The sequence below is a fragment of the Sylvia atricapilla genome, chromosome 17, assembly GCF_009819655.1.
Source record: "Sylvia atricapilla isolate bSylAtr1 chromosome 17, bSylAtr1.pri, whole genome shotgun sequence".
In the NCBI taxonomy this organism is placed as follows: Eukaryota; Metazoa; Chordata; class Aves; order Passeriformes; family Sylviidae; genus Sylvia; species Sylvia atricapilla.
In genome coordinates, this window is record NC_089156.1 from 10636668 (window position 1) to 10846713 (window position 210046).

Sequence of the window (210046 nt, forward strand, 5' to 3'; positions counted from 1 at the left end):
TCCCCGTAGAGACATTCCCACAACATTGGTCAGTCCCAAATGTGGCCACTCAGCCACACACCAGCACTGGAGGGAAACTAGAAAGCATCAAACCAATGGATGCTCCTGGACCCCAGTACACAGACCCCTGGAACACCAAACTGTGGCACCTGATGTGCCCCACTCCCCACTCCCCACCACCACTGCTGGTAGTGGCCACCCCTCGAACCATTAAAGCCTGTGCTGTGGCAGCTCCAAAAGCCATTAAAAAAGGACAGGATAAATCCACGCTGGACCGGCAGGAAAGCAGACTGACGTCACAGGGAATTGATTAGTGCTTTAATAGAATTGGATCATTGGGAGGGCTGCAGACCCTGTTTCAGAAACCCAAATGTTATGCAGATTCACATTGAAAACTCTAAACCAGGGCGCATTTATTTAACCAAGGCAGAGTAAATGTCCCACATTTCCCCAGGATTATCTGAACCATATCAGATATAATCCAATGATCTGTAAAGTGATTATACCCAACTGAATATACGAGATCTCTTCTGGTAATGCAATATTTCATCCAGCTGCAGACATTAGGAGGAGGCAAACAAAGGAGGAGATTTAATAAGTGGAAATAAAACTATAGGCAGAGATAGTTTTAAATTTTTCTCTTTTTTTTGTATCGCATCTAATTGCAATCAACAACAGACATCTGACACAGTGACAGCATCAGCAAAATTGCTGCTGAGAGCACAGAATCTTTGTCTAAAAATAATCAGACATTCAGCGCACCACTGTTTGTTATAATGGTAATCGATGCTGGAGGCTTTGAATTCCATCAATTTATAGATCTGCTCTGTTCTGCCTGGTGATTGTGTTCTGCACACATCCCCTCCCGCTCGGCGCAGGCAGCGCCGGGGCACTGTGTGATTAAGATAAGCTCAGATTCCTTTCATACATTCCTTATCAGCTCTAATTCTCCACCAGGCAGAGATGTTCACAGCAGTTAAAGATTAGTTCAGCTTCTCAGACGCCAAATTTGAGGGTATTGATCAATAAATCAAATCACGGCAATCAATCGCCCGATCCAAGTCTAGCCGATGCATTATTACTGGCGCCTTCCAAGCCGAGGCTTTTTTCATGGGTTTCATCAAAACGCGGCTTCCCTGGCTCCCCGCCAGCTCCTGGGCTGCCTAATAGACTCCGCAGCAGAGGAGCTCCAGCCCAGCAGAAGAGCAATAAATCTCTCATCAAACAGCCGATAGAGAAACAAGATGAACATCTGTTTTGCTGCAATGAAACTCCTGTGTTCTTCAGAAGCTGCAAACCAGGTCTGACAGACCACCCCAAAGGCAGCTTTGCCTTCAACAAAGCAGCAAAGCAGAATATTTGCCGGTTATTTCAATCAGGTAATTTAAGAAGACTTTGCATTCTCCTCTCTGCAGCTGCCGGAGCTTTACAGACAGGATTCCTGCTCAGTCGATAATAAAAGCCATCCTGGGACCCTGTACTATGAAGGCAATTTTATGATACCCATTATGTGGCAATGTAACTTCATTAAAAGCTGTTTATTCCCTCTAAGCATTTTAAGCACTTTCCTTCACCCATAAAGAAGAGCCTCTTGGTGCACTGGGAAGGTTATTTGTGCCGGGAGCTGCTTTTGGGGATTTCTGAGCGGGATGAGGGTTGTGCCAGCAGCAGGATCCTGGCAAAGGGGCTTCTCCTCCCATCCAGCAGCAAGTTAGGAGCTGCTGAGAGGCAGCTGTATATTATTTTTATGGTACGCTCCAGATGAGCTGCACTTACTGGAGCTCCATTCAGGTGACATTCATTATTTATTTCTTTTATAAATTAATATGGACAAGAGCTCCGAAAATCTGCCTTTAATGCAAGGACTGGCTGGCTCCCCCAAAGGTTTGCTTCACACTGATTTGCTCTTCCATTTGGGATAATTTGGGGTGTCTCAGCCCTAAGAACCTAATTTTCTAACCCAAAGTTATAAATCAACCTCCAAGGATGGAGCTGCAACCATGGCAAAGCGAGAGTCAAACCCCATCCTGCTGCCAACTGCATTCCAAGAGTCACCTTGCTCCAAAGGAGGAACAAAAGGAAATCCTTCAAAACAACCAAGCAACTCTTAAATCTCCAATTTAATGCTCCTTACTCCTGCTGGTAAATTTAGTCCCCTACAAAAAAACCCAAAACCTGACAGTTTGGTCCCATCCTGGTGCTCAGCAAAGTGTTAATTTATTAAGTTCATTCTTGATAAGCACACTGATGGACAACCATAAGGACGGGTTGGGGACAACTCTCCTAAAAAGCTGCCAAAACATGGAGCTGAAGAGTTAATGCCCCATGGCAGGGATTTGTCTCCAGATGGGATTTAGGAGCACCTTCACCTCTCCAGGCTGATGGGGCAGGGTGGTGTTTGGGGTGCCAAGGTGGCCACCAGCAAGTGAAGTGGCTGTTTGTGCTCAGCTGACATTCCAGAGTCAATGAAACCACCCAGCAGCCACCTCCTGGTCTAACGAGGCATCCTCAATTAGCCAGTGGCGGGGGAGAAATTATCCCTACAACAGGGCAAGCCAGCCCAGATTTCTACATGGTACTTACAATAATGTGAATTAAAGAAGAGAAAAGACAGGGAATGAGAGAGAGAGAGAGAATGGAGGGCTCAGATAAAAGGGTGAATCCTCCATATTTTCTGGCAATTTTTCTCCTCCAGCCACCCAGGTTTTTCCCATTGCACAAAGGTTGTCATGTTTTTAGGGACTGGACTGAGAGGTTGGTTTGGGCAGGATCACCACACACTGCTCCCACATCCTCCTGAGTTAATACTCCCCAAAGAACAACTCGGGGAATGTGCTCAAAGGATGCAGCTTCCTCTTCACCAACTAATAATTAGAACAACCATTGGCATGAATAGCCATGCTTCAAGGAAAAGAAAAATTCCTCCTTACTACCTTCAAAAACCTGCACCTTTCTCCAAATAAATGGATGTAGAGACCTTGCATGGCTTGTGGGAAAAGCATGGGACAGGACAGGATCCTGAGCTCATCACTGAGCACCAAACTCAACAGCAACAGCTCGATATTCTCCCATAAACACACAAACAAACACGTGGAAAATGCTGTTAATGGCTCAGTATTTCTTTAAATAGAGTCGCCAAGGAAAAATAGAATTACTAGAATACATTTTAATTGATTTACAACAGCACTTAGTAACAGTGATAAAAGAAAAACTTGTTCTATTGGACCTCCTGCTAATTAGCTGGACTGACTCTGGGTTGGAAAAGGGTATTCCTGCAACCTGGCACGACCCTGACCAGCACCTAACACCAAACAGCTTTTGAGCACAGAAATTTCTCTAGGAGAATCAGAACAAATACACAGCCAAGTGGTTACTGCCAAAGAAAAAAGGGCTGCTCCAAGGATGGAGCCACTGAACAGGATACACCAAACCCCTCCAGCAGATTCCATCATCCCCTTCCCATCCATAAATATGCCTGTATTATGACTTTGACATATCCTTCCCTTAACGACTTTTAAGGGCACCAGATAAAGTCGAAAGAAGCACACGGGCAACAGGCAAATGTTTAATATTCAATAAATGTGTCAATTTTACATACGGAGGCAAATGGGGCTTTATTGAAGAATTGGTAAACTTCCTTGGAGGAAAGTAAGTGCGTTTTAGCCTTCAAGGGGTCCCCGAAGAATAGAAATGGAATGTGATTTGTGATAAAACTCAGCTGCTCTATAAAAGACGTTAAATAAATGTTGCTGTTTCACTGGGGATATACAGAATTGATTGCATTATAGACCCATTGGAAGGCACACGTTCCCCGCCAGCCACCCGCTCGCTCCAAACAGCCCCTTTTCCATCCTCTCATGTTGGCTTCTTAATTCCAAGCACAGAATTTTCTGGAAATGCTTTAAAACAGCTTTTCCCTGTGCCATGGCACCCCAAGCTTCAGCTGGGTTGGATCTGGCCTGATTTCAGGGTAACACCAGACCCTGCGGTGCAGGGTGAGAGCCACCATGGCTCATGGAATCATGGAATGGTTTGGCTTGGAAGAGACCTTAAATACAATCTTGTTCCAACCCACTGACATGGGCAGGGACACCCTCCACTAGACCGAGCTGGCTGTCCTTAGTCCATCCCAGGCTGTTCAATTCCTAAAAAACCCCAACATTCCCTCATCTCTGTGTCACCAGCGCAGAAACTGGAATTACCATCAAACACACAACGGGGGACGGGAAACGATTAAAACCATTTTCACCACTGAGACAATGCCAAGTCCCCTGAGCCTCCTCTGCTCCCAGGGGACCCAAGAGAGTGAGGAGCAACACCCGGGAAGGGCGAGGAGAACGAACCAATCTCCGACAGACAAATGAGAGGCCAACGGTACCACCGCGGCGAGCACAAACTGTGATATAATTGTGCTGCTGCTACATCATCTTTAATCAATAACATGATTGTGCACAGCCCAAATCCCAGCCTCCGCCAAGAAACAGCATGTTGTTAAAAAGCCCAATAGCTTTTTCTTTTTTTTTTTTTCCTCGCTAATAGGTGGCTCATTCCCTCAACCCTGCTGATTTTTTAAATAAAGCTGAATTCCAATAATTGTTTAATGTTTATTTTTTTTGTTTAGCTCCGGTTCACCTACCCTGTGCTCTCTATGTCAGAAATTGGTATTTTGCTCCTGCGACTGGGGAAAAAATAAAATAAAATTAGGAAACTGGTGGTTATGTCTTGTCATAGCTAGACTGTGGCGTAACTGCAGCTTGAGGTGGCCTCCTGGGTTGTCAGAGGCTCTGGGCTCCCTAAATTTGTATTTGCTGAGTTTCCCAGGGATCAGCTTGCCCCAGGACTGTTGGGTTTCCAGCAGACAAGGACTTTCCCACAAACGCATGACTATTTTTTTTTCTTCTGCCTAATGAAAGCCTGGATTTAAGCCCAAAGGAGATGTTCTTGCTTTCTAGGTGGATTCATCCCTTTAAAACCCACCAGTGCCACACAGGCAGTGCTGCTGCCTTCCCGTCCCCCACCCCAAGTGGGGTTGAAGGTGATCCTGGAAAAGTACAGGAAAGCTACAACCAATTCCTTTAGGAGATCCATCATGTCAGATTAGCAACTTAGTTTCTTATTAGCTATTTTCCATCCTATCATATTAATATTTGTTTTCACTATACAATGCAGGAGTCTTATCATATTAGCAACTTTCACATCACATTAGTGAAAACAAATACTAATACAATACAATACTAATATGACATGATCTGATGGGAAATTGCTAATACAATAAGACTCTCCTACCATATTAGTACAGAGACATTGTGTGTCCCACTTACAGCTCTCTCTGAACTGGGTAAATACCTGGCATTTCCAGAACCAGCCCTGCTCATGTCCAAAGGTGTGGGATGGGAGGATGTGAAGGATTGGGCACTGAGGACCCTGTTCTGTCCCCATGGCGCAGAGGACCCACAGCAGATGCATCAAATTGCAATGAAATTCCTGATTTAGAAGTAAATCAGAGACATTTGGGTGCTCTCACCATGGGACTGAGTGTCCTGGCCGGGGGTGGAGGTCTGAGGAAGCTGCCACAACCTGGGACGGCCTCATGGCCTGAAAACTTGTACAGGCACTAATAATTTGAAGGAAAAGCTAATTAAACCAAGAGACTGATATGGAGTTCCTACATCAGCAGCTGCCTCTCACTGAGTCCCTGATGCTCCCTGAGTCCCCAGCTCATGGCAGTGCCAGTGAGAGGAGTTGTCCCATGGAGCTGGGAATTGTCCCAGGGAGCAGGAGACTCCATGGCCAGTTTGCAGCAGGAACTGGAATGGGGAGCACATCTGAGATATCAAATGTCGTGGGGCAGAAATGTCATGAGGAGGATGTGGGAATACAAAGCTGACACTGAGGGGGAAAGCTGGACCATGGGAAGCCCCAGCCAGCGTCCCCAAGATGGGGTGTTCCCCTGGAACTTGGAGAGTTCACGCTCAGCACCAGCCCAGGAATGAGACATGATCCAGGCATCAGGAAAAGCAAACAGCTTTTTAAAGCACCAGCTCCATCAGGAGTTCACCCTCCCACACCAGCTTTAGTCCTCCCTTTCCCACCAGCACCTGGAGCCATTTTCCTGCTCTCCTGCTTCAGTTCTCACACAGGTCTCAGCCAACATCTCCCAATCCCTGGCCACAAGTTTCCAGACTGAAAGCAAAGAGGGGTTTCTCTCCCCAGCTCCATGGCAAAGCCGCCTCCAGAGCCACTCTCTGGCCCATCTCTGGCACTGACACATCCCAGGATGCTCCGTGTCACCCTGGCCAACTGTGCCACAGCCACTGTGGAAAAAGCTCTCCAGCACGGAGCGAGGCAGCGCCTCTCCTCCCAGCCATGCCCAGCTTCGGCACGCTCAGCAATTTTCTATTCTCTCAGCAATTTTCTGTTCTACTGAATTAGTAGTTTGTATTGAATTAGTATTCATTTTCCCTAATATGATATATAAGCATAATCATGTTAGTGACTTTGATATCGCATTAGGCTGCAAAGCAGGAACGCATCCCGGCCCCCGCAGCGCCGGCGGGGAGCACCACGGCCAAGGAGGAGCCTTCTGTGGGAATATTCCAAATGTGGGGCTGGATCCAGCTCTCACCAACCTCCCCCAGCCCCGTGGGGCAAAGCCGAGGTCTCTGCCGAGGGCAGGATTCCCCCGCTGGTGATGGCAAACCAAACTAAAGGATGCTGCATCCCGAAGGAGTAACTCCATTGAAAAGACAAGATTCCCAAAGGCAAAAGCAGCAGGTGCAGAGCAGCAGCCAACAGCTGCCATCCCCAGGGACATGTCCCTGGTAGCACTGGGTGTTCCTCACCTCACAAAGACATGGAAATTCGGGAATTAAAAGTGAGCCAACAGCAGGATGCAGGCAGGTAGATCGGGGTTACGGCAGGGATGGGGATGGAGCCAGGAGCTGGCATTCTCCCGTGGGAAAAGCCCAGCCAGCACTGAGCCAGCCTCAGTTTTCCCACCAGGATGACACCAGGGCCCAATCCTTAATTAACTGATGAAACTGTAATGAGCAGAAGCAACAAGAGGGAGCTGGGGGGACAGGGAAGGTCCCTGCCCAGCAGGGAGAGAAGGACACCAGGGCCAGCATAGGGCCACTGAGGGGCACAGAGTTCATCCTGCACAGCTCCAGGAGCCTGGCAGCAGGACAGGAACAGGCTTTTGTGTCAGGATGAGAGCACCCAGAGCTGCAGAACCAGCACACAGCTCCCTGCTGCCATGTCCCTGAGAGCTCCTGTATGGATTCAAATCATCTTCACATCAACATGAAATCGTGGGTTTTGGTTTTTTTTTAATCCCACAAGGCTCTGACAGCATCACACCTGTGCCTCTGACCAGGATTCCATCTCCCACCACAGGCATGAGCAGTGCTGGGAAGAACCAAAACAGTGCCAGGGCTGGAGCTGAGCTGCCCAGTGAGCACCGGTCAGTGTCAGAGCAGTCAGGTTGTAAGAGCTGAACTTTCAATACGCATCGTCTATATCTTAAGAGTTATTTTTGTGTGAGTTGAATAGATTTAAATATAGAAATCCCTACCTGCTGATGCCCATGCAGATACCCCTGGAGAGCTGGCAGCTCTCAGCACTGAGCACCCAAAAAGAGCCCCAAGGCTTCCAAGGAAAACGCTCTGGGCCACGCACAGATGTGCACACACGCGTGCAAACACACACAGAGGCATCTTTTAAAATCCTAAGAAAACCCTGAGTCTTCACTGTCAGTGCTGTATATCACTTTGAGATATATACCATATTAGCAAAAAGAACTGAATTATATTGCATTCATGATGCAATTAAACACTTCACTAGGAATCAATGTAAAACTGATGAGGCCTGAAAGTAGTGCATATGGCTTAGAACATTATAAAACATTACCTTCACTCAAATCCTTTTCAGTAGCAATTTAAATCTTCTTACAGTTACTGCTGCCAATGGTAAACCATCTACTGATTCATAACAGTGCATGGGAACGAATGAATTTTTTTAAAAATTTATTCAACTACTAAATTACCCATGAAACCGGAATAGCTGACAGAAGTAATCTGAATTATTATTAGCTCTGCAAGTATTCTACATTAGCCAATTTAAAACCACGGCTCACAGGCAGAAACCAGTTAGTACAGGCAGGGTGTTAAATGACTGCCATAGTTCTTCATTTTACTGCTGCTTACGTTTAAAGGTCAAGAGATAAAAATTACATATGACTGCAAACACAGAAAGGGTGTTTATCTTTTTTTTTTTTTTTTTTTTTTTCCTATGAATCAGGTCAACCAGAAACTTCCAAAACATTTGGAGAGATGAGTGTGTAAAGATGATGCTGCTGAACTACCTCAGGATTTAGGAGGCGGTTGTGGAGCTGCAACAAAGGGGGTTATTCTTCCTCCTCATCCTCATCACATTTCACGGCAGAAAAATGGGAGAAAATGGGTGAGATGGTCCTGAACTGGGCATCAGTGGGCACAGTTTGACCTGACTGCCAGCCAAGCTGTGCATGCAGGGATGATGATCCTCACACAGTGGCTGAGGGTCCTGGGTGAGGAGCAGGGATGGCTGGAGGGGCTTTCCAACCCCTCTCCATCGACTCCAGCACCAGGAACTGCTCACAGGAGGATGAGCAATTCATCTCCAGCTGATATATCCCTGCTGGGCTCCTAATCCAGGGGCTGATTAATCAGAAAGCAAAACTACCTGGGGATTTGGGCACCAGCTGCTCCTGGCAGCGTCCGACCCTGGCGCCCCTGAAGCAAGGGCAGGGGGTGGCATCTGAGGACAGGTGCCCCACTTGCCATAAACCCTCCATTTATAAACCCCCTCAAGGAGAAGGCAGCCCCTGAGACACCAAAAGTGCCACAGTTTTCATTCACCTCTCAGCTGGGGAGGGATGGGCTCAGCACCTCGGCGTCCCCATGCCCATCTGGGGATGAAGAACGTGTCTGACCCCTCAAACGAAAGCAGTGATGGGTAAAACAATGCCGCACTCCCATCCCACGAGGATCTGACGGTCACTTTGCCCATTTTCCATGGATGGACAGGGCAGGCCAGGGGCAGGTGCCCAGCAGAAGCCCCCGGTGCCGGCGCGGAGTCGATGTCTCTTTGCCTGACCATAACACTGCATCATCCTTTCCCTTCCTATTTTCAGTTTTATTAGCAAAGCAGCACAATGTTTATACGAGTGGGTATTACATTTGCCAGAACAATTACGCTATGACAAATGGCACATCAATGTAATCCATCAACTCAGCCCAGACAGGAATCCTTTATCCCGGGCTGCCATTAATTCCCAGCCGGGTCTCTGGGGTCCCATGCCTCAGTAACCATGACAACCCGGGGGACGCCGGGCGGCGATGGCATCTCGCTGGGAGGGACTGGGAGGGATGGGCACCTCGGCAGGGCACTGGGATTTCACCTTTGGGGCTGGCACAGCGGCCTTGGGATGGGACACGGGGGAAGCATCCGCAGGGTGAGACCCTTCTGTGAGGGGGACCAGGACTAGGGAGGAGCCCAAAGGCAGCGTGGGGACACCAGGAGAGGCTGTAGTGGGTGGTGGCATGGGCAGATGGTGGCACAGGAGGATGGTGGCACAGCCCAGGACATGGCAGGCAGCTCCCATGGGGATTCTCCAGTGTCTCACATGATGACTGTGCTCACATCCCCTCTCCTCATCAAGGACAATTGTTTAAGGTGCTTTTCTCCAGCCCATTTCCATGGAAATTTTTGGAGCATCTTTTAAAACACATCACCAGCAATTGAGTTAAAATTAACTAAAGGAATCCAATGTTGGATCCATCCACTGGACACAAGCCTCAGCCCTGCAGGGAGCCAGGCAGAGTGGGAAAGGGCTGGCACATCTCATGGGACAGTGGGTGGCCACCATGGAGCTCACTGTGGTTGGACACAGGGCCAGAGCTCTGACAGGTGGGAACCAGCAGCACATCCCACTCAGTACAAGCACTGCTCGGGGGGTGCCCAGAGGGCTCCTGCCCAACCCTCTGCTTGAGGCCACATCCCTGTCAGCTCTGAAAACCTCCAAGGATGGAGGTCCCAGCACCTCTCTGGTCCATCTCTCCATGTGGATGAGCTTTTTCCCTTCCATCTGCACCCTACAGGGATGGAGGCCACGCTCAGCACAGAGACCTGGGAGCACAGGTCTTTAGGGAAACACATGCTTGACACGAGCTGATGGGTTTGGGGTCTGAACAGCCGATACAGAGCCCTCCCCTGCTTCCCACTGATGGTCTTTGGGAGAATGCTGCATGCAACTTCCATGAGCTCCCACAGCCCTGGTGGGTCTGGAGCCACGAGCAGCATCTCCAGTGTGAGCCAGGATCACGTTTGCTCCCCAAGGACTGAGTTTGGAAGTACCCACACATCTCAGATCCCATCAGTGCAAACCCCAGAGTTCATTAGGAGACAAGATACAGCAGCACCAAGCCCTGGCCAAAACCACCTGGGGCTCAGCAGACACATCCCCGGCTTCCCAAATCCACACTGGGAGAATCCTCAGTGCTCCCCTCATCTGTGGACACACAGCTTGGCCACTTCATCGCCAAAAAATGAAGACAAATTCCACCAGGCAAAAATTCCCAGGAGTCAGCACATCCCCCAGAGCCAGCTTCTGCCACACAGGAGCCAAATCCAAGAGGAAGAATCAAACCCTCCCCATGGCCACACTCCCTGAAGAACTGAAGGGTTTCTCCTCCTCTGCCAAATCAATGTGGCCCTGACCCAAAGGTGCACGCAGACATCCTCACCCATCTCCTCTGCTTCATTAATCCATTCCCAGAATCATCTCATTCCCATTTATAATGTTCAATACATGGTCTGAAGACTTCTCTAATCCAGTAATTAAATGCAAGGCTTCGAGGGATGAAATTGGGAGGGAATTTCACACAATCTCGCTGTATTTTCCAAGAGTCTGCCCCGATTTCGACCTCCCAGTTCCCTCCATCTCTGCCCAGAAACAGTTCAGCTCACTTTTGGGAAAGCAGGTGGATTTGGGGGGTAACGTTACCATCCCAAATTCTCCACCCTGGTTGAGATTCCCCCTCATCTCAGCACAGATTCAGGAATATCCTTGGAGCATCCCCACCCAGCACAGGGCCACTTCCCCTCCTGTCCATCCCCAAGCAGCGCTGAGCAGAGAGGAAAAGTGACATTTTCCCCATTTTTCTGTAGGTAACACCTTGACTGCTGCAGTTGCCACAATAAAAGCATTTTCTCTCCAGCCTCTCCCACGTGCAGGGCCAGGAGACGGCTTTATCCCCCTGAATCCTGTAAATCATCTCAAAGCCATCCTCACAATTTATAGGGAGGACATTAAACATTATGGCCACTGACGGCATCAAATTACGCTTGAAAAATTGAGTTCTGCCCGGAAAATGAATTTAAAAACTAAATTAAATTAAAACCTAACTAAATTAAAATTAGGTTTCTAAACTAAAATGACTTTTTAATATTTTCAGGAGGAAAAAAAAAAAAAGCCAACACAAAACCACCACCCTTCTGTCAACTAATAAAATTTGCCAGTGTCTTTTATAGCTGACAAGTCTTGTCTGAGAGCAATCCTGGTGATGCTGCATAATAAATAACTGGGATAGGGAAGGTGGAGGAGGATGGGACGATCAGCTGTGCCATCTCAGCTCCTTCGAAGGGGGCAGGCAAAGAGCAAAAACACCCTCGAAGCAATTAAAAATCATCATAATTAACACAATCTCAAGCAAACACCTGGATGGGGCAAATCCAGCTGCGACCACAGCGTTGTAATGATGTTGATGCAGCCCTGGCATGCTTGGGATACTTGGGGATCAACCCAGCCCATGGATCGTGCATCATTCCATGAGGACATTTGGCTAGGGGTGTTGGAGGCAGGTCTGCTGATGTGGGATCCAGGGATTCCATTCTTTAGGAATGAGGGCATTTAGATATCTTTTCCCCAGGTCCATTCCTGGCAGATCTGCAGGGACCCTTCAAATTTTGGTCACTCTCATGAAGATGGCGAACAAGGACCAGACCACCGCAGCACATGGGTGCACCATGAGGAAACTCAGTCGGTGGTGTTGGAGGGAGGTTTGAGGGTGCAGGACCAAAGGATCAGGGAGAAGATACCTCTAAATGCCCTCACTGCTAGGTAGGAATTTCCTCTGCCAGATCTGCAGGGACTCATCCAACCCTCCTGTCATAGGCTAACACAGTTTGGTTTTTTGGTTAATGGAATATCGCCCTGCTAGGACCTGGGACTTTGCTTTGGAAAGAACAGGGACCTATCAAGGACCACTTTTTGGACTGGCATGCAGTTTTGACCACTCAGAAAAATAAAAATCTGTCTGTTTTACTTTTAAGTTGGGCCCAGTTTTGCCTTTTTTCTCCCAAAATCCTATCTCCCAGTCAGCAAACAGAATTCAGCAAACGTGAAACCACCACACAAATGGTGCCGTGACTCAGACAAGCCAACCTAAACCACAATACCTACAAATTTGGGTTGGTCTCACGTGGATGGAGACCACGGACCACATCACCCTGGCCTGAGAACAACAACACCAACACCGAAGCACCGTGAGGTGCCACCTCATCCTGCTTTTCTCCCACCTCAAGCCTCTGAACCACCAGCTGAAGCTTCCTAAAGTCTCTCCCCGGTCATTAACGGCGGTTAATTAATTCATCTCGCTCTTTAAGGAGCGCTCGATGTACGAGCTGCCCGCTCCCATCTCGATCTGGGGCTGTCAGGGCTGTGACAGAGGAGCTGCACACGCAGCCTGGGCCAGGGCCACCATCCGTCTATCGATCCTGGGGACAGGCACACCCAGCACCGCAACAGGACACGGCCAAACGAGCTCTGGGAGAAAGGAGAGATCCAACAGCCACCAGCACAGCCCTCAGCACCCAGGAAACCACAGGGATCTGCCCCTGGAAGAGCACCCAAAGGAGTTAACCGTGAGGATGCTCCGCATGGCACGCCACCCGTGCAGGCAGGAAAAGGCTCAACCAGTGCCACAGCCCCTTTTAAATGTTCTTTTTAATCTCTGGGTATTATTTATTGCTCTGTTAAATTGGCAGCTCCCTCAGTGGAGGACTTTTTTCCCCCTCCTCCCCACCCTGACTCGCTGCTGCTTCCCGAGATGCCAGACTGGGGGCCAGCCTGCGAGACGCCAACCCAACGGTCCTCTTTCAACAGCATTAATTATCTCGAGCTTTCCATAACAAAAAAAAAAAAAAAAAAAGTCTTGATCCCACTGGCTGCCAATAGTGGAGGAGCTGGCGGAGGAAAAGGCTTTTATCTCCACATCTCAGAGAAGAGCCTCGTGTTTGATCAGTCGGGGTGTTTTTTTTTTTTCTTCCCTCTTTGTACATTTTGAACTTTATAGACTGATTAATTCCTCCTATGGCGGTAAACTGCTGTGTATACTCTCGAGTGTTGACTTGATTTTCTTTCTATTAAAAAATAAATATCTTCATAAGAAATTAAAAGAGCTGAGCACATCTTTGCTCCGTAAGCAAGCTGGGAAGAACCTCAGCCTGGAAGAGCGGCATGGAGGAGGGGAGAGAGGCGAGTTGAAAAGATTTCTTTATTTTAAATTAAAGTTTAGGATTAAAGGCATCAGGCTTTCAAGAGTTATTGTGAAAGCCTTTTTAAAAGTCCCAAGTGCATAGTCCATAATCTTCTTTTAAATGGCTAAATTTAGAACCAGAAACCCTCCAGCCCTCCGAACTCCAGCCCTCCACGTCTGGCACACGGCACCAGCGAGGGCTCAGAGGCTTTTTTTAATATGATCCCTGTTTCACAAATACCAAACCAGATTTACACTATTTTTGTAAGCTCTGGCTCCACAGAGCCCAGCCTTGCTGGGCTCGGTATCAATTGGATCACAAACAAATGCCTGTCCCTGCTGCCCATCAGCACAGGGGATGGAGTCAGGAGAAAAAGATTGGAGCCACTGAGTTCAAAAGTTAATTTCTCTGGCTAGGCAGGGAAGGCAGAGCCAGGCACCATCCCAAATATCGACAGGCCAAATCAGAAATCCCATTTATTGTTATTTATTCCCTACTTTTTCATTTTGCCAAATCATCTTAACCCTTGCCTCTTACCACGGATCAATGGACCAGCTGGCAGAAACTCTGGGTTGGTCACAGAAAAATAAGGTTTATGTTTTGCTCTTTAACTTTGCAGTTTCAGCTCCGTAAATGTGTCCAACACAGAGAGGATTTGACTGAGTTTGCAGCTATTTGGGTTAATAAATGCTTCCAGATTTATGGTAGTTATTCATGCAAAGACCACATTACACGTAAATCAATACCAGAATGAACTATTTGCTAAAAATACAAATACCATGTTTAGGCTTCAATGATATTAGTAAAGTGGGATTGTTTGGGGCTGGATGTAAAATAACTGCACCTGTTGGAGTGACCAAGAGGATCAGAATAGTGCTCGATATTAGTCCACCCTAAAAATAAGAAATACCAGCAACAACTGCTCTTCCAGAACAGCTCCCGAAGCCCCAAGGGGCTGGAAGACTGCTCTCCATCCACTTGAATGCTCAGTCACAGAAATCAGAAATAATTGCAAGTAAATAAAAATAATCTGCAATTAGATAGAAATTAATGCATAAATAAACGTGAAAGCTGCTGCAAACCCACTTGCAAGGAGATGCCGGCCATTTTTTGAGACCTGACCTCTTCTGCCCATCCATCCCAGTGCAGACAAGAGCTGGACCCACAGGTGGGGCTGCTGGTGGCTTTTCCACTCCAGCCTGACCATCAGCATCCATCTCTTCATCTGGCTGATTACAAGCAGAGAATTGGGGTTTATTTTTGTCCTGGTTTTTTGGTTTTCCCTCCCCAGCCAGTGCTGGGCATCCCCATCCCACAGCAAGGGTGTGCCACCCGCAGCGTGGCAGGCTGGGTGTTGGGAAAAAGATCCTTTCCCACGGGATGCAGGGCTGTGCTGAAGAGAGACATCTCTGCCTGTAACTCCATAACTCAGGATAAAAAGCCGAAGCTCGAACACGGCGCAATTAATGCAGGAAGCATCGATTCCTGCGCGGCACCAAGCTGCCTCATTAATCCCAGGTGCTCCTACAAGCCAATTCCAGCAGCGGCCTCCCCGCAACAGGAGCCAAATGGGAGAACGTGGAAGGCTGAGATTCCTCCATGCACTGACCTTCTGTCAGCACGGGGCTTCAGACACCACACGCTCCCCAAAACCACGTCAGTTCCTGGTGCTGTGGAGCTGCTGTCCTGGGAAATGCCAGCCCAGGGGTCTGATTCCAAGGGCAGCACCCACCTGCCTCTGCCAGGGACTAGGATCACACAGAGATGCCTTTTTGGATGTGAAGGACAAGTCACTTCCACTGCCTGGGCTCAGCTCCTGCTACAGGATCCTTGCAAAATTCCCCATGACCCCTTGGCCTGCCGGGCAACACCTTCTTCCCTCCAGCAAGGATGGGCACAATGGATTGGGGAATTCTCAGAGCTTTTGGGAAGCTGCTGGAAGTCACTTAACTCCTACAAACCATCAGAGACCGAGGTCCCTGCTCCAGTACCACCTGGCCAGGAGAGCATCTCCCTACTCAGGAACCTGCTGACTCCCACAGCCCTGGGATAAGATGTCCTGGAGGTAAAAACATGGCTCAGACAGACAAAATACAACCTTGAAGCAGAGCACAGCTGCCACTTTGACCCAAACACCCCCAAGCTGGAGAAGCCTGGATGCAGGAATATGTCCCAGGCAGCCAAAACATAACTCCGAGGAGGGCACAAGCTGCCTCTTCACCCCAAACACCAGGATCTGTGTGGCTGGGGGCTGGAAACCCTCTGGAAGAAGCAGAGAGAGGAGCAATCTGGCTGGATCCAAAGCCCCCAGCACCCAGAGCAACCCCAGGCAGCACAGTGGAGCAGGTTGGATGCAGCACCAGCAGGGAAAGGCAGCAGCATCCTCCCTGCTGGAACAAATGCCAAATCTGGTTTGCACTTGACAGAGCCTGACAAGAGCAACAATCACAGATTAGTAGGAAAACTTCTTGCTTTTCAACAAAGGTTAATAAATAGTGACAGCATTAAGTCTCTTCTGATTAACTATGCTGAAAGATATTATTGCCGTTTGGAACACGGCATCATTATTGGATTAACCACAGTGTATAAAAATGAAATGTGAGTTTTAATCTCTGGTGCAGGCCGGGCAATGAGGAATAGCTCTCTCCTATTAAATTCCCCAACTCTGGCTGTGGAGAGATTCCATCTAAACTGTGTTGCCTTTCCAGGTTTGGGGTTTTTGTTTTTCCTTTCCTCGACTACGACAAAGCCACCGTGACTTGACTTGAGAAGCACCTGAAAATGAGCCACAGGTTCTGGCTAAAATTAAGCTCCAAATCCTCTGTCACTTCCCAATCCAGCCTCTCCTGCAGAGGATTTCGCTCTGCTCCAGTCTCCTTGGCATGGAGCAACCAGGGAGGAGGGCAAGGAGCAGGATTTGCTGCTCTAATTAAAGAGTGACTAAATTAAGCACTTCTGCCCACATGTGACTGCCCCAATGCTTCCTCACCCCCTGGATTTGGGCTGAGATGTCTCAGGGCAGGGCAGGAAAGGGACAACTCCTCACTGGGGTCACCAGAATCAGCCCACAGAGGGAATTCCACAGTGAAAGTCAACGGAGACAGGACAGATCCAAGCCAGGGATGGGGTGGGATCACTGTCCCCAGAGCCCTGACCCCAGGATGAGCTTCCCAGTCCCTTTAGGAGAGGGGACATGCACCTTTGGTGCCATAAGGGACATCCCATCCCACAAGCCAGGCTGTGCTTGCTGCACCAGTGCCTGGAGTGGGGCAACAACTCCCCATGGGAGATGGGAAACAGGGATGGAATTGACTGACAACAGTCATCTAACCCAAGATGTTCAAAGAGAAAAGGTTTTCTAAGAAAACAGTTAAAAGGAAAACTCCCAAATCCAGAAGGCTGAAGGCAGTTCTCAGGCTGCCCCCACTCGTGTCCAGACAGGAGAGAGGGAAGTGAAAATCCACACATAAACCTCAGGATTTGCTGTAACTTAACAATTTCCATACATCATATCAATTCTCTTCAGCTGCTCACAGGGCATTTGTGCCCGAGCTCAAAGCTCAAAATAGAGAGAAGGTGCTGCTGTGTTTAATTAGACAAACTTGGGACAAATCCAGGCATGGTCCAGCCTAACGCCAGCAGAGTGATGCCAGGAAGGAATTTTACCCATTTCTACTTAAAGTTATCTACTCAAAAAGAAAATCTCATGACTGAAAATTTTGTCAGCCTGCGGGTGTGTTTGGGATTCCTCCCTCCAGGCCTCCCACCAGGGCTTAAAATACCTCCAGGCTTGGCCAGGGGTAACATAATAAATATCAACTTAGAATGAATTATGGGCGAAAGCTGGAGGGGAAAGAAGTCAAAGCCTCATCCCATCCTCAGAGAAATATGGATGGGAGAGCGGGGAAAGCCTGCAGACCCCACCACAGCCCCACTGGAGCTGTCCTGGAGGAGACCACAGGACAGGACCCAGCATCCCACTGAAGACACTAAACCCCAGAGCACCAAAAAAGGCTGCCTGCCTTCCTCTTCCTTAAAGAAACCACAAACTGGTAGCAGAAGTGGTTATTTTTCACAAAACCCCACCGCTTTTATGAAAAGCAGAACAAATTTTCTCCAGAAAAAGGCACCTCTGAAGATGGAAATTCTGAGGAAAAACAAATCCAAACATCTCCCAAAAGAGGAAATTTCTGTGTTTTATTTTAGGAGGATCCTCTCCCATTTATCATTCCCACTGTTGGCTTTACACCCACCTTACTTCACTGCACAGCACCAGGACTAGTTTATAACATGACATAACAGCTCCACTATTCCATTATTATATTTTTTTCTTATTTTTATTTTTAAAACCTTTAAGAGAGCAGCTGCTACTTAGCACCAATTGAAACCCCTTATCTCCCTTTCTGGATGAAAGGGGGGAATCTGTTTGTTGTAATAAAACCAGTTTGCACCTAGATCAAAGCCCGCAGTGTTTGCATCTTCAGGAAAGTGTTTGACACTCGTGTCAAAGTGTCAAACTCTTTCATTACCACGCAAAGAGGAGACACTTTGACTAGAGGAGATAAGATGTTTCCGTCAATCAGCATCCAGAAACAGCCTCCCCGTGATGATTTAAAAAAAAAAAAAATAATAAAATAAAATAACAAGGTGGTTTCAACCACAGCATCCGAACGGCGGCTGTGCAGGGAAGACATGGAGTCATAAATAATGGGCTGAAAGCAAAGCTCAACTGCCAGGCACGAGCATCCCACAGCACTCCTTCTGGAGTCACCAGCCAAGGAGGAATTCCATCTGATAAATGGGAAAAAAGCAGGGAAAAGAAAGAATTGTTCCCCAAAGGGGAGAGGGGCTGCTGGTTCTGCCATCAGCCCCAGTGTCCAACCTTTGAGGATGGATTTTGGGGGATATTCCTGGTCTTGCAGGTGGGAAAAGATGAGTCAAGCCTGAGAAATGTCAGAAAGCCTAAAAACAACCCAATACTCTGCCCACAGAAAATCCACATGGGAGCTGTTGGTGGTTGGAGACACTTGGATGAAACATCCCGAAGATCTGTTCCTCCCTGTTTCTGCTCATTCCTCCTTAATCCATCTCTTACACATCCCTCCAGCACAGAGCTGGGGTCCACATGGTGAAATGTAGACCTTGGACACTTGTGCCTGGTGCCAGGAGGTGGCACAGTCCCAGCAGTGTCACCTGGCTGTGCCAAGAGCAAAAAGCATCCTGAAAATGGGATCTTCTTAACAGTGGGTGCAATGAATGAGTTTGTTCAAGGGAAAACAGAACTGGAAGCAGCATCCAGCCACGGTGGAGATTAGAGAAAAGCCAGCTTAGACCAGCCACGTTGGAGGAGCTGTACAGGAGCACTTCATCCATATGTAAATACTGCCACCGGAATTCCAGCACAGCTCCAGGAGAAGTTATCAGCTGAGCAAACTCTGCTTGTTTAATTTTCTACTGCCTTCAGGCACATTCACCTCACCCAAATACTCTGCCTGGAGGACAGAGACATTCCTCAGGCTCACCCTCCCATGGGATCCACAGGGATTCACAGGAGCAAGAGGAGAGCAGCCGTGTCCTGCACTGAGGGTGTTCCCCAGGTTAATTCAGGTCGAGCTCCGGGCTGGAGCGAGTGCAGATTCAGATCCTCTCCGCTGACCTCTTTGCAAACTCCTCTTGCAAAATTGGTTTTTAGCAAAGCCACTTATCACCTTAACCATCTATTGATTCCCTGACTCCTGGCCAGAGCTCCCAGGAGCCAACAGAACGGGCAGCAGGAGCTGAGGAACACAACAGCAAAGGAGGGGACCACAATATGGGGCCAAAAAAGGAGGCTCAGGGGCGACTTTTTTGGGTTTCCACAACTCCCTGACAGGAGAGTGCAGCCAGAGGAGGGTCAGGCTCTGCTCCCAGGGAACAAGGGACTAGAGGGAACAGCCTCAAGCTGTGCCAGGGGAGGTTCAGGTTGGATATTCAGGAAAATTCTTTCACTGAAAGATATTGGGACAGGCTGCCCAGGCAGGGATGGATTCACCACCCTTGGAGCCATTCAAAAGGTATGGCACCTGGGGACATGGTTTAGTGGTGAGCACGGCAGTGCTGGGTTAATGGTTGGACTCCATGATCTGAAGAGATCTTTCCCAGCCTTAATGATCCCACGACTCAATTCCATGGCTGAGCTGGGACCCGGCCGAAGCAAACCAGAACCTCCCCCGTCCCTCCCACATGGCAACTGTGAGGAGAGTAACAAACAACACCCTCTCCACAAAGCATCCCTCCCTGGGAAATCTTCCACACCACACCTGTGCCACCAAAACCCCACGGGGACAGGCAGGAGTGGCCGGGAAGAGCAGCTCCAGGACTCGGCTGCAGCAGGAGCTGGCTGCCTCCCGCCTTCCCCAGCGCTATCGATCTCCCAGCAGTTACAGCCAGTATAATTTTTGCTTAGCTTCAAATACCTGGCCATCACAAATTCTTTGGCCACAAGGTTATAAAGCATTCTCTAAAAACATGAGGAAAAGATTAAGCCTGCTTATAGTTAATAATATACTGTACACTGTCTATCAAGCTGGCTGTTTGCTATTGAGAGCCTACTATTAGACACTTATTTAAAAGGCCTTTCAAGGCTTCCCAAGAAAGTGCAGTTATGCATTTTTTTTCTGGCAAGAACTACTATAGATAAACATCAATTCGCTCCTGCGGATCACAGTCGCAGTAAATAAATTTTTCAGGAAGCTAAGTTCCATACAAAGCCTCCTCAAAGCTCCCATTTCACACAACATCAATGTTTTGGCCTCTAAGAAAGAAAAAGATGGAAGGTTGCTTTATCCAGAGCTAAATTATCAATTGTGGCTGCTTAGGAAAAAAAATAAAAAGAAAGTGTTTCAATGAGAAATCAGGGTGGGAGGTACACAGCACCATGGCTAGATGGTGGTGCTGGGTGGAGACAAAATGGGGAAAGGCAGAGATTTTCTGGGGGTGGATCTGGACCCTTTAGGATGGCCCTGGCAGCTCCGAAATTGTCACCGCAGCTCCACATCTCAATGGTGAGGAGGGAGCAACGAGTTCAGGGCCAGCTCAGCAGCCAAAGCTTGCTCTCTGTTCTTTTATAGCTTTTGGAAGTGGCAGCCTGGGATTATCCATTAAAATGTGTGTCACCAAAAAGCCCCACTCCGGCCGTAACCGTAACAGCCGCGGCGCTGGGATCGCTCCCGGGGGTGGGACACAGGGACAGCTCAGCTCAGTGACGTGCCAGGTGTGCCAGCTCAGCAGCCCAAAAGTGCTTCTTGAAGCACCTTCCTGGGGTTCAGCCACAGGATAGGACAGGAAAAGCCTCTCAGCTCAGCCCAAACTAATGATGCCCTCGGAATTTTGATGTCCCACGGCGTTGTCACCCGCTGCCCACCCAATAACACAGTCCTTGGGGGGCTCATCCCAGCCCCCAGCTCCAGGAGCTGCTGGCACTGTGGGAGACAGGGCCATGCTAATATCCAGAGCTCTCCATCTGCTCTTTAAATAAAGAGATGCTGGGCTCTGTCATTATGGTTTAATTATTAGCCTAAAAAAAGACCGGGAGGCAGAAACCCTTGGAGGCTCAGGTTAGGAATCCTGGTGGGAAGGGGATGCTTCAATAAGGGAAGGGATGGGCAGAGAAGACCACTGCTGTCAAAAGGTACATTTGTATGGTCCCCACAGAGAGACCTAATGAACCCAAATTGCCTGTGGTGCCCAAAATTATTGCAGCATCATACTTGGCTAAATAGCTTAAGAAAAACAAGAGGAGGAAAGAGGAGGGGGTGGTTTGCAGGTCTTGGTAACCCTGGATCACATCCATGCAGCTTTGGAGTGACACACAGGGTTCTATCTGGGACTGGCTGGGGTAAAAAATCATACATCCCAAATGAATCATAGAATAAAAAACATTTTGGGTTGGAAGGAACCTTGAACATCATTTCTTTCCTCCCCCTGCCATGAGCACGGGGAAATTCCACTATCCCAGGTCGCTCCAAGCCCTGTACAATCTGATCTTGAAAACTTCCAGGGATGGGAAGCCTGGAATAAACACTGAGCCGCAAAGGAGCAACCCCCTTGCACGGCCTCAAGGTGCAAAGGAAGCAGCAAAGCACCACTTCCAGCCCCTCCTGTGCTGTTTGCTCCCACAGGGCAGCAGAACCGGCCCCGGAGCTGCTTTGGGTCAATCCAGAGCAATGACATTAAAACCCACGCACCCATCAGCAATACATTTACTCAGCTGCTAAACACAAGGACAGTTTTTGGAGTTAATAAGTTACCAGAAGTCCCTCTACTCTGCAAAGCTGTTTTTCTTCCAACTCTTGTCAGAAAATAACCAGCAGATGCTCAAGAGGAGAAGTGCATTTTCCATCACTAAAATAAACTTAATTTGGAAGTTCTGAACTTGTGACACCCATTGCTCTCCTGCAAATAAACCTGCCAGGGATGATATAATCTGCATATTTAACCCTCTCACAGTGCTAATGATCTTAGGAGAGGCTGATACATCACCTGTGTCCGCTGAGAGCAAACACCCACTACCTGCAGAGTTATTTCCAGGTTATAGGAACGAGCCCTTGGGATTTCAGGGTTGTAATAACACCAGGCACTGCAAAGCCCCAGAGGAAACCTGGGTTGTGACCAAAGGTCAGCAAACACAGAACACGTGGGTGCTCAGCTGGGAGAGAGAACAGGCTGTGGCACCCAAAGGGGTCAGGAAATCCATCCCCATGTTCACATCCTCACCTCCAGCATCCCCAGCACCAGGCAGAGGCTCTGGTGTGCTTCTCCCAATGCTTAAATCACTGACTCAACTCACTGAATCAACTGTATCTATAAATTCAGAAATGCACCAAAGTTTTAAGAAGCCACACTTTCAAGAAAGAAATGAAGAAAACCAAAAAAAATCTACCAGGGGCAATTCCTCAAGGCCAGCTATGATCTTAATTGATCCGAGGGAGAATATTTATTTAGGTTAAGGAGACTGCCAGAAAGCACAAGTTTTAAAAGATAAATCCCAAAGGGCCCAGGGCAAACCCATGGAAATTATTATCCCAATGAGTTCTTATCTATATCAAGATAGTTCTGCCCAGCCAGAACCATTGTACCCCACTGACACTCTTCCCAAAGTTACATTTATGAGACTTTTACCTTTTCTCTTATTAAAAAACAGAATTTGATTTTCAGAGAGTCCTGTGATGGTGGTTGTTAACCACTTGACTGGCTTCAAGCCAAAATTTTGACCCAGTGGATTCCACTAAAAGCCCACTAATTTATTATTTAGAAAAATATATTTATTTCATGCACGTCTTTACAAAAAGAGACGCCGAGAGTTTATCAAGGTGCAACAAAATACGTCAACTTCGGGGTTCTTTTGTGGCCAAGAATCAAAACCAAATAATTTAGAAAAATAAATAAGTAAAGCTTTTGCCCAGGCCCCCTGCTCAGTATTTAACTTTCCATGGGGATTCAGTTTTTTGAATGATGAAATCAAAAGTTATTCCCTCAGAAACTTCGCTCAGAGGCAGGAATTTGACCAGGATATTTCTGCATCCCACCAGGGTTTGTTCCCTGCTCTCCCAACACCCACAGGCTCATCCTGATGATCCTAGGGGAGGGGAGCTCCACACAAAGGAAGAGCTCAGGAACAGCTGAACAAAACATCCTCCAAAAATGTAAAATTTTCCAAGATTTGGTGACCGGAAAGCAAATGTTTTCCATCGATAACAAGATAGTTAAATCAAAGCTTCAGCGTGCCCTGAGCAGCAGCACGGATTTCCCACCCAATCAGTAGATGGATCAAATACCTGGCACGAGGCTGCAGATAATCCCAGCGATTTATTTGGGGGGAACCAGGGCCAGGGAAGGCAGGAGGGAGGCTCCAGCCCCAGCGAGGATTTGCGTATTAGTAAAAACAAACAATCCTGTAAATAACGAGCCCCTCGTCCTGTCTCCACCACGCTCCTCTTATTGAGTGAGTCAGATGTTCTGCTGATTAAAAATTGATCCATTTCAAAATCTAATCAACGGAATAGGATTCTTTCATATGTTATCAAGGCAGATGCTGACAACAAAAACCAAACCTGTTATTAACCCATGAACCCCGATGACCTGAACCTGGCTGGGCTCTGCAACTGTAAATTATTCAGTAGTCCAAGAGCAATACCCGTAAGCCTGATGAATTTACGCCCCGACCGGAGCTGGTGGGGGTTAAAGCCAATATCACAGACCCAGGGGTCCCTGGGGACACGGTTCATGACACGCTGCCACTCTGTGTCATGCCTGGGAATACATTACTGGCATCTGCTCGCCTTCGCCTTGCAAATGTCTAGTCTTTTTCTTTTTCTTTTCTTTTTTTTTGGTCTTTTTTTTTTTTTTCTTTGTTTTTAAGTGACTTTCTGGCTCCAGCACAGCCCTGTGAGGAGTGGGACCCCTCAGTCCTGCTGGTCTCTGCTCCAACCCCGTGTCACCACAGTCACAAATGGTTTTGTGTCCCTGCTTCAGTCATAGCCCAGCATTGCTTGTTCAGTGCCTCACTCAGCCAGGAGGAACAGGAAAACTGGCAGGGAACAACTGGGATTTATTTTGATTTAAATCCTTAATTTTAATGCCCATTGCAATCTCTGCCCACACTGCTCAGCCCAGCGATAGGGGCACTGCCATGGGGTGATGCCACTGCTTGGTGGCATCTTGGATTTCCCTTTGTGGGCTGGTGACATTCCCACCTGGCCACACCAGGGCACCCATGTGCTGCTGACTCGTCCCTCCACAAAAACACCCAAAAGATGATGATGCAGAGAAACCCCAGCTCTGACACAGACTCCAACCCAGGATCGCTGCTGGCTGCATCACGTGGTTCCCCAAACCTCAAGCTAGCATCCTTCTCCAAGTTTTGGGGGAAAGCAGCAGTTTTAAGCATAGATTCTAAAGCATTTTGAGGCAAAGCCCCCCTGCCCAGCACTGCTGAATCCTTTATTTCCTCCCCCAAGCTGTCCAGGTGCTGTCCCAGCCTGGGCTGATCCTCCTGTCTGGAAACAGAATGGGGAAAAATTGGCGCCACAATAAACCAAGTTCAAAGATAATGACAGCTCCTCTCTTAAATTGTAATATATTTATAAGTGTAATGACTCTCTGACCTCTCCTTAAAGCCCAAATAACCCCTGGGGAGCCCTCTCAGACTGGCCACGATCGATCCAGGCTGGGCTGCAGCTCCCAGACAGAGGCACCTCCCGGGGATGCTCCAGGCAGGAGGCAAACCCCCTCCTGCTCCCCCCAAAATCCCACTGGGTGCCAGCAGCACGCTGTTGTTCTGTTATTTAATAGTGAGGCCCCACCATCCTTCACCCCATGACATCAGGGGTAGCCCAGCTGGCACCACATGACTAAAAACACCAAATATTGACCTTTTTTTTCTCTATATTAAATCCAAAAGGGCTTTAAAAACCACACAGAGCACCACTGGCAGTGCCCACTCTGGACACTCTGGAAGGGAAGCCCAGGCTCTTCCTCAGCAGGGATTTTAGAGCACTGTGCTCTTTCTGGCACACTGGAGTCAGAGCCCATCCCTGCAGCCCCAATATCAGTGCACAGACATCACCTCCATCAACTCTGCACCCAAAGAGGACCAGAAAACCAGCAGAAACTGAGTGGTTTTATCCTTTTATAAAACCTCCCTGAATAAAGACTCCTGGCTGGACATCCCCAGGCTCCAGAGTCAGAGCAGGTGGGATCCTCCTGCTTTGGGGTACGTGGATCAAACCCCTGGCAGCTGCATCCCCACATCCCTCCTCGTGCATGTTCCAGCCTGCAAGGATCCCCCCAGCCACACCTCCACATCCTTACACATCAGCATCCTTACAGATCTGTGCCCAGAGTGCTGCAGCCACGGAGAGCACAGCAGGGTTTTGCCTCTTAATAAACCAGCTATTCCATAAAATTCCATTATGTTACAAGGTAAAAATGGGCAGCGAGCCTTGGAGGAGGAACTGAGTGATGGATCCAGCCTGGAGCAGCCTCATCCTGACCCAGCCAGAGCTCCATTCCCACAATCTGCAGGGATACACGGGAACAACTGCTGGTTTGCCTCACCATCCTCCTCCTCCTCCTCGTGGCCGGGGCAGCTCAGCTCACCCAGCTCCGACCTCGGCTCCCTCCTCCCCATCTCATAATCACACTTGTGCAAAGCCTTTGCCGTACATAAGGAAGAGAGGATACATCCTTGGAGAGCCTCACAATCAGACAATTTTTAAGATCATGGAGCATTAAACCATTCCCAATAGGGTTTACTAATCAAACAGCCAAATCCTTCATAACCAACCAATCCCTACAGAGCAATTAAATCCTTCCCCTTTAAAACACTTGGCACGCTGTCTGGGGAGAAAAAGAAAAATTTGCAAAATTCATTTGATAAATTAACCAGGGAAAAGAAAGAAGTGAATCAAGCTTTGTTCTTTTCATTTTTTTTAATTATGGAATTCACAATGCCTGAATAATGTTTAATAAGAACTATGAAAATTCCTAACAGTATTACAACACAACACAAAAGAATTAACCTGGTTACCGTGAAAAATTGCATATTTAATTAAGAACAGAGAGTTCAAAACTATCCAGAGATTTCAAAAGTACCGTTGCCTAAGGGGCTAAATTACACGCTCGCAGTGCTGCTAACAGGGCTGGAGCGAGCAATCATTACCCAAGTGTCCCCATTAAGTGACAATGGGCAGATGACATCAAATTCATTTCAAAAGCAACAGGAATTGAAGCATTCGCTTGGGTAGTGGAAAGGAAAGCGACTATCCTGCTGGTATAAACCAGACCCCTCGTTGATAAAGGCAATAATTAAAGAATAATGTTAATTAGCTGCTTTTATTTGAAAGGCAAGCGCGGCGGCAGGAGACGCTGCCTCAGCGGCGTGTGCCGAGCGGAGCGCTGGCCCAGGATGCCTGGACACGTGCTGGAGCCATGCCCAGGGCACAGCCCTGCCAGCCCAGGCACCCACCAGCCCTCAGCTCTGCCAGGAATGCGGCTGGGAGGAGTTTGGATGGGTTGGCATCACCAGAGCAAGGCCCATCTCCGGTGCCAGGGGAAGGGGCACAACCACAGTGTCCCACTGCATCCCATCCTGGCACCACAGATGTGGCACCAGCAGCCACTCAGGGGAGAGGCCCCACAGGCTCACCGAGTGTCCTGAGTTGTAAGGGACCCAAAAGGATCAAGTCCAACCCCTGGCCCTGCACAGACACCCCAATAATCCCACCCTGGGAGCGGTGTCCAAACGCTCCTGGAGCTCTGGCAGCCTCAGGGCTGTGCCCATTCCCTGGGCAGTGCCCCAGCAACCTCTGGGGGCTGAAACTTTCCCTGATATCCAACCTAACCCTCCCCTGGATGGAGTTTAGCCCCACCATCCCAAGGGATAGCTACAGCATGGGGTTCCTCACCAACCTTCCTCCTAGAGGGCACCATCCTCCGCTCACCCCATCCCAGCTGCCGTGGTGGGCCTCACAGGGACCTTTTAGCCCAAACTGTGCCCACACAGAGCCCACAGCTCCTGCCCCAGCCACAAAACTGAGGGGACAAGAGGGGCAATAATGACCCAGCTCCCAGGGACACCAGCAATGTTTGTGCAGCGCTCCCAGAGCCGCAGACGGAGGCAGCTCTCCCCGTCAGCGTGATTAATAAGGAATAAATGTCCTCTGCAGCCAGGCTGAGCAATAACACCCCGGCTCTGCTCCGTGCTTACAGCACACATTACAAGCCCTGCTGCCAGCACCAGGTAATACTTTATTATGTTATCCCGACGGAAGAAAACAAAGGATGCTCGAGGTCCTGACTTTGGTGTAAAACCACGGGAGCGTTACCAAAGGCAACGGCGGCGTGCTCGGAGCGGCTGACGCACGGCACAGCTCCCACCACAGGAATATTTACCCGGGGTTCAAATTGCTTATTTACTTTTTATTTTTGGGGAATCTGTTGCTGCAGGAGGACTGGCTGGCACAGGCACACGGCGAGAGTTAAATATTAAATCGACCCCACGCTCGCTGAAACCACAGCAAAGTCAGTGCTCAGGGGCGCTGGGGCAGCTTCGGGGAAATCACTTAGTGCTGCACCAAAAGTAGCCAAAAATTATCAAGCAGCGAGGCCGTGGTAAAGAATAAACGGCACCAAATCCGTTTTGGGAGGAGGTGTTGGCGCGTCCAGGGAAGCTCAGCTTAAAAAAGCCACCAATGGTGGGAATATTGAATATTGAATAATGAATATTGAATATTGAATATTGAATATTGAATATTGCCCCCATTCCCCCAAATCTTCACCCAGCACCAGAGTCAAGCCAGGAGAGGGGGAATCACAGCATAAAAGGGATTTCCAGCACACCAGAGCCAGCACGGGGCCAAATCCTGCTTCCAAACTGTGCTGTCTCGGAAAGACAGACCAAAAGCTGCAGGAAAATGTGCACCACAAAAAAAAAAAAAAAAAAAGGTAATTAAAGAAAACTCAGTCACAGATCCTGTTGCAACACACAGGAAAAAGTGTTACAAAAGGGGAAAACTTTTTAATAAAGTCTGCAAGTATATATTCCTCCTTTATCAACCTCAAGATTTATTGACCCAAGGAGCCATATTGACTGAATAAATCTTGATAATGACCCCAGCAGAAGTCAATACCTGCTTATTATCTCCCAAGTTGGGGAATTACATCTTTCGGTAATAGGAGCAGCATGGTACAAAATGTTCTGAGAAACTTCACCAAGGCTTTTTTGGGGGGATGGATGTCTCTAATGTGCCTTTTCCAATCCCAGAGGGAATGTGCTACCCCATGAGCTGCAGTGTGGGTTCTGTCCTGAGGTCTGGTATGGGGAGAGCACACACCAGTGGCTTGAAAATCCTAAATAAACCCCATTTCAAGGCATGCTGAGGAGTAGGATGCTGCTGCTCACCTTCCCTCCCTGCAAACAACGGCCCTGTAATTTCAATTTGCTGTGTTTTGTTGGCGCCTCCCAGGATAATTCCCTGAAATCTGGGATGTGGGAATTCCTGCCACCAGGGATGTGGTGCCATGATTACACCAGCACTCCAGGGAGGAGGGGAGAAGCGCCACTGCTGTCCTTTGGGACATGCAGCCACCCCTGGGGACCCAAATACAGCGATTTTCTCCGGCCAGCAAAACCAGGAGTGGAAAATGGGGGAGCAGAGGGGCCTCTGGAGCCACTCTAAAACCCATAGGCAAGCAAAGCCTTTAAAGATGCTTCTTTTGCCAACAGACAACTTCCCATTCAACAGAGAAAACAGGAGCCCTGGGACCAGCACACACAACGATTTGCCTGTATTTTCATTCCAGGTCTCTGCAGACAGCAAGAAAAATTAACTGAAGGGAGCAGCTCCTGTGCCAACATATGGAGGGAGATGCATCGTGAGTTCCACGGGCTCTGCTGAGATTTCCCAGTTCAGCAAGTGCCTCCTGAAGGACTGGCGGGCTGGGAGTGCACTGCTTCTTAATCTGGTCATAAATAATAATTCAGATCACCCAAGGCTTTAACATTCTGCTCCACCCGCGGCGCGGGAGCCAAGAATCCCAACCCACGGGGTGATGCCACAGCCCTGGGAGCGGCTCCCTGCTGCCCATCCCGCAGGGCATCCACACAAGGGGCACCCCACCCCTCGCTGCTGTCCTCCCCCATTTCAGTGGCCACAGAAACCCTGAGCACTCCACTCAGTCCTCACACCCCTCTCCAAGCTGGAACACCCACCAGGAGGTGGCAGGGCTTGTGCTGGTCCCTGCAGTCCCACAAAAATCAAATTATGTTTCCATCCCTGTCTCCTATCTGCCTCATGGTCACAATCCCTTTTTTCCTCCCCTGCTTCCAAGGCCACAGAGACAATCCACTAAACTGGATCAGGAGGCCAGCGTGTACATCTCTAATGGGCTGCAGCACGCACACAATTAATTAATGGATTTATTAATTAGGGAAGAAGTCACTCTCCAGGCTGGAATTGGGGTCACCAGTTTCTAAAGTGAGAACTGTGGTGCTAAAGATAAACTCTCATTTTCTGCAGCTCTTCTTGTCTGGCAGCAGCTCAATTATTCAGCCAGAAAAAAAAAATCACAGGAAAAAAAAATCAGATTTCACTTCAGGAACTTCACGGTCTGACTTTCCAGAGATGCTCGATACTGACCTCAGAGCAGGTGGGACCAGAAACACAGCCCATCTCCTCCTTCCTTCACACATAAATTGGAAATAGCAGAAATATCAGGTATTAATGAAAGATTTGGGAGGGTGGGATGGATTGTCACCTCAGGCTGTCCCAAGGAGGGAGCTGCAGTGGAGGCACAGAGGAAGGGGACACCGTGAGGTGGTCAGTGACAGTGACATTCCAAGGCACCTGAGTCCTCCCAAGACCAAGGTTTGAACTTGTTGATGCTAGCCACCACGTTCTCCATGCTCCACCAAATGCTCCAGCTACATCTCAGTGACCACTTCAGCTGCAGCTCCTTGGGGCCAGCTGCATTTCCAGCTGCCACATCCCTCCACCCCTAAGGACACAGAGCTCCTGGGTGAAGGACAGAAGCGTCACTTGTGTCCCCACCGACAGAGCGCAGCTCTGTGAGGAGACAGCAGAGAACCCACCTGAAGAGTTCTGGTCGCTGGGAAACTCCCAGGAGGAGCACAGAGCCATCAGACAACAGCCAAGCCAACCATGAGACAGACATCTGCCGCGGCCCCGGCGCTGCCGCTGCGCCCAAATTCAGATTAATTGTTCAAACCAGTGATGATTCTGCAGCCAATGCTCCCCACGCCCCGCTGCACCCGGAGCAGCTGGAGCCACTGGAAAGCACAAACCGCATTCCCAACCTCACAAGGCTTCTCGACCAGCCCCAGGCACTTCCACAAACCCGGAGATTTCAGCTTGGAAAGACAAAAAATCCCTCCAAAACGGGGGCACTCAGAGTCTGCTTGGGCTCCCTCTGCTTTCCCTTGGGCACAGTGACCACAGCCACCACCCCACCCTCCAGCAGGGATGGGCATGGAAGGTGTTGGGTGCTGGAGATGCTGGAGGAAACTGGAATGTCCCACCAGTCTCTCCATAAGAGCCCTACAAACCCAGAGCACCCGGGGCATTTGCAGAGGTGAAGCTCCCCCATTGACAGCCCCAGAAGCACCCCCCAGGTTTATCCTGCTGCTCCACAAGAATGCAGTGAAGTTTATTAGTCCAAGCTCCAGGAATTAAGCTCCAGCCAAGAGGACTGATAGCTTATTTACTGCTGTCGTCTATATAAAGCAGAATTTTGACACATTGTTAAATGATGCACATTTAGATAAGTCAAGCTGTCATATCATTTAATGGATGTCTAAACTCCCTCTGTAGCTGATATGTAAAATTTATGCACTTCAGAATATCATAAGGTTATAATATTTTAATCACATCCACAGTTGTGTGGTGGTTTTTTTTTTTTTTTTTTTTCCTCTTCTCCCTTCTCCCCTAAAAAACTTTAAACAGCAAAAACATTTCATCAAACCAGACCAGGCTCCGAGGCTCTCCACCATCCGGCAGAGCCAACGAAGTTTCTGCCCAACTCCGGCACGGGGAGAGAGCATTTGCATTCCGGGAAATAAAACCCAAGAACATTTTATTTGAGGAGAGAACCAAAGGCTTGGAGCCGTGTAGCCAGAGCTCATCTGCATAATGAGATGTGAAGACATTTATAAAAGATGGCTCTAATCGCTCTGGCTCGCCGTGGTATTTATTACCCCAAATCAGCAGCTCGCAACTCTTGCCCATTTTTTTTGCCGTTTTAACGCAGGACGGGTTGGATGAGAGCAGCATCCAGCACACAGAGCATCCCATAAATCCACACGGTGCCAACCAGAACGCGATAAACCCCAAGCAAATTAAACCCCCCAAAACCCCGTGAAGGTATGAACCCCGCTCTGACTATCACACACACAAGAAAAGCTGTAAAAAAAGAAATAAATAAAATACCGCATTAGTAATGTACACAATAAACCAATCTCATAACCCGGTGAAATACGTCTGGTATTATCTTTGATAGAATTTTATCTCTTCTCATTTCCGCGACTCTCTGCCGTAAAAAGGGCTCAGCGCCGTTTCCATCCCGGCGCTGCCGAGTCGCACATTATCCCCGTGTTTTCCATATGCCCACCATTCATCAGGGCGGCTCAAACTCTGCCATTCCCGGCCAGCCCCAGGCCACCGGAGCTGCTCAGACACATCCATTAAAAGGAAGAGGAAAAAAAAAAAAAAAAAAAAAAAAAAAAGGAAAAAAGCTCTTGGAAGAATAATAAATGGATTGCTCGCCTTCCTTCCTTTTTTTTTTTTTTTCCTTCCCCCCCTTTTTGCCTTTTTTTTTTTTTTTTTTTTTTTTTTTTTTTTTTTTTTTTAATGGAGGGCATTAGGCCAAGCTGGCACAAGGTCACCTTTTCCCAACGTGATCCCGGCGAGGCGGCAGAACTGCTGCCTGGACAGAAGTCAATCCCCAGCGCTCCCTCTCCAGCTCCGCACCCAGCCACAGGCACCGGCCAGGCGGAACGGCGAGGGAAGGAAAGGAAGGAAGGAAGGAAAAGAGCCGCCACCTCCCAGCCCACCTCTCTCCCTCCGGCAAAGTTCTGCCCCCGACAGACCCACGGCAAAGTAGCTGCCAATATTTATCTTTAAATAAAGGTTCTGCGCGCACCCAGGAAAAGTCATTAGCGCGATTTAGCGAGGAACGCTTTTGTATCCGAAGCGCTTTAGAGCCGTAATCCCTTCCCGGCCACAATGCCAGAACTGAGCAGTCATGGCAAACCCACCGGCCGCGGTACCTGCGGTACTTTTCGGGTCGCGTAGCGCAGATGCAGCACGTAATCTGCTTAAAAGCCAAAATGCATTAAATGCTGGAACTGTTGATCCAGTACCGGAGCCCCATAAATCGCATTTCAATTTGTTTACTCCCCTCCGAAGCACGCCGCATTTTAAACTCCGGAATATCCTACGGGGATAAACCCGTTTAATATCCATGGAAATGCGCGTTTCGGTTGTTGTAGAGGCTCCAGGTTGGGTTTCATCTCATTATGTTGGGAGAGCCATTGTGTTAATTATCCACCTCCTATATAAGGTGCGTATTTAAGGTCACAAACTGTCAGCAGCCCTTGGCAACCTTCCCCCGCACACGGTAACAAAGGACTTACCGGGAATTTCACAAACCCAGGGTACCGCGGTGGGATACGGCGGCCGCGACCTGCCCGGAGCCACAAAGGAGCTGCCGCCCCCTCGCCGCATCCATCCCCGGTCCGAGCAGCACGGCCGGTACCGCCCGCCTCTCCCGGCGCTCAGGGCTGGCCGAGCCCCCGCACCGGCCCCGCGCACCGGCCGCGGGTAACAATGGCAGGGCGCCGGGGCTCGGGGCAGCCCCGCTCCGCCGTCCCCGCATCCATCACCGCAACCGCGCGGCTCCGAGCGCGCCGGGGGACGCGGGGACAGAGTCGCCTCCGCCGCGGGCGACGCCGGGGACGCTTCGCAGCCCGCGGGCACCTGCGGCTCCGCTCGGAGGGCGGGGAGCGCCAGAAACTTGGCGGGGCGGCGCGGGGGGCCGCGCTCCCCGCAACTTCATCCCGCGCAACTTCCCTCCTTCCTCTTCCTCCCTTCCCTCCCTCCCGCCGGGGCGGAGCGGCGGCCGCCCCCCGGCCCCGCTGTCACCTCGGGGGCGGCGGGGCGGGGGCCGGGGCTCCATCGCGGCTCCATCGCCGCTAGCGCTGCTCCATGCTCCGCTCCAGGCTCCCGGGCGGGCGGCGCCGAACAAAGAGCGGCGGCGGCGGCGGGGATCAATTTCTGATACCTATCGATGGGGAAGGGCGGGCGGAGGCAGGGGGGCGGGCGCGGGGGGCAGAGAGAGGGAGGGCCAGGGAGAAGCGAGGGGGGAGATCCGGGCGGCCGCCCCCATCCCTCCATCCATCCCTCCCGCCCGCCCGCCCGCCGCCGCCGCCGCCACCGACCTGGAGCCGGCGGGCATCAAACCGTGTCCGGTATCGACACATCGATCCCACGTCGGCGGCCATCTTGGGGGAGCCCGGTGGGCGCGGAGGGGCGCGGAGGGAGCGGGGGGAGCGGAGGGAGCGGGGGCCGCCCGCCTCCACCGGGGCCGGCCCCGGCGCGCCCCGCCCGCGCCCCGCGGGGAGGAGGGATGCGGCACCCCCCTGGACCACCCCTGTCCCCCCCGGGGCCACCCCCGAGCATCGCCCCCCCCCGGCTCCTGGACGCTCTTTTCCCCCCTCTCGGTCCCGGGATGGGGAGCGGAATGAATAATTTTTTCCCCGGCCGAATGAAGGTTTTTAGCTGGGGAAAAAATCGCCAGCCGGAAGCTGCCGGTTAAACTTTTCCAGGTTTGTTTGGGGGGGTTTTTTCTGCCTAATCTGACCCTTCCAGCACCTTTGACCTGCTGGGAATGGCTACAGCAAACACGCTCTCAGCGCTCCACCAGGCAGAGATCCCCCCAATTCACACATACCCCGAATTCGGGCTGGTTTTATTTTTAAATTTCTCAGTGGCGCTGAAGAATCTAACCAACTTCAGCAGAGGAGCGGAGCCCACCCAGCAGCTTCTGGGCACTGATAACACCTGTCCCAGAAATTCCCTCTCTGCTTCCCCACCAAAAACAAAAGAGGAACTTTATGTTTTTTACACTGCGTTGCCTCATAGCCTGTGGTACTGGCCACACCAACATCCCTGGGGCTTGGAGAATTAATTCCCAATCCCCCGGGGAAGTGGCACCTCCCAGCAGAGCTGTGCCATGTTTGTGCTGGAGCCACCCCAGCCGCACTGGCCAGCAGTCAATTTTGAGCAGAGAAGGACGGAGCTGCCCCTCGGGTGCACTTTGCAGGCCGGGATTTGCAGACCAAGCAAGTGCAGGGGTTTAATATCCCTGCCAAGCAGCAGGGAACACCCGGGCTGTCGTGCAGGCACGTGCACATCTCTGCTCCTGGAAGAAGCCGAGCACTCCTGCCAGGCTGTGACAACTCCACACCCCAGAATGGGCAAACCCTGCCCACCACCATCCCGTGCAGAGAGTCCCAAAGTGTTCCCAGGGGGTCTCACAAGCTGCTTTACCTCCAAAACTGAAGAGACCACGAGGGCAGGGTGTTTATCACTGTCCTGGTCCCTTTGTCTTACCTGTCCCCTTTGGATCCCTGTGCTCAGAAGGGCTGGAGGGAGATGGGCACCACGGACACCAGCAAAACCAGAAGTGCTCCTGCAGTGGTCGCTTGTAAACCCTTCACTGCTCCTAAAATTCTCCTGGTTGCAGCAAATCTTGCAGTGCTGGAGCCTCTGTCTGCACGTGGCTGGGGAGGAAGCAGCTCCTCACAGCCCAGGTACCACTCTGCTGCTGGTCCCGGCGTTTTGCTCTTGGGATTCCACCAAAAAGCACAGTCTGAGTTCAGAAGACACAGAAGAAAAGGGCCACCCTTCAAACTGCACCCTGCCCTGCAGGTGCTTCCGATTGTCACAGGGACAGGTCTGCTCCTGGGCCAGGAAAATTGTCCTAAAGGGTGAGGCAGACACCCAAAGTGACCTTGGCCTCACACTGTAGCACAAACAGCCAGGAAATGATCCTTTTCTTCTCATGTCTTCCACTCAGAGAAACTCAGAGCCGCTCTCAATCCCACAATTGCAAAACGCCTCAGGCAGAAGAACGAGCGAACAGAAAATCAAAGTTCAAAGAAAGATTTGCAGGAGCTGAGGCAGTTTGTGTCAGAGAGAGCCTGGATGCTCCTGTGAGCCCTGCACCAGCATCTTCCCCACCTTCAGAGCAGGCTGGGAAAGGGGCAAATCCTTCCCCTGGCAAAGCCTTCTCATGGTTCTGGAACTCGGGAACCACAGATGAAAATGCTGAGCTGAAATCCCAGCCCTGGTGGCATCAACAGCAAATTCCATGGATGCTCTGAGACCCCAGTTGTGAGTGCCAGGGTGCTGCTCCTCCTTGAGGGCACACAGGTCAGAGCCTCCAACTTTGCTCTGGCAACCCAAGCGCTATAAATAGATCCCCTTATCCCTCAAATCATAAAAATCAGGGAGTGGAAACCACTGGGAGTCACTGGGATTTGTAATGAGATTGGGGGTGATGGTGGTGCCAGGAAGCTGCTTCACCTCTGGCTTAATGAGGCTGTAATTAGCCGGGGGTGGGAGCAGAGGCTGTGCAAGGGGAGATGCCACGTGGGAATTCCATCCCTCCCTCAGGGCCGCGGGGAGATCTGCTCAGAGATGGGTCAGTAAAGGCAGGTGGGATGAGTGGTCTTTGCTGGGAGGGAAGAGCTGGTTCCTCTCCATGCCAGAAACAGGAATTGCCCAGTCTGTTGGTGGCCAATTTGCTCCTGGGATCTGCTGCTGGACACCACCAGGACAGGACCTTCTCCCTGCGCCCACAAAGCTGATCTCACCCCCATAAATCACCTCTGCTGCCCAGGGAACACAGGAGCCTGCTCATAAATCAGGAATAAAACTAACCTGGCATCTTTGGTGAGCAAATTAAATTGTGGGCTTTGGAGGAATGTTTCTGTTTGGCCAAATCATTAATAAATCAATGGGAGCCGTAAGGAAGAGGAGAGGGGTTGTACCCTGTGCCACCCGGAGGGACGGAGAGCTGCAGGGTGGCACAAACCAGCCGTGTCCCCTGTGTCCCCTTGGGTGCTGCCCATGGCCCTGGAGCACCCCGGGGAGAGCAGGGGGATCCCGGTGCTGCCATCCCCCTTCCAGAGAGGGCTCACCCACCCCGGGGAGCGCTGCGAGGCGCAGGTTAATAAATCAGTTTGTCTCCAGCCCCGTTTGCTTTGTGCGCCTGACAATAGCCCGTTGTAAATGGCAGCCCCTTGCCTCCTCTCCTGAAAGGCTTTTAATTAAAATATGGAAGGGGCTTTTCTGTGTACTTTAACAAAAAAAAAAAAAAAAAAAAAGATTTCAACACACTCCCGTTCCAGGCATTAATTTATTCCTGTCTGTTTGTGATCCACGTAACTCCTTTGTGCAGTGGTCTGGCCCCATTAGGCAGCCGAGGGGCGATGCTGGCAGCAAGAGCTGCTGAGGGTGAACCAGTCTGATGGTGACCCAGTGCTGATCTGGGAGTTTGTTCGGTCACCTTGTCCCAAGGATGGGCAAAGGGACACCAAGAGCCTCACCAAGGGACGGCAGTGCCATCAGAGAAAGCAGGGATGGGTGTGTGAGGCCCTGGGGCTGCCCAAGAGCTCAGACCCAGCTGCAGCCCTGGGCACATCCCTCGTGGACACCCTGACAGGTGCTGCAGGGCTCTGTCCCCATCCTGCGCTGGGGATGGCAGCACAGCCCCCATCAGCTGTCCCCTAGCAGGTTTGGTCCTGGGGTCCCAGGAGCCCTGGGTGAAGTCCTCCCTGTGCCCCCACTGCTGGGGTTTTGTCTCCTCCAGTGGGAAAAGCCAGGGCTGTCTCCGGGCTCTGACTGGCCTCTGCCAGCTCAGGGATGCAGGATTCTCCAGAGCAGCGAGGTACAAGTGAGGTCCCTTCCCACCCAGACCATTCTCTGGTCCTATGACAGCACAGAAGCCCATCACACAGCTGGTGGAGCTTCACGGCCATGTCGCCTCTCCCTGCAGTCCCTCTTCCCTCTCTCCCTTTGCTCCTCTCCCCACTGCTTCTTTCCCTGCTGCTCCTCTCCCTCCATCCCTTCTCCCCATCCCTTTCCCCATCCCTTTCCCCATCCCTTTCCCCATCTCTTTCCCCCATCCCTTTTCCCATCCCTTTCCCATCCCATTCCCATCCCTTTCCCATCCCTTTTCCCATCCCTTTCCCCATCCCATTCCCATCCCATTCCCATCCCTTTCCCCCATCCCATTCCCATCCCTTTCCCGTCCCTTTTTCCCCATCCCATTCCCATCCCATTCCCATCCCTTTCCCATCCCTCTCCTCTCTCCCCTCCCGCCGGCACCGCACAGCGCCCGTTACAACGTCGCCACCTGGCGGCCACCGCTGGAGCTGCAGCGCGTCCCCGCTGGCCGGGTCGGGGGACACGGGGGACACGGGGGACACGGGGGACACGGGGGGACACGGGGGGACACAGGGGGACACGGGGGACACGGGGGGACACAGTGGAGGGACATAAAGGGACAAGGAGAGTACAGGAGTGCAGAGTGAGGCACCTCTGGGGGGTGACAGCACCTCTTGTGTGCCCGCGGGACATCGCTGAGCTGTGCCCGGCCCCAGCGCCCGCTGCCCCCCGCGATGTGCGGAGAGGGTCCCTCCACGCCTTTCTGCCTCGGATCCTTACTGCGCGCACGTTTCCCCTGCAATTAGCACATGCTCTTTAATTAATTTTCCTCTTTTATTGCTTCGCCCGAATTATCTCAGCCGCGGCGCCGTCGGCGTGCTCACGGCGGATAACGCTGCTATTTATGGCTTTTCCTGTCAGTGCCGCGGCTCGGGAGGCCAGCACGGCCACCTCCTCCTGTTCTCTGGGCAGGACAGGCCAGAGCTCAGGAATTGTCTGTCGTCGTTCCCCAGCCTCGGGCGAGCCTCTCCCCGGCTCTGTTTGGCAGCTCTTCCCCAAATTCCTGAGCTGGGCAAATCCTCCTGGCCATAATCACCGTGCTATAACTTTCCAAGGGACAAACGGAGCCGAACCAGGCGAAGCTGCGGCATCAAATCTGTCCAGAATAAGCTGTTACACGTGGAAACCTCCTGAACACCGAGGGGAGAGAGGTGAAACTCTCTGGAAGCTCCTGAGGATGCTGCCAGCAGAAAGGAGCTGTGAGGGGTTTGGTGAGCAAGGGAAGGATGTCCCCAAAACCTCAAAGTGTGGAAACCGAGGCTTAGTGATGTGACAGAGGGCACAGAAACCAGCTGTGGCTGAGGAGATGAATTTCAACCACCAACCAGCACCAGGGTCACCCCAATTCGAGCATCAGGGATGGGGTGACCGCCTCTGGCAGCTTCCAGCTGCAGCTCCCAGCAGCACAGGAATCTATCTTTCTACCTTTAATATGCTCGCCCCCTTTAAAATAATCATTGCCAATAAACAAATATAACAGCCAGTGTATATAAGCATCAAAATAAGCAGCTACATGCATTTGTTATAGTTGATCTAGCCTTGTTAACTGGAAATTCCCAGGTTTGGAATATGTATTGATTTCAGCAAACATATATTACTTTACTGTAAGTACCCACAGCCATTGTAGTTAATATACAACAGTTTAATTTAAAATGCATTAGTTTAATAAAAATGCATAAAACAGAAGGGAATTGCATTAGCTTCAATAATAAAAAAAAATTCAATTTCATAAATATTACCCAGTGTTAAAATGCATCGATTTCCTGGGAAAATGTATTGGTCAGAGGTAATTTACATTGGTTTGGATGGGAACGTCCCGGAGTGTACACATATGTATTAGTTTAGTCAAATGTGTCTGATGACAGAAAAAAAAAAAAAAAAAAAAAAAATTCCTGGCTGGAGCAAAGGATATTCATAAGGAACAGGCGCGGAGCGAGCGGCGGCTTTGGAGCATCCTGGCGCTCTGAGGTGGCTGTGCCCGGGGCTGGACACTCCCGGATCGGGGCCGTGGATGCTCAGCTCGGGGGTACGGGGATGTGCCGGGATCCCGGGGACACGGAGCCCTTATCGGGCCGCGTCTCCTCCGGCAGAGCCCCCGCACAGGGCGGGGGTTAATCAAATCCTTTTGACTCCATTTTTTATCGAGCTCATGAGGGGCTGGCCTATTAATTAGAAAGGCTTTTTCATGTAAAACACAGGCTCTTTTGCAGATAAGAAGGGACTGCGCTTGATTTTGCCGCGGCACGGATCCGTGTGTTATTCCTTGACATCCATTCACAGGCTGCAGCCACTTCCCGCAGCTCTTTTGTTCACTGCAGGGCTCCAGAGGCAGGTTTGTGCATACAGACATATTTAAAGCGCTCAGGTTTTCCTGAGGGCCGACAAGCCCCTCAATATTCGCAGGAGGAGAGGGGTGTGATGTGCCTGGAGGCGCTTCCATCTGCAGGCTGGACCAGGATCCTCAGGGGAGAGCAGGATCCGGCCCGTGCAGCACCGAGGATTTCAGCTGACAGCAAGAAGTGAGCAGTGGAGCAGATGCAACATCTTAAAAAACCACAGCAGAAACCCTGGCAACCATCTACACCCCATGCCCATCCTGGATTTCTGTGCCACCCTCGAAGCCCCCAGCCACCATCTCACCCCAACCATAACCCGGGGACAGACACAGGTCTGCTTTCTTCCAGGCTGGGCAGGCAAAAATGGTTATTCCTGTAAAAAAAAATCACCCAAAATTGACATTCTGTGAGATCTCCGTAGCTGCAGGGTTTCCTCCTGCGCCACCAGCCGAGCCCCAGGCCGGACACGGAGCCGGGGACGGGGACAGGCAGCGCCCGGTGGCGCCGGTGGCTCCGCGGCCACCCAGCCCTGTGAAACCAGCACACATCGCTTCCCTGATGCTTATGGATTTTTCCTTAATGCCACAAATTAAGGTAATTGGGCTCGGCTGGCCGATGAATCCAGCTAAACTTGGCAGGATGAGGGACCGTCCGTGCCGAGATTGATCCCGGCTGTGCCCGGGGCTGGTCCTGGCCCCAGCTCTGCCCCCGCGGCTTTTTCTCCTGCCTTTTTGCTCACACAGACCCTAAAACACATCCTGAAATCTCTTCCCTGAGCGGCAGCTCCATCCGGACGAGGTGACCATTCCCGGATCAGGAGTTTTTTCTCCTCCCCGGGCACTTTTCCCTCCACACTTCGCTGCTGAAACCCTCCCCGCAATGCCATCCTCGCTGGCTCCCGGCCGCCGAGTGCCAGGGATTAAACACGATATTTGTGACCTCCGGGAGAACAAGGGCAGCGTCTGGGCAGAGCCCGGAGTTCCAGGGATCTGGTTTCACAATCCCTTTTGTTCCCAAGCCCTGTCGCAGCCCTCCCCGCTCGCCCACCCCTCTCCTCGGCGTGAGGAGGGGACAACGCCGGGCAGCGAGGCCACCAGTCCCCACGGCCACCGGGTCGTCGTCACACCAGGCACCGCGGAGCTTGGGGGGCTGATGGGCACCCTTGGGCTGGCAGCACCATTCCCACCCCAGCATTCCCGTGAATCCTCCTCCAGCCTCATCCCGGGCAAAGCGAGAGGGAGGGGAGATAAAATGAACAGGCTGGAGACAAAAGGGAACCAAGGAATAGCCCCGTCCCGGCAGCCACAAATCCTGCTCCACAAGCGCAGCGGACATGGAAGAGGTTTTGTGGGATTGCTGCCTGCCTGCCTGCGCCTGGATTCCTTGGCTCTTGCTGCAGGAATGCTGAGCCAGAGTCCGGGCAGTGTGAGCGTCATCACTGCGGGATGTGTGTCCCCGGGACGGAGCCCGGAATCGGGAGAGTTAAATGTGTGTGTCCCACCGGGACCAGGACGAGCAAATGTTTGGCTTAAGTGGGTGACAGGTGCCTCAGTGGGGGTGACACATGAGAGAGGAGCTCTTCGTGCCTGTCCGGCTCTGTGGAGCTCAGCATCCGCCTCCGGCCCCGCCGCAGCGCTCCGGGATGGGGCTGCAGTGGGGTGTTCCCTCTCGGCCACAGCCTGGCTGACCCGGCAGCTTCTCCTGCTCCTGGAGCATCCCAAAGGAACATCCCAAGGGTAGGGAGGGGCTCCTCTGGCTCCCGCAGCCGAGAAACTCCCGGCTTTGCCATGCCAACGCTGCGATGGGGCACCAAGGCTCCCAAAGACGCCGAGAAAAAACATCCACGTCCCCAGGCTTGGGGGATTCTAACGCGGGGGGTCCCTTGGGGCCAGCCCCTCCCTGCGTGTCCCAACGGAGGGGACAAGCCCGGCGCCAGCCCGAGTGACAAAGGCAGGTGGGATTGTCCCGGGTCAGCATCCCCAGGGTGGGAGCTGGGGGCCACCCGGCACTTCGTTAACCTTGAAACCCTCCCGGGCTCACATGTCACATCAGCCGGTGACAACAACAAGCTGCTATTCCAGATTAGAGAGAGAGAGGCAGAGACAACAGGGTTGGGGGCGGCCAAACTACCTATTACAGCCAAAAGTGGGCATGGGGCTATTTTTAACGCCGAGGGGGCTGTATTTATTGTTCCAGCCGGGGGGAGTGAGGGAGTGGCTCTGGGACACCCCTCACAGTGACAGCGGCGGCTGAGAGGAGCCATGGTGAGTACTGGGAGCCCAAAGCTCCAGCAGGAAGAGATAAAATCCATTCGATTTTTCACCAGAATAGCTTTAATGGGCAGGGAGCAAAGGAGGCAACAGGGAGTTGAGGGCCAAGGGTCTTGTCTGCTTTGGGAAGGGGGTGAGAAAACTGGGGAGCATCTGGCTGGAACAGCAGCATCTCACAGGGAACAGAGGTGTCTCCCACACTAGCAGAGCTTTTGAATGAGGACTGGTGGTTTTATGGTCCAAATGCCATTTTTCTCTTTTCCCTGCCTCCATGCAGTGAGAGGAAGGGCCGTTTTGTGCCCCCAAAATCCTCATCCCGACAGACCCCCATGAGAGGAAACAGCCGCAGGAGCAGGCATGGAATGAGGGATAATGGCCTGGGTGGGACAGTGAGGGGCACTTCAGTCCTCTTTAAAACACACATTGACCCATTTCTGGTTGTTTCAATCCTCAGTGCAGGAGGAGGCAGATTTTTAATTAAGCCACATTTTAATACCTGCACAGAAGCATCGACCAACCACAACCCTGGTGTGCAACCTCAGCACTGCTCCCAAAGCCAACGGGGATATCTCACCCCAGTGCTGACCCTTTTACCTGCCAGTAGGAGAAGTGAATTCATTCCTCATCTTTCCTTGGACCTATTTGGCTAAATTCACCAGGAGCCGAAATTTAAGCAGGAATCTTAATACTCCTCAGCGTCCCAGAGCTGCAGGGAGAAAATACCAAGTCCCCAGGGAAGAGAGTCTCAGAGCTCCCACGGAGTCACAACTAAGAACAGGGCACCTTCATGCTTTTATTTCACCCCCTAAAAAGCCAGTGAGCTAATGGTACATACTTGGACTCCTGCAGGCACCCAAGAAAGCCAAGAAGAGGATTGAAGGTGCTAATTCCAATGTCTTCTCCATGTTTGAGCAGGCCCAGATCCAGGAATTCAAAGAGGTAGGTGGGTTTGGTGGGAAGGACTGAGGGTCCTTGATGCAATGTGACCTTCAGCTCTTTCCTTGGTGGCTCTCAAGTGACAGCTGGTTCACAGCAGGAGGCAGCAGGCCCAGTTTTGGGCCGTTTTATTTTAAAGGTGAGAATAACAACTCGGTGACACCATTAAATCCGGCATTGCCTCCAAGTTTCTGAGGAGCTGCATTCCTCAAAGGATCCAGCAGCATCCAAGGGAGCTGGAGCACATCTCCCAGCTCACCCCCACCTGCCTTGCCAGGAGCTCTTATCCCCTGCACAGCGGGCACATGGTCCTGTGCAGATCCCAGTTCCAGGGTAACTGGCCCCAGCCAGAGGAGCTGGTGGCCCAGGCTGGCCTCTCTGCCTGGTGTCATGCTGGAGTGAGAGGGCTTTGGCCAAGGAAAGGGTTTTTTCAGCGTTAGGGTTTGGGTTGCCATCGCCCCAGGGTGCAGGAGTGTGGGATTAGGCTGAGTGAGGCTCCCAGAGCCCATCCCGGGAGGGTTCAAAGTGCCCTTATCCCACCCAAGCTGAAGGGAGAAGGAGAAAGGTACTAAAGCCTTTGCAAAAGCTGACAGTTCCCCCTTTCTCTGTGCTCCCTGCCCTGCTCCTGTGCTTCCAGGCGTTCACCATCATGGATCAGAACCGGGATGGCTTCATCGACAAGGCGGATCTGAGAGACACCTTTGCTGCCCTTGGTGAGCCCAGCTTTAGCAGCCTTCCCTCCCCAACAGCTTTGCCAACATTAGACCTGTAAATCGAGAAACAAGGGGGTGGTGGGGCATTTAACCAAGCCCCTGTCATTCAATGGATCCCATATTTTGCAAAAAACTCCCTGATCCAAACCCAAGCCTGCCAGCCTGGGAGATCCCTCAGGGGTGATCCAGAGTGGCTCCCACAGCAGCTCTGCTTTATCCCGTTGGCACAGGACCCAGCTCCTGGATTACACAACCAGACACTCCCTGCCTTTTCCGTGCTTAGAAGCACCTAGCTGTGCCCATCCCACGGCATCCCGGGCTGTGTGGGCATTAAGGGGATTTGGGGGATTTGTGGGAGGCTGGACACTGCCAGCTTGGCTCTGCCATCAGAGGTCAGCATGAATCCGCAATGGAGTTCCAAGGACAACCCAGCCTCGGGAAAAAGGATGTAGGCATTCAATCCCATTTGGTTTTGGTGCTGGGGGATGGGGAGAACCCCAGTGCTGGTGGTCTTGACCCAAAACACCTTCTAAGGAGGGCTAAAAGAGGCTGATCCAAGGGGTTGTGAGGGAAGCAAGCAGCACATCTCAGTCCTTTGCATCCTTCTTTTCTGTGATCCTGGAGCCTGAGAAGACAGAGCTGGATATGACTCTCTCACCTCACTCCTGCTGCCTCCATTCCTTGGCAGAGGTGGCTCTCCAGGGAGGTTTTATTTCCCCCCAGTGTGGAAAACCCCCCAGGGAAGGGCTCTGTGGTGTGTTTTTTAGCCCCCAACACGCAGAGCAGGCCACAGACCCATGACTGACCCGTAGCTGCTTTCCCCAGGGCGTCTGAATGTGAAGAACGAGGAGATCGATGAGATGATAAAGGAGGCACCCGGCCCAATCAACTTCACCGTGTTCCTCACCATGTTTGGGGAGAAGCTCAAGGGTGAGAGGGCCCCTGGGGAGCTGGGAGTGGTCACTGGTGGTCAGGGGCATTCCCATGCCCTGGAACTCCTGCAGATTTGCAATACCAACCATCCCTAGGTCCAGAGATTCAGATCTCATCCCACGTATCCCAAAATTGTTAGGGGGTATGAGATGGTCTCTGTGCCTCAGTTTACCAGCCATTTACAAGACCCAAATGGCTGTGCTGCTGCTGTCCCACAGGAGGAGGGGACAGTTCTTCCCTGAGCCAGCTGACACCAGCAGTGCCAACAGTGGCCCCCTGGCTACAGCCAGACTTTGACCCATCGTCAAAGTCTTTGACCCATCTGGCTGCAACCTGAATCACGCACTTAACCCAAGGAATGCAGAGCTCCAAGAGGCTGCAGGGCCCCAAGGGCTGTGCCTGGAGCTCTATAAATACGCTCCAAAGATTAGATAAATGCCGGATGCCGGAGCAGTGGCGGCAGCGCCTGCTCTGTGCTCACACCACGACCCTACGGCTGCTCCTCTACACGCCAAAAACATCACTCCAGTCTCCGGCTTGCAGGGTCTGCGTTCCTGCAGGGACCCCCACTTTCCAGTCTGCTCCCCAATTTGCCCCTGAGGGTAGGAGAAGCAGTTGGTTTCCTACTTCACCATCTCAAATGGCCACGGCTTTGTGACCCTCAGGTGCCGATCCGGAGGAGACAATCCTGAATGCATTCAAGGTGTTTGATCCAGAGGGGAAAGGCCTGAAATCAGCCTAGTGAGTGCAGGGACACCTGGGGCAGGGAGTGATGGGGCTGTCCCCATAGGGATCTCCCCAGTGCTCACCGTGCTCTCTCGTTTGCAGCATCAAAGAAATGCTGATGACACAGGGGGAGAGGTTCTCCCAGGAAGAGGTATGATCTCATTGCCACCCTCTGCCAGCCTCCCTCCATCCCAACAGACCCCATCTCTCCTCCCAGCCTTGGTCCCAAACCCCTCCCATGCCATCTTTTCTGCCTGGCTCTTCCCTGGCAGATTGATCAGATGTTTGCTGCCTTCCCCCCGGACATGTCTGGCAACCTGGATTACAAGAACCTGGTCCACGTCATTACTCACGGTGAAGAGAAGGACTAGCCCAGGCTCAGGGCTGGGGCTGGCACTGCAAGATCACCTCTCCCTAGGTCACACAGGGGTTCCCTTTTCCTCTTCCCCCGGAGAGGCATGTGCCTGGGAATTTGGCACGGGAATGGCATTCACATTAAAGGGCCTTTTGGCAAGAGGAAATCCAGCTGCTGGTGTGAGCAGTGCTTGGGCTTGTGTGCTGTGTCTGTGCCCCATGGGAATCCTCAGATCCTTCCAGACCCTGCTGGCCCTGCCACCCCTCACGTGTCCTCGAGTTCTCTGCCTCCCACTCCCAGCCCCAGACCAGCCTGTGGCACAGTGGGCTGTGCCCATCCCTCCTAGTCCCGCAGCCCAGGGCCAGCACTGAGCTCACATTTGCTGTAGGCAGCAGAGAGCTGTCACTTCATGACACCTTAGCAGGCAACACCCCGTGAGCACACTCATCCCCTGCATCCCACCAGCCAGGCCCTGCCCTCGGGCGTGGTGCAGGAGTGGGACTGTGGTCCCTATGTCCAGCTGTGGGGAGTGCATTGGGTTGTGTGACAGGGATGTCACCCTGTGGTAGAGCAGTTGATCCCACCCTGGCTGCAGCTGGTGTCAGCAGTGGGTGAAGCCATGCCAAAATATCACCCGGTGAGGTTCTGAAGCCTGTGAAAGGTGTTGGTCTCCTTCCAGAAAAGGAAGATTGGAATGATGTGCAGGATGCAGGAGCTCAAGAATGAAACTGCTGCTTTAATTTGTCCCAGTCCCTGATGGGCTTTTGGTCCTTGGTGGGCTCGGGGTCCCTGATAGGCTCTTGGCCCCTGTTGAACTCCTTGATGTGAGTCTCCTCCTCCTCTTTGCCGAGCTGGGGGGCCTGCTCAGCTCCTCCTTGTGCCTCTGGATAACCAGCTGACGCAGCTGAGCCCTGCCCAGCGGCTCTTCCGCTGCCCCAAGAGAATGGCCACCCCATAACACAGAGTTTTACAGCCCTTATGGTCCCAGTGGGGCAGGACAGGCTGGAGGGGATGGGCTGGGAAGGACATTTGGCAGCAGGGGCTGGCCAGGCAGCCACAGGGGGCTTGGGGAAGAGCTGCTGCCCAACCACGACCCCCATCTCCCCTCTCCATGCTCACCGGTTTTGGGGTCAGCGGTGTCCAGGTCTGGGGGGGGTGGGCAGAGCTTGCCCCTGTCCATGGCCCCGAGGAGGCTGGAGGCTCCCTGGAGGGGGCTGATGAAGGCCTGGGAGCGCTGGGTGCGATCCACGGACGTGTAGCGCAGCAAAGACTCCCTCAGCAGGAGCTCCTTGATCTTGTTCTCCAAGGGGCCTGGGTGGGAAGGAGCAATGTCCCGCAGTGTCCCTGCACCAGGACCCTGCCCAAACCCAGCCCTGGCTGTCTGCAGAGCAGGGGATCCACTGGCTTCCCTCAGGGGATCCACTGGCTTCCCTCAGGGCAGCCTGAGTCCCCAGGGCCAGGGGGCCAAGGCTGGGTCGTGGAATCATAAAATCACAAAGTTGTTAATGTTGGAAAAGGCCTCCAAAATCACCAAGTCCAGCCCCAAGCTGAATATCCCCTGCCTATTAAAGCATACCACAAAGTGCAACATCCACTTTATTTTCGGAACACTTCAAGGGTGGTGACTCTACCACTTCCCTGGGAAGCCTGTGCCAAAGCTTGACCCCCATTTCAGTGAAGAAGTTTCTCCTAATATCCAGCCTGAACCTCCCTCAGTGCAATTCCCCTCATCCTCTTGCTGGCTGCCCAGGAGGAGATGCTGATCCGCATCGCACTTCAACACTCAGAGCCAAGATGAGGCTTTGGGGGTTCACTGGGGTGTTTATACATCCCACTCAGCTCCCAAATTTGCTGGGAATTTGGCACTGCAAATTCCCTTTGGGGCACTCATGACTGAGGGGACAGGGGGAAACAAAAGCACAATTAAAACACAGTGGTGTTGGACAGGACTTCCCAGGGCACGGGAAGATGGGCAGCCCTGACCTACCAAAAACTGGCACCAAGCTGTCCCCAAGAGGCTTCACTATCTTGGTAGTGTCACAGTCCAAGTCCTTCAAGAGGGTCTGCACACGAGATAGGATCTGTCCCAGGATCTTGCTGCTCTCCTTGTATTTGTTCTCATACTTGTTGGCTTCCTTGGTGATCTCTGCTATTTTTGCCTATCAGCAAAGGTTTTGGCAGGTGTCACACCAGCCCCTGGCTGATCCCACCACCCCAGTGCTGCCCAGGTTCAGTCTGGAGACAGAATCACGGGATCCCAGCGTGGGTCAGGTTGGAAGGGACCACAACGGGTGGTCTGGTCCAACCTCTACTCAGGCAGGGTCAGCTCAGAGCACAGGGCACAGAACTGTGTCCAGATAGCTCTTGAATATCCCAAGCTCCCCATGGAGTCTCCCACTGTCTCCCTCTCACTTTGCAGTGGGAGCTGCCAAAACCTTTCCTTCCCACACCTCCCCAGCCCCTCCCAGAGCAGCGTTTGCAGGACCAGACCCCCTGGGATGGGTGCTGGGACAGGCAGGGATGTGCTGCCTTTCCAGAGGGAATACTCAGCCCGCAAACCTCCAGCTCCTGCACGGTCTGAGCCTGGGTTGCCTCCGCTTGTTCCCGCTCCTTTGTCATGGCCATCATATCGTCCTGCGGGAACACAAGCGGGGGGAGTGGGTGCTGATGGAATCCTGCCAGGGATTGGCACAGGGCAGGGACATCTCCAGGCCAGGAGGGCAGGGATAACCCAACTTCCCACTCCAGGCAGCTCCACGCCGCTCGAGGAAGCTCCTGGCTCTCGGGACGCTGCAGTATTTTTACTGGGTACACGGTGGCAGCATTGAGACACGTTTGGCTCTGAGAACACAGCGGAGGTTTTGGCATAGTTTTGGCTACTCCTCTGCATCCTCCTATTCCTACCTGGGTGGCTGGAGCCAGGCTCTGGTGTGGGCAGTGATGCTGGCAGAGGACAAACCCACCCTGACCCAAAATCACTACCTGAAAAGGGGAGAAAGAGCCAGGAACTGACCTCGATCGCCTGGATCCTCTGCCTGAGACCCTCATTCCTGACGCTCAGCCTAACGGCATAGCCAAAGAGGATGAAGAATCTCCTGTCCTTTTCAATGAAGTCCTCCAGGAATTCGTCAATGTCTCCGTCCGACAGCTCCAGAAGACGCCTGTAGGCCACTTCATAGCTCTCCCTTTGGCTCAGTTTGGCCCTCTCAGCTGCCTCAAAGGCTGAGAAAGAGACAGAGAGCTGTGCTTGCCCTTTGCAGAGCCTCCCCTGCAGCACTGTGGGGTTTGGTGCAGTGCTGGAGGGGCAGAGAGTGCATCTTTCACCAGGGAGCTAAGCAGGGATGTCATGGGAATGGGGCAAACACCATGGCATCCCCTACCAGGAGGAGAGAATGGTTAGATTAGATTAGATTAGATTAGATTAGATTAGATATTGGGAAGATATTCTTCCCTGTGAGGGTGGTGAGGCCCTGGCACAGGGTGCCCAGAGAAGCTGTGGCTGTCCCTGGATCCCTGGAAATGCCCAAAGCCAGGCTGGACAGGGCTTGGAGCGACTTGGGATAGTGGAAGTTGTCCCTGCCCATGGAGGGAGTGGAACTGGATGAGTTTTAAGGCTCCAACCCAACCCTTTCTGTGGTTCTGTGGTAAAAGGAGCCATGGTTGCACACAGGAGCAGCTCCCCGTCCCAAGGGCACCCCGAGACACTCCATCTCAGTCACCACTGTCCAACCCTTTTGCTTGCAGGGTGAAGGTTGGGAGGGGAGGCTGTGGGCAGGGCAGACATCCTGCCTTTGGGGTGCAATTCTGCAAACCACCACGAGCAGCCCCCTCATCAACTCTGCACCCTTCAGGTTTGCAGCTCCAGCCCCACGAATTCTCCCCTGATACCTTCTCTCTGTTTGGCCCTTTCCTTCAGCTGAGTGAGATCTGCACATTTGGCGAGGAAGAAGTTTTTCAGCCTGGTCTCCTGGTGGAGGGCACACTTCCTCTCCAGCAGCCTGATGTTGTACTGGATGGTTTCTCTGTAGCGCACCTCCCGAATGTCCGAGATCCGCCCCAGATCCTCCATCCTGCACACAGACAGCAGCACTCACACCGTGTGTGTGTGTTTGTGCAAGGCTCTGCATTCCTGGCCACTCCCTGGGATGCTGTGCCCATTCCCAGCTCTCATCTGGATGGAGTGGAGTTAGTCTAGAGGGAATTCAGGGCCACTAACACAGCTTTTTGTACTAGGGCATAGCACCCAGCTCAGGTGGGACTCAGAAAAAAGACACTCCTCCATGGGGCAGCCCATCCCATCCAAAGAAACATCTGGGACAGATGGAACAAAACACCCTGGAGGTACCAGTGTCCCCACACTGATCAGGCATCCAGCCATTAGCACCCAGATCTAGATGGGAGCAGTGAATCCTCTCTCTGAAGCCTCAGTCCGTCTCTGTTTGAGTACTCTTTGCTGGCATCACCCATCAGCCCCAAGCTCCACTCAGAGGGCTGACAAGGCCACCTACCACTGCTCGTAGTCTTCCGTGGCTTGCTCAATAGCATCGTTCAGCAATTTGTTCTGCTGAACCAGGCTTCTTTGCAGCTTCCAGTAGGAGTTGTCATAAATGGCTTTCTGGAGCTGCAGGTTCACAGTCTCCTCTCGGAGCTTGTTGTTTCGGGTCATGATGGTGTTATAACGGACAGTGATCTGGGCAGAGCAAAGCAAAAGGTGTGGAAATGGTGGGAGAATTGGAGGGTTCAGGCTGCTGCTTAAAGACCTTAACCAGGCCAGGGTCAAACACAACCCGAGAGATTTGAAGGTGGCCCTGCATTGTCCTCCTCCCCAAGAGAGGAGAGGAAACAGGTCAGTCACAACAGAGACCTGGAACTGGCTTTGTCCAAGGCAAGGTGGCTCCAGGCAGCCCAGTTTGATCACAAAGCAGGTGCAAACCTTCAGGCCTCTTGGCACAGCACAAGTGCTGCATTTGGGTCACCAAGCCTGAAGGAGCCTTTGAGATATTCTGGGAATGATCAGGCCAAGGGAACAAGCCAGGTGCTTTATGCAGTTTGTGTCAACCATATACATTTGCACCACTGTGCTTTGTCCTGACCAGAAAGGTCCCAAGCCCCTGTGTGACCCCACACATGTTCTCCAGAAGTCTCCAAAACGTTTCCTTACATGATTTAGATTCATCTCCAGGAAGTGGATCTTCTTCTCCAGTTGTTTGTGACTCTTTGCTTCCAACATCCTCCAGGTTGTGTCTCTTTGCTTCACTATCTTTTTTTCCAGCTCCACAACCTGCACACACACAGGGGAAAAAAAACCCAGGAATATAATCTCCACCCCTACATTCTGGACTCTTGTCAGGACATGGGGCCAAAGAAAATCGCCTCTGTTGACCTGAACTACAGCAACCATGTCATTAATGAGCTCACAGTTACAGGAGCAGCTTCAATCCCGAAGGATCCCATCCAGCACATGCAGAAACATAAACTGTGAGTGGAGGGCGTTTTTTGTGTCATGAAGGAAGTGTTTTTGGAGGGAACTCCAGCAGGTGCTGACCACAGCACAGCAGCACTTTGTAGAGTGGAAGAGACAGTGAGGATGGGGCTTTGGCAGAGGTGTTGTGCTGGCCAGGCAGGGATCCGTGCAGTCCTCCCTGGGAATGACGGGAGGAAAACTTCTGCCAGAAGTGGGGAGAGAGGAGATTTATCTTCCAGAGGAGATAAATCCATGGAAGAGTGAAGAAGCTGGAGAACAGTGAAGTTGGGGGCAGGTGGGGGAGGGATGACTCAGGCAAGTCAGAGATATCATCCCTGACAGAAAGGTAACTAACCCTGTTGGGAAAGCTCTGCAGCACCTCCAGCAATGGCAAACTACCCGAGCACGTTCCCTGGTGTCCAGATTTGGCAGCTGGCTCTGGGAACAGGGCTGAAGGGAACTGTCCCTTCCACAGCCCACATTTCCCTTGGCTTCCCACCGCACTCCTGCCCAAATCCAACCAGGATGTCCTCAGGAGAAAGGATGGGACATTCCTCAGGTGCTGCTGTTGCTGTGTTTGCCACATCTCAGACAGCACTGTTCCAGTTTTACTTCTTTCTTAGGAGAACAAAACCAAACCAAACCAACCAACCAACCAAAAAAAAAACAAACAAAAAAAACAAACAAAAAACCCCAAACAACAAAAAAAACAAAAACAAAAACAAACCACCAAAAAAAAAAAAACAAACAAGCAAAAACCCACAAAAAACCACCATACCATCCCCAAAAAAAACCCACCAAAAAACCAAACCAAACAAAAAACCCCTAAAACTCTGAAGGGAGAAGTAGAGGGAAGTAGAGGGATGTTTGTGGCCCCAGGCTGGTGTGTGCCATCACACAGAGGTGCAGGGCCTGGTGGGACAAGGCTGAGAGTCCAACCTCACTTTTCCAGTCAGTGCTGCTGACTTGAATGGGAGCCTGGTTCTATCCATTTGTCATTGTCATGTGTCACTTGCCAGGAGGAATATTCCAAGGCCTGAATTAAATGAGTTTCACATTGAGGAGTCTCAGCCACAGGTCTCACTCTGTGACTCTGCCCTGCTGTGCTCAGGCAGGGAACAGTCCAGATGTCCTCACCTGCTTGACCAGGTCAGCTATCAGGGCTTTTCTTTCTTTGATCAGGGCATCATTCTGCATTCTGGTCTGCAAAAGGCTTTGGATCTTCATTCGCCTTCTGTTCTCCAGCACCACATTACTCGGGGAATAGATCTGGCTCAGCATTAATGTCACATGTCTGTGTTCTTGCTTCAGATCATCTATTGCTTTTCTGTAAAAATGGAACAACAAATGACATTTAGCACATCCCATCTGCCGGGGCAGGTCCTTAGCCCTCCCCATCTCTGCACTGTGGTCCCCAGGCTTCTTTATAAAAAAGAGAGAGCAACCTTTTTACACGGGCAGATGTGATAGGACAAGTGGGAATGGTTTTAAACTGAAAGAAGAGAGGTTGAGATCAAATGTTAGGAAGAAATTGTTTACTCAGAGAGTGGTGAGGGCCTGGCACAGGGTGCCCAGAGAAGCTGTGGCTGCCCCTGGATCCCTGGAAATGCTCACAGCCAGGCTGGACAGGGCTCGGAGCAACCTGGGATGGTGGAAGGTGTCGCTGGTGTGGGATTCTAAATATCCGTGATTTGGGTGTGGAGGAATTCCCCAAGCTCCAGGCAGCCAAGCAGAGCTGTACTCACTCCTGGGCCTGCATTTTCCGCCAGATATCAGCATCGTAGAATCTCCTCTTGTACGATTCATGGTGAAAATGGGTCTGCAGCTGCCTGATCTCCATCCTAGCCCTTCTTTCTTTCTCTTCTGCTGAGAGCTCCAGGTCCGCTGAGGGCTCTCTCCTCTGCCACAGACGAGGGAGGGTTTGGTCACTTGGGCAAACACAGCCATCAGTGGCAGAGGGTGGGTGGCAGCACCAGCTCCGTCTGTTCCCTGGCACTGGGATATCCATCACCACCCCTAAACGTGCAGTGCTGGCTGAGCTGGAGCCAGCACCCCATTTCCAGGACAGGGAGAGACCTCCACCAGTGAAGTGATGGCAGGTTAACACCTCTTTATCACCCCAGTAGAACAGCAAGGACCACATGAGTCAGAACCAGAGCCCCTGGTGCTGGTGTCAGGGTGTGTCCATGAGCCCAGCTGGCTGCCCAGGAGTGCTCCTGTCCCCAGCCATCAGAAGGTGACTTTTAGCTGAGAAACTGCCCAGCAGGCAAGCACTGAAGGCAGCTAGACCCACCACTACCTGTGTCCTCGGCTGACTCAAATTCCCTAACTCTGCCTCTCCCAACACCCAAATCTCAGTCTGGGGCCTCATTCCTGGCACAGGAGGGCAGCAGAAACAGCCCCACTGCTACCCAGCGCCTTGCTGGCATGAGCAAACCTGGCTCCCACTGCTGGATGTGTGTTTCCGCGGGTAAGATCCCCACAGCAGATCCTCCACAGCCCCTGTGAAATTCAGCTTTAGTTTGTCCTTCTTTTTTACCCTCATTTTCTCCGTCTAGCTCTGCTGGTTGCTCTGTAGAGGCCTCGGGAAGGGAACAAGTGAAACTCTGCAGGTACAGGATTCCTTTCCAAGGGAAGAAATGAGACAGGAGTACTGGGGCGGTCGTGTCCTCCTGCCCATTCCTCAGCACCCGCTCGCGTGTTTGGCACATGAGGAAACCATCCCAGATGGCTGCAAGAGGAATAAAAGGAGAGCATTTCTGGTGATGTCATCGTGAAATTATCGAGTTTTATAAGTAGGGGAAGAACAGATGGTTTGAGCTATTCCACCCCGTTCAGTACCTGGGTTTCCATAGAAATTCCGGTGAGGCCAGTCCCCCCCAGCCCTGTGCCAGTGGGCAGAATCCCTGCAGAACACCTGGATTAAGCCCTCCCTGTCCCACTGATGCCAGCAGGGCACTAGGGTGGACCCTGCACCCCTTACCCCCAGAGCTGGTCCCCAGCAGCCACACTGCAGTCCCTTGGGGTCCCCCTGTGTCCCCTGACACTGCCCGGCCCCACACAGGAGACAGGACCACGGTGGCAGTTGGGTATTCCCAAAGATCCACCCCTGTTTCCAGCAGGAAAGCTCAGGAGAGGGGAGAACCTAGAGGAGAACTCTCTAGAAGAGAACCCAGTCCCATCCTGCACTGCCCCAAGGTTCCATGGAATAATCATTGCCCTGGTTGCCATGGCAGCATCCCCACAATGGACTGAGGATGGTGTTCCATGGATCACCAAGATGAATCAAGCAAGGAGTTGCTGGGACCCCACATTACACGGACCAAAGGGGTTTCCGTGCCCCAAAACCATCCCTGAAGCACATGCTCCAACACCTGCCTGGCTGCGTGTCCACAGCAAATAGAAACCCTCATTTGGAACTGACCCATAACCTGGCATTCAAAGCCTTTTGCTCCAACAGGGGCAGCCAGGGAGTTCAGTGCTTCAGGGTTAGGGCTGCTGCTCCCTCCCCATCTTGATCCCAGCTCTGCATCTAGATTTTTAGCCTTCCAATCTGGTTCTTATCTGTTTTATTCATCAAGAGACCATCACCACCTCACTGCCACTGCTGCTGGCATCCAGAGCAGCAATGGCTGGCACTGCCAAACCGGGGAAGGAAGGACCCTGGGGACTGGGACCTGTTAGGTGGCTGATTAGGGGACAGATTGAGGCTTCATGCCCACTTCTCTCCATTCCATGCAGGGAAGCACAGAGGAGCTGTGATAAGAGCCACAATAATCTTTTCCCTATAAGCTGGAGCGTGTGGCCAGCTCCTTCCCGGGCACTGTGCAAACGCTGAGATCCTGGAGGGCAGGAGCACAGGGGCTGTGTTTTGTAGCCCTGGAGTTGCTTACTCAGCTGTGGGCTGAAGAGGAGCAGAGCAGTGCTGAAGGTGAGCAAAGGGCAGCCTGTCCCAGTTTGCAGGGCTGCAGCGAGTTCAAAGGCACGAGCAAAATCCCCGACCAGAGCATCGGCACTTCCCCGTTATCCTGGAGACTTTGATGAGCTAACAGCCCAGCCACCAAATTCCAGCCTAATTCCCAGCCAGACAGGCTCTGAGGAGGCATTTAATTGGAAATCACATTCATGGCAGAAAGCGGAATGTGGTGTTTGATAAGAAAAATCACAACCGAGGACAGAGCCGTGCTGGGAAGGCACCAGAGCCTGAGCATCCCACCAGGGCTGGAAAGAGCTCCCAGAGCTCTTCATGCTGTTCCTGCATGATCAACATCTCCGTGGGGTAATAACAACAACCTCTCCAGGGGTGAGGTTGTCACTCAGTCCCGGTGGCCCTGGCTGTGTTATAGTGCACATCTCTTCTTTTCACCCCTAGCAGAAAAAGGGCCAAACTCCCAGTTCCCAATTAAAGTAGAGGTGCAGGGGTGAACATTATTTTTCCAGAAACAATGCCGCTCAAAATCTTGTTTTTCCTTGGCTTGGACTAGTCCAGCCTGAAAATACAGCCCATATTGTCTGTCCTTTTTGTGTTCTTCTCCATGGGCCAATTCTCAATTGTTTAGCAATGAACAAGTCAGTAAATTAAACTATTAAACTATCAGAGGGCTCTGATTTGGTAGAGTCTGTGTCTGCCTCCCTCACTGCAGAAGCACTGATTTGACTGAAGAGGACTCTTTTCACCCAAACAATGCCTGACTGTCACACTTGCTCTCAGTGAGGGTGACTTCATTGTCTGGATGGACCTTTCAGTAGAACAGTATTTGGAGCAGGATGAGATTGTCCATACCATCTGAATCCAAAAAAGCCCCAGATTCTGGGAGAAACAGAAGAAAAGTGACTTTCTATGCAATTTTCAACTTAACCAATTTTGCCTGATTTAACAAGTACATTTAGCGCTGATTGACATGCAGAAATTATCCCTTCAGCAGCAGATCTGGGGGCTAATTAAAACTCATTGTACTATATTAAGGGATGAATTCTGATCTGTGCAAGCAGAGTAAACTTTTCCTGATTCCAGCAATGGTTTTCCTGTTCCGTTGGGTCCAGTTCAGGGGGGCTGCAGGGGATGGTCAGAGCTGGGCTGGCTCTGAGCTGAGCTCCCAGTTGGGAGCATCCCATCGACGTCAAACAAAATCTCCGGGGCAAGCAGGAGAATCAGGCCCATATTTTCATGCAAATGTAATACATTCATGTTACTTAATGCCTATTTATAATAAATCCAGAACTTAATTCTACTTAACCCGTCTTTAGTGTTTGACACATGAAATCGGTGAGTCAGAGGGCTATATATGGATCTGTCAAAACTTTCTTTTTTTCCCCTCCTCTAAAAGCCTGGATTAAATCATAATCAAACTCCCGTCAGCTCCAGCAGCAGTGCTGGGATGAGCAGGAAGATGCTGACAACTGCTAAGGCAGCTGGTGGTGGGAAAAGATCTTCTCAGGCAACAAACTGATGGCTAAAACCTCAGAGAAAAGGTTCTGAATTCAGACATGTGCTATGTCCGTTTGCTGAAATCACGGAACCAGAATGGCTTTGGTTGGAGGGAATGTTAAATCTCATCCATTTCCACCTCCTACCACGGGCAGGGGCACCTTCCACTATCCCAGGTTGCTCCAAGCCCCATCCAACCTGACCTTGGACACTTCCAGGGATGGAGCAGCCACAGCTTCTCTGGCCAATCTGTGGCAGTGCTTCAACACCCTCTAAATAATTTCTTCTTAACATCCAATCTAATCTCTCCTCTTTTAGTTTGTTATCATTCCCCTTTGTCCTATCACCATCTGCCCATGTAAATGTTGTCCTGTGGACCTGGAGGGATCACTTGGCCTCATGGTCTCACCTTACCAAGACCTGGCTTGTGAATGGTGTCCCATGATCACATTTTCTAGCCAGGTTTTTATTTTTTTCCTCTGAGGAATATTATCTTCACATGTGAATGAATCAGCTTTCAACAGGCAGGACCAGTTTTGGCCCAAAACCCCCATGAACACACTGAGAGTTGTAGACCTGCAGTTTTCTTGCAGTTGGCTTGAGTTTCGCTCTGTGTTTCTCAGAGGAAAGGTTTCATTTCAAATATACACCCTCTACCCCTCAAATGTTGAGCTGTTCTCTCCCTGCATTATATCACTTCTTCCAGCCTGTCCTTCCTGGGTGGGGGTAGAGACATCTCTGTACAGGCAAATGGCTTTAAAGTTTTCAGGGTAACTGGTAGGAGTGAGGGGAGAGGAGGCTGTTGGCTGCCTCCTCGATTACAGCTGTTATTTCTCCCCACTCCAAGAGGAAATTGTCATCGTAATTTCCTGCAGATGGTTTTCCCCTGAATTGCTGACACCAAGTGAAATGTGATTTCCAGCAGTGAACTGCCTCCTCCGTGGTTTTACTGGGTATTATTTCAAGCGTCGCTTTAGGAGCAAGTTGCCCAAGCTTTGACTTTAGAAAGTAAAACTCTCCCACAGCAGGCTCCACCACTCCAGCAGAGCCAAATAACGTGGATTTCATCCATCTGTGCTAACTCCCAGCCACCTTTGGCTGCAGCAGGCACACTGTGCTGAATTACTGCTCAAAAGCTGCTTCCACAGGGGTGGAATGCAGGAGGAAAATAGTTGAGGATGTGCTGAAAGCACAGAAAGAAGAGACCTCCAAAAATTTCACTGGGCTGAGGTCAAACCTGGAACGTAACAAGCACACAGACTCTGCAGGATGATTTTAGCTAAAGCACAAGAACAGGGATCTCAAGGACAGAGCCATCACAGATGCCGCTGTCACACGAGGCTCTGTCTGACCTGGAGCAAGGTTCTCTGTGCCAGCGTGGGGTGGTGAGGGCCTGGCACAGGCTGCCCAGAAAAGATGTGGCTGCCTCATTCCTGGAAGTGTCCCAGGTTGGAAAGGGCTTGGAGCAACCTGGGATAGTGGAAGGTGCCCCTGCCCATGGAGGGGGTGGAACAGGATGAGCTTTAAGGTCCCTTCCAACCCAAGTCGTTCTGGGATTCTATGATTCTACAGCTTTATTTTTGCTGTGATTTAGGCAGAACTACACAAAGTTACTCTCAGTGGTGCTGCTGATCCCTCGGCAGTTTTGGGGACATCACACCCAGGCAGGAGGCAGGGGTTTGCTCCGGGCTGGGATATGGAGTGCAGCAGCTCTCAAAGTCTGGCAGAGCACTTGGCCATGGCTGAGCCGAGCTAATAAATTCCCACCGTGACCTCCCACAGCCCATTCCTCCCCAGGGAAGTCTGCTGGCAAATCCAGACGCTGTGCTGGAAACTCCCCACGCCAGACTGAGCTGGGGAGCACTGGCAGGGTGGTTTGTGGCTGAGGAAGCAGCACATCACAGAGAGAACTGGGAAGGAAATTCCCTTCTCCACAGACTCCAGCGGGTCCATGTCAGCTCTGGGCAGAGCTGGGCAGCACAGGAGAGCACAGCAGGTACAGCCTGGTTTAGAAGAGTTATTCCCAATTAATCATTCCTGATTACAGTCCTGTGCAAAGGCTCCTGGTCAGGACTAAGAACACCTGATTAGTTGAACACGCTCCTCTGGAAGTGGCTTAAGGCAACTGAGGATTTGCCTATATAACATCACTCAGGGAAACTGTTCTGAATTAACATTTAAAGGCAATTAATTAAATGCTGTATGCGTGTTCCGCACCATCTGCATCCCATTCTTTTCTTTTCCAAATCAAACGAAGGCCACTTGATCTCGGGGTTAAGCACAGGAGGAAAGTATCCTGGGCAGCTGACAAACCCCACGAAAATAAGCACAACCGAAATAAATCTTCCTGGATGAATCTCACCCCAGGGCCAGTCTGCTGTGGGGATGTTGACATGGACAGTTCCAGAGCTTCTTGTCACCTCAAGTTTTGGCTTTACAGGAGAAGTTTGGGCGCTCTTGTTCCCTTCCAACAGCAATTGCAGCGCTGAGAAGAAACTGAGCGCACCAAGTGCTCTGCTGCAGCTCAGTGACGTTAATGCCTGATTAAGCAGGTGACGGTATCAGGCAGTAAATGCTCGGCCGAGCACAGGCACAGCACCCAGAGAGACTCTGACTGGTCCTGCCCGAGATCAGCCCGGCGGCTGGAGCACAGAGCCGAGGCCATGGCAGCCAGCAGCTCCACGGGATGAGGCAGAGCAGAAAGCTCCCTGGAGAGGAGTCAGCCCAGCGAAACCACTCAGAGCCTTTTTGTTTGATTTAGGACATGGCTCCTTGTAATTAGCCCGGCTTGGCCTCGTCGTTTTTCTGAAGCAGGATTTCAGACCTGCTCACGCCAGGAACAGTCGCTTTCCCAGGCTGCTGCCGACACCACAGCCCTGCTCTGGAGCAGGAACAGATTGTTCTGAACAGTCTGGTCCATTTGCCATTTCTCCAAGCTGGCTGGGTTTGCTGTTTATTGCCACTCGCTCAGCAACTGATCTTTTGCAAGATCCCAGCTATCAGTGCCTCCCCTCCCGTCTGCTCACAGCTCTTGAGGTTAGTCCAAGGCTTTGCAAGAGACATCAGCTGATTTTTGTAATAGTTTGTTACTCAAGAGTTCATTTAAATTAAAGCTTCAGCAAAGAAAATCCCAAGGGCCTGGGCTGCATATTTCTCTTAGTGTAAATTTGAAGCAGGTTCCAAGGAAATGCAGAGGTGACATGAATCAAAGCTGGGTTATAATGAATCCTCCTGGGTGTTTTCCCACATTTCTGGGACTAGTTCAAAAGGGAGCTGCACAGCTTGGAAATGGCTTGGAGAAGGGAGCCTGTCTCTAACCCTGCTGCTGAAGGAGATTCACCAAGGGTTGCACGTGCAGGGGAGACATTCCCAGCAGCCAGGAGCATCCTCTCCCACCAGCCACCATGGTCCCTGCTTTTCCCACTTGTACCTTTCCAGGCAGGTGGGGGCAGGCTGAAAAAGCCCAGGAGAGCTGGGCAGGCCGGGGCAGAGGGATACAGGGATGCAGCCACGGCCTGTCACTGCTCAGAGGGAGGAGAGGAGCAGGAGGCGGCAGAGCAGTTGCTTGGCAACTCCCTTGCAAATCTCCATCCTGTCAGAAAACATTTTTTCCCAGCGATTTGGATGAGTTCTCACAGGCACAGGATCAGGTTTGGATGATCAGGTGGTTTTAAGAGACCACACATTGTCCCTGGAGGGGCCACACACCTGCTTTGACCAGAAGCTGGACTAGGCTGATCCCAGCTCAATCTTTGTGTCTCTCCATCATTATAGGAGCAAAACTGTGGTGGCATCATCCCTCAGCCAGGACGTCCCATGCCTCAGCTGTCCTTCAGTCCTCACCTGGCTTCCACAAGCCTCCAAACTCAGTGGTCAAACCTGACCTAAAAATCCAAGTAGCTCTTTTGGGTAGTTACTGTGGCCTTCACTTGCAGAGAGGAAGGAGAAGGAAGATGTGCCAGGTTGTTCCCAACTTTTGATGGAGAGCAAGCAAAACAGAACACTGAGGACCATGCTGGGTTTGGTAGTGGAATTAAAAAAAAAAAAAGATAAAACAGCCCCAAATCATTGCCAAGAAGGCTGGCACAGACAGCATCTCTCTGCATCTCTACTTTGCTCTATTCTCACTTGCGTTTCCCATGGGATACACTCCTGGCTTTGTCAGCTTCAAGCTGAAGAGCCAGTCAGCTGGCAGCGTGTCCTGCAGGAGCCCAGTGTCACCATCAACGTCACCATCAACCAAGAGAGGAATGATGAGCCACCCAAAATTCCCATTAACCCCCTCTGCACTTCAGCATGAGCCCATTTGTGTGGGAGCTGATTCTTCTGCTCAGAGCTAATGAAGGGGGAATTTCCTCAAGGGAAATAAAATGGTCTCAGCCTGAAAAGACTTTTCTCTTCTGGATTTTTTGGTTGGGAACAGCGGCTGGAATTTTCCTCTCGGCTGTGCTGACACAACCCCTTCTCCTCCAGTGTGGGAGGGGAATTTGGCCTGCTGATACTCTGTGCCAAGTTTAGATCGGGATAATGATACACTGTTCGGGTTTCTATAGATCCTCAGGTCACTTTGAAAACATGAATTAATCCTGACAACGCAGCTGCGAGGAAATGGAGGTTTCATTGTTCCTGATTTAAAGAGAGGGAAACTGAGACCTGGGGAGCGCATGGTTTTGGTGAGGTTGCAGAGAAAACACACGACAGAGGCTGGGAGCAAACCCAGGGTCCCAAAAGCCTTTCCGCTCCTCGTCGAGCTGCAAAGCCTCCTTCCCACACAAACCCGTTCTGGAGCATCGTTTTACACCAGCCCAAAATGTAGCTCCCTTTTTTTATATTTAGCTCCCAGGTTCTGTAAAGGGACGTTATGTAACAGACCTCAAGTGTGGCATTTTATAATTTACCAGCTCAACTTGTGCTGCTTCTAGAAAGCCGCCTGTGCGCTGTATTCCCCGGCTGAGCCCTCGCCCATCTCCTCCTGAGCTGGCAAAATATCCCACTGGCACCCATCTGCGGTTTTAAAGCCCTGTGGTGTGCTGTCCCCATGGCCCCAGCCAGCCGTGCTGTCTCCCAAGCAATTAGTGCTTGCCAGCTCCATTTTTATTGTCGAATTCTCTGCTAGAGAAAGGCAGGAGGCAGATGGATGTGGGGCAGACACAGCCCTCGCTGGTGGAAAATCCTCTTTTGGGTTGCAGGATGGTTCAACAGGCTCTGAAATCCCAGTGGAAGGTGGGAGGGCACCTCTGCCTTGCTGCTCCTGTCCATCCATCCATCCACCCATCCATCCCTCCATCCACCCATCCATCCCTCCAGTGAAAATTTGGGTGTCCCCAAATCTGGGAGTGATGAGGGTGAGGCAGCTGGCAGCCAGCACCACGTGGTGATGCTCTGCTGCCTCACAGTCCCGGTGTCCCTGATGCTCTGGCAGCAAGAATCCTCCCTGGGCACACCTGGTCCTGCCAGGGCACAGGAATCACAGGAATCTACCTGGGCATGGAGCACAGCAGGCAAACACCAAACCACATCTGCATTGGCAGCCCACAGACCCCTGCCCCATCCCTGTGTTGAAGCTTCTCAATGCTCTGAATATCTATTGACTGCTCGGAAATCAGGAGGAAGAGGGAAGGAGGGAAATGCCAGGGAAGCATTTCCTAGGATGCATGCAGCCAGGGAGGCTGCAGAGGTGCACTGCAGGTAAAGCACCGTTGCAGGGCTGACACCTCCAAGGTGAGCTCTGCTGGCAGGACGAACACGACTGACAGCGTTCCTGGCTTCAATCCTTGCCTGCAGGCAGAGGAGAGGAGACACTTTAAGGAATATTTGCTGAAGTGGCAAAACCCTCTGGCTCACCCCATCTCACCCCTCAGCCCCTCTGCTGCTCCTGAGGCCGGGGGCAGGCCAGCAGCAGCCCTGGGTGGGCAGATGGATGGACAGACAGCCCTGCTGTGATCATCTCCAGGCCAGGACAACAAAGCAATCCCTCACTTCCTTCAGCTGAGCTGAGCAATAACGTGGAATGGCCTTAAATCCTCCGTGTGCCTTTTCCCAGCCCTTATTTCTACAATGATATATATATAAACTGCAGCTCCCTGGAAGTTTTGCTATAAGCTTGGGTGCCTGGTGCTGACGAGCAGTAGGAGCTCATCCAGGCTGCTCACTTCCCTCTCCCTCCAAAAGCCGAGCACTTGACTCCCAGATTATTTTAACCCTCAACATCTGCCATAAACAGCAGAAAGGACTTGGCATGTGGCTCAGAGAGGGATGAGGAAATGACCAGAAACTTCAAATCCTGAGCTGAAAACACAGTTTTACTAAAAATACTCGTCCAGCCTGTTTCAGCTCATGAGGTTGTCCCCGCCCTGGAGTTTCAGTCACATCTCTGAACATCATCATCAAACAAGTGAAACAGAAGAGCATTAATTAATCAAGCAGTTGATGGCACAGCATTTAAAGGCTGTGCAAGAACCAGGAGCAGTGAGGAGAGGATTTAAAACATCTCTTTGTGCTCCTGCTGCAGCCCAGCGGAGCCAGGGACAACCCTCAGCTTGACAGGGACTTCCAGAGCAGGATCAGTGGCAGCACAGGGATGTGTTCACCCAGCCTGGGCAGACACGACAATTTCCATATTAATCAGAGCACAATAAAAACCACCAAACAGGAACGAGCTCCCAGAGTGGCCGAGCTCCCACCACAGAAGTATCGAGTGTGCTCTCCTGATTCCTGGCCGCTTGCATCCCTGGGATTTCCAATCTCTCCTTGAAGCCCTGGTTTGAAGCCCCGGGGAATTCAGCAGCAGTGCCGCAGTTTCACCAAGTGACTCACACCTCCTCACCTTTAGATTTTATTTGCTCCCCGCTCCCTGCTTTCTCATGCAAATGTTACTCTGCCAAGGTGCTGCGGCTCCCGGAGCACTTCTGGCATCGCCTGCTGCTGCTGGAAGGAGTGAGTCTGGATGAGACTGGGCAGGTCCCTTCACGAGCTAGGGCTGGGAGGAGAGGCGCTGCAATATGCACACTTGATAGTAAATAAATGCTTAATAAAAATAAGTTTTAACCTTGGAAAAAAAATCAAATTAATTAAAATGTGTCTAGGGTCAAGCAGAAAAGAGCTGCTGCCCTGTACCACCTCCTCACAGTCACAGCACAAGGGACACTGAGCATGTGGGAGGAGGACACTCAGGTCTGGAAAAGGTCATTTGAGCAACCAAAATTCAAAAAGGTGCAGGAAGAAAGAGGGCAGAGGCCATGGTGGCTGCTTGCCTTGTTTTAACCTGTTGCCCACAGTGTTGTGGAAAGGGAAGGAGAGCAGTGAGGCTCAAGCAGAGAAGTTGTGGCTGCCCCATCCCAGGAAGTGTCCCAGGCCAGGCTGGACAGGGCTTGGAGCAACCTGGGATAGTGAAAGTTGTCCCTGCCTATGGCAGGGGTTGAAATGAGATGATCTTTAAGTTTCCTCCCAACCCAAACCATTCTGGGATTCTATAGCTGGCAGAAGAAGCACGTGCTGTGCCAGGACCATCCCTGGGGGTCCTCTGCAGAGGTCACAGCTGAAGGCATCTCATCACCAGGGCAGGTTCCACAGCATCCAGGACCTGCCTCTCCCAGGGTCCTCAAGCCACCCCAGAGCTCCTGCACAGACCCCAATGATGGGCAGGTTTTGGGGGTCAGCTCACAGCTTGTGCCCACCCCATCCTTTTCCTCAGTGTTGTTCCCATATCACTGGCCTGGCACATACCATGGATTCCCTTTCTTGGCTGGGGAAGGGCAGTGACCTTGCCACAGCTACCTTGTGTGTGCCAAATTGCAGCTATAAAAGGGAGAAAAGTTCAGCTGAAAAATACAGCTCACCTTTTTATAGAAGAATATGGGATCTGATACATTGCAGTTGAAACCCTTCCAAAAAACCAGGTGGGACTTTTTTCTCTCTCTAGATATATATATATATATCTAAACAAAACCATTTCTTTCTTAAAAAAAAAAAAAAAAAAAAAAAAAAAAAAAAAAAAAAGAACTCTGGCACTCTGGCAACTATCCCACGCCGAGAAAGACATTTAATTGAAGCCACACAAAAGACAGTCGGTCTCACCAGCAACTGCACTTCTATCGCCTCCAGACAGCCTGACGCACGGATCCAGAACTGAGGATGAATGTCAGCTGTCAGGTCCCTAAGGCTCTGCTGTGACCTACATGCTACTGAGAAAAAAAAAAACCCACCCAACACTTGTTTGAGGGTGTGTTGGGAGAAGTGACAAAGAGAGGAGCACGGCTTGGCAGAGGGGTTGTCACCCAGTGGGGGCTGGAGCGAGGTGAAGCCCCTCTCCTGAGGAGCTTGTGGTGTGAATCCACTGGTGCATGGAACAACCCAGGAGCAGCTTGCATTAGTGCCCTCCTCATCCTGCGCTAGAACAGTTGAATTTACAGCAGGAACTCTGCAGGGAAGTCAAAAGGTGTTGGAAAAGGGCTGAAAGTGGAGCCTGAGGGCTGGTGACCACCGAGGTTTTGGCTCTCGGTGAAGGCTGCAGAGAATGAAGCGTGCAGGTGAAAGGGGCGTCTCTGACCTCCCTCAGGTTTCTCCATCCCTGGAGATGTTCCTTCACCTCCAGAGATTTGTGATTCAGTCTGAACTACCTGGGAAGAAATGGTTTTGTTGAGAAAAGTGCTCTATGACAGTTACTATCAGAAAACTTCAGGCAGGTACAAACTTTCATAAACTACTTTCCCTCTAAAATTCTGCCTCATGGTCTCAAAATCCATTTTTCCTTTTAGTGCAAAACAGGAAGAGATCTGTCCCTGCATCACCTTGCATGTGTAGGATCAATGAGAATGTTGGGATGTTGGCCTGATCCTCGCAGGAAATGCAGAGTCTCACATGGGGTGTCTCTTCCCTGCTTGGATGGGAATTCAGAAATGAGATGTCATGACGCATTTGAAGCCTAAATCCATCCTGGAATCATCAAAGCTGCTCTGGCTGTGGGGTGAACACCTCCTCTAATCTCTATTTTGCTCTCTAAATGGAAGGAATGGACTGCTGGTGTCCACAGCCATTCACTCCGAGGCAGAAGTTTAACACCAGCCATCCATGTCTGCCTGGCTGACCCAGGGCCAGTGCAATGCTGAGATCTCCCCCGAGCCCAGTCTTGCCCTGGGCTGAATCTCACCCACAAATACACAGGGGTATCTTCTTGTAAACAAGGTATCTACTTCTAAACTGCAAAAAAATCATGTGAAGAAAACACGGAGATGAAGAACGGGAAAATGGAGTTCCAGCAGAGCAGAGACTGGAACAAAAGGGGCAAGTTTCCAAGGCTCCCTTTTCCCCCAGATTAATGTTCTCGACTCTCCTGCCTCACCTGCTGCCTCACAGCTATGTGTGCGTGGAAGCACTGATGTAAAAAGCTGATTTATTGCCCAAACCCCACCACTGTGCACTCTGTCATTTGCAGCACTTGGATTTATCACCACATCCAGACCAAAACACTCGTGATTCATCAGGAAAGGCACCTAGCTGGAGAGTGGCGTGGGAGAGAGCCTGGCTTCATCGCTTTGGATCTGTCTCTGCTGCTGCCCTGAGATGGGATTGCAGCTCCCAGGGTTGTGTTCGCTGTAGAACAGCTCACAGCAGCACCCAAACCACTGTGGGTGCCATGAAGAACCTTGCCCACCTTTCCCTTGAGTCCAGCCCAAGTTTTCCTTCTCTGCTGCTGGGCTCAGCCCCAATGTCCATGGTGTTCCAGATGTTTGCTTGGATGAAGCTGCCTATGGCCTGGAGGAAGGACCATCCCAGGGGAAAGAGGAGAAAGAGGGTTTCCTCAAGTTGCTTTAGACATCCTCTGGATGCGGGTGCGGGTTTTTGAGCCAAGAACACAGCTCAGCTCAACCTGGGCTGGGGATTTCAGTGAGTTTAATCCATTTTATACACACTCTCTCAATTGGCTAATGACAGCTAATTACACAGGCTTGAACTCTGGCCACGCTCTCTTGGAGATCTGGGAGAAGCTGATCCTGCATGCCCAGAAAAGCCAGCATGGGTCCACCTCTGCAGCTGGGACCAAGACAGCACTCATGGAATGACCTGGACACCAGGACCAGAGAGAGAGTGGTGGCAGAGGATGGGTCCCAAGAGATGCCTGGGCAAAGATGCTCCAGCAGCTCACAGTGGTGTGCCCAAAATGCAAGGACAAACCAGAAAGGAATCCAAGGATCAAAGGTGATTCCAGCCACAGATCCCTCTGAATCCTTTTGCACCAATTTTGGCGCAGTGTTACGTAAGAGCAGCCCAGCTCCTGAAAATCAGCCAGGCTCATGAGTGGAGAGCAGCAAGGAGGAGGTGAGAATAGAAACAAATAAACAAGAATATGTGGCAGCTACCTCCACAATGGACCACGTTTCCAAATGCTGCATATGAGCAGAAATCCCAGGTGCCCGAGAGCTGCCAATGGCACTGTGCTGGAATTTCATGAGTGTAAGGGAAAACAAAATCTGTATCAGCAAAGCTCTCAAAGTGCCCTCTGGACACCTGTTACCTGTCCCTGGGAAGGCTTTGGTGCACCAGCACCTGCAGGCGGGATTTGCCACATATTTCACCTATATTTCCATGGGAAAAGCCACGAATTAATGAATTAGGGATGTCTGAGGTGCATGGAAGGTCTCTTTCTTGCTCCTGCATCTGATGTTCAGGGATGTGTCTCTCACTGGTAGAGGCACAGCAGCCGTTTGACCAATAGCAAATTGCCAGACCTTCATCCTATTTCCACTTTCCTGCTCCCCTGACAGCCTCATGATCCTGCTTTTTCATGGGCTTTAATTAGAGAAGCAGCTCAGCCATGAAGCTGGGCTGAGATCAGAGGCCGTGTCCCAGGCTGCAAACGTGCATCTCTGGCCAGTGCAATGAGGAACATCCACAGCGCGCTGCCTTCGAGCCACGTGAGGCTGCAGCTGCACAGAAATGTCCCACTTTGGGAAGCAGTTGCCTCTCCTTGTTTTGCAAGGCCTGCTCACATCCCTCTGTACCACCACATCCAGGTGAACCGTGCTGGGAGTTGCTGACACTGCAACGGGAAAGGAAAGTTTTGCTCATCCCATCACAAACCAGCTGTAAAAGGGGCAAACCCCCCCATTTTGCTGGGTTTACAGCACTGGCTGGTGTCCATGTTTTTCCTTTTCCCCTTGGAGAAAGGCTCAGCTGAGCCCTGTGGAAGCCCACAAGAGCTTTGCAGCTGGTTATGCAACTCCCTTTGGCGGAGCTGAGGGATTCCTGAGGAAGAGGGGAAGACGGGGCTCTGCTTGGTGCCAAAGCGGCGTCAACTGATCCGCCACGGCTGTTCTCCACTTAAAGTAGGACAAAGCCTCCTTTGGAGCTGCTTCCCCTCTTTTTCCAAGCAGCAGAGCAGACGATGGTCATGCTTGCCCAGGGATGCTCAGCCACGGACAGGACACATCCAAATGGCTCCTGTGCCTCATCTCGGAGCTTTAAAAGTCAGATTCATCTTAGAAATTCACCGAGAGTGTGGATTGTGCTGGGTTTTCCTAATCCAAAGAGCTGGAGCAGGAAAAATCCTACTGTGGTCACTGCTGTATTTGGAAAAAAGGGACTTATGACATTTTTATATGAGAAGGGTTTTATTGGCAGTATTTTTGCGAGTATGAACCTTCCAAAACTCACCAACAGAATATTTTTCCATTTGAAAATACCTTTCACCAGAAACCCATGAAGCACATCAACTTTTAATAAATAAAATTTTTAAAAACCTGCTAGGAGGGTTGGGGAAATCATACTTCTCTCGTGTCAAAATCATCTGTCTCAAAATTTTCAAAGCTGAATTTTTTTACCTTTCATATCAAAAATATGATTTTAACAAGCTTGAGAGGGACTTGTCATTGGTGTTGACAGCTAGTGTTGGGGGGAGATTTCAGATGGAGACCAGCTGTTAAGACTGGGAAACCATCAGCTTGGTGGAAATCAAGGCCTGGCTCTGGTGTGCGGGATACACCCATGAGAAGAGTGTCAGGAAGTCTCCAGCAGGAATCGTGCTGCTGGCTGGCTGGGAATGAGGTTTCATTCAGTTTCTGCACAAGGTTTGAGTCCTTGGAGAGCCCCAAGGCGAAGCTGGAGGCTCAGGAGCAGCCGCCAGCCCCGAGCTCCTCGCCAGGCTCCGCAAAGGAACGCACAGGATCCACAAGTTTTGTTGCTGGAGGGAGATCGTGGCACCGTGTGTTTTGTAAATAAAACATGACACTAAGAAAACTCCTGCCTGTGCGTCAGCAGCTCCCTTCGGAGCAGGACACGGACCCTTCCATCTCCAGATCAGCCTCGCAGCTTGTTCCAGCTGCTCCTCTTTTGTCTGACAAATCAGCGCCACCCACCCCCAAAACCCTGCTGAAATTTGGGGGTTAGCAAAATATTTTAGGCGTGAAAAGCCTAAGGTGTGCACGAGGCTTTATCTTGACTGTAACACCAGGCAAGCTGGGTGCAAACAGTAGGAGTTATGAAAACATTGGAATCCTGGCTGTGGAGCGAGTTAGGAAAAATAACACCTGACCCACAAGTCACCCATTCTTGTTTTGGCACTGTTTGAAGAGCCCGTGTAGATCATTGTTTGAAATGTACACAAACACACAGAATTTCACGGGCTTAGCAAATATGTAATCTGAAAGTGTGAGTGCCTCACATTTCTGAGGATCCACCTACAAATAGGGATAAATCAGAAAATATTTAATTATTTTTTATGTATAATTATTTTATATTATACACGTATGTATGTGTACATGGTGTAAATATGATGTATTGTATTGTACTCACAGTATATGCATGTGTATGCATATACAAATTTATATATGTATACAGAGCAATACTAAAATCTTATTTTTCTTCTATATGTAGGTGGGTATTGTATATGTAATTTTTATATTCTTAAATCTAACCAGATTATAAGCAACAGTACAATAATAAAGCAACATGTGCAAGGTGCAAGGGACAGTGAGGACAAATCAGTGGGGAAAGGTGTTTTGCACAGAGGCTTCCAAGGAATGAGACCAAAGTGGTGATTCATAGAGCTTCAAGGGGGGAAAGGAGGAAAAGACCCAGAGGTCTCAGAGCTGTGAGCTGTGAATGATTTGTGCAGAACAAATTGTCCATCACTGTGTATTTAGCAAGTAGTAAAGTAGGAAAAAAATTGTAGACAAATTGAAAGAAGGGGTGGAGATGTTGGTATATGAAGCGTGAGCTTCAAAATTATCGAATGTTTCAAGCCCATTTGCAGAGTTTAAGGACAAAGGGATTTCCCTGATTGTTCCCTCTCTGGAAATAAATCTGTTCCTCCTCTAGAAATAAATTATTGTTGTGAGCAACACAGAAGAACAAAACAGTTTCACGATATTTATGACACTTTGGCTGGGTCCCTTTTCTAATCAAGGTGTGGGGCCAGGCTGGTTATTTCCTGCAGAGAAAGGCTACCTTATTAAAAAGATAATTTTGTGGTGGCATTTTAATATAACTCTGGCTCTCCATGGAGTTTACTGATAAGGAAAAGTCCTTTATTTTAATGAGAATGAGAAAGGCCCTGTGCAAAAAACGTAGCCCCTTCTGAACAGGACACCAAACGTTGGCAGCTGCTCTTGAGATTTGGAGCTGGAACAAGGCAAGTTGGTTATCAAGGTGATGACAAGGCCTTGATAGATTCACCTTTATCTCTCATTTCTCTTCTTTCATCCTGGCTACGCCTCTTTTGACAAGAATTATCAGTGCTCTGGACCTTGCCTGATGTGGTTCAGCAAGTGAGACAGATTCTTTGCCCTGACCTTCTTTTGAAAGGCCGGTTCTGTCCTTTCAGAAATACAGGGCTTCCAAGTGAGTTCCCAAGAACATCTCCTGGGTTGCACCTGGGTTGCTAAGCTCTTCCATTCCATTCCATTTCCTAGAGCATTAACAGGAGTGAAAAAGACTCAACACCCCACTAAAGGTGCTCAGATCCCCAAAGGATTTGTCCCTGGAGAGGAGGTAGCAGCTGAAGGGTGAGATGAGATGAAGATATTTCCAGAAATGAAAACAAGGCCAGGAAGGTTCCTCTGGAAACACAGGACCAATTTTCCTCGTTAAATAATTCAGCTAAGTCCAAGAGAACAACTCGCCCTGCAGAATTAGGAAGGATTTGAAAGAGAAAGAAAGCATTCGGTGCAAGAGCCGGAGGGGGCCGTTCCCCGAGAAGGTGCAGCACAAAAATAGATGTAAATCTGCAAAGGCTGTCACGTTGAAGTAAATCTGAAGTAACTCTATTGTTTTCCATGGGGTTACTTTGGGTTTACACCAGCGTGACTAAGATTAGCATATCAGCTTGGGCGTGCTCGATACGATAACTGTTCGCTCGGGGAAGTGGAGCGTTGAGGCTGCACTTGCAAGGGGCTGGAGTGTTTCAGGTAGACTCTGCATCCTCTTATCTCCTTCCTCCCCCAGACCTGAGATGTGCTGAGACTGCAAGTCCTTTGCTTTATCACCAGCACAAATCCGAACTCTGCTCCGGCCCCAGCACGGCAATGAGCTGTAATGAATATTGTATAACTGCCGGCGGGAGGAATCCAACAGGAGAGTGGGAGCAATCCACGCAGGGAAGGGAGGGGAGGAGGAAAGAGCTTGACACAGCCAGCCCTGCAAATTAAAGCAGGAGTAAATAAAGCAATTAAACAATATGCAGCCCGAGATACAGACTGAATAGTGGGAAAGGTTCACAGAGCCCGTCCCCTGAACAAACACCATCCAGTTCATGAGCACCACCTCATCTGAGGGCTTGTAGCCAAGCTGTAGCTACATATAGAATAAAATAATAATAGTGTGAAATAAGGTAGTGAGATGGTTTTGAACGAGGAGGTTAATTCCTTCACCTGCAAGGACTTGAAAGTGCTGTACGTTTGCTTCTTGAAGGATTTGCAGGTGCAGAGCCACGTGCCTCAAGGTGCTCCGGAGCTGAGGGGCTGCTCAGGACACGTTGCCTCAACCCGTGAGGCAGAGGTGGCTCAGTGTGAGGTGAAGGACATGAGGACTGTGCTCCCCCAGCCCCACAGTGGGGTGAGGAGCCCCAAAATCCCACCTGAAGCCCCCATCTCCCTCACACGGGGTTTGGGGGCCATGACTGCTGTGGGGGGACAAAGCGAGGGCCATGGTGGCCCTTTCCTGTTCCCCGCACACCGCAGTCTGCAGGAACCCTACAAGGTACAGACCTTCCTCCGCAGAAGGGGTCATTAGGCATTGCAACTGGGAAGTGGTGGAGTCCCTGTCCCTGGAAGTGCTCAAGCAACGACTGAATGTGGCACTTTGTGCCATAGGGGTGACATAGCGGTGTTCGGTTATAAGCCGGACACGACAATTCGGGCTGAGATTCTGGGACCGCCACCCTGGTTCCGCCGCTCTGCGACTGTCGCGACACGGGGAGGCGGCACCGCGGCACTACTTCCTGTCCCGGGAACGGAAGGATCCCGCAAGCGGGCCGCATCACCCCGCCCGCTCTTCCCGCCCGGCCTATAAAGGGTTTCCGCCGGGCCGCGTCGCGCTCGTAGTATCCGTGCGCCAGGCGCTGAGGGGACGGCGGCCATTTTGTTCAGTGCTGGCTCTGTGCTGAGGGGGCGGGGGGGCAGAGAGAGCGAGGGAAGGCGCAGAGCAGGAAAGGGCAAAAACGAGACAGAGCGAGGAGCGGAGTCGGGCCGGCCAAGCCGCGAGCGGAGCGGCGGGGAGGGCTCCGCCCGGCCGCTGAGAGGCGATGGCGGATATAGACAAGCTCAACATCGACAGCATCATCCAACGGCTGCTGGAGGGTGAGGGTCGAGGACGGCGCGGTTGTGGGGGCGGCGGGGCCGATGCGCCGCGTCCCGCTGCCCGGCGGGGGCTGAGGGGACAGCAAAATGGAGGGGCGAGAGGCGCTTTGTCTGCCTGGGGTCGCCGCCGCCGCCTCCCCGCCTGGCTCGGCCCCGCAGCCCCAACTTTCCCCTCAGCCCGTGTGTTTCCCAAGCGTTTCTGCCTTTTGATCTCCCGGCGCGATGCTGGGAGCAGCCGGCTGCCCTCTTCTCCTCCCCTGCAGTTCTGAGGGGATGCTTAATCTAGTCGTATGTCCGAATGAGGGGATGCTTAATTTAGTAGTATTTTCGTAGGAAGGTCTTCTAAAAAGCCTAGGGTGTTCTGTTGCCTTTCACGCATACTCATGGGATCAGTGCATGGCTGGCTAGTCGTGGGGCTCTGGAAATAAGACTCAGCGTGTTTAAAAGAGTGTTCGAGGCAGCTTTTTAGCAAGTCGGGAGGGGACTGTCATGGGTTTCAGTGTATGCTGGGTTTAGCTTTGATTAGCTGCTTGCATTAAAGCTGCCACAGGATTTTGGCTCTTAATTCGTAACATATGGTGGGTTTTTAGGTGCGAATAGAGGGTTGCGGTTTGGTGTTTCAGACAGTCTGAAAAAGGGCTTATTGTCTGCTATTGTTGGTGCTTTAAGGTGAAAAGAGTTGCCTGGGAGTTTGTAAATCAAAGGAAGACCTGGAAGTTGCAGGGGGTGTCTCCAGCATCATCCCTTTGCTTGCAGGGATCAGCGCTGGACTGGGATTGACTGCTTTTAGGGCAAAAGACTGAGAAGTTGCCAGTGACAAATTCTTTTCCAGGCATCAAGGAAAACCATAATTATTCAGAGAAGGAAGCTCTCCTGATCCAGCCTCGCTTCACGTGTGTCAGGCTTCTCATCTGGACTTACTCTTGAAAAGCTTGGTCAGGGATTTAACTTTTTTCCATTTGGCACGAAGTCAGCTGAGATGTTGCTGAGAAAAATGATGAAGAAATGTCTTTTCTTGCACACTTTCCTTCTCGCAGGGTTTTGCTTGTGTAATGCTTGGATAGAAAAAGGTCGGGCAGAGGAACAGAAATTCCGCTCTAGAAATCAATTGGAGTTAAGAAATCCTGTAGATGAATTATGGGATCATTGAATAAGTAAAAGTAAATGGGGTTTTTCCTCTGATCCGGTTTGGGTTTTGCCTGTTACCAATTTAAACCGCCCTGGTTTCAATTATTTAAAGACTTCCCTTCATAAAGTTAGACCAGGATTTTCCTGAAAATCTAGTAATACGACTTGTAAATGTCAGCTCTTGTAGGTCATATGTTTGGTGACATATTAATACATGCTCAGTTTAACTGCAGGTATTAGTTACACTTCTTACTGATTTCCCCAGGTGTAACAAATGTGGTATTTTCAAAGTGTAAATTTTCATTTTTAAAAGCATGGATTAGACCTTTCCTAGAAAGAAATTTCTCTGTTTAAAGTTTCAAAAAGTAGTAAGTGTCAATATGTTCTGCTCTTACTCAGTTTATATCAGCATTAGATGTTTGGAGCAGATAAGAGTTCATAAATCAGGCTTCGGAAGGTTTACTGACATCTTTTAAGAGGTGCTTCATGCAATTACAGACATTACCTGAGGTTGCATCAGCTGCCAGAACTGAAATTAATTTTTTGTTCCTTTATTAATATTGCAGCTGGGATTTTGGATTCCTTGAGGCAATGATTGTCTTTCAATATTTAAAACAATTACTGGTGTTAGCAACCCATGTTAGTGCTTTATTTGTTGATTATTAAATGTCTGTTCTAAACATCTTTGCCAGACAGAGAGTAATGACTGACCTTTTCCAGGGTCATTTTTATACTTTTTTTTTCCCCCGCTAAAACATTGCTGCATTTTAGCACACGTTGCATTTTAGATTTGGATCAAACAAATGATTGTTTTTCGGTGCAGTTCTGGTAGAACAAGTGCATAATGTTAGTTACACAAAGTGTGGTGTGCCCATGAGCTCTCAATATCCCTTCAGACAAGGCTGCAGACACATTAAAATCATACTCAGGCAGGAAAACACTGCAAAATCTGGTTTAATCATCAGCTCACAAACTGAATTGCCCAAATCCTTGTGCAAGCTGTAATTTTAGAGCAATTTGGTATTTCATTACAGTTCTCTTTAAACTTTAAATACTTGCACATTTTTATGGCAGTTAACTTCAGGTGATTTTGCTACTAAAATTTAAAACCTGTGAGCAGGGAGCTTAGCCCTTTCTAAAGGTACCAAACCCCAGTGCTCAGGAGATTGTGGATGAAATGCTGGAAATCAGTGAGCAGATACAGTTGGGGATTTGTTCTCTCATGAGCCTTAGCGTTGCCCTGTTGGAAGAAGCAGTGAATCGAGTCTAATGGTTGAGGTAAAGTGAAGGGTGAATAATAAATTACCCTTGCTTTTTGTCCTTAATACAGGATATTAATAATGTATTTGTGAGGGATTTTAGTTGCTTTCTATCCTGACTCCTTTGCTCAACTGACATTATTTCTGCTTTTCCCCCAAACAGTGATGTTCTCCCACCTCCATTAGGCTATTTAGGTGAAATTATTAGCTTGTTCTTTAAGAGGCCTGGAAGTACATACTTCAGCTAAGGTAGATATTTGAAGAGTCTTCCCTGCCCCAAATGTTTGTAGTACAGAACCATTTGGCGTTGAAATGTCACAAAAAACCCATTTTTCAGTAGCATTGTTCTCAACCTTGGAAAGCCATTCAAGGAAAATATTGAAAATACTACTTTTTTTTTTTTTTTTTTTTTTTTTTTTTTTTTCTGTAATTAAATTCATGTTTTCTCCCTTCCTTACTGATGAGGGTTGTGTCCTGCTAGGAGCAATTTCCTGAGTACAGCGTGTCTGACTTTGTCACTTTTGGGAACTATAATATCCACAAGAATAAGACTTGTAAAGTGTAATAACTAACAGTATCCTGCTCTGAGCTTTGAAATGTTTTTAAGTGTCCTTGATATTAGATAAAAATTCAAATATTAATGGAACTTATTCACTTTCCTGAGGAATGAGACAGGTCAAACATGAGAGCAAATTGTGCCCCTTTTCTAGCAGGGGTACTGAAGGCAGCAGCTGCAGCTGTGTGTGCCCAGTCAAAAATGCCAGCAGACAAAAAGATGCTAAAAAAACTCCTTGTAAGATAAAAAATCAGCAGCACCTGTATGGTCTTGGAAAGGGCTGCAGGAAATGGCAGAATTCCTGCTTGCCTCAGTAAAGAATGAGTGACAAATCCCGAGACTCCCTGAGTGTGAGCGTGGCTTCCTTTCTGTGTCATGTCAGATGGGGCTGCTGTAAGCTGAGCTCCTTATCCATTTCCTTCATCTCGTGTGCTGGCAGCTTTTCCACATCAGTAGGGTCTGGCTTGGAGCTCACAGTCACCTCTTTAGAAAACAGGATTGAAGTGTATTAGTCTTACCACGGTAACGATAAATAATGGCTAAAATAACCATTTCAGCACATCTAAGTGACCCCAGTTGAAATGTGTTTCTGCAAATCTCTGCTGTGCTGCCTCCTCTGCAAGGGAGAATTGAATAATGAATGGAGGCTACTTTGGATAAAGCCACACGAGGCTACAACGGTGGTAGCCATGAGAGCTGAATCCCTGCCTAGTGCACTAAAATCAGCAAAAAAGATTCTTAAATCCTTAAACATTTCTGTTTATACACCCACAGATTTCTATTCCCAGTAAAGCCTGTTGTAGAGATGTCAAGGAGATATTATCTCTTAATTTGCTTTAAATGGGGAAAGAATATCATCTACTTATTAAAAATAGTTGAGCTAAAGAGCATGGGTAAGATTTTGCTCACCACAGAGAAGATGTTTTCTCACAAATGCAGTCCTCTAAATTTTTTTTCACCTTTCTGCCAAGTACAGCATTAATTTGGTCTGCAGGGTTGCTTGCCCTTTAGCTTCATATGCTGGGGTAAGTGATTCTCAGAGATGTTAATCTGAAATGTCATATTTACTCATGGATGAGTTGGGATGCTGTGGTGAAGTTTCTCATGAACAAGCAACACTTTCTGACCTCAAACCATATCATTTTCCCTAGTTTGTGTAGCTTGATGTTAATTGTTTCCTGCTGTGGTGCAGCAGTTTCTTTCTAAGAGTGGGAAATGGAAACTCTTAATTCCAAAGACCAGTATTAGATTCTTGTCAATGCCATGGATTCAGATAAGTCTTTTAAACTCTGTGCCTGTTGCTCAGGCAGTGAAGTGGAGGAATTTGTCCCCTCTGTGTGCAGTGTGAGTACCTGTTGCTCCTCACCTGTCTGCAGTGTGGAAATACATTACTGGATTAAAAACTTGCAGTCATGCAGAATCTTCCATTTGATAACACTGCTGTGAACTTGTGACATACTAGAAAGCAGATGAGAACTTTTTAGAGCCTTGTGCACTGAGGAGATGCTTTTCCATTTCAGTTTTGAATTTGAAGGGATCAGATGAAAGCTGGTAGTGCCTGCAGTAAAGTAAAACCTTTTTTTACGTCAACCACTTTCAAGTTATTTATTCCCTTTGTGCCTGTGGTGCAAAACCGACTGTGAAACTGTCATTGGGAACTGCTAAAAACTAGATTAAAACCGACCTGTGGTATTTTTGGAAATGTCACTATGATTGCAGACATCTTAACGTAAAATATGGTGAAACTGAGAGACTTGTTTAATAAGCCAGGAGAATGAACTGACCTGTAGATAGACTATTTATCTTCAAAACATTTTCTGTAGGAGAACTTGATTCTCACACTTCAGTTGACAGTATTTCAGCTGCTGCTTTTAATGCAATGCTGAATGGAAATGAGATGTTTGGATCGCTGCAATTTCTGGCATTTCTGAACTTCCTGCTATTTTGGAATCCTTCTCCAAGTATCTGTCTCGTTCTTGTTAACCTTGACTGACGTAAGGACTGTGGCACCAGAGCCAGGATTGGGAGATGCTGGGGGTGGGTTGGGATGTGGGAGTCTGTTGTACTCTGCCTGCATATGGTCTCAGACTGTTGTACATTCTGCATCCCCCAGCTCCTGACCCGTTTATCCCTCCCAGGGAAATGAAGGGTAGTTCTCGATGTCAGGCAGGGTTCTGACTCCTGGCAGCTGCAGCTACACTTTGGACTGGCTGTTTGCTCGCTCCAGAGTGACGGGCTGCCTCGAGTTCTTCTCTTCTTCCCTCTCCTTCCTTTCCCCCTCTGCTGGGCGCCTGTCATACTGCTCTGTTTATAGTACACTCATTTTAGAGCTGATGTCTTGTTTCCATCAGTTTCTCCCTGTCTTGGAAATCAGTGATAATTTTGATAGTGGACCCTTGTGTTCAGAGCAGTACCTCTGCAGAGATCATCCAGGCTCCAGGGAGGGATTTTTTTTCTATAGTTGTTTCCATCTAGTGGAGAGTTTATTTTTTCACAACTTCTCATATTTGTACAGTAAGAAAGGTTTTACCTGTCAGAGGACTGCCCAGACTGGACACTGAAATTCAGGCTCTAGAGAAATTATTTCTAAGAACAGGAGCATCTCTGCCTAAAGAGGGTGGGAAAATTGTGCTGTCTGGAAATGCTGCAGCAGTGGGTTCAGACACAAATAAAATACCACTTGAAATAGGCTGACTTTTTTCCCCAAATGATTAATCTTTAGCTTGTTCCGCTGTCAGTTCCAGGCTGTCGTTTCTGAGAGGTTATTTTTTATGCATTGAAAGGGCAAATGTGCCTGTACAGTACTATCGAGCTGCTCTTTTGACTTCATGACCAAGCTGTCAATTAGTATTAAACTGGCTGATCTCCACAAGCTGCCTTGTTTTGGTCCAAAGCAGAGAAACAAACTGTAAACAATGTATTTTTCATAATGTATTGTTTTTGCCTTTCTTAGAAGGACTAAGTAACTTGAAGACCCAGAGAAACCTTTTAAGAAGTCATTAAGAGTGAATATCCTGCATTTGTGTGCCAGCTCTTTCATTGTGGATGAGAAAATCCTTGCACTAAAAATACAGATCCCTCTAACCAAGAGCCACTGCTGCATTTTTGATTTTTCTGAAGCCAAAGCCACTTTTGTTTTCCCAGCTTTTCAGGACATACAAGTTAATGTCACAAGAAATTGAACGCACTCTTCTCCTCTGTGCGGGTTCCATGTTGGACAAAGTGATGAAAGTGTCACAGGCAGGCAAAGCTGAACCAAATTTTCCTGTTCTTTCATCCATGGTGTCTGTCCCAGTGAGTTTGGGAAGTGCAGCAAAGCATCATTTCATTTTGTCAAGGTTTTCTGCAGGCAGGTGACTAAAACTGTGTGAGGATTATACCAGTTCAATGAAAATGTATTGGAAAAACCTAGAAAACCTGTGTCTGAAACAGTGTTCAGATCTTCATTTAATCTTGAGCAAAAATGAATGCACATGCTTTATTCATGAGCTTTAGTGACTCAGTGCATTGCATAGTCTTTATAATATTTTGTACTTTTTAATTTATGGATGTGAAGTACAGGGTTTGATTTTAGCAATTTCTAAGAAGACCAAATCATGGCAAATTAGATTTTTTGGCTTCACAGAAAAGTGAATACAAGTATTTTATATTATCAAAAAAAAAAAAAAAGTGAATTGTAATATCGTGATTAACTGACCATTCATTTTGTATTTACAGTTCAGCTAGTATATCACTTAATTCTAAAAATTTCTGTTCTTTATTGCTTCTGGATATTTGGCATTTTGAGTAGTTTGCTTGTTGCTCAGGAGCCTTTGGAAAATTACTGTATGGATGAAAAAATGACTGTGTGGATGAAAAGCCTCATTCGTGATAAACTGCTGTGACAAAGATTTAACTTCCATTTACATGCTTCATTACTTCTGAGATTTTAATGAAAGACATGAAGTGCAGTGGTAATTCCAGTGTTGGCATCTAATGTCAGTGCTGAGTGATAACACGTGGGCAGCGAGGAACAGAGGGAGCAGGTAGAGCTTGAAAGGGAACACTGTTAAAGCTTGTGACCTGCAGTAATGTCACAGGGGGTGAAGTGGAGTTTTGTTCTGAGGTTGTTTGAGGAAAGGTGCTGAGTTTAGGTCAGTGTGGGGCAGCAGCGCCGCCCTGCCGGGGTCTCTGGGACTCAGGGAAGGGTTCTGAGGCAGGAACACCACCAGTGTCCTGGATTTCATGGCTGTTACACGGTCATTGTTTTACTCATGGTCTGCATAAGCTGAACAGTGTTTGCTCTGCTCGATCAGAGGCCTATGGGAAAGTCAGGAGCTTCTTCTGTGCTAGTGAGAAATTGGAACACAACTGCTTCTTGTTCCTGCTGTTCCTAAAACTCGCCTCGAGCACCCGCAGCCTTTCCCGCTGCAGTTCTCACTTGGCTTCACACAGCGAAGGCCCACAGTGGTGGCAGAGATTTGAGTCATCCGGAGCTTTCCCATTTCTCACTCCGAGGTTAAACAGTAGCAAAGGAATTAGACTGAACTGGTAGCTAGCTACTGTTATTCAGGACTTCAGGATACTGCATGGGTTCTTGTGTTTGAAAGGATACAGGCTTGTTACTTGCTTTTTTTGCAATTAAATACCAGACCTTTTTGGATAAGGGTGTAGATTGTTCGGTCTCAATGCCACAGAGTTGCTCACAATAAGTCACCTAACCTGGCAGCCTTAGCAGTGGAGGGTTGTTTCTGCGGGTGTTGTCAGAGTGTTTCCAGCCATCTGAGACTCAAGTTCTTGGTGATTTGGCTTTGCTGCGGCTGAACCAATGGGTTACATTGTAGAAGATGACTGCTGCTCTTACTCCTCCTTTTTTTTCTTCAGCCTGTTACATATTACCAGTTTTGACACCAAATAAAAATACAGGCTTCAGCAGTAATGGCATACTCAGAGGTTTGTTTGAATTCAGTCTTAACCCTGAATATTTACAGATAAATGCTGTAGTTACAGCACTACTTCTGTGGAAATGTCCTTTGTACTTCTGGGCAACAGAGACTTGTTCAGGCCAGGCTGATGTCCTTGTCCAGGGCAGGAAGCAAAGCTTTAATGGATGTTAAAGGAACAAACTGTAATGAATTGTTGCAGTGGGGGAGATGGAAGGCTGTGAAGGGTGGGAGTTGGGAAGAGGAAGTGCTTTGGGGCTGGGAGATGGTCTCCTCCTGGCTTGTCTTTTACCCTGCTCAAAGGCACAGTGATGATGGCAGCTGTTTTGTCATCATGATCCAGACCTATTTCCTTGCTGATATTCTTTACCTTCCAGTCATGTGGGTATTTCCCCTCCCTGTTTGGGCAGTACAGGATTTACTGGTGCTCTGGTCTTGTTTAGGTACTGCCCTGGGCGAGGTGATTTGCTGCGTTAGGGAGACTTGCACATTTGTTGGTGATTGAGTGGCCTTCAGCTCAAGTTCAGACAGCTTCCAAAGAACGAGCACATAACTGCTTCACTAACAAATAACATGTAAATAGTCACATTGTCCAAGGTGGGGTTTATAACTGAACAGAACTGAACTGATGCTATTTAAAATGTGACGTTTTTAACGGGGGAAGTGTTGAGCCATGAATTCTGTTAAATGAAAGTAGCATACGACTGGAACAGAACACACTCCCCTTTCCCTGGGACTGCCAATTCACCCCAGCACACCAATCTTACCCTGGTGCCTTCTCATTCAGTGCTGCCTTGCCATTTAGTCAGACTCTTAAAATAACACCAGGAATGTTGCTGGTTTTGATAACTGACTTCTGACACCTCCTGACAGTGCGAGGATCAAAACCAGGCAAAAACGTCCAACTTCAAGAGAATGAAATTAGAGGACTGTGCTTGAAATCCAGAGAAATCTTTCTGAGTCAGCCTATTCTACTAGAACTTGAAGCTCCACTGAAAATCTGTGGTGAGTACTGTGAATTTTGGTTTGATCTTGGGGGAGGTGTCAGGTAAATGCAGGCCATAAGCAGAGAACAAGTACCAGATGCTGCTTTCTCTTACTAATACTGAAACAAATAATTGTAGCAAAAGGCAAAATAAAACCCTGCTGGATATGTAGGGCAGAGGAGTGGAGAGGGGGTAACGTGTGGGAATTGTACTTGGGACCAAAATAATCCAAACCCAGAAAGCAACTGGTCCAGTTTCACCAGGCTGGGGGAGAGATTCACATGAAGTTTTGGAAAGAAGTTATCAAAAACATAATATTTGGCCCAACTGTGCCTGAACAAGGGGAAACAATGAGGAACCCCAGAATTTAATGTGCTGTCATTCACAGCTGAACAGTGGTTTGACAGTATTTTAAAATCCTGCTGGAAACTTAAATTTCTCTGTCTTGGAATTACTTTCTAGTTTGGTTTCACTATGTTGCATACAGCAGTGCTCATTTTGCACACATGTACATGTCTACTTATGCTAAAAGAATGAGGAATGTCAACATAAAAGCCTCAATAAATGCAATTTTGAAAGCTTCCAGCAAATAGTTTATCCTACTCTAAAACAGAGGACTGACTTCAATTTGAAGCAGCTCGATCCATATTTATAATACTGGCAGTCTAAAATCATGATTTAGTGTTCTGCTTGTCAGAAACAAACCCATGATTTACACCAAAGGCAGAAATACCAATTTAATTTTTGATGCAGTTTCTCTGCTAGAATTTGAATTACTGGGTGTTTCCAGAAAACGCAGTTGTTTTTTTGGAGTCTTGATTTTTTTAAAAAAAAAATACACACAAATATTTTTGTGTAACTACCATTGCATAGATATCAAAACATGATTATTTTATATACATTAACTGCCATTTTAAGTATGTTATGGGCAGTGTCTTCACTGCAAGCTTTTTTCTTTCTGGAGCATCTTTAATTTATTCTTTCTTTAGAATCAAAGTAGTGAAGGGTCACTGAAGTGTCATGTCTGAATCTCCTTGCAGGTGACATCCATGGGCAATACTATGACTTGCTCCGACTCTTTGAATACGGGGGGTTTCCACCAGAAAGCAACTACCTGTTCCTTGGTGATTATGTTGACAGAGGAAAACAATCTTTAGAAACAATTTGTCTGCTATTGGCCTACAAAATTAAATACCCAGAGAATTTTTTCCTCCTCCGAGGGAACCACGAATGTGCCAGCATCAATAGAATTTATGGGTTTTATGATGAATGTAAGTACCAGGCCTGTGTGCCTCTGCTGGGGACAGCAGGGTGGCAGTGTTGGATGGTTCCTTCCTAGCTTGAAATGCCCTCTGTGCTCTTTAGAGGTCTCCTTGACCTGTTTTATGGAGGGGAGTCTGTCCTTCCTCTGGCAGCAGCCAAGTGGGTAATTTTATTTGTTGGCTGCTGTGTTAACCAACAATTCTCACTGGTAAAGCTCATAAGATAAGGGCATCTCATGGGAGATGGGAGAATTTAATTTGATGTGCATTACAGAGGTTCACCTCTCTTTCATTCTTCTGGGGCTATGTACAGACTGTGTGATGGGGGCTGTATGTACACCTTTCCCACACACAACAAGTAATTTTGCTGTGAAGTAGAAACCAATATTCCTGTTTCAAAGGACACACGATTTAATCCAGATAATGTAGAGATGATCCTGTTAAATTAATTGCGCACTGAAGCATGTCGGAACTTGTGTGGTGGGACACACTTGGCTTGCAGATGACAAGATGTGCGCTCCATGTCTTGTTCTCCTCCTGTGAGGAAACAAAGATGTGTGGCATTTCAGAGTTGTCTCCTCAGAGATTAATCACAGGCTTAGTCATATATCACAAATATGTTCAGGGTTCATATCTGGGAAGAGTCCCTTTGAAATGCATAAAACTGTGGTGAGTTCGTTGTTCAGTGCTGTTTCATTTCTCAGTCCCATTTATTTGCCGGAAGTGAGTTTATGTGGTAAAGCAGAATCTTAAAGAAAATCTGCTTTTCAAGAGTTGCTGTCTTCCCCTGAAATGGCAAATGGCAAGATTTTCTGCAATAGATCAAATTCTCCAAGGAATAATTCGCCAAAGCAAAGTTGGGATTGGAGACCCTGGTTGTCAATTGTTGTTCAAGGACTTACGGTGTCCTTGAAGCTGTGCCACACTGAGAGACCTTTGCCACTGTCTTTAAACAATTAAATAAGTCAGAAAAGTCAACCTGATCTATGTTAGGTTGATTGTGTTTGTGTTAGAAAAGCACATTGACTGGGTTTTTCTCCCCAATCTCTTCTAGGTAAGAGAAGATACAATATTAAGCTGTGGAAAACCTTCACAGACTGTTTTAACTGTTTACCAATTGCAGCTATTGTGGATGAGAAAATATTCTGCTGTCATGGAGGTGAGTAGCAGTTCCTTAGGTGATGTTTGAGGAGCTGGAAAACTCAGTCATGGCAGTTTCATATTTACATTGCTGAAGCTTCAGAACTTAGGGATTTTTCTTTGCCTTGGCTCATGTATGAGGAAGGGTTGGGCCCAATGAGTGTCAGTTTTGTGAATCATGGAGCTGGTTCAGACACGATCTGCCCTTCCTTTTCCACCAAAAGTCACCTTTATTAGCCTCTCCTTTGGAGTCGAGAGTCCTTGTAGGGTTTTTGGAGTTCAGTGTCTGTCCTGAAAACATCTGTTTTCGCAGAACCAGAGTGGTTTGGGTTGGAAGGACCTTTGGGGATCAGTCAGTAGAATTCCCCCACCATGGGCAGGGACTCCTGTCACTAGGTCGGGTTGTTCCATGCTCTGTATGAGCTGATGGTTTAGTTAGTAGAAATTGATAGATGCCACATGATACAGCTTTTTCAGGTCATAAAGTACAGATTGCTCCTTAAATGGTTTATCGCTTGCAAGTCATTACAGTTACCCAGGAATTCACATCAGTGAAAAATGGTACGAGATTGGTTTGATATTTTATTTCATCTTACCAGGCCTGATCATCACAGTGAACATTCCCTGTGATTCCTGGTGTTGATGCCTCTTTTATTTAACAGCTCTTTTATCAGACACTTGCAAAATATTAGTGAGATTATTGTAATCCTATAAAATGTGGAAATGGCCTTACTTTATCTTGCTTCCAGTAAATCTCCTAGAAAGTGACTTCTGTTCCAAACGCTTCAGAACAAATGCTGGATTTTAAAAACGTCAGTGAATGTCGCCATTGAGCTACGTAAAATGGCAGCGGTGAATCACTTTGAATCCAAGTTATTTTTGTCCTGGATGAATGTCAGTGTTGCAGAGCAAAGCTGGACTCAGCTGGGCCCTGCCTGTGTCTTCCCTGTGAACAGGTTTGTCACCAGACCTGCAGTCAATGGAGCAGATCAGACGAATCATGCGCCCCACGGATGTACCAGACCAAGGCCTCCTGTGTGATCTCCTGTGGTCTGACCCTGACAAGGATGTCTTGGGCTGGGGTGAAAATGACAGAGGAGTGTCCTTCACTTTTGGTGCTGAAGTGGTTGCTAAGTTTCTCCATAAACATGATTTGGATCTCATATGTAGAGCTCATCAGGTATTTTCATTTTGTACATTAAACCCTAAAATAATTTAGATTTGTAATCTGAGGTGATCACCTGGTCCAGCCAGCCAAGCTGTAAATACCTGTGAGGTTTTCTGAATGAGTCCCAGTGTTTAACAGCCTTTATAATGAATGTTTTCATATAAACTCTGACTCTCTTGAGCAAGGGTTTTCTCAGTGTTAATGGACTCTGTTGCTGAGCTGGTTGGTGTGATGCTCCTGTTCTGGGGTAAAAGTTTAAAACTCATGCTCCTTAAACACAGCCAGGTTAGCTGCTGCTGCATCTGGGAAATTGTTTTGCACCTTGTCAAGAGGAAGCTGCCCAGACTAACACCTCTGCTTTTGTCTCTAAAGGTGGTTGAAGATGGATATGAGTTTTTTGCAAAAAGACAGTTGGTAACTCTCTTTTCTGCCCCAAATTACTGTGGAGAATTTGACAACGCAGGTGCCATGATGAGTGTGGATGAAACACTAATGTGCTCTTTCCAGGTACAGTATCTGAAGATTTTTCCCTCCCTATTTAGTGAGGTCACACATTAAATTTGTGCTATTTTGAATCAATGTTTTACTCTTAAATGACAGTAAGGCTTGTTTCAAATAGATCTTTACAGCTGTCACAGGTAGACAGGGCAGCATTTGCATTCATATCTTCAAAAACATGATAACCCTGTGCTGGAGTAGGGGGACTGTTTTATCCTGGAATTAAGTCACCCAGGCAAAGCAGTTGGCTGCCAGCTGCTCCCACTGCTGTGGACTCTGAAGCAGCTGATCCCAAGGCCCAGCCCAGCTTGGGGCAGGAAGCACATTGATTTCCTGGCACATTGAGACTTGACCAGAACAACCATGTAGTGCCTTTACCAGTGAATTACTGTTTGACTGGAAGGCAGCTAAAATTTTTGCTAAATGACCCCTCTGTCTTTTCAGATTTTGAAACCTGCAGAGAAGAAGAAGCCAAATTCCAGCAGGCCCGTAACACCTCCCAGGGGTATGATCACAAAACAAGCCAAGAAATAGTCACTTTGGCACTGCCTTGTTGGGACTTGTATCATAGTCTATAAGCTCCATTTTTAAACCTATCATGTGTGCTGTTCAGCTTGCTCAAAATAGATAATGTGTTTGTGGTTTTCCTTTCCATTTGATGAATGGCATTTGCTGGTTGTAACAGCGAATGAAAGATTTTCCTCCCTCCCAGGAAAAGAGTTTGAAAGTCCCCCTGTGTCGGTGTTCCAGCTGCACACACTCCACAGCACCTCCCTGTCAGCCAGGTAACGTGGGGCTGGCAGGGCCTGTACCATGAGTAGTGTAAATCTTGTTCTTTAGGATCTAAAGAGGGCACTCGTGTGCTGTGAGAGTAGAGATTGTTCCTGTCAGCGATGACATGCTGTTTATACAAACCACTGTGAACTTTTTTACGTTCATTTTTGTTTTAAAGGGATTGCTTTTCTTTTAATGTCTTGTCATGTACACATTAGTTTTATTGCTGTCGACATTAGGAATAACCTTCAACCTTGCCAGCACCACTGGTAGGATGTATATTTAATTCAGACACACATCCCTCTCCGTATACTTCAGATGACAAAGCCATTATTTTAAGTGTTTGTGTCTCCTTCCTGAAGCCAAAGTTCACTTAGAAACCCGTTTGTACACAACCTCCCTGCCGAGTTGGCCGGGCTTCCCATCCATGCCTTCCTCTCGGAGAGAAAAGGAAGTGCTGGCTGGAAATAGCAAACAGAAAGGCTTGTCCATGCTCAAAGTGAACACGTTTTTTGTACAGTTTCCGTGTGTTCAGTCGAGCAGATCCCAGTGCTGAGACAGCAGTCCCGGGGCAGTGACACAAACAAACGGCTCTGGGAGTGACGGAAATGGCTCTGGATCTGCTGGAAGGGGTTTGTGCATTTCAGCATAAAGACTTTGTTCTACAAAGAAACCTAGAAACTCGCTTGATAAGCCAACCAGAGGTGTTGATCTTGATCACCGGTTTATATAAATCTCTCACAGAATCTTGTTTTTTAAAAACTGTTGATCTTTTTTGAACAGATGACAGTGTACAATATCATGTAGTGAAAATCACTTATTAAATGAAGAAGTTGTTAAATCTTCTCAGTGTCAATTTATCACAACATATACACTACTGCTCTCCAAGGGCCTGACGTAGAGAAATAAATTGTTCTGGAAACCCACGGATTCTTGGTTTGGATTTGTCTGAGCTGCAAGAGGCGATTTTAAAGTGTTGGGTTTAGCTCTGGGTCTGGAGCCTCAGGCAGAGGTCCCTCCTAGCTCAGGGTGCAGCTCCTGCAGCACCACGTGTGGGCCACTGGTCCTGAGCTGGTGTTTGCCACAGCTCTGCTCGGGCTGGCAGCAGCACACGGGCGTGGGAGGACAGGCTCAGCTGCTGTTCATTGTTCTGTGCACTGAGGGCTTGGCCTTGAGTGCAAGTGCTGCTCCGAGAAGGTTGGGGCTGAGACCAGACCCATTTCCTCTGGTTTTAATTAGAGAACTAAATTTCTGGTGAAATGAGGAACCCGGGTTTTATCACTGCTGGCTATCGGGGCAGGAGGCTTGGGGTGCCCGGCTCACACGGGTGGCTCTGTGTGGGTGGGTGAGGTGTGTGCCAGCTCCAGGTGCCTGGAGTCCTTCACTGCCCTGTGGAAAATGCTGTGAGTGTTCAGCACTCAGAGGAGGTGCCTGGTTCTACCCTGTCCCTGCTCTAGGACAGCTGCAGTGCTGCTGCATCTGCTGAGGAATGAGTTTGTCACTGGAAAGCCCAGCTCTGTCCTGGTGTCCCACTGAATTCCCCTCTACTTCTGCAGTGAGTGAGACTCGCTTGCCACAAAAGCATTTCCTGGTCAGTCTGCAGCTATTAACTTTATATTTTGAATGTATTTCTCTGAATCGAAGAGCCATTTTCCTACTCTGAAGGTATTTTCCCCTTCCCTCTACAGCTGATTAATCAAAAACCTCTTACTACCTCTGCTGAGCTTGCTAGATCAGATGTCAGAGATTACCTGGTAAGGCTTTCTCACAAACTTACTTTCACCCTTTGAATCACACTCGTGGTTTCCTTTATAGCTCTATAATTTTCCTCCCTCCCTGTCCAACACCCTCACATCTGTTGTGGGTGACAGCACACAGGGAACCAGTTGGGATGTGCCTGCCCTGGAAGGGACACGGTCACCTCTCCTCTGGCTGTGCCACACCTTTGTCCTCCATGGCTTGTTTTTTTTCTCTGCCCAAACACAGTTTCAGTGACACAGGTGCCTGTTCTGGGCTGTGCTCTCTGCCTGGCTGCATTCCCCGAGGTTGGGTCATTCCTCAGGCCCCCGGGGTGGGAAGGGAAGGGGCTGCTGCTCCTGCTGTGGGTTGTGATCAACAGCTCAGGCACATTTTATCACTATTTTTTGGGGCTGGGTTGTTTTGATTGGTGGAGGAAGAGAGGAGGAGTAGATGCTGGTTGCCAATTGTTTTTCCATAATACTTGTAGGAATATCAAGCTGACACATGGAGAGCCTGGAGCAGCCCTGAGCCTCCCAAGGGTCGTGTCCCCACAGCCCAACACCAATTCCTGCTGGCCCAGAGCTCTGTGGGTGCTGCAAAGAGTGGATTGGGTTGGGGAGGGGCACTGGGCTGAGCTGGGGGTCTCCACAACAGGTAGTAGGAAATTGTGGTAAATCCAAATTCTCTTCAATCCCTGTTGTGTGCCCTGGGAAGAGCGGTGAGATGAGGCACTGTCATGTTGGGTGTCCCTCGAGACACTGGGGTGTTCCCCTGGTTTCCCCGAGGTGAAGTCTGTCCTTGCCATCCAGCTGTGGAAAGGCTGGTTTTCCACACAGGTCATTGCTGCGTGTTCCTGGTTTGCTTTGGATGTGTCAGGGCTGTTGTCGTGTTCAGCTCCAGGTCAGCCTGACTTCAATAACAGCACATCAATTTTCCTTGGAACATCTGGACCTCGTCCCCAGCAGAGCTCAGGCCACAGGGGAACACGGGGATTTTATACACACACACCCCTCATGGTGGGAGTTTTCTCCTTAAACCCCATAGTCCTCACCCAAAAGGGGCTGGATCTGATGAGCTCTCGGGTGCAGATCTTCCCCATTACCTGATTGCTGTTTACTGGACTCAGCTGAAACCTGAATGCCCAAATGAACTGGAAACCCCCAGGTAAACCTCCCTGTCGCAGGGGCAGGGCTGTGCCTTTGCTGTCCCACCCCGGAGCTCTGTGAGTCGCTGCTTTGGGGTGATGGTTGAGGGATGGGGGACCCGGAGCTCCAGGAGGTGTTGTCACCTGTGCTCATTCCCCACTGCCCTGGGAAGGACAGGGATGTGTGCTTTGGGATGAGCTGCTAGAAAATACTCAGGCTGCAGGAAAAGCTTTAAGTACTCTCTAGGAAGAAACCCTTTCAAAGAAAGAAACATCTTTGGGCTTTAGGAGCACAAAACTGGAGAGGTGTTTAATTCCTCGGAGAAAGTTGGAAATATTTTCAATTTGCTCCAGAAGTGCCACAGAGATGGGTCCCAGGTGCTTTTCACAGCTGAGTTTTCCTTTGGATTTCCCAAACTAGCTTGTGTTTGAGAGATGGAGGGGGAACCCTAAACGTGAAGAAGCCTCTGACAAAACACGAGCCTATAAATGGAGGCGATTAATCCAGGCCCGATTCCTGGATTTTACAGCCCACATTGATCCCTGTATCTCCAGCGACTTCATGGAATTAATCTGTCCGTGCTCAGCAGCTCTCTCTGGGCTCGGCAGGGTCACAGTTTAAGTTCACTATTCTCTTGGATCTTTGCTCGTTGTTTCGGGAGATGGCGAAAAAAGTTTAAAAACAACGGGAAAAAAAAAAAAAAAGTTTAAACTCCATCTGGCCTGTCCTGTTCGGGCAGCTCCGGCGGAGAGACGAACCGCGGGCAGCTTAGGGGGAAAAGGCTGCGGAAATGGGCAATGTCGGAGCGGGGCAGGAGGGGGCCTGGCTCGGGGACCCGCTGTAGTGTCTGGGGCGCGGCGGGGCCGCCCCCGGCCGGGGGGAGGCGGAGCCGGGCCGGGGGAGGCCCCGCGGCGGCGGGCGGCAGCGGGAGCAGCCGGGACGCGCACGGTACCGGGGCCCGGGGGGAGCGGGAGGCGGCCGGGAGGGTCCCGGGGCTCGGCTCGGTGGGTGCGGGCCGGGGTGGGCTACAGCGGGACCCTCCCGGAGCTGCCACGTCCTTCCCCTCGGGGTCCCGCCGCGGCCCGGGGCTCCGTCCTGCTCTGGGCGTCGCCGTGGCCGCTCCGGTCAGTGCTGGGGACGGGGGAGGTTTCGGAGCCCCACGGTGCTGGATGGATGCTCCATTCCCGGTGGGCTCCAGGCCCCGCGGCAGCCCCAGGCCGTCCCGCACGGAGCAGGGGGCTCGATGCCCGGGGCCGCTCCCCGCGGGCTCCGCTCGGCGCCCGGTGGCGGAGAACGAAGGTGCTGCCCCTGTGACAGCACCGTGCGACCAGCTCCTTCCTCCCGACGAGGCGGCCGGAGCTGGGAGCGGAGCCCCCGCGGCCCCGGGGTGGCGAGGAGAGGGCGAGCAGCCCGGGGGCACGGGTGGGTCAAGGGAGGAGGCTTGTGCTGAGCTCCCCGGGCGGCTCTGGGTGCGCCCGCAGAGCGCGATGGGGATGTACTGGCGGCAGGAGCGGATCTCGGAGGGTTTGTGGGCCAGACAGCCTCGCAGGGCTGCCCGAAGAGGAAGGGAGGTTGGCGGGGTTGTGACAATACGAGAGCCTCTCCTGCGGCCAGCAACGCAGCCCAATCTGGAGGACCCCGGGTCTTGCTCGTCCAGCGAGCTCGGAGTTCCACTCGTACGGTTTTCATTGCTGGAGCGTGGCCTTAAATCAGGAGTTTGGTTTGATGGTCCTGCCCCTCGCTGTGTCCCCGCAGGGATGGGCTGAAGCCGGGATGCTCTAGGGTGAGGTCAGCTCTGGGAGGGAGATGGGGAGGACAATGTCACCCACCTGCCAGGCTGGAATGTGGGCATCACCTGCATAATTTGCCTGCAAAGGGTCATTGGTATTAACAGGGTGTCATTGGTATTAATGGAGGGAAATTATGGCTGTTCCTCATCCTGGCAGTGTGACCAGAGGATGAGGATGCTGGGTTCAGCTTCACCATCAGCTTCCCTGCATCAGTGTTAGAAACACAAGAGCAGCTTCCCCCACCTCCACCACGAGGTGCCAGATAAGGGCTGGCGCTTTTTGCTCCGGTAATCAATGCTTTGTTTGGAGAGGTTTGGAAATACCTTGTGAGGAAGTTCCTTGTTGAAGAGCAGCACGGTGGGGTGCAAACAGAACTGGAAGGCAGCAGGGGCTCCTCGTGGTGCCGGGGGAGGTGATGCAAAACCAGTGGTATCACCATGAAGCAACTTCCCGTCAGCAGGGCCCAGCCAGCTGTGTCGGAATGTCACGCTCTTGTCACCCTCGCTGGGTGAGAAAAGGAAGATTTGGTAGCCTTGGTCAGCCCCAGACGGGGAGGTGACACTCTGCTCTTGCCCCTCAGACGTTGGCAGGGTGATGCCAGCTTGATCCAAAGCCATGTCCAAGTACCTGAAGCACTTCACGGTGGTGGGTGATGACCCCGTGCAATGGAGCAACGACTATCGGAAATGGGAGGAGGAGGAGGCTGGGGAGAAGCAGCCGGATGCAGAGATCAAACTGGAGCCCCCCAGGAGACACATCTCCTTCCAGTACATGATGAAAAAGCTCTTCAGCTCACACAGGTTTCAGGTGAGGCAGAACAAACCCAGGCCAAGGGCTCCTGTGACAGCAGAGGCGCTGTGGGATGGAGCTCAGGGAGAAGAGCACTGAGGTTGTGACCCCACAGTGCAAAGAGCCGTGGCTGATTCTGAGCTGAGCTGTCCTGTCGGAACAGAACAACTCTGCTGCAGGTGCAGATGTCTCCTGAGAGGAGACAAGCCCCAGTGCACAACCACCACAGCTCTGGCACGTGCTCTCCTCCAGCTCCCCGAACGCCCCCCACGCCAAGCAGGGACTGGTGGGGGGCCAGAGGATTCCATGTGGAATAACCCACCATTTGGGGCAGCAGAAGTGGGAGCAATGGAAAGCTCCATGAAGCACAACCATCCAAATCAGGGCTGTGGGCATCAGGGTGTGGTTAGCTGAAGGGGTGCATTGGCTCCTCTTCCTCCTCTGTCTCTGCTGGGATGGGAATTATGTTGGTTCTTCTCCTCCAACAGATTGGGGTTGTCTGCTTGGTGATCCTGGACGCCTTGTTGGTTCTTGGGGAATTGCTTATGGATTTGAAAATCATCCATCCGGACAGATACAATATAACCCCAAAGGTAAAATGTGAGGATATATCAACATGAACAGCAGTTCCCTCCCTTTGGTGGCTCAATGCCCCTTGGGTAGTCTGGGCAAGGCAGGACCTGGACTTCCAGCATTGCTGAGCTGGTGTTCATGGAAGAAAAGTCCTTGTATAGCCAAACCAGAGGTGCCCTCAAGCAGCAGGGACTTTCCAGCCTGCCCTGCCTGTGTGCACTCTGTGGGGCTTCCTGCCTTAAACTTGTGCTCTTTCCCCAGGTTTTCCACTACCTCTCTCTGTCTATTTTAACCATCTTCCTGGTTGAGGTGGGGTTTAAAGTCTTTGTCTACCGCCGGGAGTTCTTTTACCACAAGTTTGAAGTGCTGGATGGGATCGTTGTCATCGTGTCCTTCATCCTCGACATCGTCCTCATCTTCTTGGAGCACGAGTTTGAGGCCGTGGGGCTCCTGATCCTCCTGCGGCTCTGGAGGGTGGCCAGGATCATCAACGGTGGGTCCAGGGCTGGGCTGGACTTGCCAAACTTCCCTGAGTTACCTGGGCTTTGTTCCTTCCTCAAACCCAACCCCTGGGGTCTTGCTCTCCCAGAGAGCTCAGAGTTTCCACCTCTGTGGTTTTTCTGGCTGGAATGTGGCTTTAACCAGACTGCAATTTCTTTGGAGCAGCGACAATCTGCTGCTTGTGTTGGTGTGATGCCTCAGGTGCATGGCAGCCAGGCACATTCCCCCTAAAATTCTCCATAATCTGTTCCTGCAGCCTTCTCCTGGAGAAGGATGGCTCATGTTCTGAATTTCCATTGTAGGATCCTTTTAGCAGGGGAGCCCCCGTCCTCCTAAATTTGCTGCTACAGCAGATAGGTTTTAATGCTCTGTTCTGCTGTGACTCCATTATCCCCTCCAGGGATGCTGCAGGGAATGTCTGATCTTACTCTAGATCTTTCTTGCTTGAATTCAAAGGGTTTGCCATGAAAAGAGAAATAGAAAATGTCCCCAAATCAGGCTTGAGTGATTTCACCGTTGTAACTGTAAATTGTTGCAAATAGATGTAAATCTGGACATATCTGAAACAAACATAGTTGCAAACATTTTCTTGCTTCTTGAGGAAGGAATTTTGGGATTCCAAAAACTCTGGCAATGAGATGATCTCAAATTCCTGCAGGAAACCTTCAGCTCAAGCTCTGTCCTGTGCCTATGTTCTCATTTTTGGTGGATGCTCCATATTTGTCACAGCTGTGATCAGAGAAGGGCACTGCCGTGGCTGTGCCCATTGCCCTCATCCCTTTTCAATGGGGAGAAAGTGCCTGGTCGGCAGCTGCCACCAGAAAGAAGAGAGATGTGAGAGCAGCTTGTGGCTTTCCTCAGTTCTGAGTGAAAGTCAGAGAGAAACTGGATTTGCGTGCGGCAGTGGGAACCACGGGAGCCCCACTTTACAGCACAAAACCAGGACTGCAATTCCAAGTGAATCCCCTCATCCTTGGGTGCTCCAGGCTCCCAGCCAAGCTTTATGCAATGTCCACCTGCTTGCAGCAAAAAGGGACAAAGGGAATCTGCCCCACGCTGGGGTGTTGGGTGTCAGTGCCTGGGCACGGTTCCTGCCGATGTTATCAATGCAAATGAGCAGCAGCGCTGCTTTGTCCTTGGAGAACTGAACCCCCAGAGCCCAAACTGGTGCCTGGAGCACTGGAATCAGGCATGATCCAGAGAAGCTGTGTTGGGAGGGAGAACGTGATGTTCTTCATGCTCTCATCAAGCTGCTTTGTTTTATTTTTGTGGGAAGAAAATACCTTCAAGCGTGGGGGCTGAGTTGACATGGAATCACCTAATGGTGCTTAGGGAGAAGTGACATCTCTGCCGTGAGGAGACACTGCCTGCTCTGCTCCCACTGCAGCTGTGCAAGGTGAAACCAAAGCCCTGTGGACCTGAGGATGTGCCAGGTCCTGTTCCTTTGGGATGTGCCAGGTCCTGTTCTGCCAAGCCAGAGCAATCAGCCCAGAAGGTGGAGGAGCCCTGTGGCCCAGGCCTTGCTCTGCTGTCACACCTAAAACTGCTAAAACACAGCGAAGCTGCCCCAGCTGCACCCCAGGGCTCTGCCAAGGGAGCCAATTCAGATTCAGGCTTTGAGTGACAGTCAGAGTGATTAATTCAGCTCTGAGGCCAGGCTGCCTCTCCCCCAGCAGAATATGGGTATTCAAATCCCTCCGGAGGCTGATTTAAAACCCTTCCTCATTAAGAAAAGCACTTGGGCAGGGTGGTTGAAGATGACAGAAGCTGAGCTGGAGAGGAACACGTTCAGCTCGTGGAGTACAGAGCCTGTGTGCTGTGAACTCCTGCTCGTGGCTGTTTTACAATGTAAAGCAAACCCACTGTGAATTGTTCCACAGGAATAATTTTATCGGTGAAGACCCGCTCGGAGCAACAAGTGGCCAAGTTAAAGCAAGCAAACCTGAAACTTGCCACAAGGGTGGAACAGCTGGAACACAGCTGTTTGGAGAAGGTAAAAAAAAAAAAAAACAACACTTTTAATTTGGGTTTACCTGCTAATGGGCATCCTTGTGCAAGGCTGGCACTGTTGGCTTGGTTCCCTCATGGGAAAGTGTGGGGTGAGCTGGGCTGAAGCAGCACAGCCCTGCCTGCACCTCCCTGGGCTGCTCCTCCTCAGAGGAATGATGGCCCTACCTCTGTCCTACTTCTTTTGGCCAGGCTGTGCTGTTTTCCTGCAGCAGGAGATGCATTATAGCAGTGGGAAGATCTGTGGGAACCTGGGAAGTTGTTTGCAGGCTGTTAATGATTTGAATTTTTTTGTTTCCTACAGGAGCAAGAAATCGAGAGGCTGAATAACATATTGAAACAGCATGGACTCCTCAGCCAGCAAAAATAGGAGGCCAGTTTTCCATGGTGGGAATTCTGCTTGGAGATTGCAGTGCTGGAATCTGCCAGCTTGACCTGAAAGGTTTTTCTGTCTCTTTGCTTCCTCTTGTATTGTGTTTTCTATAAACATTTTCTATTTGACCCCACTTTGATCAGACCTTGAGATGGCAAAAATAGTTCTACTGGAAAATTAATCACACACAGTCTCTGTAAACAGTAATTTTTTTTTCCTTTCTTGTACAGTTGTACAGTAAAAAAAAGCAAAATAATTTAATAAACACACATCTTTACAAGCTATAAATCCAGAAAAGTACCACTTATTTTAAATAATCTCATTTTTTTTCTGTGATAACAATCTCTGTTTGCAACAAACTTGCAGTGTAAATGATAAGAGCCAAGGCTGAAAAGGTAATTTCTTCTCCACCAGCTGCCTGTTCATCATCAATACATCTCTTTGCCAACCATTCTTTTCATGCTGTTGGTAGTTTCCCCATTTCTGTTGCTGCTTGTGCCACTTTGTTATTTATATAACATTCATTTCAGAAACACCAACACACCACTCCTTTCCCTGACAAAGAAATCAGCCCCAAAATAGAAGCAGACATGTGCTGTCTTACGTCAAACAATGGCTTGTTCCAGCAGCAGATCTCAGTTCTGATACTGCATTCCCTCATCTCTTCTTCCCTTTTCACTGTTCCTTCACAGCCCGTGGGGCTGCAGAGTTCTTTGTTTCCACAGCTCATAAATCCATGTGTTAAAAGAACTGGAATATGGAAGAACAGATGTAGGTGAGTGCACTGCTGGGAGCAGTCAGACTCCAGAAAAGCCATGAAAAAGCAAATTTTAAGGGGCCAGGCTGGTGTTTGAATTTTTTCAGGTACTAGAGTGTCCCTGTGGAGAGGCTGTTTGAGAGCTGAAGAGTGAGATTTAAGAAGTGGGAATTCTGAGAGATGGTGACTGCAGCAGGTGTCTCCAATGGATTTCAGCCTCACTCAGCTCGAGGGGTCACTGAAAGCACAACTCAACAGTTCAGATTTTTTTTTAAAACAGGTAATTAATTAGTGGTGTGGGAAAAATAGCCAGAAATATGTGGCTTATTCATCTATGCAAGGAGATAAAGCAGAGAGGCCTTATCTAATAGCACATGATGAGTTTAATTAGCAATTTAGCTTTGCTGTTATGGGATAATGAAGCTGCTTTCCCTGTGTGTCCCTGTGCTCTTCCCTTCCCCTCCTGCCTCTGCTGGGCAGGCTGAGGCTGGATCCCATGTGCTGGAGGCTTGGTGCTGTGAGCCAGAGCCACCAGCAAGTTCAAACTGCAACTTTTGTCCTCTCTGCAGAGTTATAATTGGGTACTTTCCACTTCATGGGGGTTTCTTCACCCTAAACCCTCTGAGAACCCTCACAAGGTCTCACCCTTCCTCTCTTGGCCAATTTTAGCCCAGTACCTACAACTTAGAAAAAAGTGATGGCCCATCACAGTTACGGGATAAACAGTGGACTAAAAATAAGATAAAGCAGAAATACTGCTTTTTCTTGTTTGGTTTTTTTTTAATGCATACTTACCTTAGACAAAGGGATAGAAAAAGTCAAAGGGTAACTTGATGTCAATGGTGGGCCAAGCTTTGTAGCTTGGCTCTGCAGGTGAAGAAATGTCAGTGAAAACCACAGAACTTGTTATAGGAATAATTCTTTCCCTTCCTGAGGGAAGCTGCAATGAAAATACAAATAGGACTTAGCTTCAGTTTTGCATTTGTACAACTGTTTTACTTGGTCTGGGTTATGTTTGTTAAAAAGGTTTGGGTTTTTTTGTTTTCTGATTTTTTTTAATATAATTCCATGTTTCTTTCCATAAATGATGTATAGATTTTTACTGAAGTGTATTTTGGCAAGGAGCCCACAGTTGTGTTTGAGCTGGAAGAGAACTGCTGGGTGTAAATACAGTCTAATGTGAAGTGCTGCCTTTAGATAAAGAGATTATCTGGGTCACTGTCACACAGCTGATAAACAAGGCACTTGTTTTATCTTAAATCCTGTAATTTAATTACATACCTGCTTCAGTGTGGTGGTGGTGATTGTGGCTGTAACATTCACTATCCTGGCTTGTGGATTGACCAGGGATCCATATTTAGTCCACTTCACTTCTATTCCCAGTGACACTGGGATCTGGCATGAGCTCTGCAAAGTGTGAGAAATCATCTCATTGTCTGCCTTAATTACTGTGATGGTTTCTGCATAATTATTCATGTTATTAAAAGGGTAGGATGTCCCCAGAAAGCTTTGAGGATGTTACCAGAGCAGCTGAACCCTGCACTGTTCCTGGGCAGGACAAAATCCTGAACTCTGTCAGGACACAATTTTGAAGGCTACAATCTTAAATACTTTCATGCATTTTTTCTTGAACTGTCACACTTCTGGTTACAGAAACCATTCACTCTTTAGTTGCAGAAGCATGCAGGAAACCATCCACAGTTTTATATTGTGCTTCTCTCTCTTACCCTGGCCTGGAGGAAGAGGGGAAACACTGATTCTGTTCCTTCACTCTCTCACCTCTGGTGCTTCATCCTTACAAGAGCAACATTCTAACCCGTGTTTAAACAACTCATTTTGTACTCAACACGTTCCCCTGATCCATAGCCTAGGTGCCTGCAATACCAGCTTGATTAAATATAACTTCTACAGCAAGAGTGAAACCCTCCTCTGTGAATAAGCCATGAGTTTCTTCCAGCTTATTTCTGCATTCCCAGCCCTATTTTCTCCTCCAGTTGGTTCCTGTGTTTTTTGGGTGTGAAGCTGAGCTGATGCTGCAGCACAGGCACAGATCTCGTGAGGGTGGAGGGGTTGGGAGTGGTTTAACTTTCACCTGTTCTGAGATGAGGAGCTGAGTTATTGGCACCCAGTCGAGCACATCCTGGGCTTGAGAATTCCCAAAGGAGGCAACATACTCAGGAAAGCTCTGGCCCTTCAGCACATCAAGGAGGGTCTGAGCCAAAGGCTGGCATTTCATAGCTGCTGTAATTCTTCCAGAAAACAAATAATAATAATAAAAAACGAGCTACAGCAAAATCCATTGGTTTGGCACAGTAATAATTTCTCCTTGCTCTCTGCTCTGTTCAAGCCTTCAGGCTACAGTTGCTAATGTACACAATCTTTCCACGAGAAAGACCATTGTTAATTAAATGACATTTTTTATAATTAAATACTCCATTCTCAATATTCCTCCAGCTGTATAAATGGCCCAGGACCTGAACAGAGCCTAAGGGAAAGGGTTGTCAGAGGGTTAAAAGCATTAAATTTAAAAAAAATTATTTCTTACCTTAACTTACAGCCTGATATCATGTTATAACCAAATAATACTGGGGCTCTGGCTCCCTGTGCTGCCAGGCAGTCCTGGGTGGATGTGCTGTGCAGAATGGTGAGTTGGCTGTGTTTGTTACTGCTCTGAATAATGCCAGATGTAACACACAGTTAAGGGAAATTAAAAGCTTGATGGATATCAGGACAAAAAAAGGAATCTTTAATCATATCCTTAAAATATAGCTGCAAATGGCTCAAGACTCCTCTCACAGTGTGGAAAAGCACCAGGGTGTGCAATGAAAGGCTAAATGTACCTCACTGCACAACCCAGGAGATTGCAGTCAGAACTGAGTCATTCCCTCCTAAAACACAGCCAGAAAAGCACATTTTTTATTTTTGGTAGAGAACAGATGTATTTCATAGATGGCCATGCTAGAAAGGGTTTGTGAGGATGGACCAGAGCAAGTGCAGCAAACAGAAATGCAGCAGGGAAAGGATATCCTTGAGGCTGGAATCCTGCTCTGACAGGCAGCCCAACAACATAACCAGGATTGCCACTGAGAGGAACTGGCTGTGTATTTTCCTGCAATGCAAACAGAGTGTTAGTTCTTATCCTGCACTGAAGTGGTTGGAAAACACAGAAGTATTTCAGTTATTTTAGGATTATGACCTGCCTTGAGTGATGTGGGCAAGGCTGTAAGTAAGGCTTTTTTCTCTGTTATAGTCACAAGCTGGGGCTCATAAATGTGACAGATTTTGGAGGCCTTTATTGCCCAGCTCTGAAATGCTGGGTATCCAGGGCAAGTTCTATTTTACCTTGCTGCTAACAATTGTTCTGATTAAAGTTGAATAAGTTTTGTAATTAAATGTCTTTCACCAAGTCACCCATGACATCTCCACAGTTACCTGAGTGAAGCTGATTTCAAAGCTCTGCTCTATTGAAAGTGCTTCTTTGCTAATTGCCCCCAAGACAAAAGCAGCAGCTGCTTCTATTATTTCTCCTGTGTCTGTGTGGGTAATGTGGTAATTCACCTGAAAATTAAACGGTTTAGATATTAATTTGAACAAATACATAAGAGAAACTAGAAAAAAAAATTCAACCATGCAAGTGTTTTCTTTGTTCCTTGCTTAAGAAACTCAGATCCAGGGTGGGGATGGATTATATCCTCTAGAGGCTGGAGCCTCTTCACAACTGACTTCTTGATAAACCTAAGCACGGACACAATGTTCATCTACTTTAAAATTACCAGATGATGTGCAGCACCTATTCCTCTCTGTCATTAGTGCAGCTGAAATCATCTTCTCCCAAGCACAAAGTAAATTCCAAACTCATGTCATTGTCTGTTTTGCCACGTACTCAGAGGTAACACCAGGATTTCAGCCCGGCTCCATGTTATATTGCACAGAGTTGTTATTTTGTTGCAAAACCACTCTCTTTTATCCAAAATCAGTGCTTCTCCCGTGACATTTACTTTGGAGATATCACAATGTATGGAAACTTCAAGGCCTTGCTGACAGCTTTACAGTTTGGGAAGCAGAAGTGATTTGATGCACAGATGCTTTCCATCAGCTCTGAGGAGGAAAAGGCCGCCAGACCTACCCCGAGAACTGCATTGATGCACAGTCCATCCAAAAACATTGGGAGCCTCAGGACATCACTACTGCTCAGTAAAGTCCTCATTCCATTCAGAGACTGGACAACTATGGACTGCACAGTAATATTCACCTGAAAAACAGACTCTTGTCAGCTCTGAACACTGGGTATAATTAATTTTTGGCTCTTTCTGTGTTATTATGTGTGTGACCTTTCCGGGTTCTGTTCCACAGCAACAGCACTCAGTAATGCTTTGAACAACTGCTGTGCTACAAGTACTGCTGAAGCTCAACCAAAGGGTTTGAATAAATAGAGATTTTTCTTGAAAAGAGGGAGGTTTATATGAGAGGAATGTATCAGGCTTGAACGTTTGCAGGCAGCATTTTATCTTGGAGTTGCTCAGTATCATTACTGATAGCAAATGATGTAATTTTTTTTTAATGTAAAGATTTGATCAATCAGTGAAAAATCCCCACTGACTATAACTTAATAAGAATTTTGCCCACAGCTCTTCCAACTAATTTAGAAGGATACTTACCATCTGACTTGATTTGGGCACCTGAGGGAGAATAAAAAGACAAATTAAAGCAGTAGCAAAGGGCTGACCCATTGCATGTAGCAGTCAAGTAAAGCAGGTAAGGCTTTGCCTATTTAACTCTTTCTCATAACACTAACTTTTATGTTATGGAGTTAATTGGATATAAACCAGAGTATCCAGGAAGTGTGGAAAGAACTACCACAATCCAATCCCCTCCTTCTTCTGACTCTTGGAATTATTCAGGGACCACCAGTTTAGAAAACCTGCCAGGCTGTGCTTCCCAAAGAAATTAAGAGTTTTTGTTGTCCTGTTCTGATGGTAAGAATTCCAAAGTTTCTTGTCTCTAAACCAATAAAAGAGAAGTAAGTATCTCTCTTGTTATACAGTACATGGATATTTCCACCCCCCTGGAAATTTTCCACCAAAAAATTTAATGAAAAGGCAGAAATGTCAGACTAAGGTCATCAATCAGGGCTATAAAATACTCCCACGGAGCACCATTTTGTCAAAGTTTTTGCTTTTCTGACTTTCCTATGAATGGTTGAGTCACATCTTTGGGAAGGGACCAAGGACTGGACTCTGATCATGAAGCAATTCTGCAGAATTATGATGGGATTATGATGGGAGAGCAGTGACTCATCTCCTGTCCCAGCAGGGAACACACTCCTGGGAGCTGGAGACCTGAAGGTGATGCAGGTACAGTTTGTCACATATTTATCATCCCAAGGTACAGCTCAGTCATCAGAATGAGCTGGATGAATAAAAGTCCCTATAAAGATTAGACTCATCCTTCAGGGAACAGTGCTATTTCTGACTGGGATAGAAGTTCCACTCCTAAAGTTCTGTTTATCCAGGGCTGGGGTGATGGATGATGTCCCTGCAGGTCACTGGCTGCCTCAGCTTGCCCCCAGCCCGGCAAGGAGGCAGGAAAGGCAGGAACAGCTTGTTGCTTTGGCAGCTACACACTCCCCACTAACCGTGGTGTGTGTGAAGCACCACTGGACTGTCCTGTTGGAAGATTCCAGGAATCCCCAGCACTCCTTGGATCTGCTGGCCAGGCCAGGGCAGAGATGATCTGCAGCAATTCCCAAAACCCTGTTCTCACTCCAGCTGCCCATCCTGGCAGGGAGGGTAAGCTCCTGGGGACGGGGCTTTCTGTAGCCCCCGCTGTCCCAGTGCTCCCAGTAAGGCTCCCTCAGTTACTGGTTTGTCGTTTCTTTTGCCGGCAGCTCCACCTGCTGGCACTGGGAGGGCTCCTGCTCTGCCCTGTGACAACCCTGTCCCCAGTGCCACCACTTCTCTGTTGTCACATCCCACCTCCAGCTCCCTTTGGGAAGGGAACCTTCCAATAGAGAATCTCCAGCAGCTTCTCAGCCTTCTCCAGTTCCTGCATCTGATCCTTCCTGAACATCCAGCGTGCTCTGGGCAGAGCTCTGACCTCTCCTGAGCTCAGCCATTGCCTTTACAAGCAGCACACGGATAAGGGGTTATGGACTTCTCCAGTCAGGACAGGGAATTCATCTTAAAATTAAACCCACTCAGCTGCTGGAGCCTGGCCTGAGCCACTCTTGCTCTTTTCTGGCCTGCAGACAACAAGAACTAATTTTGGGAGGACATGGACAAAGTCAAAGCCCTTCTGAGGCAGTGTTTTCTCCACTTCTTCCACAGCAGGAGGATCAAAAGCCAACATTTGGGAGCAATCCTTGGCTGATTTCAATGAGATCCTGAAGGAGCAGGAGGATGATCCCACCTGGGAGGGTGTGAACTGCTTAGGGGGTTTTCCTTGCCTTTGGGAGCTTGGGAATCTGTGAACAGCCTGGAAGGGGTCTTGAAGCAGTTACTTACTGCTAATTAAATTAATTTAAACAATTACATAAATTAAAATAATTTTAACGGTGAAGAGGTTTCTGTTTCTTTAGGATCTTCAGCTTCTGGAAGGAGCCATCAGGTTAAGGTATGATGTATTTCAGTTTCATTTTTTTCATGAGTGATTTCTTTGTCTTTATGAATATCCTTACAGGAGATTTATTCATACAGAACACATCATCCCCCAGGTCAGAAAAAGATGAAAAAGTAGGCAAAGCTTTGAAAAATAACCCCAGACTGGATTTTAGCAGGCTGGATCCAAAGAAACATGCTCTCAGTTGTGTTCTTTGGGAGCATAAAGAAGACTGTGCCAGCCCCCACTATCACAAACTGAAGCTTGGAAAAGGGGAAGATACAAAGGATTAAACCTGACAGGTTCTTCTTTCAGTACAAAGTTTTACCAACCTTTTAAAACTCAGATTTCTTAGAATTATGTGTTCTGGTAAATGGGCTTCTTGGAAAAGCCCGAACATGCACAGAAATGTGACACTGCACTAGCTCAGTGACATGACCTTGGCTCTCCAAAACTTTGACTATATTATTTATATTTGGCTAAGCAGAGAACAGCAAATGCTTCTGTTACCAAAGCTTGAAGTAAAAACATTCCCAAAAGCTTTCTGTAAAGAAGTCTGCTATACAGGGAGATGTTTCTTCCCAACCCACAATTTAAAAATCCAAATAAAACACCATATCCCCCAGTAAATAGAAATTACTTCATTCTGCAGCTGCAAAAAAGATATAAAGTATGAATATTTCAGCTTTATGACTGTTTCAAATCATACTTACTGCCAGAATGCTGGAGTTGATATAAAACAACATGCTAAGTGCTTGAATGCTGTCACATTTTTCCACACTTACTGATCTAATGCATTTTGTGGCTTGGTTTACTAAAAACCCTGGGAAAAAAGAAAAAAGTTGCTAAGTATTACTGGAGGAAATGAAAGAGCAATTATGAAAAGCATAAATGAAAAACAGTACAAGAACCTTAAGGTACAAGTAAAATTGAAAGTAAATGTCATCTCTATTGCAGATAAGGTTTTATGTGAGCTTTGAAGAATGAAACATTTTATATTCTCAAAAGAAATGCTATGAGAAAAAAAATATTTCTTAACAGGTAGAAAAAGCTTAATGAAAATTACTTCATTTTTGAATCTCTTAATAAGATGTTTTTTTCCTTCACAAGAGACTTCAGTCCTGTAATCACCACCATGACTATTATGAGACCACATTTAATGATGACAGTGGGGTTTGGAAAATGCAGGTGTGGGCTTGGTTGTGGGTTTGTTGTTTTTTTTTTTTTCTGCCTCCACCTCTGCAGATTTTCAGAAAATTGTGTGAAAGGTTAAAATGCAGAGCTCAGCCTGCAAAATCTGACTTGTGAGAGGAAGAACCCCTGGGCAAAGGGCAGCAGCCCAAGGCTGCCCAGGCAGCAATGCAAAACTCTCCTCCCTCAGGGTGTCACCCTTGTACTGTTTGATTAAACCAAATATGCCAAACAGGACGTTTGATTGTTGGATAAACAACCCTTTAACAAGATTCTCGGGGATTTGCATGTCTCACATTCAGTGTTTAACAGAAATGCAACACCACTTCCATTCTGTGTCTTAAAAAAAACCCCAAATGAAACAGAGAAACAGAAGTGATTTGAAAATCATTTGCTTATGAACCTTTAGCTGAATTCTCCACGGGGAGTGTGCCAGCTCTCTGACTGACTAATCTCAAGCCAGAACAGAATACTAGAAAGTTAAAAAAGAAATAATAAATTGGGATTCAAGTGCATTTTCCAACCTGCAGGATTTGCATCAGAGCACCAAGAAGAGACAACAGGACTTGGCAGCCTTAGAAATGCATCCTCTGTCTGCACAGGAGCCCCATACTGCCAAATAAAAACCACAGTCAGGTACACAGGTGTGTTTCAGCCCATGGAAAGCTTCAGAGCATTTTTATTAACAACAGATATGAATAAAAGCAGTACTTATTTCCACAGGATCTCTCAATACTGCTTTGTGCAGCAATTCTTCAGCCACTGCTACAGCTTTATGTTGAAAACAGAAGAAAAAAAAAGTGACTTCTTTTTCAAAGATTTTAAAAATTCTAGTTAATTTTTTAAGTAACTAAACACAAAACTCTATGTTTCTGTATTTAAAGACCAATATAACTTTTTTTCCTTCCAGCACAACTGCATTATTTAAAAACAAATGCAAACAATGCTGTTTTATTCTTTCTGGAATAATCTAATACTAATTGCATCAAATATAATTTCCCTCCTGTTGAATCAGAGATAATTTACCTCATATCTGGAAGTTTCATTTGCATCAGGAGGATTCTGAGCATCTGTTTCCAAATTCCAGCTGTCAGGCTCAGCACTGAAAGTAGCACCTCCAAATTTGTCAAGCAACTGATCAAAATTTTCTGGTGTTGGGATTTCTGGGGATTTGAGGTACAGGGCTTGTTTATCTGTCAAAATATTTAAAGGAGGAGATAATTTAAGGGGAAAAAAATACAGAAACAATATTTAGTAACAATGAGACAACTTTAAATATTATTTATTTAGGATGATAAATTATTTACAAAAAAACCCCCACCCAAATTATTTTGTTTTTTCCAACAGAGAAGACCAGGAGTACCAGATGTTTAATTCCATGTTTTCACAAGTGAAAGGATCACAACATAAGGACTGTGAACAAACAGAATTACCAGTTTCCTGAGAGGTATAATAAGGTAAAAATAGTTTTAAATTTAGTCTTTTTCTGGTACCTAAAGAGCTTTCAAAAAGTAACACCACAATATTGCCTGCAACTCTACTTACAGTTCGTAGCATGAATGCAGAAAATACTGGGATTGACTTGGTCGATTAATTTAAATATTCTTTCTGGTGGATTTGCTTCAACATCAAGAGAATACACAGCAGCTTTCTGACTACACAGCTGGCTGTCACCCCTGCAAAGAAACAAAATAAATGAATGATCCACTAAAAGTTAGTGTGGAGCAGCTTTTAAAGTTCTTTCCATCTACTGAGGCAGCACCAGAAAAATAAAAAAAACATGAAATAATTGAATTTAACAGAATTTGTAGAACAATCATGCATCCTTAGAAGGTTCTTATTGTTTTATACTCTGTGCTTCATAATAAATAATGGAGAATTCTCCCACATGTTTTATTCAGCAGAGCAAACTGTGAACAGCAACATAAAGGAAGGTAAGGAACAGACCAGGAGAGGGAAAAGCAATGACAATATGAGAGAGAAAATGCCAAATTGGGTGGGAACCAGATGGTTGAGGCCCCAGAAATGCAGGGAGGCCACACATAGCTCAGCAGCACTTTCATTTCTACAACCCAAGTGGGATGTCAGAGCAGGAAAACAGGCCAGTTTTGTGGATATTGGAAATATATTCATTTTGAGCAGAGAATGGGAAAAATTCCTACTTGAGATGCACATGAAAGGAATGGCAGAGTGAGGAACAGGAGGTGAAATGACCCAGCCTGTCCTGGAAAAGTGTTTAAGGCTGTGCCACGGGCTCATCAACAGCCCAGAACTGCAGGAGAATGTGGCAGTTCAGAGCCTGGTGTGTCCCACATACAAACAGCAGCTGATGATCCCTGTGAAACTGCTCTTTAGCAGGATAGAGCAGCTAAGGACAGCCCCAGGAGAAGTGAAACGACTTTTAGAAATTTTGAAGCCTGGAGTTAAGCTCTTCCACGAGGTGAGTCATTTGTTAACAGGATCCCATCATAAATCAAACCTTTCTGCTGCTGTTTCAGAGCCCTCACGGGCCTCTGCCTTTAGATCAGCCAAAATAACACAAACAAATGCAAATGTAGATAAATTCTGATGTAAATAATGAGATCCACAACACCTGCAGACACTGAAAATCCCCTGGGTTTTCATGCAAAATAAAACGTTTTACACAAAAGAATTTGGGCAAAGAAACACAACTTCTTTTGAGGCATTTCTAGTTGACAAAAGGCAGCACAGTCACCCGAGGCAATTAAAGTGTCACTCAGGAGGGCGTTGATTAGACCTTTCTGATCTACATAAATGTCTATAAATGGGGAGCAGGAGTCTTTGTGTGCCAGAACAATAAGAAACCACAGTCTGGCATGACTGCTAATTCAAATTTCAAAGCACCAAGAATAAACCCCAGTGCTCAGATTGGCATAATTTATACAGAAGGTGGGTTGAAAAGCTGCACTTATTGTTCTGAGAAGTCACCAGGAGATTTTTTTTTTTTTGCACATTATGATTTTGAAGTGATGTTAACTCCTCTTTGAGGAGATGGAATCGGGTGAAGGTGTTTTCAGATCCACTAAATAGCAAAAGAACCACACTTGACTTTACTTTATTGGTATAATGTTATATTTTAATGTTTGTGAAGTGGCAATGGGAGAGCAGGTTGGGATGGTGATCTGTAAAATTAGGGTCAGAAAGATGCTCACACCAACCAGCTCTGAATTGATTAAGTGTGTAGCTGGTATCATAAATGTAATCAAAGAGGTTACTGATAAACTTACTGATAAAAACTGGTGATCTGCAGAAGTGGCCAGATTGGTCCTGTGGTATCATTTTTCTTAACTTCCAGACACTGCACTGATGAAAGTCTAAAGATGTATCATTTTTCCCCTCCCAAAAAAAAGCAACACCACCTAAATGCCCACAGAGAGGAGCACAGTGAAAGAGGAGGAAAGCAAGGAGCAGGAGGAAAGAGGGAATGAGTGGGAGAGAACTGGGTAGGAAGGTGGATTTGTTGCTCTGCCTGGTTGGGGCCTGAGTGCAGAAGGGACTGGTGAAAAGGAATTGGAGTAGGAATTGGTCAGAGTGAGAAGACAGAGCCCTGACAAAGGCAGGCAGCAAATGAACAAACGATTTTTGTGCTTTCTGGTGATTTCTGCACTCACATGACCACAGGGACGGAGCAGGAGGTGAAGAGGCTGAAGTCCTCGGCGCTGCAGTCGGGGTCACAGCAGCAGTTGACGTCGCACTGTGCCACCAGCAGGTCGCAGACACACAGCCTGGCAACTGCACCAGAGAAAACGAGAACTGCACTGGCGACTTGTCACTTCACAGCGCGTCCCAAACACTTCCACTTCTCACCCCGCCCTGGTTTTGACTGTGGTCAAAAGCCTTCTCCAAATTCGGGTTTTCTTGAAGTCATTTTTAAAAGCCATCTTTTTCTGCTGCCGAGCAAATCTATTTGGAACACGTGGACAAAATCGAGGCATACTAAAATCTGTTCCCTGAGAAACAAAACCCCAGTTCAATAGGAATTTTGGAGGTGTGAAAATCTACTCAGCCCTGCAGAGGAAAAAAATAAGAGATACCAACAAGGTGTGTTTATCTGCTTGTTCCAGCTCATTGGGAAGAAAAATTAAAGATTTTGAATGAGCAGAGAGATGTTTACAAGTATTGAGGGTGTCTCAGGGTCCAGGAATACATTTCCCTGATGTGCCAACATAACCATAGTTGACTCCTTTGAAAATGTTTTTTCTCTCTGTTTTTAGATACTTTGAAATATTGCAATCACAGAGTAATTGCTAATAATTAATAAAATACACTTGGCAGCTTCTTCAAGTTCTCTGAGGTCTTCAAGTTTATAAATTCAAAGAGCAGATGTTTACTCTACTGAACTGTTTTTGAGAGTTGCCCTTCTATTATTAATCTAGACTTAAGAAAAGCCCAGAATGAGGAAAATTAAGGCCAGTGTTTTATAGGAAAGATATTTCAAAGAATATTTTCATGATTCTTTTATTTCACTTTGACTGCTGCCTGTTTCTCTGTGGCCTCCTGGATGTTCTCTGACCACCTGAACAGTATCCAGGTATTTCCTGGAATCTCTGAAGTTCTGACTGTTCTGTTGGCTGAGCTTAGTCCTGGATCCTCAGCTCACCCTGTAAACAAGAGAAGTTTAAACATGGATGATTAGATTGCAAGGTTATGTCTGTGACATCAGGGATTTTAAGTCTCTTTTCCCTAACCAAGCAGCACTGGGATGGATTTCTTTAGGCAAGTAACCCACGGAAAGCTCAGCTGAGGGCAGCACCACTGGGATATTAAAGTGTAGCAAATTACACCGTGGGAAACACCTTCTGAAAACACAGTAACCAAACTTTGGGAGCTCTATTTCCATGACAATGTACCCACAGCGCTGGGGCTGAGCCTTGGGGCGAAGCGTGCGGCCAGCTCGGGGTGTGCGCGGAGCTCTCCGAGGACACCCAGGGCCACTCTGGGCTCCTGTGGCAGGTCGGAGCTGCCCGCTGTGCTCAGAGCAGCGCTGGCTGGGCAGGAGACTGCCCTCCATCCCCACAGAGCCTCAGGGCGGTGAGACGCCCTGTTATGTGATGTCCACGCCACGATCAGCGTGCCCAGGGGCTCGCTGAGCCTTTCGGAGCTGGCTCCGAGCCTCGGCTGCAGCTGCCCAGAGGAGATCTCCACGCTGCAGAGATCCCGGGAGAAGCCGGGCGGTTGTGCCAATCCCGGGCGACCGCAATGGGAAGCGGAGGCCAAAGGCCGAATGCCCGGGGGAGGCCGCCAGCGGGACTCCCCTCAGCCGGGAAGCACCGCCGGTGCCCCGCAGCGCCCCGAGGGCACCCACCATCCGTGATCGGGGCCGGCGGGCTGCGGATCCGCGTCTGTGCGGCATCACGAATGTCTGCGGGCTCCGTGGCCGGCTCTTGTGCCCGGAGCGGCGGTGGGCAGAGGAGGAGGAGGATGAGGACGAAGAACTCCCCGGTGCCCGGCGCCGCCGCCATGGCGGCCGCCCTTAGCAACGGCGCGTTGCCAGGGCGGACAAGGCATCGCGAGAAGGGCGAGTCCCGCTCTCGCGATACTTGGCGGGCGGAGGGGAAGGGCCGCGCCCCGAGAACATGGCGGGCGTGGCGAGGGGACGGGCCCTGTGGGTCTGCGGCTCGTTCAGCCGCCCTCGGGCTCCCTCATCGCCCCTCAGCGCGGAGAGCCTCGGGGAGAGGCCACGCGTAGGGTTCTGGCTGGAGATGGGCCCCTCTTGTGCCACCCAGCGCCGTCAGGAACAGCCCAGCCCGGCGGTGATGAGGGGTCGGTGTCCCCTCAGAGCCACGGGAAGGGTTTTAGGTGTTGTGATGCAAGTGTAATCCACGTAGGTGCTTGGAAAAAAGCTCTTGGAAGGCCACGCATTAAAAAAAAATAAATAAATTGGGGAATGGTCCCTCGTTAGATATAAAATACTATATTTCGCCTACTTTTGCATCTTTTTTAAAGTAATCTTAACTTTAAGTAATTTTTGAAGTGTTAAAGTTTCTCCTTTTGAAGATGCTGTGGGTCGTCAGTGCTCAGTGAGCATATTCATACTAGTAATCTTACTAGTAATTTTTCATGTGCACAGCTACCTTGAGGTCTTTTTCAACCTAAATTATTTTATTTTTGTACTAGTTTGGAAAACACTGGGCTAGAGAGTGACTAAATGATCATCATTCCTTAGGATTCCTCAGGTCTTTTCCAACCTTAAGAATCCCATCATTCTTGGATCTGTTTTTATTTCCCCGACCAGGTTCATGACTGTCACCTTGAAGGGAAGGCAACAAAAGCTCTAAAAAGCTCCTAAAATTCCAGCTCCATCCATTGAAAAAGGAAATAATTCCACAGTGTCCACATCACAGCAGCGAGGAGTCACACAAGACAGAGGCCACTGAGGTCCTTTGATGTTATCACAGAGCTGCTACAGGATGGGTTTGAAACAGCTCCACATCACGTGGCAAAATCCTGGAGTCATCCTTCCCATGGGAAGACCTCGTTCCTCCAAGGACCTGGTGACACAAAGGTGAGAACCTGGTGTACTCCACTCTACCTCAGACCTTACACCCCAAAATAACCTCGCCAAAAATAACCTCCCACCTGCCTGCCTCGTGAAATGTCACCCAAAACCTCTCTGTTCACCTTCTTCCGTGGGGATGAAGAGCTGGTGTTTTCAGTCTCTTTGTTTCTTTGCACTTCCTGAGGTGGCTAAAATGCTGCTGGTGCTGAGTTTCTTGGTTTTTTTCAGCCTTAAAGAGTGACTTCGCCCACTTCTATTTTGAAAACAACCTGTAAAGATGGCACCTTAGGGCTTTTTGCTTCTCCCTGAGGCTGTACCAGGACTGGCTGCAGAGAATATTGGCCTGTGTTTGGAGGAAATCCTGGAAATCTTTACAGCTCCATCTCTTTCACTGTCCCACAGCAAAGGAACAAAAAAGAGAGTCAATCCTGCAGAGAGAACAGCTGGAGCACGTGGCTGAGATACAACCTCCCTCTGGGTGAAGCTGATTTAGGGGCTTACAGCCCCTTCAACTTCCTTGACTAACCTCCCACATGGTCACTTAACAAGGATGGAGATGTTTCTCCTCCCCACAAGTCCTGCAAAGTTGGAAACTTGCAATGAATTTTGCAGGTTTGGAGGGAGAGTGGTGCTTATTAGTGGTTTATTTATCATCACTGGTTGTGATCTGTGTTCTTGCTCCACTGCAGAGTCATGAGAATTAATACTAAAACAGCCCTCCTTGTTAGTTTACATGTTTCTGATGCCTTTAAAATCAGTAAAAAAGGGCTGGTGACATTGCACAGGGGAAAACAGAATTTAATACATTCTTCTTGCATCCAGAATTACTTGGCAAAGCTGATGGTGCACAGGGGACCAGACTCCAAGAGGAAAACCAAGCCTTGCTGAAATCTGAAAGCACAGATTGCACCCTGGATGAATGTGGGCAGGAGCTGGATGAATAAAGAGGTATTAATTCTTACTGCATCTACCATTGAAATGGAACAGAAGTGGGCAACTGTTCAAAAGCAAAGTAGGATGGAATTAATCTGGTTTTCTCGTGACCTTTCTTTTTAGGGCTTCACTCACAGCAACAGTTCACCTAAACCCATTTCCAACACCAGCTGTAATAGAAAAAACCCACCTTTGTCATGCAGAGAAAGGCAAGACAAAAGCCATGTCTAAGAAAAACTGTTTGAAACCCCCTCCACCACAAAACCCACCCTGGTATTGCACTTCTGAAACAGGTTCCAAAGAGCAACTCCAAGTGTATAGGATAAGATCAGGACATCAATACATAATGCTTGTTCTCCAGCAGAGAGATTTTAATTTATCCTGTCAGCATGAGTTAATTAATAATTAAAAAGGACACCATGATCCTTCTGTGGGAGGTCCTATAAAATGAAAATTCAGGCAGTTTTGAGATGCAGTAGATTCCTGTTTATTAAAAAACATGTTCAGGATTTTACTTTATTACTGTTTCAATTACAGTTTAAGCAGCAAGATTCTGGTTTGCATTATAGAAGCTGTGACTGCCCCATCCCTGGAAGTGTCCAAGGTCAGGCTGGAGCAACCTGGGATAGTGGAAGGTGTCCCTGTCCCTGGCAGGAGGTGGAATGAGATGATCTTTGAGCTCCCTTTCAAACCACTCTGTGATTCCTGTTGTGATCTTCTGACTCTGCATCCTCTCCTGACTCCTCATGTGGGAAGGAGTCTCATATATTCCTTCTCACATTAGTTTTCTTTTTAATCCGACTCTGCTGTCTTGAACTTCATCATTTCAGGGCTACCATTGGGTTTGCCCTATGACAGATCACTTTCAAAGTCCACGTGGACAGGTATTTGGGATTAGAATACAAACAAGGTCAAACCAGGCTGAAATAAACTGCATTCTGGTCTAACACAAGATTGGCCCTTAAATAAATAGTGAGGAGCTGGGGCAGTCTGTACAGCAGATGGCATTACAGGTAGTATTTATCACACTCCAATCTCAGGGCTGAGATACTTGGGAGAGAGGACTGACGTCAGCTACGAGTGAATCAGGTTTAAAACAAGCTGGAAACCTGCTTGTGCCTTCAGCAGTTGATTTCTTTGTGCAGCACTTCTGCCTCACACTCCCCGGTGCATTTATTGGTCTGAGCAAGCCTAGCAGGAAGAGTTCATTCTGTTTTTGCAGCTCAAGTGAGCTGATGTAAATAGATCTTGGACTTTGAGGTGGGAAGATTCCACCCAGCTGCAGTAACCAGGGGGATGCCCTTTGCTCGAGTTTTTGTGCCAAATTTGTGCATTGGGGAATTTTAAACAAATATCACTTGGCAGGATCCCGACTCTCGGGGTACAAGAATAACACTGAGTAAGGCAGCAGGGCATGGGCTGGGAGGGATTTACAGGGAGAATTATCCAGACTGACACTCAGCAGTGAGGAAAACCAGTTCTGAAGTATTTTATTAAAAATAGTTGGGGTTTTGTCTCACAGGAGCCCAGAGATCCTCTGAATGAAAACCAGGAGCAGTTTTTCAGCTGGGCACAGCATCCTCGTGCAGGAGTGACAGTTCATCAAAGGTTACTAATTACCATGTAAATTATGAGTCTGGCTGTCTGGACAGACTTGGGTGGGTGATCTGGGGTAGAATCATGGGATCATTAAGAATAATGGGATCATTAAGACTGGAAAAGACTTCCAAGATGAAGCCCAACCTTGGACCAAATAATCCCAAGCCCACTAAACTGTCACAAAGCGCCACATCTGCTCGTTTCTTGAATGCTTGAAGGGACTGTGACCCCACCACTTCCCTGGGGACGCTGTTTCAAAGACTTTCAAGGATGGAGGAGTGTGAAGAGCTCACAGTGTGCCTTGGCTTGGGAGCACTTCGGGAAGCCCAGAGTCCTTCTCTGCCAAATTACTTTGTCAGCTCACGATGTTCCTCAGCATTTGAGCCATGGCTGCTGGGCAGAGCAGCACAGAGAGAACCCTTCCAGCCCTGGAAAACTCGGCATTGAGGTATGGAGAACTCAGCTTTAGCTGAGGGGGGGATCACAGGCTGAGCAGCACAGCCAGGTAATGCAGGACAGGTCACCTTGCACCGACCTGAGCTGCCTCAGGGCACTGCAGGCAGCAGCACAGAACGAGGGGTTGGGCCAGGCTGCACTTGAACTAGACAGGACCTGGACAAGGACGAGGAAGAACGAGACTCGGGGAAGGAAGGGAAAGAATGATTCTGTGGGGGAAACTCTGCAAATATGTGCTTCCCTTTGCTGATAAAGGAGGGTGTGAGATGAGCTACCTTGTTTGTCTGCTCTCACACCCTGCCAGGCCCTGGCAGCAGCCTTATCTCCAGCACACTGGCACATTCAGCTGGGCAGCCATTCCCTAATCCACCACACTGGGCCTGGGCTGCTCCTCGTGGTCATTCTCTTTCTCCCTGTTCTAACAGGAGGATAAATTTTTTTAATAAGTTTGGGTACAATTTCAGCTTTAGCTGGATGATTCTCACGCATTGCTTAAGCCTTTAGCAGTGTGAGGGGGGGGCAATATTGTCTCTGTCAAGGTGCACAGGGAGCAAAATGCCTCCCGTGTGACAATGAGGGTGCTTCAGCAGCGTTCTGAGCGGTGGGTTGTGGCACAAAGCTCTCCCTTTCACTGCAGGCAGGTTTCACACCTGCCTCTGCTGCATTTACACCTCTATTGTTTGTTATTTACGTCTTGGGTTATGTAAGTGGCAGCAGCCTCTTGTGCGTGTACCCGGAGGAACTGAACGAATTTGCAGAGCAACCTGCTGGGAACTTCCAAGGGACAAAGCCTATTTATGCACACCCACGAGCAGCACGGAAAGCCGAGCTGCAGAAAATGAGGAATTGGGTCTTTTTGAATATTGTGGGTCTCTGGTCTCTGCAGCATTGATGGCTTGAAGTCGTTGCTGTTGAAGCTGTCCAGCTGAGAGCTTTGTGTCACTCTCAACCACAATTAACGTGGTTTTTATGGGGTTTGAGTGATGACTGCACAACACACCCTTCTCGTGAGGCTTTTGTTCGGCATTTCACGTTCCTTAACCAAAATGGATTAACTGCCAGCGCCTCCATGGATTTGCAGAGAAGCCTCTCACGCACGGCGCTGAGCTGGCTCTGTCCCCGGCCGCACCGAGCCGGGGAGAACAGGGCGAGTCATCCTTTGGGAAGAAAAAAAAAAACCCCAAAAAACAAAAACCACATTTTTGCGCGGCGTGACTCACATAACCGTCCTCAGCAGGCACGAAGCACCGGCGGCCAGCGAGTCCCCGCGAGTTATTCGGAGCACGCGAGACACGCGGGGCGTGGAGGGCAAGTATGTGGGTTAGGCGCAGCCGCGCTGTGCCCGGTGTGCAGAACGTTAATTGCGCTAATTGCGGCCGGGAGGCGGCGGGGGCGGGGGCCCCGCTCGGCGCCGCGGGGGCTGCCGGGAACCGCCCGCTGTTATTGTCCCGCAACATGCAAATGAGGCGGGGCGGGGAGCCAATGGGGGGCGGCCGCGCGCCGCCGCCGCGCACGCGCGCCGGGAGGCGGGGGAAAAGAAGGCGGGGTCTAGCTCACGCCCCGCCCAGCGCCGGGGCCCTCGCCTCACCTCAGCACGCGCGGCGAAGATGGCGGCGGCGGCGGGCGGCGGGGCGCGGGGGCGGCGCGGGCGGCTCTGACCGGGCACCGCGGGCGGCGGGGAGCGAGCCCGGAGGGAGCCCCGAGAGCTCCGCGGGCAGCGGGGAGCTGGCACAGCCCCCCTCGGGGGGCGGGGGGGGGTGGCGCGGAAGGCGGGGGCGCGGAAGGCGGGGGCGCTGCCGGTGAGCCCGGCCGTGAGGGGCAGCGAGGGCGGGTGAACCGCAGCCGGAGGGACGCGGGTCCGCGGCGGGCAGGGCTCGGAGCGGCGGCGGCGGCGCGGGCCGGCGGGCAGGGGAAGGAAGGCTGGCGCCCTGCGGCGGGCGCTCGGCGGGCAGGAGGCGGCTGCGCCGGTGGCTCCCCGCGTTCCTGGCGCTCGGCTGCTGGGCGCCCCACGCCATGTTCTCGGTGCTCTCCTACGGCAGGCTGGTGGCGCGGGCGGTCCTGGGCGGCCTTTCGCAGACGGACTCCCGCGACTACAGCCTGGTGACGGCCAGCTGTGGCTTCGGCAAAGATTTCCGCAAGGGCATCCTCAAGAAAGGCATGTGCTACGGGGATGACGCCTGTTTCGTGGCGCGGCACCGCACCGCGGATGTGCTGGGTAAGTGACCGGGCCGGGGGCTGAGGTGGCTTCGGCCTCGCGGTGTGACCCATCTCCTTCCCGGAGCAGCACATGGCGAGCGGCTCTACCCCCGGTCTCAGACAAAGGAGCTGGTTCTGCCTGTCAGTGTCACCATGAGTTCGCTTTTTTAGCTTCCCAAGGAAGCTCTGGTGCTCTTTGTTGCAGCTCTGCCCGCCTTTGGCACGGGGGTTGTGTGTGCCGGGTGTCCGGGCCCAGCTTGGGCGTTTCACCTGTGGGTGCTGTAAGGCCTGGGGGCTCCAAAACTCAGAGAAACAGCTCCCAGTGCGTTTCACCTTCTGTCTGTCTTTAAAACCTAACCGAGCCCCGTGTACATGCATTGCATTTAGACGGACAAGATCGCTTGAACGGGCACTTCCTGATTTTAACGCGTGCAATGTCCTTGTCAAGTGAAAGGCAGAGTGACATTGAGACCGGAATCAAATGTCAAACTTCACTTTCGTTGTTTGTTCTGGCCTGATTGCGCTTTCTGGTTTAGAATCGCGGGCGAAATGATTCTTAAGGGTTCGAATTTTAGGAGTAGTGAATAATTATGGATAATCACTAGAATCTTCAGACTGTGGGCAACATTGCATTTGACAGTGCTTTGACCTTTCTCCTCTGTACTCAAGGTTGAATTTGACTGACTGACACTCTGCACAAGTTAGTTGTGGCGATTTTCACCAATACTTAAACACTTCAAAAAAGCTTCCTCCTCTCTGCCGCTATTTTTTGTTTTGTTTTGTTTTTTGCATTTATTTATTTTAAACGACGGAGTTGCACTGTGCTGTCTCATGCTGTGGAAGTGGTTGGTGGTTCTTCAGTTTGGCGCTGTGGTTGTAACTTGGTTGCCATTTAACGGAGCCGAGAGGTTTTCCTCAGGAAGCTGCAAGTTGGTGCTAGGTAACAGTTATTGCTGGTTATTCTCGAGGGAGCTGTTACTGTAAGAGTGATGCCACAGCTTTCAAGATGTGGAAGGCTGGTGGGTGCATTTTAGACACTCTGCATCTTCTCTGTGGTGCCTCTTCCAGATAAACTTTTTTGGGATTAGAATTAGCCGTTGGACACCCTTCCTTTAGCATGTGACTAACCCTGGTTGCCTTTAAAGTTCATGCTGGGCCAGCACTGATAAATAACTGAGCAATTGGTGTTTGCCCTGAAGATAAATGCAGGATCTCCTGTACTTTGAAGTGGACTCTTTTATGTGGGGAATGGACAGATTTAGCCCCATTTGATGATGTTTGAGGGGTTTTGGCCATATTTGGTAATTACCGTATGTGGACCTACAGTTTGTCTTGTGTTCCTGGAATCAACAGAGAGTTGCATTTCTAAGTTGGTCTTTGCATTAATTTTCATGGCAACTTGGAAACAAACAGAGTTGTAGCTCCACTTAAGGATCAAACAGCAAAGAGGGCAGCAGACCCAGGATGTCTAAAGTACCAAGAAGCAAATAATGTAAATTAAAAACTTCGTTTGTTTGGTTTTGGGATTTCTTCTGTAAAGCTATTTTTATGTCAGTTCTTTGGTGCTTTTGTAATATACATACTGATTGTCTGTACTTTCTGCAAAAATAAGAATGTTCAGGTGGCTTTTGATGCTTCTAACTGGATGCTTTTTCTTCATCATCTGTAGCTCTGAGGTTTCAAACACAGTAATTTTCTCCCACTTTGTGTTTCTCTCAACCAGCCCTTTTGCACTGCTGCAGTGACAATTTCAGCACCACCAATGTTTTCCTGCCCTCAATTCCTCTTACTCCCATCTCAAATCTGAGGTTCCTTCATGATTTTTTTTTTAAGACCCTCATAAATTTTGTTCTACCTCAGTATTTAACTGCACCTCAACAAAACTGCCTGGGCCTCAGTGTTGGCTTTCAAACTGAATTTTTTGACATTTAAGGAAGAGGCTCACGTGGGTCGAGCCAAAGTGAACACTTGACACAGTGAATTTCAAGTGTATCACTTGGAGTGAGTAGTCATCAGTGACAAAGCCAGGCCAGATAATTAATGTAAAATTCCTCTGTGCCAGTGTTTTCTAGAACCAGTGTATTATGGAAAGCCAGCCTGTGTGGGATGGGTTGGGTGTGGTGGAGCAGTGAAAGAACTACTCCCAGCCTTGGCATGAGTGCTTGGGGATTCATTTTCTTAGGTCAAACAAGAGTTGATTTGGCAGTGTGTTTATAGGAGTATCAGAATGCTAAACACTTCTTTTGTTCTGTGTGTGCTGTGTAGTTCAAAGGCTGAATGTTTAACAGTGTCTTCTAGTCTGAGCTTTATCCTTTCACAGTAAGATCAGCAGAAAGCTGATGAAGATTCAGGTTATTTCCAGTCCTCCCATAGTTGTTCAAAGCTTGATAAGGCCTGTTACTGGTATAATTGAGTCCTCGAGGGTTTTGTCTCATTTTTGCTTTTATCTGGAGCATACCTGTCAATTTTGCATATTTTCTTCTTATTCTGAGCAAAGGGAGAAACAAGAAGCTCAGAACAGGAGTTTTTCCTTAGGGATCACCCTCAGGAAAGGAAATGGCTTTACTGCTAATGTTAATCTCTAGAGCTTTATAATTCAGGCCTGTGTTTCCTTTCTCTGCTGCTTGTACCACGATGTACTTTTCTGTTAATTCACTGCCAGTGTCTTGGGTGTTCAGATCCTCAGAGTATTGAAATCTCTCACAGAGGTTTGGGAGACGTTCTGTACTGCTTCATGTCTGATGCCTTTGGAACTTTTGAGGACAGAAATACTGTTTTTTTCAAAGCTGAAAACCAAAACTCTTGACACTTTTGGGTTTTTTTCTCATTAGCATACAAGTAGGATTTTTACTACACAGAGAACAAGCCAAATGTTTTAAATTAACTTGAACAGTTTTATAGCCATTTCACTAATTTACAAAAGTAAACGTTAAAGCCAAGGTTTTCACCTCTAGAAATTTTGAGGTGTCACATGCTGGTGATAATTTTTTCCTTAATTTTGAGGATGTGCCTTTTCTTGCTGGTTCTGGCCTTATCAGGCTCCTGATGTCTTTGTTCGTTTTTTATGGATTTTCCAAGCTGTTGTGTGAGTCATTATTGAAACATTGCAGCAGCCAATGCGCATCCCGTGACAGCATCACTTATACAATGTCTGTGCTGGGTACAAGTCTGGGTGTAGCCACTGTGACTTGACTCTTCCAAACCATTTCTGTCCCCCAGGATTAAGGAAAAACTCTCTGGCAGCAGGAGACTGTTTATTCACTGCAGAGTTAAAATTTGACGATTGTTCTATTTGCTGCAACTCTTGATGGTTAGTTTTTGAGGGGAGGGGAGTGTCTGGGTGCTGCAGGGCAGCTGCTCTAAAGTGAAGGGAACTGCACTTGGTTGGAAAAACTTGTCAGCAGCCTGCATAGGAGGTAGGTAAAACTGCAAAGTGGAATATTGTTAGTGTCACTGTCATCAGGAAAAGTAAACTTCAACACCTGAAAGGATTTGTAGATGCAATGTCAAGGTTGTTCTGGCAGCTGTAGAGGAGGGAAGGATCTTTCTTTGAAGGCCTGAAGGTTATAGAGGACTGTGTTAAGTGGTTTATTTGGTATCATACCTATTAAAGAGATTGCTGCCTTATCACAACTTATCACACCAAAGGAGCCGAGAATCGCCCTCCTCCCTCGGTGTCACCTTTCACCTACTGCGAGTGAGGGCGATCAGGGATCTGCAGAGCTGCTCACGCCTCTGAGGCTGAACCTGCTCAGGAAATGCTCTGTTTAACAGGGAGCATCAGTGCTGGCCTTTGTAGGGAAGCTGCAGGATGAGAATCACCCCATTAACAGTCACTGGCTGACTCTTGTCAGCAGAGCTGATGCTCTGGAGCATCACTGAATGTCACCTCTGAGAATGAAACTTATATCTGGTTATTCTTCTTTCCCACAGTTTCTGCAAGGACATTGGACACAAGTGTTCAGGTCAGAATTTCCAGTTGAGCACTAGTTTTAACTGTAAATGCTACTGATGCTTGTGATGGCAGCCAGTTTTCCCTTCATGCACAGACCTTGGCCTGAAGGAAGAGCAGGTTCTGTCAGAAATCAGAGGGAAATCAGCAAAGCTGAGCACAGTGCAGGAGGTGAGGGTTAATCATACCTGTGCCATAGGAAGCACTGGGAAAATCTGCTCTTTGCTCTGGTTCATCCATGCTGTGAATACTGAGCCTGAGATGAGTCAGGCTGGCAGGGATTTATTTCAGTGTCTGCCCCCAGAACCTGTCCTTCCTCAGCAGTTCCACTGCTCAGTCACTGAACACCTCGGGAAATTAGGGAGCTGTAACTAGGGAATTTTTTATAAAGCCTGCAGAAATAATTTATAGTTTAGTGTTCTCCTGGAGCTCCCCAAATGCACTGAGTGACTTCTCAGGCTTCAATAAAATAGGGAGGAAATCTACCTGGTAAAAATCTGCTTCAGGAAGGGGGGAGGTGGGGAAAACAGATATAAGGAACTGTTGCTTTCTTCTGGGAGTAGATGCACAATGTAATGTTTCCAGTTCCTCGTTTCTCCTTCAGTTTGTTCCTCAAGATCATTGCTCACTTTGCCTTTGCTTTTTGTTCCTTTTTGTCACTTACCCAGTTACTCTTCCAGAACATTTCTGCTTCATGCAAGGGTAGTTTAAGTTTTACTGTAGCAGTGTGAATAAGTAACCTTTCCTTCTGTAACTTGTTAGCAGTCACACACCATCTGCCCTTAGGGATTTGTATTTAACTGGGTTATTTCTTTGTCAGAACCTTGAGGGGGATGGACACCCTTTGGCTCTGACAGATCCAGGGGAGCTGCTGAGGGTCAGTGCTGGCTTTGAGCATTGGACTTGCATTAGATGGAGAACCTGTCTAGGTGTGTGATTTATCCCACCACTGATAAAACAAGAAATCTTATCATTTTATCTCAGTTCTGACATTAACAAATACTAGGTGCTGTATTTCAAACTTGTGGGCCTCAACTCATTGCATTTTTGTACTGTTTTAGCCTCCATATTTGATGCAAAGTTCAGTTATAAATATATCCTTTTGATGTTCTTTTAGCAGTGATTCATTGCTATTTCAGGTAAGGATCTCAAGAAATTGAAAGTTCAGTAGGATGTGAGCAGTGCCTTAGAAAGTTAATTGTGGTTGCATGCAAAAGCAGCTCCTGCTGACACACTTGTGCCTGCCTGGTGCTTCTCTGTGTGATTTTTATTCTTGGCTGATGCAATACTTCAAAATATCCAACTCTCAAGAGATTTTTGCACAGGGTGGTACTTGTGGACTCTTGACCGTGGGCAGGTTAATTTCCCAGCTAACCAGAACTGCCCCTCCTAACATTATTTATATTAAACAGGGTTTGATCAGTATCAGGGCTTTGTTATGAACTTTCAGGCTGTTTAGTTTATATTTGCTGTGAGCCAGGCAGAACACCTGGATCTCGCTCACACAAGTGAATGGTGAAAAGCAGATATTGCAGCTTTCAGCACTGGCTGGTTCTCCCTGGGCTTCTGCAAGGAACTCGTGTGCTGGCAGGCAAAACAACTTCACATTTGCATTTCAGCTGGTCTCTTATTCCAGGTGCTTTTAGCGTTTTGAAACCAGCTTTAACAAGTTTCACTGCCAGCATCTTCCCTGGCTCAGTTTCAGTGCTGCAGCTTCAGTCATTTGTTCTTTGTCTTGTAGCTTCCTGACAGGTGCTTCTCTGAGAGAGATTTTGATATTCTGAATCTTGGAGGAGCTGGAAAAAGTCAGCTTTTGGATTGACACATGCAGCAAGTATTTTATCTGGCAGGCATCTTTCTGTGTTTTCCAGCACGAGGCAACGTAGTGGAGTGTTAACTCTGAGATTCTGAAAGATCTCTGTAATACAGTTAAATACTTCAGAAGTATTTATTCTTTTGAAGTAATTTATTGTGAAATTTTCAATTGCTTTATTTACAGTGGTGGTTCATCTGGCTGCAGGCGTGTCACGTGGATGTTTGTGCAATTTCTGTGTGGACTTGAACAGGGAATAGCCACAGAAATGTTCTTTCTATGAAATTTTCTCATTTACTGAGTGACATGAATGAAAAAAACCCCAAGGTTTTTGTGTAAAGTTCAATTTCTGCAATTCTCAGCCGTGCAGTTTGTCTTAAATGTCCTGGGATTCCTAATTTATAACATGGTTAATACTGGAACACAATGGTTTATGGCTCAAAGGAGAACCTCAGTATTTGTTGAAAAGGTAATTATTTTGAATATATACCTTATTTTTTTCTTGGATGAAAGCAAAGGTATTATATATAAATAGAGCTTGGCATTATTCCATGAGAGTGATCCTGCCAATAGCAACACCTCTGAATTTTCTTTTGATGACAGAGGGAAAACCTGGTGTTAATCAAAGCTGAGTGTTTAGGTTTTGCTACTTCTGGGGTTTGAAGCAGTTTCTCTCCTTATTTGCTGTATATCAAATAGCACAGAGTTTACTTAAACTTTATTCTCATTTACACTTCATCTATTTCAGTAGCAGTTTACTCAAACTCTTTCAAAACCACATACTCATTTCCCACGTGGAACTGTTCAGTTTACAGAGGTTGCAGGACCTGAAGATGCTGGGTTTATTTTAAAACCATTCTGAAGGTAGGTCAGGATGATCAAAGGTCTTGGCCCCAAACCTTTATAAAACCCCCACCTCTTCCATTTGGGGCAAGGCCAAGGACTAGAGTTGTAGCTCTGGGAGTTTGTGGAGGCGTCACTGAAAGGAGCCCCCGGGGCTGGCTGCAGTGGTTGTGTCAGCCTGGGCTGGAGTGGGGAGACAGTGGAGCTGTCCTGGTGCTGTGGGATCACAGGATCTGTCTGTCCTCTCGGGTGTGCTGCCAGGCAAAGCCAGAGGAGCTGCTGGGGGATGTCTGCAGGGTCATTGCTTTGGAAGGCACTGGCAGAGAACCTGCTTGAAGCTGTTTATAGCTTGCAAAAAGCAGACAGGAAAGCAGACAGACAAAGGCAGTGCATGGCTCAGGACAGAGTATGAAGGGTGCTGCCATGATTATGGATTCGCATTTCCTGCCTGGAGTAAGAATTGAACAAAGAAAGTCAGATGGTGTACTCATTTTCCCTTTAAAAATTGAATAGGTTTTGATGATTGATCTTCTCAGGTGCTTGCTGTGGTTGGATTCCTGGTACTCTGTGCTAAAGCTGCAGTGTTTGTGTTTCAGTGTTTCCCAACACTGATATAAAAGGATTTTCTGGATCACTTGAGGGAACTCCATAACTTCTGCTGAGCTTTTGTTGTAACCACCTTGGGAGCCAAGAGCTTTGGGCAGCAGTTGTCAAACGTCTTTTCATTGCATTAACCCTGTTGCCAGTGAAGCAGTGCAGAAATACATCTGGACTATGTTCATTTTAAAGGGAAGGAAAAGAAATGTTTGTCTGGTAACTTCACATAAAGCACCATCATTTAACCTGAAGCTGAATTTCTCTTTCAAGTTCCAGATCTAGAACCTTTCCTTCATGATCTCTTTGTTCTAGACTTGTCTGTGTGCTAGCAAAAAGCAAGAGGTTAATCCAGTATTAACCTGAGGTTGTGACACCTGTAAGGGAAAGGATGAATCTGTTCTTGAAGGATCTAGAAAAGTAATTTCTGAGAATGCCGGGTGCTTTTGCATGAACTTCCTCCTGGGAGCTCCTCAAAGAGGTGAATGCAGGGATCTACATTCCTGTAACATTCTTCTGAGAAAGGAGAGGGACAAAGCAGGTGTCTAAAAGGTTGTGCACTATTTTAGGGAGAAATCTGATTAACGTTGATAGGCTGTTCAGAATCTGGCCATAACCTCCTGTCAGATTATAGTTCACGCCAAGGTCGGCTCTAAACCTTCCGTCTCAGTTTCAGACCATGTCCCGTGTGAAGGGCGTTTGGAGATGAGGAAATTGAGTTTTATCTTCTCATTGACATTTTCATGCCTTTGATAATAGTGGAGTTTTTTTTTTCCTGAGGAGACTGTCCTTCAGCACAATCTCAGCATTAAAATTCATTTTTTGTGCTTTTATCGTGAACATACTTCAGCTTTACTGTGTTTTGGAAATCTCTGCTTGAAATGGTTTGTCCCGTGCTGAGGATCAAAAAGATTTTGGGGAAAATATCCACATAGTAACATTCTAATCTCAAATAATACCTTCAGCAGTATTTTGCTTTTATCATTTAGGCAATTGGAAGAAGTTCAAAGTTCCTTAACCAAATGACCAGCAGAAAGTGTGTCTGCTGCTCACCCTCTTTCCATGACCACAGTCACTGTTTTCCCTGTTGCTTAGAAGCTTCCCAGGTTTTGGCAGAATTGGTCTAATTCTCTGATAGCCAGGTTATTTTGAATAACTGAAAATTCCCTGGATCATAGTCAGTTGTCATTCTCTTGCTTGGCTGAAGCTCTAAGCAACAAGCTCTTTTTGAAAGGGATAGGTCCCAGCATTGTGTTGGTTACGTGGATTTTGGAAAACACTTGTAAAATGGAAATTTATTTTCTACAGAAATTGAGAACACCAAATAGAAATCAAGGAGAAAAAACTGTGCTGCTGAATAGCTGGAAGAGTTTCTGTGTCATTTCTGTACTAGTTAGAACGTTGACCTTCACTTTTAAAATTTTTAAAACCTCTTCCCTTTAATGGACTGATGAGAGGTTAATGGGATTGAATGCTCATCTTACCCTGAAATATCCTATTATTTGTTCTCTAGTGGGGTCAGCCTCCTCATTCTCAGCATTAGACTTTTACCTTCCTTTCAGCAGTTCAGACTATATTTGGAGATTTGTCCCGGAGCTGAAATCAGAAGTTACCTTAAAAATACTCAGAAATTTATTTGCTAATCAAAGATGTTTTCCGGGCAAGTGCCACGTCCTACATTTTAGTTACTAACCATCATAAGTGATATAAATAATTAAACCCCTTGTGTTGAAAGCCCTTCCTGTTCAGGTAACTGTGGTTTTGTGTTTCCTTGCAGGGGTGGCAGATGGTGTTGGTGGCTGGAGAGACTACGGGGTGGACCCTTCTCAGTTCTCAGGGACTCTGATGCGGACGTGTGAACGTTTAGTCAAGGAAGGACGGTTTGTTCCAAGCAATCCTGTTGGGATTCTCACCGCAGGCTATTGTGAGCTGCTGCAGAACAAAGTCCCTTTGCTTGGTAAGACACCAGAAATATGTCGCTTCAATCTGGGCTGTGTGTTACACGTGGCCTCACTGAAGGGTGCTTGAATCGCTTGTCATTGTCTACAGCAAATCTGCAAGCAGTTAACTTCTCTTAATTAACTGAAAACATAGAAATGCAGGCGCCTTGGTGGCATCCTTATTTTCTCTGAAACTGTTTTAATTAATTTAGTAATGCAGGGAGTGTTGATGTCTGTGTATTATATATAAGATAAAAGGCTTTCTGTGGGAAAGGTGAATTCACCAGAGTTTGCAGAGCAAGTTTTGCAGTGGAACAGACTGTGCACATGTGCTCACTCTGGATGTTATATGTATAAATCACTGTTCTCTGCTGAAAACTCTTTGTGGTACTGGTCGTGGCTTTCTGCTTCAGCTGTGCAAGGAGAAATATTTTCTGAGCAGAATTGGATGTAGTTCTGCTCATTCTTGGCCTTACTCTGCTCCTGTTGCCTTTTATGTCCAGTGGACTCAAACCCCAGTTGGTTGACTTGAGTAGTTCATATCATACAATCTCTGGTAGCATTATTTTTATAAATCTTTGTGGGGGCATTCACTACAGACCTTTCTGAAAGCCAGCTGAAGTAGCCCGTGTCAGCAGTGATGGGACACAGGGCATTCAGCTGCCTGGGGCCTGGGAGCTGACAGAGAGGCCACACTCGGTCTCAGCTGACAGCTCTGCCAAGGGGACACTTCTCTAAAGGACATGAGACCTCTTCTGCACCAAGAAAGTGTTTGCCCTGCATGAAATGTACGCAGCTCACCTGACCTTAAGCTCCTGTGCCAGAGCAGTGCTGGCTGAGCTATATTTAACTGCTCTGCTGAGCTGGGAGCAGATGTTCTGGCATTATACGCCTAAAGAATAGGTTGGAACCTCAGGAGTGACCTTAAGTGTCACAAAAATAGCAGTGGTCAGTAATGACATCAGGATTTGGTGTGTTGAATGGTGCTTGTTTGAGCAAAGCAGGTGTAGCTGTAAGTGAGCCCCAAAGTGGGGCACTGGCGAGGGCTGTCCCTGTGCCTTTGGAGACGGAGCAGCTCTGCTGGGCTTGACCTTTGCAGGGCTGAAAAGCAGCATGTGCTGAGTCACAAGATCTGCATTCCCCACATGGCCTCCTGGTTACACTCTGCTAATAGAGCTAGAATTTGAAACTAATGATCCTGAGTGTTTCTCCTTTAACTGAGAACAGTATTTTTAGAAGGAGGAATAAAACTTTGGAATTACCACAGCAATGAGCATTTGGAGTTTATTTAAAATAAAGGGACAGAAGAAGACTTCATTAAGGAGGATTCATTGGGCAGTAACTTCTCCTTGCTCTTGTGCTTTAAGCCTGGATACTTGGTTCATCAGAATTGAACGCAGCAAATAATATAAAATAAAACTGGAATGAGAGGAAACTGTGCCATTTATTTAATCACTCCTGTGTTGCAGCACAGTTTTGGACACTGTCACATATAAAATCAGATTTTTTTTCCAGAGATACTGCTTTGACTTAACACTCATTAAGGATGGAGAAGATTCTGTGCATTCACTAGAGAACAGATTCAGGGCAAGTGCATTGCAGGGAAATCTCTGTGTTAGAAATGGAATTGTCTGGAACAGGCAGTGCCTGGAGCCAGCTGGACTTCTGCACTAGCAAGCCTGATCTGAGCCTTGCTCACTGGGAGCTTGTGGTGTGTCCAGCATGGAGCTGTGCTTGGAAAATCCTGCTGGGAGGACATGAGGGTAGAAGGTGAAGACAGTTCACAAGCTGGTGATGTGGAGCAGAAGTGCTGTAGCTGTATTTTCCCTTCTTGGGGATTGAAAGGTCTTCTGGTGGCTCTGCTATCCTGTCCTGTTTGCAGAGCTGAGCATTTGCTATTTGCTGTGAAGAGTTTGGGGTTTCTTTGCAATACAGCATTTTTGTGGCTTGCACCCAGGCACAGTTGGTGGCTACTTCCCAGTGAATGAATGGAGAATTCCTTAGTGCCCTCAAGCATGGCTGGGATAGTTCCAAGCACAGCTGACATCATGTTTCTGCTATTACTTTAATTTGGAATAGTATTGGTCTCTGAAACATTTTTTTTCCTCAAACTTGTGGAGTTGATGTCCTGAAGATGTGACAGGGTTATTATTTTTTAAACCTGAAGCAAGCTCTGCTGAACCAGGCTGGGAGGAAAAGCATTTCATGTTCTGAGCAGAGAAATGCAGCAGGACCTGATACTTGGTTGAAAACAGTTCTTTACTTGGTGTGGTTTATTTACAGCTGATGTGTGAAACTGTGTGCAGAGCTCCTAGCATTGTATGGATGCTACTAGAATTCTATTATCTCCATGATTTTCGAATTTCAGTATTTTATGTGAGTTCTGTAAATCCGGTCCTATAGCAGAATGTGCTGACATATGTTGGGATGGAAAACTGTAAATAAAGCCAAACAAAACAGGTATTTGTCAGCATAATGTGTTTACCAAAATCAAAGCAGGAAGAGTAAATTCTACACAAAAATCATTGACTGTATTGCAAAGATTCCTTGCATTTTGCTAGTTATATTTTATATTAATTCTGGCATTGTTGAGTACTCCCATTTCTCATAACTTTTAAGCTTTAATGAATGTTGTAATAATTAAACTGTTGATCAGGTCAGTGAGAAAAGAAGCAGTTTCTGTAAGGCTGACTGCAGTCTCTGTGTTTGCAGGGAGCAGCACAGCTTGTATAGTAGTCCTGGACAGATCAAGTCATCGTTTACATACAGCCAACTTGGGAGATTCTGGATTTTTGGTGGTCAGAGGTGGAGAAGTCGTCCATCGATCCGATGAGCAGCAGCATTACTTCAACACTCCCTTCCAACTGTCCATAGCTCCACCAGAAGCAGAAGGAGTTGTCTTAAGTGACAGGTAAGGGGGAAGAGGAACCTTAATTTTTAATCTGTGGCTGTGACCAGCTCCCAAACAGTTGCAGTTTTGCAGCTGTGGGGCTTTTCTGTACCACATGGGATATAAACACATACCCAGTCAGGTCCTGCACCTGCCACCCTCCCTTTTTGGGTAACATGAACATTTCTCCCCTTGTACTTAACTTTGTACCTGTTGTACAGTCTGAATTCATTGGACTGTTGATGGTGGCATATTCCCAAAGCCATGGGCTTGTTCTAATCCATGGGGAGATGTCACCCACCAGAGCTGATGTGTGGACAAGTGGCTGGGCTTCCCAGCAGAGCTCTGCTTCCAGTCCCTGCCTGTGCTCCCTTGGGACTGTTTGGAGTAGCTAATTTAGATATCTTGGCACCGAGGTTGCAAGTGCTTGAAGAATAGAGCAGAGGGACATGTGACTGTAACTTGTGTTTCCAACTTGCTGTTTCCAGCAGCATATTGTATTTGACCAAAACCAGCAAAAAAACTGTTTGGCAGAACACCAAGCTGGGAATGAGAGTATGAGGAAAGGACAATCTGTTCACAGAAATGAGTTGTTTCAAAGGCAGGCTTGTTCTTGTGTCTTCCCTTAGGAATGTCAGGCTGATCCATCCTGACTTTGTGAAGTCTCACCAGTAATACAAAATAAACTCAAAAATAAACAGCTTTCAAATATGTGTTAAAATGCAGCTTTCAAAATGTCTCACTCATTAAAGTGATATCCCTCATCTGAGCATAGGGAGGTGGTAACAGGCTCTTCAAAGTGTGGCCATGGAATAAAGGGAATGCAGTAGGCAGCTGAAATTCTGGGCTCAGTGAGCTCGAGTCTTCCAGCCTAAATGATTCTATGCAGCATCAGGGCTGATGCAGTAAAGGTTGAGACTTTAATCCAAAATAGCTCTTTCTGAAAGTGTTGATTAAGCTGTTAAAACTCCCCACCGTTCTAGTGTGTGGTTTTATTTGTTCATCCTGCAACTACTGAGAGGAAGCCAGGGTAGGACTCTGAAATTAGAACCCTTCAGTAATCCAAGTTCTTTGTTAGACTAAAATTAAATGATCCCTTGAAATTCCAGAGCTGTAAGAAATCTGTAATTTTTCTGTGATTCTTTATCATCCATAGGAGGACCATAAAAACAAAGAGCAGAAGGATAATTGATAATGTCCAGTGGAAGTCAGGGAGGCCAAGTAATCTGAGTCATGCAGTAATAAGGAAAGCACAAGATAAATATGCTCCCACACTTCAGCTCTGAATCATGATTACAGCTTTCTGGCTGGTTCCTGCACTGTTCCTGACGTTAATTAGTACTCATGCTCCTTGTCGAAACGCTTCTCTTGTCCTTTTTTATTTGTTGTCCCAGTTCAGTGATGAATTTGGCTATATATGGGCATAGGCAGGCAATCTTAACTCCCTCAGCCTTCCTGTAGCTACACATCAGTTGAGCAAAGCAGCTCCTCTGTGTTTTGGCAGGGCCCAGTGGCCTGGGATGCAGCGATTTCTCCTGTTTACAGACCCCTGAAGAGTCTTTAAAAATGAAAGGTTTGTTGTTATGTTGCTTCTGAGAATCAGATTTTGCAGCAATATTCATGCCCAAACTGGGAGTTTTCTCCTCTTGGTGTTGTGTAATGTGTTAGACACAAGCATTCCAACAGACTCTGGTCTCCTGGTAGTGATTTCCAGACATGTTTCATATTCCATTGAATTAGAAAGTGATTCAGAATCCTGAAGTGTTTGGGCCAGGCCTGTTATGAATTGTTCTTTCAAGTATCACTCTCTTATGTCTTCAGGATGAGCATAAGGAAGCCCTGAGCTGCCATTCTGCTTTCTGGTTTCCATGGAGACACGCTCCTGAAGCAGATTAGTTTGCAGGATTGTTCATGTGGGAATTTTAACTGCAAATCCTGTTTGCAGTCACAGGGGCTGTGGTGGGGCTTTCCTGACAGCCCATGGTGGGCTAAAGCTCCACAGCCAGTGATGATTTCTTCCTGTTGCACAAACCCCCAAAGAGCAGCGAAGTGCAGGTGGAGCTCAGCTTTCTGTGTGTGCTGTTTGAGTTGTTGGGTGTCTTTGTGAGGGCTGGAGTCCTTTAACCTGTGTCCCTCCCCAGCCCCGAGGCTGCTGACAGCACGTCCTTCGATGTCCAGCTCGGGGACATCATCCTGACCGCCACAGACGGACTGTTTGACAACATGCCTGACTACATGATCCTGCAGGAGTTGAAAAAGCTCAAGGTGAGTGTGTGTGTCCTCAATCTCTCACATCTTTTGTGCTGGCTAAACCTTTGTAGTTACTACTTCTAATACCTGAAACCTTTGTGTTTTGTATAAAAACCCCACCACAAAGAGATGTATCGTTAAAAGGCTTTTCAGATATGAGCAGTGCAGGGGACATTGACCCCAGAGGACTTTCTCTTGGATCTGCATCCAGGCTGAACTCAGAAGCAGCAGCTTGGGCATAAATTCCCCAAGTAACAGCTGGTTCCCTGTCAGTGGTAACTGGTGAGGGAGGGAGAGGAGGAGATGTTCAGTAGCAGGTGCTGCCTTTGGCCACACACTGCACCTGCAGGTTGGAGATGATACACAGGAAAACAGAGAATCCTCTCCTGGGTTACTTGAGGGTGAGCTTACACTTCAAATTGCTTTCAGTTTCTCTGACATAGTATGGGCTGTCTGAACTGTGGTTCACACGTCCTTGAAAATCCTCAGTGTTCTGTTAAAAAAAAAAAAAAAACTGTCAACTTTTCCACCTTAATGACCACAAATGTTCTTTTTAAATAGTAAGAATACATTAAAATATTTTAACTTGGCTGAGAACATTTAGCCTCAGGCTATTTGCTTACAGAAAGGAAAGTACACTTAGGGAGATATCAATATGTATAAACTCCTTGAGGAAACTATTTCGCTGTGAAATGCAAATAAGAGAATTACAGTGTGGTTTTAAGAGAATTTGGCCTCCTCTTATGCTGCAGCTCCACAGGTGACTAATGTGTCACTGGGGCTGCAGCCACCTCACACCCTTGTCATGCCCGGAGTAGAGGCTGTCCTGGCTGCCACTGGAATTGGAATTCCCTTGTGGAAGAAAGCTGAGCTCCACCTTTTGGCGTGTTTGGGAAAGGCACTGGAGATCCCCAAGAGGTTCAGCCAAAAGTTAATCACATAAATGCCTGCTAATTCCCAAACCTGCAGGGAAGGCTCTTGAAATGACAAGGCATTTAAAAATGGTTACAGACAAAAAAGAGCACTGGTTGTCTGTCATGTTGGCTGGAGTGAGAAAAGCCTGGGAGGAAAGCAGCAGAGTTACTCAAACAGGGAAAAAATGTTCTTTAAACACAGCCTGGAGAAGGTGTGTGTGCTCTCAGTGCATTTTTCTCATGTGACTTTAGAGTGCCCCTTCTCCCCAAGGGTGTTTTTGTCATTTGCTGTGAGAGAGCCAGAGATGCAAGACTCTGCACTCAGCATAAAACAAATACTTCACCAGAGCCTGTGTGGGAGGAGGGAAGGTCCTTGCAGGGTGCCCTGCAGGAACAGCCACCAAATGCCCTGTTCCCTTCAGGTGACATGGTTTAGTCTGTCTTGCGTATTATTCTTCTAAGTTTCTGAATTTTGGAAATCTTCCAAACCTGAGTCTTGAGCTGCTTGCTGGTGGAGATTTGAGGTCAGGCTGTCCCTTGTGGAGATCCACAGTTGTAACCCAATTTACAAAGAATGAGGAAGGCTCTGTTTGAAATGAGGGATCTCCAAACCTGACACTGATCAGCACAAAAACTTCTGTAGGCATCTAAATAAGAATAAACTTCTTTCCTCATGAATTTAGAACTCCAACTACGAGAGCATCCAGCAGACTGCACGGAGCATTGCTGAGCAAGCCCACGAGCTGGCCTATGACCCCACGTACATGTCACCCTTTGCACAGTTTGCCTGTGACAACGGCTTGAATGTCAGAGGTGAGAGCTTCTCCTCCTCCCACTGCTGCTGTCTTGGAGACATCTTTAGCAAAGCAAAGTTCTGCTGTTCCAAAATCCTGTATGAAAACAGAACAGTAGGAAATGTGGTTGGCAAGCACCAGGCTTGTGTGGGATTTGGCAAAGCCCCCAGGGCCTGCACAGGCCATCCTGGGCTCTGCAGAGCAGGAGCCTCCCATGGGGAAGCAGCTGGAGCATGGAGAACACAGTGCCCTGATGGTTTTATTTTTAATGTCATCTCTGCATTCCTGCCCCAGGAATCCTGCCTGAGATGAGTTCTCCAGTACTCCTGGACTTGTTGCTTGGATTCGGGTGTGTGGGTGGTGTCGTGTGAGGGTAGGTTTTTGTTTGGGGTTTTTTTAAGGTCTTGTCTTACTGCTGTGTTTCAGCTGAGGTTCTGCCCACTCTTTGGTTGATTTTGGATTGGTTTTTTGGTTGAAATTTGCAACCCTTGTATCATTGGCATCCCCCTACTGATCTCTCTGTTGGTTCTGCTTCTGTGCTTTAGAAAGGTATTGGCAAAAACACCTGGCAGACCTCAGAGCCAGAGCAAACACCTTTCTTTTAACAATTTTTTACTTTTAAATATATGAATAAATAAAATACTGCCAGTATCAGAAGGGCAGGATTTCCTTCAGAACCTTAAGGCCCTTTGCTCTGGTAGCAGTTGTCACACTTGGGCTCTGTGCTGCTCCAGGCTCAGTCCCTCAGTAATGAAGCTGGAGATCTCCAGAGTCCAAGGGATTGGTTTCACTTCCCACATAACAAAACCTCTCTTCTAAGCCTTTCCTCCAGGATTTGAGTGTGTTGCTCTGGCTGCTGAGGATTGAAAAATAATTCTTAAAAATATTAAGTAGCTTTTAGGAAGACTTGAGGTAATACAGTGCTGGAGAAGATGCTAAAGAGGTGGAAATTTCTGAGATCTGATTCCATGGCAGTTTACATGTAACAAGGCAGTGTCAGGTGTTTTGTGCATTTATTTAAGAGTCTGCTGTAAACAGGCTTTGTGCTCTGCCAGCCACCAGCAATGTTCAAGGTTCTGACCTCCTTTTCACAGTTTGATCTCACTGGAGCTTAAAAGAACAGTGGGTTTGAGCTGTGTTAAATGTCACTGCACCCCTCGGTTTGGAAAGGAGGTGGGGGAGGCAGAGTTTGTGTCTACCTAAACCAGTTTTAAAAGGGCTTTTCATGAGGAATGTCACAGATCATCAGAAGACCACCAACCCACTGTGGTTTGATGAAATCAGAGGGTTTTTGCTTGCATTGCAGGGGGGAAACCAGACGACATCACCGTCCTTCTGTCCATCGTGGCCGAGTACACAGACTGAGGTCCTGGCGCTGTCCGAGCTCACGGGCCCCCCGGCCGCTTTCCTGCTGGCAGGATTGTTCCTTCCTTCCCAGCTGCTCCAGGCAGCCGGCCCTGAGCCTGGAGCCTGGCCCCACGTGCAGCTGAGGCCCTTGCTAAGAACCACTCGTAGTCCACTGGTCTTGGTCTGCCAGCAAGACGTGAAGAAGCTCAAGGCTTGGAGCTTGTCTTTGAGAGCTTGGTCCTTGTCTGGAACAGGGGAGGATCCATCCCACAGCGTTGCTGCGTTGGAGATGGGACTTTCCAAGGAGCAGAATTGGTTGATCACCTTTCAAACTAGACCAATAGGTAACGCCTCTGCACGAGGGCACATTACTCTATTTCCTAGGAACGTTCGCTGTTGTTGAGGGTGTGTTACAGACCCAGTTCCATAAAGCATAGTCTTGTTCCAGTGATAGCCGAGGTTTCGTGTTTCTGAGCTCCGGTTTTCAGGAGATTTATAACTGCTGTAAACATTCTGCTCTTGCCATCCATGGTGTCAGCCTTAGGAGCCTTTTCTAGTACGAGATTTCAAACAAAACCTAGTTCAAGTTATATGGATGCAAATGTGTTTCGTGATTTCAGGTGCTTAACTGTGATCTTAAAAGTTCTGCAGATCATTCGTCCATAATGGGCCTGGTTCTGGATGTTTTGGCTGTGGATAATTATTTTTTTTAAAAAACAAAAATCCTAGCTCAGTCTCAAACAGCCGAGCTGGCCACAGTTGAGGTCTTTCAGCATTTGAGCCCATCTCAGCGTGGGATGATGGTGAATGCTACGGTGGGAGGTTGCACAAAACAGCTCATCCTCAACTCCTGAGCGTCTTCACTTCGGGTAGATAATTCTGTTGCTGATATAAAACATAATTTGTGTTAAATAATTGCCACTCTTGCTTGTAGAACAGAATATGCTGCAGCAGTTTAAGTCCAGTTGATCCTTCCTGACTCAAACAGGCACCTCTTTGCTTCTGCTGCGGCAGCGAGTACGAAAATGGAAATAATGAATAATCAGCAAAGCTTACATTTCATCTTAACTAAAGTTTAGGGGTTTCAATGATCCTTAATGATGTTTACAGTTATCTAACAGCCACTTTGCAATATGACATTTCCTTTGCAATGACAGTAGCTCACGTTTTTCCCCCCCACTTTTCCAGCCAGCTTTCCTTTTCCTTTCCTGAGGCTCATACGAAAGCTGAGAGCTGTAAAGATATATATATTTTTGGTCAGTTTTTCATTAACTTTTTTGCTGGTAGAGAAGTATGTAGAAATAAATTAAAGCCATGTTTTTATATATAAAAAGTCGGGTAATGTTGCTGTTTAGGTGAGTGCAGTTAAACTTGGTCAGTAAGGAATCTTACCTGCTCTCAAGAGGAGATTTTTACTACCTGGTTTATTGTATTAAAACTGTTTAAGTTTGAGGTTACCTCAACTTGTTTAAAGAATTTTTGTGGACTTGTACTGTATATTTGCGTAACTATGTCAAGCTTTTATTTAAGGTCATTTAACATGTACCATGTACATGTCATTTTACTATATTTCAGTGCATCATGCTTGTAACAGGCATTTCATTTATAATAAGTGATTAATTTGGGAGCTCTTCAGTAATTTATCTGCTATTCCTCAATTGGCATAATGTTAGATATCTACTTTAAATCACCTTGTAATTACTCGTCAAAATGCCTTAACTACCCTAACTTGACCAAAATAGGATTTTGGTGAGGGTATGGGGAGGATTATATTAATTAATGAAGAAAAATTAATTAGTTTAGCGACACACGAACAGTGAGTGGTGGAGAACTTTGCACAACCTGTCAGTCCTCGTTGTTTTTAACCTGAACAAGCTGTCTCTGGCTGTCTTGGAGGAATGTATTCACATGCAGAACAGGGCTTTGTTTCTTGTTCGGGAGGGGCCTTTCTCTCCCGACTCTGGGTGTCTTTACATTTATCCAGTATTTACTGCACGCTTCTGGATTAGAGCAGATTTGATCAATTCTTCTTTCCCTTTGCCCTTCCCTTCAGGCGCTGCCCCCGTGGCCCCGGGCTGTTCTCTGCTCTCAGCACGGTCCCCAGCCCTCCCTGTTGGCCCTTCCTGCCTTTCCCTGGGGACACGTGTGGGTCAGAGGGTCTGGAATTCCCAAATTCCTGCTCCTCCGGGGCCGGGCACGCTCCCTGTGTGTATCCACAAAGCCGTTTGCCTCATATCACACCATGACCTGTTGTTGTTTTTTTTTTTTTTTAATAAAGAACAAATTTGGGTTTTGATTTACAAATCATGAGTTTTTCCCTCACCGGGCACACCAAAGACCAGTAAAGCTTTTAGCTTTTCCATCTGTTTATAAAGCAATACTGTATTATAAAGAATTGATATTTTTATCACATGCTTGATTGTTTTGGGTTTTTTTTTAAGACGTGCACTCTGAACATATCAAACCTGATTTTTTCCTATGAACTTAACGCTGTCTGCGCACAACTGATCTTTGGAGAAGGAAATGACAGGGCCCATCCTATCAAACATAATTCCCAGCGATGCATGAAGCAGTAACACTTGCTAGGGGTAAGGTTAGTGGGAATGGTCACCAGAGGAACGTACAAGAAAGGTGTTCCCTGACTTGGAAGCGAGCGGAGCGTGGGCAGGCGTGGAGCTGCTGCAGGGGGTTGTGGTTTGGTTTGGGAGCAGGGATCTGGAGGAGCTCTGTCCCCCAGGAACCTGGGATTGCTGCAGCAGCCATAGAGATTGGGGTGGAACAGGGCTAAGATGTGGTGAAGTGGAAAAGCTCCTTGTGGTTCCTTGCTGTTTTCCTGGCTATCTTTGGGAGAGCTGCCACATACAGTCCTAAATGTCCTTCTTCAGGCTGAAAACAAAACCAAACCAAAAACCAGATTTGGGACCAGGCAGTTACAAGTGAGTCGAGGTGATGATCTGGCAGGGATGGGAGGATTCAGTGATGGAATGTCCATCTCTTGGAAAGGGACATCCTTTCTCCAGGGGAGGAGCAGCTGCTGTGTGGAGAACCCGACTGTATGCAGTAGTTTCTGACAAAGATAGCTGAGGCAATGAAGCAAATCTGAGTCTGTATCTGAGGATGCTTTTTTGTTGCTGTTAAAATAAGACTATCATCTATGCTTACCTAAGAGGCAATTATGTGAATTTTATGTCCGAGGTATAACTTATGCAGGAATAGTTCTGTAAATACATTTAAATAAATTGTAAAGATATTTAATAAATATAGTATTTATACTAAAATGTGCTTTTTAAAGTCAAGTTACCTGCAAGCCCTCTGTTTGTTGGTGTGGGGAAGTGGCTGGTGGCACAGAGGCACAGCCTCTGTCACTGTGACCTCCCTGCTCTGCTCTCAGATCCACACCCGAGGGACACCCAATGCCTCCTGCAGCCTGGCAGGCAGATAACGATCCCTTAATTGGCTGGGAATTGCAGTGTCGTGTTCCAGTGTGACTTTGGAAATACTGCACTGTCCCCGACTGTGGTGGAGGAGACGCAGGGAAGGAAAAGAAGAATGCAAATCTGAAACACAAACCTTTATTTTTTAAAATGCAGTTCTGTGACAACTTTGGTTTTTTCAGTTAAACACTGGTTCTACAGAGTCTCTGTAAGAACCTGACTTCTCCTGGAGCTGGGCTGGGTTTGGCTGTCACAGAGGGCAGGGTTGGGATATTTTTCCAGCACCCTTAACCAGAACAGCAGCTTCATTTGCCTGATGTGGTAATAACAGATTTTGAATTCAAACTGAGCCTCTCTCTAGCGAGAGTGTTCTGAGAGCAGAACCCCCAGCAGTTCCCGCAGAACACATAAACCTCAACAGAGTCAATCGTGACCTGAATTTGTGCCATTACAGAGCACTGACAGTTCCAGCACGTTCTGTGCTGCTGGGTCACAGCACCAGTGACAAAGGCTGGCCCTGCCCTTCCCTCTGGGCTCTCCCGTGTCTGTGCTTGGACTCAACCCCTGCACTACAGAACCGGGGAGCTCTGCAAGGCTCCAAACTCCTCCTCAGTGTCACTGGCTGTCACCAAGCTCTGAAAGGTGTCACCAATGGCCTCCTTCTCCTTGTAAGAGACAGCTCCAAAGAACAAGGAATGGAACTGGAAAAGGCAATATTTGTACAGGTAAGATTTCCATGGTACAGAATTTGGGCATTAATGACTTGTGACGCTTTTGCCATTGTAAGATCTTTCTCAGTTTCCCAGTGAAACCCACCTGCCCCCAGGAGTGTTCCCAGCAGTGTGGGGTTTTCCAGCTGTGCTGCTGGGACAGCTGATCCCACTGAAACCCCCAGTGCCCGTGGGGCTGCTCAGCCAAACAGCAGCCGTGGGGAGTTCCCTCACCTTCTCATAAGGAGCCTCTGTGGCCTCTCCTCCTGCTGCCTCAGCCGTGGCTGCTCCTGCTCTGCCTGGCACATCCCTCTCTGTGCCTCTGGGAATTTTTTTTACCTCTTGTTTTGCTAAAGCACCTGGGAGTTTTGCTGAGTCCATGCTCGGAGGGTTTCCCTTCTGCTGTGGCTTTTTGGAAGTGGCTGTGTCTGCCTTGCTGGCTCCATCCCTGGAGGTCTGGTCAGATTTATCCATGCCAGGCCTTGAGCTGGGTTGGACAGAGTAGGGCAGGTTAGTAACTGGCTTTGTGTTTCATTGGAATATCCCCATTTTCTGTTTGTGAAAAGATGACAGCTTTAGAGGAGACTCAGCATTTTCCCTTCTGCTGCACCCAGACCCCGAGGAGACGAGAAAGCAACAGCTTGTACAGAATGTTCTCTCTTGCAGCCCCTTGTGCTGCTGAGATGTTCCTGAAGCCCGGTAGTTCACAGTTTTCCTGTGAAAACCTGAGCTCTTCACCCTCTGAAGGCCACGTGTCCCCTCAGCCCCTGTTACCTGTCCCAGGGCCGTGGGCAGCAGGCAGGCCCTGGGGAAGCTGCCTCCTTCTCAGCCTCACACAAGGTAGCCAGGATGAAGCTGGCCTCCAGCAGCAGGTCCTCAATGCTGAAAGCAATGGGTCTGAACACAGGGAGTTAGAGATAGCGTGGGAGGGGACAGAGCCTGTGATTCTACCTATGGAATTCAAAAGTGCCTCCTCTGAAAATGAGAGAAGGGCTCCTGTTACAGATCTCACTGCTCCAATCAGCAAATGCTGTGCAGTACCAGAGTCAAATGATAGCATTCAATATGTAACTGTTAAAATTATACAGAAAATGTATTGTTTCTTTAAAGTGCTAAATAATTCATTGCCTGCAGGGCACTGAGAGCCTCAGGTGTCCAGGTGATTTATACACAGGGAGCTGTCAGTCAGCACGGTGCCTTGGCAATGCCCATGCCCAGGTTCAGGCTTTCTGTGGAATTTCAGGTTAGAAATGGCTTTTGGTTTGCAGTGAAAATTGCCCTGATCTGCAGGTCGGTGCTCACTGGGGGCTAAGGGGCCCCAGCCACGGCAGGTCCCCACGTACTTCCCACATCTGTCGAAGTGGACGGACACAGGAACGCTCGTGGCCTCGGAGAACGCCAGCAGCCCCTGCAGGGAAGGGTGGGGTGAAGTGCTTGTTAAACCCAGAATGTGGAGACTGGAAAATAAGTTTATCACATTTACTGGCAAAAAGAGGGGAAAATTCTGCTGCTTCTGAGAATAATTCCTGTCTTTCCCTGCCAGAGCTTTGCCAGAGCAGGGTCTGCATGGAGAACCTCCCTGGTCACGGTGCTTTCCCTGGGGCAGCTGTGCCCTGTCTGCCCAGCACAGAAAACACATCTCTGCTTCAGAAGTGTTTTGTTTGCCTTTCAAAGGCTCTGAGGGGTCCTGAGGATCCTGGGGTTTAAAGCTAATCCTCAGCCAGGTGGTGAAACCCTGCTGCTGTCAGGAGGGCTGGTGGGACACAGCCCAGGGCCATTCCACAGGCACCATCCTGTGTTGTCCTGGTCCAGTCAGACAAATTAATGAGAAAAGAGTTTTCTTCCCAGACAAAATCTTACTTTACCCTCAATTCTTTAAGGCAAAATGTCACTTCAGAATCTACTCCAACTTGAAAGTAGTCAAATTCCTCTGGACTGAGCTGTATCTCAGTAAGCATTGTCCTTGAAAAGTCTGTTTGAGATAACAACAAAGTCAGGGACTCACTGCAGTGAAGTTTGATATCAACAAAGCCGTGACTGTAACCCTGAGGTCTTTTACATAAGCACTGTTTGAGCAAATAATTCTTTTTATAGTGGTTAACAGTACTAAATGCTTAGCTTATATACATACTAGAATTAAGTAAGATCCTCAATTTATTTGCAGTACGTTGTGTGGATTGGAATGGATTTTAACAGAACCTCTTCCATGTTCTGCTTTGTGAGCTAACCTAACACAGGCATCCATCACAAATAATATTCCCAGCTGCCTATTGTTGTGTGGATGGGAAGCCCAAAATGCAGCGTGACTTTAAGAGATTAATCAAAATTGCTGACAATCAGCGGAGCACAATGGAGGTGGACTGAGGCTCTTTGATTTAAATGACGATCTTTTCCTGACACATAAGTGGCGACAGGAAATTGGCTGTTTAGTTTCAGGTATCCCGTTTTTTGTTACCACGGGATTACTCCGTGGCTGTCAATGGGTGTGTGAAGAGAGACTGAGAGGGCTTTTTCCTGGTGTGTGACAACCCCAGAGAGCTCAGAGAAATCCCACAGCAGCTTGAGCTGCTCCCCGGCAAGGCCAGGCTGCCAAGGAAGTGTTCCAGGCTATTCCCACTCTTCCCTTTCTCTGCTCAGGAGCTTTGTTTTCGAACTTGGAGAGTTCAAACAGGCCCATGTAAGAAGCTCCTGGTGGCTGTGGCAGGGGGTGTTTGCCCCTGTGCAGCTGAGCCGCAGAGGGCAGCAGGAGTGGGCACAGGGCTGGATGTTTTGGAACCCCCAGGCCACGGCAGCTGAGGGGTTCAAAGGGCACAGGAGATTCACCACGAGCATAGAGCCTCCTCCCTTCCCTCACTGGGCCTTTAGTATCTCTTGACTTTTGTTCTGTTTTTTCTTTTTCTTTCTTACAGCTCTCCTGGTAAGTGAATGTTTCTGAAGTCACTAAATGTGTCATTCAAAATCTCTATTTTCAGTAATTTCTGCCCTGTTTTACTCAGTTTCTGCCACTTGACCCTTCTCTTAGGCTGCTCCCAGCCCTGTGCTCTGGGCTCTTCCCAGGTCATTCTCCCCAGCTTTGGTCATAACAAGTATGAAAAGCATCTCTTTATTATATGATACACGAGAACCTCTACCTCAAAACCACAATTACATCTTCAAAATTAGTTTGGGTCACACCCCAAGGATCTGCAGCTCCTTCTCCACCTCCTGGAGATGTGACCATGGCAGTAACAGTGCAGGGCTTGCTGACACTGTGTGCTGTCCTCAGACTAAAATATACTCTCTAATGATATCAATTCTATAATTGTGGTATTCAGATTTAAATAGTTCTTTTTAAAACATAAAATTATCCCCTTTTTCCTGGCAGTTGCCAGGCTGCTGCTCTTGCAGCACAGTAATTACCTCTTTCAAGCCTACAGCAAGTGGCATAATTTATTTCAATTGGCTGCTCAGTCTGAGATCTGCCACTGACACCAGGAAGATGGTTCAATTTATTTCAATTTTTTTATTTATTAAAACCAGAGGGTGGCAGCACGACTTAAAATCTCTCTCTAATGTTCTGTTAAAAATGTCATTCAGCCATAAAATCCATCCCACATTCATGTTGTGACAGTTATTATCCCTGGAGTTCACCTCAAAAAAAAAAGTTTAAAGCCCAAGTATTGGTCCACATTTTGAATTTCCTTACCAGTGTCTTCCTCAGTGTAACTCTTGAAACAAACTTTCATTGGAGTTACTGACAAGGTTATTTCTTCCTGACTGGTTGGGAAGTGAATCATCACATCAGCCAGCAGCCTATAAAATGTCATTCAACACTAAAATAAGTCTATCTGTGATTATTTAGCATTTGTTTCGTTAGAAAGTAAAACTCAAAAAGAAGTATTTCTGTGTTTGTTACCTGGAGTGGACTCTAAGAATGTTTGGACACAAGTGCTTTGCAAAAACAGCCTGCAGGGGGTCACACTCCTGAAATGTCAGGTTATAGGTTTTTACAACACCTGAGTATAAAGGAGATGAACAAAAATCAGTGCTTGGCTGTAATTTTAGGGTGTTTTTTTAATTATTAATTGTTCAATAGAGGAAGTAACCAAGTGACTCAGTCCAGCTGAATGGAAATAACTCACCACCACCAGGAAATGGAACTCACCTGCACTCTTAGACTCCCTCCATCCTATCAGTTGTGCCTGGACAGAATCTGAGTTTTTTAAGAACCCACAAGAAATAAATGAACAGCAACAAAGGCAGGGTTGGAAACAGCCTCAGTAATTAACTGGTAAATCAACAGAAATGGGAGTGGAATGCAGAACACAAACCCCACAGCTCTCTCTGCCTTTCTGGGAAAGGATGTGCTCAGGGAGTTCAGTTATCTTCAGACCTAATTCAATGTATTATCCTAAAATCAGGAACCCCAGCTGCATTATTGAAATATAGCCCACTGCCTCCAGCACAGTGCAGGAGGAGATGATGTTTAATTAGGAATTCTGCAAAGACTGAGGCTGATGAACATTCCCAGTCCTGCTGGGCTGGGGGTGACAGACCTGCTCCTGTGTGATAATGGCATTAAATGTTGTGGTTTTAAACTCCCCTGTGACCTCACCGTGCCTGCAGAGGAGCTGAAAGGTGATGTGGTGGTCACTGGGCTTGGTGGAGATGCTGCATTTCTCTACATTCCTCTCCAGCACATTTGCACATCTAAACACAGGGAGAACTGACTGGGAAAAGAAAAAAAATCAGTGCAGAGGTTACTCCCTGAGCAGCTTTGCAGTAAATATCATGTCCCTGGGTTTGCACCCTGGTTTATCTCAAGTTTCTCTCTTAAGGCTTCCCCAAACTGCTCTGGGGACACTGGGAGAGCCCAGGCTGATCCTCACCCACCACAATTTCAGCTGGGAATTGGGTGAATTTGCTGCTGAGTGTAAGAACTCACTGAAATGTACCTTAATTATCAGTTTACAGGGGAGGGATAACTGCTGCTCCTGCTGACACGGTTGGGACACAGCTGTCCAGCTGTAATGTTGGAAAAACATGGAGGAGAAGAACACACATGCATATGCTGACCTCGAGGAATTCACTGATCTTAAGGCAAGCTGGAAATGCAATCAGAGTCATTAGGGCTGGAAAAGACCTCCAACAGCACTGAATCCAACCACTGAGGGAACAGAAGGAAAGTAATTTATTAACTCAAAAACTATCTCATATCAAAGCTTCCTCTGGGCTTCAGTGCCACCAGCAAACCTGGAAATTTGCATCTGAAAATTATTAAAAATTTATAAAAATACATACTTTTAAACTGACTTTAAAATTATTTATAAAAATAATTGAGTTACACAAACACCCAGAGCTCAGCTTGTGTTTGAGGCATTTGAGGGACATGATCCATCCAAATGAGCAAAGCCACCACTCACACCTCAAACAACCTTCAGGTACAGAACCAAATGTCTCCACTGGTGATTTTCCATCCTCCCATGGAAATCAAGGAGAGCTGATCACTTTTAACTAAGAAAACCTCTGGAGAAAACACTAATTCTGCTGGAAATGGTGTTTGATTAATCAGAAGCATTAATGGATGTGTTCTTCCTGTTGAGTCACAACAGTACAAAAACAGGTTGTTTTTAGAGGCAGCTCCTGTGTGGTACAAAACTCAAACCTTGTGACCCGTGGCATTAATCAGGATGTCCTGGACAACAACAACAAAACAAAAATCAAAGGGTCTTAGGGCAGAGCAGGAATGAAATCTTCCATGATGGAATCTGTGTAATTAGAATCACAGAAAATATGGCATTTGTCCATACTGAAAGTGGAGAGAGATGAGAATGTGGTGGACTGAAAAGTACCTGTAAGAAAACACAATATCCAATAGTACAAATACGGGGCTTATCATAAAGATTTTCAAATTAGAATAAATAAAATTCACTTACACCTTTTTCTACGGGGTCAAACCAAAATTCATCACTAATCCGTGCTATGGCATGTATTGCTCTTCCAAACACTGCCAAGGAGAGAAAACACTGCAATATGCACTCTACATTAAAATAACAAGGTGACACTGCACTTTCTCCAGAATAATTCAAGAGGAAACATTACAGGGTTTTATACATTTGAAAGCAAACTGATGGTGGAAACCGTTACTTTTTCTTTTTAATTAAAATGTTAATTATCCAAAGCCTGAATGTTTTGGAAGGCTGCGAATGTCTCGTGTCCCTTTGCAGCACCTGGTGTTACCACAAATTAAGTCCGTCAGACAGAACACCACCGGGATTAGAAATGACGTTTAACAGATGGAAAGCCTGAGAAGCAACAGGACATCTGGAGAGACGGAATGCTAAGAAACACCGCGGAACCCAGCAGAGGGCCCGGGGATTTGCCTCCGGCAGCTTTCCCCACAGAATGCCGCACCCAGGGCCGAGCTGCGCCTGCGGAGATACACCGGGGACAACGCGGCCGGACCACGGCATCGCCACCCGGGTGTCCCCAAATCCTGCGCACCCGAACCCAGCCCGATGAACGCCCGATCCCGCTGGGATGAGGGATGAGGGAGAGGCGCATCCCCCGCTCCGCTCCCGCGGCTCGTGTTCCGCTCAGGGCCGCCCCTGAAGTGCCGCGTTCTCGGTGTCCCGCAGAGATCCCGGGCTGTGCCGGGCTCCCCGGGTCCCGGTACCTCGGAGCTGCGGCCCCCCGATCACGCACTTCATGGCGCTCCCTGACTCCCCTCAGCACTCCATGGCCGCCCCGCTCCCCTCACGGCCCCTCCCCTCACGGCCCCGCCCCACCCCTCACGGCCCCGCCCCCGCCCCTCACGGCCCCGCCCCGCCCCTCACGGCCCCGCCCCACCCCTCACGGCCCCGCCCCCGCCCCTCACGGCCCCGCCCCCTCCCCCTCACGGCCGCCGGGGGCGGGAAACGCCGTGGGGGCGGGGCCTGAGCTGGCAGAGCCCCGGATGTGGAGCCGCGGGGTTGTGGAGTTACGGAATTGGGCAATTGTGGAACTGGGGATTGTCCCGACTTATGTGCAGAAATCATCGATCCAACCCCTGGCCCCTGCACAGACATCCCAACAGTCCCAGCCTATGCATCCTAGAGAGAGTTGTCCAAATGTTCCTGGAGCTCTGGCAGCCTTGCCCGTTCCCTGGGGAGCCTGGGCGATGCCCAGCACCCCCTGGGGGAAGAACCTTCCCTAAAATCCAACCTAACCCTGTCCTGACACAGCTCCAGCCCTCCCCTGGGTCCTGTCCCTGTCGCACAGAGCAGAGATCAGAGCTGACCCTGCGCTGCCCTCGGCAGCACCAGCCCAGGGACAGACCCAGGAAACGCCCCGACCCCAAAGAAGAGAAGGGCTGAGCAGGGCGCTAATTAGCACGGGAGGCAAGGGAATCATTACCAATAGAATACTAATTAATAAGAGAACTATGTAACTTGTAGGTGATGAACACAAATTCCTTTGTTTCCTAAAACGCATAAATAGTAAAAAGTTTTGATAGTTTGGATGCTTGGTTTATGGGACACCAGGAGCGCTCAGGCTTGCGCAACTCTAAAATCAGTAATCAGTCTCTCTCGTCATTATCGGCTAATTTTGAGGACAATTCTGGTTTGCCGTGAGTAAAACCCCCAGCAGCAGGACCGCAGCACGGCCGCGTTCGGCGCTGTGTTGTCCCTTCGCAGGCGCCGTAGCGGGGGCGGTGCCGGGCGGGTTCCGGGAGGGCCGCAGCGGAGCGGGCGCGATGGTGAGAGCGGGGGGACACCGGCACCTCCTCGGGACCCGCACCCGGCACACCGCGGCACCCCGGACACGCCGGAACCCCCGGCACGGCCACAGGAGCCGGGCCCGACCCGGCCGGGCTGGGGAAGAGCGGGCGGGAGGGCGGTCCCCAGCTGAGGCGAGGCCCCCAGGGGGGTGAGGGCCGGGCCGTCACTGCAGGAGCCCCGTTTATAATTTGTATTAATTTTATCGTAATCTCATTAATTTTTTTTATTTAAATTATTATTTAACGCTTCTGTCATAACATCGACAATTCATTAATTATTATTTGCCCGTTCATTTGGCTGTGTTTTCTCTTCTGTTGCTTCCTCTCGTTTAACATTGATCATGTTCCGCCCTGTTTCTCATCCCCTGCAATCAACTCCTTCATTCCAATCAGGCTGGGCACAGAGTAAGTCACTCCTTGGCTCTCGCTAACACCCGTGGTAAGGGCTCGTTCGTGTCACTCCGTGTCCCTGGCAGTGGCTCAGGTGGATTTTGGGGCTGCTGGTCAATCCGCGTTCTAGATCACACCCAAATTCCTGTTAAAATCCAGGTGTTTTTAGCGGTTTTCGCCACTGCTTTAAGCTCTAGATGGCTGTGGTGATTAAACCCTCTGCGGTGCTGTTCGTTTGGTTTGGTTACCGTGGCCTGCCAAGCTTTTCCGTAATGAATGGGAGGTGAAATGTGAGTTTTGGGGAAACGCGGGGCTGACATTGTCAGCAAAGGGAATGTGCTGAGTGCACACGCTGCTGGCTCGCTGGGGGTGGAAGTGGCAGGATAATTTTATTAAAGATTAAACACGTAACTGGTACTGCACACTTAGGCAGCAGTAAGAATCTATTGCCACTTATTAATCGAAATTATTGATGTCCACGTGTTACTCTTCAAAGATTATAAAAAATGTCATTTTTTTCCTCTCTCCTGGTTCATTTTAAATTGGTTACTCGTTGATTAAAAAGCTTTTGTATTGCTTTACCAATACTTTCAACCATCTGTCTCCAGATGGCTTTGATGGTGGCACTGAGATGTTCTTAATCTAAAAAAAAAAAGCAAACCCAAATCAATCAAAAATACTCCCCAAGTTCCCTCTGCCTTTTTGAGGAGTGTTAGCCTGAAGGTAACTGCATGGCCTAAAAAGCCATGAGGAAAAAAAGAAATCTTTAAAAATACCATTTCCTAGCCTAATTCTATTTGTTTATAGAAATAAATCTAGGCTGTGTCCTTTACAAACACATTTGAGGCTGTCACTTTAGGAACTGCCTCACTAACAAGAAGTGGAAGATAAAAAACCTCTTTAATGTTGAGCCATTCTGGGAGTTCCTAGGGCTGAGTGTCTCCTGTTTTCCCAGAGCAGTGCCATAACATTCCCTGCTTTATAAAGCTTCTCATGCCATTTTTGCACAATTAATTCACCCTGTGTTGCTTGCATTTTTGCTTTATTTGCAGATTTAAAGCCTGTGCTGTTAAAGCCATGGCCTTGCCATCATCTCAGGCCTGAATTTTGAAGCACCCCACTTCATTTTTATTCTGGCATCTAAAACTATAAATGTACAGAAGTGGTAACAGGAACACTGTGCTGTGACCAGGATTGGCTTCTCTGCAGTGCCCTGTTTGTATTTTGCTGTTATTTTTTAGCCTTGTTCATTTTTTCAGTGATTTCTACAATGAGGGCTCTGAACACGCTTCCTCTTCTGGTCAGCTATTAACACATGTTGCAAATTTGCTGCTTTTTATTAATATTTTGGTTGGTTTTTTTATAATAAGGGGAGAGAAACTTGGATAAAGAGAGTTATTTTTAAAGAGAAGTGGCTGCAGTTTAGCCAGGTCTGTGCTTGAAATGTTTTAGAGAGAACAAAAAAACAGTGGGATAGTTTATGGTAGCTCCCAAATTTGTGTAAAATCCATCAGGTAATGCAACAGGAACGTGCCACCTTGCACTGTTAGCTTTCAGCAACAAACCACAAATAATGCTGTAGACTTGTGTTTGTAAAAGACACTTGTTTCCTGCAGAACAGAACAAAATCCCATCACCATTCCGTCCTTCCTTTAGCAGCTTTGGGGGTCCAGATGCAAAGCTGTGGCTCTGCAGAGGCCACTGCAGTGCTGGCTGTGCCCTGACCTGTGTCTGTCCCCCTCTCTCTCCCCTGCTGTCCCTGAAGTTGGTGCTGGTGCTGGGAGACCTCCACATCCCCCATCGCTGCAACAGCCTCCCGGCCAAGTTCAAAAAGCTGCTGGTGCCTGGCAAGATCCAACACATCCTGTGCACAGGGAACCTCTGCACCAAGGACACCTATGACTACCTCAAGACCCTGGCTGGGGATGTTCATGTTGTCAGAGGGGACTTTGATGAGGTAGTGTCCATTTTTTGGGGGGGTATCTTTGATTTTTTACATTGGGAGTTAGTTCATGTACAAGTGGTGGAATGAGTTCCTGAGCTCTCCCTTTCTTGGAGTTGCATTAGGGTTGGGTTTAAATAGAAATCTAGCTGGGTTTGTTTTCTTTTCTTTCTTTTTTAGAACCTGAATTATCCTGAGCAGAAAGTTGTGACTGTTGGACAGTTCAAAATCGGGCTGATTCATGGCCATCAGGTGATCCCCTGGGGTGACATGGCCAGCCTGGCTCTGCTCCAGAGGCAGTTTGATGTGGACATCCTCATTTCAGGACACACACACAAATTTGAGGCATTTGAACACGAAAATAAATTCTATATCAACCCAGGATCAGCTACAGGAGCTTACCATGCCTTAGAGAAGTAAGTGAATATTGGGTTGGGTTTTTTTTGGTAACAATACTGAACTACAAACTCCTGAGGGTTAATATGTTCATATTTCTGATTTAAATGTCAGGGAGAGGACAGTTAGAGTTGTATAACTTACACAGCTGTACTTGGCTCATTCTCCTGGACTGAAACATGAAATACTCCCAGCCTCAGATCTCATGTGCTGTACTTAGAGAATTCCCATTTTTCTTGAAGTGATTTCTGCTAAATAGTGGTGGAACACCAAGGGGGTTATAGACACACAATCTCTATGAATTTTTTTCTTTCTTTCCAGCAACATCATTCCTTCATTTGTGCTGATGGACATCCAGGCTTCTACAGTAGTTACATATGTCTACCAACTAATTGGAGATGATGTGAAGGTAGAAAGAATTGAGTACAAGAAATCCTAAAAAATGTTTTTGCTTGTCTGGTATTTTTACCATCTCCTGAACTGCAAGTTCCAAAACTTGATTGCTCGTTTACAGCCCTGCACCGTTGCTAACAGCTTAACAATGTAACTTCTTGTCATGAATTTAAACAACCTCGTGTTTGCTTTTCTCTGTATGAATTGATTTGTAAAATACTCCGTTAGGATAACTATCTAAATAACTGTTCCTTTATGTTGTAATAAACTCCACTTCATAGAAAAAGCTGAGCTTGGTGAGGTGTTGTTGGGGAAGAATGCAGCAGTTGTGGTGGTTTGGTGTTCACCTTCTAAGGGATGCTTGAACAGGGCTTGAACAGAGATTGAGGGCTCTGGGACCAGGCTGGGTTTGCTCCAGAATATCCAGTTTATATTTAATTTTCTCAATTCAACATTCTCAACTAAGTTAAAAGAGCAAAATGGCTTGATAGACTCTGAAAGGATTACAGTTACCTCGTAATTTCACTGTAGAAAGTTTGAGTCTTTCTCTGATCAAAGCAGTTTCAAATCTCCCTGTGCTTTCATGAAGGATGATCTCATTCAATCTATAACCAGTGAGGAGAGGCTTTCCTTTATTTGTGGCTCACACTCCATTTTTTATGCCCTTTGCTCCATGCAGAGGCTCTCAATGATGTGATTCCATGTGACTCTTAGAGCTGCTGAAGATGAATATGGGTTGTCCAAGAAACAATCACCTTGTGGCTCCTCTGTTCCCACAGCTGCAGGGACCTGAATGTATTTAACAGCTCTCCCTTCTCACAACTGCTGTAACTTTCCAACAAAACAGATTTTTATCTTTTGCCCCCCACAGCAGAACGTTTAGGATGGGGGGCAGATTCCTTGGCCTTTGGATTATGACTTTTCCATCAGCTGGAACCCTTATTTCTGTGTCATGAGCTGACTAAATAACTTATTTCTAATCAAAATAAACCTGCTTTGCCCTGGACAAAAAGACATTTCAGGCTGGTGTCTCAAGAACCTCTGGCTAGTTGCACTTCATGCAGTCAGAGCAAAGTTGAAAAGAAAACTCTGGCACATGATATTCAGGGAATTCTGTTGACTGAAACATCAAATTAAGAGGTTTATAGAATATTGTAAGGGGCTAAAATGGATGCATAAGTTTAATTATTTTTAATTTACATTGTAAGGCCAAAATTGACACACAGGTTTATTCATTTTTACTGAAAGGTGAAAATTGATACATGTGGTTGTAACATTACACTTACAACTTGTCTACAAAGTATTTTACATGAACCACAGCCCCTGCTGTTTTATAAAAGGTTATCACAGTGATGACAAGGTTCTGTTGTTGTGGATGACATCTCAGAGTGGTCCTGACAGCAGGCCTGAGCATGGGGAATAACAGAAGTGAAGGAAATAAACTTTCCTCCTTCCCAAAGTTAAAGTGCTGAGTATTGAACTGAGGGCTACAAACAGGAACTTCTGCTGTGAGTCTGAACTGTTTTCATGGGGTGGAGAGTGGAGGAGAAGCAGCCTAGAACAGCTGGAAAAACGTGTAGCTCTTGGTAAAAGCTTTGGGGTTTTAGTCTGATGTTCTCTTGGGCAGTACAGGAGTTGTGAATGCACAGCTCCTCCTCCTGCCAGGAGAGGGAAAAGGGTAAATCTCCACCTGATTTATGGCACTTCCAGGCCACAGGAGCCCTCTGATCCATTCAGGTACCCCTGAAAAGGTCAAAGAATAAAATTAATAGGGCTTAGGAAAATGGGATGTGATCCAGGAGCTGGGGAAGTCCTTGGAAGTGATGGTTAGCATGGCACAGATTTGGTTCAGCTACAGTGAATTAATTGAGTTAATGAAGGGATATTTTATTATCTACAAAACATGTTACTAAAGTAGATTAGCTACAAAAGTAGTTTTGCAAGAAGTTGGGTGGAAGTCTTTAAAGAAAAAGGAGACAACACAGCCTGAGGTGCAGAAATGGTTTGTTTTACCTGCAGAAGATGAGATGCTGGGACATCTGCCAGAGCAGGGTTTCCACACTTCTCCTGGTACTCTTGAATCAGGGCTGTTGCATCATCAAGGCTGTAAGAGGCAAAAGCTGATCAATTTTGTTGAATGAAGCTCTCTAAAAAGCCAAAAATTTAGGCAGCAGAAGTGAAAACCCAAAGTATGACCTCACAGCTTTGAAGCCAGCTGGGCCTTGTCATTTCCCAGTAAAGAAAACAAGCCTGGCTTTCTTCCCAGGGCTCTTAATAAAATCAATAAATAGAGAATTTAGATGTTTACTGGTTCCTGTCCCAGTGTGAGGATAAGTGGGATAAGTGGTACCAAGTGCCCTGCAAGCCCCAGGGTTTGTGCTCTGAGTGTGCCCAGGTGTGAGAGGAGCCCAACCCAGGCCCTTTGTGATTTAAGTGCAGCACAAAGAGGTGCTTTTAACTCTTGAGAACTTCATGGCAAAACCACCAATTCCCAAGTCTTCAGTACAGGCAGCTCATTTATTTTTATTCTGAGTGTTCTTGTTGCTGAAGCTGTGACTCTGTGGTGCCCCTGAGCTGGAATCACCTAAAGGTAAGGTCAAGGTTTTCATTATTTCACTCTGGTTGCTTTTTTAACTGCATTTGATCTGCTGCTAGTCCAGGCTTAACAATCTGTTATTTAGTGAGTGGGTGTAAAACACTTATCCTAGTGAGGTGAAACTTAATTACTTATAAACAGCAAAACTTCAAAAATCCTTGGAGACTAAGCATTAGAAAAGCTCCATGGCTTCGAACAGAAAAAAATTATATAAAGGTGAGATTTTATTCCTGTAGTTGCTACCAGTCACACCTGGGTTTTTTTTAACATTTATTAACTTACCAGTTATTTTTGGCAAAGTAATCCACCAGCTCTTTTATTCTGTGGGTGTTTATCAGGTGTTGCTTTAACAGTGGATAATATTTGGTTTTGCAGAACTGTTCATACAGCTTCTCATTGATGATACTGTCCAAAACCAAAGAGCTGATCTGTAGATTGAAGTTTTAGTAATGAAAAGTATTAATTTTAGTAATTTTTTAACATACTGTCAAATAAGGCTGGACAAGGTCAGAGGAGAGAGAAAAGAAGGTCCTGTGACCACTTAGTTATCAAAAAAAGCCTCCAAGTCAATAGGAAGTGAAATAAAATTTATTTATTTACCTGGGAAGCAAATGCTACCAGTTCTCCAGTGTCCAAATGTTCATCCAATTGTTGCAGCACAGTTTCTTTCTTACAGGTTGATAACAAACCCTTGTGAAAATAAGTTACAAAAATATTATTATTATGTGATTGATTAAAGCAGGGATTCTCCCTTCAGAACAAATATTTGATTTATTCAGAAATATTTTGAAATTCTAGGTGCAAACAGAGAATTCTCAAACCAGGATCTGTGTGCTTGGACTCAACAAAGTGTTGCTTTTAACTCTCAAATGGTGTTTTGCTGTAGCTGTCCCAGGATTTTCTGACTCATTGCCAGCATGTTGAGTGTGTGACACTTCAGCAGTGATATAGGGAAACTTTTCTGAGTGGAACTTTAATGACTGGGAAGTCTTAAGAATTTAAGGTGCCTTTACTGGTCCCAGTTGCTGGTGACAAATATGGGAACAGCCTCTAATGCTTCATCTGGGAGAACAAGGCAGAGCAGAAATTAGTGGAAACAAATGAGAGGAGAAAGAAAAATATCAAGGTTCATGGATGGCTTTAAGGCAGAAGCTTTCTATCAGAACTTGTGCATATCAAACATCTTCCTTGGAAGTCAGCAGCTTTCAATTCAATCCCTTTCCAAAGTAAGATTCACTGCTTTTCTCACAATCTGCTGTGGCTTTAGTTTTACTGGTTTTTCCCCCCGCCCCATGTGTTTTATGGGTGGGTTCCCATAAAAAATCCTCAGATTCGTTAAAGGCAAAGTCATATGACAAAGTTATTAGGGATGGCTGAACTTTTTTTTTTTTTTAAAAAAGAAGTGTTCACATGATTCCTTTAGAAGCCTTTGAGGGTGGCAAATGTTGAGCATTTATCAGCAGGGATGTGTTGAAGTTAACTGGAATTCACCTTTGACCTGGTCTGGTGAGCAGGAAACGGTTGAGGACATTTCCCTTGTGGAGACAGGACACAAAACTTCTGATTTACCTGAATTTGCTGCTCTCTCTTCTCAGAGTGAGGAATGAGCAAGAGGCAGCCCAGGGCGAAAGCTGGGAGGTCCAGCTGGGTGTATTGTTTAGCAATTCCCACCATATCCAGGTCAGCCAGGACAGGACACCTTCAGGAGATCAGGAAGGAAGTTCTCAGCTGTGATTTGTTTAATTGATGCCTCAGTGCTGTCAACAAAACTGCCCTGAGGTTTGGAAGTCAGGTGGAGCAACACATTTCTACCTCAGGTTAACTTCAGAAATGGCCAAGCAAATTGAAGTTTCACTGAATACAAACTCATGAGGATTTTCTAGCCTGAAAAAAATCCCCAAATCACACCTCCAGTTTCTCTTTTTTAAGCAGCCTGTTTTAAGGGGGATTGTTGGCCACCTGCCCAGAGCAGGGCTTTGGTTCAGATGTGTCTGCACAGCAGTGTAGGAACCCTCTCCAGATAATCTTTAGGGTCCCTCCTGACCCAAATCTATTTCTGAGCTAACTTTGGTCCCAGCCAGGCTCTCTGAGCTCTGGTGGGTGTTTGGAGCAAGCCAGAGCATTGTGGAGACTGAAATAATGAAGCAATGTGTTTTTCACACTGCAGAGGCAATGCCAAGTGAGGTTTTCATGTACAGAATGTTCAGGAGCAGGGTTAGGTCAGGCTGTGAGCTCACCTGAGCAGCAGCTCAAAGCACTCCCTGCACTCCTGCAGCTGCTTGGGGCTTGGTGGACACGAGGCTGAGAAAGGATGGAAGAGAATGAGGTGTAGTAAATCTACAACTGAGTTACTCCAGGAGCAGGACAGGGAGTTACAAGCCTACCTGAGAGGAAGGGGGACAGTACCACACTGCGCCAGGCTCGGCTGAAGCTGGGGATCTGGTGGCAACAAAGGTTTTTTTTCAAGTTACAGCCAAAAGCAGGAGTGACCAAGTGTGTTATAAACACAGGCACCCCGACCCACTGCACCTGGAAGAAGCCTGTCAATATTCCTTTTTATTTATCCTGGATGAATTATTCCCTACCATTGCTGTCCTTAGCTCAGAGTCTAAGATTTAGGCACATTCTGTCTGATCTGTCCAATGTTCATTGATATATTGCACTGCCATGGAAATAACAGGAATTCAAAAATCATCTTTTCAAGGCTGACACACAAACACTCTGAATTCCTGTTAAGTGAGGAAAAAGATAAGGAGTTAGATAATACTTGCTTACCTCCCATAATGAAGGAATCCCAGTAATTGCAACCAAAACTCTTCTTAGATACTGAATCTGGAAAAAAAAATTCAAATCCTTTGGTGTTTCTGAAGATTTGACAATAATCTGCAGAACTGCATTTAGCTCGTTTTGTCTCAGGATGGAAACTTATTTCTCAAGGTACCTGTGTTCTTTTGACACCTATGGAAATTTGCTTTCTAGTTAAGTAAATTAAATTATCAACCACACTGCCACATATATCTGTTCCCTCCTAAGGCTGCATAATGTTTGACAGTCAGGCAATTAGGATTCTGAATGGCAACAATCAGGATTTCCAGCATCATAAATAAGTTTTAGGGGTCATGTATACACATGGAAGTACATGTATGCACAGTTTGTATGTATTTGCACACAAGAATGTGCCTATTATGTTATAAATTGATAATAGTATGAAGAAAACTTTCCATTTATTACCCTAGGATTTATTCTGAAAGTCTTTTAAAAAAATTGAAGTTTAACAATTTAAGATCAAAATTCAAATCCCTCAAATCTTCCCCAGTTCAGCATCTCAGAGCTCAAAGCAAGCATGGTTTATACTTTCTGTATCTATCCCATTCTTCACAAATCACTGGATAAAACCCAGCCTTTTTCTCCCCTTGCTGCAGGACTTTATCCTTAAAAATTCCTTACCAAGTTGAAGCCCAGGAGTTTCTGTAGGAGGCCATTCCAGAGCTGGGGATCATAGACTTTGTATTCTAAACTCAGCTCTGCCACCAGTCTCACAGCCTGAAGGGGAGCCAAGGACATGCTGCATTTTAACAGAAATTCATCATCTTCAAACCTTTCCAAGCCACTTCCAAAATTATTGCACACATGGGAGAAACAAAACCTAAACCATCTAAATGTGGTATAATTTTATTTTCTAATTGTAGGAAGGGTAAAGCTTTTATCTGTCATTTCCAGAGCACATTGAAGAAAAATGTTTATAAAAGCTGGGCTTTGCAGAGAGGTGTAAATTCCCAGTGTGTAACAAAATTTACAAAGGATTTAAAAATCCTACCCTGGGTTCGTGGCTGTGGTTCTTCCATAGCCCTTTAATCATGCCTTCCTTAGGGCTCTTGTGGAATGATTCATAAGTGTATGGAATATTCAAGACCTCAAACTCTGCCAGATAAATGCAGCACTTCAGAAAATACCTGTTGAAAAGAAACACCCCCCCAAAAAGCAGGAGTTAGGTGATGCTTCTATTTTAATCCACGTATTCAAGCTCAGGATGACACTGAAAAAAGTGTCCTTCTGGTGCTCAAATATGTAAAGAATTCCTCTTACTCGACTTTCTCAATGGGTTTCTTGAAGAGTGACTCCACAGTGTTGGTATCTGCCAGGTAGAGCAAACACCTGAATGCTCTGGTCCTGTGAGCAAACGTCAGCTGAGTGTCACCAAAGGGCTGAGGGGGAAAGTCACAAACAAATTGTCACAGCAACTGGCTGAACAACTAGAAAGGATCATCCCAAGTGTACAAAACCCTCTAGTTTTCTAGATTTTAGACTGTTAGTACAGGCAAGAAAAGTATTTGTGGTATGTGGTATCACAAATGGAGAAATTGGAGGTTTAAGGTTCTGCTGACACAATTTTACCACTCTGCTTTTGTCCTACCCAAAGTGAGGCAATGTCTTACACCAGCTTAAGGCACACTCTAGAAAATGTTTCTTGAAGTTGTTTCAGATAGTATCAGCAATAAGTTTAGAAAACCCAGAGTTCAAGGGTTGCTCTTGAGAGTTAATAGCAAAATTCCATGAAAATCACAGTTTTAAGCCAAAGGTTGGTGAAGGGGGGAAAACACAGAGCTCATACAAATCACAAACCATGCAAGGCACAGATGCAAAGGCCAAAAGTTGAAGCTCTTGCAGTTAAGCAGGTGACATTTGATTTTAAAAAGAGGTAAAAAGCTGAAACAAGAATTTAGCAACTCACAGATGTGTCAGATGTTGTAATTGCAAAAAGCATTCTTGAGCTGTAATCCATTGGGCGAGACTGAAGTAGGTAAATAACCCTGCAAAAATGGGTTTGTTCTTAATACAGCTACTGAAACACATCAACTGTCATTTAAATGTAAATGTTTCACTGTCAAAAAGAGAGCAAGGACAAGATATTCCAAGGATATGAAAAAGGAGGGGGAAGTATCTCCATAAAGCTACTCTTCAGCACTTACAGATGTAAGTTATTGTCCTTTGTGGTATAAATAAATATTGGATGATTCAAAAGTGATGTCAGCAGAAAGTAAAAATAAGAACAGTGAGCTCTGAATCACACACCCACTGTCAGGTTTCTTGAAAAAGCCATTCTTAACTGGCAAGTTAAAAATAATTCACTGTATTACAGGTAAGACAAGCCACAGACCTTCGGAGTTCTTCATCCTCCTGTACATCTCCAAAGATCTCTTGGGTTTTCTTGAAAAAGAAATGAAAATTCAGATGAGTTTTCCACATTGTCTGGATAAACAGCTGGGTCACATCCCTGCTTAAAGCAGTGTTTGATGAGGCTGGTATATTTACAACTGCTTTACTCCTTCAGGCTTGGCTGCACTAAAGGAGAAGCATTTCAAATCCTTCTCACCACAGACACCAGTGTGCTATTTTAGGAAGGTGTTGAAATCTTAAATAGATTCATGAGTACTACAGGCAATTTGTACAGAATAACCTTAGGGTTTTTTTGAACAAGTGGAGGGAAGAAAAAAAGCCCATATTTTATATAATTGGGCATTTTCCTTCAAACCCCAAAGTGCTGACTTACCCCTGGGGGTGGTGTGCTTGGACACAGCCATTTGGCCAGCAGTTTGTCACAAATTTTGTTCATATCCAAGTTGTTAATCTCAGCAATCTCCTTGGCTGCCACATGGATATCTACAGGAAAAGGTGCAGACAATGTTATTTTTCCAAACCAGCATTACCTCGCTTGAGGTTTTTTTAAAAGAGTTTCTCTTTGCTCCTTTGAGCCTGGAGGATGGAAACTCACCTGGATAATCTCTGCCAGCTGGATTTTGGAATCTCTGGTCTATGCTGTGGTGTTCATACAGTAAAACAATCAGATTTGCTGGTTTCCTGATGGACTTTAGATGCTCCCCAGTGTTCAATTTATTTGTTATCAGGACATTTTCTGTTGCTGCTCTCTTATACTGTGAGTGTAAGTGTCTCTGGAGGACTTCTGCTTTCCCATGTGGCTCACCCTTTAGCAAAACACCACAGTTTTAAATTAAAAAAAAAAAAAAAAAAGCCTCTTTTACTCAAAAGCACAAGAAAAAAAATCATCTTTTTACAGAATGGACAGCAGGATCTGCTCTTCAGAGGTGTCCCCCCACCTGTACCCACAGGTATTTCTTCTGCACACAGAGAGGATTAACCACATTGCTCTAGCTAGGAAAGGAGTTTTGAAAAAAAATTGCAAAGCTATGTTGTGAAAGAGCCAAATAAAGTATGTACAAGTAGGTAAAATTAAGATATTTTGCGGTAAAATGTAGAAGAAAAAAAGATGAAGATTAAAACTTGTGGCTGCTTCAATTTCAGTTTAATTTTGGCATAATTCTCTCTGGTCATGTGACTAAGTACAGAGATTTATTTAGGGTTCTTTGTGCCTCAACAGCTCCATAGGAAGTCTGAGATTTAGAATCAAATCTGAGATTCTTATTCACCTTTCCCTGTGAAAGGAAACCACGTAAAAACAAGCCTGAGGACCAAGTCAAAGCAGATTTTCTTTATATATAACCCAGCAAACAGCTCAAGAATCTTGGAACTGTGAGCAGAAATTAATATTGCTATTGATCAAAGCTGGAACAGATTCCACCTCGTTCTCCTACAGCAAGAAAAACGCACACAAGGGGAGAAAGAACAAATTATTCTTCTCTAAAAGTGCTCATTTTTTGTCCAAGCTTCAAGAACACTAAGCCTGATTTTTGCAGAACTTTCAGAAGGGATTCTTCTGGGGGCCACTTCCCCAAAATGATTTCCCATATCAGGGCTGGTTATGGTACAATTTACAAACCACTGCCCAAACCACCAAAAACTAAAATACAAATATAAGTGTTTTGTGATTTTTGTAATAACTTCACAACAATCTGACAAGCAGTTTTCATTACCTCAGCTGTAGTACTTTTCAGCCACTTCTCAGCCAGATAGAGACAGAATTTCAGTGCCTGGACATGGTCAGGACCTTTTTAATGATTTAAAAAAAAAAAAAAAGGAAGAGAAAGAAGTAAATAAATTAAATTTTCATTAATCCTTCTCACACTATATACTATATCCATTTTATTTTGAAGACTTAAAAAAATAGAAGCTATTTAAAATACTAGGAAATTCTTTGTGTCTAAAGAGAAAAAAAATATTTATTTGGATTGAAATAGCAGAGAAAGTGATTAAATTGGGCTGAAATATTGGCTCTTGGTGAAAAACTCATCTGAAGATGATGTGAACATGGAGAAACTTTTGGGAGAACAACAGGGCCAGGTTGGATGGGGCTTGGAGCAATGTGGTCTAGTGGAAAGTGTACAGGTTTGGGCTGGAAGGACCTTAAAGCCTTTCTGTGATTCTACAAAAAGAAAGGAAAAAAGGATTTGATGGTGATGCTGTGATACCAAATGAATGTTTTTCTAACCTATTGTTCCAAATTGGATGCTGGAGACAAATTCATTTTCATCCTCCAACTTTGCTGGGTGTTATCCAGGATCAGTGAACAAATGTTTGCTTGTCCCAAGCCTCTTCTCCCCCCAGTTCCTTCCCCATCCCATTTGCAAGTCACCTGTGGGGAATTCCTGGGCAATCTTGTGAGCCATGGCCACAGCCCACTCTGGATTGACTATGGACAGCAAATAGGACTGAAGTGCCTGCACAGTTTTGATGGTTTCCCTGTTAACAATGGAGGTGCAGCCACTGCTTCTCATTTCCAATATTTTTGGCTTCAGTTTTTTCTCAAAGACATGTTGAACTGCAGACATGTGGAAGGTATCCAGGGAGGCCTGGAAAAAAAATGGTAAAGGAGGTGAAGAGTTGTCAGAGGTTCTGCAGTGAGGCCAGTATCATGCAAAAGAAAGATGGAAACTTCTTTTTTTTTGGCGGGTGAGGGGGAATAATGTTTTAATCGATTCCTTTAAGATGTTACTTTACCTTCATTAGTTTGGAGATCAACAGAAGGGTTGGGAAGGTTTCCTCACTGAGCTCTGCAGCTGAAAAGGAAAAGTTGCCTGTGAGTGTCTCACAATCCACTGGGCAGCTTCCTCTGTGAAATTAAGAACTTCCCATTTATTGGTGGATGGGGACCTCCATTGGGAGAGAAAGGATCTGATCCTAATTATCCCCACTGGGCTGGGAAGTGGGACATGTGGATAAATTTTAGAGGTCCTAGGAAAGAATTTGAGGACAAACCCTGCACTGCATTTATCATCTTAGCTCCTCTGGGCAGCAATTTGGGAGCACCAGAAGTGCTTTCAGGAGGAGCTGGGAAGAAAACTGCATTAATGAAGAATTAGTTAATATACAACAGAAACTGTGGCATTCTGAAGGTCAGGGATAGCAGAGAAAGGGGATTTGAGATCCTGAACTTACATATAATGTTCCAGAAACATGGGGCAGTTCTGAAGAACAGCAGGTGAAAGGGCAGCCTGGTGTGAGCAGCTGGAGACAAGGGAATCATCTGCTCCAAAACATATTGGTGCTCTAGGTCCACTGGTGGAGAAATCCTTGTGTAATATTTCAGGTGTTTGAGGAGGCTCAAAGCCTAGGGGAAAAAATATAAAAGAAATAAGAAAATATAAATGGCTGAGAAATTACTAGAAATCACTTTTTTGAGGCTATTTTCTGAGGGAAGGATGGGTACATGGAATAATTTAATTTAATTTTAACAGTGCTGGGTAGCTCCATCAATAAACAGCCAAAGCAGAATTAGCATGGTCACACATCTGGACACACCTGGCTCAGGTGGATGCTGCTGTTCTTCTCATCAGCACTTTGGATCACCTTCAGGATAATTTCCAGAGTTTCATAGTCATAAGGATCCAGCTGTTCAAAATAATGATCTGTTTTATAAGATCTTACATGATTTGTCTTACAAAAACATACAAGGGTGTTGATTTTTTTCCCCCCAGTTTTAATACCAATTACTGTTTCTTCAGTATTATGTTGACATGACATAATTCTCTAAAACACTTTCTTAAATCCTAAATAAAAAGCATCAGGATTTTGCAGAAAGACCAAACAATGAGTGCTGAAAACAAAATAAAACAAACACTCAAAACAAAAAAAAAACCCTTACCCCATCAAAACCCCAACCCTCCAAAATACAAAATCAACCCCCAATCAAACAAAAGCACTCCCAACATATCATTTTTAGCCCCCAACTATTTTTAATGTAGAACTTTCCCAGTGTATTTTATTTTAGAGATTATTTTATTGTTTGATTTTTTTGGCTGGTCAGTTTTTAGGGGAAGTGGGGATGAAAGACTCCTGCCTCTCTTTTAAGAAAATTAGATGTGTGGCTGTAATTTCTTTCGTAGAGAAGCAGAAAATTGAAATTTAACATTTACAAGCTCTAAGAAAACTTGGAAAAAAACCACAACCTTTTCAGTTTCTATGAAATTATTAATCTGTGAATCAAATGACATGCAACAATTATCAGATGTAGATTCCAGGGACGTGGCTGTGTTGTTTTTTTAGTTTAGGCTTTATTTTATAACTTTTGGTTTACCTTGTAAAATATTCCACTGAGGCTCATGACCAGGTCTTTGGTGCTGTTCAGCAGAGGAATTATTTTTAGTGCTCTAGCCAGTAACGTGGAATGAGGCTGCCTCTCACTGCTTGCTGCAGAGTCATCTTCAACATCATTTGTGCTTGAATTCTGGAGCAGAAGGGTTTCAATGCAAAGCTGCAGTGCAGCATCACTGTCCAGCATGAAAGTGCTAGGAAAGAACAGAATATGATTTTCTCTGTGAGCTTTGGTGTCATCAAAGGGTTTCTTTCCTCATGAATAAATTAATCCAAGGGCAGGATGTATTCTGAATTATTCTGAATAGCATTTTTTTTTCCAAGAACAATTTGCATTTTATCTTAATTAGGATTTATTTAAAGCAAAATAGATTTCAGTGGTCATGGTTGTTTTTACAGCAATAGATTTCATGGAATCAGTACCTGCAGTAATTCAGGATGAGATCTGTGTCTACTTCTGGGTTTTGAACCAGCACTCTTATGAGTTCTTTCTTCCTTACTGGTGGCTGTCTAAACACAGTCTCAAAAGAAATCTGCAGATAAAAAAACATTCATCTTCTCAAGAGAGTCTTTTAGACAATAACAAGACTAGATCCTTATACATTCCATTATCCAAACTATAATGTGAAGCTTAACATAATTTTAGATTATACTGATATTATTAACTGATTAGTTAATAAGACCCTAAAATAAGTAAGTAAATAAAAACCTACACCAAATTTACCAAGCTGGATACCCCATTCTGCATCAATAACCAGTTCCTGGAATTTTTTCTTTTCTTCTGCTTCACCATATTGGCCAGCAAGCTCTGCTCCCACCACAGATACTGCCTAGAAGGAAGGAGAAGGGAAGTGAATATAAGTCTAATAAATAATCTGAAAATTTGGAATCCTGCGGTCTAAATCCTTTGAGGAACTTCAAACAATTCATAAATGATCACACAACTGTGTAAACTGAAAACAAACCTCAGAGGTGTCAGGACTACCTCACCTCCTGAGCTGGCAGCTGAAAGCTGCTTTAAAATTTACTTTCTCTAAACTATTTTCCTAACATTGTAGAAAACAATACAGAAGGTACTTTTTGGGCATTTTTTCAGAATTCACATTTCTCTCTCCCCATTTCTTTACTTCCCATCTCCCTTTATATTTTAATAGATGAATTCACTCATTCCATTCCTGAGAACTGCTGGCAGAGAACAACTTATCCAAAATATAACATAGATCTAAACTATGATGGGACCTGAAACAAATCATTTCAAGCTTTGGAATAAGTCATGATGAGGTTGAAAATCACATTAATATTGACAGCAACTTCCTGCTGTGGTACAGAGGCAGCTCCTCTCCCAGGGAGGAGCTTTTTCTCTCTGTTTAACATTCTCTGTTTGCCAAAGAAACTCAAGGCTTTGGGAATTTACCAAAACTTTTCTGTAATTCTGCCAGGAGTTGTTTATGATCTCCCACAGCTTACTGAACATCTCTTCCTTGGGCAAAATTGTGCAATAGCCCAGGGCCAGGTTCTGATCAATGACACGAGAGTTGAACACCTGTGGTTTGGGGAAAAAAAAAAAAGATAAACTTTAGGAATTTATTTAACTTCTTCAATAGGTCTCTTTGTATCAAGTACAATGCAGGAAAAATACTCCATGATTTAGACATGTATTGGGAATTTGAGTTAGGGAGGAAAAAGAATACAAATGCATTTCAGGATTTAAAATTTAAAATCTGAATATCCTGAAGCCAGTCTGAAAGTGACTTCCCTTAGCCTAAGGTGCCTTAGAGGATGGTAAATTGCAGATTTTGCACAGAGCTTTTTAAATGTTCCTCTCTCAGGAAAACTACCAATCTAAAACAAATCCAGGATTTCAAATGAGAGAGAGAATACCTACAGATCCTAAAGGGCATTACTGTCATTTGCGACCCTAAAGGATCCCCCAAAGGTGAGGCTCCCACTGTCCAGAACCTTCCAAGCAGAGCAAATTGAACAGAAACAAAGAGGCCACAAGGGGCTCAAAGACTCTTTGGAAAAGGCTGTTCAGGGAGGTGGTGGAGACACCACTGCTAAAGGTGTTTAAAGATGTGGTGCTCAGGACTTGCTTTAGTGCTGGACTTGGCTTTAGTTTAAGGGTTGGGCTCCATGATCTTGAGGATGTTTTCCAACTGAAACAATTCCATTTGGCTGTCAGGTAGGGAAGAAAGTGGCTCCCTCACCATCTCCAGGGGATTCTTACCTTGTGCAGTAAGTTCAGGACAGAGGTCCTAATGACTGAACTGCTCTTGTCTTTCATAGCTCTGAGGAAGCTTCTGGTTTCAGCGAGTAGCAGATTGCTGTCGTGTAGCTGTTATGAAGAAAACAGCACCTAATTAAAAATAAATTCTGAATCCTCAACTTCTTGTCATTTACAGCATAGTAGGAGGTGCTGTAACAATTGCATTTTCAGATTTAGTTAAGGCCTTACGAAGATTTCTTCTAGATAGGAAAAGGATTTCTGTTTTCCAAGTGCTTTTGAACTGAGGAATATTCTACTTTCCCATACTTAACAATAGTAAAACAACATGAAAGAACAGAGTAAGCCATTATTAACACTCATTCTAGTCCCTGCAGGAAGGCCAGCAATAAAAGCTCAGTTCTGAACACACTTTGCAAAGAGAGAGGACCATGAAAAACAGGGAAGAAACCACCAGCTCCTTTCACAAACTGATTTAACAGCTGATTAAGTGCTGCTAACAAAAGGTCGTGGCGAGAGCCTTTCCCCGCCTTCCAAATCCTTAGAGAACTACTCTTAACTGGCTAAAAGTCACCTTTTCGGTCAGGGCCAGATCCCTGGTGTTTGAAATGGCGTGCTGGAGGCAGGAGCCGAAGGCACAGACCGTGAGCTGCAGGGCCAGCTGGAACTGGCTGCACTCCAGCAGGTTCTGCACTGCTGCAGAGAAGGGACTTTCAACAGGCAGCAGGAGGTTCCGTCCTGTGGAACATGTCAAAAACAACCCCAGAAAGTAATTACGAAGCATTTTGTTCTTGGAGTTAATATCAGAGCAGTTTCACTTTTTTTTTCGGTAAAGTTATGACTCAGGATTTGCCTTAGTTCCCTTTAAAACCTAAAATTCTTAGGGTTCTTAACTTAATACAGATTTTAATTTTAGTCCAAAATGCAAAGGTTTTTTTGACCAGAAGTTGTCTTCTTGGGCAGGCTTTGATGATCTTCACTCACAGTGGCAGAAGTTCTGTCCTGAAGTACAGGTCTTGAGATGCTCAAAACTCCCACGGTGGAATGGTGGAATTGGGAATTTGGGAATTACCACCCAAACTGGTGACTTCTGGGCTGAACCAAACCACTCCCTAAAGCATGGCTTGAAGTGGAACATTTAGGCACCTGTGAAACCCCCCTATGATTCAGTCTTGCTTGTGCAGGTTGAATTTAAACCTCTTGTTTCCCAGTGGTCTGTTTAGACTTCCACTGTGGTGATCTGCCCTCATGCCCCTGGAGCTGGGTGATTTTTAAGACCCTTTCCCACCCAAGCAGTGTCTAATACCTTCCACAAACGCTCTGTGTGCCAGGCTTTGGGACTCCAGGGGGTACAGCTTGTCCTCTGAAAGACAGAAAATGCTCATCAGCAACACCAGCAGGTCTGGGAGAACCCTAAAAATACCTCAGGACAGGACATAAAACAGAGACACGTGAACACCAAGAGCCATCTGCTGCTATTTTTAACTGTGCCTGCTCAGAATTTATTTTCTAGGAGGGAATATCTCCCAGACTCACAAAGGAATCCAACAGTTTTCAGTGACTACTTTGTATGTAAATGCTTTGGATGAGACAGTCAATATTAAACTCTTGGTGTGTGAAAATAAGACTCAAACCCAAAGTCATCTTTCCATTCTGTAGCCCATGATGGGTATTTCTACTCTGAGTTTGTCTGACTGAGATTTCTGAGGTGATAATTTCCACACACAAGCCGAATTATTTATATTTCTAGATAAAAATCAAAAAGAAACACAGATTTTATATTGTCTCAGTGTTGAGGAGAGCAAGCTTACCACAAATAGGCAGAACAGCAGAAATGAGCTCATATGCAACTGGAAGAGATGTCTGAGGATCAAGGACTATCCCATCTTCTTTAAAGAAATCATCACAAGTCCACTCTTCACCAGGATCTTTATCTCCTCCAGAAGATGTTGTCTAAGTAAGAACATTGTCAAAAGCACACACAATAAAAGGCAGAGTTAATGAGTCCTCTAACAGGTTTCTGTGTTGGAATACAGGAATAGAACATGATGTTCTACTTGAAAGTAGTAATTCTGTTAAATGGCCAGTGGCAACAAATCCAGTTCCTACCTAGAGTGGCCGCATTTGTCCTTCATGTTGCAGTTGTTTAGTTGTAAAGGCAAAATGTACTCTTATTCAATTTAATGGAGGCTTTCATAAAGATTCTTGGCCAAATATTATAAGGAAACATTTTGCAAATGGACCATTTTCTAGAAAAAATAACATTTTGGGGATAAACAAGCCCAGCCACTCTGCTCTGCTCCACTCCAGCTGGAAGAGCCCATTCATTTCAAGTAGCCTAAAGCACTGCTTGACCTAATCAGAAAACAAAGCTGCTATTCAAGAACTTGATCATCTTAAAGTTTTAGAGATCTCTTGGGAAAGCTTTCACATAATACAGTCATTTAAAAACCAAACCCTCCCTGCCTCTTTGCCACCCCAGTCCTGGCAGAAGCTGTTTGATAAAATCACTGTTTTCAGCAGGACTTGTTATACTGAAGTGTAAGTGGAGAATGCTTCTTGTGCTCGTCCCACAGCTGCCCTGCTTTTAGGACTCAGATCAGTTTATTCTTTAAGCTGAAGAACACAAAAATTCTAGGAAATTTTTATTTATGGATTTTTTTTTGTTGGCTTTTTGATTAGACTGTTGGAGAAATGAGAGGGAAAAGAATACATACAGTGAACAGCACAGAAAATACCTCTGCTGTAAATTCATAGTTGTCCATTTGGCACTGTCCATGAATTTCCTTGGCAAGTGAAGTATATTTACACAGCTCCAGACAATCCAGCACTAAATCTGTAAAAATACTGAGATCATTAGCAGGAATGGAAGGTTCATCTGTCCAATGAAAAGGAAACAATATTGCAGCACCTCTTTTCATAGGTGCAGATCTAGAAATTCACTTGGTTTTCAGGTTTATTGAACACTGCTTGGAAAGCTGGGCTCCCAACATGAACACAAGCAAATGGGAGCAGGAATTACCTGGACTGCAGAGTGTGGCTGCTTGGCCAGCCAGCTCATGGATCACTGCTGGAAGATCCATGCCATGGGGAGTGACCACTGGAACATCAGCTCCCAGCATATGGCAAAGCCTCTGGGACACTGCAAACAGCAGCTTTCCTGTATTTTCATTCCAGCTGTTTTCATAGAACTCCCTATTAAGAAAGAAAAGGATGTTAAAAATAAAAAGCCAGTCGTTCTTGGTGCATTTACCTAATTCTGTCCTAATTATTTAACTAAAACAAAAAAAAAAATCCTTTCCTTTGCTCTATATAATTCAAAAATGTGGCAGAAATAGTTCAGAAAAGCCAATCAAAAGTGATGATCTTGAAAAGCTCTGCAGTTTTACCTGCATATATTGATAGCCACTTCTACTTTTCCATCCTCCAGGGCTCTCAAGGCCAGCTTTTCTCCCACTTCATGCTCTGAGACTTGCAGGAGCAGAGCCAGTCTGTACAACCTGGATTTAGTGGGAGGGGTTTTGGGCTTGCCACCTTCTGAATTAGAATTCACTGCTTGGACATTTCTAGACTTGGATGCAGATCTGACACGTTCATAAGAGCTTATGTGATCCTCCAGAAGTGCAGATATCAGCAAAGGGTTCCTGTATTCTTCCTCTGAGAGAAAGATATCAAAATACTCCTGCAACAACAGCAAAAAAGTTATGTTTTTCTATCCATCTAACTTCCTTTAAATTGTCTTTTTTTTTTAACCTACTGTCCTGAGATCTTAATAAATTCTTACAGGACTCTATCATGAACTCTTTCAAGTATTAGCAATTAAGGTTTTAGTGAGAGTAACTGATTTTTTGCTTAAATAGACAACTGAGTTCTAATTGGGAACTTCTCCAGACTAAATGAAATTGCTAGATTAGCCTTAGAATCAATTTGAAGTCAATAATAAAAACAACCTTTGCAAGCGCATTGTAAATACAATTAATTTTTAATATGATCCATGTGATAATAACACTTGGAGCAACTACAGCAAATCCAAAGGGATTTAAAACAATAAAACACCCACCTGCAGGGTAGCAAGTGTTTCAAACATCTTCAGGTTTTCTTGACATTCATATTTCTTCAGGGGATTGTCTGTCAGAGGAGAAAAACAATTACATTTCGATTCATTTTACACAAGGAAGATTTAAGATGTTGAAGTTGTAGCTTTACCTTTTTGAATGCTGAACTGGAATTTAAGGATTTCCACCAGTGTTTTAGTCATAAACGTTTGTGGTTTTTGCTGCAGGAAAGGAAAAGGTTTTTGTATTATTTTTGTTAAAATGTTGCCAGAACAGACTTGGGCTTCAGCTCTTAAAATACAATGCAGTGTTCCACAAACTTCTTAATCAACAATTACCGAGGTACAACCAGTTGAAAAGCAAAGGAACAAAAAGTTATTTTACATATTAATACTTCAGAGAAACAGTAAATATTTTATAGGTCTAATATGTGTTTACTCCACAGCCCGTTAGCTCTAACAGGAAACATCCAGAGCTCTCTCTTTTCAGAATAACTTGTGTGCACTTTGTGTTGTGAAAAGCCTTGGTACCTCTTCAGGATCATCTGCTTTGTTCTGTAGCTCCAGCCTTCCCCACACAGTCAATCTCTCTGCAACTTCCTCAGCCTTAGCAAGAGGCAGAGATTTTAACAAAGTCAGAGCTTCCTCTCCCTGAAGGGAGAAAAAGAAACAAACAAAATTAGAACAGAAATAATAAAAAGGGCATTTGCTTTTGGAAAAGCTGAGTACATTCTTGTTCTGATGCAATGGCTGCACTGTGGCCATGAGGGTTAGCAAAAACAATACAGGAAAATGTGTTGAGACTTCAATTCAGATTCATCTGGTGTATTCCTGGTCATAACTTTCACCCTATTCTGCCACAAAAGGATAAAAACTCTGACAAAGAACTCATTTTCAATGCTAACCATAGGCAGTTAGGTGTGAAATTAATAATTTGAATTAAAAATACACATGCCAACTGCTTATAAGGAGATTTCAGCAATACAGCTTGTCCCTGTTTTGTCAAGAGGTCTCAGTGTCTGTACATTTCAGAACCATCTGCCATGACTTATTTCCCTACCCTCTCTTTGTCAATCAGGTCCATCATCCTCAGGAAATAGACTTCCCCAGTGGGCAGCATGTAGGCTTCCACAATTTTCAAGGCATCCTCCAAGCAAGTAGGAGTATCTTGTTTGAGAATGCATCTCACAAGCCTCTGTAACAAGAACACAGAAATGGACTTCAGTGAGTTGATGTGCAGGATAACAGGAATTAGTTTGTACACATTGCTTTATCACTGGAATTGTTCAGTTTGTATCAAGCAAGTGACTTGGAAGCTTAAAACTTTCATCTAGAGAAAAGCTGACTGAAGTGAAACTGGGAGAAAATAGGACTTGGGGACTGAATTAGCCAGGGAATTCTGAAAATTTGTCTGGTTCCTCAGGATATTGAGGAACTTCTCCAGAAATATTCATGTCTTCTCTTAATGAAGGGGAGATGTTAAAAAAAACCCAACTCAAAAGGTTAAAAAAAAAAAATCAGCAAGTGCTGTTCACTGTGACCTTTGGAGAAATCTACAGTCTTGGTAACTCACCATTATCATCTGCTTGTCCTTTAAAAGATTGGTATCTCTTATCCCATAGGCTCTCAAAAGCTTCTTCATCTCCATCAGCCGGTAACTCTCCTGCAGTAACTTCACTCTGGGGACAATTTCAACCATCATTAATTCCTTTGCTGCCCTCAGCTCTAAGATTTAATCATCACATCACACACAGAGTATTTCCCCAGCCCAGGGTAGCCTGTGGAGGCTGCTTACTTGACATGGTTCATTTCCAGGTGCTGTTTGACCAGCTGCTCCACTGCTACACTCCATGGCACCACAGCTCCGTGCATTATCTGCAGCACTGCATCAAATTTCAGCTGCAAAAGGGACACAAGCAGCTCACTTCTCACAATAAGTTTCAAAGCAGTCCCTTGAAGTATTGTCCATGTGTGACTGATCCCTTTAGGCAAGTATTTTATTTCCTTGCCCAATCTGCACTTGCATGAAGGGCATTTATTGTCATCTTATGTTGTGTCAAGTTCAATTAGAAAATGCTTGCAGTCATTTATGACACTGTGGTCCAATATATATTAAAGTTGGTGAGCTTTCCATGTGATGACATCACAACTACAATTTTATCCTCAAAAAATATCACAGGAGAGATGACTAAAATAGAATAAGAAGACAACACACTATTTTCTCCTCAAAGCACTCATTAAAAATGTCCTCAGAAGATTATGTAAAAATCGTATTTTGCTCTGAACTGATGTGTAGGAGTCACTTGATGACTTTCATAAAACATACTTACATCTGTATCAGAGATGCAGCCAATGACAGCCACAGCCTTGGCCTCCCAGGCAGTTTCAAACACTGAAATAGATCGTGTCCTACAACGCTCCAGCAAATCCTGTGTGTTTGGAAAAAGCTGATTAGAACATTTGAAATCAGAGAAGATAGGAGTATCTTATAACATGAACAAAAATGTAAAGTTTTCTGGGCATTAAAGGATTGTTTCATAACTGAAATAGTAACTTAGTGCATTGACAGCAAAAGGATTAATCTAAAAGCTGGGCCTAAAACTCAGTTGTAAATTCAGATGTTCATCAGACTTGGTTTCTGCTTCATGATGTTGAAATAGCTTTCTTCAAAAGGAAGGAAAAATGGATACCTTGACATACTGTAGAAGCAGCTCATCTTTTTGTAGGTTGTGTTCACTCAGGTAGGGTTTTATAAACTTCTCCAAAATTGATGGGACAAGCTCTGGTGCCAAAATTTTATCAAGCATGCGAAACACAATAGTGGTTGAATTTTCCTGGGCAGCAAGTGGGAAAAAGCCAAGTTAGAACATGACACATGTCAGTGCAGGGCCATTTACATCTCTGATACATAATCCAACATCTGAAATCAACTGAAAGGTTTCCAGAGCAAGAATCCCTCTTCAGCTCAAATAAACCCTTTCATTTACAAAGCTTTTCTTGTTCAGTGTTACTTTCAAATCCTCTGTTGTTGCCAATCCTTGTTCCACAGTAGATGATCTGTAATAACCTGCAAACCATGGAGTTTGTGCCACTGCTTCTCACAGTGTCTTATGTCATATTTATAATCAGAGTGGAAAGGAAATTTGTAACACAACTTATCAAACTGTCTTAGCAGCTTATGAATGGAAATTTAACCAACATCTATCAGGATTCCTCTTTTGTCTAATTTTAAATTACATGCTACAAAATTCTTCTCCTTTCCAGAAGAAACTGAAAAACACTTTTTCAAGTGTCTGCAGGGTTACCTTTTCAAAATCACAGAATGCCAGCCTGCAGTTGTATTTTCTGTACAGATTTCTCAATTCTTGTAAATCATTTACCAGCTTCTTTAACCTCTGTATCTCTTCACAGTCACCCCACCTCTGAAACAGTGTTGAGAAGTGAAATGTTAGGAGACAAGACCATTAAGAGGCTGTCATCAACTTTTTTTTTTTTTTTATATCTTTAAACAAGGAAAATTGGAATTTGGTTCTTTCCTTCAATGCAATTAAGTCAATCTTCACCAAAACCAAGAGTGACTTAATTATCATGCACTCCAGCTCTAGCACACAGCATCTGTTTGAAGTCTCTTAGCAGCTAATTCTTGTATTTGTTACATTTCTTACCAGAGGAGTCCACTTGTCAAAAGCTGTCACTCCCAGTTCTCCTTGATTTTTAGTTGTAAAAAAAACCTCTGCCACTTGGAGTCCATTTTCAGGCCAGTTTGCCTGTCCAAAATAATTGATATTAGCAAACTGTATTGTACATCTAGAAATACAAGATGTGCCAAGTTTCTGGAGTGTGATTTACCTTGTCAGTTAATTCGAGGTTTCGAGCAGCTTGTTCCAGCCATTTTGCTAATATTTTCTGGAAAAAATACAGTTAGAAGTAGAGTTATGCTATCTATCAAAGTAAAACTTGCCATTAGAAACTTCTTTCAAGAAGAAATAATTTCAAATATAAACGCTAGGGAAAGGAATCCATTTCAAAGACAGAGGAACAAGTTCCTGACATTCAGAAATCTGGAGGTCTGACAGTAACATCAACTTATTCTGAGAAAATTACAATTTGCAGCTCTTAAGTCAGTCTCACCTGTCCATCTGGCACGACTCTTCTTGAGAAGGGGATCACAAAATTTTTAAGCCACACACAAAGTTCCTTCAAAGGAGCAGTGAAATGGATGGCATTGAGCAAATCCTTCAGCATTTTCTCATCAAAGCTGCTTTCAAAATCAGCCTAAAATATGAAACCAGAACAATTACAGATCCAATGAGTATACATTCATCTGATACTCTGTACAGCTGTTTCACTAACAGGAAGAGCCAGGAAATTTTATAAATACAAAGAGAAAGCCTCTTTGATTTTTATAAAAAAATCTCCTGCACTAAAAAATAAAATAACAGCACTCACAAACTACCTTAAACGGGTCATTCAGAGTAAGGAGTCTGTGTGATAATTTTTAAAGGATTTTAAGGTAGACAGAAAATGCCCACTTAAAAATTCTGGGAGCTGTGCTTGCCAGAAAGTGAATGGAAGATTACAAGCACTGCAGAATAAATCAAATAGCCATGACTTAGAAATATGAATTCTGACATCAGAAATACCAGTTTATTCCTAAATCAATAAGAAGTTCAGCCTCCTAAGCATCCAGCTGAACAGGTAATTATTGTGATAACTGATGAGATTCTGCCATGGACCTTTACTTGTCTAAGGAGCTGTTCTGTAACAGCCCCTGTGAAATTAGGCTGGAAAATTGAAGAGCTTTAACCCCCTCCATAAATCCTGGAGGTGTGTGTGCCAGCTCACCTGAAGCCTAAGCCAGAGGTACTGTGCACAGGCCAAATTTCCTTCTTCCAGCTGAAAAACAATAATCTTGAACACGTCCTCATTATTCAGGAATTCTGTCCAAGCAATGCCACTACAAGTGAGAGGGGGAAGAGAAGAGAAGCTTTCTTAAACATAATTATCAAAGGAACTAGGGAGAGAACTTCAAAGCTTTTCTGCCTAGTGCTGGATGTTGTAAGAAACAACAGGAGTTGTACTTTGTGTTTGTATAAAATCACAATCCCTCCTATACTGTTGAACCAAAAAAAAATCTTTTTAAGTGTTGGTGCAACAGTTAATTTGTGTTTTTATCACACAGGATGACTCAACCTCTCCTCATAGTCCCTTCTCCACAGCACACGATGGGAAACTTCAGGCAGAGAAGGAAGAGTTTGACATTTAAGAAATCCAGATTTAAAAAAAAACGAAAATAATCTTAATTTCAGTGATACAGGTTTAATCCCAATTAAATTTACTTCAAATCTTAAAGACAAACAAACCTGAATTTCTCTAGTCCAAAAGCTTCATAGAATGTTGTAAGCCTTGCCTGAGCTCTCAATACCTGAATGCAGATGAGATTTAAGGTTAATATTTGGGTTAACATTGTTGCATGACATGATTAGAGCATTGATTCTGTGGTTTTCTTTCATACTATAAATTAGAATTTTGTTTAGACTTTTAAAAAATTCAGCAGTAGCTTAGAGTTCTAATTGGAATTTACAGTTTGTAAAACTGTACATTACAATTGTTTATATGATACTGCAGATCCAAGAAATTTGTCCTCACCTCAGCTATGGATACTGGAACCCCATCAGATGGTGGAGCATTGGTTCTAGTATCTTTCTTCAAGACCTGAAAAAAAAAGGACATGAAGGGTTTGGCTGACAACTCAGAACATGGCAGACAGGACTGTGAGTGCAGTAAGACACCATCAAAAAGTCAGGACTTCTGTAGACTGAGATTTTACAGTGTTACTTTGGATCTAACCCGACCCAGTTTAATCTGGTTGGATTTCTGTGTGGATGGAGGAACAGACAGAATATGTGTATCTCTCTGGTTCTATTTGATAAGACTAAAATAAAGAAAACAAAAAAAGGTGACCTACTTTGAGCTTTAGTTTGAAAATTAATATTTTAAAGGTGCTTAAAAAAACTGCTACTCAAAACTACACCCTGCTTTCTGATGCCAAAATAAAACTGTGAGCTCTTTTTTGCCCTTGGGCAATACCAAGAATGAGGCTGGAACAAGACTTGCTACTTCTTCATCTTTGGTTCCATAGGATTTATAATGCCTTCACTTTTGCCTTTTGGAATGGCTGCAACTGGTTTGTGCCCCTTTCAAGGTGTGCAGAAAAGTGGAATAGAAGTTGAAGAGTAGAAGAAATAGAAACAAATAAACCTCTTACTCTGGCTTTAGCATAATTCAGCATTTCTCGAGTGGTTTCATACAGTGGCCAGGGAGCATTTATGCAATAATTCACAACAAACTGGCTGTCCTGTTGGCATAAGGAAACAACTGGAATTAATTCCAAGATCCTTTATAATTTGAATTGCTTTAGTAGGGAAACAGGGTAGAAATAAAAACCAACCTGAATTTTTTGCAAATTTTCTTTGGCTTCATTGCCAAGATCCAACAAAGCTTCCAGACCATAACTTTCAAGAGAAGCTGAAGCCAATTTCTCTAAAATAGTGTTTGCTTTTACTTTGTATACAAGCTGTTTAAAAAAAAAATACAATTGTGGTGAGTTGTTTTATAAGGTAACATTCCACTGCCTTGGTAATATTTGTAATATTTTTAATACTTTCTATTAGACTTTAGGGCAAGAACCTTACTCAAGATTTCAGTTATACTCCTTAATCTCAAATGTGTTTATCATGAATGAACAACTCACCTCAACATCCAGTCCAAACTGAATAGCAAAACTCTCTGCTTCAGTGAATTTGTGTTTGTGCAGTAAACGACTTAGTCTGGGGATAAAATGAAATAAAGCACTTCAGTGTAAGTCCAGATATTAAAACAATACATAATAGAATGGTTTTTCACAGAAATCAGTACCTATTTTCTGGTAAGGCTTCAGTTAAACTTCTCATCACAACTATAGAAACTGGGTCTTCAGAGGGCCTGAGGATGAGAGGGAACTATGTGAATTTATCAACTCCACATGGAAATAATCTGCCATTTTTATATATTAACGAGCTAGTTACAAACAAAATATTGTCTTACATCTGATGCTTTTCATGAATTCCTTCCAAGAAGTGTATTGTATCCTGTAGTGTGCAATGACAGAAACCATCAGGTGAAATGAAATTAATTCCAAATAAATCCAGAGCATTTTTCTATGCTTAGTGAACTTAAAAAACTTCCCTCAGTTTTTAGCTGTAACAGCAGCAGGAAGAACTGGCAGTGCTATTAAAGAGTGCAAGAGACCTCAGACTAAATTTAAATTGTTCAGTTTGCTCCATAATAGGATATTTTTCTCTATCCTTTGGGGACATCACTTCATCTTTCTTTGTATGGTTCCTGCACAGTTCCTATCAGAAACTGGTTCTAACCTAACAAGAATAACACAGTGCCCTCTTTAATATTGACACATATTAAGACGACTGTGTTTCTTCAAAGAACAAAAAGAAATCACCAAAACCTACTGTGCAAATCCCACTTTGAACAAGGGAAGAAACAAGAGACACTTCCAGAGAATAGAGCTGCTGCATAGTGGGCAGTGCAAAAACCATTAGGCTTCTCATCTGTTTAAAAAAAAAAAAAAAAAAAAAAAAAAGGAGAGAACAAACAAAGAAGTCAGAATTACTTTTTTCTCTTACACTAGTGATGGAGTGATATCTGCAGAATCATTTCTGAATTCTTATGGAATTAGAGGGCAGTATTTGTAGGACTTTTAGTAGAATGCATATTCCCAGTTTGAGGAAGTTTAATGAAGCTTCAGATGTTGCCTCCCTCTCTCTCTCTCTAGGCCTATTATGTATAATTCAACAGGTTTAATCTAACTTTTAAAATTGTATAATGTTCATCCTGGTACTTTATTTCAGTTGACTGCACTGACTGTAGATGCTGAAGGCAGCAGAGACATTTGTGCTAAAGAAATCTGTGGAGGAGTGTAAGATAATAATGAATTTTGCTGCTCTTCCTTGTCTACCTACCGTAAAAAAACCCAAACAAATAAACTCCAAACCATCCATAAAAACCTAAACCAGGGACAGCTTGGTCTGGTCACCCCCACAAAAATCCCAACAGCCCTCACTTGCTAGACCCTGATAAGTAGATGGCCTCAGTTTGGACTTTAAGCTCCACTGAATTCTCTGTGCACCAAATTTTGCCACCTCCATCCCTCTCCCCTTTTTTTTTTCCCTTGAGCAATTGCAATAACAACTAAGGAACAGAACAGAGATAAGGAGATTTTACCTGTTTGTCATCTGGCATTGTCATGACAATCAGTTTCACATTGGCAAGCCCTTGCCTAATGAATGAGAAAGAGATAAAAGAAAGCAAAATTTGCTGTGTGAATCTTAGGTTAAAACTGAGATACTTTTGCTTTCGTGTTTTAGAAAATTTTGCATTCCATGACAACAAATACATGTCAAAATGCCTTTATATTTTAACATATAGCTCTATAGTTTCTAGCACTTTCTCACACTTTAGAACAGCAGTTACACTTTTTCACACATTCTGTTTAATCTGAATTTTTAAAGAAAGGAATTTCTAACAAGGACTAACCATGCTGTTTTGTACCAGCACCTGGGCCAAAATAATGAGATATTTCAGGGAAATCACAGCACCAGACAACTTTTCACTTCTCAGGATTGGTGCTGTAACACTTCACTTACCACGTGACTTGAGAGGAATCTGACTCAGTAGTGAGAAGAAATTCTTCAATATGTATTAAAGGCCAATCCCAAATTAGAGTGAGAGAATAAATATCCCACGTGCTCAAGATGTTCTAGATAAAAAAAATCAGACATGGTTTTATACTTTCCTCACAGAAGACAATTTTTGAGCAAAATATAACATTTTGTGGCTTAAATAATGAATAGGAGTAGAATTTAAAAAACAACACAGGAAGATCAAGATGCTGTTGATATAAGTAAATATAAGCACCTTCATTTTACAGAAATGTCACTTTAAACCTTAAAAATGTTTATAAGCTGGTTCAAGAACACTGTAAAGTGAAAATTAAACCAAATCATTACCCATACCTCTGTATCCAAAACAAACAGCTGATTGTCAAGGACTTGAAGTTTTGCAGCACCTAAAAAATATTAATACTCACATAAATTAATTGTTTTTCTCCAGATATTTATTAGAAACAAAAAAATATTCAAACACACAGCCAAAGAAACCTCGTGGTTTAAGCACATGGAGCTTCCCAGGACTGTGCACAGTTGAGCTTAAAGAGAATTGTGATTTATGCAACTAAGTTAAACTGCAATCTTAAAGCCCACATTTTGGCTGTACCTTTACAAAAATGTTCTGTTTGGTACATGTGAATTTATTAAAAACAATGAAATAACCGAAAATTGGTACATTCTGGAATTAAATATGAAATCTACACTCATCTATAAAAAGATAAAACTTTCTTTACCTTGGATCAGACTTGAATCAGCAAAGCTTTGAGCAGACACCAGGGCACTGGTGGGGTCCACCTCCCATTTGGAGAGCACATAATCCCCTTTACCCTGTGAGGAGAGGCAAAGGAAAATGGGGTTAGACAGGAGATATCTGACCACTGACACATCTGCTTCTACAATTGATCTTTGACTTGGAAAGCTGCAAAACTAAATTAAACTTTATTCCTCTACTGGTGTTCAGGAAAATACACTGATTTCTTTATTTTTAATTTAACCTTTTTCCCCTTCTCCTTTCAAGACCAACCTTTGTTACAGTGATTGTTGCACTCAGCAGTTTTTGGCTCCTTGAAAAACAGTATTTCAAAATATCCACTTTTCCCATTCTCATAGGACATAAAAGCTGAATGAATTTACACTGGGCCTACTGAGGAAAATCCCATTGAATCCAACAGGCTTCAAAAAATAAAATCAGAGAACTCGTTTGCAGTCCCAAATCACATTTCAAAGCATGTCTGTATTTTAATGTCTTTATTAATTTATCTTAATTTCTTATTAATTCAGGCTTAAAAGCTTTGTTGAATTAGACCTTATTATTTTAGCAGGCCTTGCTGAACGAGACCCCTGATTGGAAGATTCCTGACAACTTTGGTTTTGTATGTGAGCTCAAGGATAGTATCTATAAACAATCCAGCCTGTACAGACCAGGAACTGGTGATTTACTCAGCTCAGAAACTCAGGCTGAAAAGATTTTCCCCTCATCCATCATAACAAAGTAATTTTGGAAACGACAGCAGTTATTTCCTTATGAGAAAAACTATGGGCAGGCTGCACAAGTGATAACCTTTAAATTCACAGTGAAGGAAGTGAAAGGCAAAACAGTGCAAAAAGCTGACAATCTGCTTTCTCAAGCAGCTGGAGACAAATTTTGATGCAGCTCCAGAAATGCCATTACTGATGACAAAAAAATTACCTGTCATGATCAGGTTCTTGGTGCTTACCCCGATTATCAAATGGATTTTGTTCTCTGAGTTGATGATCACAAAATCCTGACAGCCCAGGCTGTGATGCTCTCCCGTGGCAATGAAAGTTGTCTTTATCTGTCCTTGTAACTTGTGGGGTGGGAGAGGAAGGGGGTGTCAAAAAAATAGAGAAGGAAAAGAGTTGTTTATAGAACCAGTGGATAAAATCTCTGCTCATTTCTAAATTTGAAATTTTAGAATTTCGTATTTAAGTATTGAAAAAGTAACAATTACAGCTAAGAGGTGGAATAATGGACTGGTAAATAGTCAATGAAATGTACAGAGCAAAGTCTGGTTACAAACTCTGCACTTTCAACAATTTTACCAGTTTTGCAGGTGTTTCTTACTTGCTTTGCTGTAGTCACATCCATCTTCTCAATTGCTAAATATTAAAAAAGAAATAAATAAAATCGGTGTTAAATAAACTTTTTCAAAAATTTAAAAAGGCACAAAGGAAGTTTTTAAATACAGGTCTCCCTGTTAGAGTGAAATGCCAAGGGGTCTGTAGCTTATCCTACCTTCCTGTGTTTTACCAAGTGGGACACACATAATGCAGAAGCATCCATTGCTTGTGAGAATGAACATGTGATAAACACCTAAAAAAACCCAACAGAAATATTTCAAACTGAAGTATTCAAGCGAAAGTAAAGAGAAGATTTGCTTGTACACAGGACAGTGAAATAACTGACCCCAAAAACTCATCTGACCAATAGATTGGACTATTTTAAACAAAAATTTTCTCATTTCCAACTAGGAGCAGAATAATATATTCTATTGTGACAGAACAGGGCTGGGAGCTTATGGGACAGAAATCTGATAGAAGAAGAGAGAAGGAATTCTTCCTTTTTAGGCATTTTCATATGTTTAGCACAGTCTCAAAAGAAGTATTGAGTTCTGAGTGTCTGTTTTCCTATGGCATTTGTGAAATAATTAATGAGATAAAGAATCTTATCCAACTTTGCATTGTGCACATAAAATTAACTTTTCTTTATGCTTTTCTGTAGGACTTATTTTGTAATCTCTTTCCCTGAGAGCTATTAAAGGGGAACAAAATCACAAAAACTCAGATAAAAGGGAAGGAAAAAATCATCCAGATCTTACCTGCATCTGCATTATCTTTAACAAAAAAGAGATTTAAGTAAGTCTTTTCACTCGTAGGTTGTTCAACCAAAATCTAAAATAGAAACAGCATAAAGACTATTATTCTGTATTTCACTAAAAAAATTGAGATGTTGATCATCAGTTCAAACATTAAACTTTTTTTCTTCATGAAGGTTTTTTTTTTTCTGCATGGCATTCCTAAATAAATTTTCTTTATTCATTACTCATGGGAACAGAAGTTCTTGTTTCACCCATTTGGTTAGAATACGTGGTCAAAAAGACAAGGATGTTTATACTTCTGGTATTTGGAAGAATGATTTAAAAAAACCCTCAAGAAAGTCTAAGAACAAAAGGTTCTCAGCAAAATTAAGTAGAAAAGTTACTGTACCTTTGTCAGCAAGGTTTGTTTTGATGGGATGTAGATAAGATGCAAACTGCCACTTCTCTCACCAACCACAAGGAATTGTTTGTCCTGACACATACCCACAACATCCACGTTCGTATCTGAAAAGTTTCAGGGCAAAATGTCACATACTAAGATTTGGATTTTATGAGTATTAACACAAGAATTGGACAATACAGTGTCCCAGATTTCTTCAAAACAAGTTATTCTGATGAAATGAAATACAGGAAGAGGCCTACAGGGAGTGGTTTTGGTATCCATTATTCCTACTTCAGTGAAAAGTTAGAAAATATTCTAATTAAATTGTACTGAAATAGTTAATTGTGTTCAGAAGCCAAAATCACTTTTTATTACTTAGGTACTTGTTACAATCCTTCCCTTTACAGGCTAGTCAGACACTTGCTATGTTTTCCTGTACAAACCCAGGTATTTCAAAAGCCAGCTTTCACTCTCCAAGTGGAATCCCAAAGGAAAAAACTCACCAAACTGAATGTGCATCAGAAGGGACAGGCCAGTGCTGTCCAGAAGTGCCACAGATCTGTCCACAACAACAACGCTGCCATCCCTGGAGCTGCGTGCATGGAGCTGAGGGTTCACAGAGACCTGGGAAGGGGAAGGTTGTTTCACACAGGAACACTTCAGGAAACACCACAAAGAAAGTTATTATTAAGCAAGACAAAAGCAGAGCTTTGGTGGGTTGTACCTTCTCTGAAGATGAGATTTGCAGCCGTGTATCCACCTGGTACAAGGCGGTGCCACACTCCTGTCCCCTCCCCACGGGGAGAGGCCCGGTGTCATCGTTCAGCAGGAGCTCGATATCGTTCCACATCTTTGCCTGGGATAAACATTTCAAGAATATCTTGTAGGATAAGATAGTTCTAAAAAGAAAGCTCTAAAAACAGACAGCTCTAAAAAGTTACACGGCCACAGACAATTATTGGTTCCATTACTGTATGGGGACACCGTGCCAGGAGGAAGGGATGTACAAGAAGCTTCCGAAGGATAAACAGCGTGTTTAGAATCAAGTGAGCAGTGTGGATCCCGGCCTGGCTGAAGGCAGCCTGGGGGCACATTTCGCCAACTAAACTCACTGCCAGAGTCCTCCTCACCATGCTGTGAACACCTCCCGCTCACAGGGATCCCCATCCTCTGCCCTCAGGGAACCAATGTCCCTGACAGGGATGACAAATCCGTGCTCACAGGGACGCCCATCGCTCGTTGCGATGACACAGGTTGGTGACACTCCTGTTTCCAGAGGGAGCCCTGCCCACATGGTCCCCCCTATCTCCCACCGGTGACAATCTCGAATCCTCAGGGGTCCCCCGATCCCCTCACCGGTGACACTCCCGTGCCCTCAGGGGTCCCCCGATCCCCTCACCAGTGACACTCCCGTACCCTCAGGGGTCCCCCGATCCCCTCAGCGCTGACACTCCCGTGCCCTCAGGGGTCCCCCGATCCCCTCACCGGTGACACTCCCGTACCCTCAGGGGTCCCCCGATCCCCTCACCAGTGACACTCCCGTGCCCTCAGGGGTTCCCCGATCCCCTCAGCGCTGACACTCCCGTGCCCTCAGGGGTCCCCCGATCCCCTCACCGGTGACACTCCCGTGCCCTCAGGGGTCCCCGATCCCCTCAGCGCTGACACTCCCGTGCCCTCAGGGGTCCCCCGATCCCCTCAGCGGTGACACTCCCGTCCCCTCGGGGACCCGGGTCCCCTGACCGCGCCCCCTCGGCCGCTCCTGGGTTTCAATTTGGCGGGAGCCGGGACAGGCTCAACGGGTCGCTGTTGCGGCCAAACCTCCTCGAACGCGAGCGCGCCTCCCCGACCCATAACGCACCGCGTTCCCCCGCGCTCCCCCCAGCCCGAGCCACATCCGGGCACCCGGAGTGAGGGCGGGCGGGGCCGCGCGCGATCGCTGTGGCCGCGCAGCCGAGGGAGGTCGAGCCCTGCGAGGACGTTGCTGAGGGGCAGCGGCGGCGGCCCGGGCGCTCGGTGATGGCGGTGAGCGGCGGTCGCTGCCGGGGTTTTGTGGCGGGAGTGGCGGGGAAGGGGCTGGGGGGGGCAGAGCCGGGGAGGGCCGGGTCGGGAGCCGTGTGCGCGGAGGCACAAAATGGCGCCCGCCGCGCCTTCGGCTGCGGCGCCATGATGGGCTCGGGGAGGGGCGGCCGCGCTGCTGCCACCGCTTCCATCCCCGTCTCCAGAAGTTTCTGTTTTGTTCCTCGGGACTTGGAGAGAGGAGAAGATTCCCTGGGAGTGAGCCCTGGTGGTTCTATGGCTTTGGGGAGGAGTGCTGTGGTAATACTGGCGTTTCTCCTGGGAGCTGTGGGGCGAAGCTTCCCTCTGAGGGGAGCGACCTGGCGTCTGTGCCATGTTCAGTTTTTATTTCTCTACTTTTCTTCGCCCTCTTTCTTTGTATTTGGTCACAGGCTTTTTTACATTCAGTTAATTCGCTCCCATAGTGCTTTTTATGATTAATATATGAGGGAGACGCCTCTGCTGTAGGTACCACTGCCCTTCGTCTTCAAGCAGGGTCTAAGTGTAGCTTTATTTTCTCTGGGAAGATTTTGTGATCTGGTAACGTACAAAGGTATTCCGTCTCTAATTGGGTCGAAGAATCAGTAAGAGTTACCAAGGAATTAACTGATGTGGTTAATGTTTTCGAGAGTTGTTAAATAGTGTTAAAAAGAGTGTTAATAAAATCTCCAAAAACAAAACCCCAACAAACAAACAGGTCTTGGAAGTGACAAAACTTTTTAAAGCTGACTTGAATTATTTCATGGGGTTTAATCTGGTAGTTAAAGTTCTTGTCTTGAAAGTTTGATCAGTGGTAAAACAGAACAGAGGGACTGGAAAAAATGAATTATTCTTAAATTATTTTTTTGTTGTTGTTACATAACTTAACGCTGATAAGAGTAAGATACATTTTTCTGTAAGAGCACTTCAATTATGTCCCTCGGTTTTGCACTTAGATTAAAGATATTACTACTATATTTAGAGGTTCCTCTGAAGTGTAGGTGAGGGGCTTATTCAAGGTAACACTGAGCCTGTGGCCAGTCTGAGAACTGAAAATATTCTCGGTGAATTCTGTCAGGTTTTTAATTGCTGGGTGGGTTGTTTTTTTTTTTTTGTAGCACAGAGATTTCCCTCAGGTGCAGAGCACGAGGGCACTGTGTAAATAATGAGATTGGTAGCCTTGGAAAATGTGGCAGTGTCAGGGCTCCGTTTCACTTGGAGAGTGCATTTTAAATCCCAGCTGATTTCCACTCATAGCTGGTATTTCCCCTTCTTCTCGAGTAACTTCAAGATGTAAACAGTAGCAGCTGAAATATAAATCCAAGTATTTACCTGTAGCATGTAGTGGAGAAAATCTGCCATTAGCACGTGGCATATTAATTGCAATCTGTAATATCTCTTGTGGTCTAAGGAAAAGCAGGTGCTTTGTTTTCAAAGCAATGGATATAAATGAGCATTTGAGAGGTTTTCCCATGTCTTGTTCAGTTTGCAAACCGTTATGCAAGTTGGACCTGGTGGAAAATTGCAAGTTCAAGTCCTCTGCTACATTAAATTGTCTTCCTGAATAATAATTCTGGGCCGAATGATGTCCTTGGTGACATCTTCTGCAGCCCCACGTTGTCCAGGTTTGGTTCTGAGCGCACAGAGGAGATCAGAACAAGAGTAGTGAACCTGTAAAATGGTTAATGAGAGCACATTCACCTTCTCAGTGTGTGCTTTTTCTCTCTGTTCCTTCCATCCAGTGCACTGTACACCAGTTGTGCTCATTTACCTCTCACACGTTGAGTCACAGAGTATCTTGATTTACAAAATCAGTTTTTGGATTTATTCTTCCCAGATCAACGTTTAGAAGGAGTAGAGGAACATCTTGGTTGTTGTTATCTGATAAAAACGTTATCTTGGAACAGGTGTAAGGGACCTGTGTGTGCTCTCACACAAATAAATATTTTTGCAGAGATACTGTTGAAGTGTTTCCTCATTCCAGAGTGAGCTGTCTAACCCAACACAGTGCACCTCACTGCACTTCCCTTCAAAATTCATCCCATGCTTCAGAACACTCTGGGGATTTTGTGCTCTCCCTCGGTAATGCCCAAGTTTGTCTGGTCACTCAGATCTGTTGGGACAGCATTGACCTTGGTCATGGAAATGCTAAAAAGTGATTGTTCTACCAACACCATTTAGAGAAAACTCTGCCTCGGAGCGTGGTGTTACTGACACTCTCAGAAGTACATTGGAAAAGTGAAGTTTAATGTAGCGAGAGAGCAAAGTGGGAAGTTTATATCAGTTCTCTTTATTAAAATTTTGAAAAATCCATCTTCATGTAGTTACACAGTTCACTGCAAGTCTTTAAAGCTATTGCCTAAGCATGGGGTGAACACAGCATTGTCTTTACAAAAAAAAAAAAAATTAATTAGGTGTATCATCAGAGGAAGCATGAGGTAAATTGATTTTTTTCAGTCCTAAGCTTCTGTTTCATAAAAATTCTGTCTTCACTTGTAGGGTAGCGATACAGAACGAGATGGAGTAGTCCCGGAAAAATCCTCTCCAGAAAGAGAGAAGAAAAAGGAGCAGTCAGATGCCTCCAGTTCCCCCAGAACATCAAAGCATCACTACTCGAGGTCCCGCTCACGGTCACGGGAGAGAAGACGGAAATCAGGTACGGTCTCGATGGAGCAAAGTGCCCGTGGAGCTGAATTCTTTAGAAGCAGTTTTGGGAAAAACAGACAGACTTAGCCCAAGTTACATGTTAGAATTGGGGATAAAGTGGATCTACTGAGTTTGGGTTGTATCCTAAATATAAACTGCTGAGGAAAAAGGTCTTATCAGTGTTGAGGGGGTTGGGGAGGGGGGACACGGTCAGATCACACCAAACAGGAAACTGTCCCATTTTGTTTCATTATGATTGAATAAGTGTAGACTGGGATACTTCTGATTTGTTGTAACAAGAATAAGGTTACCTAGCAGAAGAACATGATTGGAGTATGATGTGGGTTAGTTTTTCACTGTCAGAACTTAAATAAATGCAAAGGGACTAACAGCCCGAGTTGCTTTCTGCAGTAGATACTCAAATAGTGCTGTTTGTTTTTTAAATCTTTAAGGGATGGAATAATTGAAAGGAGCTAGAAAGATTATAGCCAGGTGATCTCCTCTTTGTCTTGGTAAATGACAATAAGTGTTTTCTTTTCCAGATACTGAAGGAAGAAAACACAGAAGCCGGAGCAGAAGCAAAGAGGTAATTAACACTTTGTAGCGTTTAGGTAATTGTACATCTTAAAAAGTATCTTGTAGTAATGCACATATGTGTAAACTTATATAAATGACTTTATGGTAAGTACAAGAAATTGAAAATGTTAAGCTTAAAAATGGATATGGAGAGCCTTTCGTAGTGAAGCATGATTGCAGCCATCATGTTGACAAGGTAATAGTTGTATAGAAAATGCTTTCAGAAACTAGTAACTTAATTTCTTTCTTTTTTTTTTTTTAATTTTTAATTTTTGTGGAAACAGCCAAAAGAGAGAGTTCATGTGGAGAAGTAGAATGGTGTTCTTGATCACTTTTACAGAGCTTCCATTATCCAAAAGCCTTGGGTGGCTTCGTTCCTGGCCAGTGTTCAGGACTTTGAATAATACATACCTGTCTACTTAGGTGTATTAAAAATAATTCCCCACCAGACCGAGCTCTGTTTATTGCACCCTTTAATTGTAAAGGCTGTCATAGCTTGACAAACAAGCTGAGTCAGCTGGAAATGTGACAGTAGCAGCAAAAATTTCAGAGGGCTGTCTCTTAAAATAAATGCATAAGTGTGTGTGTGGATATATAGGGGAGTGAGAAGAGGCAGCATCAATAATGCCTTAAAAATAACCGGCTCACACACCAGAGAAGAGCTGAAACAAGCAAACCAGGAGCATCGAAATAGTCATAAAGAAGCTTAAGCTGTGTGGGGCAATAGGCACTTTTAAACCTCAAACCCAGGTCAGGAACTTCTCCTTCCCCCATTCCAATGGAAGCTCTGTTAAAAAAAAAAAAAGGAAAAATAAAAGGAGGAAAGAAAAATCTAGGCGAGTTTTTGTGAAATTGAATAATATATTGTTTAGCTCACATGATAACATTTCTATAATAAATCATACTCAGCGTGCTAATGCGCGAAGAGACTGAACTGAAGACGCTGCAGACTCAGATAGCAAAATTATAAGCCCTACTTCATGATAAGGTAACTATTAGTCATTCAAACTCATATTTCCCTTAAAAATATCTTAAATCCGTTATGGGATATAATGGTGGTTTTATTACTAAGTGTATGTCTGAAAGATGTGATGAAAAAACTTCTAAGATTCTCTTTATTTAAAAAAAAAAAAAAAGGTGTTTAGAATCCTGTCCAGTGCTTTGCCAGGCTGTTGGATCTAATCTTACACAATTTATTTAGCAGCTTTTAAGTTTTGCAGAGTGAACAGATGAGAAATGATCTCCCACAGTAGATGTACTGTTGTCATTCATTTGCAAGATTAAGCTCTGTCTGTAGGCTAAATGCTGAATATCAGTAATTCTTTTTAGTATATATGTGAGAACGACTGCTTATATAAATGCATACTTAAAATTAGTGTTACAGGTAACCTCAGGGGTAACAACTGATTGTTAAAGGATCTAAGAATAAAATACTGTGAAAGTAGGAAAATTATCTAGTATTCTTGTTTACCTGAAGAACAATAACCAGATATATTTAGAAATGGATGAATGTTAATAAAGAATTAGGCTTGGGCAAGTGGGTATAAACCAATTATAGCATCATCTCCAGACTCATTTGAGAGAGAGTTCTGATGGAAGAAAAGGTTTTATGAGTAGTTAACAGATGTAGATAAGCAAGCAAACAAGTTTTGACTAATTGGGGTTTATCTAAAATGAATGTATCATGATTAGCTTGTGACTTGAGCAGAATATTATTGAATTTAAGAATTAAGTGGGCTATGCTTTTGTGCTAGAAAGGTTTCAAAACACACTGGATATATTAAGAAAGGGTGTTGATGTCACGACACAGTCTCTAAGGAAAGCACTGGCAAAAATCAGGCCTGACCTTGCTAAATATTTTTGGCATTGCAGCTATAAAAAGGAATACTTTTCTTTTTTTTTTTTTTAAGAGGCACTGCAGGAAGGAATTGCGGTATAGTGGAGCAGCATATCTGTAATTTAAACCTACTGTGGGAAGTCTGACTGATGCATGTTAGTTTGAAATACTAAAAATGGGGTCTCAGCCATGTAAATTATCACTTTGCTTTGTAAAAACTGCTGGAAGTTACTGAGGAGAGTTTTGCTCTAGCAAATGATTGCCTAATGATGACTAGAAGATTTTTTTTGGTTCTAAAATCAAAATAGTTTGTCTGGAACTACGTGTGGATTTTAATAACTTTCTACATGGAAGGCTCAGGCAAATATTAAATAGTCACTGCAACTGTGTTTATATATATATATGCATATTCATAAATTGTCAGGTTCTTTAAGATAGGTACATAAGTGCTTGGAATGGAGACAGTTGAAAATGTCAGGGTCTTTTGTTACAATGCTGTGAGTCTTACATGGAAGCACTGTAAAGATACTTGGATGGATACCTTAAAAATCCTTTATAGACAGGGGGAGGAGGGAGAAGGGGGAAAAATGTCAGTGTGGTTTTGCAGCTTTAGGTAGTTGGTGGCATTAGGTAAAGCAGCCGTGGCTCATGATTGAGTCACACTCCTAAGGTTACTAATGTTGCATCACAACTTAGCATTTTTATCTTCTGATACCCATACTAACTCTCTTTGTTGCACTATTTTCCTGAAAGAACCAACTTCTTCTTAAAACAGGCAAGAAGACATGAATCCAAAGAGAAGTCCTCCAAGAAGCACAAATCTGAAGACCACAATGACAAAGAACATTCTTCTGACAAGGGAAGAGATAGTCTAAATTCATCTGAAAATGGTGAGGAGAGGCATAAACGCAAAGAGAGGAAGTCATCCAGAGGGAGGAGTCATTCCAGATCCAGGTCTCGGGAAAGGTGAGTTGTTACATGTGATTATTGTGTGAGTGTGTTTCCAAAAGCCATGTTTGGAATTACTGTAGAGTTCTGAAATGCAGCTGAGTTCCATTCCTGACCTAGTGTAAAGCTTCAGTTTAGATTGCATGTTTCAGTTTTCACTGGGTAGTGCATTTGTAGATAGTTTTGGGTTTTTTTTTTTGCAGATTGGTTCGAAACAAAAGTACAAAATATCACAAAGACTTCATTTAGAAATGTCTCTCACGTTTATAATTGGTATAGAAAGTATTAAACAGAGCATTAAATGTACCTTATTGTCAGTGACAGGAAAGCAAATACACCTTACAGTGACATGGCTCTTTACCTCCTGAATCATGAGCTTCCTCAGAGGGAGTGCTGGCCAATCCTCCTTGCCTGGTAACCCACCCAGCACATTCTGAGGGTAGGAAAAGTGCCTGGGACAAGCAGACTGCTGCCAGCAGAACTTCTCCTCTTATAGCTGAGGGATGTGCAACAAATAAGGTAGCAAGGAACAAGCATTGGCTAATGACAGCTGAGGGACTGGGTTTAACTCGCAGGCTGGAACTTGGGCACCTCTTCCCAAAAAAAGTCTCAGAATACCATGGAGAGGAGCAGGGTTGTGTTGCCTTGGATTTAAGACTCCTCCATGAGAGTAGTTTGGCTTTGTACTTGTTTTGAGATGTACACTTCATTGAACAATTGAAAATAGCAGTGTTATTTACAGAAACTGCAGCTCAGCTGTGGCTGGTGGTGGGGTTTGGTTCCTTTCCCATATCATCCCTTAGACCTACAGCTTAACCTGTTCAAGGCATGAGCATTCCCATGTGTAGTTTGCAGTCTCCCCACCCTGCCTGGTGCATTTTTGCCCTGTGGTGACGAACCCATGTGTAAATAAATCCTTAAGTACAAACTGCATTTGAGCACGAGGACGTGTAAGAATTCGGGGCGTGTGTTTCAGACGTCATCGTAGTAGAAGTCGCGATAGGAAAAAATCCCGATCCCGCAGCAGAGAGAGAAAGCGACGGATCAGATCTCGCTCTAGATCAAGATCTAGACACAGACATAGAAGCAGAAGTAAAAGCAGAACTAGGAGCAGAAGCAGGTAAGTGTTACCTTCCATATAGGTGGTGATGTTTGTTTGGACGTTCTGTGGCGGGCTGATGTGATGGGTTTGGCAGTTAATGTCTGTGCAGTGCAGTTAAATGTGTTTGGCTTTCTCTCAGCTCTACTGAGAGTAGGTTCAGGACTGGTTTGCTTGGTCTTACAGAAACATTTGTCCTAGACAGCTGAAGCATCTGAAGCTCTTGGCTTCTCACAGGGTGACTTCTTGTTAGCAATAGTATTTAAGTGAGAAGAACTGAAGAATAAGATACGGGTGACCCTTTCCTGTGCTTGATACAGAAGTGTGGTTGGCATACCACTGCATTTATCCCTTCAGTTTGTGTGCATATGATAAAAGCAAAGTTTAACTGGGAATCACTGGCTGTCAGAGCATATATACACATCAGAAGCTAATTCTGATCAGCTTCACAAAGTTAACTTAATTTTTCTGTGAAGTGGCAATTGGTGTGGTGTTAAGGTAAATTTTGGTTCAGGTGGATTATTTCTGATATGAATGTACTCTTCAGTGTTAGTGATTACCAGCTCCTCTTTGTCAAATTCAGCTTGAGAATATTTATCGCATTAATTTTTCTCCCCGAGTGCTTTGATTTCTTCCATAAATTCTAGAAGCACTTGGTCTAGACCCATACTGGCTTGGTCTGGGTCTGTTTGCCAGAGCTGAGATTCCATTCCTCACTTGGGATATGCTGGAGTTGCCATTTTCATTGCTGTATAGAAGTTAATGTTTTTCCATACTGATAATGCATTCAGTATTTTGATGTAGAGTCTCTGTATCACCTTTGCATTCTTAATGCCCTGTAGGATTTTCTCAGTGGTGAAGCTGAAATACAACTTAATGACTGCTACAGATGTTTTGTTGAAAGTAGTTTGAATGAAAATCAGTGTCCCTGCAGAGTTGCAAGAAAGTGTTGACTGTTCAGTTCTCTTAATAGTGTTTTCACCAGAATATTTTAAATTTTTCTATGACTGGTTATGACTACTCAGCATTACAGTGGAACATTGGAGTCTTAACAATCACACTCGTGTAGTGCTACAACATCCCTTGTGAAACTGTTCAGAAGACTTACCTTTCTGAAGAAGTAGTTGAATTACGTGGTTTGTGTCATATTTTTGACATGCACTTTCTACCAAACCTTGAGCTGGGGTGAGTAGAGCTGGGTCTGCAGTTGGTACATGTTACTTGCATTTAATGGTATTTAAGCTACATTTAGCATGTTGTGCAAGGCTTCAGCTCCCCATTTTTTTTCCAGTTACTGTAGATAATGTGCTCTGTTTAAAAGTAATTTTGAACATCGTATGTAATGGCTCCATAAAAACGTCATGTCCCAGAGTAGATTTTGGCTTTCAGTGGAATTAAAATTACCTGAAACAGAACATCAAATAATGGGAGGAAAAAGTAAGGGATGGCCATAGGTTAGGAATTTCTCCAGCTGGAAGCAGGCCTTGTGGGATGCTGGTGGACATACTGCAAGAAGCCTTTTAAGTTTGTGTCTCACAAATCCTAGAGAATGGAAGTAAATGAGGCAGAAGGTTTTTTTATCTGGAGCTGGAACACTTCATCAAGTTCAGGGCTCAGACAAAGCCTGGACAGAGACACAAAAAAAAAAAGCTCAGACAAAGAAGGTGACTTATGGGGCAGTCCTCAAGGCAAACTCTGCACAAGTCAGATGAATGGGATGTGAAAATCTTCCTTGTTAAAACTCACCTGTGAAAGGAATTCTCTCCTTCCTGACATGCAGCTTTTGTGTTACAGTGAGCAGGCTGTGACAGAAGCATCTGTGAATAGCAAAGCTTGATCTTCTCTTGATGGTTCTTTGCATAATCTCGAGCTCAGACTTTCAGGTGGTCTGTCCTCAGGGGCATTTAAACCAGTCCTTTGGTTTGTGAGTGCCTGGAGCCTCCTGGCAGTTCTTTAGTGGTGTGGCTCTGATTAAATGCTAGGTGGATAAACTGACTCCAGCTGCTTGTTTCAAATGGAAATACTTCAATACAAAAACTCAAATATTTATTTCCTTGATGTTTACCAGTGCAATAAAGCATCACAGACCAAAGACAAGACCAAACAATAGTCAGCATGGGGAAAAATGAAGGTATCTTTGAAACATGCATTACATCTTATCTCAGGAATGCAGATCTGTCACTTCCCAGTGCCTGAATCTGCATCTTGTCATCTTCTCTGAAAAGATAAGTCTTGCCTCCTTTGTATTCTACCAGATTTGTCATGTAAACAAGGATCTTTTTGTAACTTGAGTCTGCATTTCATGATGTTTGTAGATGCTGCCCAGGTTACAAATCGAAGAAAAGGAATATCTGAATGCCACAGAAAGTGGCTGTTGTCGAGTTAGCCATTATCCCCAGTTAGCTGTTGCCTCAAATGGGTGATAATAACATTAAAGTTAAAAAAATTAGAGAAATACCTTTGTGCATCTCAGTTTAGTGGTTGTGGCAAATCTGGGAAAAGTGTGAGTGATATCTCCTGTAAATTAAGCTTTGTTCAGCACTTCCAGTGTCTGTGACTTCTTTGTTTGGCCAGTGTCAGAGGCTTAAACTGGGATAAACCCTCATCTCTTGTACTGTAGATATGGATGATCCTGGCACAGAGAACTGCTGCTAACAGTACTTTTTATGTATGTTTTGAGTAGCTGTTGTTTAGATGGGATTAGATACAGATGTCCTAAGAATGACTCCTCTTGGAAGGAGGTGGGGAGAAGGTTAGTGAAGAAGAGTTGAACTGAATGTTTTGGTATTTTGCTTAAAAGTATGTTTTAACTGGGTTCTTTTCAGATGGTCAGGCTCCAGGTAATTCATGCTTCAGAGTTCTCTTTCCAAGAGAAACCCAAAACAAATCACATGTTCATCTTAGTAGACTCTCTCAAAGCACATTTAGGGAGGAGGATACAGAGGGGAGAGTAACAGTAATTTCCTGAAGTACTATTCCACTTCTTAAATTGGGTCTCTTCAAAATGCTCCTTATTAACATAATTACGGGGCTTTGAGGTCTCTTGCGGTTTTAAAACATTCTTTTAGCTTGATTCATTCTAATTCTCTCGCAATTTTTACCAGAAATTAGATAATTTTCCTTAGGATTTAGGATCTCTAGAGCACATCTATTTGTTCTGAGCACTGAGTATGAGAGGGTAAATGAATACCCAGAACTGCACATTTTATTACAGCTGGAAATCTTCAGTTTCAGCTCTGTGTTGTTACAAGGCAGCTGTTGTGGTATAAACTCTCTGAAAGCTTTTCTTTAGAGCTCCAAATAAATCATAAAAGCGAATTTTCAATGCTGTGATCAACTACTTGATGAAATATTAAGCTGCACGTGTACCTTCACTGTTTTATCAACTGTGAAATTTGGTTACAGAGAGCGAAAGAAAAGAATTGAAAAGCCCCGAAGGTTCAGCAGGAGCCACAGCCGGAGTCCGAGCCCTCCGCCCTTCCGCGGACGAAACACAGCTATGGATGCACAGGAAGCCTTAGCCAGAAGGTCAGAAATCCTGCTGGTTTTCATGATATGTGACATGAATAAGCTCCTGATGTTGATGTTGCATGTTTAATTTTTTTTTTTTCCTTCATATACCTCTAGGCTGGAAAGAGCAAAGAAATTGCAAGAACAGAGAGAGAAGGAAATGGTTGAAAAACAGAAGCAACAGGAAATGGCTGCAGGTAGTGCATGTGTATTAGATTAATTCCTGAGCAATAGTATGAGTGGAAGATAGATAGGCTCATCTTACAGGAGTGTTGCAGGTTGTCTTTATATGTTAATAAGAAAAACAGCAAGAACTAGGAAACATAAAAAACCCCCAAAAAACCCTAAAAATAAGAAACAAAACTTCAACAAAAATGATTGGGATTTCTTGTTACTTGCTGAGCGTACAAGAAAAATGTTGTATGTTGGGCTGTTAAAGATTTAATGATGGCCATTGGGCTGCTACTTGCTCAGGGGTGTTTAGAACCACAAGGTGCATTAGTTCACTTCTGGTTCTCCTTGACTGAAACTGCTGGAGACATGTTCCACATGTATTTTATCACACATTTATCACCTGTGCACTTCCACCTTTTACTGAAGGGAAGCATTTGAGGGCTTTGACTTTTTGTTTGGCTCTGGGGCAGGTTGGTGGTTGGGTTTTGTGTGTGTTGGGTGGGTTTTTTTCCCCCAAAGTCTGAAGTTCTTTCTAGCAAGTTCCCTTTGTCCCTCAGCTGCCGCAGCCACGGGAGGCTCTGTCATCAACGTGGCCGCTCTGCTGGCATCAGGGACACAAGTGACCCCTCAGATCGCCATGGCAGCTCAGATGGCAGCGCTCCAGGCCAAGGCACTGGCAGAGACTGGCATAGCAGTGCCCAGCTATTACAACCCAGCAGCTGTGAACCCCATGAAATTCGCTGAGCAAGAGAAAAAGCGGAAGATGCTCTGGCAAGGCAAAAAGGAAGGGGTAATGTTGGTTTTTCTTACCTTCGTGAACTTGTTTGGGAGTATCTTGCACTCGGTTTAAGGATGCTGATGAGTGTTATTGCCAGCTTTCATAGCTCTTGGCAAGTTTTAATATCAGCCTGAAGTTAAACTTCAGGAAAGCTAAGAGTTGGACTTTGATGTTTCTTGTGGGTCCCTTCCAACTCAGAATATTCTGTGATTTAGGAGTGAAAGGACTAGGATACTCCTTCGGTGATAAATAGTTGGGACATAAAACTCAAGTTGACCCAAATGTCAAAAAGCTTCACAGGTGTAGTTGGATCTTAGTGTTATTTTTGTGAGTTTCTCTATGACTTGCAACTAAATGTGAAATCCAGATGGTCTCCCTTTAGTGGGAAAGGATGGCTAAGGTATGGAATGTATAACCTGTGGTGGTTGTGTCCTCTCTAGTTGCAAATTTCAAAAACAAGTCTGTCGACCTTGATGGTAACTTTTCAGGGACAGAGTAAAGCAATATTTACCTTAACAAAAGTCATAACTACAGATAAGTCTTCAGGCTTTTGGGCTGTGTCAAATGCCTTTGAAATTAATGAAGTAAGAAAGGTGCCTGTGGCAGTTCCTTTTTCAGAAAGTTACTGGATTTGAGTAGAGCTTTTGCCTTCTGATACTGTGGAAAAAATGGCTACTTTAATATTTGTATTTTTGTCTTTTGTTACTCTGGTATCGAGGTGTTTGTTAGTGTTGTTTCCATCTTGCAGCAGTTACACAACAAGCTCACTTACCTTTTCAGACTGTTCCATAGGATGTGAAAAACAATCCAGTTTCCATGGCAATGGTGGGAGACAAAAGGGAGAGCAGGACAACCCTGAATGCTCTCTGACCAGTTCTTCCTGAATTGTGCTCTATATTGATTAATTGCAAGAAACAAATTACAAATTCATTTTTCCATAATTTACTTGAAGCCTGAATTCCAAGCGGGCTTCCAGACCTTAGGAAATGCCAAAGGAAGGAACATAACTGTGTTTTGCACACCATGGTTAGGTGGGCTTCCCTCACAAAGGGCTGTGGGGATGCTGCAGGAGGATTGTCAGACTTGGAAGCCTTTTTCTGCAGCTCTGGTACAGAATGGGTTTGTCTTTAGCACTGCTCCTTTGCTTGCTGCTCTATTGTGCTATTAATGGAATCTTATGTAAAAAGGTGACACATCTAATTTTTTTTTCCTTTTTTTATTCTGAACAGGATAAATCACAGTCTGCAGAAATATGGGAAAAGCTAAATTTTGGAAACAAGGACCAAAATGTCAAATTCAGAAAACTGATGGGCATTAAGGTAAAGAATTCTGAATATGTAATTAAGTTTAGTAATTACAGAATAATGATTTCACTTTTTCTTTTTTTTATTTTAGCCAGTAAAATTTTAAGTTAACCTGATGCAGTGAAAAGCTTTTAAATATTTATTAAGTTCAAAAGCAGCATCTAAACTTGAGTTTAATTCTAAAATTCAAAGGGTGAACACCTGTATGTTTCTTGAGTAGAGAAAATCAGCAGGAGAATATTGCAGCAATAAACCCAAATGCTTAAATTCTTTCTTTTGCAAGAATTTGTGAACCTCAGTTTCCCAGAGCTGATGTTTGTTTGTGTTCCCAGAGCGAGGACGAAGCTGGCTGCAGTTCCGTGGATGAGGAGAGTTACAAAACCCTGAAGCAGCAGGAGGAGGTGTTCAGGAATCTGGATGCACAGTATGAAATGGCCAGATCACAGACTCACACGCAAAGAGGAATGGGCTTGGGGTTCACATCTTCCATGCGAGGAATGGATGCAGTTTGAAAAATGGAAAACAAAACCTAAACAAACAAACAAAAAAAAAGGCTGTTTTTGAAGTTTGGGACTGTGGAAGGTTCTTGTTCACATGTTGGGTCCTTGTTCACCAAAAAGCTAGCATTCTAGCTTGCATGGGTGTTGCATTGACTTTAATTTATTGAAAAATACAATTTTTTTTGTAAATATCAGATTAGTGATACTGGTGTTAGTGTTGTAATCAGGTTATACCCACTTCCATTAAACTTGACAGAACTAGAGGAGGACAGTATTTTTTAGTTAAAGTTCTACTTTTCAAACCAAGCAGTTATGAGATGAGCTCATACATGGATATTTCGTGTCCACTGTCTTGTGTACTTTTGTACTTTAACCTTGTACAGTTATTTTCAATTGAAACATGAAAGAAACATTGTGTAGATGTTATTTAGCGGTCTGGGCCAATAGGCACATAATCCAGTGCAAAAAAACTGGTTAATAATAAAGACATTTTTTTTCTCTAAGGTTATATAGTAATTTGTCTTTTGGGCCAAACTCCCGTAAGCCAGTTAAGAGAAGGGAAAACTTTTGCTTAGGTTCTTTTGAAGGAGGATTTGCCTGAAATATTGAAGTGAGGGCCTTGCTGCAGCCACCCTACTTCAGATACTTTTATCCTGCACGGTGCTGCTGCCCTATCTATCTAAACCGCTCAGTCCTTCTCAGAAGAGGAAGAAAAATCCCAAAACCGGGCGCGGTGCCGGTTCTGGAAGCGGGAGCGCGTTCTCCATTGTGAGTACGGCAAGCGCTGGGGCGCCGGTGCCGCGCCTCCTACAGCTCCCAGCGTGCAGCGCGTCTCGCCGCCATTCACCGCTGCGGTTCGCCGCCCCGAGGCACGCTGGGAGTTGTAGTGCGCGGTGCCCGTGGTCCCGCCCGCCCCGCGCTTCCCGCCGCCCTTTGCTCCCCGCCCCGCCCTTCCTGCGGCGGCCAAGATGGCGGCGGAGGTGGACTTCGGGGACCGCGAGCTCTTCGGGCAGCTGGAGGGCGAGCCCGGGCCGCCCTCGCCGCCCGCGCAGGAGGAGCCGGACCCGCTGCTGGAGCTCTACGAGCGCCTGCGCGACCGCGACGAGACGGTGCAGCGGCTGCGGGCGGAGAATATCCTGGCGGGAGAGGCAGGCCCCGCGCCGGGGCGGGGGGAGGCGGGCGCGCCGCTGCTGCCGGTTCCCTTCCGGGCCAGCCGGTCCCGGCCCTCAGCCCGGGAGGGCTGCGGGGAGGAGCCCTCGCTCTCCGCCGGGGCCCGGAGGGGGACAGGGCTGAGCTGGGCGGTGAGGGGAGCCGAGAATGGTGCTCCCAGGCTTCCTCAGAGCACGTTTTCCATAGAAACTTTTATCCAGCTCAGGCGGCGGCTCCGTCCCGGGATGCGGGGCCGGGTGTTGAAACGGCTGAATGCACTGAATCCCTGCGTTCTGCCTTGCCTCTGTGCTCACTCTGACAATCCATTTTAACGCAGCCACAAATAATTTCAAATAGTTGAATTGTGGCAGGCTCCCTAAAGGGTTTTTGGCTTTGCTGCTGCAGCAGAGTGGAGTCTGAAATGTGTTATTTATTTCCCGTTTACAAGGACACGTGTGCTACCGTTACCTTTTGTTTGGTGACAATCACAGATATTTTAAAAGTAAAATGATACGAATCTGTTAATACAGTCATTGCATGTAATGAATGGCACTATTTGGATTGTCACAGCTGGTCCTCTTTTTTTTTCCCTCTTTTGTGCTGTTTGGGTTTTGTTGTTTTTGTTTTTTTTTCATTTTACTGTGTTTCTTCAGCAACAGGTGAAAATAATAATCTTCTTTTAAATAATCCCCTGTGCACTGAAAGGGAAGGAGTGAAACCCTGTTTGCTGTTCTGTGGAATTCTTGTTCTGTGTTTTCTTGCTTTGGGTGAGGGTTTGTGTCTTCCAAAGAAAATCGTAGTCCTTAACAATAAGTTAACATCAGGAACTTAAAAGGAAGCTCAGAATTCTGACTCGTCCAAGGTCTGTCAATGCTGACTTAAACCACTGTATGAATTATATAGAAACAATATATTTATTTATGTGTGCATACACGGATAGAGTTTATATAAGAGAAAAGCTGTCTGTGGTAACAATCTGCTGCATTTTGTTTCCACATCCCAATCCATGCTCAAGTGTTGGGCTGCTAAATGCCATTCCAGTTCCTGAAAAGACTTTTGGAACTCAGTTGGTGTTGCTGTAACTCTTACTTATTTCTGTGTATCTGTTTTATTAAACTCGCTTGATCCTCATGGAAACAGTATTAATGCAAGTTCAGCATTTAGAAAAAATTACATTAAAATGCTTGAATGAATCTTAGTTAGAAGATAAGTTTATTGGAACTAGAAGAGCAGGAGGAGAGTTCAGTTCATAGAGAATTAATTATTTCTGTAGTGAGGAGATATTTTCTCCTTCCACCTCACACCAGTGTACTTTGCTCAAGAGGATAATTTCTGTTTAAGTGGATAGAAAGTCTTAAAAATACAGCTTTTGTATTGACCAAACCTTCCTACCTTTGTGTGGTCCAGAGTCAGCTGTGATGAAACTGGTGGGGAATATTTACTGTACCCATTGTCTGTGTTCTGTGCTGTTCTAGTGGGATCTCACTGGAAAACCCCAAAGTTGATGGACCTCTGTTGCAGATTTTATTTATGAACAATGTCATTACTAAGTAAGTATTATCAAGAAAAAAACAATCCTGAGAGGCAATGAGTGGTTTTTTTGGTTTTTTTTTTTTTTTTCCTTTGGTTTGTTTGGATGTAGCAGTGCTGTGCCCAAATTGTGGATGTGGATTTTATTCAGTAACACAAGCTACTGAAGCTTGGAGGGGAGAAAGGATAATGGGCAGTATGACAGGAGTTGTGTTCATTAGCAATATCTGATTTTATCATGAAATGAAGGATGATTTCCAGGAGCTTAGAGTGAGTCTGAAGAGCAGTTTGAATTTCAGGAATGTCATGGGTAAAATATAACAGATTAATCTTTCCATGCCTCTGAGTTGATTTTTAGCCACACTCGGGTGCTCTCTAATATCAGATTTCATTTGTGTTAGTGAGGGTTGAGAGGGGACAAAAAAGAATTGGATTTTCCCCTTTTTAAAGTTATTTAGTAAATGATAAATGCTTAGGAAAAGAGCCATCTACTCTTTGTTTCAGCCTTGCTCATGTCTTCATATCTCTGTGCTTCATCCCAGGCGGTATCATCAAGAAATTGAAGATTTTATTTATAGTTTAGTTCAAAAATATGAAGAGCAAAAGAAAAGTGAACAAGAAAAATCACAATTGAACCCTAAGCCACAGGTACTTTAAAACTCAATTTGTTATGAAGTGCTTCTCCATCTGTGTATTACACTGTTAAACAGTAACAAAAATCAAGTACTTGTCAAACAAATGTTGTACAACCATTTGTTCCAAAAAATAGAGCCCAGGACAAAGGAAAGATCCTTTCTGCCCATGAAAATGCTTCTTGAAAATTGTCCCTAGTGAAATTTCAGTAAAAGAAAATTAATAACTTGGTTTAAATAATTGAGAAGAAAGCTTAATGTCTCCTCTTCTGATAGTACTTGGCTCAACTCTTGAGTATATAAAAGAAAACAAATGAAGAACAGAATCTGAAAATTTACTTTCTCCTAGTTTAGAATTTCGATTTTTTAACTCAACATTCATTTTGAGTAAAAGGGTGGAGTGGCACATTTCTCTCTATGTTTCCCTTAGCTTTTTTGATGAGAATAGAAACATTATCATGCAGTGTATTTCTCATCAGAGAAAGCCTTAGAAAGGAGCTGTGTCATGCTTTGGACTGTGGAAAACTTCCTAAGTGATGTGGACATCCCCATCCTACTGTTGGTGAAAGGACAGAAGCTGAACCCCACAGCCTTTTACATGACTAATTCAGGAGCTCTTATGTTGATTTAAATGATTTTTTTTTTTTTTTTTTTTTTGCTTTTCCTGTCAGCCCTCCAGCATTGTTTTGGAAGAGGACTGTAAAGGAACCAGCTCGAGCTCTAAAAAAGTGAAAGAAGCTTTTAGTGTAAGTTTTTGACTGTGCTCTGCCATGGTAGGTCTGACTCTTCATTCTCCACATTCAAGGCACACTGCCATTAAAATAAGATCTGTTAACTGCTGTTATTACACTGATAAATGAAATTTAAATTCAGCTATGTTTGGGCTACATCAGTACAAAAAAAATCTTATGTCTGCAGGTTTGGGCTTGTGTTAATTGTAAATTCTTACAGAATGGGGAAAAAAAACCTGGAATTATTTCAAGCAGTGTAAATTTATAGAAATGCTACCAATCTCACCGAAATACTGACACATTTCTGACAATTCTCTGACTTTTTTTCTACAGGTTGTAGGAAGTGTTCTGTATTTTACCAATTTTTGTCTCGATAAACTGGGACAGCCTATTTTAAATGAGAACCCACAGCTGACAGAAGGATGGGAAATACCTAAGTATCCTGTTTGCTAAAACACCTGTCTTTTTTCCGTTTGTCAAATCCAAAGAATTCCAGGGGGTAAATGGAACTCAAATTCTTCTTCAGTGGATTGTGTGTTTCTATCAAAACCATACCAGTCATTATAGATGGGATGATTTGATGAGTCATTAATGGCTTTTTTTTTTTATTCAAAACAAATAAGTATTTTTATATAATTGGCTTGCTGATTGCTATCCTGAGAGTGAATGCCTTATCCCCATAAATACATCTTGTGAATTTACCATTTACTTGGTCAGTCCCTACTCAAGTTTGGAATGACAGCTTGTTGCAGATTGAATAAGTATTCTCCCTCCATAAAATCCACACTTTGGGAGAAGAAAACGGTTTGGGAAATTCAAACATGCTGTAAAATGCTTTTTTCCAAATGTGGGAGCTAGAGAGGAAGTCTCTTACTAAAATTTAATCATGGTATGCTCTTAACATGCATCCATTTTAAAGTTGGTCCTTTATTGTTTATTAAAGCCAATGTTTGAAGACTGGAATTGAGAGAAGTGCAATATTCAATATTTTTGAATATTGATTTTGTCTTTCATGACAAAAGAAATTGGACAAGCAATTTCTAAAGTAACATCGTCTCCCCAGGTTTCCAGTATTGCTTCTGGAAATTGGAAAGACTCAGGACAAGAAGCAGTTTCAGGGTTCATTTTTGCAATATCCAGTTGTTAAGCTTGTACTCAAGGTTATGTCAATGTTAAAAAATTACTTACATCTGAACATAAATTGCAAATTCACAATCTCTGGATGAAGGAAATAGATGCCTAATGGGAATTTCTCCTTAAATGCCAAGTTAAGTGTGGCTGGACTGATGCTGAGTGAAATGGTTCATCAGGCACTGGCTTCTAAACGACCAAAGTCCTGCTCTCAGTGAACCTGTCATTTTGAAATTCTATTAAAATGGGCTTTAATAAGATTTCTGGGAAGCATTTCAGAATGATTATCTGGACATTTCTGCCAGTGAACGAGAGGATTGTAGTTTTAGCAAGTGCTGATAAAGTATTGGGTAGAAATTTGTAGCAGGAAACATCACAAGCTCATCTTAGCAAATAGTTTATAGTAGTTATCATTTTATAGTTTATACTCAGGAGTTCATATCAAGGGCCCATTTGTAACTTAATGCAGATGGGTCAGTGTTCTGTTCAAAGCACTATTAAGTTTTCATTGATATTTTGAACAAAATTGAAATTTTGCTTCATCCAGTAGCAGTTCCTTATTGAAATCTAAAGATATCAGCAAGTTTTCAGCCAGATTCTCTCCCTAGATGGACAAGAAATACAAGTAAAACCCAAAAGGTTTGTATGATTCTTAAATATAAAGTTTTGAGCTGAAAAGTTCAGATGCACTCTGTGATTATTGCCCAATTAATAAACCCTTGGACATACTTGAGCAATGAGTATTCAAATTTAAATTAAATGAGCCAGAGCTGAGCACTGCAGTCAGTGGGTCTGTCTTTTTCTTGAGTTTCTTTAAGAGGGGCCTAAAGTCAGTGTGTGAAAACTTCCTGAATTTTTATACTTCTTTCTTCTCTTTCTTGTCTTTTTGGTGATTGGGTTGTCATCCTTGCATTGGTGTTGTGTCAGTTCTTTAGAACAACTCCTCTCTGCTTTCTTGATAGATTTTTAGGACAGACTGATCCGAGAGTTGATGGTGTAGTCTTTAGGGGAGGTCAGAAGTGAAGGGAATTCAGTTTCCAGCTGGAGTTACCTTGGACACTTGTTCTTGTGCCACACTTTTTGTCTCCACTTCTGGTTCCTTTCCTAATTCATTAAAAATGAATGTTCAGAAAATAAATCTTCCTCTAAAATCATGGTATTTCACCCCAGTAACATTGCAAATGTTTCTTGCCACGGTGTGAATGCAAAGGAAGATTTAAGTTGAAGCCAGCTGCAGTTCCATTCCACATTTTCAGTGCAGTTTCAAAAAATGCATTACTTGAAACTGTGGGCCAGGACTTTCCAAAGAAGTGGTTGTGCTCTGCTGTTTGTTTCTCCTGGTGACTGATTCCCAGTATTGTGGAAGGGGTCAGACCTCTGATGGTACCATTTCCTATTTCCCTCTGCCCCTTCCTCATTTCCCAGTTCCCCTTAGCACTGTGAAATCAGCAGTATTCTCTGTTTAAGGATTGATGCAAGTTTAAAAGAAGCAGAAGACAGCACATGACATCAGCAGTGATTGCTTTTGGTTTTGTCTTTCTCAAGTCTAAACCTTAAAATCTGTCAAGAATGAAAATAATTAGGTGTATTTTGCATTGCAAAGTTGTTTTCAGGCTTAATTTGTTGTGCATTTTTCAAGCAGGCCCAAACCTCACTGTTTCAATTGTGGTTCTGAAGACCATCAAATGAAGGACTGCCCAAAGGTAAAGTCACCAGTATTCCAAAGACTGCTGCTCTCCAAGCTTTGTGTTGGGTGAAGGAGTGCATCAATTGTAAGTTGTCCAACTCTAAACTTCCCAATTGTATTATCTTTAAGCCACGAAATGCAGCTCGTATAAATGAGAAGAGAAAGGAGTTTTTGGAAGCTTGTGGTGATTCGAGCAATCAGAATTTTCAGCAGCGTTACCATGCAGAAGAAGTAGAAGAGAGGTTTGGAAAATTTAAGCCAGGAGTAATTAGGTATCTCTTTTCTTTCCATTTGCTTTTCTGGAATACCTCTTCTACCTTTGGAGTGCCAGATTTTAATTGCCAGAGTTTATTAACTCTACCTGCTGCTCTTAATTTAATGAGTGTATTATGTTTGAATTTGCTAAATAGAATTTAAATAAACTGCAGAGATATCTTTCAAATGAAAACTTACTGCTAGCTTGACAGTCCTACTCTTTCTTTAATGCAAGGAGGTAAATATTACTCTTTGACTTCTCAAATTGCAAATTTACTATGTTCCTACTAAAAATGTGTTGAAAAGTCTGCAGATTTTGAGCTTTGAGTGTCCCTTCCTGTCTATTCAAAATGTTCAGAGAAATCACAGTATTGTGTGGCAGTCTCCAAAAAAGTCACCAGTAAATTCAGTGGCAAGGTCCACCCTTCCTGTTGATAGCTGCAGTCAAGGCCATGAGTCAGAAGTAGCAGGTCAAGTAGGTTATTCTTGGTGAAGAATTAAATCTAATAAAGTGTTTAAGCATATCAGCAAGGCAAAAAGTTCTATTTAATATCAGAGCTGGTTTTCATCTAGAGTTGTTTTATCTGGGGCTGAAATACAGCACATTGAGCTAAAACTCAGCCATTTCACCTTGACAGCTGAAAGCAAAGCCTTCATAACCTCTTGTCACCAATGCAGGGATTTTTGTGGATGACATTTTGTTTCCTGTGTGTTTTCTTGCCCCAGTGGGGTCCTTCAGGATGCCCTCGGTGTGACAGACAAGAGCCTGCCCCCGTTCATTTACCGCATGCGGCAGCTGGGCTACCCCCCGGGCTGGCTCAAGGAGGCTGAAATGGAGCACTCAGGACTGGCTCTCTATGATGGAAAAGGTGAGCAATGTGGGGCTGGAATGCAGCTTTTCTGGGGGTTTTTGTACTGGCTGCACCCACCTCAGGAGACAGTGAAGTAACTGGTTTGTAAACCTTCGTCTGCCCCGTGGAAGGGGGAGAGAGTTGTAAATAGAGTTGTTTTATTCTTATGAAAATACACTCTTTTTATCAGCTGTGATGTGACCACAAAACTAATTCCATAATGGTTGTGAGGCTGTCAGTGGATTTCACTGTTAGAAGCTGGAGTTGTGTGAAATTGCAAGACTTGCAAATCTCTTATTGTCCAATTTCCTCTCCCTTTTTCTCTTATGTTCTGTGAAAGAAACCATAATCCTCAATAAATCACTCTCACATAGGAACAAAACCACCAGCAAGCAAACAACATATTTCTTGGAAGCTGATTTAAGTAATTAACCTGCTTTTTGTTAATGACCATTATTTATGCTGCACCTCACAACAGCCTTGATGCCAAATTCTGAGGGTAGCAGTGGTAAATTAAGAGCAGATGTGTAGGAATACCCAGTTAGGATTCTGGGGAGGCTTCATGCATGTATCTGTTGAATTTGGTCACTGTTTCTGCCCCTCTGGATTTCAAAACCTTCTATCAGTACTTAAATTCCAAACCCTGTTGTTAAATCCTGTGGATTCTTTCAGTGGTGTTCTTAATTAACATCAATAATAATTATATTCCATTATAGGTGAAGTTGAAGGAGAAGATGAGGGCTCTCCCAGGCCCAAACGTGTCACTTACGATGTGTCTAAGTTGGTAAATTATCCAGGCTTTAATATCTCCACTCCCAGTGGGATCCCAGATGTGAGTATCTGTTCTCTGCCTTCTAAATATGCTGAGTGACAGGAATTGCTTTTAGCCAAGAGTTAATATTCTGTACTCTGCATCTGACAGTTTCCTTTTAAGAAGAGTCTTCTTTTTAAGCCCTTGCTTTGGGGCTGGGGGTTGTAATTAATGTGACAACTGATACTTGTCATGATTCTTGTGCTAGGGTCCTCATGTCACTGTTCTATAACTGATCTGAATGCCTGTGCATTAAAAAGAAGCACTCATGCATTTACACCTTTACATTTGCCCATTTAGTGGCCTTCAAATGGGTTTTTTCATTCAGTGTTATTAACCAAAGTTCTGTTACTAACCAACCATAATCAACATTATTTCTTTTTACTCTTTTTCCTTTTTGCTGTAGGAGTGGCAGATGTTTGGTTCCATCCCCATGCAGCCATCTCAACAGAAGGATGTTTTTGCTCACTACCTTTCTAATTTTCAGGAGGTGAGAATATCTCACTGTTATTTAAAAAACAATATTGTCTTTTAGTTAGTGCAGACCATGATGATTTCTTGTTTGTATCTTCTTTCTGGACAGGAGACAGACTTTTTATTGATGCTAGTGAGGGTGAAATGCTCATCTGTCTTACCTGTTTTAACAAAAAATGGCTTCAAATTTAAAATTAATTCCGTTTTTTCACTTAATATAAGCAGCTCCCAGTTGTGCAAAGGTTTGCAAGCAATTTGGAAGAAAATTGCTATGAATTTACACAGCCTGGAAGTTCCAGATTCCCCTAATAATTGAGAAGCTTGGTTTCCATAGCTATGGCATCCCTCAAATGTCAGTGTTTATTTACATACTGGGTCCCCAAATGATTGTGTAGTTACAAAATCGCTTTAATTCTTACAGCTGGAAACGTTACCCTGTACAGTCTAATACTAATTCTTTTTGGTTTTGTGGATAATTTCTCTCCAGCCAAGTCCAAAACCCAGCAGCAAAAGGGCTGCACCTCAGTCAAAGTCTCATCATTCCAAACGACCAAGAGAAGACAATTCAGAGACAGCAGCAGCTGACATGGACCTGGACTCTGGTACAGTCATTCTGCATTCTTTTTTTCCTAATTTCAGCTTGCATTTTCAAAATAACTTGCTCTGAATTGAAATGTGAGAGTTAAAAGAAGCCAGTGTGTTAGTAGTCGTTTTGGTGGTAATTAAAGGCAATGGTGGCAGAGGCCAGCAGAGTCCTACTGCAGTGGCATTTGCTGTGATATATTTGGATGAAATAACATGAATTTGCAAGCCTGCAGCCTCTTCAAAATGAGGCAATCTCAAAGGAGGATTCAGTGTTAAGTGTTAGAACAGCTGGAGGAACTTCTGGCTTCCCCTTTTGAACTCTGCCGTGAGGAATCTTTCATTATATCTCAGTGTGGAATGAGTTTTTTCTTAATACCTTCAAGAGTAGTTTTTTTTTTTTTCCTTGAATGGCTGGCAGAGTTCAAATCCCAAAAAGCATAGTTTTGGTGGATATGAAAACCCTCACAAAGTTTGTTACGTCTCAGCTGAAAACCAGTTATTAGAAGATGTAAATCTACTAGTTAATCAGAACATTGGCACTTTGAATCTTGTCCTGGTCAGATTGCAGGTTCTAAAAGGTGTTTTTTTTAATCTCTTTCTAGATCTGGAGGGGACGCAGAGATCTCAAACTCCCAACAGTTTTCAGTTCCAACCTCCATTGCCACCTGGCTCTCCATCCATGTCCACTCCTCCACCTGTGCCACGTGGAACACCCCCACTCACACCCACCCACTCTCCCCTCACTAGGACTACTCCACCACCAAACTTACCCAGCCCTCAGCCCAAAATCGTGGACTCAGTCATGGATGAGGACACACTGACCTTGGAGGAGCTGGAGGAGCAGCAGAGGTTAATCTGGGCAGCGCTGGAGCAGGCGGAGAGCACAAACAGTGACTCTGATATTCCTGTTGACACTCCTTTAACTGGGAATTCCCTTACATCATCACCAGCCAGGAATGAAGCAGATCTGGTTGCAGAAGTCAGGTCACCTGAGAAAGTGATCTCGGTGGAAACGGAGTTTTCTGACATCAGTGAGCAGATCCCAGTAAATGACCTTTCTCTACCCAGTCCCAATCTAGAGGACAGTTTGCTCGATTTAAAGGAAAACCCTGATAATGCAGTTTCTGAAGGCCTGCTGGGTGACACCCTGCCTGCTCCCAAGCCTGAGGTTAATGAGGGGGAAAACACAGCTGGTCATAAAGTGCCCACAAGCACTGGATCATCTGTGAAAAAATCTGGACTTGTTCCTGACATGAGCAAGTTTGCTGCAGGCATCACACCATTCGAATTTGAAAATATGGCAGAGTCTACAGGGGTTTATCTACGGATAAGGAGCCTGTTAAAAAATTCCCCAAGAAACCAGCAAAAGAAAAAGACTTAAATCTTAACTGGTCTTTTGTTTTCTTACGTCCAAATCCCTTCTGTGTCCCCCCTCCCAGTTTTACAAACTCAAGATAATCACCCTCACCTTATGGGAAAGAGAAAATCTTGACAAATACAGGTCTGCCCTGTTCTTCCTTGGTATTGAAGTCAGTGCAGGTTTCCATCTTGACCAGGACCACCAATGCAGCCAGAAAATGCAGAATTTTCCCAAATTGCATGCTTCCACTAAGGAATAACAGGACTTAGGATCTGTTAAGAGCATTTTATTTGCCAATACTCGAGACTCTAAAATGCAGAGTTTGTGGTTTGGTGTTCTTTATTTTGGCTAAGATTTATATTGTCCTTGAGTTTCAGGTGGATTGGTGATTTTTTTAATATCTGTCCTTTGTACAATAATCTACACTTTATACATTTTGCTAATTATCCTGTAGATAAGTTTAATATATTCGGAATGTTTTTAAAGAGGTCTGATGTTAAGATTTCCCACATCAAAGTCCTGGCAATTGGAGAAAAATAATTGGGGATTACAGTGCTATTTTCACCATTACAAGTATTTTTATAAATTATTTATGTGGGTCTGTTTTAATTGCCACTGTATCTTTTGTAGCATCGTCCTTCATGTAAACTTGCTGTACATACATGGTCGTGATTGTCTACAGAGGTTTAATAAATGACCTTTTAGCTAAAGAACTTTTAATTGGAGTCCTAAAGCAGCAAAATGCTGGTTTTTGAAAATCAGCTGCTGAAGAAAATTGGGAAAACAAGCTGAGCAAAATGAGAGTGAGTATAGTGAAATATTTTAGGAAGGGCCACAACTGTTGGGTTCAGGTTTTCTTAATCAAGAAACTGTTAAAATTCTTAGCTACTTAAACAGAACCTTGCCATACCATTCAGTTTTCATAATCTGAAGAGCTGCCTGCTTCTGAGTGCTTAGAAATGTCATAATCCTGCTGATTAATTATTCTTACACTTTTTTTCTCCTCCTTGTCTCGGGAGAGACCTGTGGCTGAAGTGACTGTACATTGTTCAGCTGCCAAGAGAGGGAGCACTAGACTGATGAAAGGTATTCCTTGGAGCTGGTAAAGCATTTGTCCTTCCAGAGATGCAGGAGAAGTCTCTCCAGTCAAGTGTGAAGCAGAGTAAACAAAAGCATTTTCAAGTATCTAACAAAAAACTTTTGAAGAGGAATGTCCATAAGATAATGTTAGAGAGTGAACTTAATTCTTTTAAATTCTCAGCTTTGCAGTTAGTGCATATTGCCCAAAGATCTTTAAGATACATGATACTGGTACTCTGCATTTCAATATCTATGAGAATCCCAGGGGTTTTGCAATTAAAGCCTTTATTTATTTCTCTTTCTTTTTTCTCCCTAAACTTTACAGGAAGGCAAAACCAAAGCCCCTTTTTGTGCGAATTCTGAGTGGCTGAAAAATCTTTTTACAGCATTTACCAGTTCAGTTTATTTGGTTGCACTTGGAAAGCGAGTCAAGGTAAAATGTTCATCATATGTTCTAAAATGAATGGCTTTTTTTCTTCTTAGTTTATAGGAGAAATAGTATTTTTATAACAGGAGTGGACAACAAAATAATGTGTTGTTACCATCTCCTACACACATATAAAGAAAGCTCTGTTGGGAAGCATGTGGAGGTCTGGCACTTTTTCCTTCTCCTTCCATGGAGTTAAAAGCCAGTAATGACAGTTTACAGGAGCCTTTGTGGGCTGCATCACTGCCACGTGGATGATAAAGGGATGCAGGGCAGGAGGTGATGATTGCCTGTGCACACCTTTTGGGTGTGTTGTGCTGCTCATGTTTGAAACACGAAATTCTCTCGCCACACCTTAAAAGATCTGGTTTTAATGGCTCTTAGGAAATGCTGCTGCTTGAGGAGCACATGCAGCCTAAACTAAAGGAGTGCTTGTGGTTTCTGTGAGCAAGGCTGAAGAGTATACAAGATAAAAATCATCTTTATGTGCTTAGAACCTTTTAGTGCTCTATATAGTCCATCCTCAATCACCCTTCCACAAAATTAATTGGTCACAACAGATGAGCAAAACAGTTGTGACTAAAGTAATTTGTTATTCTTTTGTTTTTCAAACTGCAGTGTTATAAATGTTTCTGTAATGCATTTTTTTTCTTAAAATATTTTTGTGGTATGTTTTGATCTCAGAAAAGCAGGCAGGGACTGTTTAATTTCTGGGTTTAATTTTAGTAATTTAATTTCAAATAAGGATAATCATACAAAATTCTGAGAGCACTCAGAGGTATCTTTTAAATTCTTCTAAATTTTCTCTTTGGAATTGTCCTTTCTTTGGAGGTGCCAGTCAGCATGGATAGTGCTGTGAGAAAACTGAACCAGTAAGTAAAACTTCTGCATTTACCTCTGTAAATTAACTGTGTGCTGTAAGACACACAGTTAATTAGGGATGGGGAGTTATCTCTGCTGCTTCTCTCATGATGAGGAATTCATTCATTTGCATCTCTTAGCAATTTATCTATAATTCACTGTTCTATCAAGTGCTACATATTGTTGCACTGAAGATGCTTGTAATTAGTGAGGTTTTTAATCTGTCAGCTGTAACTACTCGAATGGGTTTTGTATATTGAAAGTGCAATTAGATCGCACTCTTTAAGTCCCAAGGAAAAGCTGAATAGCAAAGTATTTTGGGTCCTTTTAAGTGCCATTCCCATGGTGATGGGTGTGGCATAATAACCTAGATTAGAGCTTACTAAAACGAATGAGTAATAAAATCTGTGATGAGGTGGGTATAGCATGAGCAGGCATCACTCAGATTTTCCCACAGATTCCTGTTGGCATAGTCCTCGTGTTTATTTACAGCACTTGGAACTCTAAAAATATTTCAAAATGCTCATGCACGTCTAAAAAATCAAATCTCTGCAAAATATTCTGGGTATCAGTCAGGTGGGAAGTTGTGTCTTAAAAAGGTCCAAAATTCTGACTCAATTTTTTTAACCCAATTCACAGCGCTCAAAACGTCAAGAAAGGAGGAATAGCTGAGCTTCTAGAAGATATCTGAAAGACATGGTAGCTGCTAAAAATAATTATTTCACTGCAAGCTCTGTGAGGCAGCATAGCTGGGAAGGAAAAAAAAAAAAAAAAAAAGGAAAAATGAAGAGGAGGAAAAAGCTCCAATATAATTAAAGTGCTTCAGTTGCCATGGAACCCCCGTAGCACCTCCGTGCTGTGCCATGGCTGTGCTGCCCCTGGGAAGGGAATGCCACTGAAGATTGAGGCTGTTCCCAAGAATACAGTGCAGAGTCATTGCCACAATTTGGGGAGTGGGAGGGGATGTGTCACAGGGAGGAATTGGTCGTGATTCCTGGAGTAGCTTGAAAACAGGATGGATTTAATAACGTGGTAATTACTGTGTGACTATTGGGCACTTCCTAGACTTCAGACAACTACAGCAACAGAGATGTTATATAAGGTTTTTTGCAATATGTGTCTAGTTGTCACCCATGACTGAAGGAACATTTATTTATCCATTCTTTAGAATTCAGCACTCGACAGGAACAAAACCCTTCTGTTTTGCTTCGCTGTAGGTGAGAATCCAGCTTTTATTGGTATTTACATAAGTGCTAGAATGATTTGCATCTTTATTAATAGACTGGCTTCTCAGTTATCAGGGAAATGAAATACTCATCAAGAGGAACAGTATTGTTAATTTAAATATCTTGTTTAAACCAGAATGCAGAAAGGATTCTTTTTTAATTTGTTCAAATACTGTTCTCTGTTGTTTTACCTATGTTAGGTAGAACAAACAATGTAAAATTGCATGAAAGCTTGTCTTGAGTAGCTCACCAAAGAAAATAGGTTTTTGGAGAGCTTTTCCTTTTATTGCTGCAGAGTAGTCTGGTTGATCTGGGGAAGGGAACCAGTAAGTACATTAGCAGTGAAAAGACTTCTTGCAGCCTTTACAGAAAAGAAACTACAGAAAATAGTAGTGCAAGTGCTGGAATTTTTGAAGCAGTACTTCTGAGATTAAAAAAAAAGGCAATTAGCTGCCTTTTCTGTAACAGATGTCACCCTCGGTTCCGTTTAGGGATTGCCAGATGTGCATGTTGAAGAGATCATTCAGATGGGAAAAAAAAAATCTTTACTCAAAATTCTCATACTTGGGTGAATACATCCCATTGAATAGAAAAATGGATTTCTTCAGTCAGGAAATCTTACACTCAGTTCTTAAAGGACAACGTTTTAGCTCTTTAGAAAGCTTCAACAGCCTTGCACCCTTCACAGATCTGAAAAAGGGCAGAAACAACTGCAACTGGTGTTCCCACATTATTGAGAACAATTTTAATTTTACGGGGAGCCTTGTGGCCAGGATGCCAGTAGTTATGTTGGCATCCTGAATTTCCCTGGAGCATCCAGCAATTCCTGTTCTCATGGAGTTATGAAAATGCCTATATATTATTTGTTGACTGATCTGATCATGCAGATCAGAAAACAGAGCCACTAGGACTGGAATCAAAGACATTCTGGCTTTCAATCGTATCTAATCCTCTATAGGAGTGTGGTTTGTAATACCAGGATCTTTGATTACAATGATTCCTACAAATTGGCTGTGCCCTAATGGTGCAGACAGTTACACAGAGGTTGGAATTCCAGCTGGGATGAACTGAAGTTACAGTTGCTGCAAAGCTACATTTTGATGGAATGAAGTTGATTCTGGCCGAAGAATGGATAACAAACTGTCTTTTTTTTCCTACAGGATCTTGAAGCTGAGTCTGTTCAGTAGGAAATGACTGGAAAAAACAGTGGCACATTCCCTCGATCCATGTGACATCCTTGCCTTAGTCCAGGACATTTTTACTGTAGACTTGCAAGGGAGTGAAGCAAACTTTACATTTAAACCGTATTTTATCCATTATTTCCCCTGCTTCCACGTGATGGCAAATTCTACCATAACAGCACAAAGTTCTATTTTTTCCAAACTTCTAGTTTTCATCTTTAAGCTGTCTTGTTGCTGTGCTCTGTCCTAGATGCATCAGTCTGATACTGCTTATACAATTGTAATGCTGTGCACTGAACTGCAAGCATTTGAGATGGAGTTACATGGTGGCAAATGAACTGAGAGACAAAACATCAAATTAATGATGGAGAATGATAGATACACTTAGAGCAAAACCCATTCTACGTTAGCATCAGATCAATACAGAAAGTTCAAATCTGCACCACCAGAAAGAAGCACAAAGGTTCACCACTGCTGCTCTGAAGCCAGCAGATATTTTAGGCAAGTGTTCTGTAAAGTTGGTACAACTCTCCAGTCTCTACCCTTATTGCAATTTTTGTGTTGGGGATTATTTTCATAGCTAGGGGCTGTGGGGTCATTTTTTTTTCAAGTGATCCCTTGCTGGCTCTGCACTTCTAAATGCAACCCAATGATTAAGTCCTGAAGTCCTTATTCAGCGAAACTTTTATCAAATTTTGTAGGGAGAAAGAGGGGTGGCTGTACGTGGATTCAAGTATCTGTTTCACTATATAATGGCCATGGCAAGAGATTCTGTTTAACGTTTAGGAACTAAAATTCCAACAAACATTGCTAAATGCTGATGTAGTTGAAACCTATTATTTGGGGAAGCGCATCACGCCATTTTGTGCTTTACCGTGCTGGATTAATGCCAAAGAACGAAACCAAAATGAAACACAAATTGCAATCAGTCCCCAGCAATAGAACTGCTTTCTCATCACCCTTTTGTTCGAATGGCATCATGCAGAAACCAAACAAGCTCTGAGACTGCAAACTGAGGTTTGCTTTGTGAGGAATTCAGCGGTGAT

The 210046-nt window shown here is 45.8% G+C and overlaps 11 protein-coding genes and 3 long non-coding RNA genes across 19 annotated transcripts; 9 read left to right on the forward strand and 5 right to left on the reverse strand.

Moving 5' to 3' along the window:
• Positions 1-41683: 41683 nt before the first annotated feature.
• MYL2 (myosin light chain 2) lies at positions 41684-45584 on the forward strand. Its single transcript, XM_066331612.1, has 7 exons — positions 41684-41745; positions 42601-42690; positions 43325-43400; positions 44226-44330; positions 44999-45074; positions 45162-45210; positions 45332-45584. The coding sequence occupies exons 1-7, from the start codon at positions 41743-41745 to the stop codon at positions 45428-45430; spliced, it is 498 nt and encodes a 165-aa protein (XP_066187709.1). The 5' UTR covers positions 41684-41742; the 3' UTR covers positions 45431-45584.
• A 566-nt stretch (positions 45585-46150) lies between these two features.
• CCDC63 (coiled-coil domain containing 63) lies at positions 46151-53423 on the reverse strand. Its single transcript, XM_066331802.1, has 11 exons — positions 53418-53423; positions 52624-52778; positions 52016-52205; positions 50576-50695; positions 49923-50104; positions 49303-49484; positions 48428-48636; positions 47974-48048; positions 47402-47573; positions 46534-46725; positions 46151-46344 (listed from the first exon to the last, which is right to left on the reverse strand). The coding sequence occupies exons 1-11, from the start codon at positions 53421-53423 to the stop codon at positions 46151-46153; spliced, it is 1677 nt and encodes a 558-aa protein (XP_066187899.1).
• An 18447-nt stretch (positions 53424-71870) lies between these two features.
• Positions 71871-86716, forward strand: PPP1CC (protein phosphatase 1 catalytic subunit gamma). Its single transcript, XM_066331645.1, has 7 exons — positions 71871-72097; positions 80836-80967; positions 81989-82219; positions 83265-83369; positions 84307-84530; positions 84891-85025; positions 85461-86716. Exons 1-7 carry the CDS (start codon positions 72043-72045, stop codon positions 85548-85550), a joined length of 972 nt encoding a protein of 323 aa, XP_066187742.1. The 5' UTR covers positions 71871-72042; the 3' UTR covers positions 85551-86716.
• Positions 86717-89518: 2802 nt separating this feature from the next.
• On the forward strand, positions 89519-94808 carry HVCN1 (hydrogen voltage gated channel 1). Of its 2 annotated transcripts, none has more exons than XM_066331648.1 (6): positions 89519-89623; positions 91046-91272; positions 91743-91847; positions 92089-92320; positions 94209-94321; positions 94640-94808. In XM_066331648.1, the coding sequence occupies exons 2-6, from the start codon at positions 91081-91083 to the stop codon at positions 94703-94705; spliced, it is 708 nt and encodes a 235-aa protein (XP_066187745.1). In that variant the 5' UTR covers positions 89519-89623; positions 91046-91080; the 3' UTR covers positions 94706-94808. The 2 variants fall into 2 exon arrangements, with proteins under 2 accessions (XP_066187745.1, XP_066187746.1); XM_066331649.1 differs by having other exon boundaries at positions 89601-89679.
• Positions 94809-94899: 91 nt separating this feature from the next.
• TCTN1 (tectonic family member 1) lies at positions 94900-108789 on the reverse strand. Its single transcript, XM_066331646.1, has 15 exons — positions 108580-108789; positions 106886-107006; positions 104799-104929; positions 104280-104446; positions 103778-103865; positions 102776-102885; positions 100124-100144; positions 99592-99717; positions 98898-99023; positions 98490-98574; positions 98011-98149; positions 97558-97714; positions 96747-96872; positions 96261-96405; positions 94900-95458 (listed from the first exon to the last, which is right to left on the reverse strand). Exons 1-14 carry the CDS (start codon positions 108734-108736, stop codon positions 96262-96264), a joined length of 1698 nt encoding a protein of 565 aa, XP_066187743.1. The 5' UTR covers positions 108737-108789; the 3' UTR covers positions 94900-95458; position 96261.
• Positions 108790-109355: 566 nt separating this feature from the next.
• LOC136369038 (uncharacterized) lies at positions 109356-112499 on the forward strand. 2 transcript variants are annotated; one of them, XR_010744942.1, is made up of 3 exons: positions 109356-109779; positions 110596-110721; positions 111244-112499. It is a non-coding gene; the product is annotated as an uncharacterized lncRNA (long non-coding RNA). The 2 variants fall into 2 exon arrangements; XR_010744943.1 differs by having other exon boundaries at positions 110596-111719; positions 112229-112341.
• On the reverse strand, positions 112170-114448 carry LOC136369040 (uncharacterized). The gene is made up of 2 exons (XR_010744945.1): positions 113957-114448; positions 112170-112286 (listed from the first exon to the last, which is right to left on the reverse strand). It is a non-coding gene; the product is annotated as an uncharacterized lncRNA (long non-coding RNA).
• A 149-nt stretch (positions 114449-114597) lies between these two features.
• On the forward strand, positions 114598-135572 carry PPTC7 (protein phosphatase targeting COQ7). The gene is made up of 6 exons (XM_066331647.1): positions 114598-114976; positions 123937-124116; positions 126812-127010; positions 129131-129254; positions 130837-130966; positions 132254-135572. The coding sequence occupies exons 1-6, from the start codon at positions 114775-114777 to the stop codon at positions 132310-132312; spliced, it is 894 nt and encodes a 297-aa protein (XP_066187744.1). The 5' UTR covers positions 114598-114774; the 3' UTR covers positions 132313-135572.
• Positions 135573-135852: 280 nt separating this feature from the next.
• Positions 135853-142401, reverse strand: RAD9B (RAD9 checkpoint clamp component B). Its single transcript, XM_066331651.1, is given in 12 exon segments — positions 135853-136525; positions 136527-136571; positions 136573-136663; positions 136666-136925; positions 137213-137335; positions 137782-137846; positions 138304-138410; positions 140124-140230; positions 140334-140433; positions 141033-141147; positions 141373-141522; positions 142354-142401. Coding segments are annotated over 11 exon segments (1275 nt in total). The 5' UTR covers positions 141463-141522; positions 142354-142401; the 3' UTR covers positions 135853-136353.
• LOC136369039 (uncharacterized) lies at positions 136316-141713 on the forward strand. Its single transcript, XR_010744944.1, has 2 exons — positions 136316-136453; positions 141385-141713. It is a non-coding gene; the product is annotated as an uncharacterized lncRNA (long non-coding RNA).
• Positions 142402-144065: 1664 nt separating the features above from the next.
• Positions 144066-147583, forward strand: VPS29 (VPS29 retromer complex component). The gene is made up of 4 exons (XM_066331652.1): positions 144066-144155; positions 146332-146523; positions 146689-146924; positions 147226-147583. The coding sequence occupies exons 1-4, from the start codon at positions 144153-144155 to the stop codon at positions 147341-147343; spliced, it is 549 nt and encodes a 182-aa protein (XP_066187749.1). The 5' UTR covers positions 144066-144152; the 3' UTR covers positions 147344-147583.
• A 484-nt stretch (positions 147584-148067) lies between these two features.
• Positions 148068-178473, reverse strand: KNTC1 (kinetochore associated 1). The gene is made up of 63 exons (XM_066331653.1): positions 178348-178473; positions 178127-178247; positions 177630-177745; positions 177242-177314; positions 176659-176736; positions 176488-176522; positions 176120-176230; positions 175136-175229; positions 174750-174802; positions 174381-174493; positions 173959-174013; positions 173187-173285; positions 172765-172808; positions 172597-172662; positions 172433-172508; positions 172130-172255; positions 171947-172036; positions 171328-171393; positions 171042-171103; positions 170524-170635; positions 169810-169953; positions 169528-169584; positions 169344-169445; positions 168984-169100; positions 168369-168512; positions 168009-168107; positions 167474-167577; positions 167252-167357; positions 166739-166873; positions 166210-166329; positions 165831-165900; positions 165685-165752; positions 165014-165306; positions 164647-164819; positions 164363-164460; positions 163436-163577; positions 162931-162987; positions 162199-162362; positions 161628-161735; positions 160815-160943; positions 160114-160230; positions 159824-159933; positions 159384-159594; positions 158609-158698; positions 158246-158417; positions 157808-157866; positions 157443-157659; positions 156784-156857; positions 155667-155877; positions 155445-155554; positions 155052-155101; positions 154626-154704; positions 153980-154098; positions 153711-153846; positions 153341-153436; positions 152669-152725; positions 152278-152332; positions 152131-152194; positions 151463-151592; positions 150494-150583; positions 150176-150321; positions 149311-149401; positions 148068-149040 (listed from the first exon to the last, which is right to left on the reverse strand). The coding sequence occupies exons 1-63, from the start codon at positions 178471-178473 to the stop codon at positions 148993-148995; spliced, it is 6678 nt and encodes a 2225-aa protein (XP_066187750.1). The 3' UTR covers positions 148068-148992.
• Positions 178474-179498: 1025 nt separating this feature from the next.
• Positions 179499-193057, forward strand: RSRC2 (arginine and serine rich coiled-coil 2). 3 transcript variants are annotated; one of them, XM_066331655.1, is made up of 10 exons: positions 179499-179645; positions 182157-182313; positions 182846-182889; positions 185470-185682; positions 186641-186784; positions 190169-190291; positions 190391-190470; positions 191005-191237; positions 192455-192544; positions 192862-193057. In XM_066331655.1, the coding sequence occupies exons 2-10, from the start codon at positions 182233-182235 to the stop codon at positions 193039-193041; spliced, it is 1188 nt and encodes a 395-aa protein (XP_066187752.1). In that variant the 5' UTR covers positions 179499-179645; positions 182157-182232; the 3' UTR covers positions 193042-193057. The 3 variants fall into 3 exon arrangements, with proteins under 3 accessions (XP_066187752.1, XP_066187751.1, XP_066187754.1); XM_066331654.1 differs by having other exon boundaries at positions 185492-185682; XM_066331657.1 differs by lacking the exon at positions 179499-179645 and adding an exon at positions 183789-183867 and having other exon boundaries at positions 182220-182313.
• Positions 193058-193941: 884 nt separating this feature from the next.
• ZCCHC8 (zinc finger CCHC-type containing 8) lies at positions 193942-204938 on the forward strand. 2 transcript variants are annotated; one of them, XM_066331658.1, is made up of 14 exons: positions 193942-194160; positions 194998-195040; positions 195654-195728; positions 196251-196356; positions 197012-197086; positions 197405-197508; positions 198776-198841; positions 199842-199905; positions 200019-200161; positions 200871-201013; positions 201712-201827; positions 202213-202296; positions 202768-202882; positions 203468-204938. In XM_066331658.1, the coding sequence occupies exons 1-14, from the start codon at positions 193998-194000 to the stop codon at positions 204244-204246; spliced, it is 2076 nt and encodes a 691-aa protein (XP_066187755.1). In that variant the 5' UTR covers positions 193942-193997; the 3' UTR covers positions 204247-204938. The 2 variants fall into 2 exon arrangements, with proteins under 2 accessions (XP_066187755.1, XP_066187756.1); XM_066331659.1 differs by having other exon boundaries at positions 193944-194160; positions 199845-199905.
• Positions 204939-210046: the final 5108 nt, after the last annotated feature.

Coding starts and splice junctions, on each gene's coding strand:
- MYL2 (XM_066331612.1), top strand. Junction 42,691..43,324: donor AGATCCAGGAATTCAAAGAG/GTAGGTGGGTTT, acceptor CTGTGCTTCCAG/GCGTTCACCATCATGGATCA. Junction 45,075..45,161: donor AAAGGCCTGAAATCAGCCTA/GTGAGTGCAGGG, acceptor TCTCGTTTGCAG/CATCAAAGAAATGCTGATGA.
- CCDC63 (XM_066331802.1), bottom strand. Junction 50,105..50,575: donor TGGAGATGAATCTAAATCAT/GTAAGGAAACGT, acceptor TGCTCTGCCCAG/ATCACTGTCCGTTATAACAC. Junction 46,345..46,533: donor CACCGCTGACCCCAAAACCG/GTGAGCATGGAG, acceptor CTCTTGGGGCAG/CGGAAGAGCCGCTGGGCAGG.
- PPP1CC (XM_066331645.1), top strand. CDS start 72,043: ATGGCGGATATAGACAAGCTCAACATCGACAGCATCATCCAACGGCTG. Junction 82,220..83,264: donor TTATGGGTTTTATGATGAAT/GTAAGTACCAGG, acceptor AATCTCTTCTAG/GTAAGAGAAGATACAATATT. Junction 85,026..85,460: donor CACTAATGTGCTCTTTCCAG/GTACAGTATCTG, acceptor CTGTCTTTTCAG/ATTTTGAAACCTGCAGAGAA.
- HVCN1 (XM_066331648.1), top strand. CDS start 91,081: ATGTCCAAGTACCTGAAGCACTTCACGGTGGTGGGTGATGACCCCGTG. Junction 91,273..91,742: donor TCAGCTCACACAGGTTTCAG/GTGAGGCAGAAC, acceptor CTCCTCCAACAG/ATTGGGGTTGTCTGCTTGGT. Junction 91,848..92,088: donor GATACAATATAACCCCAAAG/GTAAAATGTGAG, acceptor CTCTTTCCCCAG/GTTTTCCACTACCTCTCTCT.
- TCTN1 (XM_066331646.1), bottom strand. CDS start 108,736: ATGGCGGCGGCGCCGGGCACCGGGGAGTTCTTCGTCCTCATCCTCCTC. Junction 97,715..98,010: donor ATATCAGGCTGTAAGTTAAG/GTAAGAAATAAT, acceptor GTTTTCTGGAAG/AATTACAGCAGCTATGAAAT. Junction 96,873..97,557: donor AGCTCCTCATCTCAGAACAG/GTGAAAGTTAAA, acceptor CACACTTTGCAG/AGCTCATGCCAGATCCCAGT.
- PPTC7 (XM_066331647.1), top strand. CDS start 114,775: ATGTTCTCGGTGCTCTCCTACGGCAGGCTGGTGGCGCGGGCGGTCCTG. Junction 127,011..129,130: donor GGAGTTGTCTTAAGTGACAG/GTAAGGGGGAAG, acceptor GTCCCTCCCCAG/CCCCGAGGCTGCTGACAGCA. Junction 130,967..132,253: donor CAACGGCTTGAATGTCAGAG/GTGAGAGCTTCT, acceptor CTTGCATTGCAG/GGGGGAAACCAGACGACATC.
- VPS29 (XM_066331652.1), top strand. Junction 146,524..146,688: donor TCAGAGGGGACTTTGATGAG/GTAGTGTCCATT, acceptor TTTCTTTTTTAG/AACCTGAATTATCCTGAGCA. Junction 146,925..147,225: donor GCTTACCATGCCTTAGAGAA/GTAAGTGAATAT, acceptor CTTTCTTTCCAG/CAACATCATTCCTTCATTTG.
- KNTC1 (XM_066331653.1), bottom strand. CDS start 178,473: ATGTGGAACGATATCGAGCTCCTGCTGAACGATGACACCGGGCCTCTC. Junction 175,230..176,119: donor AAATCCATTTGATAATCGGG/GTAAGCACCAAG, acceptor CTCTCCTCACAG/GGTAAAGGGGATTATGTGCT. Junction 166,874..167,251: donor AGGACAAGCAGATGATAATG/GTGAGTTACCAA, acceptor TTCTTGTTACAG/AGGCTTGTGAGATGCATTCT.
- RSRC2 (XM_066331654.1), top strand. Junction 182,890..185,491: donor GCCGGAGCAGAAGCAAAGAG/GTAATTAACACT, acceptor TTCTTAAAACAG/GCAAGAAGACATGAATCCAA. Junction 192,545..192,861: donor GAAAACTGATGGGCATTAAG/GTAAAGAATTCT, acceptor TTGTGTTCCCAG/AGCGAGGACGAAGCTGGCTG.
- ZCCHC8 (XM_066331658.1), top strand. CDS start 193,998: ATGGCGGCGGAGGTGGACTTCGGGGACCGCGAGCTCTTCGGGCAGCTG. Junction 196,357..197,011: donor AATTGAACCCTAAGCCACAG/GTACTTTAAAAC, acceptor TTTTCCTGTCAG/CCCTCCAGCATTGTTTTGGA. Junction 200,162..200,870: donor TTTAAGCCAGGAGTAATTAG/GTATCTCTTTTC, acceptor TTCTTGCCCCAG/TGGGGTCCTTCAGGATGCCC.